The sequence below is a fragment of the Pseudopipra pipra genome, chromosome 3 (genome assembly GCF_036250125.1).
Source record: "Pseudopipra pipra isolate bDixPip1 chromosome 3, bDixPip1.hap1, whole genome shotgun sequence".
NCBI lineage: Eukaryota > Metazoa > Chordata > Aves > Passeriformes > Pipridae > Pseudopipra > Pseudopipra pipra.
In genome coordinates, this window is record NC_087551.1 from 116,037,743 (window position 1) to 116,289,176 (window position 251,434).

General features: G+C 57.9%; 13 protein-coding genes and 5 long non-coding RNA genes across 27 annotated transcripts in view; 11 read left to right on the top strand and 7 right to left on the bottom strand.

The window, feature by feature from the left end:
* Positions 1-273, top strand: part of ESCO2 (establishment of sister chromatid cohesion N-acetyltransferase 2) — a 21,470-nt gene extending 21,197 nt beyond the window's left edge. The window contains 1 exon segment of the mRNA XM_064651249.1: positions 1-273. This exon segment is cut by the window's left edge and continues 404 nt beyond it. The gene's annotated coding sequence lies outside the window, so the exon portion shown is untranslated.
* A 1,804-nt stretch (positions 274-2,077) lies between these two features.
* Positions 2,078-11,398, bottom strand: PBK (PDZ binding kinase). Of its 3 annotated transcripts, none has more exons than XM_064651230.1 (8): positions 11,261-11,398; positions 10,355-10,419; positions 9,138-9,228; positions 8,487-8,629; positions 6,139-6,308; positions 5,095-5,224; positions 3,592-3,762; positions 2,078-2,371 (listed from the first exon to the last, which is right to left on the bottom strand). In XM_064651230.1, exons 2-8 carry the CDS (start codon positions 10,401-10,403, stop codon positions 2,163-2,165), a joined length of 963 nt encoding a protein of 320 aa, XP_064507300.1. In that variant the 5' UTR covers positions 10,404-10,419; positions 11,261-11,398; the 3' UTR covers positions 2,078-2,162. The 3 variants fall into 3 exon arrangements, with proteins under 3 accessions (XP_064507300.1, XP_064507301.1, XP_064507302.1); XM_064651231.1 differs by lacking the exon at positions 11,261-11,398 and adding an exon at positions 10,973-11,026; XM_064651232.1 differs by lacking the exon at positions 11,261-11,398 and adding an exon at positions 10,822-10,839 and having other exon boundaries at positions 10,355-10,418.
* A 950-nt stretch (positions 11,399-12,348) lies between these two features.
* LOC135412441 (uncharacterized) lies at positions 12,349-14,459 on the top strand. The gene is made up of 2 exons (XR_010429646.1): positions 12,349-13,860; positions 14,199-14,459. It is a non-coding gene; the product is annotated as an uncharacterized LOC135412441 (long non-coding RNA).
* Positions 14,460-15,561: 1,102 nt separating this feature from the next.
* On the bottom strand, positions 15,562-23,587 carry LOC135412396 (interferon-induced very large GTPase 1-like). The gene has a single exon (XM_064651150.1). It carries the CDS (start codon positions 23,355-23,357, stop codon positions 16,575-16,577), a length of 6,783 nt encoding a protein of 2,260 aa, XP_064507220.1. The 5' UTR covers positions 23,358-23,587; the 3' UTR covers positions 15,562-16,574.
* A 10,630-nt stretch (positions 23,588-34,217) lies between these two features.
* Positions 34,218-46,645, top strand: LOC135412392 (interferon-induced very large GTPase 1-like). 2 transcript variants are annotated; one of them, XM_064651146.1, is made up of 3 exons: positions 34,218-34,976; positions 37,395-37,580; positions 38,731-46,645. In XM_064651146.1, exon 3 carries the CDS (start codon positions 38,733-38,735, stop codon positions 46,017-46,019), a length of 7,287 nt encoding a protein of 2,428 aa, XP_064507216.1. In that variant the 5' UTR covers positions 34,218-34,976; positions 37,395-37,580; positions 38,731-38,732; the 3' UTR covers positions 46,020-46,645. The 2 variants fall into 2 exon arrangements, with proteins under 2 accessions (XP_064507216.1, XP_064507217.1); XM_064651147.1 differs by lacking the exon at positions 34,218-34,976 and having other exon boundaries at positions 37,292-37,580.
* An 8,461-nt stretch (positions 46,646-55,106) lies between these two features.
* On the top strand, positions 55,107-66,369 carry LOC135412395 (interferon-induced very large GTPase 1-like). Its single transcript, XM_064651149.1, has 3 exons — positions 55,107-55,243; positions 56,728-56,913; positions 58,062-66,369. The coding sequence occupies exon 3, from the start codon at positions 58,064-58,066 to the stop codon at positions 65,339-65,341; it is 7,278 nt and encodes a 2,425-aa protein (XP_064507219.1). The 5' UTR covers positions 55,107-55,243; positions 56,728-56,913; positions 58,062-58,063; the 3' UTR covers positions 65,342-66,369.
* A 1,060-nt stretch (positions 66,370-67,429) lies between these two features.
* LOC135412440 (uncharacterized) lies at positions 67,430-99,693 on the bottom strand. 5 transcript variants are annotated; one of them, XR_010429641.1, is made up of 3 exons: positions 99,470-99,693; positions 85,505-85,584; positions 67,430-67,736 (listed from the first exon to the last, which is right to left on the bottom strand). It is a non-coding gene; the product is annotated as an uncharacterized LOC135412440 (long non-coding RNA). The 5 variants fall into 5 exon arrangements; XR_010429643.1 differs by lacking the exon at positions 99,470-99,693 and adding an exon at positions 99,047-99,059; XR_010429642.1 differs by lacking the exon at positions 99,470-99,693 and adding an exon at positions 97,232-97,315.
* LOC135412394 (interferon-induced very large GTPase 1-like) lies at positions 71,664-81,255 on the top strand. The gene is made up of 2 exons (XM_064651148.1): positions 71,664-71,810; positions 72,960-81,255. The coding sequence occupies exon 2, from the start codon at positions 72,962-72,964 to the stop codon at positions 80,240-80,242; it is 7,281 nt and encodes a 2,426-aa protein (XP_064507218.1). The 5' UTR covers positions 71,664-71,810; positions 72,960-72,961; the 3' UTR covers positions 80,243-81,255.
* On the top strand, positions 82,394-97,756 carry LOC135412391 (interferon-induced very large GTPase 1-like). Of its 2 annotated transcripts, none has more exons than XM_064651145.1 (3): positions 82,394-82,537; positions 88,116-88,302; positions 89,452-97,756. In XM_064651145.1, exon 3 carries the CDS (start codon positions 89,454-89,456, stop codon positions 96,738-96,740), a length of 7,287 nt encoding a protein of 2,428 aa, XP_064507215.1. In that variant the 5' UTR covers positions 82,394-82,537; positions 88,116-88,302; positions 89,452-89,453; the 3' UTR covers positions 96,741-97,756. The 2 variants fall into 2 exon arrangements, with proteins under 2 accessions (XP_064507215.1, XP_064507214.1); XM_064651144.1 differs by lacking the exon at positions 82,394-82,537 and adding an exon at positions 86,260-86,669.
* Positions 99,694-100,440: 747 nt separating the features above from the next.
* Positions 100,441-132,451, top strand: SELENOI (selenoprotein I). 2 transcript variants are annotated; one of them, XR_010429637.1, is made up of 12 exons: positions 100,443-100,582; positions 114,450-114,518; positions 114,729-114,837; positions 117,030-117,104; positions 117,906-118,168; positions 122,231-122,339; positions 124,192-124,240; positions 124,639-124,819; positions 125,598-125,780; positions 127,510-129,261; positions 129,292-129,818; positions 129,849-132,451. XR_010429637.1 is itself a non-coding variant. In XM_064651224.1 (10 exons), the coding sequence occupies exons 1-10, from the start codon at positions 100,535-100,537 to the stop codon at positions 127,573-127,575; spliced, it is 1,152 nt and encodes a 383-aa protein (XP_064507294.1). In that variant the 5' UTR covers positions 100,441-100,534. The 2 variants fall into 2 exon arrangements, 1 of the variants encoding a protein (XP_064507294.1); XM_064651224.1 differs by lacking the exons at positions 129,292-129,818; positions 129,849-132,451 and having other exon boundaries at positions 100,441-100,582; positions 127,510-127,575.
* On the top strand, positions 101,402-106,993 carry LOC135412250 (uncharacterized). Its single transcript, XR_010429544.1, has 2 exons — positions 101,402-102,380; positions 102,419-106,993. It is a non-coding gene; the product is annotated as an uncharacterized LOC135412250 (long non-coding RNA).
* A 2,003-nt stretch (positions 132,452-134,454) lies between the features above and the next one.
* Positions 134,455-151,355, bottom strand: HADHB (hydroxyacyl-CoA dehydrogenase trifunctional multienzyme complex subunit beta). The gene is made up of 16 exons (XM_064651203.1): positions 151,284-151,355; positions 147,684-147,963; positions 147,177-147,218; positions 146,425-146,521; positions 145,059-145,103; positions 144,084-144,183; positions 142,770-142,857; positions 141,896-142,083; positions 140,797-140,977; positions 139,439-139,560; positions 138,668-138,747; positions 138,481-138,528; positions 137,651-137,738; positions 136,589-136,663; positions 135,822-135,986; positions 134,455-134,996 (listed from the first exon to the last, which is right to left on the bottom strand). Exons 2-16 carry the CDS (start codon positions 147,748-147,750, stop codon positions 134,961-134,963), a joined length of 1,422 nt encoding a protein of 473 aa, XP_064507273.1. The 5' UTR covers positions 147,751-147,963; positions 151,284-151,355; the 3' UTR covers positions 134,455-134,960.
* A 214-nt stretch (positions 151,356-151,569) lies between these two features.
* On the top strand, positions 151,570-179,085 carry HADHA (hydroxyacyl-CoA dehydrogenase trifunctional multienzyme complex subunit alpha). The gene is made up of 20 exons (XM_064651170.1): positions 151,570-151,725; positions 157,674-157,715; positions 157,831-157,901; positions 159,312-159,445; positions 160,616-160,754; positions 161,734-161,853; positions 161,934-162,036; positions 166,169-166,291; positions 166,908-167,026; positions 167,831-167,887; positions 169,823-169,932; positions 170,208-170,342; positions 170,908-171,079; positions 171,739-171,825; positions 173,706-173,846; positions 174,960-175,028; positions 175,292-175,487; positions 175,860-175,974; positions 176,757-176,902; positions 178,572-179,085. Exons 1-20 carry the CDS (start codon positions 151,638-151,640, stop codon positions 178,715-178,717), a joined length of 2,313 nt encoding a protein of 770 aa, XP_064507240.1. The 5' UTR covers positions 151,570-151,637; the 3' UTR covers positions 178,718-179,085.
* Positions 179,086-179,733: 648 nt separating this feature from the next.
* GAREM2 (GRB2 associated regulator of MAPK1 subtype 2) lies at positions 179,734-187,562 on the bottom strand. The gene is made up of 6 exons (XM_064651162.1): positions 187,378-187,562; positions 185,791-185,931; positions 184,084-184,214; positions 181,716-182,825; positions 180,970-181,136; positions 179,734-180,851 (listed from the first exon to the last, which is right to left on the bottom strand). Exons 1-6 carry the CDS (start codon positions 187,487-187,489, stop codon positions 179,993-179,995), a joined length of 2,520 nt encoding a protein of 839 aa, XP_064507232.1. The 5' UTR covers positions 187,490-187,562; the 3' UTR covers positions 179,734-179,992.
* A 107-nt stretch (positions 187,563-187,669) lies between these two features.
* Positions 187,670-192,655, top strand: LOC135412453 (uncharacterized). The gene is made up of 2 exons (XR_010429657.1): positions 187,670-189,567; positions 189,671-192,655. It is a non-coding gene; the product is annotated as an uncharacterized LOC135412453 (long non-coding RNA).
* RAB10 (RAB10, member RAS oncogene family) lies at positions 192,362-235,560 on the bottom strand. Its single transcript, XM_064651243.1, has 6 exons — positions 235,071-235,560; positions 206,304-206,364; positions 198,745-198,883; positions 195,530-195,619; positions 194,378-194,479; positions 192,362-192,793 (listed from the first exon to the last, which is right to left on the bottom strand). The coding sequence occupies exons 1-6, from the start codon at positions 235,195-235,197 to the stop codon at positions 192,710-192,712; spliced, it is 603 nt and encodes a 200-aa protein (XP_064507313.1). The 5' UTR covers positions 235,198-235,560; the 3' UTR covers positions 192,362-192,709.
* A 1,928-nt stretch (positions 235,561-237,488) lies between these two features.
* Positions 237,489-242,941, bottom strand: LOC135412446 (uncharacterized). Its single transcript, XR_010429651.1, has 2 exons — positions 240,487-242,941; positions 237,489-240,433 (listed from the first exon to the last, which is right to left on the bottom strand). It is a non-coding gene; the product is annotated as an uncharacterized LOC135412446 (long non-coding RNA).
* A 4,260-nt stretch (positions 242,942-247,201) lies between these two features.
* KIF3C (kinesin family member 3C) overlaps positions 247,202-251,434 on the top strand; it is a 17,534-nt gene continuing 13,301 nt past the window's right edge. Inside the window, exon 1 of the mRNA XM_064651171.1 lies at positions 247,202-248,629. Within this exon, the coding sequence (XP_064507241.1) occupies positions 247,217-248,629 (1,413 nt within the window). The 5' untranslated portion in view covers positions 247,202-247,216. The remainder of the gene's footprint in view (positions 248,630-251,434) is intronic.

A 251,434-nucleotide genomic window follows, 5' to 3' on the forward strand; every position in this document is an offset into this window, starting at 1 on the left:
ATAATTTTGGGTGGAGTTTGGAATAATTTTTGGATGGGGTTTGGAATAATTTTGGGTGGGGTTTGGAATAATTTTGGGTGGAGTTTGGAATAATTTTGGGTGCAGTTTGGAATAATTTTTGGGTGGAGTTTGGAATAATTTTGGGCAGGGTTTGGAATAATTTTTGGGTGGAGTTTGGAATAATTTTGGGTGGAGTTTGGGATAATTTTTGGGGTGGAGTTTGGAATAATTTTTGTGTGCAGTTTGGAATTAATATAAACGTCGTTGACTCTTCTCGTGGCCTTGGAGCCTTTTCCTGGGGTTTTCCTCCTGCTCTCCCAGAGGGATTTGGGCTTTGATCCTTCTGGGTCCCTTCCAGCAGGGATATTCCCTGATTTTAGGATCATATCCCACGATTTTAGGACAATATCCCATGATTTTAGGACAATATCCCACGATTTTAGGACAATATTCCATGATTTTAGGACGACATTCCATGATTTTAGGACGACATTCCATGATTTTAGGACAATATCCCAGGATTTTAGGACAATATCCCAGGATTTTAGGACAATCTCCTCCCCTCACCCAAACACCTGGAAAAAAAACAGGGAAAAAACCCCCCCAAAAACAAAAAAAAGAGCTCAAAAACCAGCAGGATTCCCAAAACTGTTTATTTTCAACGTCTCCCCCAAAAAAACTCGGGAAAACCCATCCCAAAAAAAGGGAGGGAGAAGGGTCTGGAACCTTTGATCCTTCTGGGTCCCTTCCAGCAGGGATATCCCAGGATTTTAGGATAATATCCCAGGATTTCAGGACAATATCCCACGATTTTAGAACAATATTCCACGATTTTAGAACAATATTCCATAATTTTAGGACAATATTATATGATTTTAGGACAATATCCCACGATTTTAGAACAGTATTCTATGATTTTAGAACAATATCCCGTGATTTTAGGATAATATTCTGTGATTTCAGGACAATATTCCCTGAATTTAGGATGATATTCCACGATTTTAGGACAACATTCCACGATTTTAGAACAATATCCCATAATTTTAAGACAATATTATATGATTTTAGGACAACATTCCACAAGTTTAGGACAATATCCCACGATTTTAGGACGATATTCCAAGATTTTAGGACAACATTCCACGATTTTAGGACGATATTCCAAGATTTCAGGACAACATTCCATGATTTTAGAACAATATCCCACGATTTTAGGACAATATTCCATGATTTTAGGACAATATTCCACAATTTTAGGACAATATCCCAGGATTTTAGGACAATCTCCCCCCCTCAGGAGCACACACACTTCCCACCCCTCACCCAAACACCTGAAAAAAAGCAGGAAAAAAACCCCAAAACAAAAAAAAGAGCCCAAAAACCAGCAGGATTCCCAAAACTGTTTATTTTCAACGTCTCCCCCAAAAAAACTTGGGAAAATCCATCCCAAAAAAAGGGAGGGAGAAGGGTCTGGGACCTTTGATCCTTCTGGGTCCCTTCCAGCAGGGATATTCCAGGATTTTAGGATAATATCCCAGGATTTCAGAACAATATCCCATGATTTTAGGACAATATCCAACAATTTTAGGACACTATTCCATGATTTTAGGACAATATTCCCTGATTTTAGGACAATATTCTGGACAATCTTTAGGACAGGATCATTTTCTCCCAACCTGTTGTACCAGGAAACCTTTTCCTGGGGTTTTCCAGCTGCTCTCCCAGAGGGATTTGGACTTTGATCCTTCTGGGTCCACTCCAGCGGGGATATTCCATGATTTTTGGACAATACTCCGTGATTTTGGGACAATATCCCACGATTTTAGGACAATATTCCATGATTTTAGGACGATATCCCACGATTTTAGGACGATATCCCACGATTTTAGGGTAATCTCCCCCCCTCAGGAGCACACACACTTCCCACCCCTCACCCAAACACCTGGAAAAAAAAAAAAAACAGGAAAAAAAAATCAATTCCACAGCGGGATTCCCCAAACCGTTTATTTAACCCAAAACCAGGGAAAACCCATCCCCAAAAAAAACAAGGGCAGGAGAAGGGTCTGGAACCCCCCAACCCAGGACAGGGAGCTCGTTCCTAAGGGAGGGGAGGACGTCAGGAGGTTTTCCCAGCGGCAATCCCGGGATCCCTGGGGCCGGGCTCAGGGCTGGGGCTGGATCCCCTCGAGCACCTCGAGGATCCGGGCGGCCGAGGGCCTTTTCCCGGGATCCTGGGAGGTGCAGACGGAGAACAGGTCGATGATGGGCTGGTAGGAGGGGTCCTGCAGCTCCTCCAGGTTCAGGGCCGGGCGCGTCCCCAGCGCCGCGTAAAAGGCGTCCTCGTCAAACAGATCCTCGTCCAGGGAATCCTCTGGGGGGAGCAGGAAAACAGGGATACGTGGGGGTCAATCCCGTGGGATTGGGGATCCAGGGACTGGGCGGGAAGGGATCTTAAAGCTCATCCCATTCCATGTGCAGGGACACCTCCCGCTATCCCAGGGGATCCAACCCGGCCTTGGACACTCCCAGGGCTCCAGGGGCAGCCCCAGCTTCTCTGGGAATTCCAGCCCAGCCCCTCCCCACCCTCCCAGCCAGGAATCCCTTCCCAATCTCCCCCCCAAATCTCCCCTTTCCCACTGGGATCCATTCCCTGGGGCCTGGCATTCCAGGCCCTGAGCCCCAGTCCCTCTCCAGCTCTCCTGGAGCCCCTTCAGGCTCTGGAAGGGGCTCCAAGGTTTCCCTGGATGCTCCTCCAGGCTGAGCATTCCCAGCTCTCCCAGCCTGGCTCCAGAGCAGAGGGGCTCCAGCCCTGGCAGCATCTCCATGTCCAGGGAAGGGAATGGAGCTGGGAAAGGGCTGGAGCAGCAGGAATATCTGAGGGAGCTGGGAAGGGGCTCATCCCGGAGAAAAGAGGGATCAGGAGGGACCTTTTCCCGCCCCACAACTGCCTGACAGGAGGGGGGAGCCGAGGGGGGGTCCCCAATTCCCAGGGAACAAGGGACAGGAGAGGGAACGGCCTCCAGCTGGGCCAGGGGAGGGGCAGGTGGGATGTTGGGAACAATTCCCACATGGAAAGGGCTGTCAGGCCCTGGAATGAACTTCCCAGGGCAGGGCTGGAGTCGCCATTCCCGGAGGGATCTCAGATCCCTGTGGATGTGGCCCTTGGGGACACGGGTCAGGGGTGGCCTGGGCAGTGCTGGGAATGGTTGGACTCCGTGATATCCAAGGGATTTTCCAACCTGAACCATCCCTAAGGATCCTGTGCCATCCTGGCACTGTCCCAGCTCCTACAATTCCCTGGAAATTCGTTCCAGGAGGTCCCCAGTTCCCAGGGAACGAGGGACAGGAGGAGAGGGAACAACCTTCAATATCCCTCCAGGCTCAGGTGGGATATTGGGGACAATTCCCACATGGAAAGGGCTGTCCCAGGGCAGGCTCAGCCGGGACACTGGGGACAATTCCCACATGGAAAGGGCTGTCCCAGGGCAGGCTCAGCCTGGAACCATTCCCACATGGAAAGGGCTGTGCCGGGGCAGGCTCAGCCGGGACACTGGTGGGACAATTCCCGCTGGGAATCTGGAGCTTCCCAACCTTCGTCCCCCGTTTCCAGCTGCAGGTGTGGGACGCTCAGGGTCAGCATCTCCCACAGGGTGAGCCCGAAGGCGAAGATGTCGGATCTGTCCGTGATGGTCCCGCCCTCCTCCAGCGCCTCCCGGGGCTTCCAGGGCTCCGTGCCCACGTAGCTCAGCCGGGGGTCGCTCACTGCGGGGGGGAAAAGGCACCCTCTGGAATCGCTTTTCCATGGAAAAGGGGCCCGCCCGGCTCCCCCCGGGGGGGGGGGGAATCCCCGTCCCCGCATTCCAGAGCCCCGTGAATTCCCATCGCATGGATTAAAGCCTTTGGAATTCCCAGGGCAGCTCCCTCTGGGAGCCCGGACCTGTTTCATTCCCACATTTCCCCCCCGGGTGGGAATCCAGCACCGTGGCAGTGCCGGGTATCCCAGATTTCCCAAGATTCCCGGTAAAAGCTTCTCCCTTGCCCGTATTCTTCCCATCCCGCTGCCCGCAGCCCTTGGATCCCCCTCTAACCCTCCCCAGAATTCCCAGGGAATTCTAACCCTCCCGGGAATTTTAACCCTCTCAGGAAGCTTTGTTTCCACAACCCTCTGCTGAGAGCAGCTCCAGCAGGCCCGGAATTCCCAGATTCCCAAGATTCCCATTAAGAGCTTCTCCCTTGCCCACATTTCTCCCATCCCGCTGCCTCCTGCCCTTGGATCCCCCTCTAACCCTCCCAGGAATTCCCAGGGAATTCTAACCCTCTAACCCTCCCCAGAATTCCCAGGGAATTCTAACCCTCTAACCCTCCCAGGAATTCCCAGGGAATTCCAACCCTCTAACCCTCCCCAGATTCCAAGATTCCCATTAAAAGCTTCTCCCTTGCCCACATTCTTCCCATCCCACTGCCTCCTGCCCTTGGATCCCCCTCTAACCTTCCCGGGAATTCCCAGGGAATTCTAACCCTCCCAGGAATTCCCAGGGAATTCTAACCCTCTAACCCTCCCCAGAATTCCCAGGGAATTCTAACCCTCTAACTCTCCCGGGAATTCCCAGGGAATTCTAACCCTCTAACCCTCCCCAGAATTCCCAGGGAATTCTAACCCTCTAACCCTCCCAGGAATTCCCAGGGAATTCCAACCCTCTAACCCTCCCCAGATTCCAAGATTCCCATTAAAAGCTTCTCCCTTGCCCACATTCTTCCCATCCCACTGCCTCCTGCCCTTGGATCCCCCTCTAACCTTCCCGGGAATTCCCAGGGAATTCTAACCCTCCCAGGAATTCCCAGGGAATTCTAACCCTCTAACTCTCTCAGGAATTCCCAGGGAATTCTAACCCTCCCAGGAATTCCCAGGGAATTCTAACCCTCTAACCCTCCCGGGAATTCCCAGGGAATTCTAACCCTCTAACCCTCCCAGGAATTCCCAGGGAATTCCCACCCTCTAACCCTCCCAGGGAGCTTTGTTCCCACATCCCCACGGTGAGAGCAGCTCCAGCAGGCCCGGAATTCCCGGGATCCGGCGTTCCCGGGAGCGCTCACCGGTCATGTTCTCATCCAGGGGCAGGGACACCCCCACGTCGCAGATCTTGACGGCCTCGAAGTCCCCCCGGACCACCACGTTGGGGGACTTGATGTCCCCGTGCAGCAGCTTCTTCTCATTGTGCAGGTACTGGGGAAGGCGGGAAAAACCCCTTGGATCGGGATGAGGCAGCGCCAAAGGCCGGGAACGTCGGGATATCTCCCGCCCTCGGCCCTAAAAACAGCTCAGGGAGCGGCTCCGGAGTCTGCTCCCGGTGGGGAGGGACGTGGAGGAGCGTCCGGTGCCATCCATGGGCTGCTCCGAGCTGGCCCTGGGGCAATTCCAGGGCTGGGGGGGTTTGGATGCTCTGGGAAGCGTTCCCAGGGACACCGAGGTCTCCTCCTTGGAGAACATCGACGTTCCAGCTCATCCCACCAAAACCACCCCTGGCCACACGGGGTGGGAGAGGGAATAAAACCACCTGGAGTGGGATCTTCCCACTGCAGGGACCCAGGGGGTGAATCCAAAGGGGCTTGGAGAGGTAAGAGTGGGAAGAGCTGGGAGAGAGAGGCTGGGAGAGCTGGGAATGTTCACCTGGAGAAGGGTGAATTCCCTTCCCAGGGAGGAGTTGGGCTGGGGCTGGATCCAATGGCAGGCTCTGGCTCCAGGCTGGGAGAGCTGGGAATGGCCAGGCTGGATTTGGGAAGGATCCCGGGAGAGCTTGGAGCACATTCCAGAGCCTGAAGGGGCTCCAGGAGAGCTGGAGAGGGACTGGGGCTCAGGGCCTGGAATGCCAGGCCCCAGGGAATGGATCCCAGTGGGAAAGGGGGGATTTGGGGGGGAGATTGGGAAGGGATTCCTGGCTGGGAGGGTGGGGAGGGGCTGGGCTGGAATTCCCAGAGAAGCTGTGGCTGCCCCTGGATCCCTGGCAGTGTCCCAGGCCGGGTTGGATTCCCTGGGATGTTGGCAGGTGTCCCTGCCCGTGGCAGGGTGGGTGGGACTGGATGAATCCCTTCATTCCACGGCTATTCCCAATCCCTGGAGCTCCGGGAACCCCCCCGTACCTTCAGCCCCCTGGCCATGCTCAGGGCCACCTGGAAGATGGTTCTGGCCGGGAAGGGGCCCAGGCCCTGCTCCCTCCTCTCCTCGATCAGGTCGTTCAGGGACTTTTCCCCCCCGAATTCCATGGCCAGGCACAGGCTGCCGTCCGGAGCCTCCGTGAGAGCCCGGTACCCTGGGACAGGGAGAGGGGACAGGAACAGGTCAGGGAGTGGGTTGGGGGGGAAGGGACATTAAGGATCATCCTGTTCTGACCTTGACCCCTCCCGCTATCCCAGGGAATCCAACCCGGCCTGGGACACTCCCAGGGATCCAGGGGCAGCCACAGCTTCTCTGGGAATTCCAGCCCAGCCCCTCCCCACCCTCCCAGCCAGGAATCCCTTCCCAATCTCCCCCCCAAATCCCCCCTTTCCCACTGGGATCCATTCCCTGGGTCCTGTCCCTCCAGCCCTTGTCCCCCGTCCCAAATTTACCCAGAATCCACTCAAATTCACACAAATTCACTCAAAATCCACCCAAATTTACCCAGAATCCACTCAAATTCACACAAATGCACCCAAAATCCACCCAAGTTTACCCAGAATCCACTCAAATTCACCCAAATTTTTGTGAAAATTCACAAAAAAAAACCCTCAAAAAATAAAAATAAAAAAAATCCAAAAAATTCAGAAAAAAATCCCCCAAAAATAATAATAAAAAAAAAAAAATCCGAAAAAAATTCCCCGAAATTCCCCCAAAAAATTCCCAACCCCCCTTTTATTCCCCCTCCCCGAAAAAGGTCCTGAAAGGTCACAATTAAAAAAAAAAACAAAACTAAACAAAAAAAATTCAAAAAAATTCAGGAAAAAATCCCAGAAAATTCCAAAAAATTCCCCAAAAATTCCCAACCCCCCTTTTCTTCCCCCTCCCCGAAAAGGTCCTGAAAGGTCACAATAAAAAAAAAAAAAATCAAAAAAAATTCAAAAAAATTCAGGAAAAAATCCAAAAAAATTCCCAAAAATTCCTAAGCTCTCCCTGGATCCTTCCGTTCCCCAGTCCCATCTTCCCTCCAGGTTTTCCTGTTCCCAGCCCTGCCCAGGAGCCCTCAAAGTGGAGGGAATGTTTGCCCTTGGAAAAGTCAGGGCTGTCCCTGCCCCCGAATTCAGCCTTCTCGGGGACCCAACATTCCATGGAGGCAGCAATTCCCACCCCATTCCAACCCTGGAACACCCAAACAGGAGGATCATGAGGAGCCCAAGGCGTTGTTGGAGATGTTGGACCAAGACAAGGGCAGGAATTAAACACGGGGGTGAAGAAACATCTCCCAACGTTCCCACCAGGAGAGCCAAGGGTGGGACAAAACCTCCACTGTCACCTGGAATTCCGGACAGGGAGGGACCTCCGGGCTCCTGGAGTGGCCCCTTGGGAACGGGGAGTGCCCTGGGCACTGCTGGGGCACATCCAGGGGGGCTCAGGGGGGATATTGGGAATAATTCCTCCATGGAAAGGGTTTCTCGGCCCTGCTGGAGTCACCATTCCTGGGGGGATTTAAATCCCTGTGGATGTGGCCCCTGGGGACAGGGCTCAGTGGTGTCCAAGGGTTTGGGAATCCCAGGATAAGCCAAGTCCTGTGGCCGTGGATGTCACAGGGATCCCTGGCTGTGCCCACGGCCTGGGGACAAGGGATAGAGGGACAGGACACAGGGAATGGATCCCAGTGGGAAAGGGGAGATTTGGGGGGGAGATTGGGAAGGGATTCCTGGCTGGGAGGGTGGGGAGGGGCTGGGCTGGAATTCCCAGAGAAGCTGTGGCTGCCCCTGGATCCCTGGGAGTGTCCAAGGCCGGGCTGGAGCCACCTGGGATAGCAGGAGGTGTCCCTGGACATGGAATGGGATGGGATTTAAGAGCCCTTCCCACTCAAACCATTCCAGGATTCCAGGATAAAGGACACTCAGCATCCATTCAGAGGGATCTTTATGGAATGTGGGGATGGAAAAGGCAGGAAAGGGGAAGGGAGACCCTGCCCTGAGCCCCGAGATTCCCAGGGAACCCCCTTGTTCCCGGAACTCCTTCCCAGGGAGGAGCTGGGCTGGGGCTGGATCCAATGGCAGGCTCTGGCTCCAGGCTGGGAGAGCTGGGAATGGCCAGGCTGGATTTGGGAAGGATCCCGGGAGAGCTTGGAGCACATTCCAGAGGCTGAAGGGGCTCCAGGAGAGCTGGAGAGGGACTGGGGATCAGGGCCTGGAATGACAGGCCCCAGGGAATGGATCCCACTGGCAGAGGGCAGGGAGAGACGGGAGACTGGAAAGGGATTCCTGGCTGGGAGGGTGGGGAGCGCTCCAGAATTCCCGATTTCCCCGCCCTGGGAACTCACCCACGATGTTGGGATGCTGGAGGTCCCGCAGGATTTTGGCCTCTTCCCTCAGCCTCTCCCCGTAGAGGCTCTGCTGGCTCCGGTTGCACTTGGAATTGATCTTCTTTATGGCCCAGGGGGAGCGGGACAAACCCCTGGGAGACCTGGAAAATCCCGGCGTGTCAGAGCCGCTCCCTCGGGATAACGCCGGGATGGGGGCCCCGAGGGGCTGTGCTGGGGAACAGCTGCCTTTATTCCATGGAATTATGGAGCAGAAGTGCCAAAAGAACAGGAATCTGCCGCAGGTGTGCACGGGAATGCTCTGCTCCTCCCTGGATTTCTCAGGGAGAGGGAATTTGTATCGGTTCCCATCTGGAGTTCCGGGGGGGAAGCAGCTTGCCCTGAGGAGCCAGGAATGCACTCCAAAGCCCTGAATCCCTGGGAAAGGTTATCCCAAAACAAAGGGCTCGTCCCCAGCCTGGACAAGCCCGGCACAAACCCCACATCCCTCCCCGGGCTCCGGATCCATGGGAAGGGAATCCGGCGGCACCCGGAGGGCGGTGACGGCACCGCTTTCCCTCTCAGAGCCCGTTTTCCATCTCCAGGGGATTTTTGGGGAATAAAAGCTGCCCAATCCCTGTTCCCTGTCCCCCCTGAGCTCCCCCCACACACCTTTTCATCAGGTACACGTTGACTCCGGTGCCGTATCCCAACTTCTGCATGAAGGGAGAGGTCGGGATGGTGACGGATACGGGCCCTGCATCTGCAAGGAAAAGGGAATCCCAGGGATCCCAGGGAAGTTCTGGAGCTCCTCCAGCTGGACACGAGCCCAGGTGGGCTCTGCTCCCGGGGGATGAGGGGCAGGACAACAGGGAACAGCCTCGAGCTGTGCCAGGGGATATTGGGAATAATTCCTGCATGGAAAGGACTGTCCAGTGGTGGAGTCGCCATTCCCAGAGGGATTTAAAATCCCTGGGGATGTGGGACCTGGGGATGTGGCTCAGTGGTGGCCTTGGCAGCGGGAATGTGGCTCGGGAATGGTTGGACTCAATGGCCTTAAAGCTCTTTTCCAGCCCAAAGCATTCCGTGATTCCCACTGGGATGCTCCGATCACAAACAACTTCCAGAACGAGTTGGGATTTCCATGGAAGCTCCTTCCAATCCCCCCTTTCCCCAGTATTCCCCCAGATTCCATCCCCTGATCCACCCTAAGTTGGTTTGATCCCAAAAGCAAAACAGATCCAGAGCTTCTGGTCCTTATCCCACAGTGAGGAATCCCGGGATGCACAAGGAGCTGGGATGGGACACGGGTGGGAAAACTGATCCCAAATGGCCACAGGGACATCCCAGAGCACAGGGAAACTGTGGGTTCCCCATCCCTGGAATTGTCCAAGGTTGGATTGGCCTTGGAGCCACCTGGGATAGTGGGAGGTGTCCCTGCCCATGGCAGGGGAGGGACAGGATGGGACTTAAATTCCCTTCCCACACTGGATCCATGAGGACACCTGGAGGAGAGAAGGATCCTGGGAGAGCTTGGAGCCCCTTCCAGAGCCTGAAGGGGTTCCAGGAGAGCTGGAGAGGGACTGGGGACCAGGGCTGGAGGGACAGGACACAGGGAATGGATCCCACTGCCAGAGGGCAGGGAGAGATGGGAGACTGGGAAGGAATTCTTCCCTAGGAGGGTGGGGAGGGGCTGGGCTGGAATTCCCAGAGAAGCTGTGGCTGCCCCTGGATCCCTGGGAGTGTCCAAGGCCGGGTTGGAGCCACCTGGGATGGTGGGAGGTGTCCCTGCTACCCAAAGCATTCCATGATGTGCCGTGTTTGGAATCACGGCCTTTGTCTTCCCAAGTGGCCTTTGGGGTCCCTCTGGGAATATTTTGGGATCTCACCTAGTCTCTCCCTGCGGGATGAGCTGGCTGGAGACTGGAAGGTGTCCATGGCTGGGATCCCGATCCTACAGGACAAGGGGGATGTCAAGGGACAGAAAGGACATCAGGGGGTGCCCCAATTTGAGGGATTGGGGGGGTGGTCCCAGATTGGAGAAGTCCAGAGTTGGAGGGTGGGGGAGTGTCCCAGGTTGGGGTGGGGGTCCCAATTTGGGAGATGGGAGGGTGGGTTCCAAGTTCGGGGGGATGACAGAGGGGGTCCGAGGTTTGGAGGGGTCTCGAAGTCCAGAACTGGAAGATGGGGGGATCCCAGTTTGGAGTGTAATCCCAGAGCAGGGGATGGGGGGCGGCCCCTGGCTGGGGGAGTCCCAGACTGGAGGATCGAGGGGGCTGGGGAGGTCCCGGGCTGGGGGATTTGGGGAGCGGGAGGGAATCCCGAGGCTGGGAGCAGGCAGAGCCCCCCTGTCCCCCCTGTGCCCGGGGGTCTCAGTCCGAGGGTTTCCGGGGGGGTGTCTCAGCCCCTGTTCCCCTTCCCGGCCGTTCCCGGAGCTGATGGTTCCCAGGTTGGGGGGGGTCCCAGATTGGGGGATCCAGGGGCTGCAGAGCCCCTCCGTGTCCCACCTGTGCCCGGGGGTCTCAGTACGGGGGTATCCGGGGGGGGGTGGGGTGTCTCAGCCCCTGTTCCCCTTCCCGGCCGTTCCCGGAGCTGGGGGCTCCCAGATTGGAGGATTCAGGGGGCGCGGAGCCCCCTTCGTGTCCCACCTGTGCCCGGGGGTCTCCGTTTTGGGTATCCGGGGGGGGTCTCAGCCCCTGTTCCCCTTCCCGGCCGTTCCCGGAGCTGGGGGTTCCCAGGTTTGGGGCTCCCAGATTGGGGTATTCAGGGGGTGTGGAGCCCCCTCCGTGTCCCACCTGTGCCCGGGGGTCTCAGTCCGGGGTTATCCGGGGGGTTTTGGGTCCCGTTTTCGCGATCCCGATCCCGGATCAATCGCGACCCTTCCAAATCGCGCGCGCCTTTCAAATCCGCGCGCGTGCGCGCCGAACACGCCCCCTTTGTGGGCGGAGCCAACGGGCGACGCAGGCGCGATCCGTACGAGGGGCGTGGTCAGAGGGCTCGCTTAGTGACGGGGGCGTGGTCAGGCAGCAGGAGGCGGGGCAAAACGGTGGGGGGTGTGGCCTGAGGGAATGAGCAATCCCCGGGCGGGACAAACAAGGGGCGTGGTCAAATGAAGAAGGCGTGGTCAAATGGAGAAGGCGTGGTCAGCAGGCGGTGGGCGGAGCTTGGGGCGGTTCCTCGGGAGTCCCCCGAGGGTTGGGGAGGGTTTGGGGGTGGTTGAGGGATTTGGGGGGATCCCCGAGCCTTGGAGGGGATATGGGAGGGGTGCAGGAGGCCTTGAGGGGCATTTGGGGGACATGGGGGGGGTTGGAAGGGGTGATAGTGATTTTGGGGGGGTCCCAAAGCCTTGGGGGAGATTTGGAGGGACACCCGGGGGGGTTGAAAGGGCAGAGAGTGATTTTGGAGGGTCCCAAAGCCTTGGGAGGGATCTGGGGGACACCCAAGGGGTTTTTGGGGGTGTCAGAGTGATTTTGGGGGGTCCCAACACCTTGGGGGGGATTTGGGGGACACTCGGGGAGTCTGGCCGGGGTGTGAGTGATTTTGGAGGGTCCCAAAGCCTTGGAGGTGATCTGGGGGACACCCGGGGGGTTTGAGAGGTGTGAAAGTGATTTTGGGGGGTCCCAAAGCCTTGGGGGGGATTTGGGGAACACCCGGGGGGATTGGAAGGGGTGAGAGTGATTTTGGGGGGTCCCAACACCTTAGAGAGGATCTGGGGGACACCCGGGGGGGTTTGGGAGAGGTAGGAGTGATTTTCGGGGGTCCCAAAGCCTGGGGGGGATCGGGGGGACAGCCGGTGGGTCTGGGGGGTGTGTGAGTGATTTTTGGGTTGCCAAGCCTTGAGGGGGTGCTGGGGGGACACCCGGGCGAGTTTGGGGTCTCTGGGGTCCTTAGGACTCGTGGACAGGCAGGGCTGTGTGGGGTCTCCAAGGCACTGAGGGGGTTTCCAAACCTTTGCGGGGGTCTCCATGGGGTCCCCAAGGCCTTGGGGGGGCCCCATCACTCTTTGACCCCCCAACACCCCCCGGACGCCCATAAACCCTCCTGGACCCCCATAAAAACCCCCATCACTCTTTGACTCCCCAAACACACCTCCCTAAACCCCCCAAAATCCCTGTGGCTCTTTGATCCCCCAACACCCTCCAGACCCCCCATAAACCCCCATCACTCTGTGACCTTCCCAGACCCCCAACACCCCCAGACCCCTCATAAACCCCACTGCTCTTTGAAGCCCCCCCCCCGGGCTCACCCAAACCCCCACAAACCCCCATCGCACTTCATCCCCCATAATCCCCCTGGACACCCCTAAACCCCCATCAATCTGAGGAAGATTTCCTCCCAGTCTCCCATCTCTCCCTGCCCTCTGGCACTGGGCAGCCATTCCCTGTGTCCTGTCCCTCCAGGCCTTGTCCCCAGTCCCTCTCCAGCTCTCCTGGAGCCCCTTTAGGCTCTGGAAGGGGCTCCAAGGTCTCCCTGGATCCTTCCCTTCCCCAGCTGAGCCCCCCCAGCTCTCCCAGCCTGGCTCCAGAGCAGAGGGGCTCCAGCCCTGGCAGCATCTCTGGGGCCTCCTCTGGACTCTCTGCAGCAGCTCCACGTCCTTGTGCTGCTGTTGCCCAGGGCTGGAGGCAGCTCTGCAGGGGGGTCTCAGCTGAGGGGGCAGAGGGGCAGATCCCCCCTGCCCTGCTGCCCACCATCCCTGTGGGATCAGCCCAGGGCACGGGGGGTTCTGGGGCCAGAGCACACGGCCGGAGCACGTCCAGCCTCTCCCCCTGCAGCACCCCCAGGTCCTTCTCCCCAGGGCTGCTCTCCATCCATTGCACTCCCAGGGGGTGTTTGTGTCTGGCATTGCCCCGATCCAGAAGGAGCACACGGGACTGCAGCTTCAGTAAAGCTGTTGAAGGTCTAATCCCAGCACTAGAGCCCGAGAGTGCTGAACTGCCCCAGGGCTGAGCTTGAGAGGGGACTGGTAGAGTGCTGAGGGGCTGGAGCTGAGGGGCTGGACTGAGGGCTGGCTGTGGATGGAGCTGTGAGGGGACGGTTGTGAGAGCGGGCTGTGTGTGTGAGGGGAGAGGGGACGGTTGTGAGGGCGGGCTGTGTGTGTGAGGGGAGAGGGGACGGTTGTGAGGGCGGGCTGTGTGTGAGGGGAGAGGGGACGGTTGTGAGGGCGGGCTGTGTGTGTGAGGGGAGAGGGGTCGGTTGTGAGGGCGGGCTGTGTCTCTCGGCTGTGAGGGGACGGTTCTCGGGGCACGCTGTGACTCTCAGGCGGCCCCGATCCCCTCAGTGGGACCGTTGGAGCGCGGCCGGGACCGAAGCAGCCCCGCCGGCCCTGGAGGCACCCGCATCCCCCAGAACCCCCCCCTGGACCCCCCCGGGACCCCCTGACCGCGGCCCGGGACAGGTGGGAGCTCGGGGGCGCCGGGCTGGGCCCGGGGGAAGCATCCAGCGAGACCGGGCCGGGCCGCGGGGCCCGTGGGGGAGCCCCGGCGCGCAGCGGCCCCGGGCTGTGCGGGCAGCGGGGCTGGGCCGGGCCGGGCTGCGCTCTGCTCCAGAACAGCGGCTGCTGGGACACGGAGGGTGCGGCTCCAGCGCTTGGGATGAGTGGGAGACACCACCAGGGCAAAAGCAGCGCCGCGTTGTGTCTGCGAGATACGGGAGATGTAAGTTTTCTGTGGAAAAACGCTGCTTTCTCAGAGGAAAAACCAAACAGACAAAGTTCCTTTTCCCCTGTCTTTTTAGGTCGTCGGTTAAATGTTTGGAGAAGGAGCCGAGCCCAGGAAAGTGGGAGTTGCCCAGAGAGGCTCCTCAGTGTGATTCAGGTACCCTGATCTGTTGGACTGACTGTGGGATCGAGCATAAATGCTGTTATCAGGTGCCTGTTTCTTGCACTCACAGAACTGGTACTGAATTTTTCATTTCTGACAAACCTGTGGCCTGGAGCAGTGACTTCTGCATTTTCTGTCATGTATAGGACATGTAAAAATATTCCTCTGTGGGATACATTCCTCTACTTAACTTTCCCACAGAAAACCATAGTGGAAATTCACACAGCATCGTGAAGGTGAATCCTAGAATTATGGGATGGTTTGGATAGGAAGGGACCTTAAAAACCCTTTAGTTCCACTCCCCTTAATTTGCAGTATCCCAGGTTGCTCCAAGCCTTGTCCAACCTGCCCTTGAACACTCCCAGGGACCAAGGGGCAGCCACAGCTTCTTTGGGAATCTCAACCCAGCCCCTCCCCACCCTTCCAGGGAAGAATTCCTTCCCAATCTCCCATCTCTCCCTGCCCTCTGGCAGTGGGAAGCCATTCCCTGTGTCCTGTCCCTCCAGGCCTTGTCCCCAGTCCCTCTCCAGCTCTCCTGGAGACCCTTAAGGCTCTGGAAGGGGCTCTCAGGTCTGCCTGGATCCTTCTCTTCCCCAGCTGAGCACCCCCAGCTCTCCCAGCCTGGCTCCAGAGCAGAGGGAGGCAGAAGGAGCAGGGAAGGAAAAGAAAGTAAAGGGGAGAAGGGAAAGAAATCCAAGTTGGTCCACTCAGATCTGCCCCTCTCCCCTTCCAGCCCCATCCCGGCCTCCTCCCAGCCTTGCCCAGCCCCCTCTTTCCCAGCCTGTGCATCAGACAGACCCCCCGGGCAGTCCCTGCTGGGCTTTCCAGTCCCACCCCCCCCAGCAGCTCTTTGCTTTCCCTCCTGGCTCCCTGGGAGCCCGGCAGGGGCACTGCCACCTCAGTTCCAACCCCCAAGGCCGTCCCTGGGGCAGCCCCAGCTGGTCCCAGCTTCTCCAGAGCGCGGCTCCGGTGCCCCCAGGCTGCCTGGACAGCACCGGCGCTGCCCCGGGGGCTGGGAGGAAGCTGCTGGGCCACGGGATCCTGCACAGGGGACAGGGCAAAGGCTTTTGCTCAACAGCCAGGCCAAGGGCAGGAGCAGCTGCCGGTGGGGCTGAGAGCTGGAGGGAAGTGCAGCAGGCCCAGGCCCCTGAGCAGGGACGGCTGCCCTGGGCACACGCAGGGCCCTCCGGAGCAGGGAGTTAAAGCACTGCCTCAGCCGGCCCTGCCCCTGCCAAGGTGGGACCTGCTGCTGGCGACTGAAAGGACTCCTCTCCCAGTTCCTGGAATCACACTCTTTATTAGCACCGCCTGGGACAGGTTAATAAGGTTCGTGGGCGTTGGCGGCAGCGTCTGGCTGCAAAGCTGTGTTTGAAAGCAATCTGGGCTCTGGGAAGCAAGGCCAAGGTGGAACACGAAGCAATCTGCCAAAATCCTCTGGGGGGAGCCCGACCAAAGCTCTGCTCCTTAAAGCAGCGTTGAACCTGCCCAGAGTGTATTTCTCACCCCACAGGCGTCCCTGGGGTGGGGGGGAGGCAGGTTCAACCCTTCAGCTGTTCCCAGCAGGTTCAGGGGAGTCTTCCTCAATTTTCCCCCTCTCCCCAACTTACTTTCATACGAATTCTTTTTGTTTAGGTGGAGCTGGAGTGGCTTCAGTCGTAATCACCTTTTGTTTCTGGTTGGTGTAAAGTTCTCTTGCTGTACCTAAAGGGAGGAGTGGTTGTGATTTGGCACCTGAGGAGGGGGTTCGATGTGGTTGTTGGCTCTGCAGCAGAACACCTGGATTGTCCCTCGGCTGACAGGTACTGGAGGGTCCCATGATCTTCCCAGTACCACAGTGTTCCCCCTTTGTGCTGGGATTTGAGTGCTGCAGGAAAGCTGGGCTTTGCTCACTGCCCCTTATTTCCTCAGAGCAGCTCATCCAACTGGGGCTTTCTCGTGCTGCCTTTGCCCTTCCCCTGGCACTTGGGCTCCATCTTGGCCATGGGACTGAGCAGCCCACGGAGGGTTTTTATACTTTTGCTCAAGGACAAAGCAGAGGGAAATGTTTACAGCAGGAAGGGAAGAGGATTCTGGCTGATCAGGAAGCGAGGGAGTTTCTGAGCGACGGCCGGAGTAACGCGCCTTATTTCACCCAGTTTGTGAGCAGTTGGATCCCTTTGTCTTCATGGGGCTTGAGAGCATAAGCACTGAAACAGCATTTTGTGGACAGCCTTGTACTCTGTTCTGCTAAACTGCAAAGCCGTGGTGGTTCTTCCTTCATCTTCTTTCATCTTCCTTCCATCGATGTGGCCTAAGGCTTGTCCAGCTCAGCAAGTGCTTCCTCCTTGGTAATTCTCTGCCAGGCCTCAGGGATTTCTCCTCTGCCTTGAAATTTCTTACCATGCCAGGTTTCTATATCTGTCCTGAAATGAGACACAAACCATTTCCAGTAGGCTTGCGTGGATGGATCAGGAAGAATTTTCCAATTGGAGAAAGGAGGTCCTGCATCCCGGTATCTCTTGTAGGGATAGACGGGGTTATCCTCTCGGGTTGGGTAGAATACAAGGTCACTTGCAATACTGCTGGAACAAATATCAATGGCCAGGTGATCTGTTTTGTGCCACTTCCATCCCCTCAAAGCTTTTGGTCGATGGAAGAGAAGCTGATGGTCTCCATCGTGTCCCTGCATGGTGTTTGTGCAGACAGCCCCACAAAAGGGACACTGCGCCCAGCACCCTGAAAACTGCTCTGCCAGGATGGTGTGAGGCTTCCTTTCAAAACAACTCAGATCAGCAACAGTAAATTCTTCCCTGAGTTTGTCCTTCATGGCAGGCAGCTCTCCTGCCATGGCTTTGCTCAGGAACTCGATGTCTGTGATCTCCTGATGCTCGAGGCCCTTCAGGTCACTTCTGGGCAAGTTGATCAGCTCTGTCAGTTCCCTGCAAAATTCATCCAGCCAGAGAGAGATTTTGTCCTTTTGGTCTTTTCTGTCTTTGACCCTTTGGGTTGATGAAAAAACAGCTGACAGGATGTTTCCATAGAGAAGATCAAGGGAGGAATCTAAAAAGTTCTCCAGCCTCCGGCTCTCACCTAAACAGTAACTCTCAACACGTCTCTCAATGTACCACTGAAAAAACTCTTTTGGATGTTCAAGGTACTGCTTGAAATACTGGAAGTTTTCTTTTTGTGCCAGGAATCTCAGGATACAAACATCCAGACTGGCTCTGTTGCCCTGGAAATCTGGGACTTTCCCCTGCATGTCCCCAGCGATGGCTTTAGCCGTCCTCTCATAGACGGCCCGGCGAAGAGCTGGGGCAAGCTTGTCACAAAGGAAAACAGCAAAAGCTGTGACAGAAGTGGCTCCTTGGCAGGAAATCTGGAAACATGTGAAGAAATCTTCTCTCTTGCTGTTCAGGTAGACAAGTGGGTCATTTGCCTTCTGGAACGCTTCGTGCATGGCTTTAAACCTTTCTGCTGCCGTTCTGCACAGGTACAGAGATAAATCTATGCTGTAATCTTTGTTAACCCTAAATGCTGCATCGCTGGGGATGGAGTTCACACCTTCCTGTACTTCATGGAGTATTTCATGAATAAAGGTTCGACTGTAATCCCGTTTCTCCTGTTCCTTCTTATCAATGTTTGCCCACACACGCTTTATGATGTTGTCTGTGATGTCCTGCAAGTTCACATCAGCATTGGAAACATTCCACGGGAGGTATGTTTTCCAACCCTTTTTCTTTGTGACATGTTTCTTCAAGTCCAAGGAAAATCCTCTGTGTTTGGGAAATGACCTGATCTGTGCATGGAAACCAGGCTCCTTAAAATGCTCCAGAAGGACATTTTCTATTTCCACATCGATATCCACCTGTTCCAGTGGGGAAGCATCATTGGTGACTTTAGCAGTCAACTTGGCCCAGAGAGAAGTAAACTCTTCTCTCAGTTCTCTCTCACTGAGGCTCTTGCCTTTCAGAGTCAGAGCCAACTCCCTGCTCTTTCTCAAGAGCTCGTCTTCATATTCCGACTTCCTTGCATCCACTTTACTCTGGGTCTTCTGCAGTTCAATGAGATTCTCACATTTTTTCTGAGTTTCAAGAAGAAGATTCCCTTTTAGTTCTTTCAGCTTCCGCTCTGTGCTGCCTTTCCACTGGACCAGCATCTCACAGTGTTTCTCTTCCCTGAAATACTTTTCCATGTCTGTCACGATGGCATCACTTGTCTCTTGCACGAGCCCTTCCAGGTGTTCTCTGGTGACTTGCTGCAAGTCCCCGTTCCGAATTCTGTTGTCGAGTCTCATTTGTACGTCTAAGATGTGAATCCTCAGCCTCCAGATCCACTGACTAAAGGCAGTTTCCAGTTTCCTGTACACAGCAATCTCCAGTGAATTCTTGAAGCTGAAAACAAAGTTCTCGTTCAGCAAAGCATTCCAGAGGTCACCAATACGGACTTTCAGGCTGGAGAGTGTCAAAATGCTGCCTTGGGACTCCTTGGCAGCCTGGAGAACTTTGCTCTTCAGTTGCTGGACGTTGTGGCTGTAGGTGGGGTCGGGTGGTGCCATTGGGGGGTTTCCTTCCCACAGGTGAGCAAAGTAGTGAATGTGGGTGTTCACGTCAAAGCGGATGACGTCGCTGAACGAGGAGACGTCACAGCATTCCTGCTGGGCAGCTGCCACGGTCATTTCATCCAGCTTTTCCTGCAGACGTCTTTGTCCTTCCATGTTCTGCTCCTTGGCAGTAACTTCTCCCACGTTTTGGTGGACAAAGAGGCAGCTGGGGGAAAGATGTACTTTCTTCATCCTCAGAAAAGCCTGCACAGTGATCTGAAGGACATCCTGCATTTCTGAGGGATTTTCCCCAAAGATGTTGATCAGGGTCATGTTGCCGATGCCGATGACAAAGGTGGCCAGCTCGTTGTCATGATTCAGGGACTGTTTATTGGCCATCTCTATGGCACGAAGGCCCTCTGTGTCAACAACCAGCATGTAATCAAAGCCCACGTCCTCTTGCAGCTGCTCGTCCAGTGGCAGGAGCTGCATAAACGCTCCCCGGGTGCATCTCCCCGCGCTGACGTTGAACTGCAGCCCAAACATGGCATTCAGCAGGGTTGACTTCCCTGTGCTCTGGATGCCGAGCACGGAGAGAACAAACACTCGTTTGTCCCCCAGCCTCTCAATTAGGCTGTCAAAGATTGCTCCCACCCAGTGCAGGGGCAGGTAAGAAGCATCCCCATCCATCAGCTCCACGGGATACCCCAAAACCATCAGTTCTGCTGCCATTCTGGGCAGTTTGACAATGTTTTCATTCTTTGAGTTCCTTAAGTGCAGAGCTTCATAGATCTGCCCTACCTCTCTCAACAGATGCTCCAGGCCAACGGATGAATCGTTGATTTCATCAGAGAGGGCCTCCAACCTACTCAGCAACTCAGGGTTCGGATTAATTTTTCCCTTGCTTTTCTTTTTTTCCAGGATTTCAGACCATAACTTGTGATAGTCTCTCCTCAGTTCCTCAAGGCGACCGGAGGACAGGTCATCCATAAAGACCTTCATCCACTGCAGGAAGTATTTCTTGGTATCTGCTGGCTGTGACTGGAGAAAGACAAGGAATGGTTTCATCAGCTGGTTGAGGGGGAAGGCTCGCTCTAGTTGCTTTCTTCTAATTGCTGCCTTCTCAGATTCAATTTGGCTCCGATGGTGCTCGATGCTCCTGCCCCCCTTCTCCTGCAAGCGAGTGAGTTCTTTGTCCTTTTGGCACCACTGGTGCCACAGTTTTCCTTGAAGAGGCAGGAGCTGGGATTTGATCTCAGACAGCTTCTCCTTCTTCAGAAGGGTCACCAGCTCCTTTGCCTTTGCTTTGGCTGTCACACACTCGGGTCGATCTTCATCCACTAAGAATCCGTGCTGGTGAGCTTTGTCCAGACAGGCGTCCAGGCTGAAACGTGGGTTCGACCCTTCCAGCAGATTCCTGATTGTTTTGGTAAGCTTGTTCAACATCTGTGCTTCGCTACTGTTCTTGATCCCTATTTTTATGTTTTTGCTGGATTGTCCAGCTGCAACCTTCTCTTTGTCAGTGAGAAGACAAACCAGAGGCCTTTGTGACTGCCACAGGTCTCGCAGAAGCTTTTTCCCTCTGTCGTCCATGTGCTCCGAATCGGAGACAAGAGCCACGTTGAGAGCAGAGATCTCCTGTAAGAATTGCAGCTGCGCTCCGTGGTCCCTGGCGTCTCCATGCAGGTTACAGAAAGCCACACAGCACTCAAAGGTGTCATCGGGGCTTCCCCGGGGACAGTACCAGGCGATCTCCACAACACCTGCCATCAGCAAACGCTCTCTGGTGCTGCCTCGGCAATGGCGGTGGAAAAAAGTGTCGTGTCTTTTTTTGCTCAGCAGAGCATTGAGGAGCTGAGACTTGGAAGAGGAGGCAGAGGTGCCAATGCGGATGAAGGACACGATGGGTGTCTCTGCCTGATGGATGAGTTTGTTATTGTGACTGCTCATCCTGGGCTGCTGTCCTGACTTCTCCGCCTCTTTCCAGCTCCTTTTGATTTGGCTGAGGGCCCAGAGCGGGAACTCGATCTGGGCAGTGCCCGGCTTGGGCACCAGCAGGGGCAGCGCCAGTTGGCAGAAGGCCAGCTTGGTTGCAATGGACTGTCTCATGAAGTCATCAGCACAGTGGAAAATTGCCATCTGGAGGTCCATGGGGTGCACGTGGCTGTCCCTGGTTGCAGCTTCAGGGGCTGCGTCCTCTGGATCATTTAGAAAGTTCTCAAAGGAGTCTGAGGGTTCGTGCTCTTGCTCTGTGGTTTCTGGCACAGGGGCAAGTCCTGGGTTGCTCCCATCCCCACAAGTCAGGTACCTCACCCGATAGTCCACAGTTAAGAGCTTCTGCAGGAAGTGAAATGGCAGTTCCTGGTCCTTGCTGGGCTGGCTGTCGTGCAGAGATGTCTTGCAGATGATGCGGAAATGTCCCGTGCCCATTTTTCTTGGATAGTGACTTTCGAGTCCAAGGCGCTTGAGCAACTGGAGGAACTCTTGGTTTGCAGTGGCTTCATTGGCTTTGGATTCACTGCCACCTGACTCGGATTTGGAGGGACTGGAAGGCTCAGTTGTTTGGAAAGTGTCTTCCATGTCTCTGAGTATGTTCTGCATCCTCACATCATCCCCTGTTTCCTCCAAGCTCCCACCAATGAAGGAATTCAAGTCACGTTCCAGCATCTCCCAGTCTGGGCACTCCTTGTGCTTCTGGAGGAGATTCTTTGTCCCTGTGGACCACAAGCCTTCCATGTGACCTTCCATGAAAAGCAACCGCTCCCTCTTCTGCTCTGGGGACAGCTCTTTGCTTTGGGGTGTCACGGTCAGACCCATCAGCAGAAGGGAGGCCTCAGCTCTGGCAGCATCTTGCTCCTTCAGAGTCACGTACTGCTCGTGTGCCGCTGCCATTGCCTGGGCCAGGTACTGAATTTCTGCATGGCCAAGGAGGTGCTGGAAAGTGCTGCTTTCCACCTGGTACCCTGTGCTGGTCGCAATTAAGAGCACCAAGAGTTCCATGTCCTTCTGAGCCCTTTCCTGGAGAGACCGCAGTAAGGAATGAATTGCGAGGCCTGTGGTCAGGGTGGCTTCTCTCTTTGCTTCCTGGACGGCAGAAGCAGAGGTTCCTGGTTCATAGGTGAGAGCATGCATGTGCTTCATTTGCTGCAGTGTCTGCAGGAGCTCTCCAAGTTCAGAGACATTGGGAGTTTTGGGAAGCCTGTGGTCAGTCTGGAAGATCCATTGCATAATGAAGGAAGACTCGGGGAAGTCCCTGACAGAATAGATATGAGGATCCAGGAGGCTCCTCAAGATTGCCTTGATCGAGGTGGAGTTTTCTGGAGGTGACTCCTGGCAACTCCTCACGGTGTTCACCAGGAAGTCCTGCAGGGCTTTGTCCGACAGGCACACGTTGATCCAGACTCTGGGGTCCCTGGTTTTTGCACTCAGATCCTGTTTCAGACCCATCAGCATGAGCAGTTTCCTTTCATCCACTGTCCCCTCCCAGGTCTTCACAATCTCCATGAACTCTCTGGCCTCTTCCACTGCACTGGCCAGTTCCTCTCCAAAAGCAGTGCCGACGCTCTGATTCGTCAGCGCTTTGTACGCAGCCCTGAGGGCGCGGCTCATTCCACGGACGGACTGAAAATCCCTGCTGTGATTGCACAGGATGACCTCCCACACCGGGATCAGCTTGGAGCCGCGGTCGATAACGCACCACGTTGAGTTATTGGACCTGAGTCCCTTTTCCCACTGAGAGAGAGAATTGGTCTCTGATGGGCCCCCTGTGGTGAACACCTGACACTGAATCTCTGTGTGGGAGCTCTCTCCAGCTCTGCCCTGGACAGAAGCCTGTGAGCTGGACCGGGAAACATCTGTGACCCCTCCTGCACTGGCCCTGAAGCCACCGAAACTGGCCCCGACAAAGGTGTTCAGGGCTTCAGATGTTTGTCGCTTCATCTCCTCCCTCTGCTCGGCTCTGAATCCTCCTGTAGACGCCTTACACCAGAATATCCCCCCAAAGTGGAGGGGACCCTGACTGACGTGAGACCCAAACCTGCTGAAGAATCTCTCCAGCAGGTTGGGCTGGTCTTCTTCCCCAGTGAGGTTTAAAAGCTGCTCCATGTGTTGCAGCTCCCGCAGGGCCCCATCCGAGAGGAGAAGCTGGTTCCTTTGGAAGTAGCAGGAGGCCAGAGGGGTGTACTGGTACTTGGTGGTGCAAAAGTAGCTCTGCTCAGAGTGGGACTGGTGGGTGCCCTGTGCCTGTGAGGAGCTGCTGTGATCTGCACCAGCTTCCAGTGTAACTCCCCAGAACTCAGCTTTGGCAGAAACGCTGATGCTGAAGCCCAGCTGCTCCATGGACCTGGTGAAAGTGGATTCTGCTGCACTGGAGGAGAACTCCGTGCTCTCAAACAGCGATCGTTCCTCTGGACCGGTGAGCTGGAATCCCTCAGGAACCCTGAGGAGCTGCTCTCTCTTTGCCAGCACATCTTCAGCCCTGCTGGTTCTGTAGATGCCCTGCAGGGCCAGTCCCCCCGACGCCCGCCTCAGCACCTCCGTGTCGGGGATGTTCATTCCTAGAAGGAAGAATCTTGGCTGAACCTGTCATGCATGACTGCCTGGAAACCACTGAAGCAGTGTATTCCCCTCACCCCGACCTTAAAAGAAGAGCCACCCCTGGATGCAGAAGACCGTTTTACCGATGGCAGCAGTTTCATAAGACAAGGTGTGAGGATGGCTGGGTGTGCCCTGACTAGCACTACTCAGGTAATCAAATCAAATCCTTTGCCCGCAGGAACCTTAGCCCAGAAAGCAGAACTGATGGCTCTCATTCAAGCTTTGGAATTGGCAGAAGGAAACCAAAATTAACACCTGGACTGACTCTAAATATGCCTTTGGCATAGTTCATGCTCACGGAGCAATTTTGAAAGAAAGAGTCCTTTTAACTCTTCAAGGAAAAGTTGTGAAATATGCTGAAGAACTTTTACGATTACTAGAAGCTGTACAAGTCCCCTCTCAGGTGGCAATTATGCACTGCCGAGGACACCTGAAAGGTAACACTGTCCCGAAAATAGGAAACAGAAAAACTGAATTAGCTGCTGCAAGAAGTAAAGAACTACCAGTAGCAGCTTTAGTGCCAGAAGGACTAGACACAGATCAACAGGTAGAATATCAAGAAACAGATTATAAGTGGATACATGAAAATGGAAGTAAGCTGTTAGACAATGGGTGGGGTTAACTAAAAACAGGTCAGTTAATATTATTAGAAAAATTAGTGTGGCAATTTTTAAAAGTAGAACATGATAAAACTTACTGGGGCTTGGCCTCACTCTAGCAGCATTTAAGAACCAGAGTGGCAGGACCAAATGTATTTACCACAATAAAGCAAGTCACATCCCAGCGTGAACTTTGTCTGAAGCATAATCCAAATACTGGAACAAAAATACACCAAGTATTTGCAATAAGCAAAGGGCATTTCCCAGGTGAAATTTGGCAAATTGATTTCTCTGAGCTCCCAGGAAAAGGGGGAAGTTCTGTTATCTCTTGGTTTTGACTGACACATTTTCTGGATGGCCTGAAGCTTTCCCATGTAGAACAAATGAATCAAGTGGGCAAGTAGAGAAGATGAACCATTTCATTAAACAGCAAGTAGCTCAAATCTGTCAAGAAACAAATTTGTATTGGCACCAAGCTTTACCTATTGCTTTAATTCGAATCAGGGTCGAACCACGGTCTAAAGAAAAGCTAAGTCCATTTGAAATTCTGTATGGCAGACCTTATGGAATGAACAATATTAACAGTGAAGCTTTGGATCAGATAGACAATCAACATGTGTATGATTATGTTATGGCCATAGGAAAACAACTGCAGAAAAATGCTACTGTGGTGTTGGAACACCAGCCCAAGCAACCTAATGGTAAATTACATCCATTTAGTCCTGGTGGTTGGGTATATGTTAAGAATTTTCCAGGAGACCCTCTGCCAGAAAAGTGGGATGGCCCTTTCCAGGTGTTGCTGACCACGTTCACAGCAGTCTGGATAAAAGAATGACCCACCTGGATTCACTACTCTCAAGTCAAGAGAGCCCCTGAGAAACCATGGACCTCAGAACCCGTAGGACCAACCACTCCCAAGTTCACCTGACTCTGGCTACTGGGATCTTATTGAGTGTGGTGACTATAACCTGGGCTGGATCATTAGAGTAGCCATGGTCTCAACCCTGTATTGGGCATTCCGGTTCTATGGGAAAAGATCTTTCAAGAAATTACAAATGGAATTAATTTTGTGGTTGTAATTTTACTAAAATAATAGGCTGTGATTTTAACTCTACAATTCCAATAACTACTGAGCAATTAATTGAAAATGATTATTTGTTGTATCACAATGTACCTAAATTACACATAGGAATAGATGTAAGTCTTTTCCAGAAGATGCTTGAACACCCAGATATAGAAAAGATGGTGCAAGAGGTAAATAAAAGCACCCAAGGTATGCCTTGGCAAGTGAAACATGATACTGAAAGTATAAAGACCATACTGACAAAGGTAGAGCAAGTAGGAGAACATCATTGGTGGGACATCTTTACAGGGTATTCCCCCACGGCAACACAGGTGTTTCACTATCTGATACATCCAGTATTGGTCCTAGTAGTTACTATAATTCTGCTATCCCTCTTAAATGTTTGGCTGTGGTACACATTGAGTACCATAGTCAAAAGGATGCAGATAATGTGGGCAATGATAAAAATCTACCAAAACTCTTTGCCCTTGACACTTGAGGAAAGAGTTTACAAGTCATAAGAAAAGGGGGGAACTGAAACAGGAGCCAGGCCTAAAAGAGTTACCTAAGATATCTTGGCCTGCTAAGAAACCCCAATACCTGTTTTGCTAGAAGAAAATTTTAGGAGCACTGGTTAATCTTGTGTTCTCTTCTGCTCACTGGACCAAAGGCCTTATTATAGAAAGATTAGGAGTAGTAGACACACAGTAATAAAGTAGGGAAACTAGACGTTTGAGTAAGATCTAGAAGGCCCAGAACCAGGATTTTGCAAGCTTGAAGAATTCAGGTCACCTCATTGAAGAGGTCAAATTGAGGAAGACGTCCATGGTGACCACCAGAGGGATGAAGGCTTGAGGAGAAGACCCCCACAGTAGAAGACTGGGCATGTCTGGAAAGACTCCACCCAGAGACCAACCTGCTTATTAATATGTATGTTAAATGATGTAACCATGGATCCAAAGTGTATAAAATGGCTTGCTTTTGCACTTATAGTCCAGCGTGAGCTGGCTTGATCCCAGTGTTGAATAAACAAATACCTTGCTGCTTAAAGATACAAAAGTCTCTGGGCAGTTCTTCATGCTGGATTTTTCGGATTCAAACCCCTGAAGGACAAGGCACTCACTGGTCACAGCCAGCACGGGGTCCTGAGGGGAATGTGCTGCTCGTCAAACTGAATATCCTTTTACTCCACAATAACCCACGTAGCTGATCAAGGGGAGCCAGTTGGTCGAAACTTTTCAGATTTCAGTAAAGCTTTCCATCTCTCCCAGGATCCTTGTGGGTCCCTTCCCACTCCGGCCCTTCTGTGATTCCCTGATTCTCACCCTAACGCAGCTGGTGCTCTCCCTGGACTCCTGCCTTTACACATCTGGGGTTTTCTACACCGTCCCACAAACCTGAGAAGTGTCTCTGTCTCAATTCAGCTGGATCCTGGAGAGGTTGATTCCATGCACAAACCCTTCCCCTGCCTTCAGCTTCCATCCCAGCAGGGACACCAGACCCTCCCCAACCCAGGGCTGGCTCCCAGGGGTTGGCACTGGGCTCCTGGAGCCTTGCAGAGCCTTGAGTGTCAGCTTTCCCTCTCAGGCCAGTGCAGACTGAGGCAACCTGTGCCCTGGCCGTGGGCTCTGAGTCACCTCACCCACCTGAGAGCAGATGCTCCTCTTGGTCCAGCCTTGAGTGCCCAGAGGACACGGGCAGCCAAGGTGCCCAGCTGAGGGGACACAGCACCGTCACAGCCCAGGCCTGGGGGACACGGCGGCGGGTGGAGAAGATGGGAACCCCCTGGAGAATTCCGGAGGAAGAGCAGCGGGAAGGAAAGGCCCCAGATCCTAAAGGAGAAGAGCTGAGAGTCAGGAGATGGCAACCCAGCAACGTGGAGGATTGATTGCAGGGAGCAGTGGAGGCCAACCCTTCTCCTGCAGTGGGGATTACCCTGTCAGCAAAGAGTGCCCAGGGCCTTTGTGGGGTGGGGAGCAGAGCAGGCTTTCACCTGGGCCCTAAATCCGTGTTGCCCTGCAAAAGGAACCTGGACATGCTGGAGACGTGGGACAGTGCCAACCCCCTGAAGGTCAACAAGGCCAAGGGCAGGTGCTGCCCCTGTGTCGGGGCAATGCCAGGCACAAAGACGGGCTGGGAGTGGACTGGATGGAGAGCAGCCCTGGGGAGAAGGACCTGGGGGGCTGGTGGGGGAGAGGCTGGGACACGGCCCGGCCCAGAAACCCCCCATGCCCTGGGCTGATCCCACAGGGATGGTGGGCAGCAGGGCAGGGGGGATCTGCCCCTCTGCCCCCTCAGCTGAGACCCCCCTGCAGAGCTGCCTCCAGCCCTGGGCAACAGCAGCACAAGGACGTGGAGCTGCTGCAGAGAGTCCAGAGGAGGCCCCAGAGATGCTGCCAGGGCTGGAGCCCCTCTGCTCTGGAGCCAGGCTGGGAGAGCTGGGGGTGCTCAGCTGGAGAAGGGAAGGATCCAGGGAGACCTTGGAGCCCCTTCCAGAGCCTAAAGGGGCTCCAGGAGAGCCTCCAGCAGCTCCTGCACTCCCACCAGTGGGATGGGGCAGGGGAGTGGGAAAGCAGAGGGAAGAAAAAGTGCTGGGGAGATCAGGGGAGTTGAGGAAGCCGAGGAAAACTGGGCGTGCTGGCAGAGCAAGGGAGGGACTTCAGCCCCTGATTCCCCTCGGGGGCAGATGTGCAGCCGCTCCCTGGGCAGCAGAGCCTCGGGGTGTGGGGTGGCTGCTCGGGAAGGCACCTGCTGGATATTGTGCCCTCAGGCTGTAGCACACAGGTAACATAGAAATGCCAAAAATAAAGTTTTGCCATTTTTTCTGCCTGTCAAAACTTCCTATCAAAAAAAATTCTCTGTCATCTTTCTGCCAGAAGTTTCTCATCAGAGCTTCCTGCTGGAGTTTTCCTGCCAAAAGATCCTGCTATTGTTTGTGGCTGTCATATCTCTTCGAACATCTGAATAGGGCTACGTGCCAAGAACCCACATACAACCTCCTTTAAACACGAGAGTTGAGGAAAAATTTGGGAAAATCAGGGAGAGAGCAAAGGGAGAGAGAGAACCAGTTCCCCCAGCTGAGAGTCTCTCCCCAGCTCCCCCTCACTTTTCTTCTGCCACTGCCTGCTGCCTGCCTGTCACCAGAGACTGGAACCCTGCCGGCCTGGAGAGGACTGACACCCACCGTGCCACGCGTGAGTTAGATCTTATCCTCCTACCCTGACCACATTTCTGAGGGCCAAAAGGTGCAGCTGGACCAGGACTCTGCACAGCCTGGGACACAGCTCCGTGTGAGCAGCGAAACCGCTCTTCCTGGCTGCACTGCAGAGAACTAAAGCTGCCAAGCCACACACACACACACACCCCACACACCCCCTCCAACCTCAAACCTCCCCCCCCCCCCCGACCCCGCGCAGCTAAAGAGATAACACCAAAAAGCAGCAGAGACAGAGAAAAAAAAGGCAGCAAACCACTTCCCCGCCCCGCCCCCACCCCACAAACCAGCTCAGCTGAAAGGTAGTTTTTGGTGGTATCTTTTCTCTGCTTCTAGAAGAAATCTTAGCATTTTCCAACTTTTCTTAATTTTTCCTCTCGCTCTTTGCATCTCTTAACAATTAATCAAATCAGTTTTGCTATCAACAGATAACCTGTGTGAGTGTTAATTGTGCTCAAGGGAATATTCGAATCTGAAGTTCTTTCTGCAACATTTAAGCAGATTGTCCCCTCAGGCCACTTGTGCCAGCTCTGTCCCCTCCCAACTTCCCTCCCTTCCCCAGGGCAATGGGCTCTGGAAGCGCCTGTGCCTTTGAGGGCTGCACCAGGGACCAGAGCGCTGTGGGTGGGGAAGTTTCCAGTGGAAGGGAGGGGAATCCCGGGAGGAAAAGGACCAAGTGTCCCCCCTGGGCTGGGGCAGGAGCAGGAGGGGCCAGGAGTGCCCCTGATGCCCCCGGCGCTGCCCTGCTCCCTGAGGAGCGGCGCGGGGCACAGGCAGCACCCCCGGCCCCAGGAGGGCCCCAGCACCCCCGGTCCTGCCTTCGGGGAGCGCAGCCCCCGGACCCCGCCTGGGGCTGGGGGTGCCCGGGCCGGGCAGGATCGGCCCCGCCTGCGGCCGGGCACGGGCTGCAAAGGGAAGGGGCTCCTTCCCTGGCATCTCCCCAGCCATGGGAACCCCCCGGGATGGGAAGAAGAAGACAAACAAGCCCCCATTCTGTGCTGATCCCGGCTCCCAGCCCCGCAGCTGATCCCCAAGGTCCTACCGTCTCCCTGCGGAGCTCCCGAGGTGAGAGAAGCCCAGCGCAGCCCCTCTGCTGATCCAGCCCCAGGCTCTCCCGTGGGTGCTGTTTTCCCTTTTATAGGGGCCGTGGGGCGGCGGCTGCTCCTTTCCTGTAAATCAGGCGTTTTTCAGCAGCAGAGTGGGAAAGAGAAACTGCTGCCTGGTTTGGGATGAAAAGTTGTTCAGTGGAAGGTGGACTCGATGATCTTGGAGGTCTTTTCCAACCTTAATGATCCTGTGATTCCATGAAAGGCAGCAGTACCTGGGCAGTACCTGGGGCTCCTGACTGGAAACCACCTGATCTCTGCCTCTTACCCCTGATCATCTAATCCCAGAACTGGGCAACCTGTGCCAGGACCTCCCTGCCGTCCCAGCCTTCCCAATCTCCCGTCTCTCCCTGCCCTCTGGCAGTGGGAAGCCATTCCCGGTGTCCTGTCCCTCCAGGTCTTGTCCCCAGTCCCTCTCCAGCTCTCCTGGAGCCCCTTTAGGCTCTGGAAGGGGCTCCAAGGTCTCCCTGGATCCTTCCCTTCCCCAGCTGAGCCCCTCCAGCTCTCCCAGCCTGGCTCCAGAGCAGAGGGGCTCCAGCCCTGGCAGCATCTCTGGGGCCTCCTCTGGACTCTCTGCAGCAGCTCCACGTCCTTGTGCTGCTGTTGCCCAGGGCTGGAGGCAGCTCTGCAGGGGGGTCTCAGCTGAGGGGGCAGAGGGGCAGATCCCCCCTGCCCTGCTGCCCACCATCCCTCTGGGATCAGCCCAGGGCACAGGGTGATTTCCAGTTGCCATCACACACAGCCAGGTCATGTCCATCTTCCCCCATTCCTTGTCCTGTCCCACAGCAGGAGCCCTCTGGCCTCTTCCCTCTCCATGCAGGTGAAGGACACAACTCCTGCTCTTCCCAGCCCATTGCTGTCCACATCCCTCTGCCCCCCCCCAAGCAGGAGGTTGCTGTTCCCAGCTGGTGGTTTGGGACATCTGCAAAACCGGGAGCCCCTCCTGGATGTGCAGTGCAGGAGCAGGAAGCTGCTTCCCCATCCCAGATCCCTGTGGGCACACAGTTCCCAAAGGGGCAACCACAGGCGTGTGGAGGGGAAGGAGTAGGTGAGGTGGGTGGCAGTGCCAGGCCTGCTGGTGCCTTTGGCAGCTGGACCCTTTTCCAGGTGCTGGAGGAGCCTCCTTGCCTGGCACACGGAGCAGGGCCGGATCCTTGGAGACCTTGGAGCCCCTTCCAGAGCCTGAAGTTCCAGAGTGCCCCCAGTTCTCCTCCAAACCCGCCCGACACCCCAACACTTGGTGTTAATTCCCAGAGAGGAACTTTTCTGATGGAATTCGCCGCAGCCGAGATTGAACACGCACAGGTAAAGGCTGCAGCAGACTGGGAGTGCAGCTCCAGGGCCCTGGGAGGGGCTGCCCAGCAGCCCACACTGCTCAGGGGACGGCCCTGCACGTCCTGAAACATGGGCCGAGCACCTGAGGCAAGAGCTGGACCCGGCCCTGCTCCGTGTGCCAGGCAAGGAGGCTCCTCCAGCACCTGGAAAAGGGTCGAGCTGCCAAAGGCACCAGCAGGCCTGGCACTGCCACCCACCTCACCTACTCCTTCCCCTCCACACGCCTGTGGTTGCCCCTTTGGGACCTGTGTGCCCACAGGGATCTGGGATGGGGGAGCGGCTTCCTGCTCCTGCACTGCACATCCAGGAGGGGCTCCCGGTTTTGCAGATGTCCCAAACCACCAGCTGGGAACAGCAACCTCCTGCTTGGGGGGGGGCAGAGGGATGTGGGCAGCAATGGGCTGGGAAGAGCAGGAGTTGTGTCCTTCACCTGCATGGAGAGGGAAGAGCCCAGACGGCTCCTGCTGTGGGACAGGACAAGGAAAGGGGGAAGATGGACATGACCTGGCTGTGTGTGATGGCAACTGGAAATCACCCTGTGCCCTGGGCTGATCCCAAAGGGATGGTGGGCAGCAGGGCAGGGGGGATCTGCCCCTCTGCCCCCTCAGCTGAGACCCCCCTGCAGAGCTGCCTCCAGCCCTGGGCAACAGCAGCACAAGGACGTGGAGCTGCTGCAGAGAATCCAGAGGAGGCCCCAGAGATGCTGCCAGGGCTGGAGCCCCTCTGCTCTGGAGCCAGGCTGGGAGAGCTGGGGGGGCTCAGCTGGGGAAGGGAAGGATCCAGGGAGACCTTGGAGCCCCTTCCAGAGCCTAAAGGGGCTCCAGGAGAGCTGGAGAGGGACTGGGGACAAGGGATGGAGGGACAGGACACAGGGAATGGCTTCCCAGTGCCAGAGGGCAGGGAGAGACAGGAGATGGGGAAGGCTGGGAGAGTGGGGATACCCTGGCACAGGTTGCCCAGTTCTGGGATTCGATGATCAGGTGTAAGAGGCACAGATCAGGTGGTTTCCAGTCAGGAGCCCCAGGTACTGCCCAGGTACTGCTGCCTTTCATGGAATCACAGGATCATCATCATGGCTAGGCTTCACGAACGAAGATTTGAGAAGATGATTGCACACTTGTTGCAATCATAGTATCACATCCAGGAGGGGCTCCCGGTTTTGCAGATGTCCCAAACCACCAGCTGGGAACAGTAACCTCCTGCTTGGGGGGGGGCAGAGGGATGTGGGCAGCAATGGGCTGGGAAGAGCAGGAGTTGTGTCTTTCACCTTCGGGAGAGGGAAGAACCCAGGGGGCTCCTGCTGTGCCCCGGCTTCGATCCACCAGTCCCCTGAGGGGATCGGGGCCACCTGAGAGTTATGGCGTGCTCCGAGAACCGTCCCCTCACAGCCAAGACACAGCCCGCCCTCACAACCCTCCCCTCACACACACAGCCCGCCCTCACAACCGTCCCCTCACACACACAGCCCGCCCTCACAACCGTCCCCTCACCCCTCACACACACAGCCCGCCCTCACAACCGTCCCCTCTCCCCTCACACACACAGCCCGCCCTCACAACCGTCCCCTCACAGCTCCATCCACAGCCAGCCCTCAGTCCAGCCCCTCAGCTCCAGCCCCCCAGCACTCTACCAGTCCCCTCTCAAGCTCAGCCCTGGGGCAGTTCAGCACTCTCGGGCTCTAGTGCTCTGATTAGACCTGTTGGGGTGTCGGGCAGGTTTGGAGGAGAACTGGGGGCACTCTGGAAGTTCAGGAAACATTTCCCGTGGCTGGTTCTGAAAATGGCCACGTTATCAGGGCTTGGATCAGTGACCTGACTCCTCCTGCTCCACACCTGGCACAAAGCAGGATGTCCACGAGGGTTTTTTCCTGCTAATTGGGAATTTCCTCTCTGTGGAGAGGAGAGATGTTAAATAAAGACAAGACAAAACAAAATACAAATTTAGCCTATGTTAGTAAATATAGCTATGTTAGTGTGACTCTGCAAATTGTAACTGCTTGAAAGTAAGTTACTGCCTAAAATTGTGGGCAATTAAAATAAAGCTAACTTACGTAAACAAAAGGACTGTCAGGAAAGCAGAAAGACTTTTAGCACATAGCATTGCAAGGCAGACAGGAGGAGGGGTGCGGGGAACCTAAGCGATTTGAAATGGTAACACTTTATGTAACTAATTCTACAGAGAGGAGATAGGCAACCAAATGTGTATTTAGATAAGGCAGACTTCATAAAGAGTGTATACGATAGATAATGTTTGAAACTCACTGTATAAAAAGCTGTGTGTTTCTTTCCTCAAGGGACATGCACGGGGGGGGGGGGGGGGGCAAAACCCCTGCATCTCCCCGGCCGTAATAAAAGCGTGCTTTATATATGTTGTTTAAAGATTTCTTTGAATCAGATGAGGGGGAGAGAGAGAGACAGAGGGAAACGTGCTTTAGTGGCAAAGGGTTTATTTGTGCCTCTCACACAGGTTCTGTCAAAACTTGGAGGTCACATTCCCCCTCCTTTCCTGCAGTGCCTCCTTCACCTGGAATTGTCTCCTGATGAGCCTGGGCTTGTGGCTTCCTTGAATGGAGAAGTTCACCCTGATTCCTTTTTCTAGGGATTGTAACAAATCCTGTTTTCTTGCACTGGCTCGTGTATTGTCACCGAATCCCAAAGTGGTTTGGGTGGGAAGGGACCTTAAATGAATCCAGTCCCATCCCTGCCATGGGCAGGGACACCTTCCACTAGCCCAGATTGCTCCAAGCCCTGTCCAGCCTGGCCTTGGACACTTCCAGGGATCCAGGGGCAGCCACAGCTTCTCTGGGCAACCTGTGCCAGCATCAGCCACAGAGTTTTAGGAACCAGAGTTACCAAAGAAACCGGAACTACAGACCACAGTTAAAAGGCAGCAACACACAACTACTGCCCAACCTCCAGAACTCTGATTCTGTCCCACCTGAGACTTGAAGCAGCTTAAAACAATTTCCACAGTATATCTGTGCCACCCTGCCCAAGGGTCCCCCTGAGAGGATCAGGGCCACCTGAAAGTCACAGCGTGCCCCGAGAACTGTCCCCTCTCCCCTCACACACACAGCCCGCCCTCACAACCATCCCCTCTCCCCTCACACACACAGCCCGCCCTCACAACCGTCCCCTCTCCCCTCACACACACAGCCCGCCCTCACAACCCTCCCCTCACAGCTCCATCCACAGCCAGCCCTCAGTCCAGCCCCTCAGCTCCAGCCCCCCAGCACTCTACCAGTCCCCTCTCAAGCTCAGCCCTGGGGCAGTTCAGCACTCTCGGGCTCTAGTGCTGGGATTAGACCTTCAACAGCTTCACTGAAGCTGCAATCCCGTGTGCTCCTTCTGGATCGGGGCAATGCCAGACACAAACACCCCCTGGGAGTGCAATGGATGGAGAGCAGCCCTGGGGAGAAGGACCTGGGGGTGCTGCAGGGGGAGAGGCTGGACGTGCTCCGGCCGTGTGCTCTGGCCCCAGAACCCCCCGTGACCTGGGCTGATCCCACAGGGAAGGTGGGCAGTGAGAGAGGGGATCTGCCCCTCTGCCCCCTCAGCTGAGACCCCCCTGCAGAGCTGCCTCCAGCCCTGGGCAACAGCAGCACAAGGACGTGGAGCTGCTGCAGAGAGTCCAGAGGAGGCCGCGGAGATGCTGCCAGGGCTGGAGCCCCTCTGCTCTGGAGCCAGGCTGGGAGAGCTGGGGGTGCTCAGCTGGGGAAGGGAAGGACCCAGGGAGACCTTGGAGCCCTTTCCAGAGCCTAAAGGGGCTCCAGGAGAGCTGGAGAGGGACTGGGGACAAGGCCTGGAGGGACAGGACACAGGGAATGGCTTCCCACTGCCAGAGGGCAGGGAGAGATGGGACATTGGGAAGGCTGGGAGGGGGCGAGGCCCTGGCACAGGTTGCCCAGTTCTGGGATTCGATGATCAAGGATAAGAGGCAGAGATCAGGTGGATTCCAGTCAGGAGCCCCAGGTACTGCCCAGCTCCTGCTGCCTTTCATGGAATCACAGAATCATTAAGGTTGGAAAAGACCAAAGATCATCGAGTCCACCTTCCACTGAACAACTTTTCATCCCAAACCAGGCAGCAGTTTCGCTTTCCCACTTTGCTGCAGAAAAAACACCTGATTTACAGGAAATCAGCGGCTGCCGCCCCACGGTCCCTATAAAAGGGAAAACAGCACCTACAGGAGACCCTGGGGCTGGATCAGCAGAGGGGCTGCGCTGGGCTTCTCTCACCTCGGGAGCTCCGCAGGGAGACGGTAGGACCTTGGGGATCAGCTGCGGGGCTGGGAGCCGGGATCAGCACGGAGCGGGGGCTTGTTTGTCTTCTGCTTCTCATGGCGGGGGGTTCCCATGGCTGGGGAGATGCCAGGGAAGGAGTCCCTTCCCTTTGCAGCCCGTGCCCGGCTGCAGGCGGGGCCGATCCTGCCCGGCCCGGGCACCCCCAGCCCCAGGCGGGGTCCGGGGGCTGCGCTCCCCGAAGGCAGGACCGGGGGTGCTGGGGCCCTCCTGGGGCCGGGGGTGCTGCCTGTGCCCCGCGCCGCTCCTCAGGGAGCAGGGCAGCGCCGGGGGCATAAGGGGCACTCCTGGCCCCTCCTGCTCCGGCCCCAGCCCGGGGGGGACACTTGGTCCTTTTCCTCCCGGGATTCCCCTCCCTTCCACTGGAAACTTCACCGCCCGCAGCGCTCTGGTCCCTGCTGCAGCCCCTCAAAGGCACAGGCGCTTCCAGAGCCCATTGCCCTGGGGAAGGGAGGGAAGTTGGGAGGGGACAGAGCTGGCACAAGTGGCCTGAGGGGACAATCTGCTTAAATGTTGCAGAAAGAACTTCAGATTCGAATATTCCCTTGAGCACAATTAACACTCACACAGGTTATCTGTTGATAGCAAAATTGATTTGATTAATTGTTAAGAGATGCAAAGAGGGAGAGGAAAAATTAAGAAAAGTTGGAAAATGCTAAGATTACTTCTAGAAGCACAGAAAAGATACCACCAAAACCTACCTTTCAGCCGAGCTAGTTTTTGGGGCGGGGAAGCAGTTTTCTGCCTTTTTTTTCTCTGTCTCTGCCGCTTTTGGATGTTACCTCTTTAGCTGGGGGGGGGGGGGGGGGAAGGGGGGGGTGTGTGGGTTGGGGGTTGGAGATTGGAGGGATGTATGGGATGGGTGTGTGGCTTGGCAGCTTTAGTTCTCTGCAGTGCAGCCAGGAAGAGCGGTTTCGCTGCTCACACGGAGCTGTGTCCCAGGCTGGGCAGAGTCCTGGTCCAGCTGCACCTTTTGGCCCTCAGAAATGTGGTCAGGGTAGGAGGATAAGATCTAACTCGTGGCACGGTGGGTGTCAGTCCTCTCCAGGCCGGCAGGGTTCCAGTCTCCGGTGACAGGCAGGCAGCAGGCAGTGGCAGAAGAAAAGTGAGGGGGAGCTGGGGAGAGACTCTCAGCTGGGGGAACTGGTTCTCTCTCTCCCTTTGCTCTCTCCCTGATTTCCCCAAATTTTTCCTCAACTCTCGTGTTTAAAAGAGGTTGTATGTGGGTTCTTGGCACGTAGCCCTATTCAGATGTTCGAAGAGATATGACAGCCACAAACAATAGCAGGATCTTTTGGCAGGAAAACTCCAGCAGGAAGCTCTGATGAGAAACTTCTGGCAGAAAGATGACAGAGAATTTTTTTTGGTAGGAAGTTTTGACAGGCAGAAAAAATGGCAAAACTTTATTTTTGGCATTTCTATGTTACCTGTGTGCTACAGCCTGAGGGCACAATATCCAGCAGGTGCCTTCCCGAGCAGCCACCCCACACCCCGAGGCTCTGCTGCCCAGGGAGCGGCTGCACATCTGCCCCCGAGGGGAATCAGGGGCTGAAGTCCCTCCTTTGCTCTGCCAGCACGCCCAGTTTTCCTCCGCTTCCTCAACTCCCCGGATCTCCCCAGCCCTTTTTCTTCCCTCTGCTTTACCCCTCCCCTGCCCATCCCACTGGTGGGAGTGCAGGAGCTGCTGGAGGCTCTCCTGGAGCCCCTTTAGGCTCTGGAAGGGGCTCCAAGGTCTCCCTGGATCCTTTCCTTCTCCAGCTGAGCACCCCCAGCTCTCCCAGCCTGGCTCCAGAGCAGAGGGGCTCCAGCCCTGGCAGCATCTCTGGGGCCTCCTCTGGACTCTCTGCAGCAGCTCCACGTCCTTGTGCTGCTGTTGCCCAGGGCTGGAGGCAGCTCTGCAGGGGGGTCTCAGCTGAGGGGGCAGAGGGGCAGATCCCCCCTGCCCTGCTGCCCACCATCCCTGTGGGATCAGCCCAGGGCATGGGGGGTTTCTGGGCCGAGTTCTGGCCCAGCCTCTCCCCCACCAGCCCCCCAGGTCCTTCTCCCCAGGGCTGCTCTCCATCCAGTCCACTCCCAGCCCGTCTTTGTGCCTGGGATTGCCCCGACACAGGGGCAGCACCTGCCCTTGGCCTTGTTGACCTTCAGGGGGTTGGCACTGTCCCACCTCTCCAGCATGTCCAGGTTCCTTTTGCAGGGCAACACGGATTTAGGGCCCAGGTGAAAGCCTGCTCTGGTCCCCACCCCACAAAGGCCCTGGGCACTCTTTGCTGACGGGGGAATCCCCACTGCAGGAGAAGGGTTGGCCTCCACTGCTCCCTGCAATCAATCCTCCACGTTGCTGGGTTGCCATCTCCTGACTCTCAGCTCTTCTCCTTTAGGATCTGGGGCCTTTCCTTCCCGCTGCTCTTCCTCCGGAATTCTCCAGGGGGTTCCCATCTTCTCCACCCGCCGCCGTGTCCCCCAGGCCTGGGCTGTGACAGTGCTGTGTCCCCTGAGCTGGGCACCTTGGCTGCCTGTGTCCTCTGGGCACTCAAGGCTGGACCAAGAGGAGCATCTGCTCTCAGGTGGGTGAGGTGACTCAGAGCCCACGGCCAGGGCACAGGTTGCCTCAGTCTGCACTGGCCTGAGAGGGAAAGCTGACACTCAAGGCTCTGCAAGGCTCCAGGAGCCCAGTGCCAACCCCGGGGAGCCATCCCTGGGTTGGGGAGGGTCTGGTGTCCCTGCTGGGATGGAAGTTGAAGGCAGGGGAAGGGTGTGTGCATGGAATCAACCTCTCCAGGATCCAGCTGAATTGAGACAGAGACACTTCTCAGGTTTGTGGGACGGTGTAGAAAACCCCAGATGTGTAAAGGCAGGAGTCCAGGGAGAGCACCAGCTCCGTTAGGGTGAGAATCAGGGAATCACAGAAGGGCCGGAGTGGGAAGGGACCCACAAGGATCCTGGGAGAGATGGAAAGCTTTACTGAAATCCAGAAAGGTTCCATCAACTGGTTTCCCTTGATCAGCTACGTGGGTTATTGTGGAGTAAAAGGATATTCAGTTTGAAGAGCAGCACATTCCCCTCAGGACCCCGTGCTGGCTGTGACCAGTGACTGCCTTGTCCTTCAGAGTCTTTTCAATAACTCCCAGAACAACCTTCTCCACAATTTTAGCAGGCACTGAAGGGACACTGCCAGGCCTGTAGTTCCCAGGGTCATCCTTCCTGCCCATCTTGAAAACTGGGACAATGTTCCCCAGCTCCCAGCGCTGCCTCTGTGTGCTGGGAGCACCAGCTGGAGCAGCCGGCGAGCGGGAGAGCCCTGTGCTGGGAAGAGGGTGCAGGATGCAGGCAGGGGGGTGGGATGGGCACAGGGGCTGTGCTGGTGCTCCAGGGATCCAGCAATGCCCTCGGCTCTCTGCACTCACGGATTCAGGAGTCCTGTTGGGAGGACCTGGGCGATGCTGAAGGCAGCACCTTCTCCATGGCAGGTTGTGTGGCCAAGTCCGTGTGTGTTGTGTGTGTTGTCTCTGGGATACACAGTCAGCTTCAGGGCTGATCCCACAGCAGGCACATCCATTGTCCGGGAAGGAGACCCTGGGCCTTGTGGCATCCCAGCCTGGGCTCCAGCAGCCACGTGGGAGCATCCCCAGGGCCGGAGCTGCTGCAGAGCCTCTTAGAGGAGCCTGGGGCCTCTCACAACAAACCTTAGGGAACGTTTCCTTTCTTCCCCCACAGCCATGGCTTCGCAGGACGACACCCAAGAGGGGCATGGAGAGGCACAGCTCCTGGCAGAGGCACTTCAGAAGGAAGGACTGGAGGCTGGATACTGGCTCCCCAAACTCTCCCAGACCCTGGGAGTCCAGTGCACACAAGCCCTGCAACACCTGCAATATGAAGACTACCTTACGTTGGAGTGCCAAGTGAGGCACCCCTGGGAGAAAAGGGCGCTCCAGAAACTCCTGAAAATAAGAGATGACAAAGCAACTTCTGAGGAGCAAGAAAAGCAGCACTTGGAGAGGACAAAGCAGAGACAAGGAGCGGCCAAGCAAGTCCTGAAGGAGCTGAAAGAAATGCTCGAAAGCCACAGCCACAGCCAGGATGCTGTAAGGCAGAGAGCAGAGGCTCTATGGGAAGCCATGGAGATTCCCAAGGAGTTCTGGCCAGCACCAAAGAAGTCCTTGGCAGATGTGCTGGAGAGCATCCAGAAGCAGCTGGAGCAGCAGGAGTCGTCAGTGGGCAGGAGGGAGAACATCCCTGACACGGAGGTGCTGAGGCGGGCGTCAGGGGGACTGGCCCTGCAGGGCATCTACAGAACCAGCAGGGCTGAAGATGTGCTGGCAAAGAGAGAGCAGCTCCTCAGGGTTCCTGAGGGATTCCAGCTCGCCGGTCCAGAGCAAGGGTCGCTGTTTGAGAGCAAGGAGTTCTCCTCCAGTGCAGCAGAATCCACTTTCACCAGGTCCATGGAGCAGCTGGGCTTCAGCATCAGCGTTTCTGCCAAAGCCGGGTTCTGGGGAGTTACACTGGAAGCTGGTGCAGATCACAGCAGCTCCTCACAGGCACAGGGCACCCACCAGTCCCACTCTGAGCACAGCTACTTTTGCACCACCAAATACCAGTACATCCCTCTGGCCTCCTGTAACTTCCAAAGGAACCAGCTTCTCCTCTCGGATGGGGCCCTGCGGGAACTGCAACACATGGAGCAGCTTTTGAGCCTCACTGGGGAAGAAGACCAGCCCAACCTGCTGGAGAGCTTCTTCAGCAGGTTCGGGTCCCACGTCAGTCAGGGTCCCCTCCACTTTGGGGGGATATTCTGGTGGAAGGCGTCTACAGGAGGATTCAGAGCCGAGCAGAGGGAGGAGATGAAGCGACAAACATCTGAAGCCCTGAACACCTTTGTTGGGGCCAGTTTCAGTGGCTTCGGGGCCAGTGCAGGAGTGGCCACAAATGTTTCCCGGTCCAGCTCACAGGCTTCTGTCCAGGGCAGAGCTGGAGAGAGCTCCCACACAGTGATTCAGTGTCAGGTGTTCACCACAGGGGGCCCATCAGAGACCAATTCTCTCCCTCAGTGGAAAACGGGGCTTGTGTCCAATAACTCAACGTGGTGCGTTATCGACCGCGGCTCCCAGCTGATCCCGGTGTGGGAGGTCATCCTGTGCAATCACAGCAGGGATTTTCAGTCTGTCTATGGAATGAGCCGCGCCCTCAGGGCTGCGTACAAAGCGCTGACGAATCAGAGCGTCGGCACCGCTTTTGGAGAGGAACTGGCCAGTGCAGTGGAAGAGGCCAGAGAGTTCATGGAGATTGTGAAGACCTGGCAGGGGGCGGTGGATGAAAAGAAACTGCTCACGCTGATGGATCTGAAACAGGATCTGAGTGCAAAAACCAAGGACCCCAGAGTCTGGATCAACGTGTGCCTGTCAGACAAAGCCCTGCAGGACTTCCTGGTGAACACCGTGAGGAGTTGCCAGGAGTCACCTCCAGAAAACTCCACCTCGATCAAGGCAATCTTGAGGAGCCTCCTGGATCCTCATATCTATTCTGTCAGAGACTTCCCCGAGTCTTCCTTCATTATGCAATGGATCTTCCAGACTGACCACAGGCTTCCCAAAACTCCCAATGTCTCTGAACTTGGAGAGCTCCTGCAGACACTGCAGCAAATCATGGAGCACATCCATGCTGTCACCTACGCACCAGGAACCTCTGCTTCTGCCGTCCAGGAAGCAAAGAGAGAAGCCACCCTGACCACAGGCCTCGCAATTCATTCCTTACTGCGGTCTCTCCAGGAAAGGGCTCAGAAGGACATGGAACTCTTGGTGCTCTTAATTGCGACCAGCACAGGGTACCAGGTGGGAAGCAGCACTTTCCAGCACCTCCTTGGCCATGCAGAAATTCAGTACCTGGCCCAGGCAATGGCAGCGGCACACGAGCAGTACGTGACTCTGAAGGAGCAAGATGCTGCCAGAGCTGAGGCCTCCCTTCTGCTGACGGCTCTGACCGTGACACCCCAAAGCAAAGAGCTGTCCCCAGAGCAGAAGAGGGAGCGGTTGCTTTTCATGGAAGGTCACATGGAAGGCTTGTGGTCCACAGGGACAAGGAATCTCCTCCAGAAGCACAGGGAGTGCCCAGACTGGGAGATGCTGGAACGTGACTTGAATTCCTTCATCGGTGGGAGCTTGGAGGAAACAGGGGATGATGTGAGGATGCAGAACATACTCAAAGACATGGAAGACACTTTCCAAACAACTGAGCCTTCCAGTCCCTCTAAATCCAAGTCAGGTGCCAGCGAATCCAAAGCCAATGAAGCCACTGCAAACCAAGAGTTCCTCCAGTTGCTCAAGCGCCTTGGACTAGAAAGTCACTATCCAAGAAAAATGGACACAGGACATTTCCGCATCATCTGCAAGACATCTCTGCACGACAGCCAGCCCAGCAAGGACCAGGAACTGCCATTTCTCTTCCTGCAGAAGCTCTTAACCGTGGACTATCGGGTGAGGTACCTGACTTCTAGAGATGGGAGCAACCCAGGACTTGCCCCTGTGCCAGAAACCACAGAGCAAAAGCACGAACCCTCAGACTCCTTTGAGAACTTTCTAAATGATTTGGAGGAAGCAGCCCCTGAAGCTGCAACCAGGGACAGCCACGTGCACCCCATGGACCTCCAGATGGCAATTTTCCACTGTGCTGATGACTTCATGAGACAGTCCATTGCAACCAAGCTGGCCTTCTGCCAACTGGCGCTGCCCCTGCTGGTGCCCAAGCCGGGCACTGCCCAGATCGAGTTCCCACTCTGGGCCCTCAGCCAAATCAAAAGGAGCTGGAAAGAGGCGGAGAAGTCGGGACAGCAGCCCAGGATGAGCAATCACAATAACAAACTCATCCATCAGGCAGAGACGCCCATCGTGTCCTTCATCCGCATTGGCACCTCTGCCTCCTCTTCCAAGTCTCAGCTCCTCAATGCTCTGCTGAGCAAACAAAGACACGACACTTTTTTCCACCGCCATTGCCGAGGCAGCACCAGAGAGCGTTTGCTGATGGCAGGTGTTGTGGAGATCGCCTGGTACTGTCCCCGGGGAAGCCCCGATGACACCTTTGAGTGCTGTGTGGCTTTCTGTAACCTGCATGGAGACGCCAGGGATCACGGAGCGCAGCTGCACTTCTTACAGGAGATCTCTGCTCTCAACGTGGCTCTTGTCTCCGATTCGGAGCACGTGGACGACAGAGGGAAAAAGCTTCTGCGAGACCTGTGGCAGTCACAAAGGCCTCTGGTTTGTCTTCTCACTGACAAAGAGAAGGTTGCAGCTGGACAATCCAACAGAAACATAAAAATAGGGATCAAGAACAGAAACGAAGCAGAGATGTTGGACGAGCTCACCAAAACAATCAGGAATCTGCTGGAAGGGTCCAACCCTCGTTTCAGCCTGGACGCCTGCCTGGACAAAGCTCGCCAGCACGGATTCTTAGTGGATGAAGATCGACCCGAGTGTGTGACAGCCAAAGCAAAGGCAAAGGAGCTGGTGACCCTTCTGAAGAAGGAGAAGCTGTCTGAGATCAAATCCCAGCTCCTGCCTCTTCAAGGAAAACTGTGGCACCAGTGGTGCCAAAAGGACAAAGAACTCACTCGCTTGCAGGAGAAGGGGGGCAAGAGCATTGAGCACCATCGGAGCCAAATTGAATCTGACAAGACAGTAATTAGAAGAAAGCAACTAGAGCGAGCCTTCCCCCTCAACCAGCTGATGAAACCATTCCTTGGCTTTCTCCAGTCACAACCAGCAGATACCAAGAAATATTTCCTGCAGTGGATGAAGGTCTTTATGGACGACCTGTCCTCCGGTCGCCTTGAGGAACTGAGGAGAGACTATCACAAGTTATGGTCTGAAATCCTGGAAAAAAAGAAAAGCAAGGGAAAAACCAATCCAAGCCCTGAGTTGCTGAGTAGGTTGGAGGCCCTCTCTGATGAAATCAACGATTCATCTGTTGGTCTGGAGCATCTGTTGAGAGAGGTAGGGCAGATCTATGAAGCTCTACACTTAAGGAACTCAAAGAATGAAAACGTTGTGAAACTGCCGCAAATGGCAGCAGAGCTGATGGTTTCGGGGTATCCTGTGGAGCTGATGGATGGGGATGCTTCTTACCTGCCCCTGCGCTGGGTGGGAGCAATCTTTGACAGCCTCATTGAGAGGCTGGGTGACAAACGAGTGTTTGTCCTCTCCGTGCTCGGCATCCAGAGCACAGGGAAGTCAACCCTGCTGAATGCCATGTTTGGGCTGCAGTTCAACGTCAGCGCGGGGAGATGCACCCGGGGAGCGTTTATGCAGCTCCTGCCACTGGACGAGCAGCTGCAACAAAACGTGGGCTTTGATTACATGCTGGTTGTTGACACAGAGGGCCTTCGATCCCCAGAGATGGTCAATAAACAGTCCCTGAATCATGACAACGAGCTGGCCACCTTTGTCATCGGCATCGGCAACATGACCCTGATCAACATCTTTGGGGAAAATCCCTCAGAAGTGCAGGATGTCCTTCAAATCGCTGTGCAGGCTTTTCTGAGGATGAAGAAAGTAAATCTTTCCCCCGGCTGCCTCTTTGTCCACCAAAACGTGGGAGAAGTTACTGCCAAGGAGCAGAACATGGAAGGACAAAGACGGTTTCAGGAAAAGCTGGATGAAATGACCGTGGCAGCTGCCCAGCAGGAATGCTGTGATGTCTCCTCCTTCAGCGACGTCATCCGCTTTGACGTGAACACCCACATTCACTACTTTGCTCACCTGTGGGAAGGAAACCCCCCAATGGCACCACCCAACCCCACCTACAGCCACAACGTCCAGCAACTGAAGAGCAAAGTTCTCCAGGCTGCCAAGGAGTCCCAGGGCAGCATTTTGACGCTCTCCAGCCTGAAAGTCCGTATTGGTGACCTCTGGAATGCTTTGCTGAACGAGAACTTTGTTTTCAGCTTCAAGAATTCACTGGAGATTGCTGTCTACAGGAAACTGGAAACTGCCTTTAGTCAGTGGACCTGGAGGCTGAGGAGTCACATCTTAGACGTACAAATGAGACTCGACAACAGAATTCGGAACGGGGACTTGCAGCAAATCACCAGAGAACACCTGGAAGGGCTCGTGCAAGAGACAAGTGATGCCATCGTGACAGACATGGAAAAGTATTTCAGGGAAGAGAAACACTGTGAGATACTGGTCCAGTGGAAAGGCAGCACAGAGCTGAAGCTGAAAGAACTAAAAGAGAATCTTCTTCATGAAACTTGGAAGAAATGTGAGAATCTCATTGAACTGCAGAAGACCCAGAGTAAAGTGGATGCAAGGAAGTCGGAATATGAAGACGAGCTCTTGAGAAAGAGCAGGGAGTTGGCTCTGACTCTGAAAGGCAAGAGCCTCAGTGAGATACAACTGAGAGACAAGTTTACTTCTCTCTGGGCCGAGTGGATTGCTGAAGTCTCCCGTTCTGCTCCTCCACCAGAACGAGTGAATATTGATGCAGAAATAGAAGATGTCCTTCTGGAGCGTTTTAAGGAGCCTGGTTTCCATGCACGGATCAGGTCATTTCCCAAACACACAGGATTTTCCTTGGACTTGAAGAAACATGTCACAAAGAAAAAGGGTTGGAAAACATACCTCCCGTGGAATGATTCCAATGCTGATGTGAACTTGCAGGACATCACAGACAACATCATAAAGCGTGTGTGGGCAAACACTGATGCGAAGGAACAGGAGAAACGGGATTACAGTCGATCCTTTATTCATGAAATACTCCATGAAGTACAGGAAGGTGAGAACTCCATCCCCAGCGATGCAGCATTTAGGGTTAACAAAGATTACAGCATAGATTTATCTCTGTACCTGTGCAGAACGGCAGCAGAAAGGTTTAAAGCCATGCACGAAGCGTTCCAGAAGGCAAATGACCCAGTCACCTACCTGAACAGCAAGAAAGAAGATTTCTTCACATGTTTCCAGATTTCCTGCCAAGGAGCCACTTCTGTCACAGCTTTTGCTGTTTTCCTTTGTGACAAGCTTGCCCCAGCTCTTCGCCGGGCCGTCTATGAGAGGACGGCTAAAGCCATCGCTGGGGACATGCAGGGGAAAGTCCCAGATTTCCAGGGCAACAGAGCCAATCTGGATGTTTGTATCCTGAGATTCCTGGCACAAGAAGAAAACTTTCAGTATTTCAAGCAGTACCTTCGACACCCAGAACAGTTTTTTCAGTGGTACATTGAGAGACGTGTTGAGAGTTACTGTTTAGGTGAGAGCCGGAGGCTGGAGAAGTTTTTAGATTCCTCCCTTGATCTTCTCTATGGAAACATCCTGTCAGCTGTTTTTTCATCAACCCAAAGGGTCAAAGACAGAAAAGACCAAAAGGACAAAATCTCTCTCTGGCTGGATGAATTTTGCGGGGAACTGACAGAGCTGATCAACTTGCCCAGAAGTGACCTGAAGGGCCTCGAGCATCAGGAGATCACAGACATCGAGTTCCTGAGCAAAGCCATGGCAGAAGCACTGCCTGCCATGGAGAACGAGCTCAGGAAAGAATTTGCTGTTGCTGATCTGAACTGGTTTGAAAGGAAGCCTCACACCATCCTGGCAGAGCAGTTTTGGGGGTGCTGGGCACAGTGTCCCTTTTGTGGGGCTGTCTGCACAAACACCATGCAGGGACACGATGGAGACCATCAGGTTCTCTTCCATCGGCCACGGGCTTTGACGGGAGGCTGGTGGGACAAAACAGATCACCTGACCATTGATATTTGTTCCAGCCTTGTTGCAAGTAAGTGTAAATTCGAAGCTGCTGATGCCAGATGGATCCACTTCAAGAGATACCGGGATGCAGGACCTCCTTTCTCCAATTGGAACATTCTTCCCGATCCATCCATGCAAGCCTATTGGAAATGGTTTGTGTCTCATTTCAGGACCAATATAGAAAACTGGCATGGTAAGAAATTCCAAGGCAAAGGAGAAATCCCTCAGGCCTGGCAGAGAATTACCAAGCAGGAAGCACTTGCCGAGCTGGACAAGCCTTAGGCCACGTCGATGGAAGGAAGATGAAAGAAGATGAAGGAAGAACCTCCACAGCTTTGCAGTTTAGCAGAACAGAGTACAAGGCTGTCCACAAAATGCTGTTTCAATGCTTGTGCTCTCAAGCCCCATGAAGACAATGGGATCCAACTGCTCACAAACTGGGTGAAATAAGGCGCGTTCCTCCGGCCGTCGCTCAGAAACTCCCTCGCTTCCTGATCAGCCAGAATCCTCTTCCCTTCCTGCCGTAAACATTTCCCTCTGCTTTGCCCTTGAGCAAAAGAATAAAAACCCTCCCAGGGCTGCTCAGTCCCATGGCCAAGATGGAGCCCACGTGCCAGGGGAAGGGCAAAGGCAGCACGAGAAAGCCCCAGTTGGATGAGCTGCTCTGAGGAAATAAGGGGCACTGAGCAAAGCCCAGCTTTCCTGCAGCACTCAAATCCCAGCACAAAGGGGGAACACTGTGGTACTGGGAAGATCATGGGACCTTCCAGTACCTGTCAGCCGAGGGACAATCCAGGTGTTCTGCTGCAGAGCCAACAACCACGTCGAACCCCCTCCTCAGGTGCCAAGCCACGACCCCCCCTCTTGTTAGGTACAGCAAGAGAACTTTACACCAACCAGAAACAAAAGGTGATTATGACTGAAGCCACTCCAGCTCCACCTAAACACAAAGAATTTGTATAAAAGTAAGTTGGGGAGAGGGGGATAAATGAGGGATAAATGAGGAAGACTCCCCCGAACCTGCTGGGATCAGCTGAGGGGTTGAACCTGCCTTCCCCCCACCCAGGGACGCCTGTGGGGTGAGAAATACACTCTGGGCAGGTTCAACGCTGCTTTAAGGAGCAGAGCTTTGGTCGGGCTCCCCCCAGAGGATTTTGGCAGATTGCTTCGTGTTCCACCTTGGCCTTGCTTCCCAGAGCCCAGATTGCTTTCAAACACAGTTTTGCAGCCAGACGCTGCCGCCAACGCCCACGAACCTTATTAACCTGTCCCAGTCGATGCTAATTGATGCCTTAAGCCCCTAATGGTTTTTATTTTTCTAATATTTGTAAGACTTGTAAGTTTTATAAGTAAGTTTTAAAAGCAGCAACCTTCCCCCCCCTTGTTCCTTGTTCCTTTCCCTCTCTCTAGCACCCTTGTTTATACATTCCTAACCCTCTTACCCCATTCTATGCTCCCCATATCAATCCTGCTTCTGAATACAGCAGAAGTGTTTAGTCTTTTGTAAAGGCAAGGCCTAGACAGTTGACAGAACAGCAAAAACCACAGAATAGGTCAGGAATTAGGTAACTATGTATCCTTTGTGCTCTGATGATGGTGAAGATGGGAGGAAGGGGGGGTCCCAAAATACACCCCAGACTCATTTTAACGGGGTGGACCCGGGGCGGACCAGAGGAAAGGCCGCAGGGTGGACACATCTGGAATTGGATGGATGGTATTATAAAATGTAACCTCTCAGGCACAACCTGCGCGCGTCGTATAACATCTTAGCCTTGGCAAATAAACCCTTTCTTATCTCACCCCTAATTAACTGCTCCGGAGAATTTTTTCAGCACCAAAATACAGCGGCAACATAATAAAGAGTGTTATTCCAGGAACTGGGAGAGGAGTCCTTTCAGTCGCCAGCAGCAGGTACCGCCTTGGCAGGGGCAGGGCCGGCTGAGGGCAGTGCTTTAACTCCCTGCTCCGGAGGGTCCTGCGTGTGCCCAGGGCAGCCGAACCATTTGTTTGTTTTTTCCTCCAAGAAAGCAGCGGTTTTCCACAGAAAAATTACATGCCCCGTATTTTGCAGACACAACACGGCGCTGCTTTTGCCCTGGTGGTGTCTCCCTCTAATTCCAAGCACTGGAGCCGCACCCTCCGTGTCCCAGCAGCCGCTGTTCTGGAGCAGAGCGCAGCCCGGCCCGGCCCAGCCCCGCTGCCCGCACAGCCCGGGGCTGCTGCCCGCCGGGGCTTCCCCACAGTCCCCGCGGCCTGGCCCAGCCCCCAATGGAAGCTTCTCCCGGGCCCAGCCCGGCGCCCCCGAGCTCCCACCTGTCCCCCACGGTCACGGGGTCCCGGGGCTTTCTGGAGGGGTCCTGGGGGGTCCAGGCGGCTCCAGGGCCAGTGGGGCCGCCTCAGCCCCGGCCATGCTGCCCAACGATCCCCCTGAGAGGATCGGGGCCACCTGAGAGTCACAGCGTCCCCCGAGAACTGTCCCTTCACAGCCAAGAGACACAGCCCGCCCTCACAACCATCCCCTCGCCCCTCACACACACAGCCCGCCCTCACAACCGTCCCCTCACACACACAACCTGCCCTCACAACCGTCCCCTCACAGCTCCATCCACAGCCAGCCCTCAGTCCAGCCCCTCAGCTCCAGCCCCTCAGCACTCTACCAGTCCCCTCTCAAGCTCAGCCCTGGGGCAGTTCAGCACTCTCGGGCTCTAGTGCTGGGATTAGACCTTCAACAGCTTCACTGAAGCTGCAATCCCGTGTGCTCCTTCTGGATCGGGGCAATGCCAGACACAAACACCCCCTGGGAGTGCAATGGATGGAGAGCAGCCCTGGGGAGAAGGACCTGGGGGTGCTGCAGGGGGAGAGGCTGGACGTGCTCCGGCCGTGTGCTCTGGCCCCAGAACCCCCCGTGGCCTGGGCTGATCCCACAGGGATGGTGGGCAGCAGGGCAGGGGGGATCTGCCCTGTAGGAGGCCTGCCCAGGGATGCAGGGGATGCACCGAGGGCAGGGAAGCCCAAGGGTCATGTGCCAAAATAGACACCCCCATTAGTCACAAGGTCACGTGGTTCTAAGGGATAAGAGGGAGCACTGAGTTTGAATAAAGCTCTTTGACTGCGATATCATCGGACAGCTGAGTCCATTTCTTTATCATATAAAGTCCACCATGCAACATGTGGTGCCCGAACTCGGGGCTTAGAACCTACATTAGGCCAGAGTAGAACACCCTGAATCAGGGGAATATTGGTAAATTCCGGGTATCGTATCAGTTTTATGATACAGGAATTTTTCACCAAAAAAAACCTAGACGTCTTTAAGTTGTTGTCTCAGCCGGTACTGAGAGATGCAGATAGTACAGAGAGCTCAAAAAATTAGGGAAAAGCACACAGGAACAGAGAAGAAGACAAAGAAGAAAAGAAGAAGAGAAACGGAACGGCGGACAGTGAAAAGCGGAGCCGGGGACCACGCAGGCAGAAGTGGGCAGTGAAGCAGCGAAGCTGAGTGAGTACCAGCACTTCAACTCCCAGCCCCACCGCAGCCCCCGGACCTCAGCACCGCGCCAAAAACAACCCAGTCGCCCACAGCCGCTGGAGAAGCAGGAGCAGAGACCCGGAGAGCACCGGTCGCCGACAGAGACACCGAAAAGAAAAGAAAACCGCGGAAACAGCCGATCCAGAAACCGAAAGTAAAACTCAGCAGCCAACCAAAGGACCTTTGCCCACGCGTATCCACAGAGGCCAGACTAAGGTAAAAAACATGGGAAGCTTGATATCACAAGACATTGAAACATTAACTCTACTGCTAAGATCTTACCACATCCAAACACAAAGGCAGAATTACCAGAATTAGTAAGGTTTATCAGGTCTGTATCCCCCACGCTGCCACTAACAGAAGTGTTACAAACAGACGTATGGGAAGGACTGGGACACATTCTAAACCAAAGGACCGAGGCAGGCGATCGCCGAGCCGATAACATAATTCCAGCTTACACAGTGATAATGTCTGTACTACACAGAGCCCACGAGAGGATGGTACAACCACCCCCCACCCACACTGCTAGCCACAGCCCAGCTCCTAGGCGTAGGAATGCAAAAACACAGGGTTTACCAGGAGGGGAGGGAAGTGTTCGTGAGTTAAGTTACAGATCGGGAGCCGATGACCATGAGAACACGGGTTGCCGGGAGGGAACAGAGCCTATAATGCGAGATCCCAACCCATGGGATCAGTGCACAGGGCTCCGTTGCAGCGATGAGGGGGGTAACCCAGCCTATTGGCCACCTCTCCCTACGGATGACCAGCGACTACGTGTATGGACCCGGGCGCAGCCATATTTCGTGCCAAACAGACTGGAAGCCAATCCGTCTCTTCCGGCCTCAGCGCTGCCCCACTCCAGCCGCCAGCTCGAGGGAGGGGAGGTCCCTTCCCCCGTGCCGCGCCCACCACCCACCACCACCCCCCCACAGGGAACCGGGTTTACTGGGGCCGCAGGGGGGGAGGCATGGGGAGATGAGGAGGAGGGACAAGGGATGGTTCCACCGGGAGGGAGAGAGGGAGCAAACGAGGGGAGGTCAGCTGACAAGTGGGAGCAATGTCGGGATGAGGCATTTCGAATGGGAGGCTTGCAGGGTATCCATGCGTGCCCAGTCGACTTTAGCCGACGTCAGCCCCCTCAATTCCAGCCTCTGCCATATGAGGTGACAAAGGAATTGAGGCAATTGGTAAGAGATGCTGGCGTATCCTTAACCAATACTTTCACATATTTGGAGACATTGAGTTCCATCTATTTTTTCACCCCACATGACTGGAAGAACCTAATGAAATTAGTTCTTAGTAACACCCAATATACAGTCTGGTTAACTGACTGTCGGGACAGTTGTGCTACGTATGCAATTAACACCCAAGCAGGCATAACGACAAACCAATTAACCGGGGAGGGGAATTACCACACAGTAGATGCCCAATCAACCTATCCCCGGGAGGTGTACAAAGTAATAGCCAAACAGGCGCTGAAAGCCATGAGAAAACTTCCCACTACAGACCAAGATAGCAACCTGTCACCCACAAAAGTGTTACAAGGTTCTACTGAACCATGTTCACGACCCCTAGATCGGCTTTAGAATCTACTTTAAGCAAGCAAGTTCACTACAATGAAGCCAGAGAGATGCTTTATAAGCAACTGGCTTTTGAGAAGGCGAACCCAAGCTGTAAAAGAGCTTTGCAGGCCCTTCCTAAAAGGGAGAGCTGCAGCATTGCTGAGCTGGTTCGACCCTGCCAAGGAGTTGGCTCTGTGGAGCACCAGTCTGCCTCCTTAGCTGCAGCCCTAATCGCCCAGCTAGGAGTGCAGGAAGGGGCCAGACATAGAGCGAGTTGCGTTAGATGTGGTGACCCTGACCACCTTCAAAGGGATTGCCCTTGGAGACCCTTAGCAGCAACATCCCACAAGTACCTAAGCAACGGGGAATGGGCCGAGTTGTACCAAGGGTGCCATGGGCGGGGCAGGGGCCACGCCGTGAGCACCGCACTGCTTACCGCCGTGCTGCTCGCCATCCTCCTCCTCTTTGCCACCCGCTTTCACGAGCAAGAGAGGAAGCAGCTTGAGGCAAGTCATAATGTGCCAACAACCAGTCCCGAGAATACCCCTGTGTTCTGCGCCCCCAAGAAGAGTGAGAGGTGGAGAATGCTGCGGGACTTACGAGCAGTAAACGCAGCCATAGAGCTCATGGAAGCATTACAGCCTGGACTTCCCTCACCTGCTATGCTTCCAGCAAAGTGGCCACTACTAATAATTGAATTAAACAACTGCCTTTTTACCATTTTCCTACACCCTGAGGATGCGCCAAGGCTTGCTTTTTCCATCCCTGCCTTGAACCATGCACAGCCCATGCAAATCTATTGCTGGGTTGTCCTTCCTCAGGGGATGCAAAATAGCTCGACGAGATATCAAACAGCCATCATACACCATTATACAGATGACATACTAATAACCAGGGCCACAGAAAATGAACTGCCATTTGTTGTTACTGCTCTAATCAAAGCCATCCAAGATGCAGGGTTACAGGTTGCTCCAGAGAAAATCCAGCGATCACAACCCTGGACATACCTTGGATGGAAAATCACGCAGCGGGAAATTTCTCCACAACCACCGCAGCTCGAGATAAAGAACAATTTAACTTTACGTGAGTTGCAAAAACTTATGGGAGCCATCAATTGGTTAAGGCCTATTTTAGGCATAAACACAGAGGAGCTACACCCTCTATTTGAGCTGCTAAAGGGGGACTCCAACCTAACGTCTAACAGGTCTCTGACAGCAGAGGCAAAGCAGGCGTTAGACATTTGTGCCAAGGCAACAGAAGGCAGACAAGGCAGAAGGAGAAATCCTGAACTGCAAATCTGCCTTGCCCTTGTTCCCAGCAGGTACCAGCCATTTGCAGTTTTGTTTCAGTGAGATCAGACTGAAAAAGATCCACTGCAGATTCTGGAGTGGTTGTTTCTGCCCCACACACCACCTAAAACTGTGTGGACTGCTAATGAAATGTTTGCCAAGCTTGTCATTAAAGGCAGAGGACGACTACAGGAACTGGATGGGAGACATCCTGCCACCATCTACGTCCCAGCTACAAAGGACAACCTCGACTGGATGCTGGCTGAGGACGCAGGATTCCAGGCTGCCTTGGCCGGCTTTGATGGTGACATTTCAATTCATCTCCCTAAGCACAGATTGTGGGCAGAAATCGGTAGTTTACCTTTAAAAGCCACTACCAGATGAAAACATGAACCAGTGAGAGGCCTCACGGTCCTCACAGATGCATCTGGAAGGACACGAAAAGCTGCAGTGACTTCGGTAGACCCTGACACAGGACAGTGGGAACGAGAGGTACAGACCATGAACCAAGATTCTGGGCAGGTTCTGGAACTGGCTGCCATTCGTATTGCCTTGGGGAAATTTTCTGAACAACGTATTAGTATTGTAACCGATTCCTGTTATGCTGCAGGGTTGGTGTCCCATCTCAAAAGTTCATTTCTTTGAGATGTTGCTAACCCTCACCTGTTGTTTGAAATGCGTTCTGTGTGGTTTCTTGTCAATCACCAAAAGTTTGATTTTTACATAATGCACACATGGTCACACACTGACATGCCAGGACCAATAGCTGATGGAAACCGAGAGGCTGACAAAGCAACAATGTTTAAGGCCATACCCAGAGTCTTAGAGCAAGCAAAATTGTCTCACTCATTTTTCCACCAGAACGCACGTTCTCTGAAGAGACAATTTCAAATAACACTCAATCAAGCTCGAGACATAATTATGTCATGCCCAGACTGTCAGAAAATCACACCCATGCCATCTCAGGAAGGCGTTAACCCCAGAGGGTTAATGGCAAATGAGATTTGGCAAACAGATATCACACACATCCCCGGATTTGGCACATTAAAATATGTACATGTAACTGTAGATACCCATTCCCAATACATAACAGCACACACTGGGGAAAAGGCCAAGGATGTAATAAGACACTGGCTCAGGTGTTTTGCTACCCTTGGTACCCCAAAACAGATTAAGACCAACAATAAACCAGCTTTATATCAAAGAGGTAAGAACCTTCCTATCAAATTAGGAAAGTTCTCACACCACAGGTATTCCACACTCACCCATCAGACAGGCAATTGTAGAAAGGGCACATCACGCTGAAAGACATGTTAACAAACAAAATAGGAGGGAATCAGTCTGTAACCCACAACAGCGTCTGTGGAAAGCCACGTATGTTATAAATTTTTACAATTGTGACAGTGCTGAAAGAAACAGGCACGAAAAGGCAGCACAGGCCTCAGGCTTTTGCCTCTCCCAAACAACCAGTCATGATAAGAGAGATGATTTCAGGACAGTGGATGGGACCGGTGGACCTCGTGACTTGGGGAAGAGGCTATGCCTGTGTGGCTACAGCAAAAGAGCTGAAATGGATTCCTTCCAGGTGTGTTAGACCCTGTCTAGGTACAAAACCACAGCAGCAAGAACCAGAGTAATGCAGAAGTTATAAAACAGTTGTGTTTTAGTAATAATGTTTAAGTTTCAGGTTTACAATTGAGGATGACCAGTGTGGCAAAAAGCAGTCTATACAAAAACCATGAGTGTGTGTATGATGTACGGATTGACGGCCGTCAATGAATGTGTGAGTGAATGAATAAGAGAGTTGTTTGACTGGCCTTAAAAACCAAACGCCCCACAAAATAACACTCCCTCCGCCACATGGTCAATGTACGATAATTTAGTTTGCTAAGCTTAGCCTGTTTTTGAAATAAAGTTGAATTCCCCAGTTATTTAAACCCTCAGATTGATAAAGGTTATGTGTCTATGCACGGTTGGGCGAAGGCCCCTAGGTTAATAAAGTTATTCATCCAAGTTGCACTACCCTTTAGAAATATAAGAAGGTTTTAAGAGGTTTACAATAGATGTACAAAAAGCCAAAGCAAGTAATGTGCTGGGTCATTGCATGCTTTGGTAGTTGTAATGTACTGTTCTGATTGTTTCCACTGTTGGTTTTGCAGTTTTCGTGACCTTCTTAAACAACTGAGAAGGGGGTGATGAAGGAGGCGTGCCCAGGGATGCAGGGGACACACCGAGGGCAGGGAAGCCCAAGAGGCATGCACAAAAATAGACAACCCCATTGGTCACAAGGTCACATGGTTTTAAGGGATAAGAGGGAGTGCCGAGTATGAATAAAGCTCTTTGACTGCGATCTCATCAGAGAGCTGAGTCCATTTCTTTATCATATAAAGACCACTACACAACAATGCCCCTCTGCCCCCTCAGCTGAGACCCCCCTGCAGAGCTGCCTCCAGCCCTGGGCAACAGCAGCACAAGGACGTGGAGCTGCTGCAGAGAGTCCAGAGGAGGCCGCGGAGATGCTGCCAGGGCTGGAGCCCCTCTGCTCTGGAGCCAGGCTGGGAGAGCTGGGGGGGCTCCCATGGAGAAGGGAAGGATCCAGGGAGACCTTGGAGCCCCTTCCAGAGCCTAAAGGGGCTCCAGGAGAGCTGGAGAGGGACTGGGGACAAGGGCATGGAGGGACAGGACACAGGGAATGACTTCCCACTGCCAGAGGGCAGGGACAGATGGGACATTGGGAAGGAATTCTTTGCTGGGAGAGTGGAGGCCCTGGCACAGGTTGCCCATTTTCATGATTCAGTGATCCGGGAAAACAGGAACATGGTGGGTGATTTCCGATCAAGAACCCCAAGCACCGCCCAGCTCCTGCTGTCTTTCAGGGAATTACAGGATCATTAAGGTTGGAAATGACCTCTGATACCCACCTCTCACCCAACGACTTTTGCACCCAAACAGGGAGCAGCTCCCCAGTTTGACACTCTGCTGCTGTAAAACACCTGATTAACGGGAATGCAGCGGCCGCACCCCATGGCCCCTATAAAAGGGAAAACAGCACCCACGGGAGAGCCGGGGCTGGATCAGCAGAGGGGCTGCGCTGGGCTTCTCTCACCTCGGGAGCTCCGCAGGGAGACGGTAGGACCTTGGGGATCAGCTGCGGGGCTGGGAGCCGGGATCAGCACGGAGCTGATCTTTGTTTGTCTTCTGCTTCCCATGCCGGGGGGTTCCCATGGCTGGGGAGATGCCAGGGAAGGAGCCCCTTCCCTTTGCAGCCCGTGCCCGGCTGCAGGCGGGGCCGATCCTGCCCGGCCCGGGCACCCCCAGCCCCAGGCGGGGTCCGGGGGCTGCGCTCCCCGAAGGCAGGACCGGGGGTGCTGGGGCCCTCCTGGGGCCGGGGGTGCTGCCTGTGCCCCGCGCCGCTCCTCAGGGAGCAGGGCAGCGCCGGGGGCATGAGGGGCACTCCTGGCCCCTCCTGCTCCCGCCCCAGCCCGGGGGGGACACTTGGTCCTTTTCCTCCCGGGATTCCCCTCCCTTCCACTGGAAACTTCACCGCCCGCAGCGCTCTGGTCCCTGCTGCAGCCCCTCAAAGGCACAGGCGCTTCCAGAGCCCATTTCCATGGGGAAGGGAGGGAAGTTGGGAGGGGACAGAGCTGGCACAAGTGGCCTGCCAGGACAATATCCAGCAGTGGCCGTGAGCCAGCAGGTGCCTTCCTGAGCAGCCGCCCCACACCCCGAGGCTCTGCTGCCCAGGGAGTGGCTGCACATCTGCCCCTGAGAGGAATCAGGGGGTAAAGTCCCTCCCTTGCTCTGCCAGCACACCCAGTTTTCCTCTGCTTCCTCAACTCCCCTGATCTCCCCAGCCCTTTTTCTTCCTTCTGCCTTTCCCCTCCTCTGCCCCATCCCACTGGTGGGAGTGCAGGAGCTGCTGGAGGCTCTCCTGGAGCCCCTTTAGGCTCTAGAAGGGGCTCCAAGGTCTCCCTGGAGCCTTCCCTTCTCCAGCTGAGCCCCCCCAGCTCTCCCAGCCTGGCTCCAGAGCAGAGGGGCTCCAGCCCTGGCAGCATCTCCACGGCCTCCTCTGGACTCTCTGCAGCAGCTCCACGTCCTTGTGCTGCTGTTGCCCAGGGCTGGAGGCAGCTCTGCAGGGAGGTCTCAGCTGAGGGGGCAGAGGGGCAGATCCCCCCTGCCCTGCTGCCCACCATCCCTGTGGGATCAGCCCAGGTCACGGGGGATTTCTGGGCCGGGTCGTGTCCTAACCTCTCCCCCACCAGCCCCCCCGGTCCTTCTCCCCAGGGCTGCTCTCCATCCAGTCCACTCCCAGCCCGTCTTTGTGCCTGGGATTGCCCCGACACAGGGGCAGCACCTGCCCTTGGCCTTGTTGACCTTCAGGGGGTTGGCACTGTCCCACCTCTCCAGCATGTCCAGGCTCATTTTGCAGGGCAACACGGATTTAGGGCCCAGGTAAAAGCCTGCTCTGCTCCCCTCCCCACAAAGGCCCTGGGCACTCTTTGCTGACGGGGGAATCCCCACTGCAGGAGAAGGGTTGGCCTCCACTGCTCCCTGCAATCAATCCTCCACGTTGCTGGGTTGCCATCTCCTGACTCTCAGCTCTTCTCCTTTAGGATCTGGGGCCTTTCCTTCCCGCTGCTCTTCCTCCGGAATTCTCCAGGGGGTTCCCATCTTCTCCACCCGCCGCTGTGTCCCCCAGGCCTGGGCTGTGACGGTGCTGTGTCCCCTGAGCTGGGCACCTTGGCTGCCCGTGTCCTCTGGGCACTCAAGGCTGGACCAAGAGGAGCATCTGCTCTCAGGTGGGTGAGGTGACTCAGAGCCCACGGCCAGGGCACAGGTTGCCTCAGTCTGCACTGGCCTGAGAGGGAAAGCTGACACTCAAGGCTCTGCAAGGCTCCAGGAGCCCAGTGCCAACCCCTGGGAGCCATCCCTGGCTTGGGGAGGGTCTGGTGTCCCTGCTGGGATGGAAGCTGAAGGCAGGGGAAGGGTTTGTGCATGGAATCAACCTCTCCAGGATCCAGCTGAATTGAGACAGAGACACTTCTCAGGTTTGTGGGACGGTGTAGAAACCCTCAAAGGTGTAAAGGCAGGAGTCCAGGGAGAGCACCAGCTGCGTTAGGGTGAGAATCAGGGAATCACAGAAGGGCCGGAGTGGGAAGGGACCCACAAGGATCCTGGGAGAGATGGAAAGCTTTACTGAAATCTGAAAAGCTTCCACCAACTGGCTTCCCTTGATCAGCTACGTGGGTTATTGTGGAGAAAAGGATATTCGGTTTGACAAGCAGCACATTCCCCTCAGGACCCCGTACTGGCTGTGACCAGTGAGTGCCTTGTCCTTCAGGGGCTTTTCAATAACTCCCAGAACAACCTTCTCCACAATTTTATCAGGCACTGAAGGGACACTGCCAGTCCTGTAGTTCCAAGGGTCATCCTTCCTGCCCATCTTGAAAACTGGGACAATGTTCCCCAGCTCCCAGCGCTGCCTCTGTGTGCTGGGAGCACCAGCTGGAGCAGCCGGCGAGCGGGAGAGCCCTGTGCTGGGAAGAGGGTGCAGGATGCAGGCAGGAGGGTGGGATGGGCACAGGGGCTGTGCTGGTGCTCCAGGGATCCAGCAATGCCCTCGGCTCTCTGCACTCATGGATTCAGGAGTCCTGTTGGGAGGACCTGGGTGATGTTGAAGGCAGCACCTTCTCCATGGCTGGCTGTGTGGCCAAGTCCGTGTGTGTGTGTGTGTTGTCTCTGGGATACACACTCAGCTTCAAGGCTGATCCCACAGTAGGCACATCCATTGTCCGGGAAGGAGACCCTGGGCCTTGTGGCATCCCAGCCTGGGCTCCAGCAGCCACGTGGGAGCATCCCCAGGGCCGGAGCTGCTGCAGAGCCTCTTAGAGGAGCCTGGGGCCTCTCACAACAAACCTTAGGGAACGTTTCCTTTCTTCCCCCACAGCCATGGCTTCGCAGGACAACACCCGAGAGGGGCATGGAGAGGCACAGCTCCTGGCAGAGGCACTTCAGAAGGAAGGACTGGAGGCTGGATACTGGCTCCCCAAACTCTCCCAGACCCTGGGAGTCCAGTGCACACAAGCCCTGCAACACCTGCAATATGAAGACTACCTTACGTTGGAGTGCCAAGTGCGGCACCCCTGGGAGAAAAGGGCGCTCCAGAAACTCCTGAAAATAAGAGATGACAAAGCAACTTCTGAGGAGCAAGAAAAGCAGCACTTGGAGAGGACAAAGCAGACACAAGGAGCGGCCAAGCAAGTCCTGAATGAGCTGAAAGAAATGCTCGAAAGCCGCAGCCACAGCCAGGATGCTGTAAGGCAGATAGCAGAGGCTCTATGGGAAGCCATGGAGATTCCCAAGGAGTTCTGGCCAGCACCAAAGCCCTTGGCAGATGTGCTGGAGAGCATCCAGAAGCAGCTGGAGCAGCAGGAGTCATCAGTGGGCAGGAGGGAGAACATCCCCGACACGGAGGTGCTGAGGCGGGCATCGGGGGGACTGGCCCTGCAGGGCATCTACAGAACCAGCAGGGCTGAAGATGTGCTGGCAAAGAGAGAGCAGCTCCTCAGGGTTCCTGAGGGATTCCAGCTCGCCGGTCCAGAGCAAGGATCGCTGTTTGAGAGCAAGGAGTTCTCCTCCAGTGCAGCAGAATCCACTTTCACCAGGTCCATGGAGCAGCTGGGCTTCAGCATCAGCGTTTCTGCCAAAGCCGGGTTCTGGGGAATTAAACTGGAAGCTGGTGCAGATCACAGCAGCTCCTCACAGGCACAGGGCACCCACCAGTCCCACTCTGAGCAGAGCTACTTTTGCACCACGAAGTACCAGTACATCCCTCTGGCCTCCTGCTACTTCCAAAGGAACCAGCTTCTCCTCTCGGATGGGGCCCTGCGGGAGCTGCAACACATGGAGCAGCTTTTGAGCCTCACTCGGGAAGAAGACCAGCCCAACCTGCTGGAGAGCTTCTTCAGCAGGTTCGGGTCCCACGTCAGTCAGGGTCCCCTCCACCTTGGGGGGATATTCTGGTGGAAGGCGTCTACAGGAGGATTCAGAGCCGAGCAGAGGGAGGAGATGAAGCGACAAACATCTGAAGCCCTGAACACCTTTGTCGGGGCCAGTTTCAGTGGCTTCGGGGCCAGTGCAGGAGGGGCCACAGATGTTTCCCGGTCCAGCTCACAGGCTTCTGTCCAGGGCAGAGCTGGAGAGAGCTCCCACACAGAGATTCAGCTTCATGTGTTCACCACAGGGGGCCCATCAGAGACCAATTCTCTCCCTCAGTGGAAAACGGGGCTTGTGTCCAATAACTCAACATGGTGCGTTATCGACCGCGGCTCCCAGCTGATCCCGGTGTGGGAGGTCATCCTGTGCAATCACAGCAGGGATTTTCAGTCCGTCCATGGAATGAGCCGCGCCCTCAGGGCTGCGTACAAAGCGCTGACGAATCAGAGCGTCGGCACCGCTTTTGGAGAGGAACTGGCCAGTGCAGTGGAAGAGGCCAGAGAGTTCATGGAGATTGTGAAGACCTGGCAGGGGGCGGTGGATGAAAAGAAACTGCTCATGCTGACGGATCTGAAACAGGATCTGAGTGCAAGAACCAAGGACCCCAGAGTCTGGATCAACGTGTGCCTGTCGGACAAAGCCCTGCAGGACTTCCTGGTGAACACCGTGAGGAGTTGCCAGGAGTCACCTCCAGAAAACTCCACCTCGATCAAGGCAATCTTGAGGAGCCTCCTGGATCCTCATATCTATTCTGTCAGGGACTTCCCCGAGTCTTCCTTCATTACGCAATGGATCTTCCAGACTGACCACAGGCTTCCCAAAACTCCCAATGTCTCTGAACTTGGAGAGCTCCTGCAGACACTGCAGCAAATGATGGAGCACATCCATGCTGTCACCTACGCATCAGGAACCTCTGCTTCTGCCGTCCAGGAAGCAAAGAGAGAAGCCACCCTGACCACAGGCCTCGCAATTCATTCCTTACTGCGGTCTCTCCAGGAAAGGGCTCAGAAGGACATGGAACTCTTGGTGCTCTTAATTGCGACCAGCACAGGGTACCAGGTGGGAAGCAGCACTTTCCAGCACCTCCTTGGCCATGCAGAAATTCAGTACCTGGCCCAGGCAATGGCAGCGGCACACGAGCAGTACGTGACTCTGAAGGAGCAAGATGCTGCCAGAGCTGAGGCCTCCCTTCTGCTGACGGCTCTGACCGTGACACCCCAAAGCAAAGAGCTGTCCCCAGAGCAGAAGAGGGAGCGGTTGCTTTTCATGGAAGGTCACATGGAAGGCTTGTGGGCCACAGGGACAAAGAATCTCCTCCAGAAGCACAGGGAGTGCCCAGACTGGGAGATGCTGGAACGTGACTTGAATTCCTTCATTGGTGGGAGCTTGGAGGAAACAGGGGATGATGTGAGGACGCAGAACATACTCAAAGATGTGGAAGACACTTTCCAAACAACTGAGCCTTCCAGTCCCTCCAAATCTGAGTCAGGTTCCAGTGAATCCAAAGCCAATGAAGCCACTGCAAACCAAGAGTTCCTCCACTTGCTCAAGCGCCTCGGACTAGAAAGTCACTATCCAAGAAAAATGGGCACGGGACATTTCCGCATCATCTGCAAGACATCTCTGCACGACAGCCAGCCCAGCAAGGACCAGGAACTGCCATTTCACTTCCTGCAGAAGCTCTTAACCGTGGACTATCGGGTGAGGTACCTGACCTGTGGGGATGGGAGCAACCCAGGACTTGCCCCTGTGCCAGAAACCACAGAGCAAGAGCACAGACCCTCAGACTCCTTTGAGAACTTTCTCCATCGTTTGAAGGAAGCAGCCCCGCAACCTGCAACCAGGGACAGCCACGTGCACCCCATGGACCTCCAGATGGCGATTTTCCACTGTGCTGATGACTTCATGAGACAGTCCATTGCAACCAAGCTGGCCTTCTGCCAACTGGCACTGCCCCTGCTGGTGCCCAAGCCGGGCACTGCCCAGATCGAGTTCCCACTCTGGGCCCTCAGCCAAATCAAAAGGAGCTGGAAAGAGGCGGAGAAGTCGGGACAGCAGCCCAGGATGAGCAGCCACAATAACAAACTCATCCATCAGGCAGAGACGCCCATCGTGTCCTTCATCCGCATTGGCACCTCTGCCTCCTCTTCCAAGTCTCAGCTCCTCAATGCTCTGCTGAGCAAACAAAGACATGACACTTTTTTCCACCGCCATTGCCGAGGCAGCACCAGAGAGCGTTTGCTGATGGCAGGTGTTGTGGAGATCGCCTGGTACTGTCCCCGGGGAAGCCCCGATGACACCTTTGAGTGCTGTGTGGCTTTCTGTAACCTGCATGGAGACGCCAGGGACCACGGAGCGCAGCTGCACTTCTTACAGGTGATCTCTGCTCTCAACGTGGCTCTTGTCTCCGACTCGGAGCACATGGACGACAGAGGGACAAAGCTTCTGTGTGACCTGTGGCAGTCACAAAGGCCTCTGGTTTGTCTTCTCACTGACAAAGAGAAGGTTGCAGCTGGACAATCCAGCAAAACCGTAACAATAGGGATCAAGAACAGAAACGAAGCAGAGATGTTGGACGAGCTCACCAAAACAATCAGGAATCTCCTGGAAGGGTCCAACCCTCGTTTCAGCCTGGATGCCTGCCTGGACAAAGCTCGCCAGCACGGATTCTTAGTGGATGAAGATCGACCCGAGTGTGTGACAGCCAAAGCAAAGGCAAAGGAGCTGGTGACCCTTCTGAAGAAGGAGAAGCTGTCTGAGATCAAATCCCAGCTCCTGCCTCTTCAAGGAAAACTGTGGCACCAGTGGTGCCAAAAGGACAAAGAACTCACTCGCTTGCAGGAGAAGGGCAACAGGAGCATCGAGCACCATCGGAGCCAAATTGAATCCGAGAAGGCAGCAATTAGAAGAAAGCAACGAGAGCGAGCCTTGCCCCTCAATCAGCTGATGAAACCATTCCTTGCCTTTCTCCAGTCACAGCCAGCAGATATCAAGAAATACTTCCTGCAGTGGATGAAGGTCTTTATGGACGACCTGTCCTCTGGTCACCTTGAGGAACTGAGGAGAGACTATCACAAGTTATGGTCTGAAATCCTGGAAAAAAAGAAAAGCAAGGGAAAAAGTAATCCAAGCCCTGAGTTGTCGAGTAGGTTGGAGGCCCTCTATGATGAAATCAACGATTCATCTGTTGGCCTGGAGCATCTGTTGAGAGAGGTAGGGCAGATCTATGAAGCTCTGCACTTAAGGAACTCAAAGAATGAAAACATTGTCAAACTGCCCAGAATGGCAGCAGAACTGATGGTTTTGGGGTATCCCGTGGAGCTGATGGATGGGGATGCTTCTTACCTGCCCCTGTGCTGGGTGGGAGCAATCTTTGACAGCCTAATTGAGAGGCTGGGGGACAAACGAGTGTTTGTTCTCTCCGTGCTCGGCATCCAGAGCACAGGGAAGTCAACCCTGCTGAATGCCATGTTTGGGGTGCAGTTCAACGTCAGCGCAGGGAGATGCACCCGGGGAGCGTTTATGCAGCTCCTGCCACTGGACGAGCAGCTGCAAGAGGACGTGGGCTTTGATTACATGCTGGTTGTTGACACAGAGGGCCTTCGTGCCATAGAGATGGCCAATAAACAGTCCCTGAATCATGACAACGAGCTGGCCACCTTTGTCATCGGCATTGGCAACATGACCCTGATCAATGTCTTTGGGGAAAATCCCTCAGAAATGCAGGATGTTCTTCAGATCGCTGTGCAGGCTTTTCTGAGGATGAAGAAAGTACATCTTTCCCCCGGCTGCCTCTTTGTCCACCAAAACGTGGGAGAAGTTACTGCCAAGGAGCAGAACATGGAAGGACAAAGACGTTTGCAGGAAAAGCTGGATGAAATGACCGTGGCAGCTGCCCAGCAGGAATGCTGTGACGTCTCCTCCTTCAGCGACGTCATCCGCTTTGACGTGAACACCCACATTCACTACTTTGCTCACCTGTGGGAAGGAAACCCCCCAATGGCACCACCCAACCCCACCTACAGCCACAACGTCCAGCAACTGAAGAGCAAAGTTCTCCAGGCTGCCAAGGAGTCCCAGGGCAGCATTTTGACGCTCTCCAGCCTGAAAGTCCGTATTGGTGACCTCTGGAATGCTTTGCTGAACGAGAACTTTGTTTTCAGCTTCAAGAATTCACTGGAGATTGCTGTGTACAGGAAACTGGAAACTGCCTTTAGTCAGTGGACCTGGAGGCTCAGGAGTCACATCTTAGACATACAAATGAGACTCGACAACAGAATTCGGAACGGGGACTTGCAGCAAGTCACCAGAGAACACCTGGAAGGGCTCGTGCAAGAGACAAGTGATGCCATCGTGACAGACATGGAAAAGTATTTCAGGGAAGACAAACATTGTGAGATTCTGGTCCAGTGGAAAGGCAGCACAGAGCGGAAGCTGAAAGAACTAAAAGGGAATCTTCTTCTTGAAACTCGGAAGAAATGTGAGAATCTCATTGAACTGCAGAAGACCCAGAGTAAAGTGGATGCAAGGAAGTCGGAATATGAAGACGAACTCCTGAGAAGGAGCAAGGAGTTGGCTCTGACTCTGAAAGGCAAGAGCCTCAGTCAGAGAGAACTAAGAGACAGTTTTACTTCTCTCTGGAACAGGTGGATTCCTAAAGTGTCCTGTGCTGCTCCCCCACTGGAACAGGTGGATATCGATGCAGAAATAGAAGATGTCCTTCTGGAGCATTTTACGGAGCCTGGTTTCCATGCACGGATCAGGTCATTTCCAAAACATGGAGGATTTCCCTTGGACTTGAAGAAACATGTAACAAAGGATTGGAAAACATACCTCCCGTGGAATGTTTCCAATGCTGATGTGAACTTGCAGGACATCACAGACAACATCATATATCGTGTGTGGGCAAACATTGATGAGAAGGAACGGGAGAAACGGGATTACAGTCGAACCTTTATTCATGAAATACTCCATGAAGTACAGGAAGGTGTGAACTCCGTCCCCAGCGATGCACCATTTAGGGTTAGCAAAGATTACATCATAGATTTATCTCTGTACCTCTGCAGAACGGCAGCAGAAAGGTTTAAAGCCATGCACGAAGCGTTCCAGAAGGCAAATGACCCAGTCACCTACCTGAACAGCAAGAGAGAAGATTTCTTCACATGTTTCCAGATTTCCTGCCAAGGAGCCACTTCTGTCACAGCTTTTGCTGTTTTCCTTTGTGACAAGCTTGCCCCAGCTCTTCGCCGGGCCGTCTATGAGAGGACGGCTAAAGCCATCGCTGGGGACATGCAGAGGAAAGTCCCAGATTTCCAGGGCAACAGAGCCAGTCTGGATGTTTGTATCCTGAGATTCCTGGCACAAAAAGAAAAGTTTCACTATTTCAAGCACTACCTTAAACACCCAGAAGAGTTTTTTCAGCGGTACATTGAGAGACGTGTTGAGAGTTACTGTTTAGGTGAGAGCCGGAGGCTGGAGAACTTTTTAGATTCCTCCCTTGATCTTCTCTATGGAAACATCCTGTCAGCTGTTGCTTCATCAACCCAAAGGGTCAAAGACAGAAAAGACCAAAACGACAAAATCTCTCTCTGGCTGGATGAATTTTGCGGGGAACTGACAGAGCTGATCAACTTGCCCAGAAGTGACCTGAAGGGCCTCGAGCATCAGGAGATCACAGACATCGAGTTCCTGAGCAAAGCCATGGCAGAAGCACTGCCTGCCATGAAGGACAAACTCAGGGAAGACTTTGCTGTTGCTGATCTGAGTTGTTTTGAAAGAAAGCCTCACACCATCCTGGCAGAGCAGTTTCGGGGGTGCTGGGAGCAGTGTCCCTTTTGTGGGGCTGTCTGCACAAACACCATGCAGGGACACGATGGAGACCATCAGGTTCTCTTCCATCGACCAAAAGCTTTGAGGGGATGGAAGTGGCACAAAACAGATCACTTCGACATTGATATTTGTTCCAGCAGTGTTGCAAGTACCAATAATTTCTATGTTGGTGAAATCAGATGGACCCCCTACAAGAGATACCGGGATGCAGGACCTCCTTTCTCCAATTGGAACATTCTTCCTGATCCATCCATGCAAGCCTACTGGAAATGGTTTGTGTCTCATTTCAGGACTGATATAGAAACCTGGCACAGTAAAAAATTTCAAGGCAAAGGAGAAATTCCTGAGGCCTGGCAGAGAATTACCAAGGAGGAAGCACTTGCTGAGCTGGACAAGCCTTAGGCCACATCGATGGAAGGAAGATGAAAGAAGATGAAGGAAGAACCTCCACGGCTTTGCAGTTTAGCAGAACAGAGTACAAGGCTGTCCACAAAATGCTGTTTCAATGCTTATGCTCTCAAGCCCCATGAAGACAATGGGATCCAACTGCTCACAAACTGGGTGAAATAAGGCGCGTTCCTCCGGCCGTTGCTCAGAAAGTCCCTCGCTTCCTGATCAGCCAGAATCCTCTTCCCTTCCTGCCGTAAACATTTCCCTCTGCTTTGCCCTTGAGCAAAAGAATAAAAACCCTCCCAGGGCTGCTCAGTCCCATGGCCAAGATGGAGCCCAAGTGCCAGGGGAAGAGCAAAGGCAGCACGAGAAAGCCCCAGTTGGATGAGCTGCTCTGAGGAAATAAGGGGCAGTGAGCAAAGCCCAGCTTTCCTGCAGCACTCAAATCCCAGCCCAAAGGGGGAACACTCTGGTACTAGGAAGATCATGGGACCCTCCAGTACCTGTCAGCCGAGGGACAATCCAGGTGTTCTGCTGCAGAGCCAACAACCACGTCCAACCCCCTCCTCAGGTGCCAAGCCACGACCCCTCCCCGCCCCCCCCCCCCCCCCCATTAGGAACAGCAAGAGAACTTTACACCAACCAGAAACAAAAGGTGATTACGACTGAAGCCACTCCAGCTCCACCTAAACACAAAGAATTCATATAAAAGTAAGTTGGGGATAGGGGGAAAATTGAGGAAGACTCCCCTGAACCTGCTGGGATCAGCTGAAGGGTTGAACCTGCCTCCCCCCACCCCAGGGACGCCTGTGGGGTGAGAAATACACTCTGGGCAGGTTCGACGCTGCTTTAAGGAGCAGAGCTTTGGTCGGGCTCCCCCCAGAGGATTTTGGCAGATTGCTTCGTGTTCCACCTTGGCCTTGCTTCCCAGAGCCGACATTGCTTTCAAACACAGTTTTGCAGCCAGACGCTGCTGCCAACGCCCACGAACCTTATTAACCTGTCCCAGGCGGTGCTAATAAAGAGTGTGATTCCAGGAACTGGGAGAGGAGTCCTTTCAGTCGCCAGCAGCAGGTCCCACCTTGGCAGGGGCAGGGCCGGCTGAGGCAGTGCTTTAACTCCCTGCTCCGGAGGGTCCTGCGTGTGCCCAGGGCAGCCGTCCCTGCTCAGGGGCCTGGGCCTGCTGCACTTCCCTCCAGCTCTCAGCCCCACCGGCAGCTGCTCCTGCCCTTGGCCTGGCTGTTGAGCAAAAGCCTTTGCCGTGCCCCCTGTGCAGGATCCCGTGGCCCAGCAGCTTCCTCCCAGCCCCCGGGGCAGCGCCGGTGCTGTCCAGGCAGCCTGGGGGCACCGGAGCCGCGCTCTGGAGAAGCTGGGACCAGCTGGGGCTGCCCCAGGGACGGCCTTGGGGGTTGGAACTGAGGTGGCAGTGCCCCTGCCGGGCTCCCAGGGAACCAGGAGGGAAAGCAAAGAGCTGCTGGGGGGGGTGGGACTGGAAAGCCCAGCAGGGACTGCCCGGGGGGTCTGTCTGATGCACAGGCTGGGAAAGAGGGGGCTGGGCAAGGCTGGGAGGAGGCCGGGATGGGGCTGGAAGGGGAGAGGGGCAGATCTGAGTGGACCAACTTGGATTTCTTTCCCTTCTCCCCTTTACTTTCTTTTCCTTCCCTGCTCCTTCTGCCTCCCTCTGTTCTGGAGCCAGGCTGGGAGAGCTGGGGGTGCTCAGCTGGGGAAGAGAAGGATCCAGGGAGACCTTGAAGCCCCTTCCAGAGCCTAAAGGGGCTCCAGGAGAGCTGGAGAGGGACTGGGGACAAGGCATGGAGGGACAGGACACAGGGAATGGCTTCCCACTGCCAGAGGGCAGGGAGAGATGGGAGATTGGGAAGGAATTCTTCCCTGGGAGGGTGGGGAGGGGCTGGATTGGGATTCCCAGACAAGTTGTGGCTGCCCCTGGGTCCCTGGGAGTGTTCAAGTCCAGGTTGGACAAGGCTTGGAGCAACCTGGGAGAGTGCAAAGTAAGGGGAGTGGAAATAAAGGTTCTTTAAGGACCCTTCCTACCCACACCAGTCCATAATTCTAGGATTCACCTTCTCCAGCCAAGGGATGTGTTGCACAACAATGGACTTCTGTGGGAATTTCAAGTAGAGGAGTGTATCTCACAGAGGAATATTTTTACACGTCCTATACATGACAGAAAATGCAGAAGTCACTGCTCCAGGCCACAGGTTTGTCAGAAATGAAAAATTCAGTACCAGTTCTGTGAGGGTAAGAAACAGGCACCTGATAACAGCATTTATGCTCGATCCCACAGTCAGTCCAACAGATCACGGTACCTGAATCACACTGAGGAGCCTCTCTGGGCAACTCCCACTTTCCTGGGCTCGGCTCCTTCTCCAAACATTTAACCCGCAACCTAAAAAGACAGAGGAAAAAGAAGTTTGTTTGTATTTTTTTCCTCCAACAAAGCAGCGGTTTTCCACAGAAAAATTACATTCTCCCTATCTTGCAGACACAACACGGTGCTGCTTTTGCCCTGGTGGTGTCTCCCACTCATCCCAAGCGCTGGAGCCGCACCCTCCGTGTCCCAGCAGCCGCTGTTCTGGAGCAGAGCGCAGCCCAGCCCGGCCCAGCCCCCGCTGGACGCTTCCCCGGGGCCTGGCCCGGCGCCCCCGAGTTCTCACCTGTCCCGGGCCGCGGTCGTGGGGGGTCCCGGGTGTTCTCGAGGGGGTCCTGGGGGGTCCGGGCGGCTCCAGGGCCGGCGAGGCCGCCTCAGCCCCGGCCGCGCTCCAACGGTCCCCCTGAGGGGATCGGGGCCGCCTGAGAGTCACAGCATGCCCCGAGAACCGTCCCCTCACAGCCGAGAGACACAGCCCGCCCTCACAACCGTCCCCTCTCCCCTCACACACACAGCCCGCCCTCATAACCGTCCCCTCACAGCTCCATCCACAGCCAGCCCTCAGTCCAGCCCCTCAGCTCCAGCCCCTCAGCACTCTACCAGTCCCCTCTCAAGCTCAGCCCTGGGGCAGTTCAGCACTCTCGGGCTCTAGTGCTGGGATTAGACCTTCAACAGCTTCACTGAAGCTGCAATCCCGTGTGCTCCTTCTGGATCGGGGCAATGCCAGACACAAACACCCCCTGGGAGTGCAATGGATGGAGAGCAGCCCTGGGGAGAAGGACCTGGGGGTGCTGGAGGGGGAGAGGCTGGACGTGCTCCGGCCGTGTGCTCTGGCCCCAGAACCCCCCGTGGCCTGGGCTGATCCCACAGGGATGGTGGGCAGCAGGGCAGGGGGGATCTGCCCCTCTGCCCCCTCAGCTGAGACCCCCCTGCAGAGCTGCCTCCAGCCCTGGGCAACAGCAGCACAAGGACGTGGAGCTGGTGCAGAGAGTCCAGAGGAGGCCGCGGAGATGCTGCCAGGGCTGGAGCCCCTCTGCTCTGGAGCCAGGCTGGGAGAGCTGGGGGGGCTCAGCTGGGGAAGGGAAGGATCCAGGGAGACCTTGGAGCCCCTTCCAGAGCCTAAAGGGGCTCCAGGAGAGCTGGAGAGGGACTGGGGACAAGGCATGGAGGGACAGGACACAGGGAACGGCTTCCCACTGCCAGAGGGCAGGGAGAGACGGGAGATTGGGAAGGCTGGGACGGCGGGGAGGTCCTGGCACAGGTTGCCCAGTTCTGGGATTAGATGATCAGGGGTAAGAGGCAGAGATCAGGCGGTTTCCAGTCAGGAGCCCCAGGTACTGCCCAGCTCCTGCTGCCTTTCATGGAATCACAGGATCATTAAAGTTGGAAAAGACCAAAGATCATCGAGTCCACCTTCCACTGAACAACTTTTCATCCCAAACCAGGCAGCAGTTTCGTTTCTGCTGCAGAAAAACGCCTAATTTACAGGAAATCAGCAGCTGCCGCCCCCCTGGCGCCGCTGAAAGGGGAAGCAGCAGCGCCCGCAGTACCGGGGCTGGATCAGCAGAGGGGCTGCGCTGGGCTTCTCTCACCTCGGGAGCTCCGCAGGGAGACGGTAGGACCTTGGGGATCAGCTGCGGGGCTGGGAGCCGGGATCAGCACGGAGCGGGGGCTTGTTTGTCTTCTGCTTCCCATGCCGGGGGGTTCCCATGGCTGGGGAGATGCCAGGGAAGGAGCCCCTTCCCTTTGCAGCCCGTGCCCGGCCGCAGGCGGGGCCGATCCTGCCCGGCCCGGGCACCCCCAGCCCCAGGCGGGGTCCGGGGGCTGCGCTCCCCGAAGGCAGGACCGGGGGTGCTGGGGCCCTCCTGGGGCCGGGGGTGCTGCCTGTGCCCCGCGCCGCTCCTCAGGGAGCAGGGCAGCGCCGGGGGCATGAGGGGCACTCCTGGCCCCTCCTGCTCCGGCCCCAGCCCGGGGGGGACACTTGGTCCTTTTCCTCCCGGGATTCCCCTCCCTTCCACTGGAAACTTCACCGCCCGCAGCGCTCTGGTCCCTGGTGCAGCCCCTCAAAGGCACAGGCGCTTCCAGAGCCCATTGCCCTGGGGAAGGGAGGGATGTTGGGAGGGGACAGAGCTGGCACAAGTGGCCTGAGGGGACAATCTGCTTAAATGTTGCAGAAAGAACTTCAGATTCGAATATTCCCTTGAGCACAATTAAAACTCACACAGGTTATCTGTGTGAGTTTTGATACCAAAACTGATTTGATTAATTGCCAAGAGATGCAAAGAGAAAGAGAAAAAATTAAGAAAAGTTGGAAAATGCTAAGATTACTTCTTGAAGCAGAGAAAAGATATCACCAAAAACTACCTTTCAGCCGAGCTGGTTTTTGGGGCGGGGGCGGGGCAGGGAAGTGGTTTGCTGCCTTTTTTTCTCTGTCTCTGCCGCTTTTGGATGTTACCTCTTTAGCTGCAGGGGGTGGGGTGGGACTGGGGGTTTGAGGTTGGAGGTTGGAACGGTGTGTGGGGTGTGTGTGTGTGTGTCTTAGCAGCTTTAGTTCTCTGCAGTGCAGCCAGGAAGAGCGGTTTCGCTGCTCACACGGAGCTGTGTCCCAGGCTGGGCAGAGTCCTGGTCCAGCTGCACCTTTTGGCCCTCAGAAATGTGGTCAGGGTAGGAGGATAAGATCTAACTCACGCGTGGCACGGTGGGTGTCAGTCCTCTCCAGGCCGGCAGGGTTCCAGTCTCCAGTGACAGGCAGGCAGCAGACGGTGGCAGAAGAAAAGTGATAGGGGGGCTGGGGAGAGACTCTCAGCTGGGGGAACTGGTTCTCTCTCTCCCTTTGCTCTCTCCCTGATTTTCCCAAGTAGCCCCATTCAGATGTTCAAAGAGATATTTTTGGTAGGAAGTTCTGACAGGCAGAAACAATGGCAAAACCTTATTTTTGGCATTTCTATGTTACCTGTGTGCTACAGCCTGAGGGTACAATATCCAGCAGGTGCCTTCCTGAACAGCCACCCCACACCCCAAGGCTCTGCTGCCCAGGGAGCGGCTGCACATCTGCCCCCGAGGGGAATCAGGGGCTGAAGTCCCTCCCTTGCTCTGCCAGCACGCCCAGTTTTCCTCGGCTTCCTCAACTCCCCTGATCTCCCCAGCCCTTTTTCTTCCCTCTGCTTCCCCCCTCATCTGCCCCATCCCACTGGTGGGAGTGCAGGAGCTGCTGGAGGCTCTCCTGGAGCCCCGTCAGGCTCTGGAAGGGGCTCCAAGGTCTCCCTGGAGCCTTCTCTTCCCCAGCTGAGCCCCCCCAGCTCTCCCAGCCTGGCTCCAGAGCAGAGGGGCTCCAGCCCTGGCAGCATCTCCGCGGCCTCCTCTGGACTCTCTGCAGCAGCTCCACGTCCTTGTGCTGCTGTTGCCCAGGGCTGGAGGCAGCTCTGCAGGGGGGTCTCAGCTGAGGGGGCAGAGGGGCAGATCCCCCCTGCCCTGCTGCCCACCATCCCTCTGGGATCAGCCCAGGGCACAGGGGGCTTCTGGGCCGGGTCGTGGCCCAGCCTCTCCCCCACCAGCCCCCCAGGTCCTTCTCCCCAGGGCTGCTCTCCATCCAGTCCACTCCCAGCCCGTCTTTGTGCCTGGGATTGCCCCGACACAGGGGCAGCACCTGCCCTTGGCCTTGTTGACCTTCAGGGGGTTGGCACTGTCCCACCTCTCCAGCATGTCCAGGTTCCTTTTGCAGGGCAACATGGATTTAGGGCCCAGGTGAAAGCCTGCTCTGCTCCCCACCCCACAAAGGCCCTGGGCACTCTTTGCTGACGGGGGAATCCCCACTGCAGGAGAAGGGTTGGCCTCCACTGCTCCCTGCAATCAATCCTCCACGTTGCTGGGATGCCATCTCCTGACTCTCAGCTCTTCTCCTTTAGGATCTGGGGCCTTTCCTTCCCGCTGCTCTTCCTCCGGAATTCTCCAGGCGGTTCCCATCTTCTCCACCCGCTGCCGTGTCCCCCAGGCCTGGGCTGTGACGGTGCTGTGTCCCCTCAGCTGGGCACCTTGGCTGCCCGTGTCCTCTGGGCACTCAAGGCTGGGACCAAGAGGAGCATCTGCTCTCAGGTGGGTGAGGTGACTCAGAGCCCACGGCCAGGGCACAGGTTGCCTCAGTCTGCACTGGCCTGAGAGGGAAAGCTGACACTCAAGGCTCTGCAAGGCTCCAGGAGCCCAGTGCCAACCCCTGGGAGCCATCCCTGGCTTGGGGAGGGTCTGGTGTCCCTGCTGGGATGGAAGCTGAAGGCAGGGGAAGGGTTTGTGCATGGAATCAACCTCTCCAGGATCCAGCTGAATTGAGACAGAGACACTTCTCAAGTTTGTGGGACGGTGTAGAAAACCCCAAAGGTGTAAAGGCAGGAGTCCAGGGAGAGCACCAGCTCCGTTAGGGTGAGAATCAGGGAATCACAGAAGGGCCGGAGTGGGAAGGGACCCACAAGGATCCTGGGAAAGATGGAAAGCTTTACTGAAATCCAGAAAGGTCCCATCAACTGGCTTCCCTTGATCAGCTACGTGGGTTATTGGGGAGCAAAAGGATATTCGGTTTGACGAGCAGCAAATTCCCCTCAGGACCCCGTGCTGGCTGTGACCAGTGAGTGCCTTGTCCTTCAGGGGCTTTTCAATAACTCCCAGAACAACCTTCTCCACAATTTTATCAGGCACTGAAGGGACACTGCCAGGCCTGTAGTTCCCAGGGTCATCCTTCCTGCCCATCTTGAAAACTGGGACAATGTTCCCCAGCTCCCAGCGCTGCCTCTGTGTGCTGGGAGCACCAGCTGGAGCAGCCGGCGAGCGGGAGAGCCCTGTGCTGGGAAGAGGGTGCAGGATGCAGGCAGGGGGGTGGGATGGGCACAGGGGCTGTGCTGGTGCTCCAGGGATCCAGCAATGCCCTCGGCTCTCTGCACTCACGGATTCAGGAGTCCTGTTGGGAGGACCTGGGCGATGCTGAAGGCAGCACCTTCTCCATGGCAGGTTGTGTGGCCAAGTCCGTGTGTGTGTGTGTGTTGTCTCTGGGATACACACTCAGCTTCAGGGCTGATCCCACAGCAGGCACATCCATTGCCCGGGAAGGAGACCCTGGGCCTTGTGGCATCCCAGCCTGGGCTCCAGCAGCCTCGTGGGAGCATCCCCAGGGCCGGAGCTGCTGCAGAGCCTCTTAGAGGAGCCTGGGGCCTCTCACAACAAACCTTAGGGAACGTTTCCTTTCTTCCCCCACAGCCATGGCTTCGCAGGACGACACCCAAGAGGGGCATGAAGAGGCACAGCTCCTGGCAGAGGCACTTCAGAAGGAAGGACTGGAGGCTGGATACTGGCTCCCCAAACTCTCCAAGACCCTGGGAGTCCAGTGCACACAAGCCCTGCAACACCTGCAATATGAAGACTACCTTACGTTGGAGTGCCAAGTGCGGCACCCCTGGGAGAAAAGGGCGCTCCAGAAACTCCTGAAAATAAGAGATGACAAAGCAACTTCTGAGGAGCAAGAAAAGCAGCACTTGGAGAGGACAAAGCAGACACAAGGACTGGCCAAGCAAGTCCTGAAGGAGCTGAAAGAAATGCTAGACAGCCGCAGCCACAGCCAGGATGTTGTAAGGCAGAGAGCAGAGGCTCTATGGGAAGCCATGGAGATTCCCAAGGAGTTCTGGCCAGCACCAAAGAAGCCCTTGGCGGATGTGGAGAGCATCCAGAAGCAGCTGGAGCAGCAGGAGTCGTCAGTGGGCAGGATGGAGAACATCCCCGACACGGAGGTGCTGAGGCGGGCATCGGGGGGACTGGCCCTGCAGGGCATCTACAGAACCAGCAGGGCTGAAGATGTGCTGGCAAAGAGAGAGCAGCTCCTCAGGGTTCCTGAGGGATTCCAGCTCGCCGGTCCAGAGCAAGGGTCGCTGCTTGAGAGCAAGGAGTTCTCCTCCAGTGCAGCAGAATCCACTTTCACCAGGTCCATGGAGCAGCTGGGCTTCAGCATCAGCGTTTCTGCCAAAGCCAAGTTCTGGGGAGTTAAACTGAAAGCTGGTGCAGATCACAGCAGCTCCTCACAGGCACAGGGCACCCATCAGTCCCACTCTGAGCACAGCTACTTTTGCACCACCAAGTACCAGTACATCCCTCTGGCCTCCTGCTACTTCCAAAGGAACCAGCTTCTCCTCTCGGATGGGGCCCTGCGGGAGCTGCAACACATGGAGCAGCTTTTGAACCTCACTCGGGAAGAAGACCAGCCCAACCTGCTGGAGAGCTTCTTCAGCAGGTTTGGGTCCCACGTCAGTCAGGGTCCCCTCCACTTTGGGGGGATATTCTGGTGGAAGGCGTCTACAGGAGGATTCAGAGCCGAGCAGAGGGAGGAGATGAAGCGACAAACATCTGAAGCCCTGAACACCTTTGTTGGGGCCAGTTTCAGTGGCTTCGGGGCCAGTGCAGGAGGGGCCACAGATGTTTCCCGGTCCAGCTCACAGGCTTCTGTCCAGGGCAGAGCTGGAGAGAGCTCCCACACAGAGATTCAGCTTCACGTGTTCACCACAGGGGGCCCATCGGAGACCAGTTCTCTCTCTAAGTGGGAAAAGGGGCTGGTGTCCAATAACTCAACGTGGTGCGTTATCGACCGCGGCTCCCAGCTGATCCCGGTGTGGGAGGTCATCCTGTGCAATCACAGCAGGGATTTTCAGTCCGTCCATGGAATGAGCCTCGCCCTCAGGGCTGCGTACAAAGCGCTGACGAATCAGAGCGTCGGCACCGCTTTTGGAGAGGAACTGGCCAGTGCAGTGGAAGAGGCCAGAGAGTTCATGGAGATTGTGAAGACCTGGCAGGGGGCGGTGGATGAAAGGAAACTGCTCATGCTGATGGATCTGAAACAGGATCTGAGTGCAAGAACCAAGGACCCCAGAGTCTGGATCAACGTGTGCCTGTCGGACAAAGCCCTGCAGGACTTCCTGGTGAACACCGTGAGGAGTTGCCAGGAGTCACCTCCAGAAAACTCCACCTCGATCAAGGCAATCTTGAGGAGCCTCCTGGATCCTCATATCTATTCTGTCAGGGACTTCCCCGAGTCTTCCTTCATTACGCAATGGATCTTCCAGACTGACCACAGGCTTCCCAAAACTCCCAATGTCTCTGAACTTGAAGAGCTCCTGCAGACACTGCAGCAAATGATGGAGCACATCCATGCTGTCACCTACGCACCAGGAACCTCTGCTTCTGCCGTCCAGGAAGCAAAGAGAGAAGCCACCCTGACCACAGGCCTCGCAATTCATTCCTTACTGCGGTCTCTCCAGGAAAGGGCTCAGAAGGACATGGAACTCTTGGTGCTCTTAATTGCGACCAGCACAGGGTACCAGGTGGAAAGCAGCACTTTCCAGCACCTCCTTGGCCATGCAGAAATTCAGTACCTGGCCCAGGCAATGGCAGCGGCACACGAGCAGTACGTGACTCTGAAGGAGCAAGATGCTGCCAGAGCTGAGGCCTCCCTTCTGCTGACGGCTCTGACCATGACACCCCAAAGCAAAGAGCTGTCCCCAGAGCAGAAGAGGGAGCGGTTGCTTTTCATGGAAGGTCACATGGAAGGCTTGTGGGCCACAGGGACAAGGAATCTCCTCCAGAAGCACAGGGAGTGCCCAGACTGGGAGATGCTGGAACGTGACTTGAATTCCTTTATTGGCGGGAGCTTGGAGGAAACAGGGGATGATGTGAGGATGCAGAACATACTCAAAGACATGGAAGACACTTTCCAAACAACTGAGCCTTCCAGTCCCTCCAAATCTGAGTCAGGTGCCAGTGAATCCAAAGCCAGTGAAGGCACTGCAAATCAAGAGTTCCTCCACTTGCTCAAGCGCCTTGGACTAGAAAGTCACTATCCAAGAAAAATGGGCACGGGACATTTCCACATCATCTGCAAGACATCTCTGCACGACAGCCAGCCCAGCAAGGACCAGGAACTGCCATTTCACTTCCTGCAGAAGCTCTTAACCGTGGACTATCGGGTGAGGTACCTGACTTGTGGGGATGGGAGCAACCCAGGACTTGCCCCTGTGCCAGAAACCACAGAGCAAGAGCACGAACCCTCAGACTCCTTTGAGAACTTTCTCCATCGTTTGAAGGAAGCAGCCCCTCGACCTGCAACCAGTGATGGCCACGTGCACCCCATGGACCTCCAGATGGCAATTTTCCACTGTGCTGATGACTTCATGAGACAGTCCATTGCAACCAAGCTGGCCTTCTGCCAACTGGCACTGCCCCTGCTGGTGCCCAAGCCGGGCACTGCCCAGATCGAGTTCCCACTTTGGGCCCTCAGCCAAATCAAAAGGAGCTGGAAAGAGGTGGAAAAGTCGGGACAGCAGCCCAGGATGAACAGTCACAATAACAAACTCATCCATCAGGCAGAGACCCCCATCGTGTCCTTCATCCGCATTGGCACCTCTGCCTCCTCTTCCAAGTCTCAGCTCCTCAATGCTCTGCTGAGCAAACAAAGACACGACACTTTTTTCCACCGCCATTGCCGAGGCAGCACCAGAGAGCGTTTGCTGATGGCAGGTGTTGTGGAGATCGCCTGGTACTGTCCCCGGGGAAGCCCCGATGACACCTTTGAGTGCTGTGTGGCTTTCTGTAACCTGCATGGAGACGCCAGGGACCACGGAGCGCAGCTGCACTTCTTACAGGAGATCTCTGCTCTCAACGTGGCTCTTGTCTCCGACTCGGAGCACATGGACGACAGAGGGACAAAGCTTCTGTGTGACCTGTGGCAGTCACAAAGGCCTCTGGTTTGTCTTCTCACTGACAAAGAGAAGGTTGCAGCTGGACAATCCAACAAAACCGTAACAATAGGGATCAAGAACAGAAACGAAGCAGAGATGTTGGACGAGCTCACCAAAACAATCAGGAATCTGCTGGAAGGGTCCAACCCTCGTTTCAGCCTGGACGCCTGCCTGGACAAAGCTCGCCAGCACGGATTCTTAGTGGATGAAGATCGACCCGAGTGTGTGACAGCCAAAGCAAAGGCAAAGGAGCTGGTGACCCTTCTGAAGAAGGAGAAGCTGTCTGAGATCAAATCCCAGTTCCTGCCTCTTCAAGGAAAACTGTGGCACCAGTGGTGCCAAAAGGACAAAGAACTCACTCGCTTGCAGGAGAAGGGCAACAGGAGCATCGAGCACCATCGGAGCCAAATTGAATCTGACAAGACAGTAATTAGAAGAAAGCAACTAGAGCGAGCCTTCCCCCTCAACCAGCTGATGAAACCATTCCTTGTCTTTCTCCAGTCACAGCCAGCAGATACCAAGAAATACTTCCTGCAGTGGCTGAAGGTCTTTATGGACGACCTGTCCTCCGGTCGCCTTGAGGAACTGAGGAGAGACTATCACAAGTTATGGTCTGAAATCCTGGAAAAAAAGAAAAGCAAGGAAAAAACTAATCCAAACCCTGAGTTGCTGAGTAGGTTGGAGGCCCTCTCTGATGAAATCAACGATTCATCCGTTGGACTGGAGCATCTGTTGAGAGAGGTAGGGCAGATCTATGAAGCTCTGAACTTAAGGAACTCAAAGAATGAAAATGTTGTCAAACTGCCCCAAATGGCAGCAGAGTTGATGGTTTTGGGGTATCCCGTGGAGCTGATGGATGGGGATGCTTCTTACCTGCCCCTGCACTGGGTGGGAGCAATCTTTGACAGCCTAATTGAGAGGCTGGGGGACAAACGAGTGTTTGTTCTCTCCGTGCTTGGCCTGCAGAGCACAGGGAAGTCAACCCTGCTGAATGCCATGTTTGGGCTGCAGTTCAACGTCGGCGCGGGGAGATGCACCCGGGGAGCGTTTATGCAGCTCCTGCCACTGGACGAGCAGCTGCAAGAGGACGTGGGCTTTGATTACATGCTGGTTGTTGACACAGAGGGCCTTCGTGCCATAGAGATGGCCAATAAACAGTCCCTGAATCATGACAACGAGCTGGCAACCTTTGTCATCGGCATCGGCAACATGACCCTGATCAATGTCTTTGGGGAAAATCCCTCAGAAATGCAGGATGTCCTTCAGATCGCTGCACATGCTCTTCTGAGGATGAAGAAAGTACATCTTTCCCCCGGCTGCCTCTTTGTCCACCAAAACGTGGGAGAAGTTACTGCCAAGGAGCAGAACATGGAAGGACAAAGACGTTTGCAGGAAAAGCTGGATGAAATGACCGTGGCAGCTGCCCAGCAGGAATGCTGTGACGTCTCCTCCTTCAGCGACATCATCCGCTTTGACGTGAACACCCACATTCACTACTTTGCTCACCTGTGGGAAGGAAACCCCCCAATGGCACCACCCAACCCCACCTACAGCCACAACGTCCAGCAACTGAAGAGCAAAGTTCTCCAGGCTGCCAAGGAGTCCCAGGGCAGCATTTTGACGCTCTCCAGCCTGAAAGTCCGTATTGGTGACCTCTGGAATGCTTTGCTGAACGAGAACTTTGTTTTCAGCTTCAAGAATTCACTGGAGATTGCTGTGTACAGGAAACTGGAAACTGCCTTTAGTCGGTGGACCTGGAGGCTCAGGAGTCACATCTTAGACATACAAATGAGACTCGACAACAGAATTCGGAACGGGGACTTGCAGCAAGTCACCAGAGAACACCTGGAAGGGCTCGTGCAAGAGACAAGTGATGCCATCGTGACAGACATGGAAAAGTATTTCAGGGAAGAGAAACACCGTGAGATGCTGGTCCAGTGGAAAGGCAGCACAGAGCTGAAGCTGAAAGAACTAAAAGAGAATCTTCTTCTTGAAACTCGGAAGAAATGTGAGAATCTCATTGAACTCCAGAAGACCCAGAGTAAACTGAATGCAAGGAAGTCGGAATATGAAGACGAGCTCTTGAGAAGGAGCAGGGAGTTGGCTCTGACTCTGAAAGGCAAGAGCCTCAGTCGGAGAAAACTGAGAGACAGCTTTACTTCTCTCTGGGCTGAGTGGATTACTGAAGTCTCCCGTGCTGCTCCCCCACTGGAACGGGTGGATATTGATGTGGAAATAGAAGATGTCCTTCTGGAGCATTTTAAGGAGCCTGGTTTCCATGCACGGATCAGGTCATTTCCAAAACACACAGGATTTTCCTTGGACTTGAAGAAACATGTCACAAAGAAAAAGGGTTGGAAAAAACGGAATGTTTCCAATGCTGATGTGAACTTGCAGGACATCACAGACAACATCATAAAGCGTGTGTGGGCAAACATTGATAAGAAGGAACAGGAGAAACGGGATTACAGTCGAACCTTTATTCATGAAATACTCCATGAAGTACAGGAAGGTGTGAACTCCATCCCCAGCGATGCACAATTTAGTGTTAACAAAGATTACATCATAGATTTATCTCTGTACCTCTGCAGAACGGCAGCAGAAAGGTTTAAAGCCATGCACGAAGCATTCCAGAAGGCAAATGACCCAGTCACCTACCTGAACAGCAAGAGAGAAGATTTCTTCACATGTTTCCAGATTTCCTGCCAAGGAGCCACTTCTGTCACAGCTTTTGCTGTTTTCCTTTGTGACAAGCTTGCCCCAGCTCTTCGCTGGGCCGTTTATGAGAGGACGGCTAAAGCCATCGCTGGGGACATGCAGGGGAAAGTCCCAGATTTCCAGGGCAACAGAGCCAATCTGGATGTTTGTATCCTGAGATTCCTGGCACAAAAAGAAAACTTCCAGTATTTCAAGCAGTACCTTAAACACCCAGTACAGTTTTTTCAGTGGTACATTGAGAGACGTGTTGAGAGTTACTGTTTAGGTGAGAGCCGGAGGCTGGAGAAGTTTTTAGATTCCTCCCTTGATGTTCTCTATGGAAACATCCTGTCAGCTGTTGCTTCATCAACCCAAAGGGTCAAAGACAGAAAAGACCAAAAGGACAAAATCTCTCTCTGGCTGGATGAATTTTGCGGGGAACTGACAGAGCTGATCTACTTGCCCAGAAGTGACCTGAAGGGCCTCGAGCATCAGGAGATCACAGACATCGAGTTCCTGAGCAAAGCCATGGCAGAAGCACTGCCTGCCATGGAGAACAAGCTCAGGGAAGAATTTGCTGTTGCTGATCTGCGCTGGTTTGAAATGAAGCCTCACACCATCCTGGCAGAGCAGTTTTGGGGGTGCTGGGAGCAGTGTCCCTTTTGTGGGGCTGTCTGCACAAACACCATGCAGGGACACGATGGAGACCATCAGCTTCTCTTCCATCGACCACAAGCTTTGAGGGGATGGAGGTTCCGAGGAACACAAGAGCTGGTCATTGATATTTGTTCCAGCAGTGTTGCAAGTGACCGTCGATTCTACCCAACTCGAGAGGATTACCCCGTCTATCCCTACAAGAGATACCGGGATGCAGGACCTCCTTTCTCCAATTGGAAAATTCTTCCTGATCCATCCATGCAAGCCTACTGGAAATGGTTTGTGTGTCATTTCAGGACCAGTATAGAAAACTGGCATGGTAAGAAATTCCAAGGCAGAGGAGAAATCCCTCAGGCCTGGCAGAGAATTACCAAGCAGGAAGCACTTGCTGAGCTGGACAAGCCTTAGGCCACATCGATGGAAGGAAGATGAAAGAAGATGAAGGAAGAACCTCCATGGCTTTGCAGTTTAGCAGAACAGAGTACAAGGCTGTCCACAAAATGCTGTTTCAATGCTTATGCTCTCAAGCCCCATGAAGACAATGGGATCCAACTGCTCACAAACTGGGTGAAATAAGGCACGTTCCTCCGGCCGTCGCTCAGAAACTCCCTCGCTTCCTGATCAGCCAGAATCCTCTTCCCTTCCTGCCGTAAACATTTCCCTCTGCTTTGCCCTTGAGCAAAAGTATAAAAACCCTCCCTGGGCTGCTCAGTCCCATGGCCAAGATGGAGCCCAAGTGCCAGGGGAAGGGCAAAGGCAGCACGAGAAAGCCCCAGTTGGATGAGCTGCTCTGAGGAAATAAGGGGCAGTGAGCAAAGCCCAGCTTTCCTGCAGCACTCAAATCCCAGCACAAAGGGGGAACACTCTGGTACTGGGAAGATCATGGGACCCTCCAGTACCTGTCAGCCGAGGGACAATCCAGGTGTTCTGCTGCAGAGCCAACAACCACATCGAACCCCCTCCTCAGGTGCCAAACCACAACCACTCCTCCCTTTAGGTACAGCAAGAGAACTTTACACCAACCAGAAACAAAAGGTAATTACGACTGAAGCCACTCCAGCTCCACCTAAACACAAAGAATTCGTATAAAAGTAAGTTGGGGAGAGGGGGAAAATTGAGGAAGACTCCCCTGAACCTGCTGGGATCAGCTGAGGGGTTGAACCTGCCTCCCCCCCACCCCAGGGACGCCTGTGGGGTGAGAAATACACTCTGGGCAGGTTCAACGCTGCTTTAAGGAGCAGAGCTTTGGTCGGGCTCCCCCCAGAGGATATTGGCAGATTGCTTCGTGTTCCACCTTGGCCTTGCTTCCCAGAGCCGACATTGCTTTCAAACACAGTTTTGCAGCCAGACGCTGCCGCCAACACCCACGAACCTTATTAACCTGTCCCAGGCGGTGCTAATAAAGAGTGTGATTCCAGGAACTGGGAGAGGAGTCCTTTCAGTCGCCAGCAGCAGGTCCCACCTTGGCAGGGGCAGGGCCGGCTGAGGCAGTGCTTTAACTCCCTGCTCCGGAGGGCCCTGTGTGTGCCCAGGGCAGCCGTCCCTGCTCAGGGGCCTGGGCCTGCTGCACTTCCCTCCAGCTCTCAGCCCCACCGGCAGCTGCTCCTGCCCTTGGCCTGGCTGTTGAGCAAAAGCCTTTGCCGTGCCCCCTGTGCAGGATCCCGTGGCCCAGCAGCTTCCTCCCAGCCCCCGGGGCAGCGCCGGTGCTGTCCAGGCAGCCTGGGGGCACCGGAGCCGCGCTCTGGAGAAGCTGGGACCAGCTGGGGCTGCCCCGGGGACGGCCTTGGGGGTTGGAACTGAGGTGGCAGTGCCCCTGCCGGGCTCCCAGGGAGCCAGGAGGAAAAGCAAAGAGCTGCTGGGGGGGGTGAGACTGGAAAGCCCAGCAGGGACTGCCCGGGGGGTCTGACTGATGCACAGGCTGGGAAAAAGGGGGCTGGGCAAGGCAGGGGACGGGGCTGGGCTGACAGGCTGGGAGGAGGCCGGGATGGGGCTGGAAGGGGAGAGGGGCAGATCTGAGTGGACCAACTCGGATTTCTTTCCCTTCTCCCCTTTACTTTCTTTTCGTTCCCTGCTCCTTCTGCCTCCCTCTGCTCTGGAGCCAGGCTGGGAGAGCTGGGGGTGCTCCCATGGAGAAGAGAAGGATCCAGGCAGACCTGAGAGCCCCTTCCAGAGCCTAAAGGGGCTCCAGGAGAGCTGGAGAGGGACTGGGGACAAGGCATGGAGGGACAGGACACAGGGAATGGCTTCCCACTGCCAGAGGGCAGGGAGAGATGGGAGATTGGGAAGGAATTCTTGGCTGAGAGAGTGGAGGCCCTGGCACAGGTTGCCCATTTTCATGATTCAGTGATCCAGGATAGCAGAAACATGGTGGGTGATTTCCAATCAAGAACCCCAAGCACTGCTTGCTTCCAATCAAGAACCCCCAGCTCCTGCTGCCTTTCATGGAATTACAGGATCATTAAGGTTGGAAATGACCTCTGATACCCATCTCTCACCCAACGACTTTTGCACCCAAACAGGGAGTAGCTCCCCAGTTTGACTTTGACATTCTGCTGCTGTAAAACACCTGATTTACAGGAAATCAGCAGCCGTGTCCCACGGCCCCTATTAAAGGGGAAAACAGCACCCACGGGAGAGCCGGGGCTGGGTCAGCAGAGGGGCTGCACTGGGCTTCTCTCACCTCGGGAGCTCCGCAGGGAGACGGTAGGACCTTGGGGATCAGCTGTGGCGCTGGGAGCCGGGATCAGCACGGAGCTGATCTTTGTTTGTCTTCGGCTTCCCATGCCGGGGGGTTCCCATGGCTGGGGAGATGCCAGGGAAGGAGCCCCTTCCCTTTGCAGCCCGTGCCCGGCCGCAGGCGGGGCCGATCCTGCCCGGCCCGGGCACCCCCAGCCCCAGGCAGGGTCCGGGGGCTGCGCTCCCCGAAGGCAGGACCGGGGGTGCTGGGGCCCTCCTGGGGCCGGGGGTGCTGCCTGTGCCCCGCGCCGCTCCTCAGGGAGCAGGGCAGCGCCGGGGGCATGAGGGGCACTCCTGGCCCCTCCTGCTCCGGCCCCAGCCCGGGGAGGACACTTGGTCCTTTTCCTCCCGGGATTCCCCTCCCTTCCACTGGAAACTTCACCGCCCGCAGCGCTCTGGTCCCTGGTGCAGCCCCTCAAAGGCACAGGCGCTTCCAGAGCCCATTTCCCTGGGGAAGGGAGGGAAGTTGGGAGGGGACAGAGCTGGCACAAGTGGCCTGAGGGGACAATATCCAGCAGTGGCCCTGAGCCAGCAGGTGCCTTCCCGAGCAGCTGCCCTGCACTCAGAGAGGAATCAGGGGCTGAAGTCCCTCCTTTGCTCTGCCAGCATGCCCAGTTTTCCTCTGCTTCCTCAACTCCCCTGATCTCATTCCAGCTCTTTTTCTTCCCTCTCCCTTTCCCCTCCTCTGCCCCATCCCACTGGTGGGAGTGCAGGAGCTGCTGGAGGCTCTCCTGGAGCCCCTTTAGGCTCTGGAAGGGGCTCCAAGGTCTCCCTGGATCCTTCCCTTCCCCAGCTGAGCACCCCCAGCTCTCCCAGCCTGGCTCCAGAGCAGAGGGGCTCCAGCCCTGGCAGCATCTCCGCGGCCTCCTCTGGACTCTCTCCAGCAGCTCCACGTCCTTGTGCTGCTGTTGCCCAGGGCTGGAGGCAGCTCTGCAGGGGGGTCTCAGCTGAGGGGGCAGAGGGGCAGATCCCCCCTGCCCTGCTGCCCACCATCCCTCTGGGATCAGCCCAGCACATGGTGATTTCCAGTTGCCATCACACACAGCCAGGTCATGTCCATCTTCCCCCTTTCCTTGTCCTGTCCCACAGCAGGAGCCCTCTGGGCTCTTCCCTCTCCATGCAGGTGAAAGACACAACTCCTGCTCTTCCCAGCCCATTGCTGCCCACATCCATCTACCCCCCCTGAAGCAGGAGGTTGCTGTTCCCAGCTGGTGGTTTGGGACATCTGCAAAACCGGGAGCCCCTCCTGGATGTGCAGTGCAGGAGCAGGAAGCCGCTCCCCCATCCCAGATCCCTGTGGGCACACAGGTCCCAAAGGGGCAACCACAGGCGTGTGGAGGGGAAGGAGTAGGTGAGGTGGGTGGCAGTGCCAGGCCTGCTGGTGCCTTTGGCAGCTGGACCCTTTTCCAGGTGCTGGAGGAGCCTCCTTGCCTGGCACACGGAGCAGGGCCGGGTCCAGCTCTTGCCTCAGGTGCTCGGCCCATGTTTCAGGATGTGCAGGGCCGTCCCCTGAGCAGTGTGGGCTGCTGGGCAGCCCCTCCCAGGGCCCTGGAGCTGCACTCCCAGTCTGCTGCGGCGTTTACCTGTCCGTGTTCAATCTCGGCTGCAGCGAATTCCATCAGAAAAGATCCTCTCCGGGAATTAACACCAAGTCTTGGGGTGTCGGGCGGGTTTGGAGAACTGGGGGCACTCTGGAAGTTCAGGAAACACTTCCCGTGGCTGGTTCTGAAAATGGCCACGTTATCAGGGCTTGGATCATCGACCTGACTCTTCCTGCTCCACACCTGGCACAAAGCTGGATGTCAACAAGGGTTTTTTCCTGCTCATTGTGAATTTCCTCTTTGTGGAGAGGAGGGATGAGGGGGACAGAGAGAGTCAGAGGGAAAGGGGTTTTTTGTGCCTCTCACACAGGCTCTGTCAAAATTTGGAAGTCATGTCCCTCCTCCTTCTCTGCAGTGCCTCCTTCACTTGGAATCGTCTCCTGCTGGGTGTGGGCTTGTGGCTTCCTTGAATGGAGAAGTTCACCTTGATTCCTTTTTCTAGGGATTGTAACAAATCCTGTTTTCTTGCACTGGCTCGTGTATTGTCACTGAATCCCAGAGTGGTTTGGGTGGAAAGGGACCTTAAATGAATCCAGTCCCACCCCTGCAATGGGCAGGGACACCTTCCACTAGCCCAGGTTGCTCCAAGCCCTGTCCAGCCTGGCCTTGGACAGTTCCAGGGATCCAGGGGCAGTCACAGCTTCTCTAGGCAACCTGTGCCAGCATCAGCCACAGAGTTTTAGGAACCAGAGTAACCAAAGAAAGTGAAAGTACAGAGCACAGTTAAAAGGAAGCAACACACAACTACTGCCCAACCTCCAGAACTCTGATTCTGTCCCATCTGAGACTTGAAGCAGCATAGAAAGAATTTCCACAGTATCCCTGTGCCACCCTGCCCGTTCCCTGTGGCTCAGCAACCCTCTCGGGAAGGAGACAGCACTACACTGGGGCTCTTAGGGTGGGGAAACCCGGGTATGGGTTGCCCAGAGAAGCTGTGGCTTGCCCCTGGATCCCTGAAGTGTCCAAAGCTGAGTTGGACGGGGCTTGGAGAAACCTGAGATAGTGGGAGGTGTCCCTGCCCTTGGCAGGGAGAGGGGAATTAAATGTTCTTTAAAGTGCCTTCTCACACAAACCATTCCATCATGAGATTCACCTTCCCCAGCCAAGGGATGTGTCCCACAACGATGCAATTCTGTGGGAATTTTAAGTAGAGGAGTGTATCTCACAGAGGAATATTTTTACATGTCCAATACATGACAGAAAATGCAGAAATCACTGCTCCAGGCCACAGGTTTGTCAGAGATGAAAAATTCAGGACCAGTTCTGTAAGAAACAGGCACCTGATAACAGCATTTATGCTCGATCCCACAGTCGGTCCAACAGATCACGGTACCTGGATCACACTGAGGAGCCTCTCTGGGCAACTCCCACTTTCCTGGGCTCGGCTCCTTCTCCAAACATTTAACCGACAACCTAAAAAGACAGGGGAAAAGGAAGTTTGTTTGTTTGTTTTTTCCTCTGAGAAAGCAGCGTTTTCCCACAGAAAACTTACATCCCCAGTATTTTGCAGACACAACACGGTGCTCCTTTTGCCCTGGTGGTGTCTCCCGCTAATCCTGAAGAGCTGCAGCCGCACACTCTTTGTCTCCCGCTAATTCCAAGTACTGGAGCAGCTGGATGGCTCCCCGGGCCCACTCTGGTGGCCCCGAGCTCCCACCTGTCCCGGGCCAGCAGTCTGGGGGTACCAGGGGGCCTGGGCGGCTCCAGGGCCGGCATGGCCGCCTCAGCACCAGCCGAGCTCCAACGGTCCCCCTGAGGGGATCAGGGCCGCCTGAGAGTCACAGCGTGCCCCGAGAACCGTCCCCTCACAGTCCTGGGCAACAGCAGCACAAGGACGTGGAGCTGCTGCAGAGAGTCCAGAGGAGGCCCCAGAGATGCTGCCAGGGCTGGAGCCCCTCTGCTCTGGAGCCAGGCTGGGAGAGCTGGGGGGGCTCAGCTGGGGAAGGGAAGGATCCAGGGAGACCTTGGAGCCCCTTCCAGAGCCTAAAGGGGCTCCAGGAGAGCTGGAGAGGGACTGGGGACAAGGGCTGGAGGGACAGGACAAGGGTGAATGGATTCCCACTGCCAGAGGGCAGGGAGAGATGGGACATTGGGAAGGCTGGGAGTGGGGGAGGTCCTGGCACAGGTTGCCCAGTTCTGGGATTAGATGATCAGGGGTAAGAGGCACAGATCACGTGGTTCCCTGTCAGGAGCCCCAGGTACTGCCCAGCTCCTGCTGCCTTTCGTGGAATCACAGGATCATTAAAGTTGGAAAAGACCAAAGATCATCGAGCTCACCTTCCACTGAACAATTTTCCATCCCAAACCAGGCAGCAGTTTCGTTTCTGCTGCAGAAAAACGTCTGATTTACAGGAAATCAGCAGCCGCCACACGCCCCCCCTCCCCCCCCCCCTCCGGCGCCGCTGAAAGGGGAAGCAGCAGCGCCCGCAGACCCGAGGCTGGATCAGCAGAGGGGCTGCGCTGGGCTTCTCTCACCTCGGGAGCTCCGCAGGGAGACGGTAGGACCTTGGGGTTGAGCTGCGGGGCTGGGAGCCGGGATCAGCACGGAGCGGGGGCTTGTTTGTCTTCTGCTTCCCATGCCGGGGGGTTCCCATGGCTGGGGAGATGCCAGGGAAGGAGCCCCTTCCCTTTGCAGCCCGTGCCCGGCCGCAGGCGGGGCCGATCCTTCCCGGCCCGGGCACCCCCAGCCCCAGGCGGGGTCCGGGGGCTGCGCTCCCCGAAGGCAGGACCGGGGGTGCTGGGGCCCTCCTGGGGCCGGGGGTGCTGCCTGTGCCCCGCGCCGCTCCTCAGGGAGCAGGGCAGCGCCGGGAGCATGAGGGGCACTCCTGGCCCCTCCTGCTCCCGCCCCAGCCCGGGGGGGACACTTGGTCCTTTTCCTCCCGGGATTCCCCTCCCTTCCAGGGGAAACTTCACCGCCCGCAGCGCTCTGGTCCCTGCTGCAGCCCCTCAAAGGCACAGGCGCTTCCAGAGCCCATTGCCCTGGGGAAGGGAGGGAAGTTGGGAGGGGACAGAGCTGGCACAAGTGCCCTGAGGGGACAGTACCCAGCAGTGGCGGTGAGCCAGCAGGTACCTTCCTGAGCAGCCACCCTGCACCCCGAGGGGAATCAGGGGCTGAAGTCCCTCCCTTGCTCTGCCAGCACACCCAGTTTTCCTCTGCTTCCTCAACTCCCCTGATCTCCCCAGCCCTTTTTCTTCCCTCTGCTTTTCCCCTCCTCTCCCCCATCCCACTGGTGGGAGTGCAGGAGCTGCTGGAGGCTCTCCTGGAGCCCCTTTAGGCTCTGGATAAGGGGCTCCAAGGTCTCCCTGGATCCTTCCCTTCCCCAGCTGAGCACCCCCAGCTCTCCCAGCCTGGCTCCAGAGCAGAGGGGCTCCAGCCCTGGCAGCATCTCCGCGGCCTCCTCTGGACTCTCTCCAGCAGCTCCACGTCCTTGTGCTGCTGTTGCCCAGGGCTGGAGGCAGCTCTGCAGGGGGGTCTCAGCTGAGGGGGCAGAGGGGCAGATCCTCCCTGCCCTGCTGCCCACCATCCCTGTGGGATCAGCCCAGGGCACAGGGGGTTTCTGGGCCGGGTCATGTCCCAGCCTCTCCCCCACCAGCCCCCCAGGTCCTTCTCCCCAGGGCTGCTCTCCATCCAGTCCACTCCCAGCCCGTCTTTGTGCCTGGCATTGCCCCGACACAGGGGCAGCACCTGCCCTTGGCCTTGTTGACCTTCAGGGGGTTGGCACTGTCCCACCTCTCCAGCATGTCCAGGTTCCTTTTGCAGGGCAACACGGATTTAGGGCCCAGGTGAAAGCCTGCTCTGCTCCCCACCCCACAAAGGCCCTGGGCACTCTTTGCTGACGGGGGAATACCCACTGCAGGAGAAGGGTTGGCCTCCACTGCTCCCTGCAATCAATCCTCCACGTTGCTGGGTTGCCATCTCCTGACTCTCAGCTCTTCTCCTTTAGGATCTGGGGCCTTTCCTTCCCGCTGCTCTTCCTCCGGAATTCTCCAGGGGGTTCCCATCTTCTCCACCCGCCGCCGTGTCCCCCAGGCCTGGGCTGTGACGGTGCTGTGTCCCCTCAGCTGGGCACCTTGGCTGCCCGTGTCCTCTGGGCACTCAAGGCTGGGACCAAGAGGAGCATCTGCTCTCAGGTGGGTGAGGTGACTCAGAGCCCACGGCCAGGGCACAGGTTGCCTCAGTCTGCACTGGCCTGAGAGGGAAAGCTGACACTCAAGGCTCTGCAAGGCTCCAGGAGCCCAGTGCCAACCCCTGGGAGCCATCCCTGGCTTGGGGAGGGTCTGGTGTCCCTGCAGGGATGGAAGCTGAAGGCAGGGGAAGGGTTTGTGCATGGAATCAACCTCTCCAGGATCCAGTTGAATTGAGACAGAGACACTTCTCAGGTTTGTGGGACGGTGTAGAAAACCCCAGAGGTGTAAAGACAGGAGTCCAGGGAGAGCACCAGCTCCATTAAGGTGAGAATCAGGGAATCACAGAAGGGCCGGAGTGGGAAGGGACCCACAAGGATCCTGGGAGAGATGGAAAGCTTTACTGAAATCCAGAAAGGTCCCATCAGCTGGCTTGCCTTGATCAGCTATGTGGGTTATTTGGGAGTAAAAGGATATTCAGTTTGATGAGCAGCACATTCCCCTCAGGACCCTGTGCTGGCTGTGACCAGTGAGTGCCTTGTCCTTCAGGGGCTTTTCAATAACTCCCAGAACAACCTTCTCCACAATTTTATCAGGCACTGAAGGGACACTGCCAGGCCTGTAGTTCCCAGGGTCATCCTTCCTGCCCATCTTGAAAACTGGGACAATGTTCCCCAGCTCCCAGCGCTGCCTCTGTGTGCTGGGAGCACCAGCTGGAGCAGCCGGCGAGCGGGAGAACCCTGTGCTGGGAAGAGGGTGCAGGATGCAGGCAGGGGGGTGGGACGGGCACAGGGGCTGTGCCAGTGCTCCAGGGATCCAGCAATGCCCTCGGCTCTCTGCACTCACGGATTCAGGAGTCCTGTTGGGAGGACCTGGGTGATGTTGAAGGCAGCACCTTCTCCATGGCAGGTTGTGTGGCCAAGTCCATGTGTGTGTGTGTGTTGTCTCTGGGATACACACTCAGCTTCAGGGCTGATCCCACAGCAGGCACATCCATTGCCCGGGAAGGAGACCCTGGGCCTTGTGGCATCCCAGCCTGGGCTCCAGCAGCCACGTGGGAGCATCCCCAGGGCCGGAGCTGCTGCAGAGCCTCTTAGAGGAGCCTGGGGCCTCTCACAACAAACCTTAGGGAACGTTTCCTTTCTTCCCCCACAGCCATGGCTTCGCAGGACGACACCCAAGAGGGGCATGAAGAGGCACAGCTCCTGGCAGAGGCACTTCAGAAGGAAGGACTGGAGGCTGGATACTGGCTCCCCAAACTCTCCCAGACCCTGGGAGTCCAGTGCACAGAAGCCCTGCAACACCTGCAATATGAAGACTACCTTACGTTGGAGTGCCAAGTGAGGCACCCCTGGGAGAAAAGGGCGCTCCAGAAACTCCTGAAAATAAGAGATGACAAAGCAACTTCTGAGGAGCAAGAAAAGCAGCACTTGGAAAGGACAAAGCAGAGACAAGGAGTGGCCAAGCAAGTACTGAAGGAGCTGAAAGAAATGCTCGACAGCCACAGCCACAGCCAGGATGTTGTAAGGCAGAGAGCAGAGGCTCTATGGGAAGCCATGGAGATTCCCAAGGAGTTCTGGCCAGCACCAAAGAAGTCCTTGGCAGATGTGCTGGAGAGCATCCAGAAGCAGCTGGAGCAGCAGGAAACGTCAGTGGGCAGGATGGAGAACATCCCCGACACGGAGGTGCTGAGGCGGGCATCGGGGGGACTGGCCCTGCAGGGCATCTACAGAACCAGCAGGGCTGAAGATGTGCTGGCAAAGAGAGAGCAGCTCCTCAGGGTTCCTGAGGGATTCCAGCTCGCCGGTCCAGAGCAAGGGTCGCTGCTTGAGAGCAAGGAGTTCTCCTCCAGTGCAGCAGAATCCACTTTCACCAGGTCCATGGAGCAGCTGGGCTTCAGCATCAGTGTTTCTGCCAAAGCCGGGTTCTGGGGAGTTAAATTGGAAGCTGGTGCAGATCACAGCAGCTCCTCACAGGCACAGGGCACCCACCAGTCCCACTCTGAGCAGAGCTACTTTTGCACCACCAAGTACCAGTACATCCCTCTGGCCTCCTGCTACTTCCAAAGGAACCAGCTTCTCCTCTCGGATGGGGCCCTGCGGGAGCTGCAACACATGGAGCAGCTTTTGAGCCTCACTCGGGAAGAAGACCAGCCCAACCTGCTGGAGAGATTCTTCAGCAGGTTTGGGTCCCACGTCAGTCAGGGTCCCCTCCACTTTGGGGGGATATTCTGGTGGAAGGCGTCTACAGGAGGATTCAGAGTTGAGCAGAGGGAAGAGGTGAAGCAACAAACATCTGAAGCCCTGAACACCTTTGTTGGGGCCAGTTTCAGTGGCTTTGGGGCCAGTGCAGGAGGGGCCACAGATGTTTCCCGGTCCAGCTCACAGGCTTCTGTCCAGGGCAGAGCTGGAGAGAGCTCCCACACAGTGATTCAGTGTCAGGTGTTCACCACAGGGGGCCCATCAGAGACCAATTCTCTCCCTCAGTGGAAAACGGGGCTTGTGTCCAATAACTCAACGTGGTGCGTTATCGACCGTGGCTCCCAGCTGATTCCAGTGTGGGAGGTCATCCTGTGCAATCACAGTAGGGATTTTCAGTCCGTCCATGGAATGAGCCGCGCCCTCAGGGCTGCGTACAAAGCGCTGACGAATCAGAGCGTCGGCACCGCTTTTGGAGAGGAACTGGCCAGTGCAGTGGAAGAGGCCAGAGAGTTCATGGAGATTGTGAAGACCTGGGAGGTGGCAGTGGATGAAAAGAAACTGCTCATGCTGATGGATCTGAAACAGGATCTGAGTGCAAAAACCAAGGACCCCAGAGTCTGGATCAACGTGTGCCTGTCAGACAAAGCCCTGCAGGACTTCCTGGTGAACACCGTGAGGAGTTGCCAGGAGTCACCTCCAGAAAACTCCACCTCGATCAAGGCAATCTTGAGGAGCCTCCTGGATCCTCATATCTATTCTGTCAGGGACTTCCCCGAGTCTTCCTTCATTATGCAATGGATCTTCCAGACTGACCACAGGCTTCCCAAAACTCCCAATGTCTCTGAACTTGGAGAGCTCCTGCAGACACTGCAGCAAATGATGGAGCACATCCATGCTGTCACCTACGCACCAGGAACCTCTGCTTCTGCCGTCCAGGAAGCAAAGAGAGAAGCCACCCTGACCACAGGCCTCGCAATTCATTCCTTACTGCGGTCTCTCCAGGAAAGGGCTCAGAAGGACATGGAACTCTTGGTGCTCTTAATTGCGACCAGCACAGGGTACCAGGTGGGAAGCAGCACTTTCCAGCACCTCCTTGGCCATGCAGAAATTCAGTACCTGGCCCAGGCAATGGCAGCGGCACACGAGCAGTACGTGACTCTGAAGGAGCAAGATGCTGCCAGAGCTGAGGCCTCCCTTCTGCTGACGGCTCTGACCGTGACACCCCAAAGCAAAGAGCTGTCCCCAGAGCAGAAGAGGGAGCGGTTGCTTTTCATGGAAGGTCACATGGAAGGCTTGTGGGCCACAGGGACAAGGAATCTCCTCCAGAAGCACAGGGAGTGCCCAGACTGGGAGATGCTGGAACGTGACTTGAATTCCTTCATTGGTGGGAGCTTGGAGGAAACAGGGGATGATGTGAGGATGCAGAACATACTCAGAGACATGGAAGACACTTTCCAAACAACTGAGCCTTCCAGTCCCTCCAAATCCGAGTCAGCTGCCAGTGAATCCAAAGCCAATGAAGCCACTGCAAACCAAGAGTTCCTCCACTTGCTCAAGCGCCTTGGACTAGAAAGTCACTATCCAAGAAAAATGGGCACGGGACATTTCCGCATCATCTGCAAGACATCTCTGCACGACAGCCAGCCCAGCAAGGAGCAGGAACTGCCATTTCACTTCCTGCAGAAGCTCTTAACCGTGGACTATCGGGTGAGGTACCTGACTTGCAGAGATGGGAGCAACCCAGGACTTGCCCCCGTGCAAGAAACCACAGAGCAAGAGCACGAACCCTCAGACTCCTTTGAGAACTTTCTAAACGATTTGGAGGAAGCAGCCCCTGAAGCTGCAACCAGGGACAGCCACGTGCACCCCATGGACCTCCAGATGGCAATTTTCCACTGTGCTGATGACTTCATGAGACAGTCCATTGCAACCAAGCTGGCCTTCTGCCAACTGGCACTGCCCCTGCTGGTGCCCAAGCCGGGCACTGCCCAGATCGAGTTCCCACTTTGGGCCCTCAGCCAAATCAAAAGGAGCTGGAAAGAGGCGGAGAAGTCAGGACAGCAGCCCAGGATGAGCAATCACAATAACAAACTCATCCATCAGGCAGAGACCCCCATCGTGTCCTTCATCCACATTGGCACCTCTGCCTCCTCTTCCAAGTCTCAGCTCCTCAATGCTCTGCTGAGCAAACAAAGACACGACACTTTTTTCCACCGCCATTGCCGAGGCAGCACCAGAGAGCGTTTGCTGATGGCAGGTGTTGTGGAGATCGCCTGGTACTGTCCCCGGGGAAGCCCCGATGACACCTTTGAGTGCTGTGTGGCTTTCTGTAACCTGCATGGAGACGCCAGGGACCACGGAGCGCAGCTGCACTTCTTACAGGTGATCTCTGCTCTCAACGTGGCTCTTGTCTCCAATTCGGAGCACATGGACGACAGAGGGAAAAAGCTTCTGCGTGACCTGTGGCAGTCACAAAGGCCTCTGGTTTGTCTTCTCACTGACAAAGAGAAGGTTGCAGCTGGACAATCCAACAAAAACATAAAAATAGGGATCAAGAACAGAAACGAAGCAGAGATGTTGGACGAGCTCACCAAAACAATCAGGAATCTCCTGGAAGGGTCCAACCCTCGTTTCAGCCTGGACGCCTGCCTGGACAAAGCTCGCCAGCACGGATTCTTAGTGGATGAAGATCGACCCGAGTGTGTGACAGCCAAAGCAAAGGCAAAGGAGCTGGTGACCCTTCTGAAGAAGGAGAAGCTGTCTGAGATCAAATCCCAGCTCCTGCCTCTTCAAGGAAAACTGTGGCACCAGTGGTGCCAAAAGGACAAAGAACTCACTCGCTTGCAGGAGAAGGGGGGCAGGAGCATCGAGCACCATCGGAGCCAAATTGAATCTGAGAAGGCAGCAATTAGAAGAAAGCAACTAGAGCGAGCCTTCCCCCTCAACCAGCTGATGAAACCATTCCTCGGCTTTCTCCAGTCACAGCCAGCAGATACCAAGAAATACTTCCTGCAGTGGATGAAGGTCTTTATGGACGACCTGTCCTCTGGTCGCCTGGAAGAACTGAGGAGAGACTATCACAAGTTATGGTCTGAAATCCTGGAAAAAAAGAAAAGCAAGGAAAAAACCAGTCCAAACCCTGAGTTGCTGAGTAGGTTGGAGGCCCTCTCTGATGAAATCAACGATTCATCCGTTGGCCTGGAGCATCTGTTGAGAGAGGTAGGGCAGATCTATGAAGCTCTGCACTTAAGGAACTCAAAGAATGAAAACGTTGTGAAACTGCCCCAAATGGCAGCAGAACTGATGGTTTTGGGGTATCCCGTGGAGCTGATGGATGGGGATGCTTCTTACCTGCCCCTGCACTGGGTGGGAGCAATCTTTGACAGCCTCATTGAGAGGCTGGGGGACAAACGAGTGTTTGTTCTCTCTGTGCTCGGCATCCAGAGCACAGGGAAGTCAACCCTGCTGAATGCCATGTTTGGGCTGCAGTTCAACGTCAGCGCGGGGAGATGCACCCGGGGAGCGTTTATGCAGCTCCTGCCACTGGACGAGCAGCTGCAAGAGGACGTGGGCTTTGATTACATGCTGGTTGTTGACACAGAGGGCCTTCGTGCCATAGAGATGGCCAATAAACAGTCCCTGAATCATGACAATGAGCTGGCCACCTTTGTCATCGGCATTGGCAACATGACCCTGATCAATATCTTTGGGGAAAATCCCTCAGAAATGCAGGATGTCCTTCAGATCGCTGTGCAGGCTCTTCTGAGGATGAAGAAAGTACATCTTTCCCCCAGCTGCCTCTTTGTCCACCAAAACGTGGGAGAAGTTACTGCCAAGGAGCAGAACATGGAAGGACAAAGACGTCTGCAGGAAAAGCTGGATGAAATGACCGTGGCAGCTGCCCAGCAGGAATGCTGTGACGTCTCCTCCTTCAGCGACGTCATCCGCTTTGACGTGAACACCCACATTCACTACTTTGCTCACCTGTGGGAAGGAAACCCCCCAATGGCACCACCCAACCCCACCTACAGCCACAACGTCCAGCAACTGAAGAGCAAAGTTCTCCAGGCTGCCAAGGAGTCCCAGGGCAGCATTTTGACGCTCTCCAGCCTGAAAGTCCGTATTGGTGACCTCTGGAATGCTTTGCTGAACGAGAACTTTGTTTTCAGCTTCAAGAATTCACTGGAGATTGCTGTGTACAGGAAACTGGAAACTGCCTTTGGTCAGTGGACCTGGAGGCTCAGGAGTCACATCTTAGACATACAAATGAGACTCGACAACAGAATTCGGAACGGGGACTTGCAGCAAGTCACCAGAGAACACCTGGAAGGGCTCGTGCAAGAGACAAGTGATGCCATCGTGACAGACATGGAAAAGTATTTCAGGGAAGATAAAAACTGTGAGATGCTGGTCCAGTGGAAAGGCAGCACAGAGCTGAAGCTGAAAGAACTAAAAGAGAATCTTCTTCATGAAACTCAGAAAAAATGTGAGAATCTCATTGAACTGCAGAAGACCCAGAGTAAAGTGGATGCAAGGAAGTCGGAATATGAAGACGAGCTCTTGAGAAAGAGCAGGGAGTTGGCTCTGACTCTGAAAGGCAAGAGCCTCAGTGAGATACAACTGAGAGACAAGTTTACTTCTCTCTGGGCCGAGTGGATTACTGAAGTCTCCCGTGCTGCTCCCCCACTGGAACGGGTGAATATTGATGCAGAAATAGAAGATGTCCTTCTGGAGCATTTTAAGGAGCCTGGTTTCCATGCACGGATCAGGTCATTTCCCAAACACAGAGGATTTTCCTTGGACTTGAAGAAACATGTCACAAAGAAAAAGGGTTGGAAAACATACCTCCCGTGGAATGTTTCCAATGCTGATGTGAACTTGCAGGACATCACAGACAACATCATAAAGCGTGTGTGGGCAAACATTGATAAGAAGGAACAGGAGAAACGGGATTACAGTCGAACCTTTATTCATGAAATACTCCATGAAGTACAGGAAGGTGTGAACTCCATCCCCAGCGATGCAGCATTTAGGGTTAACAAAGATTACAGCATAGATTTATCTCTGTACCTGTGCAGAACGGCAGCAGAAAGGTTTAAAGCCATGCACAAAATGTTCCAGAAGGCAAATGACCCAGTCGTCTACCTGAACAGCAAGAGAGAAGATTTCTTCACATGTTTCCAGATTTCCTGCCAAGGAGCCACTTCTGTCACAGCTTTTGCTGTTTTCCTTTGTGACAAGCTTGCCCCGGCTCTTCGCCGGGCCGTCTATGAGAGGACGGCTAAAGCCATCGCTGGGGACATGCAGGGGAAAGTCCCAGATTTCCAGGGCAACAGAGCCAATCTGGATGTTTGTATCCTGAGATTCCTGGCACAAGAAGAAAACTTCCAGTATTTCAAGCAGTACCTTGAACATCCAAAAGAGTTTTTTCAGTGGTACATTGAGAGACGTGTTGAGAGTTACTGTTTAGGTGAGAGCCGGAGGCTGGAGAACTTTTTAGATTCCTCCCTTGATGTTCTCTATGGAAACATCCTGTCAGCTGTTACTTCATCAACCCAAAGGGTCAAAGACAGAAAAGACCAAAAGGACAAAATCTCTCTCTGGCTGGATGAATTTTGCAGGGAACTGACAGAGCTGATCAACTTGCCCAGAAGTGACCTGAAGGGCCTCGAGCATCAGGAGATCACAGACATCGAGTTCCTGAGCAAAGCCATGGCAGAAGCACTGCCTGCCATGGAGAACGAGCTCAGGGGAAAATTTGCTGTTGCTGATCTGAGTTGTTTTGAAAGGAAGCCTCACACCATCCTGGCAGAGCAGTTTTCGGGGTGCTGGGAGCAGTGTCCCTTTTGTGGGGCTGTCTGCACAAACACCATGCAGGGACACGATGGAGACCATCAGCTTCTCTTCCATCGACCAGAAGCTTTGACGGGAGAAATCTGGCACCAAACAGATCACCTGGTCATTGAAATTTGTTCCAGCCTCGTTGCAAGTGACTGTCTATTCCAAAAGGGTGCTAGCAAATGGACCCCCTGCAAGAGATACCGGGATGCAGGACCTCCTTTCTCCAATTGGAAAATTCTTCCTGATCCATCCACGCAAGCCTACTGGAAATGGTTTCTGTCACATTTCAGGACCAATATAGAAAACTGGCACGGTAAGAAATTCCAAGGCAGAGGAGAAATCCCTCAGGCCTGGCAGAGAATTACCAAGCAGGAAGCACTTGCCGAGCTGGACAAGCCTTAGGCCACGTTGATGGAAGGAAGATGAAAGAAGATGAAGGAAGAACCACCACGGCTTTGCAGTTTAGCAGAACAGAGTACAAGGCTGTCCACAAAATGCTGTTTCAATGCTTATGCTCTCAAGCCCCATGAAGACAATGGGATCCAACTGCTCACAAACTGGGTGAAATAAGGCGCGTTCCTCTGGCCGTCGCTCAGAAAGTCCCTCGCTTCCTGATCAGCCAGAATCCTCTTCCCTTCCTGCCGTAAACATTTCCCTCTGCTTTGCCCTTGAGCAAAAGAATAAAAACCCTCCGTGGGCTGCTCAGTCCCATGGCCAAGATGGAGCCCAAGTGCCAGGGGAAGGGCAAAGGCAGCACGAGAAAGCCCCAGTTGGATGAGCTGCTCTGAGGAAATAAGGGGCACTGAGCAAAGCCCAGCTTTCCTGCAGCACTCAAATCCCAGCACAAAGGGGGAACACTCTGGTACTGGGAAGATCATGGGACCCTCCAGTACCTGTCAGCCGAGGGACAATCCAGGTGTTCTGCTGCAGAGCCAACAACCACGTCGAACCCCCTCCTCAGGTGCCAAGCCACGACCCCCCCCGCCCCCCATTAGGTACAGCAAGAGAACTTTACACCAACCAGAAACAAAAGGTAATTACGACTGAAGCCACTCCAGCTCCACCTAAACACAAAGAATTCGTATAAAAGTAAGTTGGGGAGAGGGGGAAAATTGAGGAAGACTCCCCTGAACCTGCTGGGATCAGCTGAGGGGTTGAACCTTCCTACCTCCACCCCAGGGACGCCTGTGGGGTGAGAAATACACCCTGGGCAGGTTCAACGCTGCTTTAAGGAGCAGAGCTTTGGTCGGGCTCCCCCCAGAGGATATTGGCAGATTGCTTCGTGTTCCACCTTGGCCTTGCTTCCCAGAGCCGACATTGCTTTCAAACACAGTTTTGCAGCCAGACGCTGCCGCCAACGCCCACGAACCTTATTAACCTGTCCCAGGCGGTGCTAATAAAGAGTGTGATTCCAGGAACTGGGAGAGGAGTCCTTTCAGTCGCCAGCAGCAGGTCCCACCTTGGCAGGGGCAGGGCCGGCTGAGGCAGTGCTTTAACTCCCTGCTCCGGAGGGCCCTGTGTGTGCCCAGGGCAGCCGTCCCTGCTCAGGGGCCTGGGCCTGCTGCACTTCCCTCCAGCTCTCAGCCCCACCGGCAGCTGCTCCTGCCCTTGGCCTGGCTGTTGAGCAAAAGCCTTTGCCATGCCCTCTGTGCAGGATCCCGTGGCCCAGCAGCTTCCTCCCAGCCCCCGGGGCAGCGCCGGTGCTGTCCAGGCAGCCTGGGGGCACCGGAGCCGCGCTCTGGAGAAGCTGGGACCAGCTGGGGCTGCCCCCCTTGGGGGTTGGAACTGAGGTGGCAGTGCCCCTGCCGGGCTCCCAGGGAGCCAGGAGGGAAAGCAAAGAGCTGCTGGGGGGGGTGGGACTGGAAAGCCCAGCAGGGACTGCCCGGGGGGTCTGTCTGATGCACCCGCTGGGAAAGAGGGGGCTGGGCTGATGGGCTGGGCTGACAGGCTGGGAGGAGGCTGGGAAAGGGCTTGAAGGGGAGAGGGGCAGATCTGAGTGGACCAACTCGGATTTCTTTCCCTTCTCCCCTTTACTTTCTTTTCCTTCCCTGCTCCTTCTGCCTCCCTCTGCTCTGGAGCCAGGCTGGGAGAGCTGGGGGTGCTCCCCTGGAGAAGGATCCAGGCAGACCTGAGAGCCCCTTCCAGAGCCTAAAGGGGCTCCAGGAGAGCTGGAGAGAGATTTGGGACAAGGCATGGAGGGATAGGACACAGGGAATGGCTTCCCACTGCCAGAGGGCAGGGAGAGATGGGAGATTGGGAAGGAATTCTTCCCTGGAAGGGTGGGGAGGGGCTGGGTTGAGATTCCCAAAGAAGCTGTGGCTGCCCCTGGGTCCCTGGGAGTGCCCAAGGCCAGGCTGGACAAGGCTTGGAGCATCCTGGGATACTGCAAAGTAATGGGAGTGGAACTAAAGGTTCTTTAAGGACCCTTCCTGCCTACACCATTTGATAATTCTAGGATTCACCTTCTCCAGCCAAGGGATGTGTTGCACAACAATGGACTTCTGTGGGAATTTCAAGTAGAGGAGTGTATCTCACAGAGGAATATTTTTACACGTCCTATACATGACAGAAAATGCAGAAATCACAGCTCCAGGCCACAGGTTTGTCAGAAATGAAAAATTCAGTACCAGTTCTGTGAGGGTAAGAAACAGGCACCTGATAACAGCATTTATGCTCGATCCCACAGTCAGTCCAACAGATCAGGGTACCTGAATCACACTGAATTACACTGCCTCTCTGGGCAGCTCCCACTTTCCTGGGCTCAGTTCCTTCTCCAAACATTTAACTCGCAACCTAAAAGGACAGGGTAAAAGGAAGTTTGTCTGTTTGGTTTTTCCTCCAAGAAAGCAGCGGTTTTCCACAGAAAAATTACATCCCACATATTTCACAGACACAACACGGCGCTGCTTTTGCCCTGGTGGTGTCTCCCACTCATCCCAAGCGCTGGAGCCGCACACTCCGTGTCCCAGCAGCCGCTGTTCTGGAGCAGAGCGCAGCCCGGCCCGGCCCAGCCCCGCTGCCCGCACAGCCCGGGGCCGCTGCGCGCCGGGGCTCCCCCACGGGCCCCGCGGTCCGGCCCGGTCTCGCTGGATGCTTCCCCCGGGCCCAGCCCGGCGCCCCCGAGCTCCCACCTGTCCCGGGCCGCGGTCATGGGGTCCCGGGCGGGTCCTGGGGGGTCTTGGGGGGTCCGGGCAGCTCCAGGGCCGGCGGGGCTGCTTCGGTCCCGGCCGCGCTCCAACGGTCCCACTGAGGGGATCGGGGCCGCCTGAGAGTCACAGCGTGCCCCGAGAACCGTCCCCTCACAGCCGAGAGACACAGCCCGCCCTCACAACCGACCCCTCTCCCCTCACACACACAGCCCGCCCTCACAACCGTCCCCTCACCCCTCAGAGACACAGCCCGCCCTCACAACCGACCCCTCTCCCCTCACACACACAGCCCGCCCTCACAACCGTCCCCTCTCCCCTCACACACACAGCCCGCCCTCACAACCGACCCCTCACCCCTCACACACACAGCCCGCCCTCACAACCGTCCCCTCACCCCTCACACACACAGCCCGCCCTCACAACCGTCCCCTCTCCCCTCACACACACAGCCCGCCCTCACAACCGTCCCCTCACACACACAGCCCCCGCCCTCACAACCGTCCCCTCTCCCCTCACACACACAGCCCGCCCTCACAACCGTCCCCTCTCCCCTCACACACACAGACTGCCCTCACAACCGTCCCCTCACAGCTCCATCCACAGCCAGCCCTCAGTCCAGCCCCTCAGCTCCATCCCCTCAGCACTCTACCAGTCCCCTCTCAAGCTCAGGCCCTGGTGCAGTTTAGCACTGTCGGACACTTGGAGACGAAGCAGCTCCCCCGGGGAGCCATTAGAGCCCCTTCCAGTGCCTAAAGGGGCTCCGAGAGCGCTGGACAGGGAGTCTGTACACGGGCCCGGGGTGCCAGCGGACGCGGAACGACCCCAGGGCGCCGCAGGGCAGGGTCGGATGCGTCGTTCCCGGATCCCTTTTTCCCGCTCTTCCCGCCGCCCTCCCGCGCGGGGCCCTCCCGGCCGCCAGGGGGCGCCGCGGACGCGGGGCGGGGCGCGGTGACGTCACGGGCACGCCGGGTGGGCCGATGCGGCGGCGGCAGCGCCGGGAGCGGGAGCGCCGGGAACACCGGGAACACCGGGATAGCAGGGATCGCCATGGAGTACGTCAGCCCCGAGCAGCTCGCCGGCTTCAGCAAGTACAAGGTACTGCCGGGCACGGGCGCCGGCGGGCGGGCCGCGCTCCGGGGCGCCGCGGGGCCTGGCGGCGGTGGGGGGGGAATGAGGGGCTGCCGGGCCTGGGAGCGGGGTCTGGGAGGGGGTTTGGGGTACATCGGGCGGGGGGGAGGATGCGGCGGGGCCGGGAGGGTGGGGTTGGGCTGGGGGTGCCGCGGGGAGGGCGTGGGGTTTTGGGGAGGGAGGGCTGCGGGGGGACAGGGATTTTGGGAGGGGGCTGCAGGGGGACACGGGATTTTGGGGCGGGGGGGCTGCAGTGAAACTCGGGCTGCAGGGGGATCCCGAGATTTGGGAAGGGGGGCTGCAGGGAGACTCAGGCTGCGGGGAGACCTTGGGTTTGAGGGGGGCTACAGGGAGACTCAGGCTGCGGGGGGACCTTGGGTTTGGGGGGGGCTGCAGGGAGGTCCGGGGTTTGAGGAGGGGGCTACAGAGAGACCCGGGATTTTGGGGGGAGCGGGGCTGCAGGGAGACTCAGGCTGCAGGGAGACCCGGCATTTGGGGGGGCTGCAGGGAGGTCTGGGATTTGGGGAGGGGGGTCTGCAGGGGGGCCCGGGGTTTGGGGAGGGGGCTGCAGCAAGACCTGGGTTTCGGGGGGGTTGTGGGCAGTGAGACCCGGGGGGGTGGGCATTGAGAGCCCACATTTGGAGGGGCCTGCAGGGAGACCTGGGGTTTGGGAAGGAGGGTTTGCATTCCCGGGTTTGGAGGGGGGGTGGGGACTGCAAGGACACACGGGGTTTAGGGGGGGCTGCAGGGAGACCTGGGAGCTTGGGGGGCCTTAAGGGAGACCCGGGGTTTGAGAGGGAGGGGCTGCAGGGAGACACGGGGCTGGGGGAGCTCTGGGCACTGCGAGGACCAGCGTGAGGAAGGTGGGATCGTGTGAGACGTGGGACCCCCCCCTTGCTGGAGAGGTCGGGGGACCGTTCTGTGCCCGGGTGGGGCAGTGGCACTGTGACCCCAGCCCAGGCGTCCCTGGGGGGGACACACCTTCACAGGAGAGTGGGGGATCACATTCAGTGCGTGTGGCCCCCCCAGCCTGTCCCTGGCAGTGGGGGGCATTGCTGGGGGCCATTAGGGAGGGAGCTGTGGCAGCTGCCCCGTGTCCCCCCCTCCTCCTGGGCTGGGCTGGGCCCAGGGAGGCAGTGGTGGCCTGTCACCACACACAGAGAGGTCTGTGGCCACCCCCCCCACAAAGGGACAGCAGAGGGGGGTCTCTGGGTGCCCTGGGAGCACATCCAGCCCAGGAACTGCCCCACCTTGAGCTCCTGCCCCGGGGCTGCTCCGTGCAGTCACACCCACGGAACCCACACTGGCCCCGTCTCCTCTGCCAACTGTGCCTTGTTCAAAGCACTGGGAGCCCTGGAAGGAAGTGCTGGAAGTGCAAAGAGGCTCTGCCGGGGCACTTAAATCCCTGGGGGCTGACCTTGGGCCAAAGGAGGTGACACCCTTAGCACAGGGAGCACTGGGTCCTGTGTTTACGTGGAGATGAGGCTCTTTTCCGTATTTTTTTCTTCTCCCACCCCAGCAGTGAAGCAGAAAGGCTTCACCTCACCTTCTTTGCTTCGTTGTTCTTAGATCCATCATGTTGGGCCACGTTTGCAGTCATCCCTCCCGGGTGGTCTGTGAGGTGTCATGGAAGAGTGTGGGACGGGGACAAGCCTGATGCCCTCAGGGAGCAAAGCTCCTCCTGGAGCAGTCCCTGGGGGCAGGAGTGGCCAGGCCTTGCTCTCACTCTCCTCCTGCACACTCGGAGCTGGTGAGGGGGAGGGAGGTGGGCCTGGGAGAGTGAGGTGGGCCTGGGAGAGCGAGGTGGGCCTGGGAGAGCGAGCTGGATGGATGTGACACAGCTGCATGGGGCTCCCTGGGCCAGGCTGACGATGGTGGCTTGGTTTGGGTGCTGGAGACCAGTGAGCAGAGCCCCCCAGTCACTGGCTTGGCTCCTGCAAACACAAAGCTTTGGTAAAAGAGGGAGCCTGTCGTGGGCTCCGTTCCCACTCGTGGGGGGGCTGCCTTCCCTCTCAGCAGCTGTGCAGTGAGGAGGGGGGTCTCCAGCTGCAGCAACCCCCTGGCTCGTGTAGCAGGCACCAAAACCTGCTCCCGGGTTTTTCCTGAAGACACTTCTGGGGGAAATGGTGCTGCAGTTAAACCTGGGAGAGGAGCCCTGGGAGCCGAGCGGGGCGAGGAGGGAGGTCCCACACGGCACAGGAGGCACTTGCTGTCCCCAGTTAGGCACTGGTGGCGTGTTCCCTGCCCTGGGTTTGGGTGGCACAGGCTGAAATGTGGGACCTGTGTCCCGAGGGCAGGGGTTCTGCTGCCTGGCAGGAGGAGCTTTGCTCCTGAGCCTGTGGTTTTACTGGGTCAGTGGAGACTTTGATAAGAGTGGGCGGGTTCATTTAGTGCTCAAAGAGCATCATCTCTGCCTCTGTCCTGCTCCCTTCCTTCCTTCCTCTGTCTCTTGTTTCCTTGGGAACCCTTGTTCTTGGCTGTTTTAGCCTTGAGGAAGTGGCTGATCCAGCACAATTCTCTGGTACTGGGTCACATATTCCAGCCTTGCTTTAGGCATTGAGGCTTGTTGTGCTCTGCCCTGTCCAGATTCCAAAGCTGGTTGACCTTATCAGGCTCCCAAATCAGGTTTGGATTGGGAGGGACCTTAAAGCTCATCCAGTCCCACCCTCTGCCATGGGCAGGGTCACCTTCCACCAGCCCAGGTTGTTTCAAGCCTCATCCAGCTTGGCTTTGGACACTTCCAAGGATCCAGGGGCAGCCACAGCTTCTCTGGTCACCCTTCTGCAGCCCCTGAGTCTGGCTCAGCCTTTAAACCGTGCCTGGCAGAAGCTGCTCTGGCCACACACCATCCACACGAGTGGATTTTGGGGTCCTGGAGGAGGCAGTGTGTCCAGGGAAGGAGCACGTCCTCGCAGGGGAGGTGGTGTCCCTGCAGCTGCTCCAGCAGGAGCAGAGGAGCTTCGTGCAGGATGATCCACAGGTCCCTGCAGCCCTGGCTGGGTGTCCCCTGCCGTGGCTGCCGGGAGCACAGACGGGGAGCAGCGAGTCGGGAGCCCGGCTGGTTTCAGCTTTGCAGAGTGAACGTTTCTGCAGGGGGGACAGGCAGGGGTGTGCTCCTGCTGGCACAGGCTGGCAGGGGGAGAGGGACCCGCTCTTGAAGAGGCACCAAAGAGCTGCTGTGCCCAAGGAAGCCACGTGGCACAAGGTGCTGTCGGAGAGGGTTCAAAGGTTTAATGGTACTGGAGACGTTTTCCTGGGGGTGCTGGTGGCAGCAGCTGGGCACGATCCCAGCTGTGCCCAGGGGGGCAGGAGGCCAATGGCCCCAGGGCTGTGGCAGCACTGCTGGGGCAGCAGGGCCAGGGCAGTGCCCTCCCTGTGCTGGCACTGCTGGGGCACCTCCAGGGCTGGGGCAGCTCTGGGACCTCACACAGGAGACACAGGGAGGGGCTGGAGCGTGGGCAGGGAAGGGAAGGGAGCTGGGAAGGGGCTGGAGCAGCAGGAGCAGCTGAGGGAGCTGGGGAGGCTCAGCCTGGAGCAAAGGAGGCTCAGGGGGGACCTTCTGGCTCTGCAACCCCCTGACAGGAGGGGGGAGCTGGGGGGGGTCGGGCTCTGCTCCCAGGGAACAAGGGACAGGAGGAGAGGGAACGGCCTCCAGCTGTGCCAGGGGAGGCTCAGGTTGGACAGGAGGAGGAATTTCCTGCTGGAAAGGGTGGTCAGGCCCTGGCAGGGGCTGCCCAGGGAGGTTTGGAGTGCCCATCCCTGGAGGTGTCCCAGGAAGGCCTGGCCGTGGCACTCAGTGCTCTGGGCTGGGGACAAGGTGGGGATGGGGCACAGGGGGGATCCATGGGCTGGGAGGGCTTTTCCCAGCTGAAGGACTCTGTGATTCTGTCCCTGTAACACTTCTGCAGCAGGGAATTCTTTGGGTGTGCACAGGTACCTCTGGGGACAAGCTGAGCTGAACTGGGAAGGAAGGGAACAGCTCCAGCCTTGCAGGTGCCGTGTCCCAGCCCTGCCTTGTGGACACATCCCAAGGGGGTTTGCTCCAGCCCCTCTGGCCTGCTGGCTGGGTGTGGGGGGTGGGTGGTGCTGGCAGGGGGGAGATCTCATGTCAGACATGCCCTGGGCTGAGGGCAGGCCGTGGGTGCTGCCCCTGGAGCAAAGCACAGCGGGCTCTGCTCCGGGAGGGCTTGGGGTGTCCTCTGCCAAACCCAGCTCTCAGTCACTGTCCAGCACTGGGGGTCCCCTGCCAAGAAAGCTGCGGCCAAGGCACTGCTGTTTCCAGGGGGAACCTCCCAGTTGGATGCCAGGGGTCAGATCCTTAAAACCTGCCTGCAGATCAGCTTCGGGCCAGATTCTGGGCAACCTCCTCCTACAAATTTATGGGAAGGGGGAAAAATGGGACCATCTGGAACGTTCACAGAGGTGTCTGCTCCTCTCTTGCTTTGTCTGCTGCAGAAGGACTTTTCATGAGGGCCTGGAGGGACAGGACACAGGGAATGGCTTCCCACTGCCAGAGGGCAGGACTAGATGGGATATTGGGCAGAAATTATTCCCTGTGAGGGTGAGGAGGCCCTGGCACAGGTTGCCCAGAGAAGCTGTGGCTGCCCCTGGATCCCTGGGAGTGTCCAAGGCCAGGTTGGAGGGGGCCTGGAGCAACCTGGGCTGGTAGGAGGTGTCCCTGCCCATGGCAGGGGTTGGGACTGGATTCATTTAAGGTCCCTTCCCACCCAAACCATGCTGGGATTTGATGCTGTGACTGAGGGCACAGTGCTGCAGCTCCACGTGTCCTGGCAGTTACAGCAGCTCCTGTGGTCTGTCCCTGTCTTTCCATATTCCAGCCACGTGCCCTGCGTTCCCTGTGGCCTTTCCTCACCCGGTGCTGTCTGAGCTGCTTGTGATTCCACATCTTCCAGCTCTGCCCCAGGGGATCCTGCGCTCTGCTGGTGTCTTCTGGTGTGATGGAGCCACTGGTGACCATTCCCAGGGCTGTGCTCCCTCTGTGGCCCCTGGATCCAGGTGCTGTAGGAGCAGGGAAGGCCCAGGAGGGAGGAGTGTTGTGCAGGAGGCTCTGGCCGAGGGTGGGTCTCTGCTCCCGTGAGTTCCTGGCCGTGTGAGCGGGGTGGAGGGGCAGGTACAAACCTCTGTCGTGGTGTCACCTGGACCTCAGGCATTGTCCTGGGGAATCGTGGTCTGGGGGAAATGCCAGCAAAGGAGGGTGTGGGAGTGCCACTCCTGAGCTGTGGCACGGGAGGGATGGGATAGGAAAGCAATGTGTGTGGTGTCCGAGTCCAGAGGGGGGACAGGCCGGTGGCTCATCCCAGAAGCTTCCAGGGCAAGTGTGAGTCCAGCAACAGGAGACTGAAGTGAGGCCTGGGAAGGGCCTTTTGTAGCAAAACTGCTGCTGAAACCCTCAAACCCTTCCATTCTGTGTCCCTGTGTCTGAGCAGGAGCTGGTGGTGCCCTTAAGGGACCTAAAGGTGCAGTAGTGTAGATCCTACATCCCTCTGGATGGTGGGAATCCCTCTGGTGGAGCATCCAGCAGGCCTCTGATCCCTGTGCAGTGAGCTGGGCAGGCCCCATCCAGAGAAGATGCTTCCCACATTTGATTATTCGAGCTATTAAAGGATTTTCTAACAGGAAAACAACTCTGTCCCTCATTTCCAGTGTCAGATGGGAAGAGCGTTCGCAGGAGAGCTCAGGAGACCCGGACAGGCAGCTGGCTCCAAGGATTTCCATTTAGTGTGGAAAGCACTTTTTTTTCTGGATGCTCTTCTCCCTTTTCTGCTCCTTCCAGCTGGGAATCCAGCTCCTGGTCCCGTGTAGTGTCCTCAGGAAATCCCCTTGGCTCCAGGCCTGGAGTGCCGTGGGGAGCAGGGATGCGGATGCTGCCGCCGGGAGCCGGGAGCTGTTCCCGGCAGGATTTTATGGCTGCTCTGGAAATGGGAGCCCTGAGGAGAGCTCTGTGGGGCGTTCAGAGGCACTGATGTGCCCGTGGCAGCTCAGACTGGTGGAACTGGGAGCCAGGGCAGCAGGACAGGAAGCGTTTTCCACTGGGATGGGGCTGTGAGGCTGGAGGCCACGGCGATGGAAAGGCCTGGCCGGTGCCTCCCTCCAGACATCCAGCTCGGCTTCTCCTTGGCAGGAAGGGTGAGGAGGAGGGGAGGCCTTTGAGCCCAGCTCTGGAGTCACTTAACTCCTTCCCCAGGGGCTCTTTAATTGCTCTGAGACAGCTTTTAAACACGCCCAGCTTCCCAAGGCGCTGCCTGGCTGCGCCGTGAGGAAGTCCAGGAGTGCTCCCAGACTCCGTGATTCCCAGGCTAGAGGGGTTTTTCTGCCTTCTTCTCCTGTTCTGTGATTAAATTCAGGGTTTTGAACCTCTGCCCAGCTTAGTGTGCCCCTTGAAGCTCTCGTGGTCTGCAAACTGCCGTGGTTGGAGGAGACAGCAGCAATCCCGGGATTAACTGGGAACGACCCGGGCTCAGGAGCCTTGGCTGAGCTTTGTCCCCGTGCTGAGTGGGGAGATGAGGGGAAGGGATTTATCCTGCTTTCTGGAGACACTTCTGGTGTGTGCTGGGAGGTTTTGGTGAGTGATGAGCTGGTGCCACTCACCTGGTGTGGGTGTGTTTGCATCCCTTCATCCTGAACAATCCTGGAACTGCTGCGGGAACGCTGCTGGTTTCTGAGCAGTGCCCTTTGCTCTGCGGGGTGTCAGAGAGAATGGACCCTCTTTGGGTGGGGAGTTCCCAGACTCTCTGTTTTTAGCCACACAGGGGTGGTGATGAAGCTCTTTGTGCCCTCAGTCTCCAGTGGGTCCTGCAGGTTTTCCAGGAGGAACCTCAAACCTCTGTGGGATGACTCGCCAGGGGGGTCACACAGCTCGTGGCTGTGTTGGCTCCACCCCTGCCCTTGGACACTTCCAGGGATCCAGGGACAGCCACAGCTTCTCTGGGCAACCTGTGCCAGGGCCTCCCCACCCTCACAGCCAATAATTCCTCCCCAGCATCCCATCTATCCCAGCAATGGTGGGTTGGGATCAAACCCAGCTGTGAAGGGGTCTGTGCTCCTGCCAACCTTGGCAGCTCCCCAGTGGCTCCTGGTCTCCCTGAGGAACATCCCCCATGTTTTCTGCAGCCCAAACCAACTCTGGCAGCAGTGGGAAATTCTCTTTGCTGTTGCAGTGTTATTGTGGCAGGTTTGGATTCTGTCTTTTCTCCCCCCCCTCCCTCAGTTTTCCTGCCCTGAGCCACTGCTCTGATCCCTCCATTCCCACTCCAGGGGTTTGCTGCTGGCTGATCCTGTTCCAACTGCATCCCTGCCCCTGAAGGTTCACCATTCCCTCCCCTGTGCTCACCACCTCTGCATCCTTCTGCAGCTGATCACCTCCAGCTGTAGTGGAAGTGGTGGTGACCCATATTCATGGATATTTAATGCTCCCAGGCACAGAGAGCTCCTGGATGCAGCTGGAATTGGCAGGCTGCTCTCCAAAGCCTGCCATCAACATCAAGTGTTTCTCCACGTTGTGTGTCCATGGGGAGGTGATTTCCACTGCACCAGCAGGACTTGGGAGGGGGTCAGGACTCTGCAGGAGGGAGGTGGGGCTGGCTCAGAGCCTCATTCCTCCACGTGTCCTGCCTGGAGCTGCTGTGCTGGAGGGCGAGACTTCCCTGGATTCTTCCCTGGGAGGGTGGGGAGGCCCTGGCATGGGCTGCCCAGAGAAGCTGTGGCTGCCCCTGGATCCCTGGAAGTGTCCAAGGCCAGGTTGGACGGGGCTTGGAGCAACCTGGGCTCGTGGGAGGTGTCCCTGCCCATGGCAGGGGGTGGCACTGGATGAGCTTTAAGGTCCTTCCAACCCAAACCATTCTGGGAATCTCCCAGCTGGTGCCAAGGCCATGTCAGAGACTGTTGGCAGGGCAGGAATCTGGTTTTCCCAGTGAATTTGCACATGGTGTGGGGCTCTGACCTTGCTGAGCCCCTGCTTGTGTTCAGCTCTGGGCCCTTCAGACAGGAGACACAGGGAGGGGCTGGAGCGTGGGCAGGGAAGGGAAGGGAGCTGGGAAGGGGCTGGAGCAGCAGGAGGGGCTGAGGGAGCTGGGGGGGCTCAGCCTGGAGAAAAAGAAGCTCAGGGGGGACCTTCTGGCTCTGCAACCCCCTGACAGGAGGGGGGAGCCGGGGGGGGGGTCGGGCTCTGCTGCCAGGGAACAAGGGACAGGAGGAGAGGGAACGGCCTCCAGCTGTGCCAGGGGAGGCTCAGGTTGGATATTGGGGCAATTCCTGCATGGAAAGGGCTGTCTAGCCCTGGCACAGCTGCCCAGGGAGGTGGTGGAGCCTCGTCCCTGGTAGGATTTGGCACTGTGGATGTGGCACTTGGGGACGTGGCTCAGTGTGGCCTGGGCACTGCTGGGAATGGTTGGACTCAGTGGTCTCAGAGGACTTTTCCAATCTCCTTCCAACCTCATTCCATGATTCTCTGCTGTGTTTTAAAGTCTTTTTTTGCTGGATGTCTAAAACCTGCCCAGAGGAGCCCGGGCAGGGCGAGGCCAGGGGCCGGTGTTGGAGCTGCCACTGGGGCAGACGGGGGGACATCCACGTCCCTCCTGCTGTTCCCTGCCTGCTGCTGCTCCTGGTGGCAGCCAAACCCATCAGCTCCTGTGGTGGGTGCAGCTCTAGCACTGCCAGCGTGGCAAAGCTGATGATCCCTGCTGCTGCCAGCCAAGAAGTGACCTTAGAAACGACAAACAGGGCTCAGGTTAATCAGTACCATCGGGGGTGAGGTGATCCTCACCCCTCAGCCGAGTGTGGGCAGAGGGCAGACGGGCCTTGTTTTTCCTGGCACGGCCCTGCTCACTCCCGTGGGCCGGGGTTGGTGAGTTTTCTGCCTCCTGGCTCATCCTCAGCCTGATGGGAGAAGGTTCTTTGCCTTGTGCCCTCTTTGTGCCTAAGGAGATTTACAGGGAGCGGCCCTGTGGACTGGCTGGAGCTGCTCTGCTGATTGCACCCACGGTGTGGAAACGTGGGCCCGTGGCCTACAGCTGCCATGGGTCCTCCTGGGGAGCCTGGGAGCAGGGTGGGATGTGCAAACCCCTCTTTGCCTGCTGTCCTCCCCCAGCCCACCCCGACCCCGGCGTGCCTGGTGTGACAGGGGGGATGGTGTGAATCCCACCAGGCACAGGGTGGGAGGCTGGGGCTGTCCTGTGCAGGGCCAGGGGCTGGACTCGATGGTCCCTGGGGGTGCCTTCCCCCTCAGGCTGCTCCGTGGGTCTGTGGCAGTGTTACGACCCGCCCCAGGAAAAGGGGAGAGGGGGGTAACTCAGGTTTTTATCAATAATTCCTTTGGGGTGGATTAAAGCGAAACGACACTAGATAATCGGTGTATGAAAACATATATTGATAAGATTTATTTTAACAATTTTGAACTAGTAGGTAAGTTAACATTTTTGGGTGCTGTAACCTTTCTAGGGAGGAGAAAAATGCATAGGGGAGAGAAAGACAGGGTGAGAGTAAGGGAGAGTAAGAGAAAGAAAAGCTGAGAGAGGACAGATGTCTATAGTCACCGCCCACGGGGTCCAGCGATGCTTCCATGTCTGTCAGTTGAAGTGGTGAAGTGATCTGCTGGGGGTGAAGGAGGGAAGCCCCCATCCATGGTTAGTGTCACGGGCCGTGCCTCGAGCCTCCAACATCTCCTGGGTCTGTGCTGAGTTTTTGTGTCTGGCCTGGTTCCCGCCCTTTTCCCGACAGGCAGAGGGGGGGGATGGGCTCCCATGGGCCTTCAGAGGTACAGTGTAACAGTCAAAAGCCTGCAAGCTCGGCTCTTCCCGCCTTTTCGGCTTGACATCTTCTGCGCTGGAGGAGGGGGGATGGGCCCAGTTGCCCATCAAAAAGTCAAAGCCTGCAAAAGTCTCCTAGAATGCATAAATCATCAAACACTCCAGTCTCTGACAGGCAGCTCTTGCTCTGCCGCCGGCTCCGGGGAGCCGGGTCACTTCAGCGTGGAATTGTTTTTCCGGGGCAGGAAGGCTGTTAGTAGACTCTGGGCTATAAATCTGTATTTTTTTCCTCTTTGGACGCATAACTGAATCTTCCAGCAGCCTCCTGGTTGCAAGATTGATGTCGTTTCCAAGCCCCACAAACCATTTGTGTCCATAAATCCCGTCACGGCTCCAGCCAGCTCGTCTGCGACGGCACCGCGGCCGCCGGGCCTGGCTCTGGCTCTCGGGGTGCCCCGTGGCTCCCTGGGGCACTGGAGGCCCCATTCAGGTGCCAGTGACAGGATTGTTGCTGCTGCCCTTGCTCTTCTCTGAAGGAGTTTCATCCCGAATCCCAAGGGAACTGTCAGGGCTGGGTCGGCTCCTTCCTGCGGCCGTGGCTACAGACACGGTGCTGGTGTCCAGCAGGGCCTGGCACAGATGCCTGGCTGCTCTGGGAGGGGTGAAACTCCTCCTGGGCACTTCTCCTTTTCCCTCTGACCCTCCCTCCCTGAAAATGAGGCAGAAATCCGAGTCCAGGCTGGTGGGAATGGTTGGTGGTGATAGCAAAGCCACCCCCGGAAGGATGTGGGTGACCACAGCAGTGTGTGCAGACCCAGAATGCAGAAGGTGACACTCGTTGCAGTGAGGACAGAGGTGAGGGGATGACAGAGCTCAGACACCACCGGGTTTGTGGCCTCACAGGCCAAGAGGTGGAAGGGGCAAGTTTGGGAGTGTCTGTAGGGAAGAAACCCGGCGAGGGAAAGCAGCTGGGGGAGGCTGGGCAGGGTTCTGTCCCTCACTGCAGCTCGTTGGAATTCTGGGAGCGTCTGTCCTGGGCAGGCAGCCGTGTGCTGGGTGTCCCAAAGGGTGGCAGCCAGCCTGGCACCAGAGCCAGCCCCCTGTGCCCCGGGGGTGTCCCCTGAGCTGGCACAGCACCGCCAGAGACGTGTCCTGCCGGGAGACTGCCTGGAGCTGGGGGGGTTAGGAAGGATCCAAAGCCATGGGAGAGCGTCCAGGGGCCTAAAAAAAGGTGGGGAAGGGTCTGGAGGGGAGACCACGAGGAGGGGTTGAGAGCACTTGGTGTGTTCAGTTGGAGAGGAGGAGACTGAGGGGAGACCCAGTGGGGTCTGCAGCTCCTCCTGAGGGGCAGCACGAATCCCTGCTCCCTGTGACCAGGGACAGGACCCAGGGAACAGCTGGAGCTGTGTCAGGGCAGGGTTAGGTGGGATCTCAGGGAAAGGTTCTTCCCCAGAGGGTGGTTGGCACTGACCAGGCTCCCCAGGGAATGGGCACAGTCCTGAGGCTGCCACAGCTCAAGGAGTGTTTGGACAACACTCTGAGGGACAGGGTGGGATTGTTGGGGTGTCTGTGCAGGGCCAGGAGCTGGACCTGGTGATCCTTGTGGATCCTTTCCAGCTGAGGATATTCCCTGATTCCGTGGTTGTATCAACAAACCTCTGCAGAGCAGCTGCCCCCTCCCTCAAGAAACGGGTCCTTCCAGCTCTTTGAGCTCTGCAGGAGAGGTGGGAACGTGTGTGTGGCCATGGGGAAAAGCTGCCTTTTGACTGTTACCCCCTGTCTTTGCAGGGAGAGGGGAAAGCTTCCCAAGACATGAGCCTGGAAAAGCTTCCCTGAGGTTCCTCAGGAGCACGGAGGCTCCGGAGCTTCCCCTGCCTCGCTCCGAGCCTCGCGTCTGTGTTCTTGTTCCAGGCTTGTTTTGGGGATAATGAGATTAAATCAGACCCTCCTCCTCCTCCTCCCCTAACTGGTGGTTCAAATCCTATTAACCTCGCAAAGCGTTTGGAATTCTGCCTCCCAAAACTGCACTAAGCTGGGATGGAAATTCCTCGTGGCTTATCCCTCGCCCCCCTACGGCATCGGCCTCGGGGTTTGCTGCTGCTGGCTCTGCGGCTCCCGTGGGATGGCTGGCGTGGGGATGGAAGCTCCGGGGCTGAATCCCAGGGAGATGGACTGATCCGGCCTGGGGAGGGCAGGGAAGGGCTGGGAGGGGGCACGGAAATCCTCGCCAAGGGTGGGATTCACCCCGTTGGGAACAAACGCTGTGAGATGGGAGCCCGGCGGGAGCTGGTGCTCCTTCCTGGCCCTGCTGCCCCTTCCTGGCCCTGCTGCCCCTTCCTGGCACTGCTGCCCCTTCCTGGCTCTGCTGCCTCTCCTGGAGGGTGTCACTTGGCCCTTTCCCACCACTTTCTCCCCAGCTTTGGAAACAGACTGGCTGCTTCCAGGGAAAATGGGGTTTGTGGGCGAGGAGAGGAGCAGAGAGGAGCAACCCCTGGGTGCAGTGATGGGGCAGGATCAGGGCCACGGGCTGGGTGGGGACACAGAGCTGCTGCCTGGGCAGGGGCCTCCTTTTACCAGCCAGACCAAACTTGGAACCTGCTGGAGAGAGTCCAGAGGAGGCCGCGGAGATGCTGCCAGGACTGGAGCCCCTCTGCTCTGGAGCCAGGCTGGGAGAGCTGGGGGGGGTCACCTGGAGAAGGGAAGGCTCTGAGGAGATCTCAGAGATCCTTCCAGAGCCTAAAGGGGCTCCAGGAGAGCTGGAGAGGGACTGGGGACAAGGGATGGAGGGACAGGACACAGGGAATGGCTTCCCACTGCCAGAGGGCAGGGACAGATGGGAGACTGGGAAGGAATTCCTGGCTGTGAGGGTGGGGAGGTCCTGGCACAGGTTGCCCAGAGAAGCTGTGGCTGCCCCTGGATCCCTGCAAGTGTCCAAGGCCAGGTTGGAGGGGGCTTGGAGCAACCTGGGCTAGTGGGAGGTGTCCCTGCCCATGGCAGGGGTGGCACTGGGTGAGATTTCAGCTCCCTCCCCACCCAGACCAGTCTGGGATTCTGTGCTGGGATTGGACTCAAGCGGGTGCCCCTGCTGGGGACCTTAGGGGGGGGTTGCCCCAACTATGGGGGCCAAGGGTGGGTGGGCAGCAGGTTCTGCCCCGCCCAGCCCTGAGCGTGTGAGCCAAGGAGTTCCATAGGCTGTGGAATTTCCTTGGGATTCTTATCAAAGTGTTTCCTGGGGAAGAGGACTTTAGCCAGGGAGATCTGTGTCAGAAGGGCTGTGGGAGCAGAGGACAGCTCGTGCTGCTCTCCAGAGCCAACGGGTGTCCAGGTTTAACTCCCTGACTGGAGTTGTCTCACGCCTTGTCTCAGCCTTTAATTTGCATTTCTATTTTTATTCCCCCCACACAAACACGCCCTGAGCACCTGAAATGTTGCAGAAGTGGTGGGATGAGGGGCAGGAGCTCTCCCTCCACGTTTTTCCCCACCCAGGCAGGGCAGAGCAGTTGGAGGCAGGTGCCTGGTGAACGATCAGCATCTTCTCCTTGCTTTGTGTCCAGCTCAGAGAGCTGGAGCTGACACTTCCAAAGACTGGAGGGTCGGTGGGTGAGCACCAGGAGTGCCCTGGGTGCCCCATGCAGGGTCTGGGGGGGCTTTTTGGGCTGTTCACACTGTTTTTGGGGAGACCCCACCCTTGACCCAAGTGCTGTTGCAGTGCCAAACTCGGGTGGGTTTTGTCCTCGTGGAAAGCTCAGTATCCCTGGAACAGCAGTGATGGGACAAGGAGTAATGGATACAGATTGCAAGAGGGGAAATTCAGGTTGGATGCTGGGAAGAAATTCTGTACTGTGAGGGTGGTGAGGCACTGGAACAGGGTTGTGGATGCCCCAGCTCTGGAAGTGTTCCAGGCCAGGTTGGATAAGTGGGATAGTGGGAGTTGTCCCCGCCCATGGTGGAGGGGTTGGGACCAGATGATCCTTAAGGTCCCTTCCAACCCCTGTGATTCCGGATCTCTGGCCTTTTCCCATGTGTTTCTGAGCCCTGACCTGTGGCTTTGTTTCCTCTGTGGCTCCCAGTACAGCGCCGTGGACAGCAACCCCCTGTCCCTGTACGTGATGCATCCCTTCTGGAACACCATCGTCAAGGTGAGCCCCGCCAGCCGCCTCTGGGGCACCCTCAGCTGCCTCCTTTGGGGTGCCCCGAGCCCCCAGGGGCTGCCTGCAGCCTGCCCTGAGTCCCTGCATCCCATCCTGCTGCTCGGGATGCTCGGGATGCTCCGGACGGTGTCCCCGCAGCACGTGCTGCCTCACCCGTGGTTTAAGGAGTTCCTCTGTTCTTTTGCTGCTTCCCCACAGATCTTCCCCACCTGGCTGGCCCCAAACTTGATCACCTTCTCTGGCTTCCTGCTCCTTGTCTTCAACTTCTTCCTCATGGCGTACTTCGACCCGGACTTCTACGCCTCCGGTAAGGCCGCGCGTTCCCGGGGGGATGCGGGTCTGCCACTGGGTGTGCTGGGAATTCCAGAGCGTGTGGGGGAGGCCCCTGGGTCTGGGCCTTCCCAAGTGATGGGACGGAGCAGGGGGTTGAACCCACTGGGGCTTCCTGAGCAGGACTTGTCTGGGTACAACACCTTCCCTCCAGCTGCCAGGGGAGTGAGCTCCTGGCGTCAGGTGGGAGAGGGAGGAGCAAACAGCTGGAATCTTGGGCAGGAATGGGCTCATCCTACAGAGGGAGGAGCAAACAGCTGGAATCTTGGGCAGGAATTGGCTCTTCCTACAGAGCAGACAACAACCCAGTGCCCTTGTTTTCAAATCACAGGGTGACATGCTGGAACCGGCAGCCTCGTTCCTCACATCCCTGCTCGCTGCCCTCTTGCAAAACACTCCACCCCTGCAGACCAACCAGGCCAAATCCTCCTCCTCAGCCTCCCTGCTCACAGCTTTGAGCTTTCCAACGCTGCCTGAGATTCCAAAGGCTCGGTTGTCCCTTCCCTCATGGCAGAATCCCAGGGAAGGGGTTACAGCGGGATAACTGTCCGTGGATCCCTCTGTGTTTTCTCTCCCTCTGCCCCTGTCAGGGTTGGGTTGGGTTGCTCTGGAGAGTTCATTCTTGTTCTTCTAAAACTGGGCCCCTCATCAAAACACAGTTAAGTGGGAAGATCCTGGTTTCTGGGGATTGCCTTTGTTGGTGGGTGGGCGAGTCCAGGCTGTCGAGAGCTCGGGTGGCATCGGGGGCTGTTTGCCAAGATTTGGGTCGTGTTTGGTCCTTGGGCCATGGAGGAAAAGCTGACAGTAGGTCAAGGGGACAATCCCCACGACATCAGACATCCAGAATCGTGGAATTATAGAATGGTTTGGCTTGGAAGGGACCTTCAAGGCCCTCCAGTCCCATCCCCTGCCATGGGCAGGGACACCTTCCACTAGCCCAGGTTGCTCCAAGCCCCGTCCAACCTGGCCTTGGACACTTCCAGGGATCCAGGGGCAGCCACAGCTGCTCTGGGCAACCTGTGCCAGGGCCTCCCCACCCTCCCAGGGAAGAATTCCTTCCCAGTCTCCCATCTCTCCCTGCCCTCTGGCAGCGGGAAGCCATTCCCTGTGTCCTGTCCCTCCATCCCTTGTCTCAAGTCCCTCTCCAGCTCTCCTGGAGCCCCTTTAGGCTCTGGAAGGATCTCTCAGGTCTCCCTGGATCCTTCCCTTCTCCAGCTCTCCTGGAGCCCCTTTAGGCTCTGGAAGGATCTCTCAGGTCTCCCTGGATCCTTCCCTTCTCCAGGTGACTCCCCAGCTGTCTCAGCCTCTCAGAAGTTGCCTTTGGAGGGGTGGTGACTCTCTTGCTTTGGGGCACTTTTTCATCCATGTTTTGCACGTCCCTCTTGGAAAGAGAACCTTTCCTTGTGCTGATGGAGCCTCCAGAGCCTTGTGCCTTCCCTCCTCCTGGGATGGCTTTGTGGGCGTGACCCTCTGCTTGCTGCTGGGAAGGCACCATCCTGCTGCCCTGAGGAAACAGGGAGTGGCATTCCAAGGAATCACTGCTCCTTCTGGAGACCTCCCCATGCCCTCCTGCTGTTTACTGGGGATGGCATTCCAAGGAATCACTGCTCCTTCAGGAGACCTCCCCGTGCCCTCCCGCTGTTTTCCAGCACCCCCTGTTTTCCAGCACCCCTCTGGCTCCCTGGCTGTGCTGGCTCCCTGCCAGGGCCATGCTGTGGGACATGGGGGTGCCATGAAGGAGCAGCTCCTTTTCCATTGGAGGGATGGGACTGGAGAGCGGGCGGGGAATCCTGGCACGGAGACCGGGAATTGCCACATCCCGGAGAGGCTCCACCTGATGCTCTGAGCGAGGGATGCAGGAGAGTCCCCTGCACACAACTCCGTGGTGCTGCAGTGGGGCTAAGGAACTGGCCCCAGTTCTTAGAGCCCGTGATTTTTGGGGATCTGGGGACAGAGGAGAAGTTAAATCCTGGAAGGAAAAGTCCTCAGTGTCCTGGTTTCGTGAGCTGTTGTGGAGCAGCTCCGCCGTCACGTCCCGAAAAGTTCACATCCCCGTTTCACTGAGCTGTGCAGGTGCTTTGCTTGGTCCTGGGGCCTCTTGGGCCAAAACAAACCCCCCTGGGGGCTCGTCCTGAGCTGTCCTGACTCGGCTCTGTCTGATCCCTGCAGCTCCTGACCACCAGCACGTTCCCAACGGAGTGTGGATCGTTGTGGGGCTCCTCAACTTCATGGCCTACACGTTAGGTAAGAGTGTTCCTGCTGGGCTGTGCTCCCCTGGTCGTGCTGTGGCTGCGTGGTCACCCGGTCTCTGAGCCCCCTGGGAAATGTTGGATTCTGTCTCCTGCCAGGCACTGATCCAGCTGCTCCTGGGTCTGCTGGAGCAGCTTCTGGGAGCTGCTTTGCAAAGTGGAGAGAAGGAAGTTGTCCCAGAGCAGCAGATGAGGAAAGGAGGAAACTGGAACCGAGACAAATTTGAGATAAATTGTGAAATCCTGTCTTGGGTCTGCTTTAAATAGTCAGGAATCACAGAATGGTTTGGGTTGGGAGGGAACTTAAACTCATCCAGTGCCACCCCCTGCCATGGGCAGGGACACCTCCCACTAGCCCAGGTTGCTCCAAGCCCTGTCCAGCCTGGCCTGGGACACTTCAGGGATCCAGCCACAGCTTCTCTGGGAATTCCAGCCCAGCTCCTCCCCACCCTCCCAGCCATGAATTCCTTCCCAATCTCCCATCTCTCCCTGCCCTCTGGCAGTGGGATCCATTCCCTGTGTCCTGTCCCTCCAGCCCTTGTCCCCAGTCCCTCTCCAGCTCTCCTGGAGCCCCTTTAGGCTCTGGAAGGGGCTGCTTTAAGGAATACAGAGGAAATACAAGGCACTAAACGTAACCTTGTCAGCCTGTTACGTTTCCAGCCTCCCGTGGATCGGGGGGGGTGGGAATCCCACTCCCCACTCCCTGCCAGAGGGTGGGAGTGTTGGCAGCCGCTGTCCCCTGTGCTTTGCGTGTGGGTTGCCCAGGAGAACTGCCCCTTCCTTCTGCTCCTCCCAGATGGAGTGGACGGGAAGCAGGCGCGCCGGACCAACTCCAGCACCCCCCTGGGGGAGCTCTTCGACCACGGGCTGGACAGCTGGGCCTGCGTGTACTTCGTGGTGACCGTCTACTCCACCTTCGGCCGCGGCTCCACCGGCGTCAGCGTCTTCGTCCTCTACCTCCTGCTCTGGGTGGTCTTGTTCTCCTTCATCCTCTCCCACTGGGAGAAGTACAACACGGGCATTCTGTTCCTGCCCTGGGGATATGACATCAGCCAGGTGGTGAGTGCCCAGCCAGCCCCCGGGTTGGGGTGTGCCCACCCACCGCGGGGTGCGAGGGAGGAGCTGGCTCTGCTCCCCTCCAGAGCCTTGTCGGTCGTGGAATTTCCCCCTTGGAGGTGGACTCTCCGGGAAAACCGAGGTTTGAAGGGTGGGCACTGCCTTGTCTTTCCTCTCCCCCTGGTTCTCAGCGTGTTTTGGCCACCTGAAGTGTGGCTTTGGGCAGTTTCCTGCGTGGCACCGGTGCGGGTGAGTTCAAGGCTGGATGTTTGGGGTGCCCTTTGGCGCTATTGGGGCAGGTGCCAAAACCACAGCGGGGTTAATTGGCTCGTTAATTGCTGTGCCTGGAGCAAAGGTGCCCGGGGAGGTGCCCCCCCATACCCTGGTGCCTGGGCAGTGGGCGTTGAGACTGATGGTGAGGGACCCTCTGGGGTGTTGGGGTGTCCATCCCTCGTTAAGGAATTCTCTGCAGGGAGCTTTTTGTGATGACAGCTGGCATGAGACAGGTGCCCTGTATTGCTGGCAGTGCCTTCCACTCACCCAGGTTGCTCCAGGCCCTGTCCAACCTGGCCTTGAACAATTCCAGGGATGGGGCAACCACACGTTCTCTTGACAACCTGTGCCAGTGTTTTACCACCCTCATTGTAAAAAAGCCTCTTATATCTGATTACACCTGTTCTATTTATCTTCTGGCTCATCAGGTGCTGGAAGGAGAGTTCAGTGAATGCAGCTGCACTATAATAATTATAATAATAATCTCTCCTGGTAAAGGACTCTGGAGCTGAACCCCAGATAACTCTGAGCCCTTTCTCCACAAGTGTTGCTTAACGCCCGTGCTTTCAGCTCGTGCCCCTTGCAGAAGGGCAGGGTGGAGGGCTGAGCTGCCCTGCAGCGTGTTCCACCAGTTCAGAGGGGCTTGGTAAAGCTGAAATATTCCCTGTGAGCCTTTGCCCTGTAATCCAGCAGCAGGTGGATAAGAAACTGTCCCTGAGTGAACCCTCTGGGGTCACTGGAACTTGTGGTGTAAAACCTGTCACTGTGCTCGGGACATCTCGTGGGTTCTGGCTGAGCAAGGGCATCCTGGCTCCTGGTCCTGCCCTTCTCCAGGAATCACTGAGGCTGGAAAAGTCCTCTGAGACCATCGAGTCCAGCCATGCCCCAGCACTGCCCAGGCCACCACTGACCTGTGTCCCCATGTGTCACATCCACAGGGATTTTAAATCCCGCCAGGGATGGGGACTCCACCACCTCCCTGGGCAGCTGTGCCAGGGCTGGACAGCCCTTTCCATGCAGGAATTGTCCCAATATCCCACCTGACCCTCCCCTGGCACAGCTGGAGGCCGTTCCCTCTCCTCCTGTCCCTTGTTCCCTGGCAGCAGAGCCCAACCCCCCCCGGCTCCCCCCTCCTGTCAGGGGGTTGCAGAGCCAGAAGGTCCCCCCTGATCCCTCTTTTCTCCAGGCTGAGCCCCCCCAGCTCCCTCAGCCCCTCCTGCTGCTCCAGCCCCTTCCCAGCTCCCTTCCCTTCCCTGCCCACGCTCCAGCCCCTCCCTGTGTCTCCTGTGTGAGGGTCCCAGAGCTGCCCCAGTACTGGAGGTGCCCCAGCAGTGGCAGCACAGGGAGGGCACTGCCCTGGCCCTGCTACCCCAGCAGTGCTGGCACAGGGACAGGCACTGCCTGATCCAATCCCAGCTCACTCTGATTACACCTCCAGCCGTGGGGGGGTTGTGAGTTTGTTTTATTTTCCTCCTTCCTGGGGTGGGTTGGGCTGAACGTGCCTTAGCAGAGCTGCCAGGTGGTGCCAGCCCAGGTACTCCCAGCTCACACTCTCCCAGCTCACACTCTCAGCTCACACTCTCCCAGCTCACACTCTCCCAGCTCACACTCTCCCAGCTCACACTCTCCCAGCTCACACTCCCAGCTCACACACTCTCACACTCCCAGCTCACACTCTCACACTCTCAGCTCACACTCTCCCAGCTCACACACTCCCAGCTCACACACTCTCACTCTCCCAGCTCACACTCTCCCAGCTCACACTCTCCCAGCTCACACTCCCAGCTCACACTCTCAGCTCACACTCTCCCAGCTCACACTCTCCCAGCTCACACTCTCCCAGCTCACACACTCCCAGCTCACACTCTCCCAGCTCACACTCTCAGCTCACACTCTCCCAGCTCACACTCTCCCAGCTCACACTCTCAGCTCACACTCTCACACTCTCCCAGCTCACACTCCCAGCTCACACACTCTCAGCTCACACACTCTCAGCTCACACTCTCTCAGCTCACACTCTCCCAACTCACTCTCCCAGCTCACACTCTCCCAGCTCACACACTCCCAGCTCACACACTCTCAGCTCACACTCTCCCAGCTCACACTTCCAGCTCACACACTCCCAGCTCACACTCTCAGCTCACACACTCCCAGCTCACTCTCCCAGCTCACACTCTCACACACTCCCAGCTCACACACTCCCAGCTCACACTCTCACACACTCCCAGCTCACACTCCCAGCTCACACTCTCCCAGCTCACACTCTCAGCTCACACTCTCACACACTCCCAGCTCACTCTCCCAGCTCACACTCTCACACACTCCCAGCTCACACTCTCCCAGCTCACACTCTCCCAGCTCACACTCTCCCAGCTCACACTCTCAGCTCACACTCTCAGCTCACACTCTCCGAGCTCACACTCCCTGCTCACACACTCCCAGCTCACACTCTCCCAGCTCACACTCTCCCAGCTCACACTCTCCCAGCTCACACTCTCAGCTCACACTCTCAGCTCACACTCTCCCAGCTCACACTCTCAGCTCACACTCTCAGCTCACACTCTCCGAGCTCACACTCCCTGCTCACACACTCCCAGCTCACACTCTCCCAGCTCACACTCTCCCAGCTCACACTCTCCCAGCTCACACTCTCACACACTCCCAGCTCACACTCTCCCAGCTCACACTCCCAGCTCACACTCTCAGCTCACACTCTCCCAGCTCACACTCTCACACTCTCCCAGCTCACACACTCCCAGCTCACACTCTCCCAGCTCACACTCTCCCAGCTCACACACTCCCAGCTCACACTCTCCCAGCTCACACTCTCCCAGCTCACACTCTCTCAGCTCACACTCTCCCAGCTCACACACTCCCAGCTCACACTCTCACACTCTCCCAGCTCACACTCTCCCAGCTCACACTCTCCCAGCTCACACACTCCCAGCTCACACTCTCCCAGCTCACACTCTCCCAGCTCACACTCTCTCAGCTCACACTCTCCCAGCTCACACACTCCCAGCTCACACTCTCACACTCTCCCAGCTCACACTCTCCCAGCTCACACTCTCCCAGCTCACACACTCCCAGCTCACACTCTCCCAGCTCACACTCTCCCAGCTCACACACTCCCAGCTCACACTCTCCCAGCTCACACTCTCCCAGCTCACACTCCCAGCTCACACGCTCCCTGCTCACACTCTCCCAGCTCACACTCTCCCAGCTCACACTCCCAGCTCACACTCTCAGCTCACACTCTCAGCTCACACTCTCAGCTCACACTCTCCCAGCTCACACTCTCCCTGCTCACACTCTCCCAGCTCACACTCTCTCAGCTCACACTCTCCCAGCTCACACACTCCCAGCTCACACTCTCACACTCTCCCAGCTCACACTCTCACACTCTCAGCTCACACTCTCAGCTCACACTCTCACACTCTCCCAGCTCACACTCTCACACTCTCCCAGCTCACACTCTCACACTCTCCCAGCTCACACTCCCAGCTCACACTCCCAGCTCACACTCCCAGCTCACACACTCTCAGCTCACACTCTCTCAGCTCACACTCCCAGCTCACACTCTCACACTCTCCCAGCTCACACTCCCAGCTCACACTCTCACACTCTCCCAGCTCACACTCTCCCAGCTCACACACTCCCAGCTCACACTCTCCCAGCTCACACTCTCCCAGCTCACACACTCCCAGCTCACACTCCCAGCTCACACTCTCACACTCTCCAGCCGTGCCCGTCGCGTTCCTCACGCCTGCCTGTCCTTGTGCTTTCTTTCAGACCATTTCAATTGTCTACATAGTGACAGCCTTTGTGGGAGTTGAGGCCTGGTATGCACCTTTCCTGTTTAATTTCTTATATAGAGACCTATTCACTGCAATGATTATTGGTAAGAAGCTCCATGTTGAAGCCTGTCTTTTAAACTCCCCCTTTTTAACCAAGCCGATGTTAATGCCCTGCTAACGCTGCTCTGTTTGCTGCCAGGGGAGCTGCTCTGGGCTGTTTTGAGGTGACTAATGGAGGGTGTTCTCACAGCCTGCCCTTTCCCAGCCTTGCAAAACACTGCTCTCTCCTGCAGAGTTATTTTGGAGAGCTTAACTCCCGTCTGCCTGGGCTGCCTTCACACACCGGGGGAGCTCAGTTTGGTTGCAGTGAGAGCCGGGGGGGGTTTAGGGGATAAAACCAGTGTGATAAAAGCAGGGTTTTGAGGGGATAAAGCCCCATGTGCAGGTGGGTGCTGGGACCTGGCACCCAGTGGGGCCTCCCCAGCCTTGGGCTGTTTTGGGGGGGTCAGGCCACTTGTTTTGCTGCCGTGGGGCTCCCTCACCCCAGAGCACAAACACTGTGTGGGAGGGACGTTGCAGCCCTGGAGGTGGGTGGGAGCTCTGCTGTGTGGGGATCCTGCCCTCCATCCACCCACCTGAGCATTGAACAATAACAGTAATAATAAAACTGAAATAAAAGCCCAGCCTTTCTCTCCTGTGGTCAGTCCAAAGAAGCTGCTGCAAAGAGCAGAGCTGAGCTGACCTCATTTAATGCCATTTGCCTCGTTCACAACCTCCTGCTCAGTTTATTTGCTGTGTTCTTTGTAATTACTTCATTTCAAGTTAATTGGTGTGTTAAGTGTAGTCCCTGCACTTCTATCAGGTGGATGTTCTGAGCTTTCCTCTGGCAGCTGTGTAACTTCACATGTGAATAATAATAATGTGCTTTTCCAGTGTGAAAAATAGAGCCCAGTGCCCACAGACCCCATAACTTCACATATGAATAATAAATGTGCTTTTCCAGTGTGAACAAGAGAGCCCAGTGCCCACAGACCCCATAACTTCACATATGAATAATAAATGTGCTTTTCCAGCGTGAACAAGAGAGCCCAGTGCCCACAGGGGCAGGGTTTGGGGTAGGAGCTGGGTTATTAAAGCAGGAATATTTCCAGCTCTGTTAAAATACCTTGTGCTGGATAAGCAGGGCGGGAGCTGTGCTGGGCTGTCATGGGTACAGTGGTTGATGGTTCTGATTGGGGTGTAGATCTTTCAGTCATTCAGGTGGTTTGTATTGTTTTTCAAGTTATAATGACAACTTTTTGGCACTGTGGGCACTGGAAGTGTTTGCACACAGCTGGAGAAGCTGCAAACTGCCTTTGTTATGAAGACTGGAGCACGTCACTCGTGGCGTTTGCACTCGCCTCACGTCCCATTAGAAATGTGTTATAATTAAACTTTCTCCCCCTGTCTAAAGCACAATACCGGGCTCATTAATGCAGCTCTTTCAAATGGAAATGCCTTTAATTTATAGCAGAGCTCAGTTTTAATTACAGCCCTTGGAGCAGAGGTAGGAGCACCTACTTCTGAACGTGCTGAGCCGCTCCTGGGGCGCCCTCGGGGCTGTTATTTGTTGCAAGGCCCTCAAAGCAGGGCCTGGGCAGCTGCACGTGCAGGGGGACGTGAGGGACCCTCAAAGCAGGGCCTGGGCAGCTGCACGTGCAGGGGGCACATGAGGGACCCTCAAAGCAGGGCCTGGGCAGCTGCACATGCAGGGGGGACGTGAGGGACCCTCAAAGCAGGGCCTGGGCAGCTGCACGTGCAGGGGGGACGTGAGGGACCCTCAAAGCAGGGCCTGGGCAGCTGCACATGCAGGGGGGACGTGAGGGACCCTCAAAGCAGGGCCCGGGCAGCTGCACGTGCAGGGGGGACGTGAGGGACCCTCTGCCAGGGCCCTGACGTGGCTCTGTTCTCTTCCAGCCTGTGCTCTCACTGTGACGCTGCCCATGAGCCTGTACAACTTCTACAAGTGAGTTTTTGGGATCCCAGGGTGGTTTGGGTGGGAAGAGACATTAAATGAATCCAGTCCCACCCCCTGCCATGGGCAGGGACACCTTCCACCAGCCCAGGTTGCTCCAAGCCCTGTCCAACTTGGCCTGGGACACTTCCAGGGATCCAGGGGCAGCCACAGCTTTTTTGGGTAACCTATTCCAGGGCCTCCCCACCCTGACAGGGAAGAATTCCTTCCCAATCTCCCATCTCTCCCTGCCCTCTGGCAGTGGGATCCATTCCCTGTGTCCTGTCCCTCCATGCCTTGTCCCCAGTCCCTCCCCAGCTCTCCTGGAGCCCCCTCAGGTATTTCCTGGAGGCAGCACCAGGGATCTCCCATTGATTCCATGTGTTTTCGTTTCTTTCCTTGTGTTCCAGGGCCTATAAAAGCAACACCTTGAAGCACCACTCTGTGTATGAGATCCTGCTGCCCCTCGTGTCCCCGGTGCTGCTGTTCCTGCTCTGCACCACGTGGATCTTCCTGTCCCCCTCTGACATCCTGGAGGTCCAGCCCAGGCTCTTCTACTTCATGGTTGGAACAGCCTTTGCCAACATCTCTGTGAGCAGCCTTTGCTTTATGCTTGAGAAGCTGGAGAATTAGTTAAATTGAGTGTTCTCAGAGGCTCGTGCACCCCCTGTGCTGTGAGCAGCAAAGTGCTGATGGGAAGGGAGCTCCTGCTTCATTTTTGGGGGTAAATGTAAAAGGGGAGGGACTAATTTTTTGGTCAGAATCTGGTCTAGCTGCGTGTCCATAGATTTGCAGAATCCTTGAGGTTGGGAAGGGCTTTTAAGATCATCAGGTCAAGCCAATCCCCCAGCACTGCCCAGGCTGATCCACACTGAGCCATGTCCCCAAGTGCCACATCCACAGGGCTTTGAAATCCCGCTAGGGATGGGGCTCCACCACCTCCCTGGGCAGCTGTGCCAGGGCTGGACAGCCCTTTCCATGCAGGAATTGTCCCAATATCCCACCTGACCCTCCCCTGGCACAGCTGGAGGCCGTTCCCTCTCCTCCTGTCCCTTGTTCCCTGGGAGCAGAGCCCGACCCCCCCCCGGCTCCCCCCTCCTGTCAGGGGATTGCAGAGCCAGAAGGTCCCCCCTGAGCCTCCTTTTCTCCAGGCTGAGCCCCCCCAGCTCCCTCAGCCCCTCCTGCTGCTCCAGCCCCTTCCCAGCTCCCTTCCCTTCCCTCCCTGTGTCTCCTGTCTGAGGGTCCCAGAGCTGCCCCAGCACTGGAGGTGCCCCAGCAGTGCCAGCACAGGGACACCCCCCGTGCCCTGGGGACAGCACCCTGGGCCCCCCGGCCCCCAGCCCGTGCTCAGGCCGTGCCCTGTCCCCAGTGCCAGCTGATCGTGTGCCAGATGAGCAGCACGCGGTGCCGGCCCCTGCACTGGATGCTGCTGCCCATCGCGGCCGCGCTGCTGCTCGTCGCCTCGGGGCTGGCGGCCCACAGCGAGACGCTGCTGCTCTACCTGCTGACGGCCTTCCTCACCCTGGCACACATCCACTACGGCGTGCTCGTGGTACGTGGGGCTCGGGGGCCGCTGCTCCGCGGCAGGACGGGGCGGGGAATGGGGCGGGGGAATGCGGGAGCGCGGGTGGGAACGGCCCGGGGGAGCTGCCCGGGGCTGCCTGGAGTGTGGGCTGGATCCCTGCAGGGTTGCAGGGCTCTGAGACCTGCTGTACCCCCGGGGCTGTGTCGCGGGAGCTGGAAACAAACCCTGGAATGCCGGGATGGTTTGGGTTGGGAGGGAACTTAAAGTCATCCGGTGCCACCCCCTGCCACGGGCAGGGACACCTCCCACCAGCCCAGGGTGCTCCAAGCCCCGTCCAACCTGGCCTTGGACACTTCCAGGGATCCAGGGGCAGCCACAGCTTCTCTGGGAATTCCAGCCCAGCTCCTCCCCACCCTCCCAGCCAGGAATTCCTTCCCCATCTCCCATCTCTCCCTGCCCTCTGGCAGTGGGAAGCCATTCCCTGTGTCCTGTCCCTCCAGCCCTTGTCCAAAGTTCTTTTCCAGCTCTCCTGGAGCCCCATCAGGCACTGGAAGGAGCTCTGAGGTCTCCCAGTGAGGTCTCCAAGGTGCTGGGAGAGCCAGGATGGAGGGGGGATGTCCCTGGTAGGGAAAGTGGGAACCCTGGAGCTGCAAGGCCACCTCCCCTGCTGTCAGGGCTGAGATCCAGGGATTTGCTCCTCTTGCTCTGCCTGAGTTTTGATCAAGAGGGAAAACAAACTTGTAGAAGACCCAAGTCCCGTCTGGAATGCCCCAGGAAGCTGCTGAGGGCAAGGAAGGAGGACAAGCAACCCCGTGTCCCCTGCCGGGCTGGGGACACCCTCCTTGGGAAACCCCTTCTCCTGGGAAGTCCAGCTCCAACGTGGAGCCTCAGAGTGGAGTTCCAGCTGTAGTTCCAGCCAGGAGTAACAGCCAGGTTGTCCTGTCTTTCCGATCAGGACAAAGAGCCCCCTGTGCAAGAAGAATTTGTGTAACTAAGAAGCTTAAAAGAAATTTGGTCTTGGAATCACAGCTGGAGATGGGACTGACCGGGTGGGGAAATGCTCCTGCCCACCTTTGCCCATCCCCTCCCAGGAGCTTCCCAGAGACTGTTCCCTTCCTTCCCTCCCTCCAGCTTTCTGGGGGCCCATCCATCCCTTCTTCCAGGATAAAAGTCACTTGGAGCTGAAGAGCCTTTAAAGGCTTTGTGACTGGGGCATAACCCCAAACTGCTCCGAATTTGGGAGGGATGATCAGGAACAAACCCTCTGTTCCCAGCTCAGCCTCCTTCCGCAGGAAGTATCCGGCCCCCAATTTGAATGGATTCAGGGATGGTTTTTTTATATAGTAATCTGAGATATCGAATTAATTTCAGCAAAATAACGAAAGCAATGCTGGGAGGAGCAGAGAGGGAGCAGGGTAAAATGTGAGGGGGACAATCCTGCAGGCCTGGGTTCAGGGCAGCATTCCCCAACAGCAGTGAGCCTGATTCCAGGTGGGCCAGGAACAGCAGTGAGCCTGATTCCAGGGAGGCCAGGCTGTTCTCTGGGGAGGTGTGGGAAGGCAGCAGGGCTGCTCCCTGTGGAACCAGTGCCTGGCCAGCCCCAGCACCAGGGACACAGATCCGTGGGGAGCGTGCAGGGTGGGCACAGGGGGTGCAGGAGGACAGCAGAGTTCCTGGGAGCAGGTCTGGCTCTCTGCCCTCTCCCCTCGGCCCTGCCAGCCTGGCTGACCTGTTCCTGTGTGTGCCCTGTCCCCAGGTGAGCCAGCTGAGCAGGCACTTCAACATCCGGCCCTTCTCCCTCAAGAAGCCCACCCCGGACTGACTAGGGCTGGAGGAGGAGAGAGTGGGCCTGCGCTCCGCAGAGGGACTGTAAATACCTGCTGCAAACCCCTGTAAATACTTCGGCCATCCCACAGACCCAGCCTCCTCCCCCTGGACGGGCACCGGGGCTGGGACACGCCGGGGACACTCCCACCCTCCTCTGGCACCGCAAAGGGGCTTCGCCTGGAGCTGGAGCGGGAGGAGCCTCCAGGTCACTGCTACTGTATCTGAGACCAGCTGAATGTTCCCAGGGAAACGTCCAACGCCGGCTCTTGCTCAGGTAAAGCTGGACAGGGGATGCAAAGGCTTTACCTGAGCAAAGCCCCTCTGGGCCTGTCACCAAAACCAACACGGGGCTCGTTTCTCCCAGGTCGGGGGAACATCCTGGTGGTGGGGGGAGTTCCTGGCTGTCCCCAGCCCTGCTGGACAGCCCTCGGCCTGGGCTGGTACCTCTGGGGCACGTGGTGACAGCTCTCCCACGTTCTCTCCTGCCTTCCTGCATTTGGGCAAATATTGCACCTTTTTTAAGAGGGGGGAAAGAAAAAAAACCCAGACACACACAAAACTTGTAGTTAAATCCTGACTGATGGGGAGGGGGAGGGCTTAAAAAGTCAGGTCTCAATTTCCTGTAAGAGTGGGACTGTGTCTTCTGCCTGCCCTGCTCGAGCTGTGGGTGCCTGGGACCACATCTCAGCCACATCCTTGCCTGTCCGTGTGTGTTCCCAGTCCAGGAATGGGGTCTGAGCTCCCAGTGGCCACGGGAAGTGTCTGAGCCCACAGGGCTGAGCTCCCACGTCTTCCTCCCTCCCAGCAGGGCTGTGCTGTTGTGGTCGGCTCTGCGGGTCCTTGGCCGCCTGAGCCACCACCCCCAGGCACAGCCCGGCCCTTCCCACCAGCACTTCCACCCGGAGCCTCGTGTTGGTTGTGTGTGCACCTTCAGAGCCCTCACTGGGGGGGGAGGGTGTGGTGGGAACCCTCCCCAGTCCCACTGTCTCCTCGTCCCCAGCGGCCGCGTGTCTCATCCAGGGATCTCTTTGTTTACTGTCCGCTTGTCCAAGACGTGTGTGCATTGATCTGACTTTTTTAATTTGTTTTTACGGTTGAGTTCGAGTGGGGTGGTGAAGACTGAATGCTGATTTTTCTTTTCCTGTTGGCTTGATTTAATGCAGACCTGTGCTTGAATGAAGAGTGTAGCTTAAAGCCAGGCTCTGGAAAGGCTGCATCCGGAAGCGAACAAGCACAGCAGATAGTGCAGGTGTAACTGCCATGGGAACAAAGTCCTTCAGACTCTGATTACTGTGCAACGTGGGGCACAACAGCCTGGGCAGGGCGTTTTCCTTCTGCAGGAGGAGGCTCCTGCTGCTCTAGGAAACCTCCAACGTGTGAGTTACAGCAGCGAGTAACTGCTGTCTGATGGGTTTGCTTTTGTAACTTGGAATCACTGTCACGCAGGAGACGAGACTTGAAACCCTGAGATTGAGCTCGTGAGTCCGTGGGGCTCAACTCGGGGCCACTTGGTCACCCCTTGGTCGGCCCATGGTCACATGGTGCGGCCTGTGAGGAGCAACTGGGGCCTCCCCCAGGGCTGAGGGATGAACAGGTACCTCCCGAGGGCTGAGGAACGAACAGGTACCTCCCCCAGGGCTGAGGAGTGAGCAGGTACCTCCTGAGGGCTGAGAATGAACAGGTACCTCCCCCAGGGCTGAGGGATGAACAGGTACCTCCCCAGGGCTGAGAATGAACAGGCACCTCCTGAGGGCTGAGAATGAACAGGTGCCTCCCCCAGGGCTGAGAATGAACAGGTACCTCCTGAGGGCTGAGGGATGAACAGGTACCTCCCCCTGGGCTGAGGAACAAACAGGTACCTCCCCCAGGGCTGAGAATGAACAGGTACCTCCCCCAGGGCTGAGGGATGAACAGGTACCTCCCCCTGGGCTGAGAATGAACAGGTACCTCCTCCCTGGGCTGAGGAATGAGCAGGTACCTCCTCCCTGGGCTGAGAATGAACAGGTACCTCCCCCAGGGCTGAGGAGTGAGCAGGTACCTCCTGAGGGCTGAGGAACAAACAGGTACCTCCCCCAGGGCTGAGAATGAACAGGTACCTCCCCCAGGGCTGAGGAGTGAGCAGGTACCTCCTGAGGGCTGAGAATGAACAGGTACCTCCCCCAGGGCTGAGGGATGAACAGGTACCTCCTGAGGGCTGAGGAACAAACAGGTACCTCCCCCTGGGCTGAGAATGAACAGGTACCTTCCCCCAGGGCTGAGAATGAACAGGTACCTCCCGAGGGCTCAGGAACAAACAGGTACCTCCCCCTGGGCTGAGGGATGAACAGGTACCTCCTGAGGGCTGAGGGATGAACAGGTACCTCCCCCTGGGCTGAGAATGAACAGGTACCTCCCCCTGGGCTGAGAATGAACAGGTATCTCCCCCCTGGGCTGAGGAACAAACATGTACCTCCTGAGGGCTGAGAATGAACAGGTACCTCCTGAGGGCTGCCATCCATCGTGGGAGACTCTGGATGTCCCTGGGAGGCTCTGGATGTCCCTGGGAGGCTCTGGCTGTCCGTGTGCTCACGTGTCCATGTGGCTGCGACGTGGCCGGGAAAGGGGGCGGGTGGTTTTCAGAGTTTATTTAATATAAAGTCCCTTCCTCCCATCCCTTTTACTGATGTTGTACAGAGAAAAAAAAAAAAAAAAACCCTCAGTGGGCAAATGAACCAGGCTGCACTTGAGTTTTTGGCTGTTTAATGTTGTTCACTGAAACATAATTATGGAGATAAATTTCAGTGCCCGGGAATCGGAGGGAACCTTAAACTGGGACACACTTCCCTGGGACACGGTTGGATGGCAGAGCGTGGGGGTTGGATGGTTTCCTGTCTGGTTGTGTGTTTGCAGGGCCAGGGGAGGACTGAGCTGTTCCCCCTGGGCTCCCAAACCCGGCCCTTGCCTGGTCCTGGCTCATCCCACGGGCATGGCTGGGCCCGCAGGACTGGGATGCTGCTGGTGCTGGGAGGAGTTGTCTGAACTCAAACCTCAGTGTGTGGGAGAAACATCTCTCTCCCGAACTGGAATTGCTTCCTCTGCACAGGCTTTGTCTCTGGGGAGTCCTGGCCTTTTGGTGCCTTAACTGATTGCACCTTGACACTAAAAAAACAAGTCTCCTTAAATCAGTGCTGGGTCGGGCTGGTTGTCCCTGGTGCCACCAGAGCAGGGAGGGAGCAGAGCCCACCTCAGTGATCCGTGCTGCTGAGGAGGGGGAGTTCTCCTTGGGCTGGTGGAAATCCAGTGATTTCTGCTCCTGGATCCTGAGAGGGGAATGGAAACGAGCAGAGAGCAAAGCCCGTGGGCAGGGTGGGGTGTGGCAGCTGAGGAACAACCCGTTTATCCATCACTGGTGTTGGGTCTGAAGGATAAATGTGTTCCTGGGTAACAGCTCCTGAGGGGGATGTCCCAGGGGGGAGGTCACTGGCTGGGCTCTGTCCTCCCCAGGGGATGTGCTCCTGGGGATGGAGGGCACCTGTCCTGGCTCCTCAGCTCCTCAGCTGACCTGTGCTGTCTGTTCTTCCAGGGATAATGTTAGTTCAGGTTGCTCCAAGCCTTGGACACTTCCAGGGATCCAGGGGCAGCCACAACTTCTCTGCCCAACCTGGGCCAGGGCCTCCCCACCCTCATAGCCCAGAATTCCTTCCCAATCTCCCATCTCTCCCTGCCCTCTGGCAGTGGGAAGCCATTCCCTGTGTCCTGTCCCTCCATCCCTTGTCCCCAGTCCCTCCCCAGCTCTCCTGGAGCCCCTGGATGGGACTTGGCAGCCGCCTCTTCTCACAAAGGTCAGGCACCTGAGCCAGGGGCTCTGCCAGAGCCGGGAGCAGCGCTGGGAGCAGGAGCTCCTGAGGCTCTGGGAGCACCTTCCAGCTCCTTCAGCAGGGCTGATGTCACCTCCTGGCACATCGAGGACCTGCCACAGGGACTCGGAGCTGTCCTGATCTCAGGTCAGCTCTGGGAGGCCCCTAAACTCTTCTCCTCCTTGGGATAGACCTGGACAATCCCTAGGGAAGCGGTGCTTTTGGGAAACCAGCCTTGGCTGCTCCTGCCTTTGGCAGCTGTGCTGTGTCAGAGCAGGGCCTGAGGTGACACCGAGGCTGCTCTTGGTGGGACAGGGAGAGGACAAGAGGGAACGGCCTCCAGCTGTGCCAGGAGAGGCTCAGGTTGGATATTGGAACAATTCCTTCCTGGAAAGGGCTGCCCAGCCCTGGCACAGCTGCCCAGGGCAGGGGGGAGTCCCCATCCCTGCAGGGATTTAAAAGCCCTGTGGAGGTGGCACTTGGGGACAGGGGTCAGGGGTGGCCTGGGCAGTGCTGGGGACAGTTGGGCTCGAAGGACTCTGAGGGTTTTATCCAACCCAAATTATGGGTGGTGACGACAGGAGCTCTTTGCCTGTGGGAAAGGGTCACTGCTGGTGTGTAGAGGACCCTTTGTCCCACCCGGGTGTGGTCAGACCTGGCTTGGGAGGTCTCTGGGCTGGTCTCCAGGGGAGTGGCCGGGGTGTCCCTGCCCCAGGTTCTCAGGAATTCGCTGCTCACCCTCCCAGTGTCGTTCATCCTGTCAGAGCTGGGGCCGTGCTCCAGGCTGGACACTTCAAAATCCACTTCAAAATCCACCCCCCTCCCTCCCCATCTCCCAGCAGGGACACTGCCCTGCCCCTGTCCCCGTCAAAGCCCTGATGGCTCTCCCCGAGCCCCGGCTCCGGGGGTTCAGGTGCTGCAGTGGGTGTGGGGTCCGGTCCGTTCGATGCTATTACTGAAAATATTTATTGTGTTTGAACCAAACGAAAAAAACTATTAAAGATCAGTAAAGAATAAAATTTTCCACGCCTTTTACGGGTGTTTGTCTTTCCTTTCTGCTGAACGTGCTGAGGGTGGAGGTGGAGCAGGGAATGGGCTGGAGGGCAGCGGGCACAGGTGGATTCCTACAATGACAGGGTGGTCGGGGGGGGGGAGGGACCTTAAAGACCATCTCGTTCCATGGGCAGGGACACCTTCCACTAGCCCAGGTTGCTCCAACCTGGCCTTTCCCCTTGTCCTGTCCCTCCATCCCTTGTCCCCAGTCCCTCTCCAGCTCTCCTGGAGCCCCTTTAGGCTCTGGAAGGGGCTCCAAGGTCTCCCTGGATCCTTCTCTTCCCCAGCCGAGCACCCCCAGCTCTCCCAGCCTGGCTCCAGAGCAGAGGGGCTCCAGCCCTGGCAGCATCTTTGCAGGACTGGGAGCAGCCCCAGCCGGGCTGGGGAACGTCAGAGCAGCCCGTGTGACCCGGGGTGGCAGCGGGGACAGGGATCCCGGGTGAAGCTGTCCCGGGAGCGGCGGAGGCGGCTCCAGCCCGGTGGCAGAGCCTTGGGCAGGACCCGAGAGCCCCGCGGCTCTGTCCGTGCCCTGCGCCGCGCTCTCTCCCCCCCGGGATAAAGCCAAGGTGTGTTTAAGCGGTGCCCCGTCCTTTCTCAGCCGCTCCACGGCTTCCCCTAAGCGGATTGCTGCGGGAGGTGTAATGGAATTAAGGGATTCCCACCGACAATAGGTTTCGGAGCGCACCGGGCGCCGGCACCGCGGGCTTCGCTCCCACCTTCCCGAGGCTGGTTCCACCATCCCGGGCTGCCCCCGCTCCCCTAACGACTGCTTCCACTTTCCTGGGACTGCTCTTCCACCCTCCCGGGTTACTCCCACCTTCCCGGGCCGCTCCCGCCCTCCCAGGACTGCACTTACCTTCCCGGGGCTGCTCCCACTGCCGAGACTGCACTTTCCTTCCCGGGGCTGCTCCCGCCTTCCCGGGGCTGCTCCCACGTTCCCAGGGTTACTCCCACCTTCCCGGGGCTGCTCCCACCTTCCCGAGGTTACTCCCACCTTCCCGGGGCTGCCCTCTCCCTCCGGGGGCTGTTCCCACTCTCCCGGCACTGCCCTGACCTTCCCGGGGTTGCTCCCACCTTCTCTGGGCTGCTCCCGCCCTCCCGGGAATGCTCCCACCCTTCGGGGCTGCTCCCACCCCCCTCCCGACACTCCTCCCGCTCTCCCGGGTTCCCCCCCCTTCCCTCCCGGCCTTCTCCCACCTTCCCGGGCTGCTCCCACTTTCCTGGGCTGCTCCCGCCCTCCGTTTGGACCCCGCACAGTTACAGGACGAAAGTACTCTGTACGTTAATCTCTCTATTTTGGAAGCTTGTTAGGAACGAAAACCATCGAACGAGGACTCGGCCCCCTCTGCCGGGCGAGAGGAGGATTGACTGGAGCCAGTGGCGGGACACGCGGGCTCCCTTTGGACTCGCTGTGTCCGGGACAGCGAATCCCGGAGCTGGTGAGAGCCGGGGCTGCGGGAACGCTGAGGAAATCCTGCCCCGGGAGTCGAGCTTTGGTCCCTACACTCCCCCCGCGTCCGACAGAGAACGGAGGTTTCCCTCGCCCCTCCTTTTGCTGTTGATGTATTTATTTAAAACACTTTTTATTACCCTTTACGGAAGTGGCCAGATTAAGTTCTAATTGAGCTTCTGCATTTCTGATTTCCTTTCTGCGTGACCTGAGGACATCCTTAAACACTTCCTGAGGAGCAAACCGGCGGGCATAGTCACAGAGGGGCAGCAGGAATAAAGAGGAATCTGTCACATCTGTCCCTTACCTCAGCTGAGCCTCCAGATCAGGGCTGGGCAGCAGCTGGTGGGTGGAAGAAACTGTTTCTGTCATAAAAAGGACTCGGGGGACCTTTAAAAGTCCCTTCCAGCCCAAACCAGTGTGTGATTCCATGATTTTGAAGAGCAAACACCTGGTGGCAGTTCCACCACAAACACCACAGGAACAACCCCCAAGGCATTTCAGGGGAGGGGAGGGAAAGAAAACAGCCATTCCGTGTGTTCAGTCCTGATTTATTGTGGTTGTTACATCGGTGACATTCATTTGTCAGGTGCAATTTGCTCATTCCAACAGCCTTTGGACATCGTGCAGCAGAACTGCCCCCTCAGAACAGCCCCTGGGACTGACCCCCCTGCCCCAAAGAGCTGCTCCTGCCCACGGCATTCGCCCCCCTCAGCCCACCCACCACCAGTGCTTCACGTTCTCCCTGTCTCCAAACTTCATACAGAGCTTTGCAATCGTTTTTGTTCCCCACTGGGAGAAACCCTGAGGAGTTCCCAGAGGGAGCAGACAGGTTACGAGGAGCCTGCGGAGACCCCGAGCCACGTCGGCTGTTCCTCTGCTGGCAGTGGAATAGAGCACGTTCATCAGATACAAATCGCTGGCTGAGCAGCTAAAAGGGATTGATAAAGGCCACGAAGCCCCCCTCGGAGGAGGAGGGGGTGTAGGATTTGTTAGTGCACTGAGGTGGCATCGCCGGGCACGGGACGGACGGGCACAGCTTTACTGGGGGTAAAGCTCCACGATCATCGCGTGGCCCTGCAAGGGGAGAGAGGGGGAGAACGTCACAGGAGGGACTGATGATGAGAGAAAAGGCTCATCCTTACAGACACGGCCCAGGGCTCCCAGCCACAGCACCGGGAAGGTGAGTCACAGGCTGGACACGATCCCAGCTGTGCCCAGGGGGGCAGGAGGCCAATGGCCCCGGGGCTGTGCCAGCACTGCTGGGGCAGCAGGGCCAGGGCAGTGCCCTCCCTGTGCTGGCACTGCTGGGGCACCTCCAGTGCTGGGGCAGCTCTGGGACCTCACACAGGAGACACAGGGAGGGGCTGGAGCGTGGGCAGGGAAGGGAAGGGAGCTGGGAAGGGGCTGGAGCAGCAGGAGGGGCTGAGGGAGCTGGGGGGGCTCATCCCGGAGAAAAGAAGGATCAGGAGGGACCTTTTCCCACCCCACAACTCCCTGACAGGAGGGGGGAGCCGGGGGGGTTGGGCTCTGCTCCCAGGGAACAAGGGACAGCCCTGGGTGGTGACGGGGGGCACCCAGACGTGCCCAGGGAGTTGTGACCACCCCGTGCCCACCGCTGGTGTCACCGGAGAGGATTCCACAGCCCTGGATTCCACAGCCCCGGATTCCACAGCCCTGGATTCCACAGCCCCGGACTCCACAGCCCCAATCCCACCCCTCTCCCGCGGGATCAGTGCCCCAGCACAGCACCATTACCTGTCCCCCCACCATTACCTGTCCCCCCACCATTACCTGTCCCCCCACCATTACCTGTCCCCCCACCATTACCTGTCCCCTCACCATTACCTGTCCCCCCACCATTACCTGTCCCCCCACCATTACCTGTCCCCCCACCATTACCTGTCCCCCCGCGGCACAGGCGGCCACCAGGCCGAACTGTCCCCCCTCCTTCTTCAGCCTGTGGGCAGCAGTGATGACCAGGCGGCAGCCGGTGGCCCCGAAGGGGTGTCCCAGCGACAGGGACCCCCCCCAGGTATTGAACTTGTCCAGGGGAGGGGCTCCCACCTGAGGGGACACAGAGGGACACTCGTCACCGGGCTGGGAGGGGATCCCTCGACCTAATCCCAGAGAAACTGCTCACGTTGGGATTTGCTGACCCAGAGCTCAGGGAACGTCACTGCTCCTCACAGGACAGAGCCAGAGCCCGGCTGGGCAGTGCCAGGAGGGATTCCAGTCATCCCACAGTTAAACTGAGCTGGAGAGAAAAGTGGGTCCTCAGGAGGCCCCAGGGATGCTGCCAGGGCTGGAGCCCCTCTGCTCTGGAGCCAGGCTGGGAGAGCTGGGGGGGCTCAGCTGGGGAAGGGAAGGATCCAGGGAGACCTTGGAGCCCCTTCCAGAGCCTAAAGGGGCTCCAGGAGAGCTGGAGAGGGACTGGGGACAAGGCCTGGAGGGACAGGACACAGGGAATGGCTTCCCACTGCCAGAGGGCAGGGAGATATGGGAGATTGGGAAGGAATCCTTGACTGGGAGGGTGGGGAGGCCCTGGCCCAGGTTGGGCAGAGAAGCTGTGGCTGCCCCTGGATCCCTGGGAGTGTCCAAGGCCAGGCTGGACAGGCCTTGGCCCAAAACCATTCTGGGACTGTGACAATGTCCTGACTGAGCCTTACCTTCGACTTCCTGCCCATGTAGTTCTGTGCAAACCAGTCTGAATCCATGGCCTTCAGGTTAGCCAGGATCTGGCCCTGCAGGGGAAGGGAGAGTGATGTTAACAAGGACAATGTCAGACTTTGGGGGAAGCCTACAGCCAGTGACAGCACCTGAGAGGAGCTACAGCCACCAAACAAGCACAGCCAGCTAAAAATACTTTACAGGATCAGCCCTGCTAATAAATATCAGCTCAAGAGTCACTGGGAACAGAGCCTGGCCAATTAACAAGCCAATTAACAAATATGGCAACACACTGGCCAGAGAGGGCCAGCGAGGTGGTCAGGGGGATGGAGCCCCTCTGCAGTGAGGAAAGGTGAGAGAACTGGGACTGTCCAGCCTGGAGAAGAGAAGGCTCTTGGGAGACTTAACTGTGGCCTTCCAGTGCCTGAAGGAGCCGACAGGAAAGGTGGAGAGGGACTATTCACCAGAGCCTGGAGTGACAGAACACAGGGGAAGGGCTTCACACTGACAGAGGGCAGGGACAGAGGGGATATTGGGAAGGAATTCTTCCCTGGGAGGGCAAGGAGGCCCTGGCACAGGCTGCCCAGAGAAGCTGTGGCTGCCCCTGGATCCCTGCAAGTGTCCAAGGCCAGGTTGGACAGGGCTTGGAACAACCTGGGATAGTGAGAGGTGTCCCTGCCCGTGGCAGGGGGTGGGAACTGTGTGAGCTTTAAGGTCCCTCCCCACCCAGGCCTTTCCATGATTCTGTATCCCAGCCCCGTCAGTAGATGACGTGCAGAAGTGGTTTTTTTCCCCCAAAGGTCTTGGGAAAGTAAAATGACTTTTTTTACACGTTGTTTTAGAAGGATCTGCATCCCTTTGGTGGCTTCAAGCAACACAAGCCACTCTTAACACGGGCTGTGTCCACATAAAAATGTTCCAGAGTTAAAACACACACAATGCTTCTGTTAGACAGAAATGTGGGATCACTCCTGGTGACATTCCAGCAAGGTCTCAACCAGAGCTTTCCCCCCCTGCCAGCAGATGTCCACAGGCTGGAACTGCAGACTCAGAGCACTTACAGCAAAGGCCTCGTGGAACTCGAACACGTCAATGTCGTTCAGGGTGAGCCCGGCCTTCTCCAGCACTTTGGGGGTGGCATAAGTTGGGCTGGAGGACAGGGAGCACACACAAGCCTTGCCTGAATGTCTCCTCATGGCACTGCCCCCCTGGCACAGCCACAGTGACATCCCTTTATGCACAGGGTCCATGGCACAGCTCTGCCCCCTGTCACAGCCACAGTGACATCCCTCCTCTGCAGGGTCCATGGTACAGCTCTGCCCCCCTGTCACAGCCATAGTGACATCCCTCCTCTGCAGGGTTCATGGCACAGCTCTGCCCCTCCATCACAGCCACAGTGACATCCCCTCTCTGCAGGGTCCAGCTCTGCCCCCCTGGCACAGCCACAGTGACATCCCCTCTCTGCAGGGTCCATGGCACAGCTCTGCCCCTGTCACAGCCACTGGGACATCCCTCCTCTGCAGGGTCCAGCTCTGCCCCTGTCACAGCCACAGTGACATCCCTCCTCTGCAGGGTCCAGCTCTGCCCCTGTCACAGCCACAGTGACATCCCCTCTCTGCAGGGTCCATGGCACAGCTCTGCCCCCCCATCACAGCCACAGTGACATCCCCTCTCTGCAGGGTCCATGGCACAGCTCTGCCCATCCCACTCCCACTGGGACATCACCCCTGTCACTCCCGGGGTGCTGAGGTGCCCCCTCCAACCCTGGGTGGGAGTTCCTGCCCCAGCTGCTCCCCCTCCTGCCCCCAGCTCACACACCAGCAGGGTGGGAAGGCCTGAGGGGATGCAGTCTCTGATGGGACACTTCCCAATGGTCCCCAGCACCACCTACCCCAGCAGCAGCTGGTCCTTGGGATCCTGGGACACGTACACGAAGTCCCTGTGAGGGAGAAAGGCTGTCAGGGACAGGGAGGGGAGCAGGGAGCCAGGGCAGGGAGCCAGGGCAGGGAGCCAGGGCAGGGAGCCAGGGCAGGGAGCCAGGGCAGGCTGCAGAGGCCACGTGGAGCAGCCCCTCTTACCTCAGGTAGGCCTTGGGTTTGTAGCCCATGGCCAGGGCCTTCTCCTCGGACATGAGCAGGATCGCCGACGCTCCGTCCGTCTGGGACAGGGGGGAGAAGCCGGGTCAGGGCTGAGGGAGCAGCACCCCCTGCACACAGCAGGCCCAGCAGGACACAGGGAATGGCTTCCCATTCATGAGAGAGGTGGGATATGGGGAAGGAATCCTTCCCTGGGAGGGTGGGCAAGGAGGCCCTGGCACAGGGTGCCCAGAGGAGCTGTGGCTGCCCCTGGATCCCTGGAAGTGTCCAAGGCCAGGTTGGACGGGGCTTGGAGCAACCTGGGCTGGTGGGAGGTGTCCCTGCCTGTGGCAAGGGGTGGGACTGGATGATCTCTCATGTCCCTCCCAACCCAAACCATTCTGGGCTCCCATGAAGTTCAGACTGAAGCTGCTGCCCTCTAGAATTATCACATCATCAATCCCATCCCGGGACAGAATTCCTGCGTGTGCCTGAGAAGGACAAACCCTCACGAGGCAGCTACAGAAGAGCAAACAGGTGAGAGAACCCCAGGCTTCAGGGGTTCAGTTACTGATTTCAGAATGAAACAATCCAGTCCCCAAATTCACCAGATTATAACTGAGCTCCGAGTCGTGCCTGGCAAATCTGGAAGCAGGGACACAAAAAGGGGAATGCTCATTCCCAGGTTTTACCAGCTCGAGCTACCTGCCTATGGGAGGATGGAGTGGACAGTGTTGCCCTCTGGCTGGCAGTGATGGGAACAGGAATTATTACCAGGAAGGAGGAGTTGGCTGCTGTCACAGTTCCATAGGGCTTGACAAAGGCCGGCTTCAGCTTCCCCATCTGCTCCATGGAGGAGGGCCGGATCCCGTTGTCCTTGGTGACTGTGTCTTTGCCTGTCGAGGGCAAAAAGCACTTTAAAATATCAGAATCTTGAAATGTACAAGGATTTTCACATCAGGATTCCCAAGGGGGGGAAAAAAAAATAATCAGAAAATCGTGCTTTTTATGACAAGCGGGAAGAGGAAAAAAGGGAAAATCCGTTTGTGGCATCAGGATATTTAACGTGGCCAAAAACAGCACTTTAAAACTGAAGGTAGCTCACTTTTTCTCTGAAGACAGCAAAAACAAAGTGCTGAGATTATTTACTGCAAGGCAGAACTACCACAGTTGATAAAAGAACCTATATTTAGCTTAAAAAAGCCTAAATGGAGAACTGGGCCTAAATCAGTTCACATTTACGTGCTGAGTTTTGAGGAATTAAGAACCAAACATATCCATCTTCAACTGTGCCAACTGCTAAATAAACCTGTTAACAAGAAGGACCAATTTTACAGTGAAGAGCACATGGAATTGAGGATCTACATGGAAAATCTTCCAGGATATTAACTGTACTGCACCACAGTGTGCTCACACAGGCTGGGGATGAGGGAGACTCCAGGAGAGGCCATGGAAAGGACAGTTTAAATACTCTCCCCAAACTGTTTCACCTCCCAGCAGTGAGTGTGAGGCCTGGTGAGCTGGAGCCCGCCACATTCCAGCCCTTCCCACACAGCCCCTGAGTTACCAGACCAGGATTTGTTGTTATTATTCAATATTAAGACATTAATACTCTGGGGAGTGAAGGTGGGTTCTCTTGCCTGGCTGGAGGAGCAGGGGGATTCCTGGCCCAACCAACCTGCCTTTCCTTGCTCTGTCACCACGTCAGCTCAGGTATGGGGTGGGCAAGACAAAAGTTAGGTATGTAAAAATATGACAGGGGGCAGGGTTGGATGGGATATTGGGAAGAAATTCCTCCCTGGGAGGGTGGGGAGGCCCTGGCACAGGTTGCCCAGAGAAGCTGTGGCTGCCCCTGGATCCCTGGGAGTGTCCCAGACCAGGCTGGACGGGGCTTGGAGCAACCTGGGCTGGTGGGAGGTGTCCCTGCCCATGGCAGGGGGTGGGACTGGATGGGCTTTAAGGTCCCTTCCCACCCAAACCAGTCTGGGATCCTGTGCTTCCATACCCAGACACTCCCGTTCCCAAACCCGCCGCTCTGCCCACGGCTTTCCAGGGACAGTCCTAAATAAAACAAATCCCCCCCAGAGCTCCGTGGGTGTGCCCCCCCGGCAGTGGGACACCTGCACTCTTACCTGGCACTTTGAAGGGCACCACATCCAGCAGCAGCCCCTCGTCCTGGGCCTTCTTGGCCAGCGTGTGGGAGCGCAGGGCGTACTCGTCCTGCTCCAGGCGGGACACGCCGAAGGCGGCGGCCAGGCGGTCGGCAGAGTGCCCCATGGTCTCACTGGTGGAGAACTCGGCCACAGCTGGGAGCTGCAGCCGGGGAGGCAAGGTCAGCACGGCCAAAACCACCCCCAGGCAGCACCCAGAGCTCAGGAGTGGCTTTACTTTTCCCCTGTTAGTTCAGAGCTGCGCAAGGAACGCACGACGACCAGACAGGGTCAAACACATCAGAGGAACCAGCACTTTCCAAGGTTTTAGGGAAAAAATGAGGTCCAGGCTGCTGCTCTCTGCTCACTGTGCAGCAGCTGGACAAGCAGAGGGCGCGGCTCAACAGGGAATCCACGACAAAAGGGGAGCAGACCTTTTGGGCTCAGCTGAAACAACACACCCCGGGACCTTAAAACTCCTCGTGAGGCACCTCCTCAGCCCAAACCAGAGCCAAGAGGGTTTAGTTTTTTAGTTTCAGTTCTTCCAGCAGCACACAGGAAATCCCTACGTGCGTTTAAGGATGTGATTTTCATATCCTGGGTGGATTTGGGATCTCACATTCATACACTGAGGATATTCCCCTCCAATATTAAGGCGGTTACTTCCGTTATCTAGGAAAATTCTTCTGACCCCAGAATTCTTCTGATGCTTTAGGACCCTTGAATAAGCTTTATGGAAAAAAACCTTCTCTTTTCTGTCATCTTCAGCACAGTTTGTCCAGGAGTTGCAGAAGGAGAGAGGGGTTTTTACACTAAGGTGGGTTTTCTGAAGCTGAACGCGTGAGAAGAAAAAGCAGAGTCCCAAATGCTGTGATTAATCAATTTAACCCAAAGCAGGGGACAGAGAAGGATCACAGTGACCCCCAGACACCTCACCCTTCTTAAATCCTCTCCACTGAGGCTAAAAAAACTGCCTGAGCCACCCCTTGGTTCACACCTTCCCCTAAAACAGTTCAGCCAAATATCTAAACGCCCGAAAAAAAGACCAAAAAAAAAAAAAAAAGAAGAAATAAAAAAATACCTCGGGAGCGAAGTAGTCAGGGCGAATTTTGGAAATCAGGGAGAGCTTCTGGCCCAAGGTCTTGGCCCTGTTCAGGGTCAGCATCGTCTTCCTCATCTTCCTGCTGTGCCGGATGGGAACGTCCGACATGAGCTCCACGCCTCCGGCCACCACCACGTCGCACTGCCCGGCCGCGATCAGCCCCACGCCTGGGGGGTGAGAGGGGTTCCTGGGGGAGCTGCAGGGAGCAGGGACCCTCACCCCCAGAGCCTCGGACACCACTGCACCCCAGTCCCTTCCCTGGCCGGGTTGTGCAGCACGTGCTGAGCAGATATTGTGATCCCACCAGTCCTGCAGCTCGGCCTGCCCTGCTCTCTGTCACACCCAGCAGTGGGGGAGAACCATTTACCCTGTACTTTGACAGAATCACTGGGGTTGGAAAAGGTCCCCAAGACCAGGGAGTTCCCCCCTGTGCCTGATGCCCACCTTGTCCCCAGCCCAGAGCACTGAGTGCCACGGCCAGGCCTTCCTGGGACACCTCCAGGGCTGGGCACTCCAAACCTCCCTGGGCAGCCCCTGCCAAGGCCTGACCACCCTTTCCAGCAGGAAATTCCTCCTCCTGTCCAACCTGACCCTCCCCTGGCACAGCTGGAGGCCGTTCCCTCTCCTCCTGTCCCTTGTTCCCTGGCAGCAGAGCCCGACCCCCCCAGCTCCCCCCTCCTGTCAGGGACTTGCAGAAGGTCCCCCCTGAGCCTCCTTTGCTCCAGGCTAAACAGCCCCATCTTTCCCTCCCTTCCAGCAGTTTTTATATTCAAAAGCAGTGCAAGTCAGAGCTTGGGAAATTCCTCTCCAGCCTCTTTCTGAACCCCACAGCTCGTTCCCCCAGCCCACGTACCCGTGGTCATCGCCTGGTTGGAGGAGATGCAGGCCATGGTGACGGTGTGGGCCGGGGTTTTGTCGGAGAAACCCGCTCCCAGGGCAGCCTGAGACAGCAAAGAGTGTCTGTTAAACCCACAGCTTCTGCTCCACGGGCCAGAGCTGCCTCCTGCCCAGCAGCACACCTTGCCAGGGGAAGCTGAAAACAGCCCCACCGAGTTTTCATTCATTGCTGCAGCAGCTCATCCCGTCCCCAGGCTGGAACAGGAGCAGAGGCAGTGCCAGGGCTCAGCTGCACTGTGAGAACAGTCACTGCCCCTCCACATTTTTTTAACAAAGGGACAAGCTAACCACACACCTCACATTTAAAAAAAAAAAAAAAAAACCACATTAAAAGGGCCTCCAACTACTGGACATCACCTCTGCTTCACCTCACTGGCAAAGGCAACACGGGGAAGGGCTGATTTAGACGGCTCAGCACGAGGTGCTGTGGCTTCCCAGGGAGCAGAAAACCACAGTGCAGAGAGCAGTGACTCATCTGACCAGCCCACAGCTGTTCCCAGACACCTTCCCTACTTGGGGCACGGCCAACTGGTTGAAAGTTCAGCGGTTGTTCAGCTAAAATTACCCTCCAGCCCCATCTGACTGGCGGGCGACCAAAGCCGGGATTTGCATTCACGAGGCCGAAGCTGCCTCGGCACCTCCCGAGCCTTTCCAGCCCAGGCTCCATCCTGGGCTCATCCAGGAGCACAGAGCAGCAGCAGAGGCTCCAGGTGAGCACAGACCATGGTGCTGCCTCTGCCACAGGCCCTGGGGGATCAGCTGCTCTGTGGGTGACACGGGAACAAAGGGCAGCGAAGCCGCTCAAGTTCCCGTCACCCCAACCCTGTGTCTGACCTGCCAACTGAAAGAACAAACACCACAACAAAGCAAACTCTCACAGAACACTCTGAGGACTTTGGGCAAGGCAGCGTTGGAGTGACGCTGGTGCTTAAGAGCTGAGTGATCAGCAATTCTTAACAAAAGCTTCCCTTGCCTGGGAGAATCGAGCAGAGGCCTCGCAGCATCAAAATGAACTAGGAAAATATGACAAAAAAACTACAATAAAGGAAAACTATGGCAGATTTCAACAGGAGGCAGAGTCAGAGGATCACAGAATAATTTTCCTTATAATCCCATGCAGCTGTTTAACAGACAATACTGCACAACTGCTTCAGACTGAAATCACCTTTAAAGGAACTGTAATGCAAAGAATTCAATTTTTAGCAAGTATTTGCCATCTTCAGACTAGTTGCAGAATCAGACTCGCAGGGAAATGCTGCACATAACCCACCTCTCTGGCAACATTACTGGTTTTCACCTCCTGGATAACTGTGCCATAAACAATGTAATCCACAACATCCTTTGGGACGTTGGTGCGGGTCAGCAGGCCCCTGAGGAGAGGATCAAAACAAAGGGAATTTGCATCACATCACTCAGTAACCTCTCAAACATCCTCTTCCTGCCAGCTTGGCTGGAGAACGAGGCAAGGACAGAGCCACATCTTCTGCCCCCAGCTCAGAACAAACCCCCTTTTGAGAGTGTGACTGAGTGTGGGCTGCAAACAATCCCAGCGACAATATCACTACAAATCATGACATAAGTTCATGAAGGCAACTACTTTACAGCCCAAACACCCTCCTCCTTCCCCGAAATGGTTCAGGGAATCATCAAATCCCAGACTGGTCTGGGTGGGAAGGGACCTTAAACTCATCCAGTCCCACTCCCTTCCGTGGGCAGGGACACCTTCCACCAGCCCAGGTGGCTCCAACCCCTGTCCAGCCTGGCCTTGGACACTTCCAGGGATCCAGGGGCAGCCACAGCACTTTGCTCTGACTCTCAGCAAAACAAACCCAGTGCTAATGACCTCCAGCTTCTGTCAAACCCCTGCAGAAGGAGAGGGACAGGCAGGGTGACAGAATCAGCTCAGTGTCCTTGTTGCTACCGAGTTTCCTCTGGGTAGCCCAGGCTGTTTAGCCCAGGCTGTTTTTCCCAGCACTTGTAAGCACACCCCAAGAGCAGCTCTGATCTCTGTGTTTGGAAAACTGCAGTTAGGAACCAAATTCACTAAAATTTGTCAACACCAACCACCTCTTTGCACCAAGACAAGCCCTGTTGCAAAACCCTGTGCTTAAGCCATCTGCTACTGTGGGGGTGGCACAGGAAAGGTGAAGTCATTCAGACAAGAGCAGAGCCTTTGGCTTTCCAGCACTGCAACCCCAGCAGTGGAACAAGTTTTCTGAGCCCTTCCAGTGTTCACTTCACTTACTGCAGTGCTGCCCTTGCCAGGTCGTGTGGCATCAGATCCGCGTACCTGGGAGGGGAAGGAGAGGCAGAAACTTAGAGGTGTCAGAGACCAACCCAGAGCCCTGCTGTGAGCCCAGCCCAGCAGCAGAGAGCTGGGGAGGCACCAGAAATGCTCCCCTGCCTCTCTGATCAAACATTTCACAGACTCATTTAGGTGGGAAGGGACCTTAAAGCCCATCCCGTTCCACCCCTGCCATGGGCAGGGACACCTTCCACTAGCCCAGGTTGCTCCAAGCCCCCTCCAACCTGGCCTGGGACACTTCCAGGGATCCAGGGGCAGACACAGCTCCTCTGGGCAACCTGTGCCAGGGCCTCACCACCCTCACAGCCAGGAATTCCTTCCCCATCTCCCATCTCTCCCTGCCCTCTGGCAGTGGGAAGCCATTCCCTGTGTCCTGTCCCTCCAGGCCTTGTCCCCAGTCCCTCTCCAGCTCTCCTGGAGCCCCTTTAGGCTCTGGAAGGGGCTCCAAGGTCTCCCTGGATCCTTCCCTTCCCCAGCTGAGCCCCCCCAGCTCTCCCAGCCTGGCTCCAGAGCAGAGGGGCTCCAGCCCTGGCAGCATCTCCGCGGCCTCCTCTGGACTCTCTGCAGCAGCTCCACGTCCTGGTGCTGCTGTTGCCCAGGGCTGGAGGCAGCTCTGCAGGGGGGTCTCAGCTGAGGGGGCACAGGGGCAGGATCCCCCCCTCCACGCTGTGGGATCAGCCCAGGGCATGGGGGGTTCTGGGGCCAGAGCACACGGATGGGTCCTGTCCAACCTCTCGTCCACCAACACCCCCAAGTCCTTCTCCCCAGCACTGCTCCCAATCCATTCTCTGCCCAGGCTGTGTTTGTGCTGGGATTGTCCTGACTCACCCCCCAGGCTGTGCAGACTCTCTGTGTCCAGCTCAGCACACAATCCCTGCACTAAACCCACTGAAAAAGGAGCAGTGACCAGATAAATCCCTTCTCCATCCTGACCAAGGGTCAGGCCCAGTCTTAGTTCAGCTGCGAATCTGGTGGTGTAACAATCCAGTGAGAAGAGTCTACAGCAGATTCTTGGCACCTGTCCTGCTAGTCTGGTGAAACTTGTTGCTTTATCTGCTACAGATTGACCACCAGGTTCCTCTGGGCACTCTGCCTAAATCCTCGTTCTTCCCAGAATTCATACACAAGGACAACCTTCTCCAAGCCCCGTTTCTGCATCAGAGGAGCTGCAGTAACTGCAGCAGCCTCAGCCACTGGCACTTCAGAGCCTTTAGGCCTAAGAATAACCAAACTAAAAAGAACAGGCAGCCCGATTTTCCACAGAAAAGGGGGTGTTTTATGCCCTTTCCTCCCATTTGCCACTCACGAGGTGCCGGACTGCAGGAACGGGATGCGGACGCCCTCCACCACCACAACATTCTTCACCCCACTCTTGCCCAAGGTCTTCTTAGTCTTGGGCTGGGCTGCAAGGAGAGGAGGGATGTTGACAAGTAGATCACCAAGTTTAATGAAGAGCCTGTAAAAACCACTAGAAAACTCGGGAACTTGTCCCCTTCTGGTGCATAAGTGAAAGGCAGGGAAGGAAGGACACCTGAGCGGGGATCTTAAAATCATGGAAGGGTTTGTGTGGGGAGGGACCTTAAAGCCCATCCAGTCCCACCCCTGCCGTGGGCAGGGACACCTCCCACCAGCCCAGGTGGCTCCAAGCCCCGTCCAACCTGGCCTTGGACACTTCCAGGGATCCAGGGGCAGCCACAGCTTCTCTGGGCAACCTGTGCCAGGGCCTCCCCACCCTCCCAGGGAGGAATCCCTTCCTAATGGGAAGAAAATCTCTCCCTAACAGGAGAGGTTCAAGACAAGGTATGCCATGATCCAGCATCATTCAGTGCAGGCCAGGAAAGGCTGCTGTGAGCCAGGAGCTCTCAGAGGATGAGAGGGCTGTAAACAGGGATGTGCCTCAAGTTTTCCTTGTTCGTAGCTTTTTAGGAGCAGTTGTACTAAGGCACTCTGCACCATTTCCAAGATTTAAGTGAAACAAGACTCTGGGAAAGGGAGGCAGCTTCCAAAACAGCCTTGTCTAGCACAGACCCTCTGGGATTCCTGGTGTTCTCCCTTTACCTGTGGCTTGGAGCTGTGAGGAGCAGCTGAGCGACCGAGCAACTGGAAAACAAGGAAGGAGAAAACGGCAAAAAAAAAACTGTCAGAAACATTTCTGGTTTCCACAGGAAGGGTTAAAAAAACCAAATCAACCAAATCCTGTCACTCTAAGACAGTGAGGTGTCCTACACACTGTAACCAATTACAACCAATACCTGTGGGGCACTGGCTGGTTTACACTGGTCAGAAACTGGACACGGTTCATTGGATCTGTTCACAGGAGATTCCTCCCCCATCCAGTGTGGGAAGGGACAGACACAGCAATGGGGGGACAGACACAGCAATGGGGGGACAGACACAGCAATGGGGGGACAGACACAGCAACAATGGAATCGGGTATTTAGAAAAAAAAACCCCACTGTCGGCTTTTTTAAGGTGAGAACAGAACAGAGGTTCAGGTCCAAGCCTCTGTTCCAAAGCCAACACTAAACCTGGAGCTTTGGGACCCCCCAGCCCCGGGATACTCACAGGCCCCGGCAGCCCAGGCTGAGGACACGGGCAGGCTCCGGATGGCTGAGGTCAGCATGGAACTCATCCTGGGCTCTGCAGAAAGGCTGCTCTCACTCCAACCTGGCCTGCCTGGAGCAGTTCCAAGGGAAGCGACCTGCCTGCCTCACACAGAGCCAGAAAAGTGGGGAGAAGACACTCCAAGGGCAGCAGCAGCAGCAGAGGAATCGCTTCCCACCGCGCTCCGCGAGCGGAACCCGAGCAGGAGGAGCCTGGCTTGTGACTGGGGCTGCAAATGTGCCTGTGAATAAATACTGCCCAGTGAATAAATACTGCCCAGTGAAGAAATACTGCCCAGTGAAGAAATACTGCCCAGTGAGCTTCTCAGTTCCCCTCCCAGCCGGAAAATTGTCTCGGTGCCCAGCACGGCCCTGCCGCCAGCACGGCCCTCCTGACGCACTGCCCTTGGCACCACGTCACACCCCTGCCCCTCATGGCACTGCCCTTGGCACCACGTCACACCCCTGCCCCTCGTGGCAGCCCCCGATGCCAACCTCGGGGTATCTGCTGTGTGTCACTGCCCTTGGCACCATGTCACACCCCTGCCCCTCATGACACTGCCCTTGGCACCACGTCACACCCCTGCCCCTCGTGGCACTGCCCTTGGCACCACGTCACACCCCTGCCCCTCGTGGCACTGCCCTTGGCACCAGGTCACACCCCTGCCCCTCCAATGCCAACCTCAGAGTATCTGCTGTGTGTCACTGCCCTTGGCACCAGGTCACACCCCTGCCCCTCGTGGCAGCCCCCGATGCCAACCTCAGAGTATCTGCTGCATACCCCCACAGAGAACAGAACAAGCCAACACCCTCCACCCCCAAAATTCCACCACGGCCTTCCCAAAGTCCATTCCAAACTCAGGTTTCCCCCTAAACGAACCCTCCTCCGTGCATTTCATCGCCCAGGGCACAAAATGGTCATGGCAGCTCCAGTTCTTTGCCTTCTCCGTGGCAACGTTCGCCTCCCTCAGTCCCGTTTTTGGGGTTCAAATCCCAGCACTCCCTCCCACAAACACACAGGTTTTCCACGGAGGGGCACAGGAACACCTGTATTCCCAAACTCAGCCCACTGCAGGTCTCCACAGCTCCTCAGAACTCAGCACAAGCTGACAGTCCACACCTGGAATGTGCCACGCAGCATTCCTCACTTCCCAGCCCACAAACCAAACCCAGGCTCCTCCTGTCAATAAAGGTCCTGAAAATTGCCCTTTTTGTGGCAGCCTGCTCTTCCATCTGTGCAGAGCTCCCTCCCCTCACCTCATTGAGGTTTTTCCCTAAATCTGCCCTGCCCAGCTGACACAAGTTCCTCCCCATTACCCAAACCTGCCCACGCTGCACAGCCGCCTCTTCCCAACGTACCCACTGCCTCTGCCCCCCAAAACGTGCCCACCCTCCCACTTTTGGCAGCCAGTGCTCCCCTGGCACCCCCGGCTCAGCCCTGCACACAAATCCCTCCAGGCAAAGCTCCTTCCATGATCCTGTGGATCCCTTCCAGCTCCGGATATTCCACAATTCCATGAACAGCCCGTCCTCCCTTCCCTCTCTCCACACAAGCCTGACCCTGCACGCGCCGCAGCACCCTCACACCCCACCACCACACCCCCACCACCCCGGGACTCACAGCACACCCCTACAGCCCCCAAAACACACCCGTGCTACAGCCCCCCAAAATACACACCTGTTTCTCTCACACCCCCCGTCCATTCGGGATGAACCCCCCCGACCACCCCGTCCATCCGGGACTGACCTCCCCAAACCCTCTCACCCTTCCTCCGCCCATTCGGGACCGACCCCTCGATCCCTTCGTCCACCCTGGACCGACCCCAGACCATCCCGTCCATCCAGGATCGATCCCTCGACCCCTTCGTCCACCCGGGACCGAAGCCCCGACCCCCCTGTCCATCCACGACCGACCGACCCCTCGACTCCTTCGTCCATCCGGAACGGACCCCCCGACTCCCCAGCCCATCCCGGACCGACCCCCTTCACCCTTACCCTGCCACCGCATCCACCCGGCACCGACCCCCCGACTCCACCCTTGTCCCGCATCCCCCGACCCTCCCGTCCAACCGGGACGGATCCCCGACTTTTCTCTCTCTTCCCCGGCCATCTGGGACCGATCCCCCGACTTTTCTCTCCCTTCCCCGGCCATCTGGGACCGATCCCCCGACGGTCCTCACCTTTTCCCCGACCCTCTCGTCCACCCGGGACCGACCCCCTGACTCCCCCCTTCACTCCTGTCCCGCATCCCCCGCCCCTCCCGTCCATCCGGGACGGATCCCCGACTTTTCTCTCCCTTCCCCGGCCATCTGGGACCGACTCCTCGACACTCCTCACCTTTTCCTCGACCCTCTCGTCCACCCGGGACCGACCCCCCTTCACCCTTCTCCCGCATCCCCCGCCCCTTCCGTCCATCCGGGACGGATCCTCCGACTTTTCTCTCTTCCCCGGCCATGTGGGACCGATCCCCCGACGCTTCTCACCTTTTCCCCGACCCTCTCGTCCACCCGGGACCGACCCCCTGACTCCCCCCTTCACTTCTGTCCCGCATCCCCCGCCCCTTCCGTCCATCCGAGACGGATCCTCCAACTTCTCTCCCTTCCCCGGCCATCTGGGACCGACTCCTCGACACTCCTCACCTTTTCCTCGACCCTCTCCGTCCACCCGGGACCGACCCCCTGACTACCCCTTCACTCCTGTCCCGCATCTCCCGCACCTTCCGTCCATCCGGGACGGATCCCCCGACTTTTCTCTCCCTTCCCCGGCCATCTGGGACCGATCCCCAGACTTTTCTCTCCCTTCCCCGGCCTTCTGGGACCGATCCCCAGACTTTTCTCTCCCTTCCCCGGCCTTCTGGGACCGACTCCCCCTTCACTCCTGTCCCGCATCCCCCGCCCCTTCCGTCCATCCGGGACGGATCCTCCAACTTTTCTCTCTTCCTCGGCCATCTGGGACCGATTCCCCGACGCTCCTCACCTTTTCCCCGACCCTCTCGTCCACCCGGGACCGACCCCCTGACTCCCCCTTCACTCCTGTCCCGCATCCCCCGCCCCTTCCGTCCATCCGGGACGGATCCTCCGACTTTTCTCTCTTCCCCGGCCAAGTGGGACCGATCCCCCGACGCTCCTCACCTTTTCCCCGACCCTCTCGTCCACCCGGGACCGACCCCCTGACTCCCCCTTCACTCCTGTCCCGCATCCCCCGCCCCTTCCGTCCATCCGAGACGGATCCTCCAACTTCTCTCCCTTCCCCGGCCATCTGGGACCGACCACCCACCTGATCCTCTCCTACATCCGGGATGAACCCCTGACACTCCTCACCTTCCCCCGAACCCCCCCGGTCCATGCGGGACCGACCTCCTTCCCCCTTCCCCCGACCCCTTCGTCCACCCAGGACCGACCTCCTTCCCCCTTCCCCTGACCCCCCCGGTCCATCCCGCCCGGCCGGGACCGCCCCCCTGGCTCTCCCCCACCCTTCCCGCGTCCCCCTTCACCCACCCCGGGCCGCTCCCCTCCGTCCCCCGCTCCCCCCGGGACCGACCCCGCTTTTCCCCCCCGCTCACCTCCGCCCTGCGCCCGCACCGCCCGCCCGCTCCTCCCGCACCGCCGCTCAGGGCGGGGTCCTCGCTAAGCCCCGCCCCCGGGGCTGCCCGAGGCGCTGCCTGTCCCGCGCCCCCCGCCGCCCGCGCGCTCCCGCGCCCCGCCCGCGCCCGCCGCCGCCGCCCCTCGCCCCCCACGCCGTTCCCGGCGGGACCCCGCCGGGAACGGCGCGGGGGGCGAGGGGCGGCGGCGGCGGGCGCGGGGCCGCGGAGCAGGCAGCGCGACGGGCACCAGAGGGGCGGGGCGCGGCGCGGGGGCGGGGCGTGCGAGGACCCCTTCCCTCCCGGCGGCCTCTCCCTCATTCGACCTCGGCGAAGATGGCGGCGGCGGTGAGAGCCATCGGCAGCCTCGGCCGCCTCCCGGCACACGCCAGGGCCGGCCCGGCCCGCCGGACGCCGCCCCGCGGTGAGCGGAGGGAGAGGGGGAGGCCCCCGGGGGGTGCGGTGTGGCCGCGGGAGAGGGGAGCAAGTGAGGGATGCGGGGGGGCGCTGGGGGGCGAGGGGAGCTGAGGGGCTGGAGGAGCGCTGAGGGGCGGGGGGCGAAGGGTAAGGGGCGCTGAGGGGGGACAGGATTGGGGGGCGAGGGGTGGGGGGCACTGGAGGGATTGAAAGGGCGAGCGGGGCACTGAGGAGTGAGGAGCGGGGGGCACTGAGCGGCGGGGGCTGTGGGGCACGGGGGGACAGTGAGGGGGCGAGGGGACAGTGAGGGGAGAGGGGACAGTGAGAGGAGAGGGGACAGTGAGAGGAGAGGGGACAGTGAGAGGAGAGGGGACAGCGAGGGGCGAGGGGACAGTGAGAGGAGAGGGGACAGTGAGAGGAGAGGGGACAAGTGAGAGGAGAGGGGACAGCGAGGGGCGAGGGGACAGCGAGGGGCGAGGGGACAGCGAGGGGCGAGGGGACAGCGAGAGGAGAGGGGACAATGAGGGGGCGAGGGGATAGTGAGTGGCAGGGGGGCACTGACAGGGCACTGAGGGGTCGGGGGACCGGTGAGGAGTGAGAGGGGCAGGGGGACACTGAGGGGGCGAGGACCAGGGGGACACAGAGGGGCAAGGAGGGCACTGGGAGGCAGGGGCAGCACTGAGGGATGGGGGTACCCTGAGGGGGCGAGAGGGGGGCACGGTTGGGGGGGCAGCGAAGGGGAGGGGGGGCACTGAGGGATGAGGGGCAGGGGGGCACTGAGGGGCTGTCCTGGTGCTCTGCAGGGGGTGTCAGGGGTGTTGGGGGGTCTCAGAGCGTCGGGAGTGGGACGTGTGGTGGAGGGGGTTCCTGGGCACTGTGGCCGCGGGGGCAGGGGACTGTTGGGGTGTCAGTGGGGGGGTCTGCAGGCGGTGTGACCACGGGGGCTGTGAGGAACGGGTGTCCCAGGGGAGCTCTGGGGTGGGAGGGACCCCCTCGGGGGTGTCCCCACGTGTGTCTGTGCTCTGTGCAAGGGGTTTGTCCCCATGGCCTCTGAGTCACACAGGGGGATCCCTGGCATGTCCCCAAACCCCCCCCGAGGTTTTCCCAGGGCAGGTCTGTCCCTCTGTGTCCTGGGGTCCCTGAGGGGGGCTGTGCCCCCACGAGGGACATGCTGCTGTGCCAGTCCCCAGAGCAGGCTGGCCCCCTTGTGCCCAGCCACCTTCCCTGTGCCCTGGCACATGGACTCACTTTGGGAATCCGTGTGCAGCTCGGGACAGTCCCTGTGTCCCTGCACTGAGGGAGGGCAGACCCTGCAGGCAGGATTGTCCTGGCACGTGAGCTGATGCACAGGGAGAGTGTCCCTGTGCCCTCCACGTGTGCCTGTCCCAGTGCCCCCTGTGCCTGCCTGGAAGGGAGAGAGTGTCCCCGTGTCCTTGGGTGTCTGTGGCTGCCCTCCAGGCACGCAGGTGTATCCCTGGGGAGGGAGCATCCCTGTGTCCCTGCAGGATGGGGAGGGTGTGCCCAGGCCTGTCACTGCATCCAGGTGCTCCACAGTCTCTCGGCTGAGAAAACTGGGATTGTTCAGCCTGGAGAAGAGAAGGCTCCAGGGAGACCTAATTGTGGCCCTCCAGTGCCTGAAGGGAGCTGGAAGCAAGGCTGGAGAGGGACTATTTAGAAGGGCCTGGAGTGACAGGACAAGGGGGAATGGCTTCCCATTGCCAGAGGGCAGGGATAGATGGGATACTGGGAAGGAATTCTTGGCTGTGAGGGTGGGGAGGCCCTGGCACAGGTTGCCCAGAGGAGCTGTGGCTGCCCCTGAATCCCTGGAAGTGTCCAAGACCAGGTTGGACAGGGCTTGGAGCAACCTGGGCTGGTGGAAGGTGTCCCTGCCCATGGCAGGGGTGGGGCTGGACGGGCTCTAAAGTTCCTCCCACCCAAACCAGTCTGGGATTCCATGATTTTGCCATCAGGCAGCTCCCTTGTGATCTGCCGGCCTGGGCAGGGCTTTGGGACCCTCCTGCCTGTTCACAGTGCTGGGTTGGTGCTTCCTGGCATTGCTACCCAGGCAGGGAGCCCCCAGGAGCCCTGGGAAAGCTGAAGGACCTGCCTGGGAGGCACTGGAAACCAGCTGTGTGTGTGCTTTGAAGGGCTCAGGGTTCACCATCCATGGTGACCCAAAATCCAGCAGCTTTTCATTTAACCCCAGGCCTGGACTCAGCAGTGCTGGGTTAAGGGCTGGGCTCAGTGCTCTGAAAGGTCTTTCCCAGCCTAAACAATCCCAAAGTTCTGTGATCATCCCCGTGTTACGTGCAGGGTAGGAGCAAGTCCCTACGTGACAGGGCTCTGCAGTCCCTAATGAGGAGACCTGTGGCAACTCCGGGGAGTTCCCAGGCTCTGGCTGGTTGGAATTCTTGTTCTTGGTGAAACTCTTCCTCACAAACAGCCCCGGGGCTGCTCTGAGCCCTGGTTCTGCCTAACAAAGTGTTTGGGGAGGGCTGCAAAGCAGGCAGGGAGCAGGCAGGAGCCAGGGGAGCTCCAGGGCTGGCTGTACCTGCCGAGCCACATCCGTGTGCCGGCGGGTTCCCGGAGCGGGGGGAGCTCAGTCTGTCGGGAGCTCCCCAGCTCACGGGTCCCAGCTCCGTGCTCAGCTCCCTGGGACAGCCTGGCCGGGTGTCCTGAGCTCCATCCCACTCGTCCTGCTGGGCCTGGGGTGCTCCAGGGCTGGAAAAAGGCTTTTTTCCCCTGAGCCATCGCCCATGGATGCCGCTCCCAGTTCCAGTGGTGTGCCACGGCCGGGTGAGTGGAAGGGAAGGGGAAGTGCTGGGCAGGGAGCTGTTTGAGGAAGTAACAGGGAAGAGGGAAAGTGGGAAGGAGCAGGTCCTGGCTGGGCCCTGGGACGGGGTGTTGGCTGTTCTCTGCTGCATCCAAGCCCTTGGCAAAGCCCTGAGAGGAGCGGAAGTGTTGGTGTCCCGGGGTTGGATGGTCTCTGGGTTGGGGTGAGTGCAGGAGAGAGACTGGAATTGACCTGCAGGGCTTTAATTCTGGAGTGAGTGGTGGGCCATGGTGGCAGCACCATCTGGATGCTGCCTCCTGAAGCCTTTTGGAGGAGGATTTTTCTGGCTCCGGTCTCGGCACGTTCCCATCGTGGTGCTGAACGGATCAGCTCCTGTGACTGGGACCAAGAGCTGCTTTAGTGTCAGAGGTGAAGGATGTCTCCCACAAATGTTCTGGGCTTTAAAATAAACCACTGTCAGGCTAAAGAAACCTCACTCAAATTCAGGAGCTGTTCCTCTGCTGACAGACCATTTCCCAAAAGAGTTTAGGTTCAAATGGAGTGAGATTTGTCCGGCTGTTCCCTTGAATTAATTTGTTTTCCTGCTTCATATCTTCTGTTTTGCTAGAACTGAAAGGCAAACGGGAATTCAGGGTTGAAGGTTTTCATGGGTGGAATCTGTATGGAAACTGATATGAAAAAAAGAAAGCCATAGGAAGAGGGAAAAACTTAGAGAATCCCAGCCTGGTTTGGGTTGGGAGGGACCTTAAAGCTCATCTCATTCTGCCCCCCTGCCATGGGCAGGGACAGGTTCCACTGGACCAGGTTGCTCCAGGGATTGAGTGAATGGCTTCAGGGAGGTAGTTCAGCCCTTGCTTTCCTTTTAAAGAGGCCGTGTGGCTGTTACTGGGTTAAAATACTGCTGTTAAAAGCACATCATGTCCTGCTGAGCAGCAACTGCTGTCAGGCCACGCTTGGTTTTGTGGGAATTAAATGCTGGTGCTTGTTTTCCAGAGTACCTGACTCCAACCTGCAGAAGGTTTAGGGAAATTAGTGTTGGAGGCAGCAGTCGCAGGGTGGGTATCAAATACTCCCCGGTGGCTTTGGAGTGGAAATCAGCTCCCTCTTTGTTTATAAAATGCTCTGTGGGCACATGACACTCACACACACGCACCCCAGACCTGTCTGCCGGGCCAGGCTGACGCTGAATTTCCATCCCCACGGCATCGCGCGCGTATCCCGGGCTCTGGAATGGGAGCAAAGGTCACTCCCTGCTGCCAGCACCCCGGACAAGGTGGAAAGGAGGCCAAAGTGCAGCAGGGCCCCGGCCCTGAGCCCGTGTCACGGGGCTGTGGAGGGGGCAGCACCTGTTGGGATGAGGTTTGCAGCTCAGTCCCCCTGCACCGGATTTTTCTCCCTTCCTGCTGCCGGGAATGGGAATGTCCCATCCCTAAGGGTTTTGTCAGCGTTGGGCAGGACCCTCCCCTGGGTGTGGGCCAGCCTCTGGATGTGTGTGGGGGCTTTGGAATATCCCTTTTACTGGATTGCAGGCTGAAAGCAGCTTTGGCAGGGGTTCAGCCTGGGTCTGCACTCAGGGATCCTCGGGGTGAAGTGCAGGGCTGCTGGGGTGGGACTGGGGTTCATTCATGTGCTGAGAGATCATGGGACTGGGGTTCATTCATGTGCTGAGAGTTCATCAGGCCAAACACAATTCCTGAGCAGGGAGAGGAGATTTATGAGCCAGCAGCCTGTGGGCAGGACTTGTCCATCCCGTGCTCCGAGTGTTCCGAGGGCTCTGGAACAGGACACCTTTGGGTGCCCCTGGGTGTGGATCAGCTACAGACCCTACGAGTCTCACACCACTGCCTGACAAGTTTGTGGAGCAGATCCTCCTGGAAACTGTGCTGAGGCACATGGAAACAGGGAGGTGATTGGTGACACTTCACTGAGGGCAAATCATGCCTGACACATTTAGTGTCCATTTAGGGTGACGGTATTGGTGGGTGAGGGAGGAGGCACTGAGCCAGGCACCAGGGCTTGGGCAAAGCATTCCCACTGTCCCACACAACATCCTTGTCTCTGAGCTGGGGAGGCAGGGGTTTGCAGGGTGGATAACTCAATGGGTGAGGAACAGGCTGGATGGTCACACTCAGAGCGGAGATCAACGCCTTGGTGTCCAAGTGAACATCAGTGACAAGGAGCATTCCCTCAGCATTCCCTCAGGGGTTGGGATCAGGACCAGCATCCTTGTCAGGGACATGGACAGTGGGCTCCAGTGCAGCCTCAGGGAGGTGCTGCCCCTGGGTCAGGGCAATCCCAGGCACAAACACAGGCTGGGCAGAGAACGGATTTAGGGCAGCCCTGGAGAGAAGGACTTGGGGATGCTGATGGGTGAGAGGCTGGGGAAGAAATTCCTGACTGTGAGGGTGGGGAGGCCCTGGCACAGGTTACCCAGAGAAGCTGTGGCTGCCCCTGGATCCCTGGGAGTGTCCCAGGCCAGGCTGGACGGGGCTTGGAGCAACCTGGGCTGGTGGGAGGTGTCCCTGCCCATGTCAGGGGGTGGCACTGGATTCATTTAAGGTCCCTTCCCACCCAACCCAACCTGGGATTCTGATTATTTTGCTGATAGGTGGAGGCAGGAATAAATATTTTGTTGGCTTTTTGTGACCTGCCAGTTGTACCCCCTGAGATCTGTGAGGTAACTATTGGCCTGGCACCGTGTGCTGGCCCCAGAGTGTGTTTTTACAGAAATACCCCAGAAGAGCTGTCTGTGTGTGCTCTGCAGGGAGTTTAACGTGCCTGAACCTCCCCAAAGTGCAGGAAGGGCCCTGGTTTGGCACGTGAAGAAGTGCTGGAATGAGCATCCTAAAGGCAAAGCTCCCCTGTGCCACCTGCTCCTTCTCCTGTCAGTTCTTTGGGACAGGAAAAAAAAAACCTTTGGTTTTTTCCTGCTCCTGTCCCGGCGTTGCTGGGAGCTGCAGCGTGGGATCTGTGCTGGGAGGGTCACTGCAGTGCTGTGGGATCTGCTGGGCTGGCTCTGGCACAGGTCAGGCCCTAAGGGAAGGGGCTGGCCCACGCTCAGGGTTTTCCAGATGCTGCCCTGGGCAGGCAAGGGGAGCTGGGAGAGAGTTGAGCTCAGAGTGCCGAGGATCCCTTTAACATCTGCAGCATCTCTCCCTCAGGTTATGCCTGCCGGAACATCTCCGCCTCCGCCGCCCTGCAGGGTGAGTGTGCAGCTTTTCAGTTTATTCCTGATGAAATTTAATTCCTAAAAAACGTTCATTTGATTCCTAAAATCCCCCGAGCCCGAGCTGACGGCAGGTGTGTGTTTGTCTGCAGCCAGGACCCACGTGAGCTGTGACATCAAAGGGGACGTGGCCGTCGTGCGCTTCAACACACCCAATTCCAAGGTACTGAGAATTCCCACTGCGGGCTGAGAACTCCCCTGACCTGCAGCCTGGCAAAGCTGGGAGCGAAGGAGAAACAGGAAAAGGAGGGTTTGGGTGTTTGGTGAGACATCTGGAGGTGCCTCCTGGAATTCTCTGTGTGCCAAGCTGACTTGTCTCCGTCCCAGGCACGAGGTCTTAGGAAGTCCTAAATCATAAAGAAATCTTAAATCTTAAAAAAATTCTAAATCTCACTAAGCTCTGGGATTCAAGGCAGTTAAAAAGCGTGTCCATACTTCAGTAATTTGGAATCCATAAAGGCTTTTGATTCTTTTATCATCAGCACAATACAAATAGAACTAATTTTCTTTTTTTCAGGTCAATACAGCTGCAGTTGCTTTTAGGTGTTGGAGGGCAGGAACCTCTGTAAATGGCATTTAAGGAGTCCATCTAAAAATGCACATTGGAGTCCTGTGAACCAGTAATGAATTTCAGATGTCATCTCGCAGATGGAAATGCTCTGTTATGGAGCAGCTGCAGAGCTTTTGATAAGGAAGTGGTTTTTAAAGCTAAACGGCTGAGCTGCTCTGGTACTACCCAAGAGATAAAGATTTAACTGCTCCTGCTATGAAAGATCTTGTATTAATTGTAGCAGGCTTGAACTTTTTGGTTTTTAATATACACTTTCCTTCTGAGGAGCAACTACAATCCCAGCTTTGAAACATCCTGTTTCATGAGAGGATTTTGGTGGGGTGTGAAGGACCCAGGCTGGGTTTGTTCTGCTGGTTGCAGCCTTTCAGTGAGGCTGGGGAGATGCTCAGCCTGCTCTGCTGGGAGGTGTCTCTGCTCACTGCAGGGGCTTGGATGAGATGACCCTTAAAGGTCCCACCCAACCCAGCCCATTCTGTGATTCTAGGATTATACAGAAAAACAAAACAAAACAAAAAAAAACAAAAACAAAAACAAACCAGTTTATGAGCTCATAAAATCAGTGTTTGAGGTCACAAACCCACTGTTGGGGAGGTTAAGAAGGAGCTTCCTGATCAAAGATGACCTGCAGGGCTGTATGGGGGTGGTTTTTCTACCTGTGTTCCAGCACGGGCTGGACCAACCCACAGCAGAGCTGGGCTCTGTCTGAGCTCCCTGCTCAGGTGCTTTGCTCCTCACCCATCAGAGCTCCCTGTTCAGGTGCTTTGCTCCTCACCTGTCTGAACTCCCTGTTCATGGTGCTTTGCTCCTCACCCATCAGAGCTCCCTGCTCAGGGTGCTTTGCTCCTCACCCATAAGAGCTCCCTGCTCAGGGTGCTTTGCTCCTCACCCATCTGAGCTCCCTGCTCAGGGTGCTTTGCTCCTCACCTGTCTGAGCTCCCTGCTCAGGGTGCTTTGCTCCTCACCTGTCTGAGCTCCCTGCTGAGGCTGCTTTGCTCCCCCCAGGTGAACACCCTGTCCCAGCAGCTGAGTGCTGAGTTCACGGAGGTCATGAACGAGATCTGGGCCAACGAGGCCGTGAGGAGCGCCGTGCTCATCTCCTCCAAGCCCGGCTGCTTCATCGCCGGGGCGGATCTCAAGTAAGCACAGGGGTGGAGGGGGCTGAGGGAGCTCTCCCTGAACCCCAGCAGCCAGGGCCTGGAGTGCAGGGCAGTTTGTCCCTGCGGTCCAGCAGTTTGTCCCTGACGTCCCCCCGGGGTGAGGCAGGGGCTGGGAGGGACATCCACGTGCCCGGGATGCCAGAGGTGCTCACGTGGAGTGAAACCTGGACAAGGAGGGACATGGGGAGTCGTTCAGCCCCCTCGGGCTGTGACACTTGGTCACTCCTTCCTCGTGCTGGGGTGCAGCCAAGGAACCCCATCCTGGCTCCGGGGTGGGCACTGTCCTTCCCTGTGGGACACAGCGAGCAGATCGTTTACATGCAGGACTCGTTCTGGCTGCGTTGGAGTGCCTGGCAGCCCTCCAGCCTGGCCCCTCTGCTGGGCAGGGTTTGGAGCTCTGCCCTGTGCTCAGCAGCCTCCCTGGGCAGCTTTTCCAGGGTGTGGGGTCATCCTGTGGGTGCCCACTGTGACCTGGAGTGCTGTTGGCTCCTGGCACTGACCCTGGGCAGGGCAGAACAGTTGCTCAAAGACATTGAAAGCCAGAAAGCTCTGAGGAAAGAAGGTGAATTACCACCAGGCCCCCCAAAACCTCGTTCCCTTTTTGGCTGCCCTTGTCCCTGTGCAGGTGGGAAGGAGGGGGTAGGCAGAGCTGGTGAGCAAAGCAGAGGCCGGGCTGTGGTTAAGAGGTGCCTGCTGGCCCCAGCACCTCCAGCCTCCCAGATTGCTCCTGCCTGGCAAACATTGCTGGTCTCCGGGAGGATAATTGGCACGGGGAGTCTCTAATTGATGGAGTGTGGCATCAGAGCACTGGCCATCTGCTGCTCTAAAAAGTGATCCTGGGCTGTCCCCTTCCTGGCAAGCACTTCAAGGCTTCCTCTGACCCTTCCTCCCCTCCCAGAGGCTTTCAGAGCCCTGGCAGAGGGATCCCATTCAGTGCCACAGGCACAGCCCTTGTCAGTGGGCAGGGCCTTAACCCTGCTGAGCGTAACCTCCCCGTGTTGTCTGATCCAAAACTGGGGCCTAAATAGCTCTTACCTGCCTGTCAGGCACTGGAGATTGTGGGAAAAGAGGCACAAAGTGGCTGAGCCCCCCCATTTTCCTGCTGTTGCCCAGTGCCTGCCCCGTCCTGACCCCTCTCTCCTCCCCCAGCATGCTCGAAGCCTGCAAGACCGCTCAGGAAGTGACTCAGCTCTCTCAGGACGGACAGAAGATGCTGGAAAAAATCGAGCATTCTCCAAAGCCTGTCGTTGCTGCCATCAGTGGCAGCTGCCTGGGAGGAGGCCTGGAGGTACTGGGCAGTCCTGGCTCTCCCAGCAGGAGTGGGAGCTGGCAGTGCAGTTCTGGGACTATCCAAGGGATCCCGGCAGGAGCAGCACTGGGAGAGGGGTGTGGGGATCAAGGAGGGCTCCTTGCTTCATGCAAAGGAGTCTGTGGCAAGGGAATGGCTTGGCTGTGCCTCGGGGCTCTGCTGCTGCTGTGGAGAGAGAGCAGATCAAATGGGAACCTGTGTGGGCCAGGCTGGTGTTGGGATGAGAGTCCCGGGGAAAACCGGCTGTTTCCAGCAGGCGTTGGATCTGCATCAATGCTGCTGGCAGAGCCCAGGCTGGAAATTGCTGCTGTTCAGATGGAGTCAGTCCTGTATCCCAGCAACTCCCACTCCCCACAAGGCTGTTGTGAGAGGGATGAGTGTGGGGGCCCGGCCAGGCTCCTCCCTGCCTGCACACCCCATTCCTGCCTACCCCTTCAGCTGGATCCAGTGTTTGCCTGGGAATCTCCACCTAGGATTTCTGTAAATTGAAGGGCTGTGGTGATTCCTGGAGCAGAGTGGTTACTAAAGCAGAATAACCTTGGAATGGAGTCTCCCTGGTTTGTATGGATTTCTCGAGCAGTCACAGCTTTCTGCACACACTGGGGATGTGGATTTATCCACACATGTGGATTTATCCAGGGATAAACCAGGAATCATGGCTGATCAGTAGATGGGACCATGCTGTCAGTGTAGTGAATTAATGAAGCCCTTGATGGTCTAGGTGAGATTTAAAACCAGCGTGGCTCAGTTTGGTGGTTTTGTGCTCATCTCCTGCCTGTTTGCTGTCGTATCCCAGAAGGAGCCATCAGTGAGCCCAGAGGGAATTTGGGCAGTTGGATTAGGGAATTGGGGTCGGGAGGGAGGCTGAGGCAGGGTGCAGGAGAGAGCTGTGTGATGGATGCCCAGTCCTCTGTGGTCTTTCCCAGGGAAACCTTTCCTTGTCTCTCCCTTTTTCAAGGTCGCCATCGCCTGTCACTACAGGGTGGCAACAAAGGACAAGAAAACAGTCTTGGCCACTCCTGAGGTGCTGCTGGGCCTGCTGCCCGGAGCAGGGGGCACTCAGAGGCTGCCAAAGATGGTGAGTGAGAGAAAAGCTTTACTCCCCAGCCCCTGTGCCTGGCCTGCTCCCACTCTGCCATCCCCTTCCTGCCCTTGCAGGTGGGACTCCCCGCGGCCTTCGACATGATGCTGACCGGGAGGAACATCCGCGCCGACAGAGCCAAGAAGATGGGGCTGGTGGACCAGGTGGTGGAACCCCTAGGTCAGACACGGGGATGCCTCTGGCTTTCTGGGGGTGCTGCCTGCCAGGGGAGCTCTGCCCTCACCAAAATGGGGGGGGAAGCTGTCAGTGCAGCGGGTGGGGGCAGAGCACAGGGGCTGCACAGGGATCACTGCTCCCCCCTCGGGAGCACGGGGACCTCGAGGACCTTGAGCTGCTGCTGCAGCCCAGCCAGCAGGGAGAGGAGCAGGGAGAGGTCAGCAGGGAGGGCAGGCTGCTGGCTGTCTTGCTTAAGCTAATTGTACAGATAAGGGCCCACATTCCTCCTTTATCAGGGCAGAGGACAGATTGCAGCCCCTAATGGAAGGACAATGGATGAGGGATGTCTGCCTTTCTGCAGCCTGCAGATGGTAATCTGGGAGGAGATCTGGAGAAGGCAGCCCCCAGTGGCTCAGGCCTCTGAGCTGCCAGCTGGCTGTCAGCTGGGCAGAGGAATTCCTTGCAAACTGCAGGTGCTGAGCAGGCTAGGGAATAATTCTGCTGTTCCTTCACTAGGGCAGCTTTCTTGGCAGGTGACTAAATGGGGGAGTTTGTGAGGACTAAACCCTGCAGAGCCTCCTGTGAAAGGTGTGAGCAGCTCCCCGCAGGAATTGGGATGAAAGCCACTGCTCCAGCTGGGGCTGCCCTGGAGCTGCAGGGTGCCTGAAGGGGAAGACAGTAAATAGAAAGAAGAGGTGCTGTTGCCTTCCCTGAGCAATGCCAGGGAAGCCCTCAGGTGTGGTCTGTCCCATGTGCCAGAGCTCAGCTGGATCACGGAATCCAGAGTGACCTGGGTAAGGCTCATCCTGTCCCACCCCTGCCATGGGCAGGGACACCTCCCACTAGCCCAGGGTGCTCCAAGCCCTGTCCAGCCTGGCCTTGAACACTTCCAGGGATCCAGGGGCAGACACAGCTTCTCTGGGCAACCTGTGCCAGGGCCTTCCCACCCTCCCAGGGAAGAATTTCTTCCCAATCTCCCATCTCTCCCTGCCCTCTGGCAGTGGGATCCATTCCCTGTGTCCTGTCCCTCCAGGCCTTGTCCCCAGTCCCTCTCCAGCTCTCCTGGAGCCCCTTTAGGCTCTGGAAGGGGCTCCAAGGTCTCCCTGGATCCTTCCCTTCCCCAGCTGAGCCCCCCCAGCTCTCCCAGCCTGGCTCCAGAGCAGAGGGGCTCCAGCCCTGGCAGCATCTCCGCGGCCTCCTCTGGACTCTCTGCAGCAGCTCCACGTCCTTGTGCTGCTGTTGCCCAGGGCTGGAGGCAGCTCTGCAGGGGGGTCTCAGCTGAGGGGGCAGAGGGGCAGATCCCCCCTGCCCTGCTGCCCACCATCCCTGTGGGATCAGCCCAGGATACACAGATATCCTTTGCTGTATTCGTGCTCATAAAACAGATTCATGGTTCTGAGGCTGGAGTTAAAATTGCCAGGATACACCTTCCCACTTTATACCTGCCTAGATGTGAATTGGCTTTTAAGAGCCAGCAAATGTGGCTTTTTGTACCCACAATTACCCTGTCTTGCTGGAAGGGAGAGTGAGCTTTCTGAGGAGCTGTTGGGAATCCTGGCTCAGCCCACATTAAGCACACAGGAGGAACACAAAAATACAAATTACATGCAAACATTGGAGGCATTCCTTGTTCATCCAAAGAGCTGCCAGTGCCAGGAGGTTTCTGCTGAGGGCTCCTGTTCTCTCTGTGCCTGGGGGAAAGCAGCTTTACCTGGGGTGATCCTTTAGCTGATTATAGAAGGCTTTGAAGGAGGCAGACAACATCAATCAGGAGGCAGTTCCACGGGGTGCAACCAGTTCTCTTTCAGCAGGGAGAACTCTGCAGCATTCCCTGGATCCCATTCTGGCTTGTGCCATTTACAAAGGAACCAGGTGGGAATGGAGAGCTTGGAGCTCCCAAGTTAGGGCACGACAGCACGCTGGGAGGTGATTGCAGGGAAAGTAAACCCCTGTGGGGGGGATCAGCTGCCTTCTCTGAGTGGTTCTCGCAGCTTAGACTGAAAAATGAGCAGCTCTTTTCTTCAGCTGGGCTGTCAAAATGCAGCACTTGTTGGTGTGGAGCAGCCAGGCCGGTGGAAAGGGGAAAACAGGCACTGGCATCGTGTGGCACATCAGGTCACCAAAGCTGGAGGTCCCAGCCTTGAACCGTGAGATGAGAGTTTGGGAGCTGGTGAGGTCTGAGCCCTGAACTCCCAAATGCTCTCAGATTTCCAGTAAATTCTCTGGAATCCCCTGGGCATTGCTGAAATGTGGATCATGCAGCAGCTCCGGGCTGTGTTTGCTGTGCCGCCTGTAAAATGAAATGTGTTGTTTTGTTTGGCCTGTTCTGCCCTGGGCTGGCTCTGACGTTCTGCCAGGGCAGGAGGCTTCCCCTGGGAGCTTTCCCGAGCTCTCACAGGGCTCCTGCTGCTTCGTTTGCTTCTTACTGAGAGCCCCCCCAGCAGGAGCAGCTTCTGGGTGCACGTGCAGGTTGTTCTGCAAAGAGAGGGGACACGTGGAGGGAGAGGAGACCCCAGAGATGCTGCCAGGGCTGGAGCCCCTCTGCTCTGGAGCCAGGCTGGGAGAGCTGGGGGGGCTCAGCTGGGGAAGGGAAGGATCCAGGGAGAGACCTTGGAGCCCCTTCCAGAGCCTAAAGGGGCTCCAGGAGAGCTGGAGAGGGACTGGGGACAAGGCCTGGAGGGACAGGACACAGGGAATGGCTTCCCACTGCCAGAGGATGGGATATTAGGAAGGGATTCCTGGCTGTGAGGGTGGTGAGGGGCTGGGCTTGAATTCCCAGAGGAGCTGTGTCTGCCCCTGGGTCCCTGGGAGTGTCCAAGGCCAGGTTGGAGGGGGCTTGGAGCAACCTGGGCTAGTGGAAGGTGTCCCTGCCCATGGAACAAGACAACCATGAAGGTCCCTTCCCACCCAAACCATTCTGGGCTTCCATGATCAAAACCTTAAATTTGAAGACCTCACCTTTTGTTGAGGGGCAGAGTAGTGGGACATAAAAGAGGAAGGGGGTTTGTTTTGCCTTTTTTTCCCGTTTTGCTTTTGTTTTTCCCCACCTCCTGTGTCAGGAGGTGTCTGGGGGGGGGTTTCCTTGGCTCTGAGGACTCTCTGCAGCAGCTGGGCCTGTTCAGAGCTGTTTGTGTGAGGGTGAATGAGGTTGCCCAGCACCAGGATACGGGGTTGTCACCTCACCAGGTTTGTTCAGCGAGTTCAGGGGCAGCCCAAGGCTGCACATTTGCCTGCAGGGTCTTCTTGGTGGCCCTGTGCAGCCTCCCTGGGCACTGCCCTGTCATTCATGACTCGGTGTTTGCCTCTGGCAGCTCCTCCCAGCTGCCTGTTCAGCCCTGTGCTGGATCCTGCCCTGATGATACAACTGTCTGGAAATGAGGAGGATCCCCGTGCTTGGGAATTGTGCAACCCACCCTCAGAGGTTGCTAAAGCTGGTTTGGTGGTGACTTACCTCGTTGTGGGAGAGCTTTAAGTTGGGCCAGGGGTTCCTGTGTGTTGCAGCAGCTAAAGCAGACGAGAGATTTCCTGCACCCGGGGTCAAAGGTTGGGGTTTGTTGGACATTGGCTCCCGTCCAGGGAATTTTCAGGGACACAGCACTTCCTAAATGCTGCCTGCCTGTTGGTGCAGTGTTTGTGCCCCAGAAGAAAGGAGAGGTGCCACAAGGGAGGGGAGGCAGAACCCCCCAGTTCCCCTGGGACGCTGGGTGCCTGCAGTTATGCCAAGTGCAAGGTTTGAGGAGCAAGGGGCACAAGTGGCACAAAGATGCTCAGGAGCTGAAACAGGTCCAAAGAGGTCATGGAACCTCCGTCCTTGGAGGTGTTCAGAGACTGGCAGAAGGTGTTCCTGAGCAACCTTGTCTGATTCCAGAGCTGGATGTGCCTTTGAACAGCTGGGAGCTGACATTCCAGCGTTATTCCAGCATTCCAGATTGTTGCTGTCTATACAAACCCCTTGGGGCCTTCACGTCGTCCCTGCTGGGCCTTCCCACCCTTGCTCATAACCAAGGAAGGTCCAACAGGAGGGGGGAGTGGGGTGGTAGCAGTTCAAAGGCCCGTGATGTTGCTGTCTGGTCCTGGCTGCTCCTCATCCCCATCCCTCAGGGGTAACTCCTGCTGTGTCCTCTGTGCTCCCCAGGGCCGGGTGTGAAGACTCCGGAGGCGCGGACGATGGAGTACCTGGAGGAGGTGGCCATTGGCTTTGCCAGGGGCCTGGCCAACAAGACTGTGTCTGCCAAAAGGTCCAGGGGGCTGATGCAGAGTAAGTGTGTGGGCAGCAGGGCCAAATCCCAGGGGACTGTGGCGAATCCAGCTTGGCTCCTCTGGGCTCTGCTCACGCTCCTACTTATTTCCGTTTCCAAACCAAGGTGGTTCCATGTTGGAATCACCTCTTGAGCCGGGTGGGTCGGTAGGGAAAACATTGCTCTGCAGGTCTGGGCTCTGGCAGAGCTGGACTTGGTGGCTCCTGAGGTTGCTGGAAGGGAGCCAGGCCTCAGGGAGAGAGGGAGCAGCTGCCCCCAGGGGACTCTGCATCTTCAGAGCTTCGGTGGCGAGTTCTGTGCCAGGCTTGTGCAGTCAGGTGGGAAGAGGCCCGTGGGTCTGCTCCTCACTGCTCCCTGTTAGCAGAGCCCAGAAATGGGCACATCCCCAGGGGAGTCCTGCTCCCCAGGGCTCAGCCTGTCACCACTGTGTGGGGAGGATGAGCCTTGCCCATGGGACAGGCCGTGGAGAGCAGCCCCTGCTGCCCGTGGCTGCTTTCAGGGTTTCCACTGCGGGTTTGCAGCATTCCCCTTTGTAGTGCTTGGCTCTGCAGTGAATCCTGCAGGGCTGGCTGTGCACAGAGCCCTGTGCTGACACTGCTCTGTCCCTCCTTGCAGAGCTCACAGACTATGCCATGGCCCTGCCCTTCGTCAGGCAGCAGGTTTACAAGACGGTGGAGAGCAAAGTTCAGAAGCAAACCAAAGGGCTCTACCCCGCTCCCCTGAAGATCATCGAGGTAACACAGCGAGGTGGGAGGACCCAGGGGGCAGGGGGAGCTGGGGGGTGATGTGGCATAGGCAGAGGGAAGGTGGTTCCCTCCCCTCAGTCCACCCAACACGCTGATCCCCACATGGATCAGTCCTGAGGAGTGCTGGCTGGGTGCTGTGCTGAGCAAGGGTGGCAGAACTCAGAGGCACTGCCCAAAATATGATCACCAGTTTATGTGGGACCCGTCCCAGTGAGGGGTAGAGCAGGAATCCCAGTTAAGGGGAGTCTTAGCTGGAATGTTTTGTCCATGGAACTCTCAGCTGCAGTTTTTCCAGGTTTCCTGTGCAGTCTCTAAAGAATTCAGGGAGCCTGTTTGAAGCCAGAAAAATAGAAATTGTTGTAATGTTCGTAACACTGACCACACAACACTTTAAAAGTTAATCCTCTGGGTTACACAAGCGTTGTGGGACTTACAGGCACACTCCAGGGTTGAATCCTTATTTTAAGATGACTTTTCACTATTTTAAGTTGTTGCCAAGACTTCTCTAAAACCCGTGAATGACTCTGAGAGCGGTGACATGACAGGGGCACAGCTCCTGAAACCACCAGGGATGGCTCCAGAGGAAAACTCCTGATGGAAAACTCCTCACCTGTCCTGTGCTGGAAGGACAGGGCGACTCCCAGCTCTGCCTTGAGCAGCAGGGACAGGACCCAGGGAGTCTGAAATGTGCCTGGAATGTTGGGGAGGGATCCCAGGGCCAGCAGGTAACCCTGCTCAGGTGTAGGTGTTTGCAGGCAGGACTGAGCTGTGTCTCTGTTGCTCCTGGCCCAGGTTGTGAAGACGGGTCTGGATCAGGGCCGTGACGCCGGATACCTCCTGGAATCCCAGGTGAGGAGATGGGTCCTGGCAGGAATCAGTTCACTCTGTGCCCTGGGATCTGTGTCTAACCACACACAGGGGGTTCCTCACGGCCTGCTCCAAGTGCTGCCTGGCTCCCTGCCCCCCCTGTGGCACTGGGGCTGGGACAGGGGCCTGTCTGCAGCCACAGGACTGTGTGTCAGGGGTCTGGGACACCACTTGGGGCCTTTTCTCCCTCCTCTCTCTGTTGTCTTTGGGTGGGGAATAACCAGAACACCTCAGCTTTGGCACAGCAGCACGTGGGTTCTCTGTGTGTAACTAAAGGTCTGGAGAGTCTGGCACATGAGGAGAGGCTGGGAGAGCTGGGAAGGGAGAAGAGAAAGCTGGGAGAGGTGGGACTGGAGAAGGTTGTGTGTGTTTATTGCACACACACAGTTTTTGATCCCTCTCTTTCTCTGCCCTTGTCTCTGCCTTAAAAACCCACCTGCCCCACGTTAGTTTTTCCTTGCAGGTCCCAGTTTTGCTGCAATTGTGCTCAAATGTGTGATTCCTGGGGCTGAAGGGGTAACTCTGGCTGTGCCCAGTGTCACTGGTGGGTCACCTTGATGGCTCTGCAAGACCTGAGCCCCCCACAGAGCCACGTTTTCACCTGATTATCTCAGCATTTGGGTCGTGTCTCGTGTCCCTGCCCCTTAAATGCCAGTGAACTCCATCCAACTCCCACTGCCCTGCTGTGCTTTGTAGCTCCTTTTGTTCCCTGTGGTGCCAAGGCCTGCTCTGAGCTGGAGCTCCCTCCCTACCTCACCAGTGCCCATCCGTGCTGGTTGTGCATTCCACCCACGTTTGGTCTGGTGCTGAACAAAGGCCTGGGGATATTCTGTTCCTTACAGCAGAGAATGGATGGTTCTTTCCCCAGAACAGCAGCAGGATGGAGATCTTCCCAGACCCTCTGAAGAATAATAAGTGTCAGTGTCGTGTCTTTTTTTTTTTTTTTTTTACTCCTCCCTCTGTCCCCCGGGACAGGAGTTGCAGATTCTCTTCCAGGCTTTGTTTTGGATGTTTTCACAAGGCTCTGACTCGCAGGGCAGTGGTGAAGGAAGGTGCAGCCTGCCCCAGACTGCATTCCGTGCTTTTCCAGGGCTAACTTGGCTCGGGAGACATTCAGTTCTGTGTCTCCCTGTGCTTGTCTTTTGTCTTGCTGAGAAACTTCCATGCTGAGTGCTGGGAGGTTTTGCAGGATTAGGTTTTGTTGCCCCTCTGTGATGGTGCAGAATCAGCAGATCAGCTGCTGCTGTCACAGAGGACTGACCTGTTTGTAAGGGTTTTTCCTGAAGCCTGAGGACAGGGCTCTTCCACCTGGATCCCTGGGGGCAGTGACCCCAACTAGTGCAGGATGCACGTGGGGAGGAAGGGTCCTGTGTCAGGGAAATCCAGTCCTGCCACTGAGGAAGCAGAATTGTGGAATTGCAGAATGGTTTGGGTGGGAAGGGACTTTAAATCTCATCCCATTCCACCCCCTACCATGGGCGGGGACACCTCCCACTAGCCCAGGTTGCTCCAAGTCCCTCTCCAGCTCTCCTGGAGCCCCTTTAGGCTCTGGAAGGGGCTCCAAGGTCTCCCTGGATCCTTCCCTTCCCCAGCTGAGCCCCCCCAGCTCTCCCAGCCTGGCTCCAGAGCAGAGGGGCTCCAGCCCTGGCAGCATCTCCGCGGCCTCCTCTGGACTCTCTGCAGCAGCTCCACGTCCTTGTGCTGCTGAGGAGAAGGTGGTGGGTGGTTGGGCGGGGTGGACAGTGCTTGGACCAGAAGGTTCCTCTCCCCAGAGGTCACCTGTGCCCCTGTCCCATTGCTGAGCAGGTCACTCACCTGGGCAGTCACACGGTGCCTGTGTCTCCCCTTGCTGTGGTTTTGACATGCTGGCAGTGAGACAGCTGTTAACTCCCAGCTTCCCTCTCCCCTTTCTTCCAGAACTTTGGCCAACTTGCACTGACCAAGGAATCCAAGGCACTGATGGGGCTCTACCACGGGCAGGTGCACTGCAAGAAGAACAAGTTCGGGGCCCCTCAGCGAGAGGTCAAGTAAGTGCAAGTGTGGGGTGCCTGAAGGAGCAGTGCCAGGCTCTTGGAAGTGACTGGCCTGGAGCCCTGGAGAGCTGTGTGGCAGAGCAGAGAATTCCAGCCTCCAGGAGGCTGATCTGCTGCGGTTCAGAGGCTTCACTTGTGGGTGAAACTTCTCACGTGGCCTCTGTGAAAGTGGTGCCTGGGTGGGTGGGATCTGTGTGAGTGTGACAGGAAGGATGGAAATTCAGCCATTTCCAGCTCTGAGTGTGTCCCCTTGGTCCTTCCCCGTGCAGGACCCTGGCTGTGCTGGGAGCAGGGCTCATGGGGGCCGGCATCGCCCAGGTCTCCGTGGATAAGGGCATGAAGACCATTCTGAAGGACACGACACAGAAGGGCCTGGACAGGGGCCAGCAGCAGGTCTACAAGGGGTATGTGAGTCCAGAGGGGTTGGCTCGGGGTGGGATAGGGCTGCCTTTAGTCACAGCATTCCTCTGCTGTCAGGAGCTCCTGACACCTCTGTTCTGCTGGAAGGAACCGTCTGGTGTCACAGCAAAGCTTTATCTTAAGGTTGTCCTGTACAGTGTGCTGGGATATGGCTGCAGGACAGGCCCAGTGCAGTCAGCCTGAGGGAGGTAGAGCCCTAACAGGGGGTTGCTTTGCTTTTAGATTTAGCAGTAACTTCTAGAGCCAAGGCCCATGTCAGGGGAGGCATCCCAGCTCAGAGCTCTGGAAAGCTGGATTTCCTTCCCTGCCCTCCTGGCTCAGCAGCAGTAGTGCTCAGCTCTGGGGTGTCAGCTCTGACCCTCAGCTGAGCTGTGTGAGCAGGGCTCTCCTGCTTCCACGTGGAAAGAAGGGCCAGGATGCATGCAGGGTGCCAGTCCTGTGGGATTGGAGCTGGAGTTTCGGGTGCCAGCTCTGGGGGGCAGGGCAGGAGGGGTGCCCGTGGTGCTGTGGTGCACCCCCAGCAGCCGTGACAGAGCTGTCCCTCCCCAGGCTCAACAGCAAGGTCAAGAAGAAGAGCCTGACATCGTTTGAGAGGGACTCCATCCTCAGCAACCTGCTGGGCCAGCTGGACTACAAGGGCTTTGAGAAGGCAGACATGGTCATCGAGGCCGTGTTCGAGGACATCAACGTCAAGCACAAAGTGCTGAAGGAGGTGGAGGCCGTGAGTACCAGTCCTGAGCTCCTGCTGCACGTGGGCCCTGGGGGCTGAGGGGTCCTGGGCTGTGCTGCTGGGTCTGTCCCACCCTCTTTGTGCTGCAGTTTGGTTCTTGGTCACAATTAGCTATGTCAGGACGTGGGTGAGCATCAAGGGCAGCTTTTCTGTTCACTGAGGACAATTCCTGCTCAGTGAGGAGTTTTTAGCTGAATGGGGCAGTTCTGACGTTCCCTGACTCCTGGGAGCTGCTTCAGAAAGAGCTGAGGACATTTGTCTGAGGACACTGATACAACAGTGATGTCCTTGGGTATCTCCACACCTCGCAGTCCTTCTCCTGCTGTCCCTGCCCTGCTGCCACTGCTCTGTTCTGTTCAAGGGGGGAAAAAAGCTGTATGGCAAAGGGGCTGGTGTGGGCCCCTCCTGCAGTGTCTTGTGGGGTTGCAGTGCTCTGGCAGAAACGTGGGAGCTCTGGGACTGATTCTGCACCCCTGGGGAGGTTCAGGGGAGGTCTGGCTGACTTAAGCTGCTGCTCTAGAACTAGTTTCTAATGAGAAAACCCACTATGCCTTGTTTGCCAGGGCTCCCAGGGGCTGGTGGTGCTCTCCCAGGGCTCTGGATCCCCCTCTGGAGCCTGAGCTCTGACAGTGCCTCCCACCCCTCCACAGGTGATCCCTCCTCACTGCATCTTCGCCAGCAACACCTCTGCCCTGCCCATCAGCCAGATTGCTGCTGCCAGCAAGAGGCCTGAGAAGGTGAGTCCCCAGGGCCACGTGCCCTGCACAGAGCTGCCAGTCCCTGGGGAGGTGGCTTTGCTTTGGGGACCTCCTGCTGCCTCCTCGGGACGTGACACAGCTCGTCCTCTGCCCCCAGTGCCCCCAGAGCTCCTGGTCTTCGGGCAGGTGGGAGGGGGGTGAGGGTACCCTCACCCCAGGGGTGATGTTGGTGAGGCAGGGCAGTGCATGTGGGGGCACAGAGGCTGTGGAAGTGGGGAGCTGGGGGGGGTCGGGCTCTGCTCCCAGGGAACAAGGGACAGGAGGAGAGGGAACGGCCTCCAGCTGTGCCAGGGGAGGCTCAGGTTGGACAGGAGGGGGAATTTCCTGCTGGAAAGGGTGGTCAGGCACTGGCAGGGGCTGCCCAGGGAGGTTTGGAGTGCCCAGCCCTGGAGGTGTCCCAGGAAGGCCTGGCCGTGGCACTCAGTGCTCTGGGCTGGGGACAGGGTGGGGATGGGGCACAGGGGGATCCATGGGCTGGGAGGGCTTTTCCAACCCCAGTGAGTCTGTGACTTGGGCTGAGAGAATTCCAGCCAAGAAGACTTCAATCGTTTTAATAAACTGAGTAGACACAGGAGGGACTTGCCCTAATGGGGAAAGTGCTTTCTTCTTCCTGGAGAAAGCACTGACCTGGCAGCAAAAAGAAGTCAGTGGCTGGAAGCTGAACTCAGAGGTGCTGGGACTGAAGCCCTGGGATCAGCTCCTGAGGGGGTGGTGAGGTTTTCTCTCAAACTCCAAATGATTCATGTGAACAGGGTGCCAAGAGCAAGGTAGCAGAGGTTTGGAGCACAGGACAACTTCATCCCTTTGCTTGAAGTCCAAACAGCACATAAAGTATCTGCATCCTCCCCCCTTAGCCCAGGTGAGCACAGCTGAGCAGGAGCACTGTTCCTACACCCCTGAGGCAGGAGTGCAGGACCCTGCCAGGGGTACCCAGGTACCTGTGAGCTGTCAGGGGGTCCTGCCACCCTCCTGAACCTCTTCCTAGTTTGCTGTCAAACCTTTGTTTCGTCAGAAATGCCAACTGAGTCTCGTTTGTTCGTCCTTGCAGATAACATCCTCTTGCTGTAGAAATTGCCTGTGCAGTGGCTCTTTATGTGGAGACTCCTAGGAAGTCAGTTAATTAATTAGTGCATTTTCTTTAATTAGTGTTGCAGTTTGCAACTCTGCAAGGTGCCTCTGGCTTACACAGCCCTTGGGGCCCAGGGCAGCTGCCAGGAGGCACGAAGGTGACACGCTGGTGGCACAGTCACATCCCCAAAGTGAGGCACACAGCCAGATAATCTGCACCTACCTGCTGCTCCCAGGGGGAGGCTGCACTTCCCTCTCTAATTAGTGTCTGGATAGGTGCCATCTCATCCCTAAATTCACTCCATCACCAGAAGCATTCACAGGCAGGACACAGGGACTGTGCTTGATGTCCCTGAGTGCTGCTCCAGTCTGAGCCCAGCAGCAGCAGCAGGTGGGGCTGCCCTGCCAGCTCAGGATCCCTGTGCCCTGCCAGCTCAGGATCCCTGTGCCCTGCAGGTCACACTGTGCCTGTCCTTTGCATGGGGACAGGTCAGCTGGGACTCACAGACAGCGTTTGCTGCCAGACTGTAAAGTACAGAGAGAGCTGGGCAGCTCTTGGTGCTGTGAAGATCACACCTTGATCCTGAGACAGGATTGTGGGGCATGTGCTGTGTCCTTGAGAAAGCCAAGGAGAGAAGGGAGTTGGGGAGTATTCCTGCCACAGAGGGATGGAGTGGGGTGTGGGGGGGGCCCTGCAGCCCGTGCTGGCCTTCCCTCTGCACTTGACTCGCCCAGCAGATTCTTCTGGGAGCCAAAATCCACGTTAACCCCCAGCTCTTCCTCCTGCCCAGGTCATTGGGATGCACTACTTCTCCCCAGTGGATAAGATGCAGCTGCTGGAAATCATCACCACGGACAAAACCTCCCAGGACACGGCGGCTTCCGCCGTTGCTGTCGGCCTCAAACAGGGCAAGGTCGTCATCGTGGTGAAGGTGAGGGGACAGGGCACGAAAGAGGAGCTGGGCCAATAAACACAAGGGCCTGTGCACTGACAGGAGGGTGAAACGTGGCTCTGGACACGCTGGGAACAGCTGCTGCTGCTGGGAAGTGAAAAGGGAGGTCAGAAGGGGGCCGGTGCCCACATGATCCTCACGTGTCCTCAGGAGCAGCCGTGGAAGGGCACAGGGCACGGGTGCAGGGCCAGCAGGAGGAGCTGCCAGTCCTGCCCCACACAGGGACAGGGGCTGCCCTGGCATCCCACACGTCTGGGTGTGTCTGCACAGGGCTGCCAGCACCCCCAGGTCCTGGCGGGGTGTGAGGGCAGTGAGCAGCAACCCTGCTCTTCCTGGGCTAGATCTTGGGTGGGAGGGGTGGGAATACAGGAACAGAGGATTTAGATGGGATACTGGGGAAGGAATTCTTCCCTGTGAGGGTGGGGAGGCCCTGGCAGCTGGCAGAGAAGCTGTGGCTGCCCCATCCCTGGAAGTGTCCCAGGCCAGGTTGGACAGAGCTTGGAGCAACCTGGACTAATGGAAGGTGTTCCTGTCTTTCCCTCATGCCTGAGGTTGCAGCAGTGCTGAGCAGGTCGTTCCTGTGCTGCCAGGAAAGCTGGCTTGTCCAGAAGAGCTCTGGGCATCTCTGAAGGCCAGTGGGGATGCAGTGCTGCTTCCCTGAGCCTCATCCCCACCCCAGCTGCCTCTCCGAAGGGCAGTTTGCAGCTCTTCTGTTGCTTCCTGGCTTTGTGGGGAGTATCAGAGGTGAAACAACTGGTTTTTGCTGGTTTCCCTTGTGCTGAGCACCCTTTCCCTCATCAGCCTGTTGGGCTTGCTGAAGCAGCAGCCTGCCTGGGACCTCCAGGCACTAGTTCAAATAAAAACACAGTGATGGGAACTTCCAGGGAGTAAGTTCGTGGGAGTGTTCAAACACTGCTGAACCCTACAGGGAAAAAATACCCTATTCTAGCAGTCGGAAACATGGTGTTAGAGATGGGGTTTGGGGTGTCTGAGCTGCAGCCTGGGCTGTGAAACACAGCTCTGGTGCTGCCAGGAGGCCATGCTCCTGCAGCTGGGACTCACCTGGCTCCCTGCTGTGCTCCTCTTCCCTAGGATGGGCCTGGATTCTACACCACCAGGTGCCTGGGGCCGATGCTGTCGGAGGTGGTCCGAGTCCTCCAGGTGAGTGTCCACCAAATAGTCGTGGAAACTCTGCTTCTTCCCTGGCCAGGGCTGGGCCCAGCCTGGCTGTGGGCAGGAGGGGAGGTGGGTGACCAGCCCTGGGGTCGTGGTTGTCCCCAGCCTGCCCCTGGCTCCTGTTGCAGTCCCACAGCCTGCGGGGCTGCTCGCAGCGCATGGCCCCAGAGCAGTGAGAGCTCTCTGCCCCACGCTGGCTGTCCAGGACCTCACCCCTACATCCCATCGCTTCCCCTTCTATCCTGCAGGAGGGCATTGACCCAAAGAAGGTGGATGCCATCTCCACAGCCTTCGGGTTCCCGGTGGGAGCTGCCACGCTGATCGACGAGGTGGGCGTGGACGTGGCCACGCACGTGGCCGAGGACCTGGGCAAGGCCTTCGGGGAGCGCTTCGGGGGAGGCAGCATCGACCTCTTCAAGCTCATGGTGCAGAAGGGCTTCTTAGGTGAGGGGCTGAGCTGTTTCCACCTGAAGGGTTTCCCCCTTTGCCCCAGAGAAAGCACCGGCGTCCGTCAGCCTCTCCTGCCTCGGGAGAACAGCCCTGGGAATGGGTCAGGAGTCCCTCCCACAGAAACGGTGATGGACCGTTTCTTCTGGACCTAGAGAAGGCATTAGGGCCTGGCACAGTGGCAGCATCTTGCCAAGGGGTCAGGTGGAGGTGGGTCCCTTCCCTCTGGCCGTGCCCTGCAGTGCAGGGTGCTGGAGGATGTGCCGTGGGAGTGCAGGAAGCGGAGCTGCGGGGAGATCAGAGGCGAAGGTGTCAGGAGGGAATGGGACACATGGCAGGATGTGACTCGGCTCCTTTCATCCCCGGCAGGTCGCAAGGCAGGGAAAGGCTTTTATGTTTACCAGGAGGGAGTGAAGAACAGGAGTGTGAATTCCGGCATGGATGAGATCTTGGCACAGTTCAGGGTGCCGGCGAATCCTGATGTGTGAGTACTGGGAGAGGCTGAGGGGGGGGGTCAGAGCCTGCCCAGCTCAGAGCCTGCCCAGCTCCTGGAGCCCCTCTGCTCTGGAGCCAGGCTGGGAGAGCTGGGGATACTCACCTGGAGAAGAGAAGGATCCAGGGAGACCTGAGAACCCCTTCCAGGGCCTAAAGGAGCTCCAGGAGAGCTGGAGAGGGACTTGGGACGAGGGCTGGAGGGACAGGACCCAGGGAATGGCTTCCCACTGCCAGAGGGCAGGGAGAGATGGGAGATTGGGAAGGAATTCTTCCCTGTGAGGGTGGGGAGGCCCTGGCACAGGTGTGTCTGCCCCTGGATCCCTGGAAGTGTCCCAGGCCAGGTTGGAGGGGGCTTGGAGCACCCTGGGCTGGTGGAAGGTGTCCCTGCCCATGGCAGGGGGTGGCACTGGGTGATATTTAAAGTCCCTTCCAACCCAGACGAGTCTGGCATTCCATGACATTGCCCAACACAGAGCCTGATCAAGCCTTTGCCTTTATTCCACATCCATCTCCACACAATCCTGAGTGATGTGCTCCAGGGGGCCCTGCCTGATCAGGGGGCTTGAACCAGACAAGCTCCAGTGGCCCCTCCCACCTCGAACCATTCCATGGTTCTGATGTGCCCACTTAGGACACGTCCCAGCACTTACTCCTGCCCCTCCTGAGGACAGGGACACTTCCAGGGAGACCATTTCCCCCCCGTGCCAACCTGGGGTGCTCTGCCCCCGCCGCCGCCCCCCTGGCCAGCCCTGACAGGCTCTGTCCCCGCAGCTGCTCGGACGAGGACATCCAGCTGCGCCTGGTGACGCGCTTCGTGAACGAGGCGGCCCTGTGCCTGCAGGAGGGCATCCTCAGCAACCCCATCGAGGGGGACATCGGCGCCGTCTTCGGCCTGGGCTTCCCGCCCTGCCTGGGAGGTGAGTGCCCTGGGCTTGGCTCCAGAATCACAGAATCAGCTGGGTTGGAAGGGACCTCCGAGATCATCAAGTCCAGTCCTTGATCCAACCCCGCTGTGGTTCCCAGCCCATGGCACTGATGCCACATCCAGTCTCTTCTTAAAAACCTCCAGGGATGGAGAATCCACCACTTCCCTGGGCAGCCCATTCCAATGTCTGAGCACCCTCTCTGCAAAGAAATTCTTTCTAATGTCCAACCTAACCCTCCCCTGGCACAGCTTCAGACCCAGCCCTCTTGTCTTGCTGATGGTTGCCTGGGAAAAGAGACCAACCCCCCCCGGCTCCCCCCTCCTGTCAGGGAGTTGTAGACAGTGAGGAGGTCTCCCCTGAGCCTCCTCTTCTCCAGGCTGAGCCCCCCCAGCTCCCTCAGCCTCTCCTCACAGCACTTGTGCTCCAGTCCCTTCCCCAGCCTAGTTGCCGTCCTCTGGACCTGCTCCAGAGCCCCTCAATGTCCTTCCTGAGCTGAGGGCCCAGAACTGGACACAACACTCCAGGGGTGGCCTCACCAGCGCTGAGTCCAGGGGAAGAATCACTTCCTTGGACCTGCTTCACCCCGGGCTGTGGCCGTGTGGCAGGGCAGGAGTTAAGGCCGGGTTTGAGCTGCAGCCTTAAGGAAACGGCCTCAAGTTGTTTAGGTTGGATATTAGGGGAAATGTCTTCCTTGGAAATGGTTGTCCAGCCCTGGCACAGCTGCCCAGGGCAGTGGTGGAGTCCCCGTCCCTGGAGGGATTTAAAAGCCCTGTGGATGTGGCACTTGGGGACATGGGTCAGTGGTGGCCTTGGCAGTGCTGGGGGATGGTTGGACTCGATGTCTTAGAGGGCTTTTCCAACCTAAATAATTCTTTGACTCTGTCTCCTGCCACTGCCACTTGCCTGGGTGGGCAGGGGTTGTGTTGGAGCCCAAGGACCCACCTTTACCTGCTGCCCTCACTGATACAGCAGAGCTGGTAACCTCAGCCGTGCTTTTCCAGCCAAGGGACTTGCTGGGCCCAGCCAGGACCACGGACCAAGTTCCCTGGGACCCAGCTGTGACCTGGCTGGGTGGCCATGGCTGTGGCCTGGGCCGTGGATGAGGCACGACCTGGGGGGTTGGGTCACAGCTGGAGGCCACCACAGGCTCTTGGGCACGAGGTGGTGCTTCTGCCACAGGCCTGGTGCTTTCCCTCCTTGAGCCAAGCTCAGGCTGTGGGAGCAGCCCCAAGGGACTTCCTATGAGAGCATGGGGTGGCAGGACAAGGGGGAATGGGTTCAGACTTTCAGAGGGCAGGTTCAGATGGGATATTGGGAAGGAATTGTTGGCTCGGAGGGTGGGGAGGCCCTGGCACAGTTGCCCAGAGAAGCTGTGGCTGCCCCTGGATCCCTGGAAGTGTCCAAGGCCAGGTTGGACAGGCTTAGTGGAAGGTGTCCCTGCCCAAGGCAAGGGGTTGGAATGAGAGGAGCTTTAAGGTCCCTTTCCAGAACCATCCCACGATTCTGTGATTATCCACGTCCCAGCTTGTGGGGTCAGCCTCTGCCCAGTGCCAGTGGGCAGCGAGCAGGGCCCTGGCTTACCCTGACAAGAGACTTGGGGGTCTGTCAGCCCCTTGGTGCCCGTCCCTCCCGTGCCAGCGCCGTGTCCCTGTGCCCGCAGGTCCCTTCAGGTTCGCCGACTCCTATGGAGCCCGGCAGCTGGTGGACAAGCTGCGCAAGTACGAGGCCGTCTATGGCTGCCAGTTCACGCCGTGCCAGCTGCTGCTGGACCACGCCAACAGCCCCAGCAAGAAATTCCACCAGTGAGGGACCCGCTGACGCGCCCACAGCTCCCCGGGGCCGCCCCAGCGCTCCCGACACCCCGTTGTCCGTAGGTTAATCTCCAAAGCCCTGGGGGAGGAAGGGGAGGAGGGAGGGGGGCACCAGGCTGCCTCATGGCTTGTAGTCATTTCAAGTGCCTTATCAGCCACTGTGTGTTGGGCACCTCCGTCCCGTGCCAGCCTGGGCCAGCCTCTCCGTGCTGGAGAGGGGATTTCTGCTGCCTTCGCCTCCATGCTGCGGCCTCCAGAGCTCCCAGTCTGGCCAGTAGCATCCAGCACGTGGCTGGAGCCGAGGCCTTGCCTTTCCATAGACATCTACCAAAATAAAGCCCCGTCTCCCGGGTTTGGACTCCATGCCTGCTTCTCCTCCCGTGTCCCTGGGCAGCACCGAGGGAGAAGAGTCGGGAATAAAAGCATCCAGGCACTGCCCTGGGATCCCCTCCCACGGAGGGGCTGCAGGGCTCACAGAGGGGCTGTCGGAGGGGCAGGTTGGCAGCAGAGCAGGGTGGCAGCTCTGTCACCTCTGCCATCACTCGGGGGCTGTGAGGAGCCTCTGGCTCCGTCTGGCCCTGAGCGCTGCCGCGGGCGATCCCGGTGGGTGATCCCGGCAGATGGACCCGCCTGTAATTGCAGAGCGAGCAGCCAAAGGCCAGAAGGGTCCCCCGTGGGGAGAGCTCAAGTTAAACTAAAAGGTTTTAAATCTCTGGGCACCTGTCACTGGCCCACCCCCCCCTTCCATCCCTGGCTTCCTTTCCAGCTTCCAGCCGTTCTCCTGCGCCGTGGCAGGGCTGGGCCCGGGAGGGGCTGCTCTGCCTGTCGCCTCTCTGCTGGTTTCTCAAAGCCCCAGGGCAAAACAGCTCCACGAGTAACATCTTCCCTTGAAGGGGCACGAGCCCCTTCACAGGTGGGAGGGGTCTGCAAGGATGGGAGAGACCCCCAGAGCCTCCCTCCCCCCCTGTGCCCTCTTTCCCTCTTCCCCAAGCAAGGGCCTTCTCCAGCAGCTCGTTACTCCCGTACGTTTATTGTGCTAATCCACAAGGATTAAGTTAAACCAGTCAACGCAAAATCCAGTGTTTTCCAGCCCGTTGGGGCCAAAATTACTGTCCAGTGTTAAAATGGGAAGGGGGGAGGGCTGGGCAATGGGGCCGAGCTTCTGGGGGAGGAGAACCCCCTGACGCCGCCCCATCGGAGCAGGGACAGGAACGGGGCGAGGTCCAAGCGCCTCGGGGACCTCCCGGGGCAGGGGGTCCCCAGCGCGGGGTTAGATCTTGGGGCGCCAGCCCTTGATGAACTGCATGATCTTCTTCACCTGGAGCTTGGTGAGGCGGAAGTCGTCGGCCAGGATCTCCTCGCTGAGCTGCACGAAGATGCTGCCGTCGATGCGCTCGCGGGCGAAGAAGCTCACGACGTCCTCGGAGAGGCCGATGAAGCGCAGGCACTTGGACACCTCCTCCAGCGACAGGGCCGACAGGTCGGCGGGGGGCAGCCAGGCCGGGCCGTCCCCGCCGGGCCGGGGGGCGGCCGCCGAGGCCCCCCCGTCCCCCCGCGCCGCCGGCGGCACCTCGATGACGCCCTGGGCCAGGTACAGGCGGGCCACGCCCTCGGCCCCGCGCAGGACGGCGGGGGACAGCGGGGACGCCCCCCGGATGACGATGCCGTCCCCGTCCAAACCCTTGGGGGGCCGCGGAGGGGCCGCCGGCTCCTCGAGGGGGGCGAAGGGCTCCGGCGAGGAGGAGGAGGGGGGGACGGCCGGGGCCGAAGGTGCTTTGGACCACTCGGGGCTCTCCGGCCACTCGGCCGGGCCGGCGAAGGGGTTGAGGGCCCCGAAGGGGGCAAAGCGCTTTTGGGGGTGCGGGGGCTTGAGGCGGGGGCAGCTGCGGAAGGGCTTCAGGGGCGGGTCGGCCCCCGGCAGCGGCGTGGAGCAGGCGCTGCCCGCCCCGGCGCCCGGCTCGGCGTATGCCCAGGGCTCGGACCAGGAGCCGGGCGGCGGCTGGGCCGCGGCGGGGGGCAGCGGGCGCCCGGGGGGCTCCCCGGCCTTGCAGTCGCCCCAAGTGCAGGGGTAGCAGTACAGGGAGTAGGCGTCGGGCGAGGGCGAACCGCTGCCGCTCCGCGGGGCCGACCTGCCGGGGAAGGGGAGCGTCACCATCGCCCCGTCCCCACCGGGGACCCCCCACCCCCGGCTGTCAACCCGCCAGCCCACCCCCGCCCCGGCACCGCCGCGTCCCCGGAGCCACTCACCCGTCGTGGAGCCCCGAGGAGTAGTAGGAGAGGCTGGGGCTGGGCGAGGGCGCGGGCGCTGCCAGCTTCGGGCAGCGCAGCGGGGCCGGGGGGCTGCAGGGGCCCGGGGCGCGGCTGCCCCGGGGCGGCACGGGGGGCGCGTTCAGCAGCCGGCACTCCTCCTTCACCTGTAAACGGGGGCGAGCGCCGTCAGACCCCCGGGCACCGCGGCTGGGGGTGATGGCGGGGCTCGGGGGCGGCCGGCCCTGGGGGAGCCGGGAAGCTCTGGGTGCCAGCGGGGAGATCTGGGACCCGTGCGCTGCCTGGCGAGGGAAGCCCCCGAAAATGTGGGTACTCCGTGGTGAAGGGGAGCCTGAAATTTTGGGTGCTGTGTTGTGCAGGGAAGAACCAGAGGATTCGGGTGCCCCGCGGCGCTGGGAAGGCCAAGAGCTTCAGATCCCCCCATGGTGCAGAGCCCTGGGGAGCGGGGACCCCGCGGCACAAGGGTGTCCCTGAGGATTCGGGTGCCCCGTGGCGATGGGGAGCCCTGGGGAACCGGGGACCGAAGAGGATTTGGGTGACCAAGCAGAGCTGGGGAGGGACCCCCAGACCAGGGGACAGGGTTCGGAGCCCAGAGCCCGGGCGGGGGGTCGGGCTGGCCCTGCCGTGGGACTGGTTGTGCCGTGGGGGTCCCCGAGCCGTGAGCTGGCCGAGGGACTCCCAGGGCTGTCATTCCCCACCCCTGGGGACAGGGCCGCGGCTCTTACCGCCTCCGATTTGGGTGGCACCGGGGGCGGGGTGTCCCCGCGGGGCTCGTCCCCGGGGCGGTGCGCGGGGCTCAGCGCGGGGACGGCCCCGAAGGACACCAGGTCCGGCCGGCCGCCGGTGCCGCCCAGCTCGCAGCAACCCTCCGGGCCGGGATTGCTCCAGAGCTCCTCGTAGGGGATCTCCAGCGGCTCCTGAGTCCTGAACTCGGGCTCGGCCCAGTCGGGCGTCATGTACTCGCGGTCGGGGTCGGGGAAGTCGGGCAGCGGCGGGCGGGGGGCGGCCCCGCCGAGGCCCCGCGGTCCGTGGCAGCGGGCGAGGGGCTCCCGGGGAGGCTCCCGGGAGCCGCAGGCACAGAGGGAGAGGCGCTGGAGGGGCTGGCTGAGCTCGTCGCGGGCGCAGGCGGGCAGGCAGAGCCGCAGGCGCCGCGGGCTGGCACATTCCTCCAGCAAGTCCGGCTTGGCCTCCCGCACGGCCCGCGAGTACTCGTCGGGGTTGAAGCGGTCCTGGCAATACGCGGCGCTGTCCCGCAGCAGCTTCTCCAGCTGCGGGTCCCCGGCCAGCAGCCCCTCGGGCAGCTGGAAGCGGGGCATGTCGGTCAGCAGCAGGAAGTGGAAGGGCACCAGCTCGTCGCGGCGCAGGATGCAGCACAGCACCACCGTCTTGGAGATGATGCTGACCAGCTTGTAGCAGTGCCCCTCGCGGATGGCGTGCAGGTCGTAGGGGTTGCGGGCGGGCCGGCTCGGCACGGCCACGTTCACGGGCAGCCGCACCTTCTCGATGATGCTGCGGATGGTGTGCTCGCCCTCCTGCAGCCGCAGCTCCAGCGGGCTGCGCGTGCTGAAGCGGCCCTTGCACTGGAAGGGCAGGCTCAGGCTCTCGTTGGTGCGGTGGTTCATGCAGATCAGACACGGCATCTTGCCCTTCACCTGCCGCGCCCCCGCCGCCGGCGCCGCCTTGCCCAGCTTGCGCAGGAGGGTGTTGAAGCGCGACTTCTCCTTCACGGTCTTGGCGCAGAGGATCTCCGCCTGCCCCATCAGCGTCAGCTCGTCCCCCGCGTTCAGCGTGAAGTTGTAAACCTCGCTGTCCTCGCTGAACTCCCCCGACACCACCTGCCCGGGGCAGCCCGACGGGAGAGAGACTCCTGCTCTGCCAGGGCCCTCGGCATCCCACCACCACCCCTGATGTCCCACCACTGCCCTGTAATGTCCCACCACCGTCCCTGACATCCCACCACTGCCCTGTAATGTCCCACCACCACCCCTGGCATCCCACCACTACCCTATAATGTCCCACCACCACCCCTGATGTCCCACCACTACCCTGTAATGTCCCACCACTACCCTGTAATGTCCCACCACTACCCTGTAATGTCCCACCACCACTCCTGATGTCCCACCACTACCCTGTAATGTCCCACCACCACCCCTGGCATCCCACCACTATCCTGGGCTGTAATGTCCCACCACCATCCCTGACATCCCACCACTATGTTGTAATGTCCCACCACCACCCTGATGTCCCACCACTATCCTATAATGTCCCACCACCATCCCTGTTGTCCTGCAACCTACCCCTGACATCCCACAATTACCCTGTAATGTACCCTGCTGTCCTATTGTTCTCTCCTGACACCCCATCAGTGACCCACAGAGTCCCACCACACCCCCTGACACCCCACCACCATCCCCTGATGTCCCACCACCATCCCCTGACGTCCCACCACCATCCCCTGACGTCCCACCACCATCCCCTGACGTCCCACCACCACCCCCTGACGTCCCACCACCACCCCCTGACACCCCACCACCATCCCCTGGTGTCCCACCATCCTCTCTTGATGTTCCACCACTGAGCTCTTCTTTCCCCACACCCCTTATTTCCACCACCCTGCCCTGATGTCCCACCACTGCCCCCACTGTCCCACAACCTACTCCTGATGTCCCACTGCTACCTCTTGATGTCCCACTGCCACCTCTTGATGTCCCACCACGAGCTCATCATGACCCACCACCACTCCCTGCCGTCCCACTGTTCTCTCCTGACAACCCACCAGTGACACACAAAGTCCCACCACGTGCCCTGACATCCCACCACCATTCCCTGCTGTCCCACCGTCCTCTCCTGATGTCCCACTATCATCTCCTGATGTCCCACCACCGACCCCTGCTGCCTCACCCCCCCTCCTGACATTCCCCTCCTGTCCCACCACTGTCCCCAGTGTCCCCTGAGTTCCCACCACCAGTCCCTGCTGTCCCTGCAGTGTCCCCTGCTGCCCCTGCAGTGTCCCCTGCTGCCCCTGCACTGTCCCCTGCTGCCCCTGCACTGTCCCCTGCTGCCCCAGCCCCGTGCCCCGCTGTCCCCACGGACCTTGACGCTGAAGGTGATGGCCTCCATGACGAAGATGCGGTCTGGGAAGGTGCTGGCCACCTCCTCCACGCTGTTGAAGTACTGCACAGGCTCACGGATGTCCCGGTCCTGGTCCAGCAGCTTGAACTTCCCTGCGGGGGACCCCCAATCCCACGGAGGTGAGAGGAGCCCGGCTCCAGCACTTGTCCCGGGGACCTGCAGTCACCCCCCTCGGGCCAGCACAGCCCCTCTGGGGGCAGCAGCCACCCCCGAGGACGGCCTGGGGTCCCCACCACTCATTTGGGGACATTTCCGTGGGCTTCACCAGTGTCCAGGTGCTGCAGGGGGACCCCAGAGCACCCCCAGTCCCTGCAACCCCCACAGCAGCACCCGGGGGGGCACACGGAGTGTCTTGGCACTGCCACTCATCACCCCCCGAGAGCTGCAGGGCCCCCCCAGAAGCGTCCCTGTGAATGGAGGGACTCACACGGAGCAGCCAAAATTGAAAAGGGTGCCCATTACCCCCGAAAAACCCCCAAACCAGGCTCCAGCCGCGCCAGGACACGGAGCCCCCTCTCTGCCCCACGCCTCGAGTGGGAGAGCCCCGGGGAGGGGGCCTGGGAGGGGGCCCGGGGGCTCGGCAGCGGGAGGGAGAGGCGGGAGCGGGCGCGGGGGGAGCTGCGGCCGCGGCCAAAGCGCCGCCGGCGGCATCGGCTGGCGGGGACGGACCTGAGGGGAATATTAATCCCCCCCTGCCCGCGCCAGGCGCGGCCGCGGCCCCTCGCCGGGGGGAGCCGGGCACGGCGGCCCCTCGCCCGCCCCGGGGGCACACGCGGGCGCCGGGGCTGGAGCGGGGTCAGCCCCTCGTGCCGGGGGCTCGGCCGAGCCCCCGAAGGTTGTTAACACAGCGCCCGGCCCTCCCCTGCTCATCCCCCGGGCCCCGTGATTACCCCCTCCCCCGCTCCACTGCCCATCATTTATTTATCAGCAGCACTCATTACCGCCGGGCACCACTTACAGGGCTCGTTAAGGCTCCGGCTGCGGCGGCCGCCGGCAGCTCAGCACCTCCGTCTGCACTGCCGGCCCCAGCCCCTTCCCATCCTCATCCCAGCCCCTTCCCATCCTCATCCCAGCCCCTTCCCATCCTCATCCCGGCCCCTTCCCATCCTCATCCCGGCCCCTTCCCATCCTCATCCCGGCCCCTTCCCATCCTCATCCCGGCCCCTTCCCATCCTCATCCCGGCCCCTTCCCATCCTCATCCCAGCCCCTTCCCATCCTCATCCCAGCCCGTCCGCGTCCTCATCCCGGCCCCATTCTCCTCCGCACCACCGTCCTCATCCTCCTCCCAGTCCCAGCTCCTCCTCAGCCCATTCCATCCTCATCACCGTCCCTGTTCCCATCCATTCCCCATCCCAGCTCATCCCTGCCTCCTGTCCCATCCCATCCTCACTCCTCTCCCGTTCCCAACTCTATCCCATCCTACCCCATCCCTGTCCCTGCCTGCATCCCATCCCATCCCATCCCATCCCATCCCATCCCATCCCATCCCACCCCACCCTTGTCCCTGTCCCTGCCAGCCCCCTGTGCAGCCCCGGCGGGGCAGGGTGGGGGGTTCGCAGCCCCCCAAACCAGCGCAGCTCCTGGAGCAGCCCCAGCGCAGCGGCCGCGGGCGGAGGGGCCGGGCCCGGCCCCGCTGCCCCGGGACACCGTTCCCGCCGTGGCCCCACCTGGGTACTGGAGCGGGATGTCGATTTTGGGGCCGATGACGTAGTGTCCCTCCTCCAGGCTGTGCGCCGTCACCGTGGTCCACTGCCGGCACGAGTGGACCAGCAGCACGTCCTGGGCCGTCACCCCCTCCACGCGCTCCCCTGCGGGGGGACAGGGCTGTCACCACCCCCGGGACCCCCCCTGCCCCCCCGGGCGCCGCCGGACGGAGGGGACGGAGCGCGGGATGAGCAGGTGCCGCTGCCAAGAGCCGCCAGTTGCCCGGGAAACAATTTCTTTGTCCCCCCTGAAAAGCTGCAGCCGCCGCAAACAAGAAGTTTATTGAGCCGGAGCCGGCGCGGGCCCCCCCCCCCCCCCGCACCCCTGTCGCGGCACCCCGAAACCCCCCCAGGGCCCCCGGCACCCCCCTGTGCCCGGGTGGGCCCCGCTCCCGAGGGGACACTGCCACGGACACTGCCACGGACACTGCCCCTGCGCCCCCCGCTCCCCGAACCCCACACCACCACCCCCGCCCGGGCAGGGGGGCACAGCCGGGACCCCCCCCAGCCAGGCCGTGTCCCGCGGAGGGTGGGGAGGGGACACGGTGGGTGCCAGCCCGTGCCAGCAGCTCCAGAGTGTCACCGGGGAAGGGTGACAAGGGGGACCAGCGCTGGGCTCATGGGGGGGGAGAGGGGCTGCCCCACACCCCCCCCCTCACCCCCACCGGGCAGGAGCGCGGGGACCCCCGTGAGGGGCAGCCCTCGGCCTCAACCCCCCCGGCCCAGGGGGATCCGACCAGCCCTGGACCCGGGACAGCAGCTTGGGCACGTCTCACCCGCCCCCCGGCCTTCCTCTCTCCTTCCTCCTCCTCACATCGGACTCCCTTCCTTCTCCTGGTCCCTCCAGTCTTCCTCCTTTCTCATCCTCCAGCCTCCTTCCAGCCTTCCCCTCTCCTTCCTCCTCATCCCTCCAGCTTTCCTCCCTCCTCTTCCTCATCCCTCTGGCCTCCATCTACCCTTTCTCTCTCCTCTCCATTCCTCTAGCCTTCCTCCCTCCTCTTCCTCACCTCTCCAGTCTTCATTCCTCCTCCTCACCTCTCTATCTTTCCTATCTTCCCCCTTGTCCCTCCACCTTCCATCTCCCCCTCCAAGCCTTCCTTCCTCCTCCTCCTCATTCTCAAGCCTTCCTCCCTCCTCCCCATCCCTCTGCCCTCCACTCCTCCTTCCTCATCATCACTCCAGCCTCCCTCTCTCCTCTTCGTCCCTCCAGCCTCCCTCCCTCCCTCCTCCTGGTCCCTCCATCCTTCGTCTCTCCCTCTTCCCCATCACTCCAGCCTCGCTCCCTCCCTCCTCCTCCTCACCCTCCAGCCTTCCTCCCTCCCTCCTCCCCATCCCTCCGCCTTCCACCCCTCCCTCCTCCTCATCACTCCAGCCTCCCTCTCTCTGTCCCTCCATCCTCCCTCTCTCCCTCCTCCCGGTCCCTCCACAGCCTTCCTCCCACCCCCCTTCTCCTCCCCACCACCCCAACCTCCCTCCCTCCCTCCCTCCTCCTCCTCCTCCTCCTCGTCCCTCCAGCCTTCATCCCCCCGGCGCGCTCCCCGCCCGGCTCACCCTGCCCGAGGCAGACGAGGGTGGGCAGGCGGCACTGGCTCACGATGGCGTCGAGGGGCAGCGCCGCGGGGCTCCAGCGGAGCCGGGCCAGCCCCGCCGCCAGCTTCTCCATCGCATCGCGGCTCAGGCCGGCCCCGGGCCGGGCTCCATCGCCGCCGCCGCCGGGCCGGGGCCGGGGCCGGGGGCGGGGGGCGGCGGGAGCGGGGCAGGAGGAGCCGCCCCCCGCCCGCCCCCGGCCCCTCCTGCCCGCCCGCCCCGGCAGGCGGGACCCCCCCGGCGGGGGCGGGGGGAGGCGGCGGCGGGCGGGGACCCCCGACGGGACCCCCCCGGGCCGGGCATCCCCCACCCCCGGGCCGGGCATCCCCCCCCCCCGGGCCGGGCATCCCCCGGCGGGGCCGCTCCGGGGGTGCCCCGGGGGGGACGCGCTGCCCCGCGGGGGAGGCTCCGCCCGCGTCCCGGGGGGGCTCAACCCCGGCTCCCTCCGGGGTCCCGGGGGTCCGGCTCCCTCTGACGCCGAGGGAAGGGGGCGAGGGGCGCCCCGGCCCCCCCGATGCCGCCCCGTCCCGCTGCCGGGGGAGCGGAGCCGCCGGGAGCTGCCGGGGGAGATCCGAGGGGGGGCTGCGGGCCCGGGGGGCACAGAGGGACCAGTGGGGGACAGGTGGGGACCCCGATGCCGCCCCACAGCCCGACCTCCCGTCCGGGACCCCCGACCCAGCACTCACACACAGAGAATGACACCGGCACGGGGAGAGGGGGGACCCCGGCAGGGACACCTCAGTCAGGGGGACCCCCGACAGGGGCATCGCCGTCACGGGAACCCCCCCGGCAGGGACAGCTCCGGCACAGGGACCCCCGGCAGGGACAGCTCCGGCACAGGGACCCCCGGCAGGGACGTCACCCCGAGCAGGGACCCTGCAGGTGGGGACTCGCGGCCACCCCGAGCTGGGGACACCCGAGCCGGGGGGTCCCCGCGCCCCCCGCGCTGGGGCCGCGCTCACTCCCAGCCGGGGGGACTGAGAAGCCCCGGCCGAGCTCTGAGGTGTCGTGTCCGTCCCCCCCCCTTTGCCGGCTGTATCCCCACAGCCCCGCGCGGCTGGAGAGCGGGATGAGGAGGATGAAGGAGGGGAGGAAGCAGAAAGTGCCCGCGGGGCCAGTGCCCATCCCTGGGGACACGTCACCGTGTGCTGTCCCCTGCCACCCCACGGACTCCCCCCAGGCACCCCCAGGCCAAGCAGGGGGGCAGGGATTGGATGGAACAGGGATGGAACAGCGACAGGGAGGAAGCAGGAACAGAGAGGGGGCAGGAACGGGGATGGAGCAGGGATGGGGAAGGGGCAGGGAAGGGGACAGAGCAGCTACAGGGACGGAGCAGGGACAGGGAGGGAACAGGGGCAGGGATGGAGCAGGGAGGATACAGCAGCAGGAGGATAATGGGGAAAACTCACGGCTCACTGGCAGGGACAAGGACAAGCAGGACAGTGGGAGCCCGTGGGGGAAGGTCCCCGCCGGGTCCCCCCTTCCCGAGCCCCCCTGGGAGCCCCTCACACAGAACCCCCCCGTTCACAGCGATGGCTCCGCAGGGCTCCCACCCCTGAGCCGGAGGGACTCCCCTTCCCACCCCGGGATCGAGGGGATTTGGGATCGCTGAGCTGCTCCCCACGGCCCCGTCCCCCCCTCGAGAGGACCCTGGGGCTGCCGGGGCTGTGACACACTCACAGCTTTATTCCCAGCAGCAGCACAAAACCGGCCTCTCCCGGATCCCGGCACCATGGGAACAGGGACACCACGGGAACAGGGACACCATGGCAGCGGGAACACTGGGACAGCGGGGACACCGTGGCAGCACAGATACCATGGCAGCGGGGACACCGCGGGTTATGGGACACCGTGGAAGAAGGGACACCGTGGAAGAAGGGACACCGAGGGAACACGGACACCCTGGGAACAGGGACACCCTGGGAACAGGGACACCGAGGGAACAGGGACACCGAGGGAACACGGACACCCTGGGAACAGAGACACCCTGGGAACAGGGACACCGTGGCAGCAGAAGGGCAGCAGCAGAAACGTTTCTGCCACCACAGGGTGGGCCCTTGCTGGGTTTTGCAGGGCAGTGACACCCCCGGCCCCCCAAAGGCTGCAGGAGACCCAGGGACACCCCCAGTCCCGGGGGCTGTCGGAGAGGGGACGGTAAGGACAGGGAGGGAGGGACATGGGCTGGGCTGTGAGTGCTGGAATGGCACTGGGGGATCCTGGAGAGCCCACCTGTGCTTCCCACCTGTGGGACCAACAGGGGTGCAGAGGGACGGGCTGGAACAGCTGCTTTCCCTGGAAATGTTGGCAAAGGTCCTGTCCCCCTGGAGACCCAAGTGGAGGCCTCACAGCCCCGGGTGTCCCCCACCCACGGGGGCTCCACGTGGGGATGCAGCGGTGTCGGACACACTTCCCACCATCCTGCCCTCGGAAAACACCCCCTGCAGCTCTGGGAAAGGCAGGAGGAGCAGCTCTGCCTCCAGCCAGACCACTCCAGAAGGTTTGGGAGGGGGGAGGAATCATCCCACCTCCTCCAGGGGCAGCCGGGGGGGAATTCAAGGGGGCCCAGGAAGTCACCACTGCAAGTTTATAAAAGCTTTTATTTGCTCTTGGTACGACCAAGAATGGGACAGTGATCTTTTATACAATTTGATACAGTAAGTGGTACAAAAGAATGTGTTTTAAATAAAAAGCCAGAGTGGAGTAGCAAAAATATTAAAAGATTAAGTAAAAAATTGTCGCATGGGAATTAATCCAAGACCTTGATGCTGTTTTTATAATTCCACCGTCCGAGGGCACGAGGCCCCCACGGCCCGTGACACTCGTGGGGCAGAGCCAAGCTCAGGTTTGGTTTGTCGGGCCCGATTGAGTCGTTTTGACAGGTTTTTGTGGCAGGAAGGCAGCGCCGAGCCCCCCGTGGGCAGGGCCAGGAGCTCGGCAGGGCCTTCCCAGGCAGGCTGGGACCAGCAGGGAGTTCAGACACCAGCACAAATCGAATCACCGCAAATTCCTCCATCATCGTTATTTTTTTTGGGGTGTTTATCTCTTTTCAGCACCGGCACCGACTCGTGCTGCTCGAGCCCACGCCCGCGGGTACAGCTCGTGGTTGGACAGGAACAGAAAATAGACCAAATAGAAAGATTTCAGTTTATTAACCGGGCAGGGGGAGGGGGTCGGGGGCGGGACCAGCGAGTGGCCTGGGCTCCACCTGGGGCTCGCACTGGGCACGGCAGCGTCTACAGAGGGGTCACACGGAGGGAGCCGAGCCCCTGGAAGCGGGTAAGAAGCTCACGTTTAAAACAAGGATTATACAAAAAAACCCCTTGATGTATATTCGCCATTTTTTTTCCCTTTTTGATCACGTTAGAAAGTGCAGATTTAACCAAAAGCGGCCGGGCTCTGCCCAAGGCTGAGCGCCCGGCCCGGCCCCGCCGGCCACTCGCCTGGGGAGGGTTAACACACACGGGGACAAAATGCCAGCTACAGAGGGACCGGGAGACACCTCGGTGAGTTACTACAGGGGGAGGAGACGCCTCTGCGGGTCGCTCCGGGGAAGCCGCTCCGAACAAACGAGGAGTTCCACTGAAACACCGTCATTTCGTCATTAAAATTCACTCAGCGTTACCCAGAAGTGCCGCCAGGGCCGACCGGCCAGTCCCGGCCCCGCGGGCACCAGGAGGCACGGGCTCGTCCCGGGAGGAGCAGGCGGGGCTGGGGAGGCAGCAGCTGGGGAGGCAGCAGCGTGTCCACCCTCGGCGTGTCCGTGGCCAGAGCTCCGGCTCCAGGTGGGATCGAACACGGATCGAACACGGATCGAACGCGGCGGCTCCCGCGGGCTCTGGGACCGGCAGAACTGAGCCCTCCTTCAGGCAGGGTGACAGCCCCCCGGCCACGGGTGACAGCAGCACAGGAAGGCGAGCTGGAACAGCCAGTCCAGGCCGGGATCAGCTCCCAGAGCGTCGGGATCCAGGGCAGGGCTGGCCCCGCTCGGCCGCCAGCGCCGCGGAGTGGAACGTTCGCAGGGAGGTAATAAATTAAACTGCCGACCGGCCGGTTTGGTTCTTCTCCTCTCTTCCTTTCTCTTCCCCATCCGGTTCCGCTCGGCTCCCGAACCCCTCGGAGCGGCTGCCGGGGAGAGACCCTCGGAGCTCGTGTCAATTAATTAATTAATTAACTGCTGTCAGTCTGGGAGTCGCATGTTATATTCATACACAGAAAGTAGACAACCACATCACCCTCCAGAGAAACTAGTGCATGCAAATAACTCTTCCATAGGGGGGGCTGTGCAGGGGGGGGTCGCTATGACGGACACGCCTAGAGGGGTGGGTTAGTCGGGATCTCCACATCGTTACCTCGGGAGCTAAATCAGTGCTTTGCATTAAAGTTTTTTTGGCAAACACTCCGCGTTGCCATCCTTTTCATTAACACATCACACCATGAAGAAATGCAAATCTCGAAGCAGCATGCAGGCAAAAAAAAAAAACCAACAGAAAACCAAAAAAAACAACAAAAAAAAAAAATAAAAATAAAACAACCAAAAAAAAAGGAAAGAGCGGCAAAGTGAGAAAAGAAAATGGCAGCGGGAGGAGTTGGGAGCGGCGGGATCGCCAAGAGGAGACACAGCAGGTTACAGGGGTTCTGCTTTTTGTTTTGCACCACCCTTTGTCCTCGATGCATGACACCAACGGGTACGGAAAGCAATCACTACAGAGGTCGGGACTCAATGGCACGGGGGGATGGGATGTCTCCTGCACATGCTTCCACCAGAAAAAAAAAAGAAAAGAAAGTGAAAATAAAAGTTCCTTTTTCCACATAAGGCACAGGACAAAGAAACCCCACTCATGGACTCAAGGCGAAAAATGAGTGTTTTCCTGGCTCTTGCTGATGCGTCTAGAGGACACGGGGACTCAAGCACATGATCCATGACAGAAAATTCCACCGTTGTACAAAATCAATTGTTAATTCTAACTTTTATTCTTATACAATTTGCAGAAGAGTTGAGTATGATTGCTCTGGGGTTTAATGGCAGGAGGGACGGGGCCATCGTACAACCCAAACGTGGTGGTGAGTTGAGCAGGAACGCGGAAAGATGAAGTCACGGAGATGGATTTCCTATACATGTGGTTGAGAAAACTGGAGTAGGCAAAGCTGTCCTAGCCGGAAAACCAGGGGGGAGAGGCAGGAGCTCGTTAAGATGAGGAACAAAACATCGGTTTAAGGTTAAAAAACGGGCAGAGTGGTTTGTTTTGCAGCGAGAAAAAAGGGGCGGTGGGTGGCGATTGGTGAGAGAGGAGAAGGTTCAGCAGCACTTGCTCTTCCAGCCCGTCACCCCACCGCCACTGCTGATATCTACATTTTCACTGTTGGGCTCTTTTACAGGGGTCTGCAAGGAAACAAGTGAGAACAGTTAGAGGGCTCGGGAGATCCTGGGAGCTGGAGAGCCGGGGACTGACAGGGGACTGACAGGGGACTGACATCAGCGGGGAACGAACCGCGCACAAAGAGCTCCACAGAAAGGCAGGGGATCCTCCCCCTGCTCCAGCACAGGCGTGGAAAACCAATCTAAGGGTGGTTTTTTGTTGTTGTTGGGTTTGTTTTAAATAAACAACTGGGAAAAAAAACCCCAGTGTTTGAGCTTGGACCACCCCAAAGTCGATGGAACTATTTTAGTTCCCGTGCTCGGAGCTGGCGCTGGACTCGGCGGAGTAAATAAATCCCAGCCTGCAACCAACACGAGCTGAACTCAAATTATGTGAACTAATGACCTTCAAAAACCACAGTTTTTATGGATAAAGAGGGGCTGTTCCAAGCTCTGCTTCCTGCTCCTCAGGACAGCAGCTCCCGAGGCAGAGGACACACGGATTCCTCCACATCACAGGATGGAACCCAGCGGGACCAGAGCAAAAACCCCTCGAGTGGGTTTGATCCCACACCAACATCTCCTTCCAGCTGCTTGGAAACGAACCTCAACTGAACTCCACACACACTTGAGTCTCTCTATTCCTTTTTTAACTCTCTGTCACAGCCTTGCCAAAGAACCCCCCAGATGTTCAGACAATTACAGAGGCCAGAAATGAAGATTTAAGGTCCAAAGGGTCGGTGTGATTTGTAGCCCAACCTCCTGTTTACCAAAGGCCAGGGATTCTCACCCAGTCCCTCACATAGAGCTTGTCAAAAACTGATTAGGAAAGGACTGAGAGCTGCAGTGACAAGGGGGTGACACTGCCAGCAGCGTTCCCGTGGGAGGGAGGAGGGAGGCAGGGATGAGGCTCGGGATGGGGTTCACTCGAGCAGGAGCAGAAGCACAAATGCCAGCGTTGGCCAATCCACGTGTCCTGAGCTCCACAGAGTTTCCACGTGGGTCAGTGGTGGCCCTGGCAGTGCTGGGGCATGGCTGGACTCGGTGCTCTCAGGAGGCTTTTCCAACCTCAAAGATTCCATGGTTCTGTGGGACACTGCCCACTCCAGGAAGGGAAACCAACCCCCAGATGAAGTGGTGCAACAGAACCTCCAGGGAAAGGCAGGAGCTGATCCCTGGGAACGACACTGGGAGTGACAGAGCTCATCCCTCTGCTTCCCCCACACCTGAACCCTTCCCAAGAGGCCCTCAGCAGTTCTGGGACAAAGCTGTGCACTGACAGAGATGGTGGCAGGGCAAGGACAATTCTCACCTTGCCAGGGGGAATGTTTGAACTGCAAGGACAAGGAGGACAGAACCACGAGTTTAAGGGCCAAACAAGGAGGAATCTCAGTTCCTGGGCTCTTTGATGTGGATTATCCCCTGCAGGTACCACCCCCACAACAGCCAAACATCAAACAGGCTTCAGAATGCCAACACTGCTCCTTCAGGGACCCGTTTGCCTCAGCACACCAAAGGCAGACGCTGCCACTGGCTCAGGTGAACATCAAAAGCAAGGGGAGGTGAGATTTGGGGATGTTGTTCCAAAGGAATGCTGTGAGCACCTACCTTTCGAAGAATGTCTTCTGCTAACGTGAGGAATGCCTTCTCAATGTTTATATTTGCTTTTGCACTAGTTTCGAAAAACCTAATACCGTGCTCCCTGGCAATCTGGGCAAAGAGAGAAGGAGGACAGTGAGCTGAGACATTCCACAGGTGCTGCCACTGCCTCGGGATCAGCAGCACTGATAAAGCAGGAATACTGAGCAGGAACCTGATCCCAGTGACCCCGGGGCTGGGGCAGCACTGCTGGGGCAGCAGGGCCAGGGCAGTGCCCTCCCTGTGCTGGCACTGCTGGGGCACCTCCAGGGCTGGGGCAGCTCTGGGACCCTCACACGAGAGACACAGGGAGGGGCTGGAGCGTGGGCAGGGAAGGGAAAGGAGCTGGGAAGGGGCTGGAGCAGCAGGAGGGGCTGAGGGAGCTGGGGGGGCTCAGCCTGGAGCAAAGGAGGCTCAGGGGGGACCTTCTGGCTCTGCAACTCCCTGACAGGAGGGGGGAGCTGGGGGGGGTCAGGCTCTGCTCCCAGGGAACAAGGGACAGGAGGAGAGGGAACGGCCTCCAGCTGTGCCAGGGGAGGCTCAGGTGGGACAGGAGGAGGAATTTCCTGCTGGAAAGGGTGGTCAGGCCCTGGCAGGGGCTGCCCAGGGAGGTTTGGAGTGCCCAGCCCTGGAGGTGTCCCAGGAAGGCCTGGCCGTGGCACTCAGTGCTCTGGGCTGGGGACAAGGTGGGGATGGGGCACAGGGGGGATCCATGGGCTGGGAGGGCTTTTCCAACCTCAGGGATCCTGGGATTCTGTGACTCTCCCAGCCCCAGCAGCACCAGGTGGCTCAGAAGAAGTTTCAGAACCTCCTGGTTCAGTAACAGCAGTTCCAGTGTATCCAGTAATCCCAGTTTGGGGGTGAGAGGACGGACAGCACACGCTGTCACATGGTGAGGGACCCAAAGGATGTCTGGGAATTCTGAGTGATCAAAAGAAGCTGAACTCATCCCATTCATGGCAGTTCCAAGGAAACATTTCCAGGATTCACAACCCTTCAGCAAATCCAGGTCCTGTGTTTGTTCCCTGTCCCATCCCACGGGGTGTCCCAACCCTGGGGCTGGTGGGAAGCCCTGGCAGTGCTTTGCTGACTCGGATAAGGAAGTTTTAGTGTGACACTCACCTGTTCACCTTTTGCTTTAGGGACAACTCTTTTATCTTCCATGTCGCACTTGTTTCCTAACAGCATCCTCTCCACGTCCTCGTTGGCGTGCTGCAAGGACATGGGACAGGGTCAAGGACATGGGACAGGGTCAAGGACATGGGGACAGGGTCAAGGACATGGGACAGGGTCAGGGACATGGGACAGGGTCAGGAACATGGGACAGGGTCAGGAACATGGGACAGGGTCAAGGACACGGGGACAGGGTTAAGGACACAGGGACAGGGTTAAGGACACAGGGACAGGGTTAAGGACACGGGGACAGGGTCAAGGACACGGGGACAGGGTCAAGGACATGGGACAGGGTCAAGGACATGGGACAGGGTCAGGGACATGGGACAGGGTCAAGGACATGGGACAGGGTCAAGGACATGGGACAGGGTCAGGGACATGGGACAGGGTCAAGGACACAGGGACAGGGTCAAGGACACGGGGACAGGGTTAAGGACACAGGGACAGGGTCAAGGACACAGGGACAGGGTTAAGGACACAGGGACAGGGTCAAGGACACAGGGACAGGGTCAAGGACACGGGGACACGGTCAAGGACACAGGGACAGGGTTAAGGACACAGGGACAGGGTCAAGGACACAGGGACAGGGTTAAGGACATGGGACAGGGTCAAGGACACAGGGACAGGGTCACACCTCCCCCAGCCAGCACCAAACACCTGCCCCACTCTGCTGTGGCCAGGCCAACACCCACAGCTCGGGTTTGTGACATCTGCAGCTGCCAAAACTGAGCTCTGTGCACTGGTTACAAGCTGTAACTAAAACCCAGCCCCCTAATTACCTCCTAGCGCTGGTTAAGTGTTTTCTCCTCCCCATTTTGCTGCTCCACAATGAGAAGGGTGAGCCAGGGGAGGAAGAGGGACTGGGGAGGGAAACAGGGAGGCAAGACCCAGAGAGAAATGTGGGAGAGAAGAACAGGTTTGGAAAGCCAGAGAGTGGATGAGGGGTCAGCAAAGGGAACCAGGGAGGTGAGGGGTCGGTGTTTCCTGAGAGGTGTCAGAGCAGGAGGACACAGGGTCGGCCTGGGCAGGGATGAGGAATCCAGGATTCAGCCCCTGGCAGGGGGATATGGATCATTTCTCACCAGACCTGGCTAACCAGGGTGGGCCCACACACCTGGAGGTGCCAGTGTGATGCCCATCCCCAAGAAGGGCTGGAAGGAGGATCCAGGGAACTCCAGGCCTGTCACCCTGCTCATCCTGAGTGTGATCACACAGCACACACGGGACAAACAGGGGGTCAGGCCCAGCCAGCCTGGCTTTGTGACAGGTCCTGCCTGACCAGCCTGATCTCCTCCTATGGATCAGGGAAAGGTTGTGGATGCAGCTGCCAGGACCTCAAAGAAGGCCCTGACACCATTTCCCATGGCATCCTCCTGGAGAAACTGGCTGCTCATGGCCTGGACAGGTGTGCTCTCACCAGATAAACCTGGCTGATGGCCCAGGGAATGGAGTCCCATCCAGCTGGGAATGGGCTCCAGTGGGGTTACACAGGGATCAGAGCTGGGACCAGCCCTGTTTAACATCTTTACTGATGATCTGGATGAGGGGATCGAGGGCACCTCAGTCAGGTTGTGGATGACCCCAGGGTGGGTGGGCTGTGGGTCTGCTGGAGGGCAGGAAGGGCCTGCAGAGGGATCTGGCCAGGCTGGATCCATGGGCTGAGGTCAGTGGTGTGAGGGACAACCAGGCCAAGTGCCAGGTCCTGCCCCTGGGTCACCACAACCCCCTGGAATGCTCCAGGCTGGGGACAGAGGAGCTGGAAAGCTGGAAAAGGACCTGGGAATAATTTCTTCCCAGAAGGGCTGCCCAGCCCTGGCACAGCTGCCCAGGGCAGGGGTGGAGTCCCCATCCCTGCAGGGATTTGAAAGCCCTGTGGATGTGGCACTTGGGGACAGGGGTCAGGGGTGGCCTGGGCAGGGCTGGGTTGGACTCAGTGGTCTCAGAGCTTTTCCAACCCAAACAACTCCGTGCTTTCTGCAGACACACTCCAGCACTGAGCTTCTCCCACAATAAAAGAAAGCTTCACAAGGTGTCAAACATCCCTTTTAAAGCCACAGTCACTGAGCAGCCCCCCCAGTGCCCCTGAAATCAGCTGCCCAGGTTTGTGTGACACAGACTGGAAACATGAGGGCACCAAAAGCACTTCTCAGCCCCCAGGGGGTGAATGGGGCCCATCACTCACCTGGACACCAGCAAGTTTTTAACAAAGCCATTGTAGAATCTAAAGGCCTCAGTTCCAAGCTTACATTCAACTCGTTGCTGAGTCTCTTCCTGTGCTGCCTTATCCCCCCTCCTGTTCCCACCACGCTGCAACTTTCCACAAACAGGATGGTTTCCCATTTTTCACGCTGGGAAATCCAAATCCCAACATCCCATGTTTGCTCTGCTGCCCTCCCCAGCCCTCAGTGCTGCCCTGGGCAGTGCCTGCCAGCCCCAATCTGCCGTGCCCAGCTCTGCAGGGCCACCCCCATGCCTCCCAGGAAAACCCAAACACCTATTCCATTTGGGAGCAGCATCACAAAAGCAAGAACCACCAGTTGTGCCGCCCTCTTAAAGGCCTCAGAGCTCCTGGAGGATGAACTCTTGGGCACTCAGGCACTTTGTGCTCCCCCAGCAGCTTCTTCTGCTTCACTCGACCTTGCCTGAAACTTCCCAGCCTCCCTGTCCTGGTTCTCCTGTGCCAAGGGCAATAATCAGCTCCACAAACATTCCCAGCAGAAGGTGCCACGGCACCTGCAGCAGCCAGGGGGAACTCCCAAATACCTCATGACACAGTTTTTGGGGAGTGGAGGTTATATATATACACAGTACTTAGAGGATTCACACAGTCACACTCAGAAAACAGTTACTCTGAGTGCTGACACACTGTGCAGCTCCTCTCCAGCTCGGGGCTTTGGTGCTGGCAGCTGCTCCCAAACCTGCTGCTCCCAGTTCCAGGTGAGCTCCTCCCCTCCCTCCATCCCCCAGCACAGACACAGGGTCTGCCCATGTGCAAAGCTGGTATTTTGGGACACCCTTGGCCCCTGTGCAGAGTCCCAGCCCCTCCTGGCAGTGCTGAAGGGGCAGCTGGGGGGCACACAGGACACCTGAAGCCCAGCACCAAGCCCTGCTCTGGGGGACCCCTCCACACACCCCCAGTGTGGGGTCTCAGCCCCATCACCCACCTCATCTATGTTCCTGAGCCACTTGCTGATGTTCTCGAAGCTCTTGGCGTTGGTGATGTCGTACACCAGCATGATGCCCATGGCTCCTCTGTAGTAGGAGGTGGTGATGGTGTGGAACCGCTCCTGCCCCGCCGTGTCCCTGGGGAAAACGGGCACAGCCACGTCAGGGAAGCAGCACAGGGCACCCACCAGTGTGTGTGCTCTGCTGCACCACTCCCAAGGGATGCACCAGGGTCTCCAGGAGCCTGGAGCTGCAACCCACAACAGCCTGACCCAACTGTGCTGTCACCACGATGGCCCAGCAGCTGCTGAGACAGTCACAGGCATTTCCTGACTCTCAGACTCAACACTGAGAGGAATTTGGGCTTGGATCAGTTTTATAAAGATTCTACTTGATCTCACAAACATATTTTCCTGAAGTGTTCAGTCCAAGCGCAGGACACTTAAACAGAGAAGTGCTGTACTGTTAAGTGTTGATGTCTGCAAGCTGAAGATTGATCCTGCAGCATTAATGACAGCCTGGACTGTCCCACCTCATCCTGGGATCTTTGACAGGATGGAGGAGGGTTGGTTAAACAAACCTGCACGTCAGTAAATGGAGAACCAGGAGTTAAACTCGTGTTCCACAGTGTCTTTCAGAGGACACGACCCCAGCAGATCCAGGTTTAGGGGCAGTTCTCAGTGACACTGTTCAGACATGGAGCTGCCAACTCAATTTGTTCACACACTGGATTTCTGGCCAAGGATCAGCAGGAACTGGGGAGTAAATGGAAAGCCTCGAGATGCACAGATGCCACGGAGGAGAGCTCCTGAGGTGCAGGAAATGCTCTCTGAGTTCTCTCCTCAGTGAGTGTTACGGCTCCGGCCTGGCTCTGACCCCGGAGGCTGTTCCAGCACACAGGCAGCTGATCCCTTATCTGCCCCAGGAACTGCCAACACCGAGGGGAGGGCAATGAGCAGAGGAGGGAGACCAGGGGCAGGTCCCAACTGGAGCACTCCCTGCTCAGGGATGTCCTAACAGGCCGTGCCATGCCGAGGCCTGGATCGCTGGCTGTGGCCTCGGGAGGCAAATCCAGTCCACTCCCAGCTCCACAGAACATCCAGGGACACCCACACTACTCCCAAAAGATGCCTCATATGCTCTGGAGACCTTCCCCAGCCCTCACTCAGTGGCCAAAGGCCTCAGGTGGCCTCCCCTGCCCCTCCCTGCGGGCTCCTCCAGCCTGGCCCTGTCCCAGCACGTCCAGGGCGCTGCTCCAGCCCCACACAGGGATATTCCCCAGACAGGCCTCTTCCCTCACCCCACTCCCTGCCCCGAGGAGCAGGCAGACTGCTCTGCCATGTGAGGGCTGGTGGCACACACTGAGCTCTGCCTTTGGCTGCTCAGAATTCCACAGGACTTTTCCAGTGACATTCCTGCAGTCAGCCAGAAGCGATGGAAACCGTAACCCACTCCTTGATGTGACTCACACCTCACAACTTCACCTTTCCTGGCTGATCCCAAACCCAAGAACCACAACCAGCTGGGAACTCTCCCCTGGGAGGGTGGGGAGGCCCTGGCACAGGTTCCCCAGAGAAGCTGTGGCTGCCCCTGGATCCCTGGAAGTGTCCAAGGCCAGGTTGGAGCAACCTGGGCTGGTGGGAGGTGTCCCTGCCCATGGCAGGGGGTGGGATGGGATGATCTTTCATGTCCCTTCCAACACAAACCATTCTGATTCCATGACTCCAGAAAACACTGCCTGTCACCACACTCAGGACAAACTCCTGCAAACCATCTCCACAGATCTCCCCTCACATCTCATTTCTTTTCTCCCTGAGTTCTGTACCCACTTGCCAGCACCTTCCCTCAAGTCACTCCCTCTCACTGGCTCCTATCACGCAGGACAGCATTGGAAAAGCCTTCCCAAGCCCACCAAATGTTTGGGACCTGTGATTCCTCCCTCCTGGAGGATCCAGCAGCGGTCAGGGGAACAATTCTCAGTGGGTTTGACACAACTTGGCACTGGCAACATGGAGCTGCTACTCCCTGCTTGTCACATCCTACAACCACCTCCCTGGGTTAACTCCTCCCGTGCTTTTCCTGGCAACTGGAGCTCAGCTGATGGAAGAAAAAAAGCTGGGGAGGGAAAAAAGCAAAGAACTCGGAGGAGTGTCTCCCTTTCTTTCTTTTTAAATAAATCCTCCAGCTGCCCTTTCCCCTCCTTAATGGATTCTCCATTCATTATTCAGAGATAACTCCTAATGGATGGGAGATTAGGGCCGGGCTGAGGCAAACAGAGGAAGTGAGTTATGGCTCTCCCAGTGCCCAGGAGTGCTGGATCCACCCTGAGCAAACGGCAGGAGACAGTCAGGGCCGTGTTTGCTGCCCGGGCTCCCCATCCCTCTGTTCAAACCGCAGGGAGGGGGGAACAGAGCTCTGGGGGTGCAATAAATGCTGGCTGTGGGCACAGGCACAAACTCCAGGCTCACATAAAGGTGGGCAGGGATCACGGAGACAGCCAAGGAGGAGAAGAGGGAGCTGGGATGGTTGGGCTGCACAGTGAGCACAAAGGAGGTCCCCCCGTGGGACTGGGGAGAGGAGGGGCACGAGGGAAGTGAAAAATCCATTTGAATTACTCTCGTGCCAACATTAAAATATGCACAGGCTGTATCATATTAGAGGTTTAACCCACAGAGAAAGGAATTTCTGGGCCAGCTTTCCGGCTGACCTGGCAGAGACTAAAGGAACCCTAAAGTGCACTATGATTTATTGATGAAGGGTTTACACGGCTGCAGCACGAGGAGATCGGAGCTGGGGATCTGTGAACATCCTCCCAGCTCATGTTGCTCAAAATGAAGGTCTCCCACGTACTGAACCAAGCAATTCCTGGCAAAATGATCCCGAGAATTTTACTGCTGTCCCACTGTTTCCTCCTGTTGTGTTTGCCAAAGTGTGCAGCAGAACACTGCAGTGGGACCTGTCCTGCTGACCCAGAACTCTGGGAGCTGCAGTGACCAGGCTGAGGACTCTCCCCCCAAAGGAAAAGTGTCCCTGTGCAGCCCATGGCTTGGACAGTGTGTTCCTGGCTGGGATAATCCTGGGCCCAGGGAGAGGTGGGGAATGGAGTCCCATCCAGCTGGGAATGGGCTCCAGTGGGGTTACACAGGGATCAGAGCTGGGACCAGCCCTGGTTAACACCTGCATTGATGATCTGGACAAGGGGATCGAGGGCACCTCAGTCAGGTTGTGGATGACCCCAAGGGGGGTGGGATGTGGGTCTGCTGGAGGGCAGGAAGGGCCTGCAGAGGGGTCTGGCCAGGCTGGATCCATGGGCACCCTCAGACAGGAGACACAGGGAGGGGCTGGAGCGTGGGCAGGGAAGGGAAGGGAGCTGGGAAGGGGCTGGAGCAGCAGGAGGGGCTGAGGGAGCTGGGGGGGCTCAGCCTGGAGAAAAGGAGGCTCAGGGGGGACCTTCTGGCTCTGCAACCCCCTGACAGGAGGGGGGAGCTGGGGGGGGTCGGGCTCTGCTGCCAGGGAACAAGGGACAGGAGGAGAGGGAACGGCCTCCAGCTGTGCCAGGGGAGGGTCAGGTGGGACACCAGGAGGAATTTCCTGCTGGAAAGGGTGGTCAGGCCCTGGCAGGTGCTGCCCAGGGAGGTTTGGAGTGCCCAGCCCTGGAGGTGTCCCAGGAAGGCCTGGATGTGGCACTCAGTGCTCTGGGCTGGGGACAAGGTGGGGATGGGGCACAGGGGGACTTGATGGGCTGGGAGGGCTTTTCCAACCTAATAATTCTGAGATTCTGTAGGAGACAGAGATTTCAGCTTTTCTGAGAAATATTCAGACAGGAAAAAGTTTAAAAAATCTCTGAGCAGAGAAGAGTCTGACTTGCCAAAGGAGCATCTTCCCCCTCCATCTCCATGTGCACTGAACGGCCTCCGGAGCCCTCAGCACAGAGGATTAACCTGGAGGTGTTCCTGGGGCAGCTGCAGAATCCCTGAGGCTGATGGCACTGGGGCAGTGGAGCTGTGAGCAGCTCTGCCTGTCCACCACCACGCTCCACTTGCACATCACAGGGAATTTCCCTGCCTGGAGTGGTCTGGGAGAGCTGCTCCACACTGTGCTGCCCTGCACTGCTGACCCAGGGCAGGGGGTTATTCCTGCAAGGAGCTCACTGCTGAATAAAACAACACTGTGAGGACTCTTTTCTGGCCATGCAAATGTGCTGCCAGCAGAGATGCACTGGGAGAGAAATGTTACTTCGTGGCCTTCCACACAGCTAAGAGCTGCATTCTAAAAACGCAGAGCTCCTCCTGAAATTTGGAATCAGTCAGCAGGACTGCAGGAAAACAGGCTGACACACAAATGCTACCAAAAGACAGGAGAGTCAGAGGAGCAGCTAAGCAGGAAAAAAGGAAAGAATCAGACTTTGAGGTGACAGTGGTACTCCTCCAGCCTGTGCTTCACCGGGGTGACAAACCCAGCTCTGCTTCCTGTGCCTCCTCACAAGCACCTCAGAGCTGTACCTGGGCAGGCCAGAGGTTTTCCAGCTTCCATTTCCCTGTGGTTTTCAAGGAGTTCTGGAGCCAGAGGTGCCCTCTGTGGATTGAAGTGTCCAAACCAGAGTGCCCCTCTGGGAAATGCCCTGTGAGCCCGTCTGTGTGCCCCCACAGCCACCACAACATCCTGGCAGGGGTTTCCCAGCACAGCTTCATCTCCTGGTGTTTCCCACCTCCCACCTCCCACCAGAACTGATGTTCTGGTGCTGGAAAAGGCAACGGGTTCTACCAGACCCTCCCTGCCCCTTCAGTGTCCTCGTGGATTTAAAGGTGTGCTCTGAGGTCCTGGGGAATCCTCACCCTTCCTAAAGCAGAGCCTTTCCTCCCAGGCAGTGCTGATCACACTCTCTTCCTGCCCTCTGGAAAGGGCATCAGGAAATCACATTTAATTTCTCAATGGCTCCATCATGCTGATGAGCTCAGGGAATTACACTGTGCCCGAGCCTTTTGGTTTCCATTTCAGAGCAACTCTGCCCGAGTTCCTGAAGTGTGTGATATTACACCCAATTTTTAGCTCCATTGCTCTGCTCCTCTGAAGCCCTTCAGTGCTTTCCCAAAGCCAGCACCACCTTTTCCTGGAGCACTGATCTCTCCTTCTGCTCCTTTATTCTCCCTCCCCTCTCTGCACTATGAGCTTTACTGTATTAATATTTTTCAAGACATTCATCTGTGTCAACCCCTCCAGGTCCCACCCTTTGCTGGGATTCTCCCAAACCCTGGACTAAGCCCATCCTGAGTGACTGTCACAGCAACAGTTCTCCCAAGCTCAGCAGTGGTACAACAATAACCCCACCAGGAAGATCCTCAGTTTCTGTAGGTGCTTTCACACAGGATTTGACACACCAGTGGTTCTGTCCTGGGCAAGCTCATTCCCCTGGAAGGCCAGACCCAAGAGAAGTGTCCATCCTCCTCCTCACCCCCTGGCACTGCTCCAAAGCTCCCTGCCCCAGCCTGGCACTGCCCCAGCCCCACCTGCCACCCAGTTCTCCACGGCCCCTTATCCCAACTTGGTTTGCAACAGGCACATTTCCATTTGGAGCACTGGGAAAACACCCTAATCCCAGCTTGATCCTTACTGAGCAACAACCCCAAATTTAACAGCTATGGAGTATCAAATTGCTTCTCCCCCCTGGCAGGGTTTAACTGAGCCTGACCTTCGGGTTCTTGCTTTACTCCTCAACAGGCATTTCAGAGGCCATGGTGAGCTGAGTGCTCACCTCCCACAGCCAGGAGGAGAGGGAAGGAGCTGTCCTGCCCTGCAGGGAAGGGAATGGTGGTGCAGGGACACACCTGGAGGATGGGGCTGTCCAGAGGGGCCTGGACAAGCAGGAGTGGCCCCGGGGAATGTCAGGAGGTTTAACAAGACCGAGAGCTGGTGCTGCACGACCTGGAGCAAAAGAGCTCCCAGAACAGCCTCAGGTTTGCACACTCCAGTCACTGAACTGCTGCCTGGGAGTGAAGCATCACTGTGTCAGCACCAAACACAGCTCCTACACGTGTGGGGTGAGTTCAAACCCAGGGAGCAGGGGGGAAATACATGGCCTGCACAAAACACCTTCCCAGGACTCTGCTGCTCCAGGCACCGAGGCACTGCGGGGCAGAACTGGGGCAGGAGAAGCTGGAAACTACAATGCTGAGATTTAATTTAATTAATTTATTTTTTTGGGCAGTAGGAGCTTCGTTTTCTGCTTCCCAAGTTTCGTTTCCAATGTGCAGTTTGAACCTGGCAGGAACGAGCAGCACAACCAGGCCAAGACTTCCTGATTTTGGGACATTTAAAAGTTGCCATGGTACAAATCTGAGCTGCCCCAGCCCCTCTTCACTTCTCCAAGGCACTGAACCCCACTGTGTAGGGCTCCACTACAGCTTGTTCTTTACCTGTACATGCATTAAACAGCCTCATTTTTCCGTATTTTCAGTTTTTACATTTCATGATGGCTTTTCTTAAGTTTAATCGTCGATTCCCAGGGTGGTTTGGGTGGGAAGGGACCTTAAAGCCCATCCAGTCCCACCCCTGCCATGGGCAGGGACACCTTCCACCAGCCCAGGCTGCTCCAAGCCCCGTCCAGCCTGGCCTTGGACACTCCCAGGGATCCAGGGGCAGCCACAGCTCCTCTGGGCAGCCTGTGCCAGGGCCTGCCCACCCTCCCAGGGAAGGATTTTTTTCCCATTATCCAATCTAAACCTGCTCTCTTTCAGTTCTAACTGAACCCCCTCAGAGTGCTGGTTACAGGGATGACTGGATGCCTTGGTTAGGAAGGATAATGCTCAGCAGGTCCCACAGCACTGGAACAAGAGCCCACTCAGGGGGAAACCAGAGCCTCCCCCTAACTGGGAGCCACCCACCTGCACCTGCAGACATCAGCCTGACAAAGCCATGGGGACTGCTATCAGTGGGGGACAAAAAGGGCACATTCAAGCCTGAACCAGTTCAGGCTCTGTGCTTCCAGTACAGCTGGAGAAGGCACTGGGTGAGGAGGGGGCCCACCCAAGCCCAGGAACAGCCCCCAGCTCTCTGCCCTGAGCTGCTGGAGGGTGAAAGCTCTCCAGCTCAGTGCAGAGCGAGCTCAAGGGAAGGAGCTCAGGTTGTGCCTCGTGTCAGACATTCCCACAGAGCACAGCCCCGTTTCCAGGCACTGCAGGACTGTCCCCAGCTGAGCATGGAAAATTACAGGCCTGGGGGAGCTGTGGGCTGCACTTTCCTGCTGACACAAAGAAGGGCTGCAAGTCAATTTATAGCCACGGATCGGAGGCAACTCCTAATTCAAAAAATTCCAGTTTCAAACCACTTCCCACCAAATCACAGCCTGCGAGGATCCTCTCCTCCCAGAGCCCAGGCAGGGCTTTGCCAAGGGCCTGGAGGGAGCAGCAGTACCTGTGGTTACAGCACTGCTGCAGATCCACCTCCTACAAACACCCCCACTGAAAACACGGAGCTGCAGAGCTGGAGCCCTGAGTGGACTCCCAGGAGCAGCAAACCCTCCTCAGGAGGACCTGCAGGTTCTGGGGGGGGTGTCACTCACCAGATCTGTAGCTTGATCTTCTTTCCTTGCAATTCAACGGTTTTAATCTTGAAGTCTATCCCTAAAATAAACAAACACATAAATAAGTAATTAGTGTTTAATAAAAGGAAAAAATAAAAGCGATTCCGCATCAACTGCAAACGGCTGAGACAGAACAGCAGCTTTTTTCTTCTTCTTTCACAGAATCTTCAGGTAAACCAGGGATGTCCAGGCCCTCTGGAATGGGAGAGGAGCACAGAGACCAACAGAGCCAGGGCTTCAGAGGCTCTGCACTCGAGCACTGGGCACCTGCAGGGATCACAGGTGAGATCAGGGAACATCCTGAGCTGGAAGGGACCCACAGGGACCACTCTGGCCCTGCACAGACACCCCAACAATCCCCCCTGTCCCTGAGAGTGGTGTCCAAACACTCCCTGAGCTCTGGCAGCCTTGGGGCCGTGCCCATTCCCTGGGGAGCCTGTTCAGAGGAGCCCTGGCCCCCCCTGCCTCAGCCCAGCACACAGGTTACAGGGTCACCCCGAGCTCCCCACGGAGGCAGGAGGTTCAAGGCACACAAAGCCTGAACCAGCACTGAAAGGTGAGTTCTCAGAGCTGAGTCTCCTCACAGGGTCCATCCCTGCTCCATCTGGGATGTGGAAGAGCTGAAGGCAGGACTTGGCAGGAGTGTGTAACCAGGACTCTGAGAGCTCAGCAAAGCACAGACCATCCTGACAGAGCACAAACAAGGTTTGTACTTCTCACACCAACTAATAAAGAAGGTCCCCAAGCACCACATCCACATGGCTTTTAATCCCTGCAAGGACAGTGACTCCAAACCTCCCTGGGCAGCCCCTGCCAGGGCCTGACCACCCTTTCCAGCAGGAAATTCCTCCTCCTGTCCAACCTGAGCCTCCCCTGGCACAGCTGGAGGCCGTTCCCTCTCCTCCTGTCCCTTGTTCCCTGGGAGCAGAGCCCGACCCCCCCCGGCTCCCCCCTCCTGTCAGGGAGTTGTGGGGTGGGAAAAGGTCCCTCCTGATCCCTCTTTTCTCCAGGCTGAGCCCCCCCAGCTCCCTCAGATATTCCTGCTGCTCCAGCCCCTTCCCAGCTCCCTTCCCTGCCCTGCCCACGCTCCAGCCCCTCCCTGTGTCTCCTGTCTGAGGGGCCCAGAGCTGCCTCCAGGATTTGAGCTTCCCTTCCTGAAGCTGCCTACAAGAATTACCAGCAGAGGCTACACCAGAGGAGCAGGAACACTCCAATTCATCCTCTCAAACTGTTCTGACAGTAATTAGATGCCACAGTTCTGACTTTCAATTCCAATCAGAACAACTCCACTGATCACTTCTCATGTCTTCCAAAAACCTGTTTATATTTAGACTTTTAAAAAGGCAGCAGCTGCAATCCCAAACTTCCCTCCTAAATCTACAAGGTCATTTTATACCAAGTAAGATTAAATAGAATTTATGAAACACACTATTACATAAGAAGTTTGCATGGGAACTGAGCTTTGAACTGCTTTTAGCCCAACACCCTGCACACAGCACGGCAGGAGGGAGAGGCTGGAACAGCCCAAACCCCCTGTGCCCTGGGCTGATCCCACAGGGATGGTGGGCAGCAGGGCAGGGGGGATCTGCCCCTCTGCCCCCTCAGCTGAGACCCCCCTGCAGAGCTGCCTCCAGCCCTGGGCAACAGCAGCACAAGGACGTGGAGCTGCTGCAGAGAGTCCAGAGGAGGCCCCAGAGATGCTGCCAGGGCTGGAGCCCCTCTGCTCTGGAGCCAGGCTGGGAGAGCTGGGGGGGCTCAGCTGGGGAAGGGAAGGATCCAGGGAGACCTTGGAGCCCCTTCCAGAGCCTAAAGGGGCTCCAGGAGAGCTGGAGAGGGACTGGGGACAAGGGATGGAGGGACAGGACACAGGGAATGGCTTCCCACTGCCAGAGGGCAGGGAGAGATGGGAGACTGGGCAGAAATTCTTCCCTGTGAGGGTGGGGAGGCCCTGGCACAGGTTGCCCAGAGAAGCTGTGGCTGCCCCTGGATCCCTGGAAGTGTCCAAGGCCAGGTTGGATGGGGCTTGGAGCAACCTGGGCTGGTGGGAGGTGTCCCTGCCTGTGGGACAAGAGCTTTGGACTCAAGGCCAACCCAAACCATTCTTTCACTTCTATGATTTTACCATTGAAATATCAAATCCCAAAGTCCTTTCCCACAGAACTCAGGAATGCAGAGCCTCTCTGGGACAGGCTTCACCACAGGAGATGGGGGGAAGAGGATCCCCCTTCCCTCAGGCCTCTGTTGGGCAGGGGTGGCTCCTGCTGGAGGGTCACCTGCAGCCAAGGAGGAGAATGAACCCTCACCAAGCCTTGAGGGGTTACCAAGCACTGCATAATCATGAACTGGAGTGTAATGGGTCAAAATTCCCTATTCTAAGGATTTCAGGAGGAATTTCCTGCTGGAAAGGGTGGTCAGGCCCTGGCAGGGGCTGCCCAGGGAGGTTTGGAGTGCCCAGCCCTGGAGGTGTCCCAGGAAGGCCTGGCCGTGGCACTCAGTGCTCTGGGCTGGGGACAGGGTGGGGATGGGGCACAGGGGGGATCCATGGGCTGGGAGGGCTTTGCCAGCCTCAGGGATTCTGGGATTCTCTCATTCAAAGCAGTGCAGTGACCAAAGGCCAAGGTCTGCACTAATCCCAGGATGTCAGCCTGGGACCCCCAGCCCTCAGCCTCAGGCCACTGCTCCATGTTTTCCCAGCAGTGCTTCAATCCCTCCCACTAAATCAAATTTATGAATCAATACAGGGACCATCCTGTGTGGTTTGAAAGGCAAACTGCCCCAAATCCACCCGAGCCCACACGTCACGGGGCCCTTTGCTGCGATGTGGGGCTCGTTCCCCAGCAACGCCACCAAACACACCAACACAGCACTCACCAGGAGATCCTAAATCAAATATCCCTCACGGTGACAGTCACTTCCAGCCCTGCCCAGCTCCAGCAGGATGTCTGATAGCCACTGTTTGGGTGTTAGGAGAAAGCAAGGCACTAGCCCAGCCCAGGAAGTTAACTCTTCTCTGCACTGCAGGGATTTAGGCAGCTCTGGTGTTCAGGGATAAACAAATCCCTAATCCCATGTTATAGCAGCTCCCATTCCAATAGAATACTGGTTCAGCCTCTGGAACACAAAGGCTGTTATAAATAGCAACGACTCTTTCCCTCAGAACACTTCCAGAGGAGCTTTAACAGACTGGCCAAGGGGCTCCCACTGGTGCCCAGCCAGCCCCAGGCCTCACTACTGACATCAGGTGACACCAGGTGTCACTGGTGACACCAGGGTCTCACTGGTGACACCAAACCACCAAAACTCAAGGGCTGCCCAGGGGACAGGGACAGGCACGGGGCAGATTCCAGGAAAAGTATGTTCAGGAAAGGGCTGGAGAGGGTAACGGGTATAAAAAGTGACTGGAATGCAGAAGGGAGACATCACCCTCACAGGAGACATCACCCTAAAATGAGACATCACCCTCCCAGGAGACATCACCCTCACAGGAGACATCACCCTCACAGGAGACATCATACCCACAGGAGACATCACCCTCACAGAGACATCACCCTCACAGAGACATCACCCTCCCAGGAGACATCACCCTCACAGGAGACATCACCCTAAAATGAGACATCACCCTCACAGGAGACATCATACCCACAGGAGACATCATACCCACAGGAGACATCACCCTCACAGAGACATCACCCTCACAGAGACATCACCCTCACAGGAGACATCATCCTAACAGGAGACATCACCCTCACAGGAGACATCACCCTAAAATGAGACATCACCCTCCCAGGAGGAGAAGAGGGATGAATTAAAGATGAGCACGGAATTAGTGCCTCATTAGGTGTCGATAAGATATTTATCAGCCTCAGCAGGGCAAACTGGAATTCACTGGAAGACCTGGAAGGGCACTGCCAGGTTTATAAAAAAACCTCATGGATTCCATGTATTCAGGTGAAGATTTGGAAATGTTTGTTACCCTTCAGTACATCTCACACCAACAACTGTGAGGAGGCTCCTCACAGGCAGATCCTCCCGGGTTTCCAGTCACTTCTGGGTTCCAATTTCAATCCTCTAAATGTTGCTTGGAGCAACACGGGGGGGGATTGGGGGGTGAGAGGCTGGAGATGGCCCAGCCCAGAACCCCCCGTGCCCTGGGCTGATCCCACAGGGATGGTGGGCAGTGAGAGAGGGGATCTGCCCCTCTGCCCCCTCAGCTGAGACCCCCCTGCAGAGCTGCCTCCAGCCCTGGGCAACAGCAGCACAAGGACGTGGAGCTGCTGCAGAGAGTCCAGAGGAGGCCCCGGAGATGCTGCCAGGGCTGGAGCCCCTCTGCTCTGGAGCCAGGCTGGGAGAGCTGGGGGTGCTCAGCTGGGGAAGGGAGGGATCCAGGGAGACCTTGGAGCCCCTTCCAGAGCCTAAAGGGGCTCCAGGAGAGCTGGAGAGGGACTGGGGACAAGGCATGGAGGGACAGGACACAGGGAATGGCTTCCCACTGCCAGAGGGCAGGGACAGATGGGAGATGGGGAAGGAATTCTTCCCTGGGAGGGTGGGGAGGCCCTGGCACAGGTTGCCCAGAGCAGCTGTGGCTGCCCCTGGATCCCTGGAAGTGTCCCAGGCCAGGTTGGACGGGGCTTGGAGCCACTTGGGCTGGTGGAAGGTGTCCCTGCCCATGGCAGGACGGTGAAACAAGAGGAGCTTTAAGGTCCCTTCCCACCCAAACCATTCCAGGATTCAATGATTCCACTGCCCCAGGTCTGACCAAACCTGAACTCACAGCTTTGGAAAAGACAGGAGCCATTTATGGATTTTTCAGGTTCCTGCCTGGGGGTGGCAAAGCTTAAGCAGGAGCAGCAGTGGCTCTCACAGTGGCTCTTCCATCCTGCATCCACAGAGGAGGCTGCCCCTGACTCCCACGGAGCATCCCAACATTCCCTGGGCAGGTTTAGGCCCCTGACTGCCCTGGGGGACACACAGCCACCACTCAGTGTCTGCAGCACTCTCGGATGGAAGATGTTCGTGAAGGCCCAGGACCTGCCTCAGCAGAAGGGTTTTAAATCCATAATCCCTTCCAGACCACTTCACACCTTGCCAAGCCCCCCCAAGGTCCTGCAGAGATCCCTCCTGTGCTGCTGGATCACAGACTGGCTGTTCCCCACATGTAACAGAGCCAAGGCCACCGGTCCCAGAGGGAGGAGAGAAAAAGTTCTTTTCCAGTCCATTGCAGAGCTGCAAATGATGAGCTGGGCCTTTTCACACAGCCCCAAGTTTGTTTGCATTCCTCCCAAACAAAGCCCCCATTGAGCTGGGGAGGGGAGGACCCTGGGCGGGAGGGAGGGAATGTAGGGCAGGAGGAGGGAAAGGCTGCGGGGCTGGAGCCTGACAGGAACCCTCTGCACTGCACATCCCATCCCAGCACATCCCATCAGAGCACATCCCATCACAGCACATCCCATCAGAGCACATCCCATCACAGCACATCCCATCACAGCACATCCCATCCACTGCACATCCCATCCCAGCACATCCCATCCCAGCACATCCCATCCCAGCACATCCCATCCACTGCACATCCCATCCACTGCACATCCCATCCACTGCACATCCCATCCACTGCACATCCCATCCACTGCACATCCCATCCACTGCACATCCCATCCACTGCACATCCCATCCACTGCACATCCCATCCACTGCACATCCCATCACAGCACATCCCATCCCAGCACATCCCATCACAGCAAATCCCATCCCAGCACATCCCATCCAACCAGCACATCCCATCCAACCAGCACATCCCATCCAACCAGTACATCCCATCCAACCAGTACATCCCATCACAGCACATCCCATCCCAGCTCATCCCATCCACTGCACATCCCATCCCAGCACATCCCATCCAACCAGCACATCCCATCCCCAGTACATCCCATCCCAGCACATCCCATCAGAGCACATCCCATCCAACCAGCACATCCCATCCCAGCACATCCCATCCCAGCACATCCCATCCCATCCAAACCAGCACATCCCATCCCAGCACATCCCATCAGAGCACATCCCATCACAGCACATCCCATCAGAGCACATCCCATCACAGCACATCCCATCCCAGCACATCCCATCCCAGCACATCCCATCAGAGCACATCCCATCCCAGCACATCCCATCCCAGCACATCCCATCCCAGCACATCCCATCCAACCAGCACATCCCATCCAACCAGTACATCCCATCCACTGCACATTCCATCCAACCAGCACATCCCATCCCAGCACATCCCATCCAACCAGCACATCCCATCCAACCAGTACATCCCATCCACTGCACATCCCATCCAAACCAGCACATCCCATCCAACCAGCACATTCCATTCAACCTGGCACATCCCATCCCACCCTGCCCACCCCATCCCACCCAGACTGACAGGAGCAGAGCCACAACTGCACTGTGTATGTAATTAGTGATTGCAGTGCAGACACCCTGAACCAGCACTGCCACCCTCAGCTCAGGGAAGAAAAGCCAGTGTGCACAAATTCATCCTTGGAGTCACCAGGGAGCGGAGCTGGGAAGGGGCTGGAGCAGCAGGAATATCTGAGGGAGCTGGGGGGGCTCAGCCTGGAGCAAAGGAGGCTCAGGGGGGACCTTCTGGCTCTGCAACCCCCTGACAGGAGGGGGGAGCTGGGGGGGGTCGGGCTCTGCTGCCAGGGAACAAGGGACAGGAGGAGAGGGAACGGCCTCAAGTTGCCTCAGGAGAGGTTTAGATGGGATATTGGGACAATTCCTTCCTGGAAGGGGCTGTCCAGCCCTGGCACAGCTGCCCAGGGCAGGGGTGGAGTCCCCATTCCTGCAGGGATTTAAAAGCCCTGTGGATGTGGCCCTTGGGGTCAGTGGTGGCCTTGGCACTGGGGGAATGGCTGGACTCGATCCCTGAGGGCTTTTCCAGCCCAAATGACTCCGTATTTCAAGTCTCACGTGCCCACCCTGCCCACCTTTGTGCCACAGGCTCTGGCAACAGCAAGGATTGTTCTCAGGTGTGTGTTCAAGCAACAGCCCTTGACACCCAGATTGCCACGGCAGAGCTCTGGAGAACGTCCCCATCCCTGAGGAGCACTGGGAGCTGCCTGGATGGCACCTCAGCTGCCCCCTCCCGGGGTCAGTCCTCCTGGGAAGTTCTCAGCCAGAGCCACAGCACCTTCTCCCAGAGTTTGATGGTGCACCTGACTGTGAACTCATGGAATGGTTTGGGTGGGAACTTAAATCTCATCCCATCCCACCCCTGCCATGGGCAGGGACACCTCCCACCAGCCCAGGGTGCTCCAACCTGGCCTTGGACACTTCCAGGGATCCAGGGGCAGCCACAGCTTCTCTGGGCAACCTGTGCCAGGGCCTCCCCACCCTCACAGCCAGGAATTCCTTCCCAATATCCCATCTCTCCCTGCCCTCTGGCAGTGGGATCCATTCCCTGTGTCCTGTCCCTCCATGCCCTGCTACAACGTTTGAGGCCGTGTTTCTTACAGGCCCCTTTTAGGCACAGAAAGGCCACACTGAGGTGTTTCCTCTGAGGAACAATAATGGAGATTATTACTGGATAATCCAATCTGTAACTCTGTCAGCTACACATGAAGCCCCTGCAGAACCAAAGCAGAGTTCAACTCAGGTTTTACTGAGAAGCAACCTTGGGGTTTGTTGGGCCTTGGGTTTATTTTGAATAAGATGAGGAGACAATGTCCTTTGTAACAGGTGTGTAAATGTGTGTGTGAGCTGTGGGTACTTCCACGGGTATCCACACAGCTGCAATCAGGTGGGGCTGGTGTTCCAGGCACAAACGATCCCCTGGCCTGGGGGATCCAAAATAAACTCTCCTCTCTGAGCTTATGTTTCCAACACCTTCCACCCCAAGTGCTAAGTGCTGCCTCAGCACAGTCCCAGCTCCCAGGACTGGGATCAACACCCACAAAACCCAACCCTGAGCTCTGTGCTGGAGGGGGAACATCACTGACAGGAGAAGTCGTGTTGGCACTTGAAATGCTGAGTGTGGTTGGGGATGTTGTGCATCCACACTGTGCAGGTACAAACCCCTCATAGAAGAAATGTTTTTAAACACCTAAGTAGCAACTGAGATCATTAAGAGCTTAATTAAAACCAGAGCTCCCAGCTCTTGCCTGACGCCCTCGTGCTGGGCTTTCCCTGGAAAGAGAAAGCAGATTTACAGATGGAGCTTTCTTACGAAATAATTAATAACTATCTTAACTGCTCCATTGATAACAAAGGTTAAGGTCTGCTGAATCCTAGGAAAGGACACCCTGGAGCATGAAATAAGGGTTCCCAGGGAGTTTGTAATTCTGGACAGGATAGCTTTGGAAAGTTTGTTACCAGGAGGACTGGAGGAATCAGCTGTATGCTCCAGACACCAACACACTCTGTAAAGCAGTGTTGGGCTTTGGAGTCGGTTTTAGACATCAACTCCTTGTTCACCTGGACAAAGGAGGCTCAGGGGGGACCTTCTGGCTCTGCAACCCCCTGACAGGAGGGGGGAGCCGGGGGGGGTCGGGCTCTGCTCCCAGGGAACAAGGGACAGGAGGAGAGGGAACGGCCTCCAGCTGTGCCAGGGGAGGGTCAGGTTGGACACCAGGAGGAATTTCCTGCTGGAAAGGGTGGTCAGGCCTTGGCAGGGGCTGCCCAGGGAGGTTTGGAGTGCCCAGCCCTGGAGGTGTCCCAGGAAGGCCTGGCCGTGGCACTCAGTGCTCTGGGCTGGGGACAAGGTGGGGATGGGGCACAGGGGGGACTCTCTGTGATCCTGGAGGGCTTTTCCAACCCCAGTGAGTCTGAGACTCTGCACTGAGGTGTTCACACACCTCCCTCGAGACCCAGGATCCAGGAGCTCTGTGTAAGGACACTGCACAACACTCTCTGCCCCAGAGTTACTCTGGTAACTTTAAAAGGTTCAGTTATTGCGGGGTTTTCCTGCTGTTTGCTCGGTTTTCTTTTACTGTTTTTTCAGTTTTTAAGGAAAAGCACTTGGGGGCTGTTCAATGGCCCTGTGTGAGCTGTAAGCACACCTGGAGGACACCAGCCTGCCCTCCCCCTGCCTGCAGGCACAGCCTGTGCCCCGGGGCTGCTGTGCCCCAAGCCCTGAGGCCACAGTAACTCAAGGCAGGGACAGCAGAGAGGTTTCCTTCTGCTGCTCAGGCTCTGCCTCTACCTACCACTGGAATTTCTAGAAAGTGAGGCAGTAAAGATGAGGTTTATACCCTTCTGGGGCTATCAAAGCTCTTGCAACAGCTCCACCTTAGCTTGAGCTGGATTGGTGTGGGGAAGTGTTCCAGGTCAGGCTGGAAAGGCTTGGAGCAACCTGGGCTGGTGGGAGGTGTCCCTGCCCCTGGCACAGAGATGGGCTTTGAGGTCCCTTCCAACCCAAAGCATTCCATGATCCATCCTCTGATTTCACTGCAGCTCCCTGGGGTGTCTCCCTTCCCCTGCCCACCAGAGATAAGAAAGGACCAGGCCTCCACCACTAAGTGCCACTTGTAAGGCTCAGAACCCTCTGATAAGAGAGTTTGGGAAAGAGAAACTCAAACTGTTCCCGGTCTCATCCCTTGGCAAAGGCTTGAGCAAAAGCCAAAGTTCCATCAGGGAGAGCCACATGCAGCTGACGTGGGAAGGAGTGGGAAGCTCTGGGTCAGCTGGGACAGGCCTTGGCACTCGTGGCAGCTCCTCCTGCAATAGGGATTTGCCACCTTTGGCATCCAACTGCAGAGCAGAGGAACCCCTGGCAACGGGGCTCCAAGGGGAGTGGAACCCACAGTGTCCTCCCCTATTGCCTGGGGTCACATCTCCCATCAGCCTCTCCAGCTGATGGATCTCTGTGACTACCAGTGCTTTGGGAATTCTTCTTTCTCAGGAGGAGACTGCAACAAAACAGTAAGAGGAGTCACCAGGCAGGGTCTCGAAATGTTACTCACTGAAAATGAGATTATTAGAGAGACCACAAGGAGGAAACCCAGTAACTCAGGACTACTTTGCTTCTTTTAAACTGTACCAAGAACTTGTGGATCCAGGTTAGGAATCCACACTTCAGCTGATGGCTGCTTTTCCTAACAAAACATTTATCCATCAGGAGTGAGGGATTTCACTGCATTTGGAGTTTTCCTTGTCTTTAGCCTTGGTCATGGGGAGCACAGTCAGGTATGTGGGAGGAGGGAAAGGCAGTGTGAGTGTGACCAGCACCCAAAAATGAGTGATGGAATCAAAGCAAGGAGCCTGTGGGTGCTCTGCAGTCTGACAAGATGCAAACACATGGTGCCCCTGGTTTAAACCCAGCAGGCAACAGGAATTCTGCCCAGGCTCCACACCCCTGGGATGTACAGCCCTGCCCAGCCTCCTCTGCAGTGCCCAAACCCACTGGCTCTCCCAGTAAACAAGAGAGTGACTGTGAACAGGGCAGCTGGTCCTCCTGCTGCAGGAGAGCCCACCCCACAGCAGCCCTCCTGCTGGATCTGGGGGTGTGCAGCCCCAGCACACGCAGCTCCAGCCTCCCACACAGCCCTGGAGGAGCATCCCCCCTGTGGGCATCCTTCCTACACTTACTGTGGCCAGGAATCCTCTGAGAGAGAGCAAAACCAGTATTTACAGAGTCCCAGAATGGTTTGGGTGGGAAGGGACCTTCAAAGTCACCTAATTCCACCCCCTGCCATGGGCAGGGACACCTCCCACCAGCCCAGGGTGCTCCAGCCTGGCCTTGGACACTCCCAGGGATCCAGGGGCAGCCACAGCTTCTCTGGGCAACCTGTGCCAGGGCCTCCCCACCCTGACAGGGAAGGATTCCTTCCCAATCTCCCAGCTGTCCCTGCCCTCTGGCAGTGGGAAGCCATCCCCTCGTCCTGGCACTGTGTGTGTGTGTAACCCAACAGCCCAGCCAGCCGTGGATGGAGAACAGAGCACCAACCTCCCCACCTGAGCAGCTGGAGCCAGACAGGCCCAATGCTGCTGCTGGCCCAGGGTAACCCCCCCAGAGACTGCAGACCAGGTTATTTATGCCATGGGACACCCACTGCACAGGCCCACAGCACTCTGCTGGGCCAGCAGCTCACCCCCATCCTTTTTAACCCCAGGCTGCTCCCACACTGCCCACACCCAGAATAAACCCTCACCAAAGGGACTCCAGTCCCTCACCATCCAGCCTGACAGGGGAGTTTCCTCACAGCCTCCCCAGTCCCTGTGAGTCAGGATCCTACCCGAGGGCAGCCCAGGGAGTTCCTGCTCGGCTTGTTGAGACAGGGCAGCCCAGGGTTGGAGTGGGAGCTGAGCTGGCACCGGGAGCTGAAGGGCCCCAGAGCACGAGCTGAGGCAGCACAGCCCTCCCAGAGATCCATCCAGGCTCCCCCAGCTACAGGGAGAGCCAGGAGCAGCCCCCAAGAACACCAGGGAGAGTATCAGGTACCACAGGGACACTGCAGTGGCCTCTTGGCTGCCTTTGCTCTCCTCTTCCACCGGCTGAATTCCACCAGGTTTTGACACTCGGCGACCAGGAGCACCACAAATGACTCCAGGTCTGAGCAAAGTGAGGATTTCTGTGCTGGCAGGGCAGCAGTGCAGAGGATTCCTGCGTCCCACCCTCCGTGCAGGCAGCTGTTCCAGGGCAGGGAGCAGCAGCAGGAACTCACCTTTCCTGCTCTGCAGGGTTTCAAGTCGTGACAACTCAGCACTGACAGAGCACCTGGAGCTGCATCTAAATAAAGTTAACACACACCTTACGTGAGCTAAAGTGACACACACCCCACCTGAAACCTCGGGAAATGCACATTCATAGGACAGAACAGTGGAATTGTTTGGGCTGGAAAAGACCTCTAAGATCATCGAGTCTGATCATTCCAGTGTCCCAGGAAAGTTCCACAACTGAGCAAGAGAAAGCTCCCCAAAGGTAAAGGTCCTTCCTGGGAGCCTGGTTTGGATGGAGCTGGGCACGGCAGGACAATGGGAACAGAATGAAGGGATTTAATTCCTTTAATCCCAGCAGCCACAGATGATGACGTGATCAGCCTTTACATTTTATTCCCACGCATCCACTGCCAATCCTCCCCTTCTCATTCCAGCTCCAGCACCCAAAGGCCTCTCTCTCCTTCCCCAAATGCTCCACTCACCAAACCACCCCCTGCACCCTTTGCTTTGCCCCCCTGAACCATCACCTGGGTGAACCTTCCCTGCTCCATCCCGAGGTCCTCAGCCTCCACCCACACCGTGACAGCAACAGCCACACAGAGCTGCTTTCCTTGGGAACATCCATGGGAATGAGCAGAGGAACTCCCCTGGAACAGGTGTATCCCGCTGCTGGGGATCCACAGCACCTGCACTATCCTAAAAACTGGTAGTTTTGTGGAGCAGGTCTGAAGCACAGGAATTGTGGGCAGGTCTCTCTCTGTAAGGGTAAGTTAAAGACTAACCCAGTGACATTTGCTGGTGTGACCACACGTGTCTTTACAAACCCCTCATTTAATTCCAGCAGCTACTTTTAGGAATGCAGTAGGCTCCCCAAATCCAAAGGATGCACTTAACCTTCAGCTTCCCACACAGAATTTGCTCCATTAGAGACCACCAGGAACAAGTGCAGCTCCTTCCCACCAGACTGCTCAGCTCCACCAGCCCCTCCTGGGGACCCCCCAGCCCTGTCCCCCCTTTTCCAGCACTCTATAAACTGTCCTTCCAGGCCAGTTTCACCAATCCTGTACCAACAGAGACATTCCAGAGCCGCTGATGTAAGGCAGGACACGGGACAGAGCAGCAGCACTGGTGCCAGATCGTCTCCTCCCAATTAATCTATTCTTAACGAAGCAGATGACAGTCCTGCGAGACAGCAGCTCCTGGGCTGACCTACATTCCCCCTCCTGGATGTGTTTGTTGTGCCTCAAACGCTGCCACACATCCCCAGCAGGGCTCAGCCTGCAGGGAGATGGGATTTATGCAAACCAGCCCTGACTGAGGATGGGGGGACTCGGCTGAATATTCATTTTGGTGACAAATCCAGCACTCTGGCTCCTATCCCCCCAAACACCAGGCTTAATCCCCCCAGACAATAGGAGCCCGCTGTCATCCAGCCTGACCTGGTGCCTGGGAAAAGCCACACGTTGTGAATCCATCCACATTCCCACTGCTGGAAGAATCTGGGATCCTCACTCCACGCCAGAGCTTCCCACAGCTCAGATCCCACCTGCAGCACCAGCCAGCCCAGAGAGGAACCACACCCCAAACTCCAGCATCCACGACTCCAGGAGTGAAGGACACCTTCCCAACTCGAGATTCTTTCTGAAGTGCTCCCGTTCCCCTCCAAAGCAGCAGCGGGGCCGTGAGCCCACGAGCTCCTCTGGGCCCATCCAAGGGTGCACAGCAAATGTAGGGCAAGGCCAAAGCCTTCCAGGGCCCCAAACGAGCCTCAGCTGAAACCTCCCCCACCACTGTTCCTTGGATTTGTATTAAAAAAATCACAGGTTAATTCTGAAGGAAATCATGACAAAAGCCAGCATTCCTAGCAGAAATTCTTTAAGAGCACTCTGGGGCAGTGCTAAAAGGACATCCCAAATCAGCAGTAATGAAGGAGACAGGGGAGGTGTGAGCTGTGTGCTCCCCACACACCAGGCTGCTGCACCTCCACAGCACCAGTGGCCTTCCACCCTGCACAGCTCCTGTCACCCACTGTTCAAACATGAATCACCCTCAGGAACAAACCTTGAGAGCCCTTCTGTTCCCCTTCCAGCTGGGAGAAGTCCATTACCTGGCTACTCCCCCCTGGACACCCGCAGATGTGAATCCTTTTACGGCCTGAGCACAAGCAGCAAGAGTTCCTCCTCCTAAAAAGCACAGATTGCACCCACCCATTTGGGTCTGGGAAGCCACAGGGCTGGAGGGAAGGGAAGAGGATCAATCCCTCGGGAATTCCACGGAGCTGCTGCTCCTCAGGCTGTGTTGTCCACACGTCTGACAGATGGGTTACAACGTGAAGTGCTGCTCAGCCCCGACCTGGAATCAGAATCCCAGCAACTGGGAGCTGGGAAAGGCCACTGAGCACACACGTGGCTGAGCCCCCACCACAGGGACCCGCCTGGGAGGTGTTTCCAAAGGTCTCTTCCTCATTCAGTGATGCCAAGCAGGGACTTAACCAAGAGCTCTACATCTACCTGGAGGTCCACCTCCCTCACTCCACCTGCTGCAGATGTTCAAACACTGAGCTGGACACAAACTGCCAGTAATGGAGTTTATTTGCAAAGACCAGCACAAAAGACAGCTTTTCTGTGAAGTGAAGGTGACAGCTCCTCCAAGGGAGGAACTCAGGTGCATGAGCTGGAAACCATTGGTTGGAGGTGCCTGACTGGGGGGCTGGAGGGAAAGGGGTCTCGAGGGACTAAAGTTAAACCCACAACAGCTCCAACCAACCTGTTCCTACCAACCTTTCCTTGGGAGGCACCTCCTCTGTGTTCACAGGGAGGGACAACAGCACAGGTGTCCAGGCCTCGGCAACTCCACCACAATTTTCACAGGATCAGCTGGGCTGGAAAAGCCCTCCCAGCCCATGGATCCCCCTGTGCCCCATCCCCACCTTGTCCCCAGCCCAGAGCACTGAGTGCCACTGCCAGGCCTTCCTGGGACACCTCCAGGGCTGGGCACTCCAAACCTCCCTTCCAGTGGCAATTTTGGAGGATGAACACACACAGCACTGCTGATTTTGATCAGGGGAGAGGCTGAGGCAGCACAAAGGAACAACGTGGGTCTCCACCTCTGGCAAAGAGCAGGGCAGGGGCCTTGGGCGAGCTCTGGCTGCCACAGCTGTGCCCCTGAGCCCCCCAGGGAATGCTGAGCAGCCCCAAGTCCCACAGCAGGTCACCCCACGGGCAGGGCAGCCCAGAGCTCAGCCAGCAGGCCAAGGCTTGGTGGCACAGTCTGGATCTGGTGATTTCCATGCCAGCGCCTCCATATCGGGGCCTGGGCAAAGTTCGGGAGATAACCAGGGCCAGGAGCATTGCCCACTGAAATGGAGGCAGGAGCTGGATCCTGGACAGCCACAGCCATTCCCAGGGCTCCCAACCTGCCCTGTTTATCCTCAGCCCTGCTCAGGAGAGGTGTGCAGGGCACGGCCATGAGTGGGGATACCTGGAACCCCAGCCAAGCACACTGAGAGCCCACACCACCAGAGACAGTCCCAGGAGAGCTGGGCTGGGAAGGGCCCTCTGGAGACCATCCTGTCCAACCCCCTGCCCAGGCAGGGTCACCTGGAGCAGGTGGGGTTGGAATGTCTCCAGAGGGGGGGACTCCACACCCTCCCTGGGCAGCTGTTCCAGGCTCTGCCCCCTCCATGGAAAGAAGTTCTGCCTCATGGTGAGGTGGAACTTGCTGTGGTTCAGTGTATGGCCATTGCTCCTGTTGCTGGGCACCACTGAAGGGTCTGGCACCATCCTCTTGGCACCCCTGGGAAGTATCTGTGTGTATAATGACTTTGGGGCAGTCACCTGTCACGTGCAACAGGGACAGGAGCCTGGACAGGCCAGGACCAGTTATGAAACCTCCTCATCCTGCCCTCCCCAGCTGCCTCTGGCTCACAGACACTCCTGCAGCTCCTGTCCCTCGAGGTGTGACCCCAGGCAGCCACCCCTCACCTACCCACACCCTCCCAGGGAAGGGCTTTCGGAAGTCACATCAAAGCACAGTTCAAATTTACATGTTAAAAAAAAATCCTCAGCTCAGAAAGAAGCCTCCAGCTTCCTGCTGACACCACCTACACCAGTCCCTGAGCTCCCTGGGACCACGTTCAGCTCCTGCACAAGCACAGCTCCTGCACAAGCCGTTACTTCTTCCAGCAAAAAGAAACTTGATCGTTTTGTTATTCCAGCAGCTAAACCTTACACAAGGCTCCCACAAACAAAACAAAAGAAAGCGAACAAAGGAACTATTTTAGTGATGTTTTATGCATACCAAGAGACAAGGGAGACAATAAGGTTTTTATTCCTAAGGTACTAAGGGGGGAAAAAAAGGAAATGAGGCTCTAGCAAGAAACAGAACTTAGTTCAGGGCTGTTCCCATGCAGCAACAATCTCTGCTCAGTGTCAGTTAACTCCAGGTTTGAGGGCTGATTTAATTCCCTGCCATTACATCTTTCATTTTCCACAAGACTCAATTAGCTCTGGCCAGGCAGCAGAGCTCTGCAGCACCTATTTTTGGGGAGGGATGGCACAGAGCAGCTGTGCCTCCCTGTGCATCCCACTGGCAGGAGTCCATCAGGCCCCCACACCTGAAACCACGGCAGGGAAAGGTCTGGACTCCAGACAGCCCCCAGCCCACAACTGGGATTGCACTCTGAACCACCAGAGATGCCAATTAACCGTGCTCAAGTTCAATCACAGCCAATTAAATCAGTTCCCATGCATGTCTCACCCTGCCTAAGCTATATCTGTCAGCCAGAAAACAAACAGGGAAGGCGAATCTGCTTTCACATAAACTGCTATTTGTGAAACACGAAATTTGTCACCACTTGCTGCAATGGTAATTCTGTCCTCAAATGACACAAAAATAAAACTGGAGTCAATGCTCACCCTGCCTAATTCATACTGAGCAGATGGACAAGGCAAGTTAACACACAACTGAAGGGAAGTGGATTCATTCAGGAAAAGCATCAGCTTCACCAAAGAGGCAGGAGCTGTGCTGTGGGGGCCATTTAAAGGATCCAGTCACTCAATTCACTCCCATGGAATCATCAAAGACCCCAAGAACAGTTGTGTCCAGTGTCCATGCAGGAGGTTCCCTCTGAGCTCCACTGCTCCCACCACCAGCACGACCCAAGAGGTGTTACCTGAACAGCTGCCACCTGATTTGGGATGTTCCCAGCCACTGAATATCAACTCACACACCAAAACCAGCTTCAGCAGCCAGAAACACAGGCACTCCCAGGAGCCCAGCCACAGCACTAAGTCCCAGGAACCCCTAAGGCCATTCCCACATCCCTGGCTAAGGGCAACAGTGTGACCCTGAGAGCTCCTCCACTCCCTGCTCTTCAGGGCATCAAGTATTGCAGCACCAGATGTTCCCACCCAGCCCTGAGAAAGGCAACGGCAGAACTGTCAAGTGAATCAGGAGGGAAAAAGCCTGAATTTAAAAAAGGCCTATTGTTACAATATTGCCCTGGAGCACCTCGTTTATCAGTCAGTTTTATCAACTTCTCAGCTGTTACTGATACTGTGACATTCAAAGGGAATGCTCCCAAAGAGCCTGAGAAACAGGAATTAGGTACTTTTGCACAGGTGGGAAAAACTGAAGAATGTCCCAGGACAGCCCCAGAACCAGAAGTGATGGATCCCCCAAAGCTCTGGCCTGTCCTGAGGCAGTGCTGGAGCCCTCAAGGCTTCTCTGGATTCTTTATTTGCTGTGCTCTGCGAGGAGGGCAGGGCAGGCACAGCTCCCCTGCAGGAAACACCATCACGGGATGGTTTGGGTGGGAAGGGACCTCAAACCTCATCCAGTGCCACCCCTGCCATGGGCAGGGACACCTCCCACCAGCCCAGGTTGCTCCAAGCCCCGTCCAACCTGGCCTTGGACACTTCCAGGGATCCAGGGGCAGCCACAGCTTCTCTGGGCAACCTGGGTCAGGGCCTCCCCACCCTCCCAGCCAGGAATTCCTTCCCAGTATCCCATCTGAACCTGCCCTCTGGCAGTAGGAAGCCATTCCCTGTGTCCTGTCCCTCCAGGCCCTTGTCCAAATTCTCTCTCCAGCTCTCCTGGAGCCCCTTTAGGCCCTGGAAGGGGCTCCTTCAAGCCAGGACGTTGCCAACTCTCCCTCCAGTGCAAAGGCACTTCAGGATGAGGAGACACATGCTCACCTGTAAGGCAGCTATGGGGACTCTCAAATCTCACAGAATAAATCCATTTCCCTTTTGCACTGAAGGGAGCCAGGAGTGGTCACAGAATCCCAGAATCCCTGAGGCTGGAAAAGCCCTCCCAGCCCAGGGATCCCCCTGTGCCCCATCCCCACCTTGTCCCCAGCCCAGAGCTCTGAGTGCCACGGCCAGGCCTTCCTGGGACACCTCCAGGGCTGGGCACTCCAAACCTCCCTGGGCAGCCCCTGCCAGGGCCTGACCACCCTTTCCAGCAGGAAATTCCTCCTGATGTCCTGATCCTGCCTCAGCAAAGGACCTGCTCCAGCTCCCTGTACGTATTCCAAAACAAAGCATCCAACCAGGCCACTGGAATGGGCTGTGCCAGGAAATGACATCAGGATTCACACGGAAAGAACTGAGGTCACAGCAGAGCTCTGCCAACAGCTGGAGCAGCAGCAGCAGCCCCGTGAGCGAGTTACAGGGTGAGAAACCACAACCGTGCCCGCTCCGAGGGGAGCTCGGGGAGGAAGAGCAGCTGCTGCTCCAGGCAGGACACCAGAGCCCAGCTCTGCCAGCTGCTCCTCCTGCCTCTCACCCAACCCCTGCAGGACACCAGAGCCCAGCTCTGCCAGCTCCTGCCTCTCACCCAACCCCTGGGTTAGGAGCTCTTTGCAAAGCTGGTGGCCCTTACCAAAGATCAAAAGGAGATTTTGCCCAGCAGGAACCTCTCCGGACTGCAGAGCTCTCGACGGGATCCAGAGCAGCTCTGACACACACCAGGAAATGGGATCCCCAGCTCAGGGGCTGGCCTGGCACCCTGGACCAACCCTGGCACCCTGGACCAACCCTGGCACCCTGGACCAACCCTGGCACCCTGGACCAACCCTGGCACCCTGGACCAACCCTGGCACCCTGGACCAACCCTGGACTGAGGCAGCCTGTGGAGCACAGGCTTTGTGCTTCCAACAGCCCACGGGACGGCCCCGTTACTTTGGGGTGCGGGGGTCTCCCCTTACCCCAGGGACAGCATTCCATTATTCCTGCACTGCTGTTCCAGTCACACACCACCTGCAGCACAGTTTTTCCCCAACACCGAGGTCAAGTTTCCCTTTTGTGACCTGTGAGATTTAGGGTCCCTTTTAACTCAAACCATTCTGTCATTCCATGGCACTCTGCACCAGCCCCACACAGCTGGATGAGCTGCACTCTGCACCCAGCCCCACACAGTTGGATGAGCTGCACTCTGCACCCATCCTCACACAGCTGGATGAGCTGTACAGGCTCTCTGCCCCCAGCCCCACACAGCTGGATGAGCTGCACTCTGCACCCATCCTCACACAGCTGGATGAGCTGCACTCTGCACCCATCCTCACACAGCTGGATGAGCTGCACTCTGCACCAGCCCCACACAGCTGGATGAGCTGCACTCTGCACCAGCCCCACACAGCTGGATGAGCTGCACTCTGCACCAGCCCCACACAGCTGGATGAGCTGCACTCTGCACCAGCCCCACACAGCTGGATGAGCTGCACTCTGCACCAGCCCCACACAGCTGGATGAGCTGCACTCTGCACCCAGCCCCACACAGCTGGATGAGCTGCACAGCTCAGCTCCCTCCCGGTGACAGAGGCACAGCCCCAGAGGATGGGGGGACAGCTCAGTTACTCCACAGCCCCAGAGGATGGGGGGACAGCTCAGTTACCCCACAGCCCCAGAGGATGGGGGGACAGCTCAGTCACTCCCCAGCAATCCCACTGCACAGCTGGAGGGCAGAGGATGGATGAGACACAGCCTGCAGCCAGCCTGGGAAGGTGTGAAATCAGGGCTGCTGCCCAAGGACCTGGAGACAGCCAGGTACTGCCACCAGCATTTTAATGACCCCAGCTCAGACATTTATTACAGATCTGCAACAGCAGAAGAGCTGAAGAAGAGCAGTCGAGGGAGTGACCTCAGGGAAGGCTCCTGCCAGGGAGGTTGGGTGGTGAGGAAGGGCAGGTACCATGCCCATGGTTAGAAGGGCAGGAGAGGACACCTGGCACACGAACAGGTCAGACACCAACGGGTGAATTCCTGTGTCCAGGTGCCTGAAGTCAATAACTGAGCACCTGAAGTGAAATGTAGAACCACCTTCACTCCACAAGGCTGAAATGCTGGGGAGACCAAGTTAAGACACAACCATCTCTCAGGGACAGAATAACTTCTTTGGCACCAGGTACAACCTGATCAGGGCATGTTGTCACAGAACAGAGACAAGAGTTTGATCTCATAAGCCACAGATGAGACAGCATGACCAGCCCAGCTCTCCTGAACCTTCCAACAGCCTCCAACAGTGAGTGGTACCGTGCCCCGACCCAACCCGGGTCAGCCACCCTGGGAGAACACCTGAAGTTATCCCAGCAGGAAGTTATTCCATCCTTGGAACCACGGCTTTCAGGGCTTCTGCAGCTCAGATCCTGGGCCAGGACAGCCTCCCCCCAAGGATGACACTGGTCCTGGCCCCACCAGGCTGCAGCCCCACAGGAACTGCCAGTGCACACAGCACACCAGAGCCATTGGGAAGAGACCCCTTCCAGCACTCCTCCCAGCCCAACGACTGCTCCAGTGCACCAAACACGAGCAGGGCAGTTGGAGAAGCATTCCTGAGGAGAGAGCTGTGCAGGGGAGGGTGGCAGTGCAGGCACTGCCCACCCAGCAGCACTCATGAGAGCAGGCCTCTCCCTGGGAGAACCAAGTCAGATTTTGGAAGTGCAAGACACAAACGAGCACTTCTCCAGGTTACTCAGCGTGGAACAAGTCACAATCCCAGTGGGAGAGAAAGCCTGGAGTTGTTTTAGCTGCAAAAAAGAACCAAAACATGCAGAGACTTCACTTAAACCCACACAAGAGTCGTAGTTAGACCCACGCAGAAAGGGAAACCCACACAGTGAAGTTGCACCGAAGCACCAGACATTCAAGACACTGGCAGCAGCAGCTCTGGTCTCTTCCCTGTTTTCCCAGGGCCAGACAGGGAATTCCCACAGCACCAGGAATTTGACAAGCTGGTTGTTCACAAAGCATTTCTGAAGCACCTTCGCCCCCCTCCTCACTGGGGTCCCACAAACCCAAGCCCAGCTGAAACCCTCCTCCGTGTGCCCTCAGGTGATGGAGCAGAGCAGGCCCTGGCTGCCACTGCCTGGAGGATCCCTGCAGGCTGTTCCCACCCCGTGTCCTTCCCGGGCATCCCTCAGCCCCAGGTGGGATGCAGTTTCCTGGCAGAGCAGCCTGATCCCAGCCACCATCCTTCCCGGGATCCTCCAGCTCTCCAGCCAACGGGCAAGGACAGCTGCCCGTGCCCAGCTCCAGGAGGGAGGAGCAGGGAGCAGGGTGGGCACCCAGGGCTGCCAGGGCAGGGACAGCAGAGGGGCCTGCCAAGGCAAAGCCCCTCACAGGCAGCACCGCTGGACCAGAGGCACCAACACCTGCCCCAAACCCCTGCAGGGTGGGATTGTTTCCTTTCTATGCCCTGATGAGCATCTTATCAATAGACTCTCCATTGATCCTCTAATTAAATATCAGTATTGACTTCAAGGGTGGAGAAGATCAAGTGTTTCCTCAGGATAAAGAGAACCATCGAATCCCAGACTGGTTTGGGTGGGAAGGGACCTTAAAGCTCATCCAGTGCCACCCCTGCCATGGGCAGGGACACCTTCCACTAGCCCAGGTTGCTCCAAGGCCTGTCCAACCTGGCCTTGGACACTTCCAGGGATCCAGGGGCAGCCACAGCTTCTCTGGGCAACCTGGGCCAGGGCCTCCCCACCCTCAAAGAGAGGAATTTATTCTGTAAGAGAGTAAGAGATTTTCTTTCAAAAGAGGAAAACCAAGAAGTCGAGAGGAAATCACTTCTCTGCACCCCCCAGCTGGGCTTGTCACTCAGCAAGGCACCAAAAACTAATCCTAGGCTGTTTAAAACAGAGGCTGTGTCCCTGCTTAAACCAGAGGCAGGGCTGCCAGGGCACAGGGCTGGGCTGCCAGGGCACAGGGCTGTGCTGCCAGGGCACAGGGCTGGGCTGCCAGGGCACAGGGCTGTGCTGCCAGGGCACAGGGCTGGGCTGCCAGGGCACAGGGCTGGGCTGCCAGGGCACAGGGCTGTGCTGCCAGGGCACAGGGCTGTGCTGCCTCCCCGTCCTTCCCCGCTGGCTCTGCCCTGGGGCTGCCCCAGCAGCAGGAGAGGAGCCAGCCCAGTGTGGGGCTGGTTGCACACTGGGGGCAGGGAGGGCCAGGCACTGGAACTGCTGCCAAGGGCTTTGTTAGTGTGGAACTGCAGCCACACAGTGAATTGTCAGGGGGAACCTCTGAGGCCCAGGGCAGTGCCCTCCCTGTGCTGGCACTGCTGGGGCACCTCCAGGGCTGGGGCAGCTCTGGGACCTCACACAGGAGACACAGGGAGGGGCTGGAGCGTGGGAAGGGAAGGGAAGGGAGCTGGGAAGGGGCTGGAGCAGCAGGAGGGGCTGAGGGAGCTGGGGGGGCTCAGCCTGGACAAAAGAGGGATCAGGGGGGACCTTCTGGCTCTGCAACCCCCTGACAGGAGGGGGGAGCTGGGGGGGGTCGGGCTCTGCTCCCAGGGAACAAGGGACAGGAGGAGAGGGAACGGCCTCCAGCTGTGCCAGGGGAGGCTCAGGTTGGACAGGAGGGGGAATTTCCTGCTGGAAAGGGTGGTCAGGCACTGGCAGGGGCTGCCCAGGGAGGTTTGGAGTGCCCAGCCCTGGAGGTGTCCCAGGAAGGCCTGGCCATGGCACTCAGTGCTCTGGGCTGGGGACAAGGTGGGGATGGGGCACAGGGGGATCCATGGGCTGGGAGGGCTTTTCCAACCCAAATGAACCTGTTATTTTGAGTACAAGTACCACCCACTCCAGTGTTTCCACGTCCCCTGCTGCCCTACAACTCCACCAGTCCAGATTTGGAGGGTAACATGAGGAGCCCGATCAGGGAACTGATCCAGCTCAGCTGAAAAAACAGCCACGTTACACAGAGAAGTTTCCAGCCAGCTCAGCTCCTCAGCACAGCCTTCCCCAGCTCCTCATCAGCGCTGCCAGGAGTGCACGAGCAAAAATACTGCTCATTATTCAGGGCCCTGGCTGAAAAAAATCCCCAAACCCCTCCAATAAAAACCCCAAACCCAACCCACCCTCCATGTTCAGGATCACACCCCAAGTCCAGGTTGCTCTGGATCCCTTCTCCTGCAGGTCCCAGCAGCCAGTGGTGAGGAGAACCCTCTCTCCAGGCCAAACAATACCTGTCCCACCTCCAGCAGCCAAGAGCTGAGGGGGATCCCTGAGCTCCAGCTGTATCCACAGCACCAACGGATCCACTTCCAGCTTCCACTTTCATTCTCATGCCACTGATCTTTTCCCCTCCAAAGCTCCCCTGGCAGCCAGTTGTGCAGCTCAGTCACCCACAGGCAGACATGACCTGGGCATCTCCTGCTGCCTGCTGTGTCTCTGGACCCCACAGCCTGGAAATGGCCGAGCAGGAGCTGGGATGTTTGTGGGATGGGGGTTTGTGGGATGGGGGTCTGTGGGATGGGGGGTTGTGGGATGGGGGGTTGTGGGATGGGGGGTTGTGGGATGGGGGGTTGTGGGATGGGGGGTTGTGGGATGGGGGGTTGTGGGATGGGGGTCTGTGGGATGGGGGTCTGTGGGATGGGGGGTTGTGGGATGGGGGGTTGTGGGATGGGGGGTTGTGGGATGGGGGGTTGTGGGATGGGGGGTTGTGGGATGGGGGTCTGTGGGATGGGGGTCTGTGGGATGGGGGTCTGTGGGATGGGGGGATGTGGGATGGGGGGTTGTGGGATGGGGGGTTGTGGGATGGGGGGTTGTGGGATGGGGGGTTGTGGGATGGGGGGTTGTGGGATGGGGGGTTGTGGGATGGGGGGTTGTGGGATGGGGGTCTGTGGGATGGGGGTCTGTGGGATGGGGGTCTGTGGGATGGGGGGTTGTTGGGTTTTTTTCGTTTCCAATTCATCTGCTCCGTGCCAGGAGTGAGAAGAAGACTGAACCCACAGCCTGGGCACAACAGGAACAGAACTCACAGCTCCTACTGCTCCTACCAGGAACACTTTGGGTTGGAAGGGACCTTAAAGTTCATCCAGTTCCACCTCCCACCAGCCCAGGTTGCTCCAAGCCCTGTCCAACCTGGCCTTGGACACTTCCAGGGATGGGGCAGCCACAGCTTCTGGGAAGAGGGAAATCAGCACTTCCAACTGCTGCAGTAATCCTCCTCTTGGACCCAAGAAACTACTCGTTTTTCAACCTTCACTGCAGCCACCGCTCAGCTAAAAGCACTTTCACCACTCAAACCATTATCTGCACCAAGTTTGCTTTCCCACAGTCTGCCAAGTCCTTCCCCATTCTCTATCTGGGACTCCTCCCTTCCCATTATTTAACATATCACAGTCCTGGGTGAACAAATCCTCCCGGGATGCACAAAGGAACTTGTTGTATTTATTATCTCGGGACTGATTTTAAAAAACTTCACTGCTTAAATGTGCCAGCACGAAATGATTCCAAAGCAAGTGCTTCCAACTCAAAACCACTTCTAGGAAATGGCAGAGAAATAATTAAGAAATAATCAGAAGGCAGTTTTCCTGCACTCTCACATTTAACATAACAGTTTTGCACAGTTTTGGCTGCGTTCCCAATAAAACACAGGTGATCAAACCTCAAAATCACTGCTCTTTCTCCTGGCATTTGTAGGGTTGCAGCGTGGTGAGCAAAGCCCAGGAACACAGAGCACAGCTGCACCTCCAGCAGGGGTTAAGATCCAGGGAAGCTTTACCTCCATCACTGGGAGGGATCTCCCAAAGCTTACACACCCTTTGTTCTCCTGAGCTGTTACCAGTCACATTTCACAGGAAAACATATTTTTTTTTGTGACTCATCTTAATTTGCATTTGACTTAGTCAGACAACAGTGATTATATGGTGGGGCTCAGTTTTGACATTCAAATTTTGGAGCCTCCCTCCCTCCCTGTCCCCAGGTACCAAAGGCTGGAGCTCCAGAGTGTGCACAGAGCTCCCACAGCTCCCCTTCCCTGGCTGGCTTCAAACCACCCCGACAAGCTGAACGCCAGCAAAGATCACTAAAAAAATCCAGATCTCAAGGACACACCGGCAGGAAGTTACTTTTAGTAACACTTTTAACTTTGAAAATGAAGAAAATCTGCTGGTAGCAGGAGTGGCAGCAGGGAAAGCACCAAAGCTCTCAGCTACACCAACACCCTGCCCAGCGTGGGCCGTCGGCTGAGGAGCCACAGCAATCCCCAAAAACAAACACCACAAAAACCATCCCTGCACCAGAAAATCGCTGCAGTTCTCACAGCTAAAAATGGCTGAGGACAGGCCAAGTCTGCCGTGATTTGTCCCCTCTCCACCTGCAAGCAGCGAGGCAGCAGTGGAGGCCCAGCCCCTGCCTCCCCCGGGGAGGTGAGGATGACTCTGGGATTTCTCGCAGAAATGCCACTGGAATATTTATAGTGCCTGAGACAGGGCAGTGAAACCGCTGGCACAGGCACCTCAGCACCTCCAAAAGCTGAACTGCTGCTCTAGCAGGAAATGTTAGATTGGAGTGGCTCAGAGTCAGAGTGTGTCAAATCCCACGGACAGTAAGTTATATCCCAACGGCCAGCGTGGATTAGTCAATGTGAGGTGAGATGTGACGTGAAGTCACTAATGTGAGGCAGAAATGCTTTGTTATTTTATCTGCCCTTACACAGCACACAGGCCTTTGGTTTTAGAGAACTGAATCCCTCCTCACTCATCCTCCACAGACACGGGCTGGTTTCAACATTCCTTGAGATCCCTCTTTTCCTTACAGACTAAAGACTGAACCTTCCAGTAGCTGAAGCAGCATCCAGGAGAGCTGGAGAGGGACTGGGGACAAGGCATGGAGGGACAGGACACAGGGAATGGCTTCCCACTGCCAGAGGGCAGGGAGAGGTGGGAGATGGGGAAGGAATTGTTGGCTGTGAGGGTGGGGAGGCCCTGGCACAGGTTGCCCAGAGGAGCTGTGGCTGCCCCTGGATCCCTGGGAGTGTCCAAGGCCAGGTTGGAGTAACCTGGGCTAGTGGAAGGTGTCCCTGCCCATGGCAAGGGGTGGGACACATCCCTGGGACTGGATAAGCTTTAAGGTGCCTTCCCCCCAAACCATTCCAGGATTCCATGGGAAGTCCCTGCTCCAGCCACCCCCAAGCCCTGCAGCACACCTTACAGGCTGGACCATGCCAGGCTCCTGGTGGAGCTCCAGGCAAACAGAGCCCTGGCTCAGAGCTGCCACGCTCCCGAGCTGTTTGCTGGGTGTCTCCAAACACAGGGAGAGGCTCAGCCCAGGGCTGGTCCCCTCCAGTGTCACCCTCTGTGTACACAAGTGCTCTGGGGACGGCGTTTCCTCGTGCCTACAGCTCAGAGACTCCACTGGAGGCTTTCCCTGGAACTCTCCTCTCCCACCTGCACAACCAGCCCCAGTGGCTGCTCTGCTGGGATTTCCCACAGCAGGGACCACCAGGGAAAGCACCTCCCCGGGCCCCTGGATTGGCACTGCTGCAGTGGGGGAGAACCTGGGGCAGTCTGAGAGCTGCAGCTACCAGTGGGAACCTGGAATCATGTTTTCAGCCAGATTATCCCAGTGCTTTGCAGTAATGTGGACAGCAATGCACTGGACAGGTGTTTTATCCCAGGTTTTTCCATCATGGATAGGCTGCTTTTCCCAAGGTGCTAATGTGGAGTCTCCCTTTCAACCAACACTCCCCCCAAGTTCCCTCGTTAACTTCCCAAAAAACCATGGAAACAACACATTTAAGGCATCTTTGGGCACTTAAAGCATCAAACAGAAGATCTATTTGTACCCCAAAAACTGCCAAATTCCACCGTGAGGACACACTGACACACCAAGGGATGTTCACACACATCCAGACATCCCAGGCCAGAATCCAGGGAATAAAACACCTCTGCCTTCCAGTTTATGCACTCCAGAAACAAACACCCCCTGGCCAGAATCGGTCTGACTGGTGGGAAACACTTCCAAACTCTGCACGTCCCCAACTCGGTGGTGCTCTCTTGAAGGCCCCAAACCCGCAGCCAGACCAACAACCAACACCAGTTACTCAATTCCTGATTGCTCAAGGATCACCAAAGGCACAGGGAGCGGGGAGCAGCAGCCTCCATGTGCCCGCTGACTCCTCAGCTATGACGTTGCCTATTTTTAACTCTGGGAATTGAAATAAACCTCGGGAGCGGGACGGGAGGGCGAGGAGCGCCGTGTGATCCCAGCCAGGACCTGCCAACAGCGCTGGAATACACCAGGGCAGCAGATCCCTGCAGCCCCCAGAGCCAAGGCAGCCCTGGGAAGGGGCAGTGTGAACCCACTGTCACACACACACACACAAAAAGGGAGCAAAACCTCCAGCTGAGGCCCTAAAAGCTTCTGGGCAACAACACTCTTGACACTTCATTGTCCCAAACATACTCTTTTTCCCCACTTTGAATTGCCCAAGGCTTGCTCAAGACAGTCTTTTGATGTGCTGTAGTCCAAGCTGCAATTTTTGGGTGGCATTTCCACGAGGATGAGGAAGTCCTTACACCCAGCACTAAGATTTACTCTGACACTCCACGTTCCCCTGCCCTCAGTGAGCAGCTGCACTGCCCATCACTTCAGGGATTTACAGCAAGCACAAAAGCCAGATCCAACTCAACCCCCCCCAAAATCATATTCTTTTTTACCCAGATGTGGGTAGACACATGTTACACCACTGGGGGCTGCAAGAAAAGGCAGAGATGGGAATTCTCCTAAATTTCCAGAGCCAGTCACCAAGAAGGTGAGAAGCTGCTGACCTGAACTGTTCATCTGCAAGACAGGATGTTCAGGGCAGGCAAACAAAACGCTGGGCTATACCTGGAAGGATGTTAGGGCCCAGGCCTGTCCCACAGCACAGACCACACGGAAAAAGGAAAGCCAGGGAAAAGACACATCCCCCCTTGGTGATGTCAGGGCAGCTCTACCTTGCTCAGGAGCTGCACAAGCGAGGAAGGGCAGCCCGGCCAAGGTGGTGGGGGGGGAAGGACAGCTTTGTTGGGCGAGAAAACAGACCCCACCCACGAGCGCGATCGCTCCCGAGCCACAAGGCAGGCCCGGGGATCCCACCGCCCTCCTCTGCCCGCGGGGAGCGGGATTAGCGCTGATGGAAGGGGCCAGGTGGGCTCCGGCGGCTGGCACAGGGCGCGGGGCACGGCGAGGGTCGCTCGGGGTCACCCTGGGCGAGGAGCAGCGGGCAGGGAGGGAGGGAGGGAGGGAAGGAGGCACGGAACCCACCCTGCCCTGCAGCGGGGGCGAGCCGGCGTCGGGCGGCACCGGGGCGGCTCTGCCGGGGCTCCAGGGCGGGGACAGAGGGGCTTTGGGGGGGGACACACACAGGAGTGGGGCTGGAAGGGACACAGAGGGTTCCTGTGGGGGTGACACAAGAGAGGGGGGTCCCTGAGGGGACACAGGGGGACCTGTGGGCTGACACAATGGGGGTCTGGGGACACACACACAGGAGTGGGGACTGGGGGGGACATGGGAATGACAGAGAAGGTCCCTGGTAGGGACACAGGAGCGGGACAGAAGGGGGGACACAGGGGGTCCCTGGAGGTGACATGAGGTATGAGGGGGATACAGGAGTGGGACTGGTGGGGGACACGCAGGGGGTTCCTGGGAGGGGACGCAGGAGCGGGGCTGCGAGGGGACACAGGGGATCCCCGGAGAGTGACTCAGGAGAGGGCTCGGGGGACACAGCGGGCCCTGAGAGGGACACCGGAGGTCCCCGGGGAGCGGGGGGACACACGGGCATCGGGCGGGGGCGGGGGGGGCGCGGGAGCGAAGGAACTGACCGATGGTGGAGATGAAGGTGGTGTTGAAGGCATCGTCGGAGAAGCGGAAGAGGACGCAGGTCTTGCCGACCCCCGAGTCCCCGATGAGCAGCAGCTTGAAGAGCAGGTCGTAGGTTTTCTTCGCCATGGGGGAGGGCGCGGCGGCCGCCGCCGCCCCTCCTCGCCGCCTCCTTCACCGGGCCCGGCCGCTCCCGAGGGCGGCGGCGACGGCGCAGGACGAGGAGGAGGAGGAAGAGGACGAGGGCGAGGAGGAGGAGAAGAAGGAGGAGGAGGAGGAGGAGGGGGCCCACAAAATGGCTTCCTGTGGCGGGGCGGCCTCGCGCGCTCCCCGCGCCCGCGGCTCCTCACGGGGCGGCGGCGGCGGCGCCCGCCCTCATACCCCCGCGGCGCTGGCGGTGCGGCGCGGCGTGCCCCGGCGGTGCCGCGGCCCCGTCCCGGCTCTGTCGGTCCCGGCTCTGTCGGTCCCGGCTCTGTCCGTCCGTCCCCGGGTCCCCGCCGGGCTCGCGGCGGCTCCTCGGAGGCGCTGCCGAGGCTGCGCGCGCCGCCTGCCCCCCCCCCCAGCCCCCCCGCGGCCCCAACGCCCCGCACCGCGCAGGCCCGGCGGGGGCGCGCGCGCACCGCCCGTGACGTCACCGCGCGGCCCCGGAGTGCGGCCGGTCCGGGGGGGGGGGGGGGTGAGGGGTTTTGGTGATTTCTTTTTTTGTTGGTTTTTTTTGTTTGTTGGTTTGTTTTATTTTTAATTCCCGAGGGAAGGGACGGGGATGCAGCGGTGGGGGTCCTTGGGAACCTCGTGGGGTTTAGCGAGGCCAAGGGAAGGTGCTGCGCTTGGGTATGAACGACCCCCGGGATCGATCCAGGCTGGGGATGAACAGACCGAGAGCGGCCCTGGAGAGAAGGACATGGGGGGCCTGGTGGGGGAGAGGCTGGACATGGCCCAGCCCAGAAACCCCCCGTGCCCTGGGCTGATCCCACAGGGATGGTGGGCAGCAGGGCAGGGGGGATGTGCCCCTCTGCCCCCTCAGCTGAGACCCCCCTGCAGAGCTGCCTCCAGCCCTGGGCAACAGCAGCACAAGGACGTGGAGCTGCTGCAGAGAGTCCAGAGGAGGCCCCAGAGATGCTGCCAGGGCTGGAGCCCCTCTGCTCTGGAGCCAGGCTGGGAGAGCTGGGGGGGCTCAGCTGGGGAAGAGAAGGATCCAGGGAGACCTTGGAGCCCCTTCCAGAGCCTAAAGGGGCTCCAGGAGAGCTGGAGAGGGACTGGGGACCAGGGGGAATTGGCCAGAGGAAAGGGTCAGGTGGGATTTTGGGGAGGAATCCCGGGACATCCCGCCCTGAACCTCTCTCAGGTGGGACCGGCCCCGCAGAGCCCCCCCCTGTGATGACGTCACCGGCGGCCGCGCGGCCCCGGCGGCCCCGCCCCTGCGCCGCCGTAAGTCCCGCCTCTTCGCCGAGCTTCCCGCGCTTCCATTGGTTGAGCTCGCCTGCCAGTCAAACCTCCGCCCCCAGAAGAGAGATGACGTCATCGCGGAGGGGGCCGAGCGCGAGCGCGGCCCGGGCGGGCGGTGGGGGCGGGAGGCGCCCCCTGGCGGCGGCGCGTGAGGGGGCAACGAGCCCTGCCGGGGATCCCGCCCTGCGCCGCCGGGAACACAGAGATTCCTGGGATCATGGAGCGGTTTGGGATGAACGGACCTTGGAGCCCATCCAGTCCCACTCGCTGCCATGGGCAGGGACACCTCCCACCAGCCCAGGTCACTCCAAGCCCCGTCCAACCTGGCCTTGGACACTTCCAGGGACCCAGGGGCAGCCACAGCTGCTCTGGGCAACCTGTCCCGCAGTGCGACCCAGTGCACGGCCAGCTGCAATTTGCTTTCATAACTGAGTATCCTGTCATTTCCCACTGCTTGCAACGTGAATTATCTCAAAGCCATCTGGGGACAGGGTGGCTGGAAAGCTGGAAAAGGCCCTGGGGGCGTTGGTGGCAGCGGCTGGACACGATCCCAGCTGTGCCAGGGGAGGCTCAGGTGGGACATCAGGAGGAATTTCCTGCTGGAAAGGGTGGTCAGGCACTGGCAGGGGCTGCCCAGGGAGGTTTGGAGTGCCCAGCCCTGGAGGTGTCCCAGGAAGGCCTGGCCGTGGCACTCAGTGACAAGGTGGGCATCGGGCACAGGGGGGACTTGATTATCTTGAAGGGCTTCTCCAACCTCAATGATTCTGTAAAAAGGTTTCATTAAAGTCATGTCCCTCCCAGGGTAGGGCTCCGAAGACAGACACTGGGGTTTATTTATTGTTTTGGTCTCTCAGCCCTCCCGGTGCCTGCAGGCAGCTGCCCTCACCCTTAGTGGGGTCCCAGCTCTGTCTCCAGACCCCCTGGACTCGGGCAGTGTCTCCTCTCTGGGAGCTGACACAGCAGACACGCAGGAGTTTGCGGCTTCACAGAGAAGGTTTATTTTTAGCACTTTGCTGGATCAGTGTGAGGGCACTGTACAGACGCTTCCTCTCTGTCACTGAGCAGACAGGGGGGAGCTCCAGTGTCCATGGAGAGCTCCGTGGCACAGGCACTGCCACGGATCCCAGCTGGGGACCCACGAGCCGGCGGCTCCCAGTCACTCCCGAAAGGTTTATGAGCAGTAGATGTTTGCATGGATGTTACAGCAGCCTTTTGTCCTAGAGAGCTTGTCCATGGCCTCCAGCGCTTCAAAGAAGTTCATCTTTAGGGTCCTGGAGAGGAAGTGGTACCACACAGAGTCATGGAGTCACTGAGGTGGGAAAAACCCTCCCAGCCCAGGGAGTCCCCCCTGTGCCCAATTCCCACTTTGTCACCCAGCCCAGAGCACTGAGTGCCACAGCCAGGCCTTCCTGGGACACCTCCAGGGATGGGGACTTCAGTGCCTGACCACTCTTTCCATAAAGAAATTCTCCCTGAGATCCTCACTTATCCCTCTGCGAACAAGATGGAATATTTTCTGTCTGTCATCTAAGGCTGGCCCCGATTTTAAATTGTTAAATGTTATTCCCTGAGGGAAATGATCCCGCAGGAGACACCCCCCCAAGGACAAGGACACCTTTGCTCTTGGTTGCTCCCTCAGGAGACCATCCTTGCACTGCTGCTATGTTTGGGGGTGTCCTGGGAGAGGTGGAACAGCTCTCACATTTCTCCACACCACACCCTCCCCAGGGTCTTCTGTCTGATCCCAGTGGGGCACTGATGTGCTGTGACTGGGGGAAATTAGGAATGGGGTGGAAGGGGAGAGCCAGCAGGACCCAGCAGGCTCTTCCCTCTTCCTGGGCTTGCCAGGGACAGCTGAGCACTGGGAGTTGCAACACCCAGGGCTGGAGACTGTGTCCTGTGTGTGCCCTCCGGATCTGCCCTGGGGACGGGAACAGTGAATCACTGCGAGTTGTGCAACAGGGTTTGGGGCGGGGGAGGTTCACTGGGGAGAGCTGTTACTCACACTGGGCTTGCTGGTTACTCAAACCCTCTCAGAGCAGGGCCCAGCCCGTGGCGTGTGCAGGGATGGAAGAGCCTTTGTCACCCTGGAGCCGCCCTGAACAATCCACTTTGTGTTCTCCAGCTCCTCCCCCAGCCAAGGCAGGACCAGGGGCTCTGCTGCCGGGCCCAGGCACAGGTCAGGCCGTGTGAGGAGGTTCTGGGCCCACTGCTCCTGGTTGCTCACCTCGAGGGACGAGCTCCCACGGAGCACAGGCTGTCCCAGCCCCTGGACACCTCCAGCTCACACCACTCAGGGAATGGGTGGAACCCCAAACTTGTGTGGGGACAAGAGCCCCAGTGGAGCTGTTAAACGGCCCCAGGTGCTCGGGGAGTTGTGTGAGGAGGAATAGAAAAGGGGTTGGATTTGCTCCACCTGCTGCCACAGGACGTTGTCCTCTTAGCAGGGGTCCCACAGCGTGGGCTGAGCTCTGGGCAGGAGCTCTGAACTCCAGCCACCCCTCCGGCCACAGGCAGGGCCCAGCTGCCTGTTTTATTTCACTCTTGTCATCATGGAGGCAGGAGAACTCAAATACACAGAATCACAGAATCATCCAGCTGGGAAAAGCCCTCCCAGCCCATGGATCCCCCCTGTGCCCCATCCCCACCTTGTCCCCAGCCCAGAGCACTGAGTGCCACGGCCAGGCCTTCCTGGGACACCTCCAGGGCTGGGCACTCCAAACCTCCCTGGGCAGCCCCTGCCAGTGCCTGACCACCCTTTCCAGCAGGAAATTCCTCCTCCTGTCCCACCTGAGCCTCCCCTGGCACAGCTGGAGGCCGTTCCCTCTCCTCCTGTCCCTTGTTCCCTGGCAGCAGAGCCCGACTCCCCCCAGCTCCCCCCTCCTGTCAGGGGGTTGCAGAGCCAGAAGGTCCCCCCTGAGCCTCCTTTGCTCCAGGCTGAGCCCCCCCAGCTCTGGTAAATTTTTCGAGACACCTTAGAAAACCCAATGTAAGAAAGAAGCTTTGCCAGAAAGTTGAATTCCTGAGGAGGGGAAGTGACAGCGACGCAAAGAGGGGTCTCCCACACTGCTCTTCTCTTTTCCAAACATGATGTTGGTTCTCACCAGGCTTCCAGGCAACATCCTGCCTCCAGCTGCTCCTCACAGCCCCAGGGAGCAGCTCCTGATAAGGCCATTTGGGCGTGGCAGGAGAGGATGGGGTTTGGAGCAGCTCCAGTGCCACTGCCAGCAGGATCCAGCTCTCACCACCTGGGATCTCACCTCCCTGCCTCTCCCAGGTGGGTGGACAGACAGAGCACGGGAGGAACAAGAAAGGCAGCTCCCTGTCCCTGGAATGGGGATCCCCACTCTGATTTCTGTTCCAGCCGCTCCGCTGGGAGCAAAGGACTCGGTCAGTGCTTCGGGTGACAGGGAGGACACAGAGGGCCTGCAGAGCCTTTGCCAGGTGGCTCCATGTGCTGGACGTGGCTCTTATTTCTGCACAGTCACCTCGGCCTGGCCTCTGACGTGGCAGTGCCTGGATCCATCCCAGGAGCCCCCTGCCCTCGCCGCTGCCCGGTGCACCAGGACAGAGCTCGGCCCTGAGCTCGCAGGGGCTCCTTTCCCAGCTGGAATCCCTGCAGACCTCGGTGTTCCCGTGCCTCTGCCCCATCCAGGACAGCCAACCCCTGCGAGAGGTTCAGCCCCTCTGCCTGCTGCCAAAAACTCCTGCCCTCCAGCCGTGGCACCGCCTGCTCGTGCTGGGTCAGGATCCCGTGCTGCTGAGGGGGGAAGAAGCCCGGCATTGTTGTCAGTGCTTTGCAGAGCCAGTCACAGCCTCGTTTCCTGCGCTTGGGAATCGGGGAGCGGAGCCACGGTGGAACAAGGGGCTCAGAGGTGGCGACTGCCGACTCCTCACCACTGCTGGGTGAGGCTCTGACCTCTCAGAAGCGGCGACTGCCGACTCCCCACCACTGCTGGGTGAGGCTCTGACCTCTGGCAAGGGCAGCTCCGCTCCCCCGGCAGCCAGGGACTCCCACCTGGAATCAGGGAATCACAGAACCAAGAACCATTGGCATTAGAAAAGCCCTCGGGGACCATCGAGTCCAACAGTTCCCCCAGCACTGCTGAGGCCACCACTCACCCACATCCCCAAGTGCAACACCCCCACATTCCTGGCAAGGAGGCAGTGCCAGTTCCAACCCCTGATTCCTTCCGGAGCAGCCCCTGCTGACTGAGGGGCTCCTGGCAGGTTGTTAATGATAAATCAATAGTTACCCTTGAAGGAAGATGAGGTGTTAGTCCCTGGATCCACGGAGAGCAGGGCCTGCCCCACACACACACACTGGGCATTCATTCTGCTTGCCCGAGGGTTTGGAGGGGTCTCGGGAGCGTGGGAATGTCCCTGGGCAGCAGTGGAGTGCAGTCCAGGCAGACTCTGCCTTTTTCAGTTCCATCTTGCCAGCAGGTTGTTAAACCCTTTAATCCGGGAGCGGCGATGCTGAGCCGCTGCCTTACAGACGCTGCTCACTCCACATCTGTTGGAAACCACGGCCCGAGACAAAAGCCTGGAGCCTCCCACGTGGTTGCCAGCCATCCCTTTTCCCTCCCCTCTCAGCCCCCGTGGGCCGTTGGCAGAGGTGGGAAGAGGGGTGGTGGGGCACAGCCCGGGGCTGCGGGACCTCGGCAGGAGGCCGCGGAGCTCCCGAGGTCCCGCAGGAGCCGGGACACGGCTCGGGAGCCACAGACAAGGAGCACTGGGCACGTGGGGGCTCCCAGCCTGCAGCTCCCAAACCAGGCAGGGCTGCAGCCCCTTCCAGCCTCCTGGTAGTGTGGCTGGTGGTGGGTGAAGTGGGACAAGACGCTGCCAAGCCATCCAGCCCCACATCCCAACACGATTCCTCCTCTGGAGCCGTGTCTGCTCCTCAGAGCAGCCCCGAGGGCCTGCAGGAGAGGCAGCACTTTGCAGTGGGTTTTATTCCTCATGTCCTGTTCATCAGGAGACACAGCTCACCCCTCCCCTGGCTGTTTGGAGCATCCAGGGGTCATGTGGAGCGACTTGACTGTGGATGGGAAGATGTTGGAGCTCTGCACCCTGCGCTGGCTCCCGTTCCCCCGCTGCCGTCTAATTATAGAGGAGTCAGCTGCCGGCAACTGAGCCACCCTAAATCCAGGTTTATTACGAGCTGTGCTGGCCCCTCCGACTGCCCCCCTTTGGATATGGGCTGAATCTCGCACCAGATCCCCCTCCTGCCTTCCCAGCTGGCTGGGGGGCTCCCCTTTCCCACCCTCCTGTGCCGTGCCCGGGCAGTCCCTGCTCAGTTCACTGCCTGAAAAGCCAGAAATCCTCTGACCTCAGCCCAAGGGCTGGAGCCCGAGGCCCTGCTGCTTCCCAGGGATCTGGCACGTGGAAATGGGGACGGCAGGAGGGACGCCGGGAGCGTGGGGTGGGTGAGGAGTGCCACAGGCAGCTGGGCACATGGCTGAGCTGAACCACAGAACTGCCCTGGAGGGGGAAATGGGAAACAAATCCAGTGGATCTCTGGGAATGCTGGCAAGGTGGTTTGGGGGAAAGCAGCCAAATGCCTGCCAGACCCCCAGAAACCCTTTTCCCCTGGAGAAGCCAAGAGGGCGAGAGGGAGAAGGGCCATCAGTGGGGGACAGTGAGAGGATCCACCTTCTGAGCCCGAGCCAGGAACACCGTCCCACCAGGATGTGTCCTTTTCCCATCAGGGAACACAGGCTTTTCTCCAGGACTGCTCCAGCCAACACCAGTAGCAGGTGGTCAAACCCCAAGGGAAAGCTGAAGGAATGTCAGCCCGGTGACTCAGCACAGAGGCTGCTGTCCCTGCTCCCGACCCTGCACTTCCCTGTGTCCCTGCAGCAGCACTGCAGAGGGATGAGGGCCCCCCTGGGGACACTTGTGAGCCCCAGCCCGTTTTCCTGGTGACAGCAGAGGTAGGATTTTGGCAGCTCCTGCTGCAGCTTTGGTTTAAGCACCACAGGGCTGGGCAGTGGCAGCAAGCTGGGAATGGCACTGGGACCAGGGAATGAGACTGAGAGGGAGGAGGTGAGGCCAAGCTCCACTCTGCATCTTGCCCTGGGTTGGGGCTCCGGTCAGAGCAGATCTGAGGCAACCTTGGAGCAGAGTTTGGGATCAGGGTTTGGGAGCAGGGTTTGGGAGCAGGGTTTGGGAGCAGGGAGCTGCTCTCCAGTCCCACAGTGGGTGCAGCTGGGGTGGAACAGGGTGGCTCGGGGGAGCTGCTGCTCCAGGGCACGTGGGGCAGGTCCTGCCGTGTCCCTGGCACCCTTTTGGCTTGGGCACAGCCCTGGCAGAGTGCCCAGCACGCCACAGGGACCGTGGTGCTGAGGGAGACAGGATGGGTCCCACAGGCAGTGGAGCGTCCCCACCAGCCCCTGCTCTGGGTGTCCCTCCCACGGCTGTCCCTCCCCTCCCAAGGCTGTCCCTCCCCTCCCACGGCTGTCCCTCCCCTCCCACGGCTGTCCCTCCCCTCCCACGGCTGTCCCTCCCCTCCCACGGCTGTCCAGCTCCGGCTGCAGCCGCTGCCCGGGCCAGGCAGCCAGGGAATGCCGAGAGACCCGTGGGAAGGGCATCCCAAGGTCTCCTGGCAGCCCTGCTGCCAGCCGAGGGTGTCGAGTGTCCCAGTGGCAGGGGGTACATGGGGCCACAGCCCCCCCGGCTCCCCCCGCCTCCCCCCACCTGCGAGAGCTGAGAGTTGGCTCGTTTGGCATTTTCCAACAGTTTTTTTCCACGTGGAGAATCTCTCTGGAGCAGAGCTTGGCTGTTTCCACAGGAGCATGGGGGGGGCTCAGGTGGCTGTAGCCCCTTTCCATCCCATCCCACACACCATAACTCCCCCATACACACCATAACTCCCCTATAGACACCATATCCCCCCCATACACACCATAACTCCCCTATAGACACCATATCCCCCCATACACACCATAACTCCCCCATAGACACCATATCCCCCCATACACACCATAACCCCCCTATAGACACCATATCCCCCCCCATACACACCATAACTCCCCTATAGACACCATATCCCCCCATACACACCATAACTCCCCTATAGACACCAGTTCCCCCATACACACCATAACTCCCCCATAGACACCATATCACCCCCATACACACCATAACTCCCCCATAGACACCATATCCCCCCCATACACACCATAACTCCCCCATAGACACCATATCCCCCCCCATACACACCATAACTCCCCCATAGACACCATATCCCCCCATACACACCATAACTCCCCCATAGACACCATATCCCCCCCCATACACACTAGTTCCCCCATAGACACCAGTTCCCCCATACCCACCATAACTCCCCCATAGACACCATATCCCCCCCGACACCATATCCCCCCCATACACACCAGTTCCCCCATACACACCAGTTCCCCCATACACACCGTACCCCACTATGGAGCAAAGGGTGAGGGCAGAGGGGGCTCAGGGCTCTGCCCTGGCTGATTTGGGGGCTGCTGTGGGGCACCCCAGGGCTGGCCCAGGAGGGGCACAAGGAAGGTTCAGTGTCCCCTCAGCCCCAGCACCCCGGGACAGCCCCAGGGGACAGCCCTAAGGGTCACCCCAGGCCGCCAGCCATCAGCAGAACACTGGTCCCGTGGTGACACCTGTGGGCAAGGGACTGTCCTCGTGTGTCACCTGCCCAACCTGGCACCCTGCCCTGCCTGGCACTGTGTCCCCACATGTCACTCTGCCCCTACCTGTCACCTCACCCTCCCTGTGTCAGCGTGTCCCTACAGGCCACCTGTGACATGTCACACTGTCCCTGCCTGTCACCCCCTCCCTGCATGTCCCTGCCCCTGCCGTGTCACCCTGTCCCTCTGTCGCTTTGTCCTTATCTCGTGCCCTGCCTAAATATCCCCCGATCCCTGCGTGGCACCCGCCTGCCTGTCCCTGCAGCCTTTGGGACACGGGCACCACGGCTGGGGCAGCAGGGCTGTGGTGCCCTCAAACCTTTGGGACACGGGCACCATGGCTGGGGCAGCAGGGCTGTGGTGCCCTCAAACCTTTGGGACACGGGCACCATGGCTGGGGCAGCAGGGCTGTGGTGCCCTCAAACCTTTGGGACACGGGCACCACGGCTGGGGCAGCAGGGCTGTGGTGCCCTCAAACCCACCCTCGGGGGCACGGGGACAGTGCCACAGGCAGAGCCAGGCAGCACTGGTGTCCCTGCCCACCAGATTTGGTGTCCCAGGGCACAGGGATCTGGGAGGGAGCCAGGGCGAGGGGGCTGCAGCAGGGACGGGATGGTCAGGCCCGTGCTGGCCTGTGGGGGGCTGTCCATGATGGCTGTGCCTGCAGTGGGGGGCACCTGCAGGGCCCTGCGGATGGATCCTTCCCTGGGAAAGGGCAGGAGAGGGAAGGTGGCCCCAGCAGTGGCTCCTCCATAGCCCCCATGTCCCCACCCCATTCTCTACCTCCTCCATCTCCCCATCGCCCCCTCCATCCCTCCTCCATCCCCTCTCCACAGTATCTCCATCCCTCCATTGCCCCTCCATCCCTCCACTGCCATCCCTTCCCCAACTCCTCCAACCCCCATGACCCCCTCCATCCCTCCTCCATCCCCCTTTATTGCCTCCTCCTTTTCCTGCCACCCTCTCCATCACCTCCATCACCTCCATCCCTGCTGCATCATCCCTCTCATCCCCCTTCCACCCCCTCCATCCCTCCTTCCATCACTGCTGCATCCCCCCTCCCACCCCTCTCCAACATGCTGAAGCCTCCCCTGAAGCTTTCATCCCCTTCCATCCCCCTGCATCCCTCCTCCATCCCCCTCCATCTCCCTCCACCCTCCCCATCCTCCTCTCCATCCCCCACATCTCCCCTCCATTGTCCCCCTCCATCCCACTTCCATCTCCCCTCCATCCCTGCTGCATCCCCCTCCCACCCCCCTCCTTCACGCCCTCCTTTGTCCCCTGGTCCCCCCTCCATCACCGGGGCTGTGCCTTTGGGGAGGGGACTGTCCCCCCCTGGAAGCTCCTCCTGGAGCCAGAGGACTTGGAGAGGGCCAGGCAGGGCTGCATATGGCAGCAAACACCCTAATTAATTAATTATGGGATAATCTCTGGTTCCGGGGAAGGAACGGGTGGCTGCTCAGACTCGATTAACCACAAGAATGTTTAATCTCCCCCCACAGCCCCATAAGGAACCGGGATTATTCCCACTGGGCTGTGCAGGGATGCACCAGCCTGCGAGGGGACACAGAGCCTGGGGCAGCCCAGGGACCCCCAAACACTGCAGGGCTGCCAAGTGACCCTGCCCGGCTCCGCAGGGATGGGATGGGATAGAGTGGGATGGATGGGGACTTATCCCTGTGCCTGCTGCCAGGCCCAAGGAAAGGGCTTTGTCCCTGCTCCAGTGCTGGGGCTGGGCACCCCCTGCCTCTCCAGTCCCTCCTGCCCTCCCTCCTGCACCCTGCATCCCAATCCCACAGCCCCCATCATGGACCCTGCACACCAATCCCACAGCCCCCATCATGGACCCTGCATCCCAATCCCACAGCCCCCATCATGGACCCTGCATCCCAATCCCACAGCCCCCATCATGGACCCTGCATCCCAATCCTACAGCCCCCATCATGGACCCTGCATCCCAATCCCACAGCTCCCATCATGGACCCTGCACCCCAATCCCACAGCCCCCATCATGGACCCTGCATCCCAATCCCACAGCCCCCATCATGGACCCTGCACCCCAATCCCACAGCCCCCATCATGGACCCTGCATCCCAATCCCACAAAAGTACTCTGCATCCTGCATACAAATCCTGCATCCTTCATTCTGCAACCCACATCCTGCCTTCCAGTGCAGCATCCCAGCCCTGCATTCCAATCCTTCATCCCACATCCCAACCCTGCTTTCTTCATCCCACATCCTGCACACTGCGTCCCACATCCCAGTCCTGCATCCCAATCCTGCGTTTTTTATCCCACATTCCAGTGCTGCATTCTCTGCCCTGCATCCCAATCCCGTGCTCTGCATCCTGCATCCCAGTCCTGCATCCTTCATCCCACGTCCCAGCCCTGCATCTCAGCCCTTTATCCTTCATTCCACGTCTCAATCCCGCATCCTAACACTGCATTCCAGCGCAGCATCCCGGTCCTGCACCTTTCATCCCTCATCCTGCCTCCTTCATCCCCCATCCCAGCCCCGCATCCTTCATCCCCCATCCCAGCCCCGCATCCTTCATCCCCCATCCCAGCCCCGCATCCTTCATCCCCCGTCCCAGCCCCGCATCCCAACCGCGCAGCACAAAGGCCGCACTACAGCTCCCGGCGTGCCCGGGGGGAGCCGGGGGGGGGTCGCAGCGCTCCCGGGTGCGGGTGCGGGGCGCGCTCGGGGGCGCGCTCGGGGGCGCGGGTTGCGGCGCGCGCTCGGGGGGGGGGGGCGCGCGCGGGTGCGTTGCGGGGCGCGCACCAATCGCCGCCCGGCCGCGCCCCGCCCCGGCCCGCCCCGCCCGCCCCATCCCCGCACCGGGCGGGGCGCAGCGGCCGCGCTGCCATGAGCGAGCGCCCGGCGGGGCCGCCCCGCCGCGCCCCGGCCCCCCGCGCCCCCCGCGCCCGCTCGGCCCCGGCCCCGGCCCCGGGGATGCCGCGGGGGCGGCGCGGCTGAGCCCCCCAGCCCCGCTGCGCCGCCGGCCCCGCCCGCCGCCGCCATGGCCGGTAAGCCCCGCAGCGGCTGCGAGGCGCTCCGGGTGGTGGCCCGGTGCCGGCCCATGAGCCGGCGGGAGGAGGCGGCGGGATACGAGCGCGTCCTGGAGCTGGACGTGAAGCTGGGCCAGGTGAGCATCCGCAACCCCCGCGCCGCCCCCGGGGAGCTGCCCAAGACCTTCACCTTCGACGCCGTGTACGACGCCAGCTCCAAGCAGGCCGACCTGTACGATGAGACCGTGCGGCCGCTCATCGACTCGGTGCTGCAGGGCTTCAACGGCACCGTCTTCGCCTACGGCCAGACCGGCACCGGCAAGACCTACACCATGCAGGGCGCCTGGGCCGAGCCCGAGAAGCGCGGCATCATCCCCAGCGCCTTCGAGCACATCTTCACGCACATCTCCCGCTCCCAGAACCAGCAGTACCTGGTGAGGGCCTCGTACCTGGAGATCTACCAGGAGGAGATCAGGGACCTCCTCGCCAAGGACCAGAGCAAGAAGCTGGAGCTGAAGGAGAACCCCGAGACGGGGGTGTACATCAAGGACCTCTCCTCCTTCGTGACCAAGAACGTCAAGGAGATCGAGCACGTGATGAACCTGGGCAGCCAGACACGCTCCGTGGGCAGCACCAACATGAACGAGCACAGCTCCCGCTCCCACGCCATCTTCCTCATCACCATTGAGTGCAGCGAGACGGGGCTGGACGGCGAGGAGCACATCCGCGTGGGCAAGCTCAACCTGGTGGACCTGGCCGGCAGCGAGCGCCAGAGCAAAATGGGGGCCCACGGGGAGCGCCCCAAGGAAGCCTCCAAGATCAACCTCTCCCTCTCCGCCCTGGGCAACGTCATCTCCGCGCTCGTGGACGGCAGGAGCACGCACATCCCCTACCGGGACTCCAAGCTGACCCGCCTGCTGCAGGACTCCCTCGGGGGCAACGCCAAGACAATCATGGTGGCCACCTTGGGTCCGGCCTCCCACAGCTACGACGAGAGCCTCTCCACCCTCAGGTTCGCCAACAGGGCCAAGAACATCAAGAACAAGCCCCGGGTGAACGAGGACCCCAAGGACACCCTGCTGCGGGAGTTCCAGGAGGAGATCGTGCGGCTGAAAGCCCAGCTGGAGAAACGCGGGATGCTGGGGAAGAAGAGGAGAAGGAGCAGCCGGAGGAAGAAAGCGACGGAGGGAGAAGGCACCGCGGAGAACGAAGGGGAGGACGACAACGAGGAGGGCCTGGAGAAGAACATGGAGAACTACTTGAAGGAGCAGAAGGAGAGGCTGGAAGAGGAGAAAGCCGCTATCCAGGATGACCACAGCCTGGTGAGCGAGGAGAAGCAGAAGCTGCTCCAGGAGAAGGAGAAGATGATCGAGGACCTGCGGAAGGAGCAGGAGGCCACGGAGCTGCTGGCCATCAAGTACAAGGTACGTGTCACCACGCGCGGGCACCAGCGAGGCCGGGGGAAAGACCTGCTGTGCCCCCAGCCCCTCCCGGGGTGTGGGAATGGGCCCCGAGCAGGGAGCCTGGGCCAGGAGCCCACCGGGGTGCCCAGGCAAGGGGGGCTCTCAGCAAGGTGCCCCCAAGAGCCCCTGACCCAGGCTGATGTGTGGGGCTGGGCCGGGGTCACCCTCGGACACGGGCGTGCGTGGGAACCCTGTGTGGAGCTGTGGGGAGGCAGCTGGGAAGGGCTCTGGGGGAGTGGGTCACTGGTGGCACGAGTTTGCTGTGCTCAGCTCGGGTCCCCCTCGGCACAACAAAGCAGCTCTCGGCAGGGAGGGGGAGTGACGGGAGTGATGCTGCAGATTCGTCCCCGTGGCACCGGGAGCGTGCCCAGGGCTGGGGACACCGGGCACCTGCCCCCCGCCAGACCCCAGTTCTGCTGGGCTGGGCAGGGCTGGGAGCCCCTGGCACGGCCTGGCAGCTCTGCAGGGACCCCCGCCCCCCTCCCAGCCCCAAATCCTTCCTGGCACCCTGAGCTGGAGCGGGGTGGGTGGGGGCACGTAACTGGCACCACCACCGGCTCAGGGATGCTCAGGGATGTGGGGCTGAGGGTGAGAGGGGCCATGGCATTCCCAGCCGTGCCGGGGGGCTGGGGCGGCACCTCTGCCCCCACCCCAGCCCTGCTCCTGTCCCCAGTGAGGCTGGGGGGTCCTGACCCACCCCACATGCCCGTGGCAGCCGTGGGGCCAGGACCACAGGGAGGGTGGTGGGGAGGGAGCCCAGCCCTCTGACCCAGGGGGGGACAGAGCCCCAGCCCCCTGACCCAGGGGGGGACAGAGCCCCAGCCCCTGATCCAGGGGGGGACAGAGCCCCAGCCCCATGACTGGGGGGATCAGAGCCCCAGCCCCCTGACCCAGGGGGGGACAGAGCCCCAGCCCCCTGACCCGGGGGGGGTTATGGAGCCCCAGCCCCCTGACCCGGGGGGGTTACAGAGCCCCAGCCCCCTGACCCGGGGGGGACACAGAGCCCCAGACCCCTAATCCAGGGGGGGACACAGAGCCCCAGCTCCCTGATCCAGGGGGGGACACAGAGCCCCAGCCCCCTGATCCAGAGGGGGACAGAGCCCCAGCCCCCTGATCCAGGGGGGGACAGAGCCCCAGCTCCCTGATCCAGGGGGGGTCAGAGCCCCAGCCCCCTGACCCGGGGGGGTTACAGAGCCCCAGCCCCCTGATCCAGAGGGGGACAGAGCCCCAGCCCCCTGACCCAGGGGGAGTCAGAGCCCCAGCCCCTTGACCCGGGGGGGGGACAGAGCCCCAGCCCCCTGACCTGGGGGGGTTACAGAGCCCCAGACCCCTGACCCAGGGGGAGTCAGAGCCCCAGCCCCTTGACCCGGGGGGGGGACAGAGCCCCAGCCCCCTGACCTGGGGGGGTTACAGAGCCCCAGCCCCCTGACCCGGGGGGGTTACAGAGCCCCAGACCCCTGACCCAGGGTGGGACAGAGCCCCAGCCCCCTGACGCGGGGGAGGACAGAGCCCCAGCCCCCTGATCCGGGGGGGGGGACAGAGCCCCAGCCCCCTGACCCACCACATCACGCTCCGACACAGCCCCTGTGTCCCCTGGGTGGCCCAGCTGCAGTGACAGTGCTGGAGCACAGGCAGGGACCCCTCGGGGGGGACACGCTCAGGGTGTCAGGGCCGAGCAGGGGGGGTCCAGACCCTCCTCCATGGGCAGGGCTGTGTTTGCTGCAGCCCCGGGGATGCAGGGCCGTGCCCAGGGACACATGGCCGTGCCCAGGGATGCGTGATCATGCCCAGGGATGCGTGGCCGTGCCCGGATGCCTGCACAGAGACCCGTGGGAACCCGCTGGGACGTGCACTGGGGGGGACACCGGTCCCTGGCTGGCACGGCGGGGGCCCGTGGAGTTGTCCTGGCAGAGCAGGATGCCCAGCCCGGTCCCCACAGCCATGGTGGGGTGTGGGTTGTGGGGTGCAGGCTGTGGGGTGCAGGCTGTGGCTGGCAGCCATCCAGCACGGTCTCCTCATCTGGCACAGCACAGCAGGGCTGGCCCGGGGCCACCCCCTGTCCTGGAAGTGCTGAGTAACAAGGCAGGGCCCGAGGTGAGGTGACACCACGTCCCCTTCGGGGGCCCTCGGAGCCACTCTGTGCATGGGGACCCTCTGGCCGTGGGGGTACAGCACAGTCAGACAGTCAGACACAGTCACACCAGTGAGGTGTCACCTCAGGGAGCAGAAATCCCCCGTGTCAGCCCAGTCTGGGGGCACTGCAGGGCACACTGGGTGGCCTCCCGGTGCCCACGGGCAGCTCTGGCACACAGCAGGGCCAGGCAAGGAGCCACTGGCTCTGCAGTGGCCGTGGCAAAGGCAGCCAAGGTGACGGGGGGGACACGGGGTGCCCCCCACGCCCAGGGGGGACACACTCTGCACCCCGTGTGTCATCACACTGCTGGGTGTGGGCTCTGCCTCTGCCACCCCGCTGGGTTAGTGGGCACCAGGCAGCTCGAAGAGGTGGGGGCCAGCCTGCCCAGCTGTGCCCCTGGGCTCCCAGATGTGCCCAGGGGGAGGGGCAGTGCCATGGACAGGCCAGGTGCTGTGGGCCCTGACAGCTCTGCCGGGGCTGAGGCCGAGGTCAGCGGGAGGGAAAGTGCTGGGAAGTTATTTGGGTGCCGGAAATAAGTTCCCGGGAGAGGCTTAGTGCTAAAGGAGATTGGGAGCCTCCTGGTTAGAGGGAATAAGGGCTCTGGCAGGGAGGAAACTTTTAATCCAGAGAAA

Bases quoted from the DNA above. Each gene is read 5' to 3' on its own strand.
- PBK (XM_064651230.1), bottom strand. From the start codon at position 10,403: ATGGACACCTTCCAGTCTCCAGCCAGCTCATCCCGCAGGGAGAGACTA. The intron at 6,309-8,486 runs GTGAGTTCCCAG...TCCCTGTCCCAG, and splicing joins CCAGCATCCCAACATCGTGG to GGTACCGGGCTCTCACGGAG. The intron at 5,225-6,138 runs GTACGGGGGGGT...CGCCTTCCCCAG, and splicing joins GCATGGCCAGGGGGCTGAAG to TACCTGCACAATGAGAAGAA.
- LOC135412396 (XM_064651150.1), bottom strand. From the start codon at position 23,357: ATGAACATCCCCGACACGGAGGTGCTGAGGCGGGCGTCGGGGGGACTG.
- LOC135412392 (XM_064651146.1), top strand. From the start codon at position 38,733: ATGGCTTCGCAGGACGACACCCAAGAGGGGCATGGAGAGGCACAGCTC.
- LOC135412395 (XM_064651149.1), top strand. From the start codon at position 58,064: ATGGCTTCGCAGGACAACACCCGAGAGGGGCATGGAGAGGCACAGCTC.
- LOC135412394 (XM_064651148.1), top strand. From the start codon at position 72,962: ATGGCTTCGCAGGACGACACCCAAGAGGGGCATGAAGAGGCACAGCTC.
- LOC135412391 (XM_064651145.1), top strand. From the start codon at position 89,454: ATGGCTTCGCAGGACGACACCCAAGAGGGGCATGAAGAGGCACAGCTC.
- SELENOI (XM_064651224.1), top strand. From the start codon at position 100,535: ATGGAGTACGTCAGCCCCGAGCAGCTCGCCGGCTTCAGCAAGTACAAG. The intron at 124,241-124,638 runs GTGAGTTTTTGG...CTTGTGTTCCAG, and splicing joins AGCCTGTACAACTTCTACAA to GGCCTATAAAAGCAACACCT. The intron at 125,781-127,509 runs GTACGTGGGGCT...CCCTGTCCCCAG, and splicing joins TCCACTACGGCGTGCTCGTG to GTGAGCCAGCTGAGCAGGCA.
- HADHB (XM_064651203.1), bottom strand. From the start codon at position 147,750: ATGAGTTCCATGCTGACCTCAGCCATCCGGAGCCTGCCCGTGTCCTCA. The intron at 147,219-147,683 runs GTGAGTATCCCG...CTTGTTTTCCAG, and splicing joins AGCCTGGGCTGCCGGGGCCT to TTGCTCGGTCGCTCAGCTGC. The intron at 144,184-145,058 runs GTAAGTGAAGTG...TCCTCTCCTCAG, and splicing joins CTGGCAAGGGCAGCACTGCA to GGGCCTGCTGACCCGCACCA.
- HADHA (XM_064651170.1), top strand. From the start codon at position 151,638: ATGGCGGCGGCGGTGAGAGCCATCGGCAGCCTCGGCCGCCTCCCGGCA. The intron at 170,343-170,907 runs GTATGTGAGTCC...GTCCCTCCCCAG, and splicing joins CAGCAGCAGGTCTACAAGGG to GCTCAACAGCAAGGTCAAGA. The intron at 171,826-173,705 runs GTGAGTCCCCAG...CCTCCTGCCCAG, and splicing joins CCAGCAAGAGGCCTGAGAAG to GTCATTGGGATGCACTACTT.
- GAREM2 (XM_064651162.1), bottom strand. From the start codon at position 187,489: ATGGAGAAGCTGGCGGCGGGGCTGGCCCGGCTCCGCTGGAGCCCCGCG. The intron at 185,932-187,377 runs GTGAGCCGGGCG...GTCCCCCCGCAG, and splicing joins CCTCGTCTGCCTCGGGCAGG to GGGAGCGCGTGGAGGGGGTG. The intron at 184,215-185,790 runs GTGGGGCCACGG...GGTCCCCCGCAG, and splicing joins CATCCCGCTCCAGTACCCAG to GGAAGTTCAAGCTGCTGGAC.
- RAB10 (XM_064651243.1), bottom strand. From the start codon at position 235,197: ATGGCGAAGAAAACCTACGACCTGCTCTTCAAGCTGCTGCTCATCGGG. The intron at 194,480-195,529 runs GTGAGTGTCACA...CTCTTTGCCCAG, and splicing joins CTAAAGCAAAAGGTGAACAG to ATTGCCAGGGAGCACGGTAT. The intron at 192,794-194,377 runs GTAGGTGCTCAC...GTTTCCTTGCAG, and splicing joins CAGAAGACATTCTTCGAAAG to ACCCCTGTAAAAGAGCCCAA.